Consider the following 270,355-nt stretch of genomic DNA (forward strand, 5'->3'; position numbering starts at 1 on the left):
TTACTAAGCAGGTTCCTGAAGAGGCCAAAGTCTGCTCTCTTGAAGTCCAGGGCAGTGAGCTTGCTGCACGCTCTTCTCACTGTCCTGAAGATCTCAAATTTGAGCATCTCCTGATCACTGCATCCAAGGCTGCCCTGGAGAGTCACATGTTGGTGAGTACGAGGTCAAGCATGGCGCCTCTCCTTGTCGGCTCTTCTATTACTTGCAGAAGGAAGTTGTCTTCCACACAATCGAGGAACCTCATGGATTGCTTGCGCCGGGCCGTACTGTCCTTCCAACAGATGTCAGGGTGGTTGAAGTCACCCATGAGTACAAGGGCCTGTGCGCGTGAGGCTTTTCCTATCTGTCTATGGAGTGCTTCATCCGCAGGTTCTTCTTCATCAGGTGGTCTGTAACAGATCCCCACAGTAATGTCTCCCATGGCTGTTTTCCCTTTAACCTTCACTCACAAACTCTCTGTTAACTGCTCACCTGTCCCCAGACAGAGTTCCATACTCTCCAGCCTATCCCTAACATAAAGGGCAACTCCCCCTCCCCGCCTGCCGGGCCTGTCTTTTCTAAAGAGCCTGTAACCTTCCATTCCAACACTCCAGTCATAGGAGCCATCCCACCATGTTTCTGTGATGCCTATTATATCATACCCCTGTAGACGTGCACACACCTCTAATTCCTCTTGTTTGTTCCCCATGCTACGGGCATTTGCATAGAGGCATCTGAGCCGAGCTCCAACTGAAGCCGGCTCATTGGCTGGAGCGGCTGGGATATCTCTACATTGCTCCAAGCATTTATTATAGGTGCTGGCAACTCACTGGGTGTGTTGGGGTGGAATGATGCCCCCGTCCCCCAGCACATCTAGTTTAAAGCCTCCTCGACCAGCCTGGCAAGCCTCCTACCAAAACTGCTCTTCCCCTTCTTTTAGACCAGCTCCACCAGCCCCCACTAGACCTGGCCTACAAACTTGGGTCCCATGTTCAAGACACCCAAACCCCTGACTATGACACCACCCTTTTAACTATTTATTAACCTGGCCAATCCTCCTAGCTTTTTTTAGGTCCTCCCCTGTATCCTGGAGAATTGAAGAAAAGACAGTCTGAGCTCCAGAGCCCCTAACCACCTCTCCCAGAGCTCTGTAGTCTTTATGTTCCCCAGGCTACTACTATCTATATCCCTAGCACCCACATATATCACTAGAAGCAGGTAATAGTCCGTGGGACTTACTAGAGCAGGCAGCCTCTCTGCAACATCCCTGATCCGTGCCCCTGGTAGGCAACACGCCTCCCTTGAGATCAGGTCAGGCCCACAGACTAGTGCTTCTGTCCCTTTTGAAGTAGAGTCCCCTACTACTATGACCCGCTGCTTTTTCCTGGCAGCACCAGTAGAGATCTTCTTTACCAGGGCATCAGCCAGCTGTTTCTGGCTCGAGTGCGTTTCCTCATTAGCCTCCTGCAGGACAGCAAAGCAGTTCTGCGTGGGGACAACAGATTTAGGAGGAAGCCCCTTGCTTCTAATTGTACTTTTCCTCCTTTTTTTTTGTTGGCTTTTTTTTTTTTTTGGGTCACTATTTCCCAGCTTCCCGGGTCAACGGCCTCCTTCTTTCCTCCATGAGCTAGAGGGGAAGCTCGAGGCCCCTGCACAGTTTGGGCCAGGAGCAAGCAGTGCTGCTTCCTCTCAGCTTCCCTGACATCTCGCAGCCTATTAACAGCATCCCGCAGCTCAACCCCTGCTGCAGGAGGACCTCCACCAGGGCGCACCGAGTGCAGCCCTGCCCATTGTGCCCCCTCCCCTCACCAGACCAGTGCAGGCACTCTCTACACCCCGAGCTCTGCGCTGCAGCCTCCCCTCTCACCGGCTCTGTCTGGGTGCCTACGCTGCCACCGCCGGGGCAGCCAGAGCAGAGCTCCCGCACCGAGCCCTGCTCATACGCCGAGTGCTCACCGTCCCGCCCGCCTGCCCGCGCGAACGGCCCCAACCCGCCCTCTTCGCCCGCTCTGTTCGCCGCGCTCCCTGGGGCAGGTTTTCACCCACTCAGGGCTGGTGCCGCTGCTCCTGGCTCCGCTCCCTGTGAGTCAGCTGCTCGCTCTCGTCAGCTGAGCTGCCGGCTCCTGGGCAGGGCCTGGCGAGGACTTGAGGCTCCCTCGGTGGGAGGCTCTTGTCGCTCTGAGTTGAGGCTCCTGGACGCTGATCTCCCCCCCCCTGCTCCGGTGTTGAAGGCGTCCTCTCTCGGGCTACTCACCTCAGCAACTGACCCTAGTAGTTCTTCGACCTCATCTGTTTTCATTTACATGTTCTGCAGATTTTCATCTCGGCCTGTCAAATTTGCTTGATATATGCCTAACTCTTTTCTCATCCAAGGATTTTATTATTCCTGTTTACTTCATGCACCTACTTGTCAAAACCAGCTTGGTTCTTATGAAGAGAATGCCACTTCTTTCCTTGGTCCTTCTCTTCAGTCCAGCTGTCCTCCATAGAGGTGGGTGCTTCTGATTGCATGGGACTTCTACTTTGACTAGAGGAGGCTCTTTTTACACCAACAAGCACTGCAAAGTGTGAATCAAACCCAGAGGTTGTTTGACTGAGAATTTAGAAAGTTAAACTGCTGAAATAAGTAGTTTGTCATTAAAGTACCGAGAAAACCTGAACAGAAGAATCACTAGAGCAACACTGTAATTATGCTGTCCTTCATATCCTGCCATTAGCATTTCTAGAAGTGACATAATAATAATGTGGCTTTCTTTCTCTTTAGGAACTGTCAGCTCTCTTTACTGAATTCAAGTCAGTTTATAAAGAATATCAAGTTCTTAAACGGAAAATGTAAATGATGACTTTTGTGTAAGAGACATGACAGTCACACTAGTAAGCTCATGAAACTCACAGCTGTATGTGTTTCAAGTCAGTAGAGTGGAACACCATTTTCCTTTTCCTTTTTTTTTTTCCTTTTTTGAACCTGAACATCTGTTCAGGGTTCAAGAAAAAAAAAAAGACCGAACAATCTCTTTTTGCACTCTCCTGTTAAACTGCTCAAATCCAGTATTTTTGTAGGAACACAGACTGTCTGTACTTCCAGAAGCACAGAAAGCCCATCTCAATCAATTAGAAGGAAGGTTCTGATGCCAGACACCAAAAAGACTTTATGCATATATCAACCAAGCTTGTAATAAGCTTCTAATATGAACCACATTTTGGGGGACGTCTCAAGGACACCTTCAGGCTGCTCTTGCCAGCAGAAAATGTTCTTTCTGCCCCATAGCAAGGAAAAAGCTGCAGTACCAGCTGTGGTTGATGAGTTCCTGGGAGCCTATTAGGCATGTATCCTCCAACCACTACATCCTGTCAGGAGGTATAATTTGATTTGTATTCTGACATATCCTAACACATTCTGAAGAGGTAAAAGAAAGCATGTAGCCCTGTGTTACTTTATTGGGGGTGCCAGCGAGACTTACTACCAATTCTGAAGGAGAGCTGATACACTTCCAAAGCACAAACTGCAAAAGTTGTGGCTCACAACAGTATGTGAGGCCCTGACAACCAGTTCTGTTTGGTTGATCTCAGTCAATCATAAGTGTTGGTAAAAGCAAAAAAGTATTTAGGAAAAGTGCATTTTCTGTCAAACAAGCAGCAAAAGTATAATGCAGTTAAAATAATATGCTTCAATGTTTTAATTCTGTCATGGAGTTTGAAAGTGAAGTACTAAATCAAATCTAAATAAGTTATGCAATAGATTTTAATTATTGACTGCCTGAAAATAAATTATTATATTAAAAAATATGTGATATTGATTAAATTGCATGAAATTACACAGGATATTTCAAGATCATAAAATGTTACACTGAGGGCAAATATATCTAGTTATAACAACTTTTGGGGACGACAAGCGTGTCACATCTGACACAGGCAAATAGCATTTACCTGTTTCATATGTACATATAAGATACTGATTTACTAAAGATAGACAGGAATAAGAGTGAGGTCCTGGGAAGATGTGAAGTAGACGTGAGCTAAATCTGCATTCACCAACTTAGTGCAGCACTAAACTCATCTCATAAAATTTATGAAAGCCAGTGTATAATTTGTTTGAGTCTGGTACTACTTAGATGTAGCTATACTTCTTTCATAGATCAGTTCCCTCCAGCTCATAGCAGCAACAGAAGGAGCTCACAGCTGACAAAACATGCCAGGAGAATTGCTGCTGATAAACCCTTGAACTTCTGTTCTTTTTAGAAGCCTGGTTGAGAACCTGTGTAATGCAAGGTGGCATGGGGTCCTCACTTTCTGCCATCAAAAGCATCTTCTTTCGTAACAGGGATCACAGAGGTAAGAAATGGACTTCTGTGTAAGTCTCTTTCAGGCTGCATAGAGTGGGAGAAAAGATTTACCTTGACACCACAATTAAATCAAGCTGTGGCTCCAAAGTCTCTTTTTCCTGCATATAACCCAAACCTTTCTTTTACCATATATATGGCAAAGGCCTCCAACTCAAGGTAGCTGGCTTGTAAGATCACAGAATCATAGACTGATTAGGGTCAGAAGGGACCGTAAAGATCATTTAGATGAGGAAACTAGATCAAATCTGCAGAACTCAGTTGTTCACCCAGTCATTCTGTATATCATATTTTGGTGTGGCTAAGAGCTAGTCTATACAGAATGGGAGGGGAAAAAGTAAATATGTGGAATGTTCTGGTATTTTGTTTTCAGGTTGAAATCTCTGCAGCTGCATGATGGACTTCTCCCTAGCAAACTAGCAAGCTTCTGCCAACTGGGGAAACTCTTCCAAAAGGGCATTACATTCATTTCATGATGAGTTAAACCAGGGGAGGAAAAGTTCGTATGGTTGCAATCTGTATGTCAGATGTCCTTTTTTTAGGCTTTGGAAGTCTTCCCACTGCTGTCTTGCACCATGACCAGACTGTCAGATTACCTATCTGCCCTGTAGTCCACCAGAGTCAAGCTGACCAGCTGCTAATTCACTACTTTCAAAAGTTGGCAAGCAGCTCAGTGTGCTCCACTGATGCTCACACACTATTAAAAGCTGACTACCCTACTCAGCATCACAGCAATCATGCATTGTGTAACTGCCTAACACTAAGCAGAGGTCCCAGGTTTCTCTGACACCTAATAGAAGAAATTATTCTCCTTTAAAAGTTTGCACTGTAGCAGAAAGAGCTATGAACTGCAGCTAAATAAAGGTATGACACAGTATTTGCCTAGGACAAATCTTAGGTAATGTCATAAAGAGGTATAATTTTCTAAACAGCATAGGAGAGAAAGAGGTCTTTTAATAATCATGGAAGTCCTCATCCTTACTCTGGGTTAGGAAAAACACTGAGACACTGAAGATACCAGAAACAGAACTCTCATGAGTTAGAAACGAAAGTCAGAATAATTCTATGAAGGAGCCAAAGAAATAGACACACAGAAACAGAGAGAGAGAGAGAGAGAGCATAAGTCCCAAGCTCAAAAGGGTTATGAAAGAGAGCTGTAAGTACATGCTACATTAAAGTACATGAATGCATGATCTGAACAAAGATCCTCTGTGCCCAACAGAGGCTGCATTTTAGGCAGGTGTTAGTGAAGACCCTTTCTGAACCTGTTTGGCTCTATCCCCATATTTTTGCATGTATGCTGGGAAATTCACGTCAGCAGCAATTATTTTCCTTCTGTTTTCAGATCCCACAGACTTCAGCTGCATTAGCACTTACCCCTCAGCTGTCCCCTTTCACTTGGCCAGCGGTCAGGGCATACTACTTATGCACTCCAAGTGCCTTGTGTAAGGTTTCATATGGCAATGCAACAGAGGGTAAGTTGGAAACCTCAGGATCAGTGATGGGTTAATAAGCCTTCCTCGAACCTTTGTATCTGCTGTTTCAAGTGAAAGGAAAAGTCTTTTGATCTTATTTACATATTTATGTAGAAGCATGTAGACTAAAGGAGCAAATAAAATAAATAAAATCCCTCAGATCCACCAAAATAAGAGACCTAATTGGACAAGATTTTCCTCCTAGAAGGAACATCTAAGAATAAGTATATAGAAGATGTGTAAAATAGATGGCTTAACACACTAATAGAAGGCTTTTGCACCCACAGGGATAAATGCAGTCTAACAGTCTACGGAAAATGGGATTATTCTTAGTAGCACAACCATGAATATTATCTTTTGATAATTATTCTATGGGTATGTACAGCATGTATTTTATATGCATATATACATTTGTTTCCTCCTTTTTACTCATTTAAGGTGTGAATTTTCAAAAGTGCCTAAGTGACTTTCCCACTTTAACTGCTTTACTGAATATGACAGCATGAGGCTAAACACTGCCCTTGAAAGCCCTAACTTCTCTGGGAGCTGTGTGTATTCAGAAGATCACAGGCTTTTGCAGAGGCTGAATCTGCAAACTCTGCATAACTGTAACAGCCTGGTCTGACCTTTTGGAGTTGTCTGTTGCCAAAGCCTTCAACATACACACCATTTGAAAAAACAAAATCCTTAACAGAAATGGTCCATTCTTCTCTGTATATCTGTGCTGGGCTTTTCCAGCACTTTGTTTGGAGTGAGTACCATGAATTATTTTAGGGCAAGTGTTTCATTGCAAACTAGCAGAATTTCTTGATTCCTCTGTCTTTCCTGTGGCATTGCCATTTCCAAATCCCTGCCAGCCACATTGGAGAAACACTGCCATGAGCTGTGATTGTGATTGATAGTTCTAACAAAGATCACTGAACTTTTCCTTCTGCCCAGCCAGCCAGGTGGCTTTAGCAGGCAGCAGCCTGGAAGGTCTTAGTGCAGAAAAAGGCGGATGCCTTGTGAAAGTTCCACCTGGATGGACTTTTCCTGACGTTACTTTTCTGAGGTAGGAAAACAAGGTGGGAAACCATTAGCTTTTATTAAGAAAGGATAGTAGTGTGGCCATGGTAATAAAACCTGACAGAAGGAAGAAACACGTAGATCGTGACTCGTATGTGGAGGGCACCATGTATCTACTTGTTTATGCGCACTCCCTAACCTGATTTAGCCACAATTACCACCTGAACATTAATGTTTTACATTATAAATGTAGATTGATTGGATTCATTTTGATAGAATAAGGTTAGGCATTGCTAGCAGCCCTAAATAAGTGACAGCTTCTCACACCACAAAGCAGGGTGATAAGGCGCTGTGGTATAAGCTACTGGTGGTATCTGCTTTATACTGCGAGCAGAACACAGCATCTCTCTATAGGCTTAAGAGCTAACCTGTTTAAAACTTGAAAACCAGAGGTAATGATTCTTTTTTTTCTTAATGTGAAGTGTCAGAGCACAAAACTTATACCAGTGCTCCTGTGAGCCAGTGAAGTGCTATCCCCCAGGTTATGTTACATTCTTGTATGCCACAAATATGGGGGCAAAGTGATTCCAGCTTTTGAAGTATCTGATAATAGCATTTGTGGAGTCTGAATGGGGAACCAAATCCCAGGCTTCTTTACTCATGTGAATAGTTTTGTGCTGAGATATTCTTAAAATAATCATCAATTCCCTCTCAGTGCTTTCCCCCATAAATTAGTTTCTGTGATGTATAACAGCGACTGAAAGAAGAATTGAACAAGGGAAATTAACTTGCTTTTCAGCAACAGAAATTTATCAAGCCACAGTTTTTACTGGGACAAAAATAATTCATTTAAGCCTTGTCATGATTCCTAATTAAAAATCCTTTATTCGTAATTGCAACTTCCAAATACTGTGCTTAACTTGGAAACTAATAATATTTCCACACATTTCAGCTATATTCTGCTGTATTAGTGTCGAGTCTGGTCTGATAACAAAAGCACTGTATCCAAGCCAGAAGTAAACAACTTCTCTCATTTCTGTGTCAAAATGAAACCTACTTTGTAGAAGGGTGATGGGGAGCTTTGAAGCTGTATTTATTGTCTGAATTTCAGTTCTGTTGTATGAGATACGAAAGACTTGTCTCTTTTAGGCTTAGGCTAATGCATCACATATTGCAGGCCTGAAAAGCTTTGACTTTTTATTGTGAATCAGTCAGTACCCACCGGACTACCTGGCAGGTCTCCATTGGTAAGTGTTTGTGAGCAGCTTAGATCACAGGTCACACTAATGGCAGACCAAGCCTTCAACTGACTAACCCATGAGTGGAGCTCAACATTGCTTTTCATTAGCTATAATTTGGAGGAGGCACCTACCTTCAAAGAATTTGGTAGTGTAAACCATCATCATGTTCAAGGACCAATTTTCTGTTCTAGAATGTGATTGTTCTGTGATGGACAATTACAATTTCATAGGTAATCATTCAAACTTATAGTAATTTGACTGGATTTTTTTAATACAAATATAATATGAACTTGAAAGAAAAACAACTCTCAGTCTTCACCAACATAAAACAGTTCATCTTCTGCTACTTGAGGAGTATTACAATGAAGAACATGTGACAGATCTCCAGTAAGTCAAAAATCAACAGCTCTCTTAAGCATCTCAAAAATGTTTCCCTTTGAAGTAACCCACATTCTGCCTTCATTGTATATCAGTAACACCTTTTCCCTACACAGTCTCATCTTTGCCAGTTATCACCTTGCTTATGATCTGTGAGACAAGGGTGTGCACAAGAATGTTTGCTAATCATACAATGAGGGTCCCAAACATTTATTTTCCTGTGCACTAGCAATGTTATTACCTCAGTAGCCAGTCTATGGCCAAAGTTCTTGGGGATATTGCTTAAAACCAGACAGTTTTAAGGAGAAATCTGAGAGAGAAACAGAAGGCAACTTTTCTGATATTTATAGGAGAGGGTTTTCTAATCATCAGGACCAGCACAGTAGGAAAAGAAAAGCTGTAAGTTAAAAAACCATCAAACTAGATGTAATGGAGGATGTGATCCCTGCTCAACCACGGCCATCATGAAGTTTGACCTAAACTGTATTTTCCAATAAAACATCTGAAAACCAGGCTTGATTTCCTAATGTTTACACACACTTAAAAAAAGAAGAATGAAAAGCCTTTTAAAAGCAAACCAGCCTTTTTGTTCTTAGTTTTATATGAGCTGGATATAAAATATTCAACAGTCAAAACACAACTTAAGAAATATCAGTACAAATATGAAGGGGAGGAAAGCCTTAGTACAATGATTTTTTTTTTTCCTTGTTGTTTGGGGTTTTGATTTATTTTGTTTTTTTTTAAGCTAAATTTACATATTATTACTTGTTCTTGAAATTTCAGAAGAATATTTCGGTAAACCTCCCAGTTTAACCACCTTAGGAATCATTAAGACCCAAAACCAAGTCAAAACTAGATACTAGTGAGGTATCTTTTTCTGTAATCATTGAAGACTGGCATACATACCAATCTATGAACTCAGAGATGCAATGTACAAATCACCTGAGTGGGAACACTCCCTAGCTAATACTATTAAGAATTCATAGTATTAATTTGAGAGTCATTAAGAAACAAGATAAGAAAACTTATCCTCGTGTTGTTAGGACTTGGTCTAAATCCACCAAAGCAAATACAAGTCTTTCCAATGGTTTCAGATAAGGCCATAAGTCTGGAGACGGCACCATCTCTTGAATTTGATGAACTATGATTCCTCAGCACTGGCAGCACACACTGTCACCAGCAAGGTCACATCAACCATGAAACCCAGCCAGTACTAGCAGCCAGCCTGTCTCTGGTGACAAAAGAAAATCCATTGGGCCATTTATTTTTGCAGCTATCGGTTTTCACTTAATGCAAGGGGAAAAAAGAGAAAAGAATGGGTCTCAGTTCTGCCACTCTACCTGATATTCTCTGTTTCTATTCTTATTTCCTTTTCCAATTTAAATAATGTACACCTTATGTGGCAGTTATTTTTACTTACTCAAATTATATGATATTATTTTTATATTCCTGCTCTATAAATGCAAAAGAAGAGATGCCTTGGCCTCTTGAGCAGACATCACTTGAGAAACTAGGCTGATGTGGGAGGCCAAAAAGAAAGTAGAGGTTGAAAAAGGGCAGGAGGCCAAAAAGGGGTGAGAGGGCAACAAGAAACTAGAGGCTGAAAATGGGTGGGAGGCCAAAAAGAAAGTAGTGGCCAAAGAGAAATTAGAGGCCGAAAAGAAAGTGGAGGCTGAAATTGGATGGGAGGCCAAAAAGAGACTGAAAAGACAGCAGAGACAAACAAAAAAGAAGAGGGTGAAAATAGGTATGAGGTCAACAAGAAAGTAGAAGTCAAAAAGGAAATTAGAAGCCGAAAACAAATTAGAAGCCAAAAATAGGTGGAGAGCACACAAGAAAGTAGAGGCCGAAAATGGATGGAAGGCCAAAAAAAAAGTAGAGTCCAAAAAGAAAGTAGAGTTTGAAAATGGGTAGTAAGCTGCAAATAAATTAGAAGCCAACAAGAAAGCAGAGGCTGAAAATGGGTGGGAAACAACAAGGAAGTAGAGGCAAAAATGGGTGGAAGCCCAACAAGAAAGTAAAGGCTGAAAAAAAAGTAGAGGCCAAAAATGAGTGGGAAACCAACAAAGAAGTAGAGGCTAAAAATAGTGGGAGACCATAAGGAAAGTAGAGGCTGAAAAGTAAGTGGAGGCCAAGAAGAAAGTGGAGGCCGGGAAAAAAGTAAAGGCCATAAGGGAAGTGGAGACCCAAAAGAAAGTGGGGGTCAAAGGTGGAGGCTGAAAGTGAAGGCCAGAAAGAAAGCAGAGGCTGAAAAAGTGGAGGCCAAAAGTGGAGGCTGGATGGAAAGCAGAGACCAAAAAGGAAATGGAAGCTGAAAGTGGAGGTCATAAGTGGAGGCTGGGAAGAAACTAGAGGCTGAAACGAAAGTGGAGGCCAAAAGTAGAAGCTGAAATTGAAGGCCAAAAAGAAAGTGGAGAGTGAAAAGTAAGTGGAGGTCAAAACAAAAGTGGAGGCCAAAAGTAGAAGCTGAAATTGAAGGCCAAAAAGAAAGTGGAGAGTGAAAAGTAAGTGGAGGTCAAAAAGAAAGTGGAGTCCAGATGAAAAGTGGAGGTCAAGAAGAAAATGGAGTCCGAAATGAAAGTGGAGGCCAAAAGTAGAAGCTAAAAGTGGAGGCTGAAAAGAAAGTGGAGGTTGAAAGAGAAGGCCAAAAGTAGAGGCTGGAAAGAAAGTGGAGGCCAACAGCAGAATCCAAAACCGGAGGCTGTAAAGAAAGTGGAGGCCAGATAGAAAGTGGAGGCTGAAAAGAAAGTGGAGGCTGAAATGAAAGTGAAGGCCAAAAGTAGAACCTGGAAGTGGAGGCCAAAAGTGGAGTCTGGAAAAAAAGTGGAGGCTGAAAAAAAGTGGAGGCTGAAAGAGAAGGCCAAAAGTAGAGGCTGGAAAGGAAGTGGAGGCCAACAGCAGAATCAGAAACTGGAGGCTTTAAAGAAAGTGCAGGCCGAAAAGAAGGTAAAGGCCAGATAGAAAGTGGAGGCTGAAAAGAAAGTGAAGGCCAAAAGCAGAACCTGGAAGTGGAGGCCAAAAGTGGAGTCTGGAAAAAAAGTGGAGGCTGAAAAGAAAGTGGAGGCTGAAAGTAGAGGCAAAAAGTGGAGGCCAGAAATAAAGTGGAGGCTAAAAAGAAAGTGGAGGCCAAAAGTGGAGGATGGAAAAGAAGTGGTGGCTGGAAAAAATTGGAGATTGAAAAGAAAGTGGAGACTGGAAACAAAGTGGAGGCCTAAAAAAGTAGAGGTGCAAAAGAAAGTGGAGGTCAATGAGCAAGTGGACACCCCTCCCAAAAAAAAAAGGAGGCCAAAAATAAGGTAGACATGCAAAAGAAATTGGAGGCCACCAAAAACATGGAGGCTCAATAGAAAGTGGCAGCCATAAAGAAAGTTGAGGCCAAAAAGAAAGTGGAGGCTGAAAGTGAAGGCCAACAAAAAATGGAGGCCAACAAGAACGTGGAGGCTGAAAAAAAATTGGAGACCAAAAAGTAAGTGGATGCCAAAAACCGGTGGGAGACTTACAAGACTGTGGAAGATGAGAAGAAATTGAAGGCCAAAAAGAAAGTGGAGGCTGAAAGTGGAGACCAAAATTGGAGGCCAGAAAGAAAGTGAAGGCTGTGAAAAATGTGGAGGCCGAAAGTGGAGTCCAGATAGAAAGTACAGTCCAAAAAGAAAGTGGAGGCCAAAAGTGGAGGCTGGGAAAAAAGTGAAGGCCAAAAGTGGAGGCCAGAAAAAATTTGGAGGCTGTAAGTGGAGGCTGAAATTGGATGCCAAAAGGCAACTAGAGGTCGGTTGGGAAGTTGAGGCCAAAAGTGGAGGCCAGAAAAAAAGTAGAGGGCAGAAAGTGGATGCTGAAAGTAGAGGCCAAAAGTGGAGGCCAGAAAGAAAGTGGAGGCTGAAAATGGAGGCTGGAAAGAAAGTGAGAGCTGAAAGCAGAGGCCAAAAGTGGGGGCTGAAAAGAAAGTGGAGGCCGAAACTGGAGGCTGAGAAGACAAAACTGCAGGGAAAGAAAGTGGAGGTCAACAAGAAAGTGGAGGCCAACAAGAAAATGGAGGCCAACAAGAAAACGGAGGCCAAAAAAGAACTGAACACCAAAAAGTAAGTGGATGTCAAAAACTGATGGGAGCCTAAAAAAATTGTAGAAGATGAGAAAGTGGAGGCCAAAAAGAGAGGCTGGAAAGAAAGTGCAGGCAAACAAGAAAGTGGGGGACAAAAAAAAAAGTGGAGGCAGAAGATAAAGTAGAGTCTGAAAATGGTGGAAGTTCCACAAGAAAGTGGAGGCTGAAAACAAAATGGAGGCCAAAATAAAAAAATGGTGACCAAAAACGGGTGGAAGGGCAAGAAGAATGTAGAGGACAACAAGAAAGTGGTACTCAGAAAGTGAAGGCCAAAAATGGGTGGGAGGGCAACAAGAAATTAGAGGTCAAAAATAATGTACAGGCTGAAAAGAAAGTGAAGGATGAAAAGACATGCCAAAAAGAAAGGTCAACAAGAAAGTAGAGGCTGAAAATGAGTGGGAGTTCAACAAGAAAGTAGTGGCCAAAAAGCGAGGCTGAAAAGAAAGTGGAGGCCAACAAGAATGTGGAGGCTGAAAATGGCTGGGAGACTAAAAAGAAATTAGAGGCCGAAAAGAAAGTAGAAGCCAAAAACGAGTGGGAGTATAACAAGAATATAGAGGCCAAGAAGGAATTTGAGGCTAAAAAGAAAGTGGAGGCTAAGAAAGGGTGGTAGTGCAACAAGGATATAGTAACTGAAAATAAAGTGAAGGCCAACAAGAAAGCAGAAGCCATAAAGAACATGGAGGCCAAAATAAAAATGGAGGCCAAAACCAAAGTGGAAATTGAAAATGGGTGGGAGGCAAACAAGATACTGGAGGCTGAAAAGAGAGTGAAGAACAAAAATGAGTGGGTTGGCCAACAGGAAAGTGCAGGCCAAATAGAAAGTGAAGACTGAAAACAAGTGGGAGGCCAACAACAAAGTGGAGGCCGAAAAGAAAGTGGGGGACAACAAAAAGTGGAGGTTGAAATTAAAGTGGAGGACAAAAATGGGTGGCAGGCCAACAACAAAGTGGAGGCTGAAAAGAGAGGCCAAAAAAAAGTAGAGGCTGAAAATGGGTGGAAGGCCAAGAAGAAATTAGAGGCCATAAGGAAAGTAGATGCCAAAAATTGGTGCGGAGGCCAACATGAAAGTATAGGCTGAAAAGAAATTAGAGGCAAAAAAGGGGTGAGAGGCTGAAAAGTGGTGGGAGGCCAACAAGGAAAGTAGAGACTAAAAAGTTCTGGGAGGCCAAAAAGGTACAGGAAGCCAAAAGGAAACTAGAGCCTGAAAAATGGTGGGAGGCACACAAGAAAATAGAGGCTAAAAATGGGTAGGGGTCCAAAAAGAAATTAGAGGCTGAAAAGTGGTGGGAGGCCAAAAAGAAACTAGAGGCTGAAACTGGGTGGGAGTCCTACAAGAAAAGTAAGGCAGAAAATGTTTGGGAGGCTGAAAAAGCAGCAGTCGAAAACTGGTGGGAGGCCAGCAAGAAAGTAGAGTCTGAAAAAGCATGCGGAGGCCAACAAGAAAAGTAGAGACTAAAAAGTGGTGGGAGACTGAAAAGTGAGGATGATCAGAGAGCTGGAACACGTGCCATATGAAGACAGGTTGGGAAAGTTGGGGCTGTTCAGCCTGGCAAAGAGAAACTGTGTGGAGACCTCATAGCAGCCTTTCAGTATCTGAAGGGGGCCTATAAGGATGCTGTGGAGGGACTCTTCATTAGGGACTGTAGTGATAGGACAAGGGTAATGGGTTAAAACTTAAACTGGGGAAGTTCAGGTTAGATATAACAAAGAAGTTCTTTACTGTGAGGGTGGTGAGGCACTGGAATGGGTGCCCAGGGAGCTTGTGAATGCTCCATCCCTGGCAGTGTTCAAGGCCAGGTTGGACAGAGCCTTGGGTGAGATGGTTCAGTGTAAGGTGTTCCTGCCCATGGCAGAGGGGTTGGAACTAGATGACCTTAAGTTCCTTTCCAACCCTAAACATTCTGTGATGCTGGAAGCCCACAGTTTGACCTTGTTGCTATGTAGCTCATAGGGATGCAACTTTTGTTAGATAAAGCACAGTTGTTACGAACAAAAATGAGAGGAACTGACAGAAATAGAAGAACTAACTTATGCAAGAGTATTTACCCAGTGACTCAGTAAAACACTGAAAGCAAAAGCTCACAACAGTCCTCCAGCTAGCAAAGTTTAAACAATCTGAAAGATGCTCTCCACCTCATGAAACTCATTCACCTCAGCCCAAAGACAGGGGGCAGCAGCACACCTGCTTCTGGGGATACCTGACCTAAGAGGATCTCCAGGGATGTCTCGGGCCAAGATAATGCAGTCCAAACCAGCACTAATACCCCACTCTTCTAAACTATTAACAACTGCTGTTCCGGTGAGCAGCTAAAATGGAAGTAAAAATAATCCAATTTCTGTAATTTTGTAGTCTTCTACACATTAATAATCACTCTTTCACAGAGACAATAAATATCTAAACCTCTTCACACAGATCTAATTATCACATAGGGTTTGATATGTGAGTTCAGTCCATCCTGACCTGAACCACAATCATAGGAAATGCACTTTGAAACTCAATATTCTCACTGAATTTGTATTAATTCTGATAAGCACAAAAATAAGCAGGACTACTGACAGGAGGTTCAGAAAGTCTAGAACGGGCTTCATTATCTGTTACAGCTATTGTAAAACATTAAATAAATAAATGCAAACATTCTTCCTAGATAAAAGAGAGCTCCAAAAGTCATCACTTCCTCTTCTAGTACTGTTATGGGGCTGGTGTCACAAATTTGATTTCTCTGGTCATACAGGCTTATCTTCTTGCCAGAGACAAAAGACATATTAATACTGGAACAGCTCTAAAAAAAAAAGCTCTATACACAAACTTGCATTTATGAAAACAGCAAGAATACCTAGTTGCCATAAATTTTGTGAAATAATAATACATTTTCTGCTTTCAGACTTAAACCTGCATCTAACTGCTGCTCACAAGGGCACCTAATGTAAAGAATACATTAGCCTCATTTCTATATGAAGCAGGTGGTTTCTTCCACCTTCCCTCTGAAACATCTGGTGCTGGCTATGTTCAGAGACAAGTCTGTAGTGTAGATTGATATGAAGTCTAATTTGGCATGGCAAATCCTCAAGGCGAAATTCCTCCACAACGTGCAGATGTACCAGGACTCTGAAGTCAACAACACTGCATCATTTACATCATCACTGGTTTGTGCCAGATTTGTTGGGTCTCGGTTTTGTGGTTTTGTTGCTGTCCTTTTTCTCCTTTTAAGTAGAACTTTATTGGATTTTAACAAATAAACATATGCAAAATTCTATCTTCTTTAGCATACTGACTCCTGGATATAATGATGGATTTTCTGGAAGGCTACTAAATTCAAACAGGCTAAAAATCCCTTATTTCATGAGATAGTCACGAGTCATGTCAAGGAGTATGATGTAGCATGATGGGCAGTAATTTTGTATATGCAAGTGCGTATTCTCTAGATGTAACAGCATGGTTGTTGCTTCTTTGTCAAGCGTGCTGCCAGGTCCCACAAAAACTGATAATATTGTCTCCAGCTGTATTACTCAACATAAGGAACACTTCATCAACAGGATTGCTTTTGAGCACCTGTGGCCTGCCCTAACAGTCAGTTTTTTCCGTTCCTTCATAAATGCATACAGTATTTAATTTAAATCAGAAGCAGTGATTTTTACCTGGATATTATTTGAGAGCTCATGACCTGTGCACGTAGGGAACCCACAGATGGTCCAGTAGGTCCTGGGAATAAAGGGAGAAATGCGAGGAATGAATAGGCTTGTCCTCATCCTTCTGTTCTCTGTCTTTTGGGAAGACAACTGTAGACTATTTGATTTCTTTCTCATTGAGAAGTGATTAATTTTTACTTATTTTTTTACCTTTGCTGCTAGAAAAGGTTCAGTTCCTGTTAAAATTAGCAAATACCTTTTACCTCCATGGGCACAACAATACTGCTTCCCACATTGCATTAAATATTCTTTCTTACAGAACTGAACAAAGCACTGTCATAAAGCCATTCCCTCTGTAGAGCTTTGATTATATTTACATCAGGCAATGATAACACTACAAAAAGGCTGTTATACAGTGGTAAACAATGAGTTTGCATAGTCAAGCTGGTGGCAGACCTCTTCTACCTGGTAGCAAGTTTCTATGAATATAACTGCAAGCTGTAGATACAATCAACCTACATTTTACTTTTATTTCAGGACTTAAAATAGATTCCTTCATGCCTCCTGAATACAGCAAACACAAAGTATTCATTACAATCAATAGAGTGTATTATATTGTGACCTCTCAGCTGTAGCAAGATCTTTCACCCAGCAGAAATCATTCTATGTGAAGGGCCCTTGAGCAAAAATTAAATGAAAGTAGACTGCAATCGAAGGAAATTATAGTCATAACTGCCATAGAAATGAAGTCAACTCCTTCTCTCTATGATCACAGCAAACAGTGCAGATGCTCTGTTATCAGCTTTGATGCAGGTGCCAAAACTCCTACCTGCTAAAAGAGTTTTATTAAAATGCCTTTATCCTTAAGGGATGTGTCACAGTATTACACAAAAACAAAGACAGAAACAAGCTTTAAAAAATACAATAGGACCCAAGAACAAATTTGATCTACTATTGCCATTATAACACATAGAATTATAGAATCACAGACTAATTTGGGTTGGAAGGGACCTTCGAAGTTCATCTGGTACAACCCCCCTGCACCAGAGACATCTTCAACCAGATCAGGTTGCCCAGAACAAATCTAGCCTGGCCTTAAATATCTGCAGGGATGGCGCACCCACCACCTCTCTGGGCAGCCTGTTTACCGCCCTCAGTGTAAAGAATTTATTCCTCATATCCAGACTGTATCTCCTCTCTTTTAGTTTAAAACCATTACCCTTCATCCTATCACAATAGGCCCTGCTAAAATGTCTTTCTTATAGGCCCCTTTTAAGTACTGGAATGAAAAATAAAAAATAATAAATATAAAATAAAATAAATACAAATGAGTGTCTAATGACAGACATTGCACTTCAGGTGTGAGTAAGAATCCGTACATTACCTAAGTGATGTGCATGGAGTGCTATAAAACATACTTAAAGGTCTCCTGCCCCAAGAAGTTTGACAGAATCACAGACACACAAAACATACTTATTTAGAAAACTGAATGTTTTCTTTTTCCTTCCAACTGCTTCTTCAGCATAGATTTTACAGTATATAATTTTTTTCTCTATAAAACTTACGAAAGCTAGTGATAGATCCTACAAAGTAGTAAATCACCAGAATCCAAGCTAGCTTGACAATAGGCAAAAAGCTAAGAACAATTAATGGAATCTGCTTGCCAACAGCCACCAATTGAAATACAAAATACTACTACTTATGACCATATTTATCAGAGAACTCACTCACTTGTATAATGTACTACAGTCAATAAAGGATCATAGAAAGGGCAGAGATATTGTTCTTCTGAACAGAGACACCAACCTCAGAGCTATAAGCCTTTGAGCAGAAGACTGGGTTTACTGAAGATTTTGAGCTCTCTACAAGAATAGTAGGCCTTTCATAAAGGTAGAAATATCTAAGTTTCCTAAACAAATGAATGCAAAATGCACAGTTCTCTTTTAGAACTTGAAAACCTTAAACATAGATCACTGACAAAGCAACAGGCCACTTTATTTCAAAGACACCAGGAAATAAGGAAACAAACAAAAAAAAAGAAACTTTAGGAAATTATAATCAAAACCTTTTTACAGATATTTCCTTTGTAAAAATGTGCTTCACAAACATATGAACTAAATGAATCCTTCTTAAAGGCTAACTAACATGCTAAAGATTAATTTACAGTGCTGACTTCTCAAAGAGAAAAATGCAAATAAAACCAAAACATGTTGTCTTAATTGAACTGCTTTCAGGAAACATACCCATTTCCATCAATAACAGACAGTATGCTCTGGGGACCAGGAGAGATGGCTGACAGGCAAATGAAGTCTGAACTGATCATCAGTAACATCACTTTAGGATTCCTTTGTCTTTCCGTTCTGAAACTGGGTGGGGGGGGGGAATATCAAAGGAAATATCTCTTTTCTCCATTAAAAAAAAAACAATATGCACAAGCATACGATCTTTATAGTCGTGGCTGAATCCCTTTCATAGGCCATCATTGGTCTGCTGTAACTGGACCCAACAGTTGCATCCCACACATTTCCAAGCCAGCTGGATTTGGCAAGAGTCCAGATACAGTCTTTACTCTGTCTCTCTCCAGCAAATTCATGTATATAGAATTCCTGTCTGAAGCCCTCTTCAAGGCATCTGTTAGTCCAACTGCTTAGGACCCAGGACCAGTGGTAAAACCCAGCTGAACTCTGCTGTTAGTCACATTCTCCCAAAATTACACCTACCCGTTCTGGCTGTTCTGGCTCATGGTAAAAAAAAAAAAAACAAACAAAACAGACATTCAAAGCAATCTCCTACACACATGGGCTTTCATTTTAGATAGTGTGAGAATATTGCAATGTTTATAAAAAATAAAAGTAAACACAAATACTTGAAAAACATCTCCCTTTTGAGCATTTGGATTTGGTCTGCGTCCTTGAGGAAGGACAACACTCCAATTGCTCCCCAGCTACTTCAGCTGTCTTCTTTTTCCAGAAGTAGGTCGGACATACCTACTTTTCTTTTATAGCTGCGTCTCCTTCACAGTAGCGGAACACTATCCTTTTTCTCTTTCCTCGACTTGAAATTTTCCCATGTCTGCCCCTTGCCTCCCTTTCTTTATCAGCAGCTGAGCAGGGAACATGTGGAAATTGGTGATTCTGCTAGTAGAAACCCTTTTATTCTGCCACAATGGAAACATTTGCTGAGACCTTGAATGGCTTCTTTCTGCTTTGCAGATGCATTCAACATTACCATAAAAAGGATATTTTTCTCTACATTGAAGATTACAATCATAAATGATGCTCATAAAACAAAGAAAAATTCTTGTTCTGACAGGGGCATATTCCCCACACTGTAACACTATTGCTCCTATCTTTATATACCAGAGAATCAATAGACTCTGTTGAAGGAGAGCTACTGTAGCAGAGTATAAACAACCTCCCTCAGCAGAGTCCAGGCCATGTGTCATACTAACATGGCTAGGCTGCCTCAAATCCCCATCTTAGCTACCTGTGGTACACTTGTGTGATGCTACCCTACTGGCTTCTGACCGTCAAACTACTGGTCTTCTTTGCTTTTGCTAATTGGCATTTATGGGAGCAGAATGAGCTTTGGATGCAATTAAAGAAGCATCCGTACCTATGGGCATGCAATTTAAAACAATCATTTTGTGCTAATGTTGTCTTACACAGGGCACTGTCGCATATAATAATTTATCAGTACAAAAATAGAAACATGAAATTAAGGCATAAAGAGCCTCTCTAATGTAATGGCCCATGAAACAGATGACTTCACAAGATATCATTAAGGGTTTTCAGGCTAGAGAACACAGATACTCCTAAAACCAGGAATTCAATTCTTACCCCTAGGCTCTTCAGTTGTCAATTTTCCTTTAGAAATCCCTGTGCAGCTATAACTGTGGTCCAGTCTAATTTTAAACATCATGTAAACTGAACCTTGTCTCAAGTTGAGCTGTCCAAATCAGATAGAGAGGTCAACTCATCGAAAATGCAAGCCCACAGATACACAATCAATCATGAAGTCAGGATTTCAGGGTGTGTCTATTTTAAAGTGTATTTTAAATAAAACAACACTGAAACTCTCTTAGCCACCTGACCTGTTGGTCCTAATAATAAATAGATCTACTTAGCCAAAACTTACTGGCACAAAAAGATGCATTTAAATTAAAATAACTCTTTCTCCTCTTTTCATCAGTTACCACCTAATAGATCAGTTTATAAGACACAAACCAAAGAGCAAATCAGAAACAACTGTGGAAGATTTTGTGCATGCTCAGAGGTGGCCACACTTGAGATCCAAGAATAACATTCTGAAAGACTGATTGTGCCACAACACAGAAAACCTGTAATCTTAACATAATTTCTTTTCCCTCCCTACTAACATATCAGTTTCTTGAAATTAGGAATTATATCTTCCTTTATGAGTTACACAGAAAATTTTTGCTCCCTCCATGTATTATATTCAGACCCATAGCTTGTCATTACCTTCTTTCAGATTGCTCAATATTTGCACTGATTGTCTCCATTCCTTGCCGCTGACTCTCATGACACTTGCCATTAATTTGTTGCCTAAAGAAATAATTCTGGAAACCTTCCAAAATAACTCACTTGCTTGGCGCATAAAATTAGGTACTTCTACAATAAAGGATGCAGCTTCATCAAACAGCCAAATTCTAAACAGAATTACTTGAGTTGTGATTTGATGCCTTTAGGCATTACGCTGTCATGTAAAGGAATCATAAATAAAGCAAGTATAATTTTTATACCCAGAACAATTAATTCTTCAGTTGGGAAAAAAATTGAGCTAAATTCCCAAGAATCCCTGGAAAGAGGGCCAACTAGCAAAATACCCATTTCAGCACAAGACCAAAGAAAGCAAAGTAGAACAGCGTTTTGATGTTATCCTCTAGACAGCTGTTGACCTACAGCAAAGCAAATTATAACCACTTCTAAATATTCAGATTGCTGCCTTTTCAGTCTTACTTTTTCTTTATATATGCAGATATAAGGAGTCCATGGAATACTGTATTCTTTACTATGGTCACCTAATCCCACAAGTTCACAAAGAGCGAGACAGCATTATTTTCATATACAACCAACAAAGCAATATTATCTGGGGATAAACATTCTTCACCTTTGGACAGGAGGAATCTCATGCTACCTTCTCCATACCAGAAGTAGTAAATTATTTCAGCATCTGAGAAGCTCTGCAGCTGACTGCCAAAGTGCAGTTTGCAATTTGCTTAATCAGTTTCCTTTATCTATAAGGTTAACAGGCTACCAAGTCAGTGCACTAATATGTCAAGTACTTGAGTCTGGAATATATGGTATAGGAGGTGTCAGAGAGAGAAATTACATAATTTACGTGTTATTATATTTTCATCTCAAGAAGCTGTTGATAAGATCATGTTAATATGTCAACATTTTGACTTGGAATGAGTCTCTGCCTCATCTCTCTCCTGAAGCACTGGGTTAGTTCTGGGGAATAAGAAGAGCAGACCTATAAAATTCCTTCCAGGCTGAACAGCAAAAACAGTATCCAGAAGAGGTATGAGTAGCTTTTTGGCAAAAAGGCATCCTGTCATGCATCAGACCCACATTCATTAGTATTACTGAGCATTGCTGCCATAAGAATCAACTATTATACACAGGACTCAAGAATAATTTCACCCCAAACAATGAGAAAGCATATGTATTTTAACATTAGAAGCAATGGTGGCATCCACTCAGCTGCACTCTTAATTCCTTTGAACAGAATGAAAAACTAGCCCCATGCAGAATACCCTCCTGTTAGATGAGTTGAAGACTTCCAAAATATTAAATAGAAAATATAAGACAGTCATGAAATAGTACAAAATAAAGAAAAAAATGATGTGTAAAAATAAATAAATAAAAAAAATCAGCATTACTTGGACCTACTTTTGTACAGTACTGAGCGCATTCTGAATATTAACCATTAACAATTATTAAGTGTTAAGAGCTTTCATTACCATTCACATAGCATCTAACAGAATCAGCCCTTTTCCAAGGAGAAAGTGGCTACAGAAAGGGTCATAGAAGCATTTTACATCAGTATGTCTCAAAGCATCATATGAAAGAAGCTGGTCTCATTATGCGCATTTTACAGATAAGGAAATTGAGGCAAAAAGCTGTGAAGTACCTTCATCAAGACTTGACAAGCTACTATTAGAGATAAAAATAGAATCCAGTTCTTTTAAATCCAGCTTCCCAGGGAAGAAATGGAGACAGTTGTTCTTGGACAATGATAAAGACCTGACTTTTCAGAGGTGCAGCCAGCAAGGGAAATAGACACTTGAAGCCTACAGGAAAAAAAGCACGTATTTTTCCCCTTCTTATAGCCAACACAGTCACCAGATCAATAAGCAGCCTGGACTGCTATAACTGTATTTCTTGGCCTGTTTTCAAATGGCCAGAAAGACAAATCCTGCTGCCACCAAAGGGCTGATCTGAACAGAGTGCTATTCCCTTAAAGCAGAAAAGTCGCATGCACAGGACAAGTTATAGGATCAAGATATGATAGCATGCTGCATTATTAATTTTAAAATGTTTAAAATTGCAACATCCCTTTAAGTATAAACTATTTCCTACACAGTCTTGACAGTACTCTCATTAAATGCTAATAGATGATTCTGTAATAAACAGAAGCTTGAAAATGAATCACATTTATATACCTTGGGATGTCATGAGTAACAGTGTTTTGCAACTTAGGAGTGCAGATAATAATTTTTTATGATGCACTGACATCTCCTTCTGGGGTTGAACAACACTTCATAATATCTTACATTATAATTTTACTTTTTTTGTACCAAAATTTGTAGTTGTTCTATAAATTTCAAACTTTAATTGTATAATTGTCCTTTATGAGGATACAAGAAAGTCTCTTCAGATACACCTTTTTTTATACATGCAGAGCAATCGCTCCCTTGCGTGCCATAACAATGACAAACCAGAAGTATTTATTCTTCTGAGCTAAAAGTGATATACCACTCCTCTCATTAGAAATGTAAATATTTGGGCTGAAGAACTGTAACCAAGCAGTGTTTTCAGAAGGTCACTTTTCTCATGACCTACTGTCTAATCCATCTCTAGATGCACACATCATAGACTATTCCATGCAAAGCTGCTGGTAACACTGAGGTAACATTTAATTAAATATGTTGTTCTAAGACACTGTGAAATCCTTCAGGTCAAAGGCACCAAGCAATTTCAAACATTACTACATCCAACAATCACTGTTATTAGCTGTTGTAACAATATAAATTACATTAACACAGGCTTGCAGGCCCATCAATGGAAGCAAACTTAAATTTCAGGAGAGTCCTAAAATAAGATTCTGGTGTTGAGACAAAGGGAGGTGACTCAGCCATTAAAAATGTGGCATTGTCTCAGCTTCTTTTCTTGGAGCCATACTATGGGTACATCTCAATTCTGACACACACACACAAAAAAAAAAAGCAAAGAAGTCAACAACTGTTTATCACTGCTGTTCACATAGTTTCAAGTTCACCGGAGCTACCTGTAAGGGAAACTACATGATGTCCGCATATCTGTGGTATTCAAGCTGGAAATAATAGCAGGGCTAAATAAAAGGTTTTACATTACTTTTATACTTGGAAATGCTAAGGGAAAGAAAACAAGATGAGAATGTAGCTATTTACTTAGGTACAAAGGGATGTCTATAGAGATCCATTTTTAGCAATAAGTTACTAACATTAGTTGTATAAAAAAGCAAGACAAGCTACCATGCAAGCTCTGCAGTTTAGTGGCAATGTTGGTTTTAATCGAACAATATTAATTACCTGATTTAATTATTAGTAGTTGCCTTGAATACAGGGCTACAGCACAAACATGAACCAGGAGAATTAATTTCCACTTCACATCTACAGGCTCTAATTCTGTCTACTGTGGGGTTTTACAGAATGGCGACACAAGCACTATTATTACTAGTCATGACAACACCAGGATCAAATTACTTTATTTATTTGCTCATGTAGATTTTAAAAAATGGCAAAACACAAGTTTAATACTAACTATCAGATTAGTTGCATCGGTACAAACTCCTAGAGGTATGTGCATACACGCGACTTAGTGTGATGTAAAGCAAGGTATAATATACTGATAGATTAAAACATTGTAGCTGAAGTGGATACATGAATTTTGATAGAAGAAAACAGCTTCTGTTTAATTTAGGCTAACATTTTTAAGGGATTTACTCAGATACACAAAATAAGCTGTGTGGAAATGCTCAGAAATTGCCACACAGACAAATTACAAGAATGTAACAGACTACTGCGTATCAGGTGATCCATGGCCACAGTCCATGCCAGTTTTCTTAGCCTGTAACAAACAGTGAGATAACCAGTTACCTTAGTCATCTTCCCAACTAATTCAAATAATTTCTCATCTGTCTCGGACAGATGCACAGTCACCATTGATCAGCTAATATACGGTATCTTGTCCAGGCACTGCATCGGATGAGGAATGCAAGAACAGAGTAAAATAGGTCTGACTTCTGCACCAGAAAAATAACCAAATGACAGAACCAAAGAGGGATAAACTGCATTTTGTTCCATTTGTTGTGTTTTTCAGGGATCTATGTTAGCCTCAACTGGTATTTGTGTCAGTTTTCTTTACCTACATGGAAACCTACAGAGCCATCTATAAAATACAGCACTAGCTAAACTCAGTGGGCATTTAAAATGACTAAATGTAACTCAGTTTAAACCACTAGGTTTATTTTAATTTGCCTTAAAGTGATTACAAATGGTTTTAAATTAAACTAACGCATTCTTAATTCAGAATGCTTGATAAGAATAACACAACTATACAAGACATTTTCACCCATAAAGTTGTTTAAAAATACTCTCTAACCTTCTCAGACAGACAAAAATTAATACTGGTAAAGATAGTAGAAGGTCCAATTAAGAACTCCATTTGTTGCCAGGAAGTTCTCAATTGTGGTAGTCTTTTGTACCTGCAAAGGTGGAAGTAACTGCGCACACAAGGTTATTATAAATATCTGATTACTCGTCTGAAATTTAATCCTACCTGAGGAAATAGTGTCAGGCAACACAGAAAGAGTTAAGCATTATCCTTGGAAGAAATTATATATTTCTACAGCTTTAGCAAACCAAATTAAAAATGTAAAACCTTTTGCTCCTCGGACTCAAGGACTACAGCTAATTAGACTGAATTATAATGCTCCTTTAAAACCAATACATATTAAAAGGAGAGTATTTAAAAGACTAGGAAAAAACAACATAAAGAAAAATGAAATTCATAAATTCTTCATGATTCTGAAAATCAGTATCAAAGGGTTTACTGTCATCCTCTTTTAACATCAAACTGTATAAAAGGTAATTCCTCTATGTTTTGAAGCAGGAACATCTCAAAAGAGATTTACCAGGTATATTGCTTTGGTTGGAAGTGCCAAAATATACAGAAAAAATATTAATGTCCAAGATGTCCAAGCTGATTTCTAAATTAAAGAAGTAATAGCCTGAGTTTCATCCATTACAGGACTCCCTATGGTTTGGGAATCACTTGCACTAATACAACAAAGCAAAACATCTCAGCACACCCAGGAAGAAACAAGGCCTTGATTGTTATTCTATGACAAAAATTGCTCCTTGCTGACACTACTTGAGATCAATTAGACTCAGGATTGCCATGGGACATGGTCTATTCAGAACACTTTGCAAGACTGAGGCCAAAAATCTAAAAAAAACCACAGAAATTCACTGCAACAGAAAGCCCCTTCTGCATTTGTTTTCAGTTTTCCATTTTTGTTGTTCTTTCTATATCTTATTGTAAGATATTATAAATAATACCTTCTAGGAATGAGAATGAGGAACTGCTGGACTTGCTACTCGCAAACCAAGAAAACTTTTGTAGTATCTCTGTTAGCAATAGCCTTAGCTGCACTGACCACAATATTGTGGAGTTTCAGATCCAGCTGAGCACACTGAAGGTTAGTATAAAGACAAAGGTTTTAGAGCAGACACCAGCTCGCTCAGAGCTCAGTTGGGAGGGATTCCATGGGAAGCTTCTATAAAGGATAAAGGAGCTAGCAAATGCTGGGAGATGTTTTCAAGACTGTTCTCCTGGGAGCACAAAACCAGTTCATTCCCTTTAAAGGGAAAGAAAAGCAAAACAAGAAACCTCCTTGGTTTAACTGTGAGCTTCTGAGTCTGCTCAAAACCAAAAGAGAAGTGTACCAGCAATGAAAAAGTGGATGAATACCCGTTGAGAACTACAAGGACATTGCTGGGGTTTGCAGAGACATAGATAGAAAAGCAAAAGCTCAGCTCAAATTGAAATTGACCAGAGACATCAAAAACTACAAGAAGGGGTTCTTCAGGTGCATAAGTAACAAGCAGAAACAGAAGGAAAGTATTGGGCTGCTGCTAAGTAGGAGAGGGGAATTGGTCACCAATAACACTGAAAAGACACCGGTTCTCAACGCTTTCTTCACCTCTGTCTTTACCAGCAGTCGAGCCCTTGGCATTCAGGAACAAAAATCCAGGTTGATGCAAACACAGCCCTATCACCAGCTAAGGAAGAGTTGGTATGCACTGCTAGTTATCCTCTTTATTGATGTGACAACTTGTTCCTCTGTTATGGAGAGTCAGCCTCCTGCAGACCTGCGAAGCAGTTCTGGGTGGGGACATTAGAGAAAACCCCTTGCTTTTATTTTCCCTCTTCCTCTCACTTTTGAAGATTTTTTTCTTGACAAGTTTCCAACCCCTGGATTAATGCCGTCCCTCTTTTCCGTGTGTGTTAGGGGTACGCTTGTGTTTCCTGCACAGTTTGGGCCTGAGGCAAGCAGTCTAGCTCCCTCTTAGCTTCCCAAACATCTTTTAGCTCCCGCAGTGTCCTGCAGCTCAGCCCCTGCTGCAGGAGGACCTCCACCAGGGCGCACCCAGCGCAGCCTTGCCGATTGTGCACCCTCGCCTCAAGAGACCAGTGCAGGCGCTTTCTACACCCCGAGCTCTGCCGGCAGCCTCGGCTCTCATCAGCTCTGCCTGAGCGGCGACACTGACTACTACCACCACGTTAACCAGCTCAGCGCTGCCAGGCTGGGCCACAGCAAACCCCCTACCTCCCTCATCGCCCCGCGGGCGGTGTTCTACCCACTCAGGGCGGTGCCGGCCTTCCTGGCACCGCCCGTTAAGGGCCAGCAGCTTGATCGGCAGAGCTGCAGGCTCCTGGGGCAGGCCTGGCAAGCACCTGGGGCTCCTTTCGCGCAGCACAGGCTGGGGTCCACCCAGCTGGGGAGCAGCTCTGTGGATAAGGGACCTGGGGTCCTGCGGGACAAGCAGCTCAGTATGAGTGAACAGTGCGCAGCTGCTGCAAAGCAAGCCAACAGAATGCCCCCAACAAGGGCATCACCAGCAGAGAGTGATAGGTGGATTGACTCCACAACTCTTTAGAGCTGTAAAGTTATGCTTTATTCAGCGCTGAGGCGCATGGGGGTTGTTCCTCCAAAAGCGTTCACACCCTCCTTTGTCACTCAGTTCGTTTATATTACATATAATGATTACCTAAACATGAGATTGCTTCACGCGTAATACATATGCAAAACCTATTCCCGTCTAGTATTAGTTTTCTGCCATTTGTCCCATTGGTGCCGCTGCGCAGTGCCTCCTGGTGGTGATCGTTGGGGGGTCGTGAGGATGAAGGCCTGTAGTTCCTCTTCATCACTGCGAGTAACCTCTTGCTTTCACACAGACTCAAGAGGGTTTCGGCTCCTGTCCAAACCTCAGGTTCAGTACAAGCTGGTTTTATGTATCTTAAAGCAGAAACTTGTCCAGCTTGCAAATTTTGTTACTCTGGCTATCTGTTGTTCCTTTTCTTTCTAAAGACACTATTTAAACAAGAGTCTTAAATATTAAGCTATGAATCTTATCTACTACCATTCTGCCTAGCAGCTGTAACTCCTACAATTCTGCTGCACCGTTCTAGCAACTTTGACTCCTACGGTTCTGCTTCATCAAGCACAGCAACTGCTTAAGCAAGCAGGCACAATGTTAATCCTTTGTTTCCCGGTATCAAGAGAAACAAGTTGTGATTCCACTCAGCACTTGTCATACCATACCTGGGATCCTGTGTTCAGTTTAGGTCCCTGCTCCACAAAAAAAAAATGTGGGCAGACTAGAGAGGGTCTAGAGAAGGGCACAAAGGTGATCAAAGGACTAGGAAGCCTGCCCTGTGAGGAAAGGCTGAGAGAGCTGGGTTTGTTCAGTCTAGAGTAAATAAGGCTCCAGGAAGACTGTATCACCATGTGCCAGTATTTAAAGGGTGGCTACACTGGATATGGAGATTCCCTTTTTACAAGGGGTCATATGGGAAAGATGAGGAGTACAGGAACAGAGAGATTCCGGTTGAATACAAGAGGAAAATTTTCCACAGTGAGAAGAATTAGCCATTGGAATAGTCTCCCTAGGGAAGTGTGAATTCCACAACATTGGATCCTTTAAAGATTCAACTGGACAGGGTGCTGGGACATCTGTCTGGACTATGCTTTTACCAAGAAAGGTTGGACCAGATGATCCTTGAGGTTTCTTCCAACCTGGTATTCTGTGATTAGAAAGGCCAAGGTTGATTTTATTCTTAACATTTTCATAAGTGAAAAGGGATATTATAATAATAATAAAAAATCCCACATTTTAAATAAATAATTTCACAAGTACTACTTATATTCAGTGATGACTTCATAGGTAGCCAAATCATTTCTAAAGGGCTAAGAAATTTTAGGAGGAAGCACTCCCCAAAAGCCAGCCCACAATTTCCTGTTCTCTCCTAGAGGGAAACTTCCAGATATCTTTTATTTTCATTAAAAATTTTCTCAGCTCACCCCGTGGGTATAGGTGGTGTGAGCCAGTGGTTATGGAGCAAGGTCATTCTGAGCTGTTGTAATTCAAGTGCTGGCACTGACTGGTTTAAAACAAAACAACATTCTCAATGCCATGAAAAAGGCTGATCCTCCAACAGTCATGGTTTAGCTGCTATTGAAACTATTGCTGATGTACAGTGGTATTCTCAGCAATTCATACTAACCTTGGAAAATTTGCAGAGAAAATTGAGAAATGCCACTCTACTTAAAAATGCATGGTGTATATAAAGTTTCAATCATTAGCTTAATAAAACTTAATTTAGTGTTAAACAAAACTGATTCACCATAGAGCTTGTATGCTCTTCCTACTTTCACTGCATTAACTAAAATGCAAAAGGCAACACTTACCCCAGGAGGGAATAGCACAAATATTTCTTGGCTCTGTTTCAAATCAAAGGAGACCATCAGATCATCCCATCGCATCAGGTACTTCATAATCTGTTGAGTTTCATCTAGTCACCACTGCACTGAGCCTCCTGTAAAACTTGTGTTTGCTGAATGCCTGTCAATCAAAGTAGGCACCTGGAGTTTTTGCTTGAGTCATTAATGGTTAAACTGTGGTCTCTGTGGCCCCTGCTGCAGCTGCAAATTAATCATGGGCAAAAAAAACAGCAGAGTTTTGTGTGTCTCTCTGCCAGGGCATTTCACACATACTGCAACTCCTCATGTTTACATGTGAAGACAAAGCTGATGTAAGGATGCTCAGCTCCTTCACAGTTCATGGCACTTGAGGGCTCTGACAGTAGGAGTGGCAGGTATGTCATAGTGTAATGACAGAATCTGGAAACACAGTTATTCTGGTAATGCAGATGACATTATGAGTGAGTGACCATCAGACCCCTTCCTGAAAGACAGCTGTGAGGTGTTCCAGGACTATCCAAAATGGCTGGATAGCGTATGATCAGGCAGGAATAACTGTAAAACAGGGTTTTTTTTACAGAAACCAGAGGGTTCCTTCACTTTGTACCTATGTAGATCTTTGAAACTAGGACACTTGTAAAAACATCTATCTGTAGCATACTATCTGTATAACAGTTCCAGCACAAAGGAGACTAGCAGTTTGCTTCAGGAATACAGGCAATACTTTACTATCTCCTGTTCTCTGTCATTTGACCTGTATCTTTGGTAGTGCTCATCCTTCAGTTTGAACTTTCCTGCATCACTGACACAACTGGAGCCTGAATTAGGGTCTATAATAACATACTTGAAGGCTTTGAAGACAGCTGCTACCTTTTAGAAATCTGTTTAGTGACTGATACAATCACGACCAGCATGACAACCCAGGTAGGCCCATGCAGAGGAGTATGTTCACCAAAAGTAAGTGAAAATGCATCAATATGATCATATGATTCTATGATTCTATGGCTGTCAAAAACAAAGTCATTCAAAGGATTTCTGAAGACTTTAGAAGGAATTTAATGAACGTAGCCACTCCATCTTTATATTCTTGAATGAGAACATGAGGAGGCACAGCAGGGGCATACCTGTCAAGTATGTGAGTTACATCAGAGTGATTCATGTCAGTATCTCAGGGGTCCTAGTGATCATTGCACTTTGTGTGAAGATGGAATCCCTTGTGATCATTGTGCTATGTGCAAAGGGTATAAGTGTCCCTGTCAATACCACAGTGAGGAGAAAGAAGAAACAAGGGAATAATTCTCCTGGGTCAACCGCATTACTGTGCAAAGAAATGTGTTGTTCATTGTTTAAATTGCATGAATGTTCTTAGAAAAGGAGGGGGTAGGTAACTTAGAGATATGTCCTGTTACAGAACGTTGTGAAATCTGTGCGCTGAACAAATAAACACATAAGGAGTGGAATTTATGGGGGCTAAGATGGCAGTCGGACTTGTGATAGCCACAATATTTCTTCACCCAGAGACAAGACCCCAGCAACAGGTGGAGAAGCCCGGGAAAAGAAGACAACAGGATTGGCTGAAGAAGCCTGGGAAAAGAAGACAACAGGACTGGCTGAAGACGCCCGGGAAAAGAAGACAACAGGACTGGCTGAAACCCAAGAAGCCCAGGAAACCAATAAGTATAAGAGACTATCCCCAGAAGTTCCCCATGTGTGTCTCGGGTGGAGCAGAGACTCCTCGGCACACCCAGCACTGCTTGCTTATTGTCTCTCGATATTAATTATAATAAAAATCAATTAAAACAGATTGGCTAGGTTATAAATATATATAAATAACAAGTATGAACTGAATCTCCCATAGAGCCCAAGGGATGGAGAAACCCTGATGCTGAATTAAGAAGAAAGGGAAAAGCACAGATGCCTGGATAAAGAGTCCCACATGATTCCTAAGTAGAGTCAACTTTTGCTTTGCCACAGAGGAAAGGAGAACTGCTGTTAAATCTTTCAATAGTGAGACAGAAAAACCACCTGTTTCCTTACAGTTTTGCTTTGTAGTTCTCATCTTCAACACTGCGACTGCATTGCCTGCAAACACAAGGGAACCTTGCTTGCCTTTTTTTTTTTCCCTGTAGTCAGTCATTTCTGCCTTACCCCAAGGTGCCACTGAATTCTGAAACTCAAGGAAGAATTTAGTCAGTGAGTAGGTAGGTGTGCAAAGGAAAAAAAGGGAGAAGAGAAGGCAAACAAGCGGGTAAATGTCAAAACAAACAAGCAAAAAGAATCTGTAGCACCAATATCAAAGCAGCAAAAGGCGCAATGGCTGAGAACCTGAGGCTGATGTGATTTACTTTCGTACCTTAGGACATTCAGTTCCATATAATCCACTGTCAAAGTCAATTATGAATATTATCTGCCACTGGAACTGATACAATCCATTCAGAAGAAAACATCAAATGCTGCCTGTAAGGTACATGAGCACTTAATGACAAGGATTTATACCAAGATACGATCAAAATGAACAAGCTGTACAAAAGAGCAAACCAAAGCTAGGTTGCTAGTGTCTCTGTTTTTAATATCTGCACTTGATTTCTCAAGGGATTCTTTAAGACTAACTTTCTTCAAACATAACAGCATTAGGAAGCAAGGGACAAAAGATTTTTTTACACTGTCCCATAAAGTTACTTTCCTAAGTCTCTGCTAATACATAGAAATAGACATAATTATTAGATTTTTAAGGCACCCAGAGCCCGGCACCTTCTGCTAAAATCAGTAACACCATGTACCTCTCACTACATGACTTTACCACTACTGGGAGGATGATCCACTCTTGAATGAGACGAAGTAATACTATCTGAAGAAGGAGACTGTTGGTAGGCATAGGGAGGTGCTTTTAAGAGTTTGAAATCAAAGTAGTCTCTTTTTACACAGGCAGAACTGTTTAGAACTGGAACTGCTGCTTGGATCTTACTCCAGTTTTAGCATGGATGGGTGAGATTTTGGCTATTAACTGCTTGGATAAGAAGCACCAGAATATTCTGGCAAAAGAGAACCTTGACCACGTTTATATCCGCCTTTGCCTTTTTTTGATTTGTGTACAATTGCCATGTACTTCAACACAGAGTGTCTAACACTTTGGAAATTCAAGCTGGCACACAGCAGAGCTCAGAAACACATGCTGCTGTGAGCGCATCAAATCTATTCTCCTCACTAAAAAGTGGCTTCTCAACAGGCAACAAATGAAGTCCTAGTTCTAACAGATGGCAGGGTGTCCAGAAGATCAACAAAACCTCCAAAATGAACATCATTATCACCCTAATTCCATGGCCCAAGCCTGCATTATGGTAAAACCATAAACCTCACCACACAAGTACAGAACAGAAGAACAGAAAGAAACCTCTAAAGTGATATTCCAAGTCACTTTGGACATCCTTTATGGAAGAAAATTGTGCTGGTTCTGTTCCTCTTGAAAACAGACACAAGATTTGTTTTCAGACCTGTTCATTCGACTTGTTCTTATATTTCTCACTTTTTTTAAAATAGGAAGAACTCCACTGAAAATTGTGGATAGCACTGGAGACTAGCTTTAGTCCACATTTTTAGCATAGTAAAAATCTTCCTACACTATATAATTTCAGTTGCTACAGTGAATCATAAAGGCAGCTGAAGTGCATATTTTAAGAACCTTCAAGGAGAAAAATACAGAATCATAGAATCATAGAATAGTTAGGGTTGGAAAGGACCTTAAGATCATCTAGTTCCAACCCCCCAGCCGTGGGCAGGGACACCTTACGCTAAATCATATTACCCAAGGCCTTGTCCAACCTAGTCTTGAACACTACCAAGGATGGAGCATTCACAACCTCCTGGGCAACCTATTCCAGTGCCTCACCACCCTCACAGGAAAGAATTTCCTCCTTATATCCAACCTAAACTTCCCCTGTTTAAGTTTTAACCCGTTACCCCTTGTCCTGTCACTACAGTCCCTAATGAAGAGTCCCTCTCCAGCATCCCTATAGGCCCCCTTCAGATACTGGAAGGCTGCTATGAGGTCTCCACGCAGCCTTCTCTTCTCCAGGCTGAACAGTCCCAACTTTCTCAGCCTATCTTCATACGGGAGGTGCTCCAGTCCCCTGATCATCCTCGTGGCCCTTCTCTGGACTTGTTCCAACAGTTCCATGTCCTTTTTATGTTGAGGACACCAGAACTGCACACAATACTCCAGGTGAGGTCTCACGAGAGCAGAGTAGAGGGGCAGGATCACCTCCTTTGACCTGCTGGTCACACTCCTTTTGATGCAGCCCAGGATACGGTTGGCTTTCTGGGCTGCAAGTGCACACTGAAGCCGGCTCATGTTAAGTTTCTCATCAACCAACACCCCCAAGTCCTTCTCTGCAGGGCTGCTCTGAATCTTCTCTGCCCAACCTGTAGCTGTGCCTGGGATTGCTCCGACCCAGGTGTAGGACCTTGCACTTGTTAAACTTCATGAGGCTGCCATCAGCCCACCTCACAAGCTTGTTGAGGTGCCTCTGGATGGCATTCCTTCCCTCCAGGGTATCAACCAAACCACATGGCTTGGTGTCATCGGCAAACTTGCTGAGGGCACGCTCAATCCCACTGTCTATGTCAGCAATGAAGATGTTGAACAAGACTGGTCCCAACGCCGATCCCTGAGGGACACCACTCGTTACTGGTCTCCAGCTGGACATTGAACCATTGACCACAACTCTTTGCGTGCGGCCATCCAGCCAGTTCTTTATCCACTGAGTGGTCCATCCATCAAATTGATGTCTCTCCAATTTAGAGACAAGGATGTCATGTGGGACAGTCTCAAACGCTTTACACAAGTTCAGGCAGATGACATCAACTGCTCTACCCCTGTCCATCAGTTCTGTAGCCCCATCATAGAAGGCCACCAAATTGGTCAGGCAGGATTTCCCCTTAGTGAAGCCATGCTGGCTGTCACCAAGCACCTTGTTGATTTTCTTGCGCCTTAGCATGCCTTCCAGGAGAATCTGCTCCAAGATTTTGCCAGGCACAGAGGTGAGACTGACTGGTCTGTAATTCCCCAGGTCATCCATTTTCCCCTTCTTGAAAATGGGGGTTATATTTCCCTTTTTCCAGTCATCAGGAACTTCACCTGACTGCCACAATTTCTTAAATATAATGGCCAGCAGCTTTGCAACTTCATTCACCTGCTCCTTCAGGACCTGCAGATGGATCTCATCAGACTTGTGCACGTTCAGGTTTTTAAGATGGTCTTGAACCAGATCCTCTCCTGCAGTGGGCCCAAGGTCTTCATTCTCACAGTCCCTGCATCTGCCTTCCAAGACTTGGGTGGTTTGGTCAGAGCCTTTGCCAGTGAAGACTGAGGCAAAGAAGTCATTCAGAACCTCAGCCTTCTCCAAATCCAGGGTAGCCAGTTCTCCTGAGAGCTTCCTGAGGGGGCCTACATTCTCCCTAGTCTGTTTTTTATTTGCTATGTACTTGTAGAATCCCTTCCTGTTATCTTTAATACCTCTAGCTAAGTTTAATTCTAACTGGGCCTTAGCTTTCCTAACCTGGTCCCTAGCTTCCCAGACAACATCCCTGTACTCTTCCCATGCCACCTGTCCTTGCTTCCACTTTATATAAGCCTCTTTTTTCATTTGAATTTTCCTCAGCAGCTCCTTATCCATCCAAGGATGTCTCCTGGCCCTCCTGCTGCACTTCCTTCTGGTTGGGATGCAACACTCCTGAGCTTGTAGCAGGTGATCCATGAATATCAACCAACAGTCTTGGCCCCCTAATTGTACATCAAAGCATACTTTAGGAATAAATTGTGTTATCTGCAATGTTAGAATATTTTTAGTGCTTTAATTTAGTAATAATATAAGTACAGTGCTGCTTGAATTAACCATTGTGCATACCTATGTTCAGATACCAGGGGGTCCAAATGTACTTTTATATGTCCACTCTATTCTTATCATTAGAGATACTCATTTCACATTTCTCACAGAAATATCCAGTTCTTCCTGTAGAAATACTTCCACTGCGGTCCTTTTTAATAACTTCAGTCTTGTCACAGTTCAGCATATTTTATAAAGCTTCTTTTTAGGTTAAAGAGCATGAAGTTCCAATAATGCCAATCATGTATATTGCATTTGTATTTCAGTTTTCAATTATTTTCACATTTCTATTACCACTTTCTCCACAAAAATGTTTATATGGGGACACTCTCATTTTACACTCAAGAATTCATCTAATTCTGACATCCATCTGGTAGGCTATCTGGAAACCTTTTTTTATTATATTTGTCACAGCATATTTAGAGGTAAACTTACTCTGTGACATTTCAAGATATAACAGTATTTTCTCATGCATAATAACAAAAATCCTAAAAATCTCCTAACCTATGTAAAAAAATTGCCCCAGACCATAGACAGGGCAAGGTACTTTGAATCTGCATGTTATTTTACACCTGAAAACACTTAATCAAAGTTCACTGGAGTTGAGGTTGGAAGTGACCCCTGGAAGTCATCTTGTTCAACCCCCAGCACAAGCCAGATCACCTAGAGCCTGTTGCCCAGGACCATGTCCAGATGGCTTTTAAACATCTCCAAGATGGAAGATTCCACGACTCCTTGGGCAGCCTCTGCCAGTGCTCTGTCTGCTCTGTCACCCTCACACTGAAAAAGTGTTTCCTGATGTTCAGATGGAACCTCCTGTGTTTCAGTTGGTGCCCATTGCCTCCGGTCCTGTCACTGGGCACCACTGAAAAGAGCCTGGATCTGTCATCTTTGCACCCTCCCTTTAGGTATTTACATACATTGGTAAGATCCCCCTCAAACCCTTTTTTTCTCCAGGCTAAACAGTCCCAGCTCTCTCACTCTTTCCTCATAGGAGAGGTGCTCCAGTCCCTTAATAGTTTCTCATTGCCCTTCATTGCACTCTCTCCAGTATGTCCACGTCTCTCATGCACTGGGGAGCCCACAGCTGAACACAGTACTCCATCTGTGGCCCCACCAATGCTGAGAAGACAGAAGAAACAACTCCCTTGACCTGCTGGTAGTGCTTTGCGTAATGCAGCACAAGAATACACTAGCCTTTATTTTGCTGCACAGGAACGTTGCTGGCTCATGTTTAATTTGGAGTCCACCAGGACCCCCAGGTCTTTTTCTGCCAAGCTGCTTTCAGGCTGGGCGTTCCCCAGTATTTATTACTGCATGTTGTTCCTCCCTAGGTTCAACGTGAGTCAGCAATGTGTCCTTGCAGCAAAAAAGGCAAATAGCACCTTGGGCTGAATTAGGAAGAGTGTGGCCAGTAGGTCAAGGGAGATTCATAAATATCTGAAGAGAGGGTATTGGATCCAGTATTGGTCCCTGGTGTCCATCACTTGTTATTGGCCTCCAACTAGACTTTATGCCACTGATCACAACAGTCTGGGCTCAGCTGTTCACTCAGTTGTCAGTCCGCCTCACTGCCAGCTCATCTAGCCCATACTTCAGCTTCTCTGTGAACATCTTTTGGGCAGCAGTGGTGAATGACTCACTGAAGTGAAGGTATACAATATCAGCTGCTCTTAAGTTTACCAGAGCCATGATTTCAGGTTCTTTTATTGTTCATATATATATGTCAATATTCCTGATGTGCAACTGTTGACATTTTTAAAAGAGAGTAGGTCAGATATTCAGTATTTACCAAACGATTAATTGTTCCTGAAATCAGTGATACAATACTGCTTCTCCATTAGACCAGGAATCAGCCATTTAATACTGGGAGAAGAGAGCAAGAAAAACAGAGGATCAACCAAGTTCATGTTTTCTTCTTCTTTTTTTAATCATTTTTTCTTTATAAATTCACTTCTTTGGGTCATCCTTGAGGATGTCTGTATGAGATGTCTGAAAGAACAGAGAATGATGGGCTGGTAATTGGGATGGAAGAATGTCCTATACCCATCAGTCCCTAAAAAACTAACAAACAAACAAAAAAAGAAACAGAAAAATGGGACTTGAAGAGCTGGAATCACTGATAGAACAAAAGAAGGAGAGGTGACACAATAAAAGACTGCTCAGAGACAACAGACCCCACTGCTTCTCAGCTTTGAATAAATCGCAGATCAGGCTTATCTTGTGTACTGAATGAACCAAGGGGTCCTTTGGAAAAAAGTGGGAAAGACTTGGTGGCACAGAACTAATTAAAACCAACGGAAAACACACCCAATGAGAAATTATTAAGAACAACTTAAAACTATAGATTCCTTATATATTTTACCCCAGTGCAGTTTCTTTCCAATAAACATCATATGCAAATTTGATGTTTCCAAATTATTCACCTTTTTGCATGCAATCAAAGGTCTTTTAAATAATCTTCCTTAAAAATAAGAGCAAAACCCCTTATTTTTTTTCAAATGTTAACTGTCACAGCAGAGGTGTCATAGGAGACAATTGCAAAATCTCAAAGTAAAATCCATCTTTCAAAGGGTAAAAAGTAGTACAGTTACATAGTTAATAAGGTAGAGTAATATAATAGTAACACCGGCAAATTCTTTCCAAAGGTCTTGGAAAGCTGTGTAAGTATTGATGTAGATGTAAGCATTATAATTCATCTGGAAATTAGGAAATAGGTTTGGTTTCATTTCAGAGATAAACAAAGGCACACAAAGGTTAACTAATTAGCTCAGGGTCACTCATGGAATTAAAAAGGCAGATGCAGAACAGCTGTGCTTGGCCACTGTTTCAAGAATATAACTGAAAGCAACTACAAAGTCACATGCCTTCCTAGATTGCATTCCATTTGGGAGTACTATGTATCCAGAAAAATCGATGACTTTGTGCCTTACACTGGCAAACAAAAGAAGTTACAAATCTGCCAATACAGTACCTCAATAATGAAACACATATCAACAAACAGTATCGAGCAAATGAAAAGCCAAAATTCTGAAGATGTTTTGTCACTTCCTTACATGCTTTTATTGCTGCAGATAAATGAGAGCAGGTTTGTGTGGATAGACTGAATGATTAGAAGAAATGAAAAAGTTAAATTCTAGTATAAAAATGTGACTGATAATGAAGTGGGAGGAAGAAGGTGTGTGCTTATTTTTTGTCAGTGCAGGACAGTGCAGGACTGAATCTATTCTACTGCATTTCCTACCAAGGTGAGAAATAATCACATTCTATCCCACATCTATTTCCTCTAAAAACGTAACATATACACCAGGCAATACTGCAACACAATCAGCAACATCCTGGACTGGCTTCTCTAAAGGGGACACACAGTAAGTGTAATTAAAAGTGAAACTCTTCCTTGATATAGTATTAGTCACTGTCTTTATCTTTAAAATAAGTGATAAGGGATGAGGCATACCTAATGTTGGTTAATATCCTGGTTGTTACCATTATACCAAATTTAGCAGTCTATCTAACAGTCAAAGATTTTTACTCTCATTTGAATGTGACTCATAAACCTAACATGGCACTTGTATGAGTCCAGCCTGTTGCTCAAGAAGCGCTGCTTCTTGAGGTAACATTTGTGTGGAAGTAGCTTTAAGTTTACTATTCTGTTATTTCCAACATATCGTGTACTTCTAACGAACAAGAGTAGCAGCTCCATGTGATTGTACAACTTCCCAATTACAAGACCAAAACACAATGGGAAAGATAAGAGAGGCTCAGAACAACCTGAACGTTGAATATCCCTGGACAATTCAGATCCTTTAATATCAATGTGCTCTTTCTAGCCTTATATATCAAGCATCCTGGTTGCTATTTTATATTGTAATAGGGCTAGAAATCAGATTGATTCAAGGGAATCAGAATCAAGGGAATCAGAATATCAGAATGATTCAAGGGAAAATGTTGGTTTTTTTTTTTAATCACAGAATCACAGAATCCTAAGGGTTGGAAGGGACCTCAAAAGATCATCTAGTCCAACCCTCCTGCAAGAGCAGGGTAACCTAGAGTACATCACACAGGAACTTCTCCAGGCGGGCCTTGAATATCTCCAACGTAGGAGACTCCACAACCCCCCTGGGCAACCTGTTCCAGTGCACTGTCACTCTCACAGTTAAGAAATTTTTCCTGATGTTCACGTGGAACCTCCTATGCTCCAGTTTACACCCATTGCCCCTTGTCCTGTCATTGGACATCACTGAAAAAAACCTAGCTCCGTCATCCTGACATTCACCCTTTCCATATTTGTAAACATTGATGAGGTCACCCCTCAGTCTCCTCCAAGCTGAAGAGTCCCAGCTCCCTCAGCCTCTCCTCGTAAGAGAGATGTTCCATTCCCTTAATCATCTTTGTGGCTCTGCGCTGGACTCTTTCAAGCAATTCCCTGTCCTTCTTGAACTGAGGGGCCCAGAACTGGACACAATATTCCAGATGTGGTCTCACCAAGGCAGAGTAGAGGGGGAGGAGAACCTCTCTTGACCTACTAACCACACACTTTCTAATGCACCCTAGGATGCCATTGGCCTTCTTGGCCACAAGGGCACATTGCCGGCTCATGGTCACCCTCCTACCCACCAGGACCCCCAGGTCCCTTTCCCCTTCACTACTGTCCAGCAGGTCAGCCCCCAACCTGTACTGGTACATGGGGTTGTTCTTCCCCAGATGCAAGACTCTACACTTGCCCTTGTTGAATTTCATCAATTTCCTCTCCACCCAACTCTCAGGCCTGTCCAGGTCTCGCTGAAATATGGCAAAGTAGTTTTGGCAGAACTCATACACCAAAGGTAAAAGGGTTGGTATTTTTAAAACCTGCATCAAATTTTCACTTGCAGTAGTGTCAGTCTGTTAATAAGCAACACATGTAGAAGATTACCACACCCACATACATTCCTTTGCTATCAGTTTAGCCATTCACTTAACCAAAAGACAGATCCTGAAGTGTGCTGTAGCTGGAATTCCATGGATCTTAGCAGATCCAGAAGCACATTTTGATGACCAGGTAATAAGGAATTAGGAAACAGAGCTATAAAGGCTATCTATGTAGAAATTGGCAAATGGGGAGGTTCCTATTTCCTCTTTATTCCCCATTTCTTCTTTATTCCTCAGTGGAACGCTGTCAAGGTCAATCTTATCAAGGGACCTCCACAGAAATACTGACCCGGTATATTCAGAACAGGTTAATAAATTGTATCATTTTATTTATATTGGGCAGTGGTGGCTTTTTCATGTTTTGCACACATAATTGCAATTTATTTTTAAAAATCCAACAGCTTTCTGTCTTGTAGCAGCTAAGTCTCTCATCTTTTGAGTAAAACCTTCAAAGGCTATCTCACTGTGTTCCTTTTTATTAGCGTACAGAATGCTAAAACAAGAATATTCTCATTTCATTAAAAATGAAAAATAATTTGCATAATCTGGGACAAAAAAAACCCACAATCTACTAAAGAAGAGTCATGAGAAAATGCAAAATAGGAAACAACTTGTGATCAGACAAGGAGCTAAAATTGGTGATCTTTAGAAACATGAACAAATCAGGTGTTTTAATTAAGATCTCATGGAATCAAATTTATTTTCTGAGCAAGTTAGAAGATTGTTAATCTACACAATATTCACAAACCAGAATTCTGAAAGAGAAGAACGCAAGAGCAAGCACCTCCCAGTCATGTATTATCCACTGTCTGTAAGACTTGTCTGTAAATGGAGAGTTGGGAGCAGTACTTCATTGGATCATCTGCAGTTCCAAAACAGAGTTCTCAGTTTTCTGAGTAGGCAGCACAGAGAAACAGGTATGGGAGTCCTGGACAGTATACACTGAATCTGTCATCATTTTCTCATTGTTAGAGGTTCACAATATCCCTGCAAATTCTTTCTTTTTGGCACCTAATCAGAATGACTAAGACTGTAACTTTAATAATAGAGTCCAGAGCGTGCTCTTTGGCCCTAAGGCCATGTGGCAAATGCACACCACATAGCGTTTGACCCTGAGTCTCTCTAGACTCCATGAATTGTCCCTCTGACCACAACACATAATTATTTTTACTGTGTTTTATTTTCAGTTCAAACTGCCTGAAATAACATGAGAGCTATTCATACAGCTCCTCCAGTTGTTCTTTGTCTGCAGAATTTTAAATCTGAAAATAGGACTTAAGATATTCCTTCCATAATAATATGCCACACTGAAACAGCAGGCAAAAAAAATTAGTATTTATTACCATATACTACTGCTGCGGCTGGTAGCTGTGCTGTAGTTAAAACTTGTTAACGGTTCTATTCCAAGTGTCTAATTCATAGGTTTTATCATTTAGCCTTAAAAGATAATGGCTTCATTTTACTTCATTTACGTGATTGAGTAATCCTGACTTGGGAAAGGAGTCTTGTTAATGAGTCACATCAATAGATATGCAGAATTGGACCCAAACTGAAAACAACATTTACAGCAAAAGCCACATTTCTTTCTTTCCTCTCCTCTACCTGTAAAAGCAAAAGAACAGCTCCATCTGAACCAAAATGAAAACATGTAGACACTCTCAGCTGACACTGGATTTGTTTTCAGACTAAAAAGGAAATTCATCAAGTAAGCAGTCATTGCAGGGTTATGATTTTTTTTGGAAAGAAAATCATTGAAATGTAGTTCATGTGTTTATCCTTGCTCATGTTCAGTGGGCAGTGCTCTTCTAAAGCAAAATCCAAAAGATCTTACTGCAAAGTTTACATGTGATGCTGAGTTTAAACTCACTTGATACTTCACAACCCCAAACTCACATCAAATCCAGTAGTTACTGGTCAGATCCAACAGAAATGTTTGTTCCTGGATAATGTTACATATCATGATTTTTCATTGGCAAATATGAGGCTCTTCCTATGTTAAGGATGTTCATTTGACCATTTAAGGCCTGGTCTTTTTCACAATTATCAGTCTATCACTGCACAGAACAAATTCAGTAATTTCAGCAGCGATCTTATCTGCATTTTTGTGCAGAGCCTCTACTGTGGGATTTCCCAGAGCCCCAAGGTACCCCCTGCACTTCTCATTCCACGCTCTGTAGCACTGTAACTTTTTTCCGGAATATTGTTATTTTAGACACTACATTAAATGATGTGCCAGTGCATCAACAGAGATCTTGTCTCAGCATACCAATGCACAGAAGTGCTAAATCACAGTGAAGAATACTGTTTATTTGAGGGACATGAATTCCAGGCTACTGAGGCAAATAAAACAATCCAGTGTATTCTGCTACGATGAACAAGGAATGTGAGTGTATATCACAGAAGCTAGGAAGAAGTCTGTGCATCGAAACTGGTGACAGAAGAGTGCAACATTCAGGGCACCAACAGTGCTGGAGAGCTAACGCAAAGAAGGCCAGCCAACCCAGTGATGATTCTGAGGATTTACCTTACTTTGGGCTGCTTATTTTAACGGGGATATTGAATTCATAAAACTAGATCAGGGTTTGTAAAGGAAAAGTTTGACCCTGATGAGTTAAAATCCTGGCAAGATAAGCCAGTCCCCCAGCTCAGTCCTTTAAGCAATACAGTAAGATGCTTTTATCAACATATCAATTGCAGACCACAGAGAACTTTCAAGACAGAAACTAAGCATTAAAAACGCACAACAAACCACAGATAACACCTCAGCATGGAGGAAAGTTTGACTCAGAGCTCAGAGGAAGCAGCCAAGTACAGGATGAGCAAAAGTGCTTAGGTGTGCTAACAGCTAAAAACCTAGCTCAAGACAGCAGCCACTGAAAGAAAAGCTAGGATAGGCATGTCTTTGAAAAGCTTACCTACAATTTAAATTCCAGTGCTAACAAGTGATAAAGAGAACGATCAGGGGGCCTCAGGCTGAAACTTACAGGAATCAAGGATTTCATTTTATTTACTTATGTATAAACATATATCTGCACTGAGCACTTAACAGGCTTTGACAAAAAGCTAAAGCAGTGTTGCTAGAATAATTTGAAATTATTGGAATTATAGAATAATTGGAAATTATTCTTGGGGCAAGGATTTTCTTCCAGGTCTTCAGTTACAAAGGAATTGGCTGAAATGCTCTCAGAGGTGTGAGATTTTGAGAGTATGCACCAGTGGGGTGGACCCTTTGGAAAAATCTCAAAAGTTTCAGCAGTTAGCAGTTCCCCTAATTTGTGTTAAAGTGTGAAAAACAAGATGAATAGGTGAAAAATTAATATTTCATCAAGCTACAGAAAGGGCAATGATTTTGACATGGGGACCAAGAAAAGCTGGACACTGGGAATAAAAGTGTGAGATGGTGCTGACCACAGAGGAGGTAGAAATAAAACTCAGGAGGCTTCATGAACTATAGGGTATCTGACAGTTTCCAAGCTGGTATTCAAACGATTTAGCACATGCATTCACATGAATATACTTTTGATAATGTCTCAAGTTGTCATATGAATAGATAGCAGCAATTATGGAACTTGTGTTTATATGAAGCAGTGGGGGCAGAAAAAATGATTCAGTTACAGCACTATTTGGACCTCAGTGGAACACAGCACTTTCAAACAGATGATGCTGGTAAACAGAAATAAATACAAAATGGATTCAAAGGCAGCTAAGTCCAGACTAAACTTGACAGAGTTCTTTTAAAAAGAAAGCTGGCTTTAAAAGAAAATCTTTAGATGCACTTTGTCCAGACTTCAGTACAATAGCTGACACAGGGCTAGGTGGGAAATTAATAATGATAGAGAAGAAAGAGGTAAAAGAGGAACTCTTAGGTGGGTGTTGCTAAAGGAAAAATGGAAATAGAGGGTTGGATAGTTGACAGTGTTTAAAGAAGCAGTTTGACACTGGAGGGAGCTTAGTGGTAGTTACCTGAGCAGTTCTGGGACCAATTATTTTTAAGTTTCCTTTCATGATCATGGCATAAAAATGAGTAGTATGATGACACAAAGCAAAGAAGCATTGCCAATAGAAAACAAAATCAAGTCACTGCAGAGACAAATTGTAATGATCTAAGACAGGACTAATGGAAAAAAGACTGTGAACTGCAATGCCATTTACTTGATGACCTAATTGCAAATCTTTCTGCAGTAAGTGTAGAAAATCCCTAGTGGTAAATTACTGAAGAAAAGAACCTATCTTGGCTATGAGGCACAGATTTACCAGGAAACTAGAATATGCTACTTCTCTTGCACCAGCATTTATCTGACAGTGGCTATAGCACACATACTCCCACTGCATGTGAAGCAATTTCAGTTTTTCAGCTACCTAGACCCCCAGTCAGATCACAGCTGTAATAAGAATGAAGACAAAACCATGATGTATTATTTTTTGAGGTGTTTTCGGTGGACACAGAGAACCATGTGTGCCATGATAGAAGGCACTGGTAATTCCAATTTCAGCCACCAATTTAAAAACAAGGAAGACACAAACAAGAACAGGTGGGGAAAGGCTATTAGGAAAAGCAAGAGTTATGGCTGATGTAATAGCAGAGCTCTAGAGTTCAAGTTGCAGGAGGTCTTGGCCAATTCTTTTTTCTTTGGTTGAAATTGGCAGTGTTTGTTAGCCTGCCTCTATTGGAAGTGACAGTCCTGAACGAGAAGTAAAAAATTCTGTTGTTGTTTGCTTGTTCTGTTGGTGTTTGCTTTTTGTTTGCTTGCTTGTTTTTTAAATCTCACAACAGCCAGGTATCTTAACAGGATGTTTTAGCAAAGCTTTACATTTACAGCTTAATGCAGATCCAAATTGACAAAGATAGAAGAGATATTAAAAAAATAACAACTTTGTTTGCATGGTTTGTCTTTCATGCCATTGTAGAAGAGTGCATTGTATACTCAACGAAGAGTCAGTAACTCAACCAGAGAGTGATATATTTATTGTGTTCTGCAGGAAGGGCAATTATCATCACCACATCATAATACAGGAAAAAAAATATGCATTTGTGTAACATCTTTTTGTAACCATGATTAGCAAACAGAAGGACCAAACAGTAAAGACTGGGGTTTCATTCATTCCTCCAAATAGCCTCCAAATAGCTTGCTGTTGCATTTTTACTGGTTTAAATCTTACTTATGAATTTTTGCAATTAAAGTAATAGTCTTCTCAATCTGTTACCCTGTCTTACACAGTAGCCACAGCCAGGTAATTTATGCAACAGTTAAAACTTTCTTCCTTGATAAGAAACTGTTTGGTTTCATATTGATTCATAAAATTCCTTCCTCACCTCTGGCAGGCAGCAGCTAGATTACATCCTGAAAAATTATGTCCCGGATGATAGCCTTTCCTTTGAATATTTCTAATACAAATCAGCATTACTGTTGTGTCCCTGCGAAGTGGGAAGGCCGATCTAGAAACACGGGCCATATATAACTTGTCAAAATAATTGATTGAGTCTGGCCGCTCTTTTCTCTTATTGTTCCTTGAGGCACACGTAAGGAGGTAGCTGCCAGTCACCTGAATATTTCTAAGTCCTGTCTTCTTTTCCAGCAGCCCAGTGTGTGGCAGTCACAGAAAAAGAGGAAAATGGCAGTGAAGGGCTCTTGTGAAAGAAAGCAGCAGGGACTGGGACAAATCAATGATTCTGGAGGTGGCAGATAAATATGGACAAACGCTGCATCATGCATCAGCAATATTTCCGTTGCTTCAGGGAAGCATCAGATCTTGCAAGCATACTCAATTTCATTGATTTGGGCATGTTTAGTAAACCCAGTCCCATAAGGATTAATCTCACCTACTGTGCAAGTGCAAATCTTCTGGTCAGTCCATTACATGCTGGCCACCTAACCATGGAAGAACCATGGCACATGACCCAAGTGCTTTTATAAGAAATTGTGTGGCCAGCTGTATCAGAAAGACTATGCATTACCAACATAAATAAATAATGGCAAAAAAGATTGTCCACATATTAAGGTACCAATCTACCATTCAGGTCTATAAAAATTGGTTTTGCTCTGCAAGAGATACTCTCTGTGTTCCAGGGCAAAGTACCTAGTGTTCCCTCAGTGTCAATCCTGTTCACTAGATTATGGGCACTTTCCTGCTTTAGAAGCCTGTTGTGAGCATCAGTACATTAAGGATTCTTAAATATGCAGATCATGTGTTATTGGATGATTACCCAAGACAGCAAGAAATGTCAGACCCTTTTATTAATCCCATGTTGTCCACTACCTCAAAGCTTGAGGCAGTGGGGCCACATTTACATAAAAAGGATTTCCTGCTGTCAGTTTTAAACTGAAAGGCTATGATTTCATTGTGAACCCATTGTTCTTATATTCTGAGACAGTTAAATTGGTGCACCTTCTTGACCTTCTCTAAATCATTAATAATTTATACACCTCTTTCATTTCACCTTTTATTCATCTCTGCTATTACATAAATACCCTAATCTTTTTAATCTCTGCATATATGGAACTCTTTCCATGCCTCTAATCATTCTCATTACCATTCTCTATTTTCTACTTACTTACAGCCTAAGTGAAATTAAGTGACCAAACTGAATGTATGTTCAAAATCAAAGGTTACTGTTTCTTTATGCATGATGTTTATATTATATTTGATTTCCTTCTGAACTTCAGGATCCTCTTTTGTTTTGTTGGGTTTTTTTTCCTTGTGTGTGTAGATGTTTTCAATTAAGAGGTCCACAGTAACACCATAGTCTTTCCTTTGAATACAGCTGCTGTTCATTTAGGACTTCTTACAGTGGGAAAACAGTTCTAGTAATTTTTTTTCAATATCCATTACTGTTTTCTCAATGTATCAGCTGCTGTTGGAGTACAGACTTCCAAGTGGTAGCTCCCTGCATTCTGCATTCTGGTGTTCTCTCTGGTTTGCTCTTAGTTAATTTCTTCTGTCTCTCCTGTGTCAGCACAGCATTGTATACTGTCTTTGAATTCATCACGCAGTTACATGCATAACCTCAGTTAGATGTTTGTCTGCTTTCTTACAGATCGTAGTGATGTCTGTAATTTCAAAACAAGATGTTGTCCATTTCATACCAGCTTCTAAGATTATGACTTAATTCTCTATAAACAAAATGTCTCAACCACACAGCTCATCCATTATCTCATATAAGAGATAGCTTCATGTGGTATTTAGTCCTCACAATCTGGTCAATGCCAGATTGCAAACTTTTTCACTCTCACCGATCGCCACTTCCAGTCCCCTGTTGCACTGAGAGAGCACATATGCATCTCAAGAAAAGAAGCAAATATAATACTGTAGTACATTGCTGGAATCCACCTCACATAGATGCACGCATTGTGTTCAGGAAAGCCAGTTCAGTATCTGCTACTAATAGTGACTTCTGCTTCATGCTGTAGTTCTGGAGTCTTCACAACACTCAGTCATTTGAGTGTACTCAGAATACAGCTTTTTTGTTGAGACTGCTCACAGCACTGATACCTAGACATGAGCTGGTAAAAATACTGGTTTGCAAAAAGCTCAGTTTGTGACTCTTTCTAATAGCCATTTTTTGTGTCTCTTGATGCTTTCTAACAAATTCTGCAAGATGCTGCCTTAGCAGTCACAACATCCTTGGTTTCCAGCAGGACAAATACTTCAGGCAAATACTTCAGCTATAGTATTTGAAGAATATAGCATTCTTCAAATGCCTACTCCTGGGCTCCTGACATGTCTCTTCTTATGCTGCATCACTGTGTTAAAACCTGCTTCAATGGCTATTTGTAAGAGCATGCAGTATCTAGGAAGAGTTACTTGTCCTTATAGACCATTGGTTCCCCTCATATACATCAGTCTTACATATTCTTAATAGCATGTCAAGTCCTGATCCTTATTTCCTAGAAGTCTATACAGTTCAGTTCACCTCTGCTTCTTCTTGCCCATGTTTTCAGTAATGCACTCTTCACAGTACTTGCTTATAAATTGTTGCACCTTTATATTATGGACCCACATTGCTTGAGTCTTGATGCCTCATTTACCTTCAAGAATGCCATCAGTACTGCTCCTAGGACTTTTTCTGGTTGGTGTTTCAGTTAACATTAGAACTCCTTTGAAGATGGACAGATACTTAAAGCTACTCATGGCCAGCAGCGCCAGCCCAATGATACAAGTAAATGTAGTTGTACTGCCTTATTATACCAAAACTTATACTTGACTTCATCTAAAATGGTATTTTTATCCTAAAGCAGATCTTACATCCTCAGTCTCTGGATAAGGCTAATGACTTTTTCCAGTGTGACTTCAGTACATGTTCTGATATTAACTGAAGAGTCATTTCTTGTGGAGCTAGATTACCTCTGTAGTCTGCTGTAAATAATTACTGTACACGGTATGGCAGTTCATCAGTATGTTTGCCAGTTCCTTTTTACAGGGAGCTTAGAAACACTTCACTGTCTCACATAGTAAACATGGGAATATACTTCTAAAATAGCCCAGCGCTGTAGGTGTCCTTTTCCTTGAAATGTATTATCAGTCTCCAATTTGGATGCTGCTAGACAGTTTTCATTTCTCTTTTCCAAGGACTTCATTGCTGTTCAACAGTGGGAGGTACACCGGCATTTGGACTACTGGAAATTCTAACAAATAACATCATTTGGGGAGGAGGAGTTCTTGGGGACAGAATGTACTCCCTCCACTGACTTGAAAAGGTTTTACTGTGCTTCATGACTTGGTAGACACCCTTCTTAGATCTAACCATTTATCAGCTGGTATTTAATTCAGCTGGGATTGAATTGGTTGCCAGTCCAATAAAATAGCTTCAAACATTATTTTACATGAATATACACACACACTTTTTGGGATCACTCACACATAACAAACATCTCTCCTGTAGGCTTCCTTCATTATCCATACTGGTGCTTACTGCTCCTCTGGTAGCTTCAGTTTTGGGATAAGAAGTATCTTTAGTCCTCCTCTCTGCCAACAAACTGGGCTTTTTATTTTTTTCCGCTTTTCATTCTGTTTTCTGATGTCTGCTGTAGATCACACTATCAGCCCCAATTTCTCCTACTTTCTGTTTCTCTTTAATTGGAGCCAGTACATTGGTTTGGGTTTTTTTCCTTGTATCCACTACTGATTTGATAGCTTCCCTGGGCAGTGCAACAGTCTTGGTTATTGGGAGCTATGCTGTTGCACTGGATATATGTCTCTTGACAGTCTACCCTGTGAGAAACTTGTCTGGCACATACAAACCTGTCATTAACAAGGAATTTTTAATATTTCCAGAGTTTCATGAGGATACAAGAGTTCTCAGCTCTTGGTATAATTATTTCCTCTTCTGCTTGTCTTTAAGTAGAAAAAAACAAAAACAGCACAACAGCCTCTTGTCCGAATGGGTTGCCCAAGGAAGTTGTGAATGCTCCATCCCTGGACAGAGCCTTGGATGACATGGTTTAGTGTGAGGTGTCCCTGTCCCATGGCAGGGGGTTGGAACTAGATGATCTTAAAGTCCTTTCTAACCCAAACCGTTCTATGATCATGATTCTATGATCTCCTTCTGTGGGATCACATCACTTATTAAGTACTTTCATCAGTCTTCCCAGTGTTTCAGACACAACCGCATCTTATTTGCTTCTCTACCATCTTTTCCCAAAAAGGACAGTAAAAAAACCCCTCATTTTGTGATCTTTATTCCTTTGTGCATAGACTCACTTTTTTACCACTTCCTTTTTTGTGTAGGTTATTTTGCCTGGAAATACACCAGCACCTTTTTTAAAGCCCCTCCAAGACATCTGTTTACTTTACTCCTAGCTTTATTTTCTAGTTAATCATATTTGAAAGGGAAGGTGTGTCTCTCTGGAATTATTGCTGCTGACACGTTTCTCCATCAGGTACTGGACAATAACACAAGCAGACTCCATGTTTATAACACTAACATGGCATTTTAATAAGCAAACTATTTACACAGATGCTGAGAGTGCTGTTAACACCAAAGCCACATGCATGCAGATTAGCATATGTGTGGTCTTCAGATCTCCCTGCAAACTGCGTTCTTCTCCCTGGTTTCACACAGATTGCTGTACTCAGTTGCCTTTATTTATTTTCCCAGCCTAAGGAATCATATGTGATTTAACAGCAGCTAGAAGTCAGATACTGAGCACTTACCGGTAGTGGTGGCAGCTGTTACCCCAATAAATCTGTCTTTTCCAGCTTGGCTTTATATTTAGGTACTCACTTCAGCAAGACTGAACCTATGTTAAACAGAATTCCACTCAAAAAAAAAGTATTTTATAACTTTTTGTATTTACTAGGAGAGCAAGTTATCAAAACTTTGTGCTCATGTTGCACATACAATACAGGCATATGCAAATAAAATTAACAATTATGAGAACTGATGAGCTTTTCTTAAATCCATCACTGGGCTTGTACACCTTATCTCACTTAGACTGTGTCACTCATATAGGACGTGCAAAAATTCTGTGCCTAATAAAGGAGTGTATCATGATGACAGAAAAACATTTAACATACTCAAATTTACTCTTTGATCATAGACCATGATGGTATTGCCAAGATAAGGATAAAAGGCTCATTTAAAATTACTTTCACTTAAATATTTAAACATTACTATTCCTAAATTCAAATTTGTATAGAGATCTTCTAAAACATACGACCTACTAAAAATAATCACTAAGCTCTTGCTACGGTCTTTGACTCCAGCAGCTAAACATGGTAAAATGTATCACAATATTTTGATAGGACATTAAAACATGACCATTAAAATGTAGTATCTACTGTGGGGGGCTCTTCAGTCAATAATTCCTGTGTTTATCTGGAAACAACTGTAGTAATTCAGGCAAATCTGAGAAAGAAATGTCAGTTCAGACGTTATGCTTAAAGCATTATGCTCTTTAGTGTAAACCAGCAACCGACTACAAAATGAAGAGTGTATTGCCTTTAAGAAAATCTGGTTAATTTCCATTCGTCCAAATTAATACATACTTAGAGGCATATTGTATTTTCCCACTGCAGTAGAAGTGGCCGCATCTGCTCACCTCAGAAAGCAGATGGATGTGCAAACACTGTATCAAAGTTTATATTTCAAGGAGAAAATTTAACTGCCTGGGTGTCACAGTTTAATTCAATATAGCTGAAGCAGGAAGATTAGAATTTTAAAAAATTTCCTGAGTTAATTGATTGATGAATAACAGCTTCCAAGAGGAGACCTTTATTCATCTCATTTCATATACCCCAATCTGAAATTCATGCAGATTACCTCAGGTCATATAAAAATGATAACTAAGGTCACACTGAAGTGTGCACTGCACACTAGCAGTTTCTATTTTCTAGCATTTTTCTGGGGTTTTAATTTACTGGAGATACATGCCCAGAATATCTATTTCTATGAAACTACTGTAGAGCTCAAGTCAAGAAATATTAAGAGCAAATATTTCCCCAAAGTATTTCTGTGAAGAGCAATAATGACCTGGTGCCATTTCTCTCTCTCTCAGGAGAAATTTTTTACAACTTTCCACCCCTAGACAAATGGGAAAGCTTCTCAGCTCCAGTAATAAATATTTTTATAAAGATGGTTATTGATGCAGGTATTTCCATGTTTTCTGCCAGAACAGCTTTCCTGCCCAATAGCTTATACAATTGAAGAGGTGTTTGCTAAAATGATAGCCACATAGATACAAACAACTTAACAATGAAAGAACACCAGCATGAAGTCTGGAATGTGAAATCTATACATAAGTTATTATGGATTTACCTCATTTTATCACTGCTGAGTGGTTTTAAAATGTTGGATTCCTTTGACTTGTGCATCCCCAGCAAGCATATAAATGTCAACTCTTTCAATTATAGATACCTAATAGCAGGCAGCCAAATTGTGTAAATAGTAAAAGGGAAATTTAAGAGATTTAGATTTTGAGATAGCAAGAGCCAGTTAGAAACATAATAAAAGGCATAAAGCTTTGGAATAGAGTTCAAACTGTATCTTCTTAAAGAATGACCTACATCGTATTCAGCAGCTCCATAGCTTGCAGTACACCTTGTCTGAACTGGGTACAGCACTGTACAGAACATACGTGTTTTTCATAGGGACACACATGTTCCACACTGAATAGGCATGTCACACACGCTGACTATTTAGCCCTCCACTGAACAGTGAATAGAAGATAGGGGAAAATACCTCCTTCGTTACTGAGACTGAGTGAATAAACAAACATTCAATCTGTGAATAACTGAAGGAAAAAATAAAATTCGTGGAGAACTTGGAGTTGTTTAGTATAATTCTAAAATGTGTGCTGTTCACACAAATCTATATTAAAAAATTAATACTTGTTCTTCAAAAATAAACAAGTGCTTTGCTACAGAACTCCATCATCTCCGATGCTGATCATAGTGGTTTTCTTTTGTCATGAGAGTGATGGAGTATGACCAGTTTTAAGCAGGCCATATAATGTAATTATTATCAACATCCACATATATTCAGTTGGACAGGTCATTTTTTTTCCTCACTGATATTGGCTTCCATCAGCTCTATGGACAGACATTCTTCTTGTCTTCTGGAATGTTCATAGTACCATTGGGAAATTGATTTCTAAATTATAAATGAAGCATAGTCATTTATAATAAACAGTGGGTTTTAAAAGATCAGGTTTTTGCAAGTCAGTTTCTAACATTAATATGAACTGCCATTGCAAAGGGTTTGTTGAGCACAGCTACAGCAAACAGTATGAGCAAAGTACAGAACAACAGCATCACAGAAGAGGACATTATTGAACATAACAGGGGAAATAGGATGCCAAAAGTATATAGTGTGAGGAAGGTTTAAGAAACTATGAACTTTAAAATTATTGTTTCACTTCTAGCTTGGTGCTGATAATGTCATCAACTAACTGGTATCGTCTAAACAAGTGGCTAGCTAAATTTACTAGCTGTATATAGGCAATTGTGTAGAAATAACCTAAAGCCCAGGCTCAAGCTGAGTTTTTCACTTCCCCACAGTGCTTCCCTGCAAAAACCTATTCAAGGGTCAGCTCTACAGCAACCCAACTAGCACACCTTGTAGAGAAATACCACGTACTTTTGAAAGCACATTAAGTTATGCTTCCTTGCTACATGGATGCACTGCAGGATATTGTGATTGATTTGCCCTTAGGATGGCATCATGTCATGGACCAAAATGAGAAAGCAGGAAGGTTCCACTGAGTCCTACTGCAAAGCCAAATGGTTTGTGAGAGCACAAACTCCAGCTGAAGGAAAACTGCTCATAACAGAAATGTACAATTTCAAGGTTTCAAAGAATTGTGGGGCCACAAAGCTCACATACAACATGTAGTATGGCTAGAGGCTATTAACAGCTGTGATGTCTTTGTATCTGCTTGAGAAACTATATAAATAACTAGTAGGTCGCACGGCCAAACATCATTCTACATGTTCCAATCACTGTTACCCACATATTTGTCCTTCCTTAGATTGTTGGGTTTCTTCATTTAGGCCCCAGTTTTGCAAAGAGTTCCAGGGCTTAATCATAAGGATGCTCAAAACTTTACATTCAAATCTGCTTCGAAAAGAAACTGTCTTGTGATATAGGTCTGTAAAATGCTCACAGTTTCAGGGTATTTGAGTTTGGTGTAATTAAAAAGAAAACAAACAAAACCTTCACACACCCCACACACAACACAAACAAAAGCCCCTCAAACATGTAACAAAGCAACACAACTAGTAGAACTAGTAGAAGGTTCTATTCTCTACAAAAGATTTCTTCCACACCTTAAACTACTGGATTACTTGGAATTGGCTGGTCCGTAGAAAATAATCCTGTGGCCCCACTCTTCTTTTTTCTGTCTTCTTTGGAGTTAGGAATGTACCCAGAAATGGGCTCTTGCCCACTTTAATTACATCTTCACTTCAGAATCAACCAACAAAGTCAGCACTACCAGTAAATAAAAGAATATAACATTTCAGGAGACAATAGTCTTACTTGCAAATTCTCCATCTCATTTTCATTTCTTGTTTGCATTCTGGAAACAATACTTTAATGTTGGCACTCTATCCTTGCAACAATTATAATCTTCAGGTGTCTTTATTTTTGTAAACTAATGGCTTTTTATTCTTAAATAAAAGTGGGATTGAATAAAGAATGCTGGCAAAACTAGCAAAAGTCTTTGAAGCAAAAGCATTCATTATCCTAAGACACCATATGAAAGGCTTTCTCCTATATTCATCTTAACACTATATACAAGAGGTAGAACTGCTTCCAGAGAACAGTGGAATGAAGGTGCCACAATATTAGCAGTATCACAGAGAGTTACAGACTCTGATGTGACAGAATAATAATAGAAAATAGTAATAGAAAATGTACTGATTTGTAGTCAAGTCCACACAGTGGAGACATACTGAAGATGGTAGGATATTAGCTGACTGAGTACCTTTCCTGAGAGAAGCAACCAAGTGCATTACAGAAGAATGACAAGTGCTATTTTTGTGAAAGGGTGGTTAACTATTTCTACTAATGTTGATTTCTACTATTTCTACTAATACTAACTTGGCTTTTCATATAGTTTTCCATCTCACAGCACTTTGTGGAAGTTGTGTTTTCTAGTTCCTTTCAGCCTGGGAATACAAAAGCAAAGCATTGTCAAAGTGGGGAGGCCTTTTAGGATAAAACACCAAAGGAAGGAAAAATAGGGCCAAACCACTTCTGTGGCTGCCAATAACATTCATCACCTGTGCCCACATTCTTGCAAGATCAACCTGGAGGAAGCTTCACAAGAGTTATAGAGCGAAGGTAAAGGTAAGCAAGCTGACTGGAAGGAAGCAGAGAGGGGAAAATAAGGACCAGGAAAATTCTGGAGGAAGTACAGTTGATAAAAAAGAATGTGGAAGGCTTACACAGATGGGAGCTCCAAGACGCAGAGGTAGAGATGGTTCATTAATATTTATACAGACAGTCAACCACCTTGGGAAGTAGACCACAGATATGACAACCCTGCCCTGACTACAAAGTTAGTTCTAGTGGGGAATATGCCATCTGTTGCACAGTGAGTAACATTTCACCACAATCTAACTGAAGCTACTAGGAAATTTAGAAGACAGCAGGTTAATTCTCTACTGTAGAGAGTGGGGTTTGTTTTTCCCACAACTGCTAAATGAGAAGAGGCTCTGCTTAGCTCCCAGCTAGTAGAAGACAACTGAGGTCCACCTGTCTATATTAAGAAGTGTATTTCTTTCCCTTATGTCATTATTCTTCTACGAAGGTCAAGGAACACAAGAAAAACTCTCTGCTGGGCAATTCACTAGTGGAGAATACAGAGTTCCTCTGTCACAATCCTTTAAGCAACACTTTGCTTTGTATCTATTGCTAGTAGAATCTAATTTACCATATGGATCTCACAGTAGACATGGCATTGGCTCCATTCCAGCAATTAGCTGAAAAACACTGCTTCAGCCACTAAATCTACAGTTTTAATCAATTTACAAAACCAAATCGTTCTTAGCAGTAAGCCACTGCACCCCTCACTGTCTAAGCCTCATGGAAACAGTTACTGCATCTGTCACCCCAAATGCAATAACCCCAAAGACCTGCTCTCAGAGAGCTCTTCACCACCCCTAGAGTCAGACTCCACACTTAAAATTAATCCCTCTGAATTTAGGAAAGATTTTAAATATGGAACAGTGCCCCAGTTGTTGCTATTTGGACCATAATTACTATAAAACATAAATTACAGGCTTTGAGACAGAACTGTTAATGAATATTTATCTGTATCATCTGATTCCTAGTTTGACCATAGAATTCCATACTGCTGTTATGATATGTTTTATGGGAGACCTTCCAATATAATTGAATTTCTTGGCTACCATTTCCTTCACACAAAGAGGCAGGGGGAGAAGGAAAAAGCTGAAAAAAAACCCCGGTAGGGACCTCATTAGTGCAATTTCAATATAATCCAGCTGTTTAAAGGAATAATGCCAAAAAAATTATTTCTAGGATATTTAATTCTAACCATTCTTGAGCCTTGCAAAATCAATTGCACAATAGAAAGCAAAATTCAGTAGATCAGTTCATCTTTCCTATAGTAGGTCTCTATTACGTGCAATGCTTTCACCTCTTTAGTAATGTGGGAACGACTGCAATTTTCTCTTATATCAACCCCAAGGAACACAAGTCCCTGCTAAGAGATGCAAGTCTCTGGTAAAAAAAACCTGTAACAAATACGACCTTTAGAGAAAACAGGGTGCAAGAGGCTTGAAGTGTTTAGTTATTATCTAGCTGTGTAGAAATGACATTGAAAACAAACACCTTTTCACCAGACATTAATTCTATCACTTCATATTAATTCCATCATCAGACATTTAACTATCTGGCCTGTGTCTTATCCCAGTGTAGTTACTTACACTTATTCTCATTTGAAATAAAGAGTAGGTAAGGTGGCCATCCAGTACTGCTAGGACATACAACATTCTCTTTTTAATATCACAAACACAATTTTAAAAAATATCTGAATTCTTAAATATTGATATGCTACCACATGGACAAATTGCTTAAAAAGTATAGCCAAAAACCTACTTAGAGACAAATATATTTGTCCTAGCAATCTGTAGATTTAATCTGGAAGAAGTCTAAAGCACATTGCTAAATATAATCTTTCCAGAACAGACTTCAAACATTCAAGTAAATTTCTGTTTATTTTTACTGTTGTTTGATCAGTTTTGTCACAGACCATAAAATCACATTACCTTAAGCTGCTGAAAGATTAATATTTACTATGCAATTGAGTTTACTTGTACATTGTTAAAGGTAATTGTCTTCAGTTAAAAGGCTTCAGGGCAGAAAATTGAATACTTGATGTCATCAAAAGTGAGATAAATGTCTGGTGTCTGCCCATCATACAGTGTAAATCACTGTCGTACTTGAGCAGTTAACAATACCATGAAGCAAACTGCATTTGCCATAGAATTTTGCTTTGTATCCCATATCTTCACTTACTGCCTTGCTTGCACAATTCTGTTGCCTTGTACAAATACACAGTATCTACATCTTCGTTTTTCTAAGGAGAATGCATGTGGGGTTTCTGCCTTCCCATCAAGTCTGAACTGTCTTTAGTTTGTTAAAGATATATGTGGACAAAAAAAAAAAGAAAAGAAAGGCTTCTACATTATACAACAGTGTTTGACACGAATACAGTACTGGGAAAAAAATATATCTTTGACATACCATGTGCTATCACACTGTGACATTATATTACCAGGTGGTGATTTAACATGACACTATGTGAAAGCATGATACACCTTTGTTTATAGAGAATGTTAGCTGCTTGGGAAAAGTATCACTTGCTGTTCTGAGAAAGAAAAATTCTAAGTTATCAGGAAACTTACAGGATGGGTGCATCCAACACTGAAGAAAATTACTTGAAAATAGTTTCAACTTCACTGCCCAGAGCATCCATTAAATGCATTATCTGCATTGAGCTCTGCTTCAGCTCTAAATTCAGTGAAATGTGGTTTTCACTGAGGCTCATGAAACTGGTAATCCCTATGGAGAGTGGAATTTCAGTATTTTCTTTATTCAGTGGCTTCTCATTTTCCAACCAGGGTTTAAAAAAAAAAAGATGATACAGATAAATATTCATTAAAAATTGGTATTGACAGAAATCGTAATGATACTACTGCACTACTATAAATTCTGAACAAGGATATTAGGTACCTAGCCACTGAAATTGCCTTCTTTTGACTGAGATCTAAAATATAATTAGCAGAAATGTGTTAAAAGATCACTATTGGAGTTTGGTGGGTTTTTTGTTGTTGTGGTGGGTTTTTGTTTCGCTGGTTGGGGTTTGTTTGTTCATTTCCCCACAAGTGGAAATTTCTGTACTCCTATTTTAGTGGAAGATGAGGCTGTAGTTCTTTGAACAGCCAGGTCGTGTCACAGTAAACCATTCTTCTGGCTTAAATGTGGGCACACAACCATAGCTCTATTGAATTTGGTAGATGATGCAACTTGGAGCTTATATTGGCTTCATGCTTTTGTGATAACTGTATGTTACTACAGAAACACCTGCTTCACCCTAAAACTGGGCTGGCATAAAGTCAAGAAGAGCACATCTAGGCCACCAAAAATTTTCAGAGAAGCCTAAGCTAGTCATGTGAGTAGGTTTATTTTGTCCTGTTGCTAGGGTGGTTTCTATCCAAGACTAAGAGGTTTAATGCTGGATCATCATGTTATAGCTTTTACACAAATCCAAAGATCAAAAAACAAAATTGATGCTCAGTAAGAAGCTATGAGAATGGGACTTACCTCTAGATTAAGACATCTAAACATAGGGCTCTACATGTGAGCTAGATGTCTACACATCCACTGTAGTTAGTGGATATCTGATCAATATAGTTGATAGAATTAGGAAGCAATTCAGATCAAAAGTCTGCTCTGAATTTGGCAGCTCGTAAGGCCAGCATGGTTAAGAGCACTGTTTCTGTGGCTAATTTTATACAAATGAATGATGCATCTGTCAAGCCATTTCATTACTTTCAGCTCCTGAACCCAAATGACCAAGGATACATGCATAACAGGATCAGCCACGAAGTTTCGTCAAAAGGCTGAAATTCACATCTCTACATAAGGGCCACTCTGCTTCCACAGCACCATCACTATCTTATATTTCATCTCTGTGTCTTTACTACAAAGCTCCGCTTACAAGCAAAGAAAACAGAAGCATAATAGTTAACTTTGGGTTAAGACCACAGTTCAAATGGTATAATTTCCAACCAGTATTAAGTCCTCTTGGAGAAATATATATAATGGCATAATCTACACAAAGCACCTAAAATTATCTAAATGCCTGAGGTACTGAGCTGCCTGCTGAAACATATACTGATCCTATACATCCTCTAGCCAGCCTTTGCTGCCTGACACCTAAGAAAGCCAGCATGGAATTTAAATCTCCCCCTTCAGAGACTTCTCAAGCTCTCTGTCCAATAATTACACCTGTGCCTTACAGAAAGGTTCAAGCATCCTCTCTCACAAGTCATTTAACTGGAAATGGTTCACCCCTCAAGGAAATTTTATATGAAGATGCTAAAGTTATCTCCTGCAGATCAGCTTAAAAGCGTTTCAGCTTTTTAGTTGAGAATCTGACTGTATTAGTATCAGCTAATTTATTTGGGATACAAAACCCTACTGCCTTAAGTTTAGCCTGTTTTACAGTTGCCCTATAGTTTGCTGGTAAAGCTAAACACTCAGACAGCAGGTCTTACCAGATACAGCAGAGACTGGAAATTGGATGTTTTCCAGCACAGTAATTGGTATAGACACTATCTGGATTATGCAGTCCCTTATTTAGAAGTGTCAAGGATTAGCCAGAACTAAAAACACTTGTGGGATTAGGGATTTATTTATATGGGGACAATCAGGAAAGTGAATTAATTTAAAATGTCACTTTAAAGAGAAGCTGTAAAACTGCATTAAACTCTAACGTGGATGTTCTCCTTTAGAACTGCATTTGAATGATCTAACTTCACCACAGAAATAAATTAAATAAGGACCACTTGAATTCTGGATAAGAAGGTCCTTGGGGGTTTTAATGACGTTTAACTGATCTAAGTCACATCTTTAGTTGACTCACATTAATTTTCATGAATTGCTCCATGTAGATAAGTCTCAAGTTCTGAAAAGAGGAAATCCCACAAAAAGAAAAGTGACTGCTATATTAATGGTGACAAAACATTTCTAAAGACAGTTGCAACACAGCTTATTCATCTGCAAAAATGACAGTAAGTAATCACAATGACTGGATCTGTATACGGAAGGACAAGATTTAGTAACAGGCTCTCAAGTTTTCTTGTGACAATGCCCAAGTGATGCTCCTTCTATGCTTCACATATTGAAAACTGCTTGCTCTGTAATTGTTGTTTGGCTAAGTCTTACACCAAGATTTGATGATTTGATATTTTAGGAAACTCTAACCATTTTGGAAGGCACTTAGGCCAAGGTTAAGATTTGTAATTAAATTTCATAATCAAAGAGCTGTAAACTACTGAAACGTCAGGAAAGGTATCTTTCCTTTTTTTTATTCCAAGTTCAACTGCTGGAAGCAAACAAATCTCAAAACTCTATCCGCACCCACCCCCCCGACCCGTTTCTGTAATCTACGTAATCCATGGTTGATAGCTTCCACCTAGTTTATTTCACATATGGTATAAGAAAGCCAGTGGGACAAATGGCATTACTTGACACTTCTGCTTTATGGATGTTCAATATTCTGTTTCCAGACAGGAAGGAGCTACGTGGCTTTATAATATTATCGATATTTGAGTCAAATTATGCACCAGTTAATTTATTGTAAATTCAGCTAATTTAGCATTGTCACTCTTCTCTTGTGCATCCAGAATTCCTTCTGTGCTTTCACTGTCTGTAGAACAAATGCTATTACAGATAGTCACAGTTGGGGTGTTCATAGGACTTCATTCCCTCACACAAGGTTTCCTTTTCCTTCAGAGGTGTAATATAAGAATATGCATTTAAATTTTAATACCAAGCCCATATACAGGTTTTCCTTGCAAACAGATAGTTTCTCAAGTCCCTCTCATGGCATGTGCAGTATCACATGCAGTATCAAGCATATCACATCACTGTAGATGGATTGTAGTTACTGCTGTACAGAGAATATCTCTACTTAGAGATGAAAAAAAAAGGCTGGAACCAGGCTAAAAGATGCTGAACCACTGGTTCAGTTCCTTTTGTCTTCATCACTGTCACTAGCTAAGGACAAAAGCATCCACATTATGCCTCAAAAGAAGCAAACTCAAAGATTTTCCTTGTGCACAGGATAACCTGTGGAGGCCTGACCTCTGTTGCTAACAGTAAACATATCTTTAGATCAAAATGCAGGTCTCAAAAATATCCTACTCTTGAACACATGCACCTACAGGGATGTTATGTCTAATTTATGCCTTTTGGGAGGCTTACTATTTTCATATCACATTTTACTGACATCTTACTACAGCTGCAGAAATAAAGCACTGTATGTTTATTTTATAACAAACATGTTTAAAAAAAATAAATAAATCAAGATTGATATGGTGCTTTCTCCTCACTCAAAAGAATAAAAGAAAAAGGTACTTTGTACTAAAAACCAAAGCCATATCATTATTGTCATTAATTATGGTCTGAAAAAACATTCATGCTAGCAGAGTTGTTAGAGGAACAGAAAAACTAAAAGGTTGTAGTAGCAGAGCTTAGCACCTTTATCTTTTTTTTCCATTATGGAATAAAGACTTCAGCATTTTGATTAATAATTCCTGATGTTTTACCCACAGCATCATCATTTTTAACAGAAATGAAACATAACTTGCATATTTCAGAGCACTGAAAACCAACAAAAATGGGGAGAGCGTTCCATTTATGAACAAGGTAGAGAATGCAAACTGTCTCTGAATTTTCTGGAAAACACAAGGGGCTTAAAACCAGAGAGGTTAAGGGGAGGAAACTCTGCCAGCTTTCAAACTGAGGAGGAAGTCAATTTAACCTTGATTTCCTCATCGTTTGTGAAACCTGATTATCCAAGCAGACCTTTAACTGAAAAAAGCCAACCTTGCCTCTCAATTATTCTGGGGTGACAGGGACCCCAGAACTTCATGGTTCTGCGATTTTGGCATGCTGCTGTCCATCAGAATATCCCAATTTTATTTTCCACTGGAAAACAACAAAATATTTGCTTCCTTTTTTGGGTCCCGAACTAGTAATGGCTTAAGTACATACATAAATCCTTCTGATTTCTAAAATACCATATGTTTTTCAGGACTGTGATTGTCTTATGTGTTCGTACATATTCTTCTATGACAAACATAGCAAAATTGCAAAAGCCAGCCTGGTTCAGCAAAAAAACCCACCCTGCTTTCTGATAACTTAGAGCTGCATCAGCTCATAAGTGGCTGAACAACTAACAGTGCCTGTAAAAAGAGAAGTTGGACATTGGGACCATCGGACAGAAGTAAGGGAGGCCAGAAGTACGCGAGGACAGAACAGAACTCAAAATCCTCCTTTCAGCAATAGCAAACTACTAAATGAGCTCAGACATCTCATCCTTTTTCAGGTCTACAGACCCAAGTATGACATCTGAAAACAGGCAAGCCTTTCTGCCTTTTTTCTCTTCCCTTGCTTCCCAGGGGCACAGTTCTACTAAATGCATAATAAAGGCTGTTAAATCTTACAAACTTTAGCAAAAATCTTTTTTAAAATCTATGTTAAAATATGACTAGTAACTCTGATGCATTGAACACAGTCTTACAGAGAAAATCTTACCCTTTTAACAATAACTCTTATGTTTTCTCATACCAGCTGAGTATTAAGTCTCCAGACAAGATACCTTCATTTGGCTTTTCAAAAAGCAGATCTCTTTGCAAAAATAAAAACAATTTATTTTCAGTTTCCATCCTCTCAAAAAAATACCACACACAGTTAAGCTTGAGTCCTTTTCAAGTACCTTTGTTGACTACACATCATATTCCAAGATTTAAAAAAAGTTTTCCTTTATGAAAGCCAGCAACAAAATCTTCTAACAAACAATATTTTAAAACTTTAACTATAAAACTGCTACTGGAAGACTATATTCTCAAGATGTACTGTAAAATATTTGGGGGGACAGGTACAGAAATTGGTACGGATGTTTGTAAATAATTTTCAACATTCACTGAAAGACTTTGCTGGAATGCACTAAAACACAGTAAAGAAAAAATGTTGCCCTTTTCTATCTATATTTAAATTAGACCTTTGTTCAAAAGCCCATTTCAGATGAGATTTTGGGGGGGGGGGGTTGTGTTGTTTTTTTTCTTAAACCAACATTGGAAGAGATCGGGGGGGAAAAAAATCCCCCCAAATGAAAAAGGATTATCCAATTTTATTTTCTAGCCAGTTTTCATTAAAACTCAGTGATAAAAACCCTCATATGCTATCCTATGTAATGAATGGATATATAAGCAGCATCTGCAGAAATCTTAAAAATACAAACATCTTTCAATGCATGTTAAATATCACACACCAAACTCTTCAGCCTTCCACCATTAAATAATACAAGTACCACAAGGTCCCACATGACAGTCTTTCATGACACCTTCGGCTCTTTTCCTGGAACAGAAACACTCTCATGACAGGTTCTTTTACAAAATTTATTATACATGGATAAATTTGATGGCATTTTCATTTTGAATATTACTTTTACATACCCACAAATAGACCAGTGGTTTTATTTAAGCAGCTAAGTCTTACCATTGATTGTAGAAAGTAAAACATATGCATGTTTGTGGAGGAAGTGTAAATATAGAAGGGAAAGAAAACAAAACCAAATGTGAACTCCTGCATACAAAAAATGGTGGTAGCAAGTGGGGCATGTAACATCCTTTGCTCTGTCAGAATTTGGTCATTTATGCATCTGTTGGGGAGAAAAATCAAGTATTATAACTCTCATGACAGTGATAAAACTCTTGTGTCATAATTTTTTCAGTTTGAAGCCACCACAGACCTCTCAGACATTGCATATCTCTATTGCCTCCACAAATGTCTGGACACACTGACCTTTCTTTAGCAAAGAATATGTTGGTTTGACACTAGAGAGTGGAGCTTAGTTATATGTATCCAAGCTTACTTAACTAACCTGTTTGGTGACTGAGAAAAGTCCATCCCAAAGCAGGATGAAACTCAGTAAGAACTCTTAAAGCCTAATACATCAAGCAGCCTAAATGGAACTCGAGGCCCCTTGTCTGGCTACCATATGCTTGGTACCCAAGCTAATTGTTTTAAAGCTAGCTCAGGTGTATCATGAGGAGCTATAGCTGCACTGCTAGATTGCAGTGTAGATGTAGATGATATTAGAGATGACCATAGATATTCATCAGCTTTAAAAATTAAAAAACACTCATGTTAAGTGTTTTAAGCAAGAAAGAGACAAAGACAAATTTTTAAAGGAAATAAGATTTTACTTTCTGGAAATTGCCAACTGGACATAAAGCCTGATCAATGACAATTTAGTGATGGTTTTAGCACCTAATCACATTTGTTCAGGGTGGTTTTGGCTCCCACCAACGCTGGTTATCCAGTAAATTCCTAACCAGTCAAATACATGATTCCTCAGTCATCTGAAGCTCCAGTGTGAAGATTTCTTGCAGGAAACTGATCCCAGTCCAAGAGGTTCTTCTCAGGAATGTCACACAAATTTTGAAGATTTCTATTCTTCACTTCCTAGGCAACAATCTTGCTTATCCATCTGCTCAGCACTACTTTCTTATGGATTCATTTTACCTACTTCATGTTTTTACTTTCTTGAAGCAAAATATCCCCACAGGCATTCTACAAAAAAAAAAAAACAAACCCTAAAGTCCTTCAAAAAGAATGTAGACAAATGTCCAATCTAACTTATTTTAAAAGTCATTAAGTACTTAAAACATTTTAACATAGGTATAAGTTCCATCAATATTTTGGGGAAGCAAAGAAGGCGAGTCTGTTTCTTAAGGTCTTTATCATTATAGAGGGAAAACATAAGAAACTTCCTATGTGTAATTAAGGGATGAAGGCCATAGGAGTTCCAAATCCCTTTTATGGTCATGAACTGATTTACAGCTATGTAGGCAATCATGCTATTTCATTCATATATAGTTCATTAAAGAACTTAAGCCTACCAAATTGAAACCATGAATGATTATTATTACCACAACTAGAAATATTGGAAGACCTTTATGTATTGGAATTCTAGTTATTCAGAAAATGAACAGCTGTTTTATTTAAAACCTTTAAAGATACATATATATGTATAATTTTTAAATGAGAAAATAGTATTTTTAGTTTTACATGAACTGCTTTATCAAGCTGTATTTTTAGGCTTATTTACTTAAACTGACCCATTTCAGTTCTGTGATTTCTATTAATCATCCTCTCATTGTATACTCTACACAACAAGTCATTGTTATCATGTGAGTTTTCCCAGAGGTGACAAATCATTGTATTTATGGGCAAATAGATATGCTACAGTGATGTTTTAAAGCACCAGAAATTATTTCCATTGCACCTTCTAGCAGGAACACTAACAGTTTCATTAAAGGATGAAACAAAATGAAAATGAGTATTAGCTTTTTGTGCCCCTGTCATGTTCTTATTTATTTGATCTTTAGAGACATTAAAAGACCTGTGCAATTTGTTTCAACACCACCACTGTTAGTTCAGAATGAATACCTATAAAGATCTGCAGTGCCCAGCAGCAAGAATTATTAAGGACAATAGCAAAGACATGTAGTCATGAATTCAAAATAAAGAGATACAACTTAAAAATCTCATTTTCCTCACTCTTTTGTTTACCTTTCTCTACAATTACCAGTATATTAAAAGGCTGTGATAAAAAGTTATAGTAACAGCAGAAGCTTTTTTTTCTATTTGTTAGTCGTGATGTATTTGAAAGGATTTATTATTATATCCTCAGTCATTCTTCAGTAAGGGCTCTTACCACAGTAAAATACAAATGAAAACATAATTGCAAAACCTCATCATTTGCTAACACATTTGGGTATATTTGAGACCAATTGCAAATCCTTGCTCAGAAATATTAGCAGAAAATGCTCTGCATGACCCCAACTCCTATTACAGCAGAGAGCTACAGCTGACCCCATAGTGATATGCAGCCCCAGCTATTGCTTTCTCCTGTCCACAGGGAACAGAAGGATTATATACTGGAACCACAGAGTTTCCTATAGGACAAAAAGAGTAGTAACTGAGCTGTGCACTGGCTACACCTATCAGTTACTCTTTATTACACTTGTGTGAGCCTTGAGTAACTTTGGCTTCTTCGCACGCTCACCCATGCACCTTCCCATCACCAAGAATAAAAATCTGAGATCCGCTTCTGTGGGCTGATTCTTCCAAAAGAAATTACAAATAATTCTTACTGACATCAATGGCTTAGTCATGTTTGCAGATGGAGCACAAAGACTAGTATTATACTGGATCGGAGTAGGTGATGTCTTGCACTTCCTCTGTGCTTATGTAACAATATGCAACAGCACACAAATCCAGCCCTTAGGCTGTGGAAAAGTACCTTATTACTGTCCAGCATTTTATAAATTCTCAATGAAATAGTAACATCAATATACAGCATGATACACTTGCAAATGCAGCTTTGGGGAAGAGCGGAAAGGAGAAAGGGAGGGCGATTGGGAGGGGAAAGATATTTATAGCATGCTTCTTGCATCTGTGCTGCTGAACAGCAGAATTATATTCAAACTGCATTCAAAGGAAACTTGCACTGAGAAGTACATGTAGAAAGCAAAAATATTTCCACCAAACCTGGCAACAATGCTCATATTTAGTTATATTTTTCTTTGCTCACATTAAATTCTCTAGGGACTCAATTCAGCAAACCACTTCAGCATAAGATTAGCTCTATGCACATTAATTGTGCTATTCACGTGCTTATGGAGAAATACCAGCTTAAGCACTCAACTTGAGGCTTACACATTTCAACAATTTTTTAATTACTGTCTTCAAATAAAACATGCCAAAATAGATTGCATAAAAATGGATCTTATAAAAATATTCCCAGCTTGCAAGCAATTTTTCTGTCATCATCTGGAATCTGCAGGAATAGATATCCTCACTTCATTCACTGCTAGAGAGAATCCTCAAATATGTCCCTTTTGTTATATCCATACAGTGATATACCCATATCCAGTGTTACATCCAAAGTGATATAACCAAAATACAAATGTCCAAGGCAACCTGATCTCTAAAGGGAGAACAGCAACTTATTTTTTTAATCACAACTTTTCTAATTCTCCTAAAAAAAAAAAAAAAAGATTTGAAGCAATATACAGAGAAAACTGTCAAGAAAGACGTTTTCCTGATCTAATACCTAAACCAAAGTGTGTCTGCAAGAGGTTATCATTCTGATCCTGATTAACAGTCAGCAGCAGCAGAATCTTCCTGGCTTCTAGGAAGGACATGAGACACAAGTCTAACACATACACATGGGTCAGAGCAATCCCAGGCACAGCTACAGGTTGGGCAGAGATTCAGAGCAGCCCTGTGGAGAAGGACTTGGAGGTGTTGGTCGATGAGAAAATGAACATGAGTCAGCTTCAGCATGCACTCGGAGCCCAGAAAGCCAACCGTATCCTGGGCTGCATCAAAAGGAGCGTGACCAGCAGGTCGAAGGAGGTGATCCTGCCCCTCTACTCTGCTCTTGTGAGACCTCACCTGGAGTATTGTGTGCAGTTCTGGTGTCCTCAACATAAAAATGACATGGAACTGTTGGAACAAGTCCAGAGGAGGCCACGTGGATGATCAGGGGACTGGAGCACCTCCCGGATGAAGACAGGCTGAGAAAGTTGGGGCTGTTCAGCCTGGAGAAGAGAAGGCTGCTTGGAGACCTCATAGCAGCCTTCCAGTATCTGAAGGGGGCCTATAGGGATGCTGGGGAGGGACTCTTCATTAGGAACTGCAGTGACAGGACAAGGAGCAACGGGTTAAAACTTAAACAGGGGAAATATAGATTGGATATAAGGAGGAATTTTTTTACTGTAAGGGTGGTGAGGCACTGGAATGCGTTGCACAAGGAAATTGTGAATGCTCCATCCCTGGCAGTGTTCAAGGCCAGGTTGGACAGAGTCTTGGGTGACATGGTTTAGTGTGAGGTGTCCCTGCCCATGTCAGGGAGGTTGGAACTAGATGATCTTAAGGTCCTTTCCAACCAAAACCATTCCATGATTCTATGACTCTACATACATCACCATAAGTGTGCTCTAGCAGCACTTCTCACCTAGATGGAAACCATCACAAGAAAATCTAGAGATTCTTCTCCTCTCACAGTCCGAGTTCTTCTGTCACAGATTTAGCCCAGTCAAAACCGAAGCAACTCCATCTTTAAAAGAATTTGAAAATTCAGAGCAAAAAATGCTAAACTCTATTACTGTAGGCAAGTTGCTTAGATTAACCAGGTAACTAAGCACCAAGAATGCTCCTGCTGATTAAGGCTTCATATGTGCTCCTTAAGGCACAGGCATTTTAATTTCCTCGCACTCACAGGATAAAAGTTTCAGATTTAGAATACTTTTTACATTTATTTACAACTGAAGTAAAATCTTCTACAACTATCACCCTATTTTTCTTCCTTTCTGCTTCAGGTATCAGTCAGTACCCCTTATAACACATCCAACTGTAGAAAATTTAGGACTATTTAGTGTTAGTGGTTTAAGGATAGTTCATCTCCCATCAAACAAAGTGTACTGGGTTCAGCAGTAGCAGTCATTTTTTCTCCTTCTTGGTAGCTGGTGCAGTGCTGTGTTTTTTACTTTCGGCCTGGGAATGGTGATGATAGCACCGATGTTTTTAGTTACTGCTCAAATATTTGGTCTGACCAAGGACTTTGTGAGCATCATGTTCTGCCAGGGAGGAGGGGAAGCCGGGAGGAAGCAGAGACGGGGCGCCTGACCCAAACTGACCAAAGAGTTATTCCATACCACAGCACGTCATGCCCAGGATGTAACTGAGAGTTACCCGGAAGGGCTGGGGCACTGCGGGGTTGGATGAGGTATTGGTTGGTGCTCAGTCGGGTGGGGTGAGTTATCGGTCGGCTGGTGGTGAGGTGTTGTGTTCTCTTCCCTTGTTATTTCCTTTATCATTGTTATTATTGGTGGTAGCAGCAGTGATTTGTGTTATACCTTAGTTACTGAACTGTTCTTATCTCAACCCAGGGGAGTTGCATTCTTTTGATTCTCCTTCCCATCCCTCCAGGAGCAGGGGGAGGGCAAGAAGGGGGGGAGTGAGTGAACGAGCTGCGTGGCTGGGTTTAAACCACGACACCAAGACATCTGTCAATCTGCAGTACCCTTCTTCAGAGACCTAAGAAACCTAGATTTTAGGGACAGACATTCAAAACTGAGTCTAAAAAGTAAAATACACTATCATATCCTTCCAGTCTTTTTTATACTATGTGTAAACTCCTGTCAGCAGACAGGACTGAGGCAGCTCCTTGCTGTAGGATACCCTGCACTTGACTGAAAGTATAAGCACTGTAACAGAACAGATGTTTTCAGTCTTTTTCAGTTTTTATACCACAAAAAGTTGTCCCATGAAGTTACATGTCTCCATAATCAATTTAACATCGTTAGTATTGGGCTTCCTTTTGCAAACTCCTTATAGGCCACCATGATGTGGATCACTGACCACACCCTGGAATCTGTAAAAAGCACCGTAACCAGAACCGGTCCCTGTTACTCTATTCCTCCAGTGGCAAAAAGCTCTACCACATATAAGTTACACCTAAGAAATTGTGGTTTTCCAAAAATTCAGAGCCGATTAGCTACGTGGCTAAAAACACGTGTTGTTTCTCGCAACATATACACTGATGAGCTTGTTTTGAACACTTTAACATCTCAACTCTCAATTATTACTAACTCCAGACCATTTCTTAAGCCTTGCAGATGCCCCAAAATAAGGACTATATAAGCTGGGAAAGGAGGCAAAGCTGGTAACTGTACTAAGAGGCTCAGAAGAGCCATAATACTATTCTCACCAATTTAAGTACTCATTCATTCCTCATTAACATCAAGCTTCTCTACATTCAATTTCTCAATTAAACAAGAGGTGAAATGGTTTACATAGCAGTGCTTTAGTGAGATGGAACCTAATTACAATTAATCTCCCAATACACAAAAGGGTGGCTTCCCAACAGTTAATAAAAAGAGATGGTTAGGAATTATGAGAGTACTGCTTCCAAAATGAACATAAGATAAAGCACATAAGAATGTCTAGTTACCAGATTAAAAAAAAACTGCATTGAAAGGTATTCATTTCTCAAGCAAGAACGACTGGAACAAGTTAGGATTATATTCATCCCAGCAGAAAATAAAGCTTACCATGTACATTTCTTACAAACCTACCTTGCACTAGTACGTAGGAATCTGAATGCTTCTGCTTCATAATCAAGAAACTAGGTACCACAATGTTGGTTGTGTGAGTAAAAGGATAATACCATACAGAGACAGAGGAGCTGAAAGATTTGTATTTCATTTTTTAGTCCTACTGGGGACCTGTCATTCTTTAGATTGTTCTAATATCTGACACACAAAACTCTTTGCTATAATAAATTAATATGATTCAGGATTGCACACCTAAAAGCACTCAGGGTTTGACCTTGCGTTTCCAAATTTTTAGGAGTCCCTAGTGTACTCCAGAACATAATTGTATTAGGCTGACAGACAGTGCTTATAATACTCTGGAGGATCTGGCTGATCTTAAGAAGCATATCTTTATCTCAACCAGAATGGAGAATAAGTAAAAGATGGTCAGTTTCCATACTTAATATTCACAGCTTTCCCAGTTTCTAGCTGTGAGACCCAGTACTGACTGTATTAATAAAAATCTTCTATCACATTAGAAGAAAACATATAAAATTTTTACTTCAGGTCAGGACAGGGAACACTAAGCTACAGACCACAGCAGGGGAGAGGGACTACTATGAAAAAAATACTGCATATTCACAAAGGCTGACAAAATCAATCTAATGCTGTTGCAAGAGCATTTGAACACTGTCTTCCTGTTGCGTAACACAACGAGTTAATGGAGAAAATCAGAAAATCACAGACTAAAACAAGCCACATTTCTCTCCAAAAGAAGGATAATTGTTGCAGAAATAAGGAAAGATTACCATGCCTAATAATTCAAATGCCACTAATTAACAGCCCAATAAAAATTGCCTAGGATTTCCACACAAATCTTATCATCTGCCTGCAATAAAAACCATAGAGTGTATCTGTGCTTCAAGTGGAAGTCACATGAAAAAGATGCAAGTAGGATGAATTCATCAAATTAAAGAACCTTGCATATCAAGAAAACGGGTATTTTCTCTAGAAAATGCACATTATCTTAAAAAATCCTGAATGTATTATCAATATTAACAAATAACATCCTTTCAAAGGCTGTATGACTCCATAGATATGTAGAGCCTTGTCGTGGTTTAAACCCTAGCCAGACAGCTTGTTCACTCACTCCCAGTGAGTGGTGCTGGGCTGAGAGCAATCAAGGCCCCCCCCCCGCCAGGGCTCTCCCCTTCCCCACTCCCGGAGGAACGGGGAAGAGGATCGAAAGGGTGCAACTCCTACGGGTTGAGACAAGAACAGTCCAGCAACCAATGTACAACACAAATCACCACTGCTACCACCAACGACAACAATGATAAGAGAAAATAACAAGGGAAGAGAATACAATACCACCGGCCAAGAAACGAGTCCCACCCAGAAGCCCGTGTCCTTCCGGGTAACTCCCAGTTACCCCGCACCCCGGGCATGATGTGCTGTGGTATGGAATACCTCTTTGGCTAGCCTGGGTCAGGCGCCCCGTCTCTGCTTCCTCCCGGCTTCCCCTCCTCCCTGGCAGAGCATGAGCCTCACAAAGTCCTTGGTCAGGGTAAACATCACTTAGCAACAACCAAAAACATCGGTATCACCAGCACTGTTCCCAGGCTGGAAGTCAAAACACAGCTACCACAAAGGAGAAACATGACTGCTACTGCTGAACCCAGGGCATTATCCACCCCTTATTCCATACCATTCACGTCATGCTCAGATCCCACATTTTCAATACACCATTACTCTCCCACATATATACATCCATATACCCACAGACCAAGAGAAAGAGATGATTTTCTTAGTGCATGGACCAATCCCTATAACGCTGCCGAGTCCATTCGGTCCATGATGTCAGGTTCCATCTCTTGTAACAATCTTTGAGGGCAGGAAAGGCTGTGTGCAGTACTGGATCGTTGCCTGCTGATGCTGGTCGTTCCTTTACTGTGGAACTCATCCGGTTCATCAAAGTTCATTCTCTGTTGGGATGATGGCTGGAGGGAAGTCAGGGCTAGTCGCTGGTGACCTGGAGACATCTAGTTGATGGGCTATAAAAGTATTACACAGCAGCCAACAGCATACAGTTAAGTTCATTGGCTGTTTTCCCCTAAAATCAAATCCCCTTGAGGTATACATCGGACTTCCCCATCTTCCCGCATTACCCACCAAGTATATCCAGGTCCCTGAGCAAAAGCAATCCCATGAGTGGGTTTGCCTTTACCTGAAGCAGGAATAGCCCAGACTGTCTTCCCCAGCAAATTCTTCATATGCACCACGGGAACTTTGTCCCCCTCTACAATATGTAAAAGTTCTGACTGGGCTGGGCCAGCCCTGTTGGCAGATCCTCTGGTGTTGACCAACCAGGTGGCCTTTGGTAAGTGTGCATCCCAATGCTTGAAAGTTCCCCCACCCATTGCTCTCAGTGTATTTTTTAACAGCCCGTTGTACCGTTCGATTTTCCCAGAGGCTGGTGCGTGGTAGGGGATGTGATATACCCACTCAATGCCATGCTCTTTGGCCCAAATATCTATAAGGTTATTCCATAAATGAGTCCCATTGTCTGACTCAGTTCTCTCTGGGGTGCCGTGTCGCCACAAAATCTGTTTCTCAAGGCCCAGGATAGTGTTCCGGGCAGTAGCATGGGGCACAGCGTATGTTTCCAGCCCCCTGGTGGTTGCTTCCACCATGGTAAGCACATGGCACTTGCCTTGGTGGGTTGTCGGCAGTGTGATATAGTCAGTCTGCCAGGCCTCCCCATATTTATACTTTAACCATCGTTCTCCATACCAAAGAGGCTTTAACCGCTTGGCTTGTTTAATTGCAGCACATGTTTCACACTCATGAATAACCTGGGCAATAGTGTCCATTGTTAAGTCCACCCCTCGATCACGGGCCCATCTGTATGTTGCATCTCTGCCCTGATGGCCTGAAGTGTCATGGGCCCACCGGGCCAAAAATAATTCACCTTTATGTTGCCAATCTAAGTCCATCTGAGCCACTTCAATCTTAGCAGTTTATCCACTTGTTGGTTGTTCTGGTGCTCCTCAGTGGCCCGACTCTTGGGTACATGGGCATCTACATGACGTACCTTCACCCCAGGTTCTGCACCCGGGCAGCAATATCTTTCCACAGTGCAGCAGCCCAGATGGGTTTACCTCTGCATTGCCAGTTGCTCTGCTTCCATTGCTTCAACCACCCCCACAGGGCATTTGCCACCATCCATGAGTCAGTATAGAGATAAAGTACTGGCCACTTTTCTCGTTCAGCAATGTCCAGGGCCAGCTGGATGGCTTTCACCTCGGCAAATTGACTCGATTCACCCTCTCCTTCAGCAGTTTCTGCAACTTGTCGTCCAGGACTCCATACAGCTGCCTTCCATCTCCGATGCTTTCCCACAATACGGCAGGACCCATCAGTAAACAAGGCATACTGCTTTTCACTTTCTGACAGTTTATTATATGGTGGGGCCTCTTCAGCAAGCACCACCTCCTCCTCTGGTGACATTTCGAAATCTTTGCCCTCTGGCCAGTCCATGATGACTTCTGGAATGCCTGGATGACTGAGATTTCCTATTCGAGTTCGTTGTGTAATTAGTGCAGCCCATTTACTCCATGCAGCATCGGTTGCATGATGTGTAGAGGAGACCCTGCCTTTGAACATCCAGCCCAGCACGGGCAACCAGGGTGCCAGGAAGAGCTGTTCTCCAGTGCCAATCACTTCCGAAGCAGCTCGAACCCCTTCAGAGGCTGCCAGTATCTCTTTCTCAGTTGGGGTATAGCTGGCCTCAGATCCTTTGCATCCCTGACTCCAAAAGCCGAGGGGTCGACCTCGAGTCTCCCCTGGAGCTTTCTGCCAGAGGCTCCAGGTAGGAGCGTTCTCCCCAGCTGCAGTGTACAGTACATTTTTTACATCTGGCCCGGTCCGGAAAGGTCCAAGGGCTACTGCATGAACTATCTCGCGTTTAATTTGCTCAAAGGCTTGTTGTTGCTCAGGGCCCCATTTAAAATCATTCTTCTTCTGGGTCACATGATAGAGAGGGCTTACAATCGAACTGTAATTTGGGATGTGCATTCTCCAGAACCCCACAGCACCCAAGAAAACTTGCATTTCTTTCCTATTAGTTGGTGGAGGCATTGCTGTTATCTTGTTGATCACATCTGTGGGGATCTGTCTACGTCCATCTTGCCATTTTATTCCCAAAAATTGAATCTCCTGTGCAGGTCCCTTGACCTTACTCCGTTTTACGGCAAAACCGGCTTTCAGCAGGATTTGGATTATTTTCTTCCCCTTCTCAAAGACTTCTTCCGCTGTATCGCCCCACACAATAATGTCATCAATGTATTGCAGGTGTTCTGGAGCTTGCCCCTGTTCCAGTGCAGTCTGGATTAGTCCATGGCAAATGGTAGGGCTGTGTTTCCACCCCTGGGGCAGTCGGTTCCAAGTGAACTGAACACCCCTCCAAGTAAAAGCAAACTGTGGCCTGCACTCTGCTGCCAAAGGAATTGAGAAAAATGCATTGGCAATATCAATCGTGGCATACCACTTGGCTGCCTTTGACTGTAGTTCATACTGAAGTTCTAGCATGTCCGGTACGGCAGCACTCAATGGTGGTGTGACTTCATTCAGGCCACGATAGTCTACTGTTAGTCTCCATTCTCCATTAGACTTTCGCACTGGCCATATGGGGCTATTAAAGGGCGAGCGGGTCCTGCTGATCACTCCCTGACTCTCCAGCCTACGGATCAGCTGATGGATGGGAATCAGGGAGTCTTGGTTGGTGCAATATTGCCGCCGGTGCACTGTTGTGGTCGCAATTGGCACTTCTTGTTCCTTGATTTTCAGCAACCCCACAACAGAAGGATCCTCTGAGAGACCAGGCAAGGTGGACAGCTGCTCAATTTCCTCAGTCTCCAAAGCAGCAATACCAGAAGCCCATCAGTACCCTTTTGGGTCTTTGAAGTACCCTCTCTTGAGGTAGTCTAGGCCGAGGATGCATGGAGCCTCTGGACCAGTCACAATAGGGTGATTTTGCCATTCCCTCCCAGTCAGGCTGATTTCAGCCTCCAGCACAGTCAACTCTTGGGATCCTCCTGTCACTCCAGAAATATAGATGGGTTCCAGCCCTTGACAGCTTGATGGTATCAGGGTACACTGTGCACCAGTATCTACTAGAGCCTTATACTTCTGTGGGACTGATGTGCCAGGCCATCTGATCCACACAGTCCAGTAAATCCGATTGTCCCCTACCTCCACCTGGCTGGAGGCAGGGCCCCTCTAATGGTCATCACAGCGTTGGACACTTAAGTCATGGTAAAAGGGATTATTCTTCTTTATCACAGGAGCTGGAGTAAAATCAGCTCTTCCACTCCATCTGGGAAACTGCTCACCAGAAACTGAAGCCGTAGCTCTCGTGGGATGATCAGTCTTGGCCCTTGCTCCCCTCTTCAATTCACTCACCCGTTCCTCCAAAGCTGAAGTAGGTTTTCCATCCCACTTTGTCATGTCTTCTCCGTGATCCCACAGGTAAAACCATAGGGTAGCCTGTGGCGTATACCTCCTGTATCTCCTCTCTCAAACAATAGGACGCCTTTTGTTAATAGCCGAGACGTGTTGGTACACGTGAGGAGCTGGATAAATCAGATAGATCATCCCTCAATTGTTTGAGGTCCTGGGACAGTTTTTCCACAGCTGAGATGATGGAAGGGGTGAGATTGTCTTTGAACTCTGGGAGTTTATGAACCATTTCATCCACTGTTAGTGGTACTATGTCATTCCAGGTTACTGTTGCCAATGAATGGGCATATGATGATGGTGCATTCCGTGTAAGTTTTCGCCACATGGGTCGTGTACATTCAACTTCATCTGGATCTATGGGTATATCCCCGTTATTCGGCTTGATGTGATAGATCATCTCTACGCTGGCTGATTCCCTCGGAGACGGGATACCTTTGTCTATAGTAGTCCACTTGGCCGAACAACTCATAACATCGTCCTTGTATGGAAACCTTTCTTTCACAGCTGCCAAGAACCGCCTCCAAAGACTGAGGGACTTTTTCTCTCTTGCAATTGCTTTGTCAATTCCCCCTTCTCTAGCAAGTGATCCCAGCTGCTTGGCTTCTGTAGCTTCTAGTTCGTGACCATCGGCCCCATTGTCCCACCATCGAAGTAACCAGGTGATGATGTGCTCCTCTGGTTGACGGGTAAAATCTTTTCGCATATTCCATAGCTCAGTTGAGGTCTGAGGTCGAGAAGTTACCTCTTCTTCTTCGTCATGTGATGATGACTCCTGATCAGATGCTAGACCAGGTGGTGAATACATTGTTCCTTCATCTTGCTTCACCCTTCTTGCCTCTTTTTTGCTTTTTCTCTTGCGTATAGGGGCAACCGATATTGGTACGAATTTGGTTTGGCTGCAGTGATTATCACTTTGGTTTGAGTAGCGACTGTACTTGTTGCTGGGGGTGGTGCAGCTGCTGTGCTTGGAGCTGGAGTAGCTGCGCTGACTGTTGCTTTGCCCTCAGATCCACCGACATTCTTTTCCTTTTGAAGGTGCTGGATAGTGTTGAACAAGGCCCTGTAAGCATGGGGCAAGCCCCAGCACATTGCCATGATTTGTCCATCTCTATCTATCTGATTTGTATCAGATTTACATGGCTGCTTTCCTTTAGCAATTAGAAATTCTCTTTTAGGAAATTAATTTGAAATACTAACTGGGTTTTTAAGTCTTGGAGCACATATCAGTGACTGGCATTAAGTATCAATAGGGATTTCAGTGTTCTAAGACCTATAATAGTGGAACAAATATTTAAAGGAGTTATGCATAAAAAGAGAGTTTGGCAGTAATGATTAATTATTGTGGGATCAGTTTTCTCAGAATGAGATTTTAACCATTAAGATTCATTGTTCTAGATACATCTGCAATAAGGAAAAAAGAAAATAAAAAACATGCCAAAAATTCAACTTCATAATAATAAATCTGGGATTCAAGTGCTGCAGTCATTTACCAAAAACATTGATTCCTGTTGTAAGAACCGAAGACATATAGATTAGATAGCACAGAACACAGTGTTTCAGTTCACATGTGGACAGAAATTGTTAAAAGCCTTTTAGCAGCTTCTGATACAGTGGTCTTTCTACTTCTGAAGCCTCTAATCATCTGACGCCAATGCAGCAACCAGAAAAATTCAAGGAATATAAAATCACAAAGAGGTCACTGCTGAATTGTCTTCTTGACAATGATGGAGTCCCCACTTCAGATCTGGGTGTGAGGATGGGTTGAAATTACACTATCCCAAAGCATGCATAAGCTCCTGTTTTGTATTCCATCATGCATTTTGGCACAGTTCATTCCACTACTGACATTACTTGAATTCTTTCGCATTTCTGATGCAGTTATTAATGCGGCAGTTGACCAGAAGAATATCTAAAAGTAGTCTAGAGAACAGCAAGGAGACAATTAGTCTGACTTGCTAGCAATATAAAAGCACTATACTTTGTAAACTTCTCTTTCCTCAAGGCTATGCACATTCAGACTACAAACCCAATTATGGAAGAATACTGCACAATGCTTACAGACAAATTTTCAGGCATGGGGAATTATTTGCCGATATTATACTACATGATCTTCAGATTTTTTTTTTCATACTGAACTAGTTAATGCACTGAAGTATCTTTGATACTGTAGAACTTTCCAACTTAACTTGCTCAAATTTATCATCCAAACTAAAAATCAGAAGACTTAAGCTTTGATGAACTATGGTAATAGTTCACATGCAGTGTGTGAACAACACCTTCTTCCCCTTCCCCTACATTCAAGTGCTACCAGGAACTGTGTGGAATGTTCTGGTGAGGGAGGCAATGAAGAAAAATACAACCCAAGGGTGATCAAAATCCAACTGACAAAAAGGTCCCATGGATTTCAAGAGGCTTTAAACAACAACATAAAAATAATTTTCTTTCCTCTCTGTCCCTGATTTTGTTTCCACATGTCTTACTCTGATGGTGTAACACACAGCTGGTGCTACAGCCAACAGCAAAACGCCTCTTTCCCGTGTTCTGACCTCCCCTCAATTTAATCTAGCGACAAAATTCACCTTAGCTGCAACTAAAGGGCCCATACATTTAAAATTGTTCTCTCTCTCTCCTCTCCCCAGAGGTTAGCTAACCCTCCAGCTGGTTCCCTTAGCAGTTTTACTATCCCAACATAACATTTTAATAAGACCCAGTATCTACAGCTTAAGGGAACTCAGCATTTACATGCTCACCATCACTTCTCAGCTATTTGATGGGCCATTTAGCGATGTCTCTGAAGAAAAGGGCCTTTTTCTACCTTTCATTTATTTTTTTTTGCTAATCACCCCTAAGGCAGCATATTCTTTCTTACCAGAAGGAATACAAAGGAAGTTTTGCAAAAATACCTGATTGCAGCATTTGCTCAGAGCAACTAAATTTTGGATAAGGTTCCTGCAAACACTAGAAATGACAAAATGGCACACTTCAAGAAAGGTATTTCAGAGGTCCACAGGTTTTAAATGTTGCACAGCATTTGGGTTACAATATGTAGACATGCATCTACAGTTGCATATGATTTATCTAGTTACTATTTATTCAAAGAAAGACCCAGTGCATGTCTTCCTCAGTTTTTCTAACAAGAGATGGGGACTTTGCAGAGCAGGTGCCCACCCACCAGCTGGAAAAGCCCCATTTCTTCACAAGAAGCTAAGACAAGGCTGATACAAAAGGTGCTGGTGGCAGAAGAATATGCCAGGGTTGGTTAGGGAGAGCAAAAAGCATTTTGATTCCTGGCAGGCCTGTGTGTGCAAACCGGAGTGATTTTTACGACTGTGCAGGTCATGGAAAAGGGAAATGAAGCAGGATAATTAGGAGAAGCAGAAGAGGAATATCAACATGTGCTTAAATTATTGGGAATGAAGGGAAATCACTAGTAGAAAGCTGTCAATAGTAAGTCAAGTTTCTACTGTTACTAAATTAAATGCCAGATGAAGGCCTTGTCTAAACACAACAGTTGCAGCATTTTAATTCAAATCAATTACAACCTCATTATAGTTACACAAGTGCAAAGCTCTTTGAAGACAACCAACCAGATTGGTTCACAACTGGCTTAAATGATTTACACATTCCACAAAGGGCTGCACCTGCTGAATTAAACTGATTTAAAAATGATTTTAAACTCACGTCACTTTCTCTATATGGAGACAATAGATAGTTTTTTTTTTTTTTAATGCAATAAACTTCAGATTCTCAAGGATAATTATTACCTTTTCTCTCATTTAAACACTGTCATGCATTTTTAAACAACAATCATCTGAGCACATAGCTGAAATCAGGCACCTTCCACCACAAGTTATGCTCAACTGTGCTACTTACATTGTAATAGTCTTCAGTTTGGAAAGTATTGTATTGTTAATTTCTAAAGCCACCCTCAAAAAATCTTAAACCAAACTTAACTTGTTCATCTACAGGACCACACAGTTGGAAGGAGTGTTTAAGAGACTTCTTTATTCACCTTAAACCTAAACTGCTCTTCAAATGGCTATCTAAACCGCTAACAAAGACTGCCGAATTGTTGCCAATAAAGCTTGGAGAAAAGTATGAATTGACCCCTCCAACCATGAATGTGTACTTCTGATTAGTAATTTATTACTTGGATATGTCCATGTGCAGTTTTTTTCTGCACAAATTTTGTTTGCATTCTTTCAATAGCAGACTTAACATCAGGGACACATGGTAGCTGTGTTGAGGAATGAGAAGCTGTCATCTGACATTTTCTTGCATGCAGCTCCACAATTTTCAAGATGCTCTTGTTTGTAGAACCATAACATGAATTTTGCACTTGGCAGTACCCCCTGAATAATTCCATTATTAAGGAACCTTGGAAATGAAATAAGATTTTTTTGTTTTCCTCTTAAGGCACCTGGCTATGATTTTACATGCTCGGAACAGGAAACTGATTTTCTATATGCAAAATGGCTCATAATCACTACGCAACTTCTCAGTCACTAATGAGGATATTTTGGTGTTTTTTTTTTTTCTGTTCAAAGAAAACACCACCACAGACAGTGAATGGAACAAATCAAAACAAATTACCTTAAAACAAATGACAGAACACAAGAGGATGGTGGAAGATGGGGAGGAAGGAGGGGGAGGAGAGAAGAGAAATAAAAACCGAGGGGGAGGAGAGAAGAGACATAAAAACCTTCTTTCCCTATCAAGCTATTAATAGGGGTTGGAGTTTTCAGGAGACATGTTTTGCGTTTCCTCTACAGCAATGTGCTTTCCATTGCTGTCATGGCAGTATAGTATCAAAATCGTCGAATCCTTCCATCTTCCATTAACAATAGGAGTCTATAAATTTCCAGTTTTGTGCATTTCAACAATTTTACTGTAAGACCACTAAAACTTATTTCACACAAAATTCAAACAATACATTTACAGAAACATTAATAAAAGCTTTTACTAGACCTGTGCTTTTGCTGCCACTAAATTCCACTGCCCAGGCTCTAAGGTATTCAACAGTACAGACTTTGGAACAGTTTAAAAATGAATAGTCAACAATTTTGTTTGTTACCAACAACAAAGAAACACTTTACCACTAGTCAGCATTCAAATAAATCACACTGTCTGGGCTTGTCTACGCTCAAAAATTTGTCTGATATATCCGTCAGTACAGTCAGAATGGATATTGCCTACCTGTTGTAAAAGTCATAGCACTGAAATGGAAAGTAGACACCATATAACCTTATCCACAATAACAGTGGTAAAATACTGGCACAGGTTGCCCAGCAAGGTGGTGGATGCACCCCCCTGGAGATATTCAAGGCCAGGCTGGATGTGGTTCTGGACAATCTGATCTAGTTGAAGATAACCCTGCTCACTGCAGGAGCATTGGACTAGATGACCTTTGAAGGTCCCTTCCAACCCATACTATTCTGTGATTCTATAATCTGCAATAATTGTTCAGTAAACCAGATTTCCAATCAAGCAAAGTTAACCATACTAACTTTTACATAAAAATAAGTTCTGATAGCTATATTTTTTCCCCAGCTATTACGCATCATCAGTCTTTCCTAGCTCCTTAACAGCTAGAAAAATGGCTGGTGGGAGTGTGAAGGGAGGAGAAAAGACAAAGGTATTCCAAGTACAACACTATCACTTAAAGCAGCTCCTCTACTGCATCATTAAGCTTGAACTGCTGATACCAAAAGACATGATCTCAACAGTGGGAATGGAAGTACTGCATTGTCATTTTGGAAAAGCAGACCAGGACAAAGCCTGTTGTAAAATTAGTCGATTCCTGTTAGAAAATCTTTAATAGTTGCAAATTTCTAGTCACATTTGCTCTTTGCTCATGATCCAATTAGAAAAAAAAAAATCCACCCTTGAAATGCCACTTGCTCAGCTCGTTAAAAAAGCCATGCTGACAACACTCAAAAAGGGGCAAATGTCAGACTTAGGTTATCTTGAACACAGTATTGACCTATTTAAACAAGAATAAGAAAGAACACAGTATTAAAAAAAACAACCAAACAAACAAAAAAAAAAGCCATTTAATAGTCAGATTAAGCAAAACTGAACCTCAAAGTCTTCTGGAAGTTTTCCTAACCCTTAATCTAAAAGGATAAGTAAAATGGAGTCCTTTATGAGCAAAGTTTAGCAAGTGCTCAGCTTAAAACATAACACACACAATGCAATAACCGCTTTCAAGCCGACTGACCAAGTCACAGCTGTTAACTGGTGCAAGGACTGAGGAAAAATAGTCACAAATTGTTAAACTGAGCTTTCCACTAAAAGAATTTTCATAGAAAGGCTTCTACTTTGCTTACAAGGAAACATACTGTTTTCTTTCTCTGGCAACTAAAATAAAACCAGAGACAAAAGCAAGGACTAATTAGAATTATATTAGTCAGCTAAGGCCCAGATTAGTCCCCTTTGGTATTAGTGAAATTGAACTGCAAATCTTCAGGACCTCTGAGAGTCGTGTTTCTACATCACAGGCAATGCCTGGAGCTCAGACAGCAAAACCCAAGCTATTTTATTTAGAAAATACACCCCTACATAAAAGCCACAGAATTAGTTGTTGGTGTAAAACAGTGCAAACAACCATGTATTACTTCATTTTGCCTGCGCTTAGTTTCAGCTTCTAAACGCAGGCAGCCTCCTGCCATCTAAGAAGGATGAAGGTCAGCACAACCAGTGAAAAAGCAGGACTGCAAAACCCAGGTAGCTTTCCATTTTCTTCACATTCTTCTAACTGCAGGTTTCATAAAACACGTGAGGAGGTTACAGGACTCCCAAGCAGCATTTCATTATGAAAACACTTAAGAGGGAAGTCACTGTTTAAAACAAAACCGCGCCAGGTTTCCATTTGCCGGTCCCTGACCCAGACGGCAGAGCTTCCAGCAGAGGCAAGCGGCTGCATTCAGGGTGAGGGCTGCAAGCTCTCCCTGACCTCAAGCCAGGCCTTGCTTCCAGCCGCTCCTCTGAGATGCCCAGGGCCAAGCTCTGGCACAACACTGGAACTACGCGGGTAACCGAAAATCTGAACCAAACCCACGAAAGGTGCGGCAGCCCCGGGAGCCGCATCATGAACAGAGCGACCGCACAGCGCGAACGACAAACAAAAGCAGGCTCCCCATGCCGAGAGACGAGTGAGCACCGCCAGCCTCAGGGGAGCGAGGCGACCCCGCGGGACTTCCCAGGGACGCCACTGCCACACACACCACGAGCGGCGCCCCCGCGAGCGCCGCCCCGAGCCGTTACAACCACCACCGCAGCGCTCGCTCGGCCACGCCCACACCCCGAGCAGACTACGGCTCCCGGCAGACTCCGCTTCTACTGCACGCCGCGTGACCCGGGCGCCCCCGCACAGAGCGCGCCGGGATCGGTGCCGCCCCACAGGCGCTGCGGGGGTGACCGCCGCGCCTGAAGGCACCCACGTGACTAGCGAACCTCACTCCGATTGGAAGAGACAGTCACCAGTCACTCCTGCCCCTCCGCCACCCCAATGCCACGGCAATGAGCGCAACCTCCCCTACGCTGCCACGCCTTCACCTCCACCGCTCCGATTGGCCGGCTGAGCTCGCCCCGCCCCTTTAAAATACCTGTCGCTCTGTGACAGGCAGTGGCGAGCTCCTGCGCGGAGGGATGCCGCGGGGGGTGGCCCCTCCCTCCCTCCCTCCCTCCCTCCCTCCCTCCCTCCCTCCCTCCCTCCCTCCCTCCCTCCCTCCCTCCCTCCCTCCCTCCCTCCCGTAGGGGTGTGCGATTCCCCCCACCCCCGTGCGCGCGCGCGACGCGGCTCCCAGCTTCCCCAGCCGCGCGCCTGCGAGCTTCCCGCGCTCTGGTTGCCAGCTGGCCCCGCCCTCAGCTCTTCTCACCTCCTCCCTCCGTCACGGGCCCCGCCCCGCGCCGCACTGGGATGGTGACGGCGGTGGAAGGCAGAGCTCGGCTGCGCGAGGAGGCGGCGGCGGCGGGGAGCCCGTGAGAAGAGCCGAGGGACCGGGCGGGCTCCGCCCCTGCCCTTCCTCCTGCTCCCTCCCCCCAACCCTCCTCCGCCTCCTTCCTTCCTTCACTCCCTCCCTTCCCCCCCCCTCCCCCCCCCCCCCCCCACGCGCCAGGCGGAGAGGCTGCGAGGGAGCCGCGGGTACAACATGGCGGAGCACTCGGCCCCCGACAACAAGCACAAACCCGCCGCCAACTCCGTGGCGCTGCTCAACAGCCGCGCCGGGGCGGGTGGCGGCGGCTTGGCGGCGGCGAGTGCCGGCGGCCCCCCGGCTGGCGGAGGCGGTCTGTCGGGGGGCCTGTCGCAGCCGGCGGGCTGGCAGTCGCTCCTCTCCTTCACCATCCTCTTCCTGGCCTGGCTGGCCGGCTTCAGCTCCCGGCTTTTTGCCGTCATCCGCTTCGAGAGCATCATCCACGAGTTCGACCCTTGGTGAGTGCCCACCGCTGCCGGACGGGACGGGGCGGGGAGGCGGGAAACCCGACCCCTCACGGAGTGCGCCTCAAGTGGGCGCCGCGCAGTGACCCCCGGCGGTGGGGCGGCGAAGCGGGGTGTTTCCCCCTGCCGATTTCCTCCGCCTCGGCCGCTGGAGGCCACCGCAGCCTGCGCCCCGCGCCGCCACTTCGCTTACTTGCGCCCTGCGTGTTCCCTCGGCTGCCGGGCGGAGGGAGGGAGGGAGGGAAGCGGGAGAAGGGAGGCGGTGCCGAATGGACACTTCGTGGCAGGTCGGAGGGAGCCCAGGGGGTCGCGATGCACGAGGCCAAGGCATGAGGGGCCTGCGGGAGGAAAGAGCGGCTGTGCCGGACACTTACGTGTCTCCTTGGGGACGGGGAGGCGGCTGTACCCCCTGATCCGGAGGGGTGGACGCGGTAGAGTTGTGTCAGGAGCCTCCCCCGCGTGCCGAGGGGCACGGGGAAAGTTACGGAGCTGGCAGGCACGTGGGTGCCGGGCGGGATTCGGGGGCTCCGGTGGCCGCCGTCGTAATGAAGCAGTTGTGCCAAACGTGAGCGACGCGTGTGTCCTTGTGTCGCGGTGTTAAGTCTCCAGATGTGCGGTGTGGCTTCTCGGAGTGGTCTTCCCTAGAGCAGTTGTCGGCCCGGGAGGGCGGAGGGTGAGGAATGCGCTGGAGGAAGTAATCGTCAAAAAAGTGACTTGAGGGATTACAGTGAAATGGGTGACATTGGTTTGCTGCCAGGTGTTTCGAAGCTGCGTTTCTGAGCCCAAGGACTTCTGCTGTTTCCCACGCATCCTCATTTTTCTAAAGATTGCTTTCCCTCCTGTAGAAGCTGTCGGCTCTTTTCCCTGTTGAAGGGTACTGAAACCATTTTATGTGCAAGATCAAGAAATGCTGCACTCGTTCCTTGCAGCAGGGCAAAGTCAAAGACGATGGGACTTCTGGGCCAGGTTTTTTTAATGCGAAAACGTGACAATGAATTTTTATGTTAGCGGCTACTTTATCCTAAGGATTCTGTGGCTTTTTTTAAAGCCTTTAAGCCTTTTCAAGTGGCACATGACTTTAGAATAATGAATTCTCTGTTTTAATTTAAAATTGTATGTCTCGGGTCTCATTTTTAATCCCATGAAGGAAAGAGATGCTTTGTTTTGAAATGCACGGTAGATACTCTCTGTTAATCTAAAATTGTTATTGAAATTGTACTTATCTGCAAAGCATCCACTCTGCTTTGATAGTTTCAAAAGCACAACTTCCTCTTTCCTGGTTGTTTTTCCCCTTTTCTGCCCCCTTTCCCCCTCCACGTAATCCATTCACAAATCATGGTTCAGAAGAGTGGATAGAGAACAAGGAATTGCTTTGTTTTTTAAATGCTATCTGAAGTAATACACACTTTGTGATGTGAAAGCCAAATACCTCAAAATATCTTTAAAACATAAAGCGGTTTCCCATAATTTGTTTTTCTGCAAACACAAATGAATGCAAGGAATGCAGACTTTCAAATAATAAAATTAACAACAGGGGAAGCACTGTTAAGACGCATCTGCAGTGATACAATGAACCTGTGGTTGTATCCTGTGGAGTAGTTCTCAGGCTCTTCTAATCTAAATCTAAGCAAAAAGACTTTCTATCATGGAGGAAACTTGGGGGGTTAAGCATACAACCTACATCTTTGTACAACTTTATCTGGTTTTAATAATCAAGGCTCATCCTTGTTGGATAAATGGAAATTTTACAGTGTAGAGTTGCACAACTTCAGTTGTTAAGTCCTGAAGGACATTTAAAAAGCTGCTGTGGGAGTTAAGTTCGTAGCTGTGATATGGTTGTAAAGATAAACTTCTGTTTTAAGTAATGTGTAAGCTGATGCAAAGTCATCTTATGGAGTACACAGATAAAAGGCATTTCTGCCTACGCTGCTTTGATAATTAGAGAATAGGTGAGGTTGACAAAACTCACTGATTTTAATGCAGATCTGTGAGGAGCAGTACAAGTGTCAAGAATCATGCCAGTGTCCTGTTGCTGCATGCCAGAAATGGTACAGGCAAATGCACTTAAGTTAATTAGTAGGAAAGAGGACCTAAAATGGTAGAAACTGAGGAGAAACAAAGGGTTTGCTCTATTGCAGCAGCAGTGTTGTTGGAAAGGGTAAAAAATGATTTTCCTAAATACTGTTGAATCACTAGGTAGGCATGGTTTTACGTAGTTGTTAAGGGTCTTACAAGTCTGAATCTAATGTGGGAAAAGAGTTTATGAAAGGAGATGAGAAGCAGTGCCCTTTTATTGGCCATTGTCCTGGCAGGGAGGAGGGATCCATAGTCTTTGCTGGTGGAACAGTGCTGTAGTTTTATCCATTCCTTTGGCTTTTTCTGTGGAGCTTGCACAGCTAGGATACCTTGCAATGTGTTGGTAAGTCGCCTCTTCTGTAGTATTTTTGTGATCAGGAAAGAAGCCTAAGGTCTGTTTTATAAACTGAGGAGCATAAGGCAAACCAGTTATTCTTTTGAAGGAAAACATATTGTTAGGAAGTCAGTTTTCTGGTGTGGACATAAGAAACTTAAGAGATCTGGGGTGGGACGAAAGGGAGATTTGCCACTTTTTTTTCCTAGCATCCATTTCAAGCTGCATTTATGACACTAAAGTTAGGTTTTGATTTGGGGAAGGGGAAGTTTGCTTATTTGTAAAACAGGCCTCTGAGACTTACTCCAGTTGGCATTTCTTCCACAAATCACGCAAACGTAATATTGTAGGCCAAAGCAGTAGAGAGAGAACAGCTTTTGATCCCCATTATAATACAATGCCTGTGCGAGGGAAAACAAACTGGTGTTTTGATTTCACCATATAGTTAGTTACAAATTTGTAACCTGTTTGTCATTACTTGGGTTACTGTTGCTTTTTCCACACTTTATACCTCTTCTGTATAGCATTGCCACTTTATTTTGATTTCTCATGTCTTGTTTGCTTTCCGTACTTGAGCTGGTACAGAGACTTTGAAAAATGTGTTTCTTGGCAGCTCCTAGATCAGGTGAGCTTATACATGAAGTCAGTCAGCATTGGCTTTTAACTGTGCTATTGAAAGGCCTCCAACATTTAACCTCTGGATTTCATTATCGGGCCAAGAAGCTGAAACATGGACAGTGATGGTACATTGGGATAGACAGGTTTTGTGGCTGAAATACAGTTTATCTGGTTTGGCAGCTGGATGGACCAGCAGCATAATTTCTGTGCTACATACACAGGAGTGCACAGTGAAAGCTTTTCATGAAAGTACAACAATGTGATTAACTCACTTGTCAAGCAAGGTCATTCCTCCTGTCAGATATTGGCTTAAATGCCAGCATGGTTGCTGAACTAAGGCAACCAAAATTATGGAGTTCTTGGACAGAGACTACTTTCTGTGCACTGATTTGTCTAAAGTACAGCTCCAGAATGCCACTATACTGTTTCATTTGGCTGCTTGTATCATGTATATATACAGATAACAATCTATATGTGTGTGTATAGATATGTATACATACATATAAGGTAGCTATATCTAGCAAGAACATTGCATCCTGATACTGCTGCTAACTGAAATGGTAACAATCATTTGTACATCAGCAGTCTTCAGAGAGTGCTATCAAAATAGTAACATTCATTTTATTTGCACACTTTTTACCATTAAAGTCACACATGTGAGAACTGTATCTGAATCATTAATCATATCCCATGACATTAGATCAAACTTTTATCTTTCCCTGAGAATTTTAACAATTTGTTAAGCATCAGATTAACACCGGTTACCTTAGGAGTGAAAGCTGGCTTAAGCTGATATTCATGTCTGAGCACGAGCCCTTCACCGTACTAGTTGGCACATGTAGGATGGAGCACCAGTGCAATCTTTGTCAATTGTATTTGCCTCGCTACAACTGCCAGGAATGTTGTCTCCTACTGTCCTTACAGTTTGTGGTACTGAACAGCACTATTGCAATCTCATATACGTCTTTGCCTCTTCCAAACTAACATTGTTGTTCACTCAAACCACCAGCTCTTTAACTGTCATCAGGGTGACCATTGCTTACGTTACCTCATTGAGGTAACGTAACTATGCTAGTGAGAACAATGGTTTATAGGTATGATAGCAGTCCACTTTCTCATCACTGATACCATGATCTACCATTAGTGGACTTAAGTAAATGGGGATGAACTTGTGAAAATAAACATACGGTTGGTGTCATTGCTTGCATTTCAAAGGCAGACAGGTTATGGACAGGTAACAAAGGAAGTTAGGCTTTATCTTGGGCGCAGCTGAAAAGGCAGGTTTTGCTATGCTCAAATTACATTTGCTAGATGGATTCTTGAGCTTTTATGAACTTATTAATGAAAATTCAAATTAACACCTATAAATACGATACGAAAGCTTCATTAAAATACAAAGTGTGACTCAAGTGGTGTGTGGAATGGATCAAACACTGGAGGTTGTGTAAATGTATTGATTTTATTTGGAGAGAGTAAGGGCTTGGTTTTGTGTTGTAGTTAGCTGTGATCCAATGGTTGCCTTTTTGGAGTAGTGTTCTGTCACCCGCTGGGCAGTCTTGCTTTTTATTTTGTACTTGCTCTAAAGCAGTCATGGTGAGTTGATTCAATTAGGTGAATTGTAAAAATACCGTAACATTTTAGCTCCCCGAGTCTGCCCACCATCAGTTAGTATACAGCAGTTTGGCTTCTTATTTGTTAGGAAGAGCATGAATGTTGGGAGGGAATGTAAATAGCAGCTGATTTTAGAGGGTAAACTGGGATTGGGTGATAGGATGGAGACATGTATATGTATAAAAACAGAGCCTGTTAAGGCACTGGAGCAAGAGGAGTAACAAAAAAAAGGGTATGTAGCAGTGAATGAGAGTACCTTAATCTGGGAAGGGAAAAAGGATGGGGGGAGAGGGGAATATCATGTAAAGAGGATGATAGTGTTGATAATCTCAGTTAACAGTACTCAGTCTGTAGGCTATGGTAAGATGTCCAGATAATTCATCTGAACATTGCTTACTTGCCAGTGACTCTTGCTGGGCAGACAGGCAGCAGATTGCATAGTAAGTGTGTGTCTCTTGAGGGGTGGCAGCCCTACATAATATTGTTGAAGGTGAGTGTATGAAAGTGGATCTATTTAGGAAACATTTCCAAACTACTTTAGGATTCTTTTCCCAAACACTTCCTTTTGTTTATAATCTTTGAAAACTCCAGACCTTGGGAAACCACTTGATTCCAAACCAGTTTGAATACAGTCACTTTGGATTGAATTTGAGATGTTGCAAATATCATGAGATTCATATTGAAAAACTTACTGTAGTATCTTCATTCAGAAGCTTTTGGATTCAATGAAATGAGAAGTGCTGTATTTCTATTTTATAGAACTGAACCTTAAAAGATTGTGTACTTAGTGAACAGTTGGATTAAGTATTTTGTGACTTTTTCCTGAAGGTAAGACAGATGTATTACACTTAAATGAGTAAAGTTGTTCATACTCTAGTAAAACTAATAATTTTAGTGGAATTTCAGGTAGCTCAAATTCAATTCTGCCATTTTATTGAAGTAGAAAAAATAGTCTAGCATAGTCTTCAAATCCAGTTTAGCGGGGCCTGTGTGTTCATGCAGGGCAAGTTTAGAGATTTTTTTAAAGTTCTTGAAGAATAGTCTGCCAGTTACCTTTCCTTTCCCTGTCTTTGACGAGGAAGATCCAGATAAGGCATCTGTTTTGATCCTTGCTTCTATTGGGAATGGGTTCTATTGGTATTGGTATTTCTTCTATTGGTATGGGTTGAGAAATGCTGTTAGCACAGGTCAGTTTCTGGCTTTTGGGCTTTTCTAGATTGTAAGTCCTGTATGTCCAGGGACTTGAACAGCCTTTTGTTTTTCTGGTACTTGCTGTTCTGTAAAGTGAACTTTTCTAGAAGGTTGATAATGGTGTTAACAGTCAAGTAGATGTGCTGTCACTGTACTGAACTTCGCTACTGCTTAGGAAATAGCAGAAATAGGTAAATATTAGAAATTCAGCAGAAGGATGACAGTTGGACAGAGTTGAAGGCATAGCAGAGACCTGAGTCTCTGCTGTGGGGAAGAGTGGGGAAGACCTGAGGCTAGATTTGATCTGTTAGACTGATGCAGCTGAAAAGCAGTTCACCATGTGGCAGCATAAAATAACATCAGTGTAAGAATCAAACCTGTGCTCCACCTCAGCTGTTGTTTTCTACCATCTGTACTTAGCAGGTAATGTTTCTTTCCTCCCTTGCACAACTTTTAACAGGGATGAAAACCTCATAGGGGTGCAGTAATGGGGTTATGCATTAGGGGGTAGGAGGGACAGTGTTCATAAAATGTGTGTGGAGTATGGCTGAGAACAGAGACCACCCTTACAGTCTTCTTTTGGAAAACATAAGAGATGAGGCAGAATACTTGCAAAGTGTTGACCTTTTTATTGATTTGTTTATAGCAGAATGAAACTTGAAAATATATCAGGATGTTTTATGTAGGCTGGGTCAAACTGAACCAGCAAGTTTAGTTTTTAATGCCATTATTAGAAAAAAAAAACAAAACAGTCTGCAGCAAATACTCACAAACACTTGACTAGCTAGAGCAAATACTATGATGAAAATTGCTGAATGGACTTTTCTTGGCAGGTATCCTATTATTTGAGCAGCTTAATATGTTCTATTTTTTAAACAGAAACTTGATTTGATTACATAGGGTTAGATGCTTTATAAAGGTTACCTTTTGCTTCCTATCGTAATTCTCTCTTAATGGTCTGGTTTTGACAGCCTGTAATACTAATACTCATGTTTTTAAATCTCTTGTGTTGAACTGGTGGAAAAAGGGAAGAAGAAAAATTTTGTGCAGTAAAGCTAGCAGGAAAATTCAAAATCCTATAGGTACTAATAGATTTTAAATGAATTGGAGGCAGTCTGGGTTTAGGGAGGTGTCTTTGCTTTTCCACAACAGTCTCTTCTGTTTCAGTCTATATCCCACTTAATGTCTATCTGTGTATGTGCTGCAGAGTTTCCCCAGTTTTTGTAAAATTCCATTCTTGCAAGCCCTTTGAGGTACATTTGTACTGACATTTAGGGCTAATCCTGAGGGCTTCTTTGTACTTAGCAGAGCCATTAAGGCTGCAGCTTTCGAAGCCTGTGGAGCCTGCACCCTGTAGCAGATCATGTGCAGATGTTTTTACTATTATTAACTCCTTTAGCAAAACTAACCATCAGTCTTAACACGTCCTTGGAGAACAAAGTGAAATTAAAACAAGTATTAGGACAAGTATTGCTATAGTATTTCTGTGTTTCACGTCTTTAGTAAATGTCCGAAGGATGGACTTTATTTCCGGCCCTGTAGCTGAGCAAAGCTTTTGATCTTTACCTGAGCTGTTGCTGGGAGTCAAGCTGAGGTATTTTTAATGTGGGTAGCTGGTGGGTCTGGACTTGAGAGGTACCATGAAATTGACCCTAATGCTGTATCACACCTTACATAAGTTGAGATAGCCTGGGGAATGAATTTAAGAACAGATACAAACAAAATAGATGAGCTGCTCTCTTTCCCAATTTACTGCTTCTTTCCCAAGGTAAAAGCTCCTTTGGCATATGGAGAATTAAATATACTTCAAAAGTTCTTGCTATTAAGTGAGGCAGTATCCCTGTGCTTTAGGAAAGGAAATGGTCTATTTTAAACAAGGAATAACCGAGTGTACATTATTGCTTGGAAGAGCAGGATCAGAATTTGAAATGTTTTTCTGCTGTGGGAGACCCAAGTCCAGTATCATATGTTACCATTACATTAGATGGCTAGAGCCCATCTAATAGAAATGACAGGAGTATGTGGACTGTATTGATCATTACTTCCAGGTGTTAAAATGCTTATATAATTTTCTTTGGCAGTTGTTCTATATGGATTATGTTACTTGATTAGGTAAAGAGCATGTTGGAGTTCTGTTCAGCTGATAATCCATGAAGACAGAATTGCAAAACACTTTTTCAAAACTTTCCTCGCTTAAACAAACAAAAAAATCCTCTTGGGAAATACATTGCAACTGAGGATGCACATTTGGTTTGATTATTGATATTTGGTGGTGTTCTTAATGGGGTTGCTATTATCTTCTAGACTGTTCTACACAGTATCTTTTACATATATTTAAAAAGAGTGGCTTATTGTATGCATGGGCACCATCTATCTTGTTTGTTGAATAGTAAATGGATCTTGCAGAAGGGAAAAGTGTGTAGTTATGTAATTTTAAACTTTTCTAGCACATATGGCTGGGCAGGCTACATTCTGTTGGTTCTTTGATTTATTTTTGTCAGTTTCTGTGTTCATTGTTTGCAATTGATATACTATAAATGGTAGCCAACTTCTTTAAATTCAGAGCGTTTGACTTACTTATTTTTATTTTGCTCTTCCCGGTAGATGGACATTTTAAAGAAATCTAGGTATGGAAAGTACCTGTTCAAGGATGCAGCTGACTGGGGGGAAGACCACAGGTTGAACAGCATATTTGTGTGCTATAGCCAGAAGATGTGAAAATACGGCAATACCTTTTCTTGATGCAGAAGGAAAATATAACAAACAAGCCTACTTGTACTGAATACTTTTGTTTATGTTTATCCACAGGGTTTTTTTGGGGGGAGGAATGTTGCTTTTGGGGCAGGGGTGACGTGTGTTTTTCTGTAGTCCATTGCGTATGTCGAATGTGTTTCTTCCCTATTCTAAACTTATCCCAAACAGCATTTGGAAGTTTCGTTGAATAATTTTGTAAATATTATTAGAAAAGTGTATCTTGAAAAAGATGGTTTCATCTTCATGGTCAGAGTATCTGAAGTTTATCATTTGGATATTAAAGGCCTTTAAAATGACTAAAATTCTTTTCTCTGGCAATGGGTAAAACACCTTAAAGTTGCAATTCTGCTAATTTAGAAAGTCAGCAGGACAGAATCAGAGCTTTGGCATTATTGTATTGATGTTAACAATGGAAGTAAAGGGGCATCTCTTTGGCTCACTTTACTGTAGAAATAGAGTCATGAAAGCCAATGCAGTGTTTGAATTTTCCAAGAAGCTCTGTAATGCTGTGTTTTGACTATTTTATCTTATACATGTGACTAGAATGATTTGTCTGATGTCAGACGTCTGAAATAATATTTGAAAAACTGTTGCATATGTCTCACAGTTCTTCTTACTCTGTAACAGTTCTAATCTTTCATTTGCCAAATGGAAAATGGTTTTTGATGCTGGAGAAACTACCTTAAGCTTTTGCAACAGTACCTTAATTTATGATGTCTTGGGTCAGCTAGTGATGACAGATGTAATTTTTCTCCTCTGGCTAAATATGTTCAGGAGCCAAGGAATTTGAAGTGGTTCAGTTTTCTTATCTACCACTACTTCACCAGTGCTCACTTCACCCTTCCAATTTCGCTTGGGTGAAGACTAGATGATATGTATTATGTCATTGTTTGATCACTGAATTTGATTTTCTAGCTTTTAACAGGTCAACTCCAGGGTCCTTTTTTCCTTAGCTTCCATCATACCCTTGTTTCAACACAACATTCTTACCATACCTCATGCTTTCTGATAGTATGTTCCATACTGTGTGATCTTCAAGAAATAAACCCACAGGACAGCTTTAAATGTTACTCAAATGGTACTTCTACCTGAGAAGTTAAGCAATGTTATCTTATATCTCAGTATCAAATATGCTTTGCTGGAGTACCCAGGGATATCATTTGTGTGTTGGAAAACATGGAAGATGATTCCAAAGGTTCCTTCAAGGACCTCCCAAGAAGTTGCTGTGGATGATAAGATGGCGATTCAGAGTGTATTGAGTAAAGCCTCAGTGTCTATAGTATGACACAGTGCTGCTAAGCTTGTCTTTAGCAATATATATAAATTGGCATTATTTGCATCTAATCAAATGCAGCAGATCTGAATTTCCCGTCACCTGTTGGGCATTTCCTGGGATAGTTTTCTGCTGTGTTAACAAGTTAAGGCAACTGACAGAAATCTTGTAAGCACATGAGTCAGGGTCTGCTGCTGAATACAAGGGAGGAAAACTATTGGCACATCCTGTACCCTGGTCTGATCTCAAGTATCCATGAGTTCTCTGATCAATAGGTCATGGGTTATCAGGAAGTGAACCTATCAATGGTTTATGCTAAAGCTCTTCTACTGTACTGTTAACTGTTTACAAGTTCTGCAGAATTAAGATTGTCATTGCTTAAATGGTTGCATGGGATGTTTGGTATCTAGAGTCAAATCCCTCTTGTAAATCAGGAAGGCTAACTTTAGTTTTGTAATTTAAATGTGTATTTGTGGAAAGGAAGTTGAGAGGGCATATGGTCTGATGGGGATTGAAGTGTGAAAGGTCCTGGAACAGGCCAATTTATTTTGTGTCTGGAGAGTGAGGAGGGAGAAGATTTAGGATTATGTGACCTAAGAACTATCCTTTGAGAACTTCTGCTGGGTCTTTCCCAACAGCTTTCATGTATCCCCTGCAATAAAACTCTTTCAACTCCACCTGAACTGCAGCTGATCCTCTTGCTTTAGTGTCTTCATTTCTGCATTCCTTTTCATGGGCAACAAGGCATTCATCTTACCTTTCCCCATTTCATGTGGCAATGGGGAAGAAGAGGAAAGCATGGTACTTCAGGTTGGTACTTGTTATTTAATAAAATGGCATTAGAAATTAAACTCACCCCATTTACTGTTCATTAATATAAAACAGAAGGGCTGTAGCTACCAAAATGTGTACTAATGTAGCCAGCTGGTCAAGGAGGAGATGTGTTTGGGAAAGGACATAATCCTGGACATATGATAGATGAGGCAATGGTGGGTCTGTCTATGAGCATTTACGTAATAGTGATTGTGGTAGAAAGGCATTGGAGCTTCAAAGCATATGTGTATAATATTAAGCCTAGCTCATCTTAACAGTGTTGCCCTACCTCCACAGTTTTATTTATTTACTCTTTTTTCATTTTAAAGCTCCTCTAAGGTCTAAATTTGAACAGAACAGCAGTTTGGTTTTACTAAAATGACAGAGGAGCACAGTGAAACAGTTTGAGAGCTACAATATAGTAAGACTAAGCAATACTAGAAACTCCATAAATAATGAGAAAACAAACATGTCAATTTCATTACACATGACACATGACAGGAATTTAATATTAATTATAAATACTGTCTTAAATGCTGAGCACTGTGGTCACTGCAGTACACTTAATCTGTGGTGTTTCTGTGAGGATATCTGATAAAAGGTAAATAATGTTTTGTGCTTCCTGTACATACTCTAAAGAAACATTGATAACCATTAAGTACCATTCTTAATAGTTTGAATTAAATGAAAATTTGTATTTATTTATTTTTAAATTTAGACTTATTTTAAGCAGTGTGAAAGATATAAATGTGGTGGATAATAGATTTAAAATTCTGCTTGCTATACTTCAGAATAAATCAGACATTGAAAGTGAATCAAAAATGCAAAACATGGACTTCAGTCTGTGTATTGTAGGGAAGGTAAAGATCATTTTCTGTTATCTACATTCCTGGTCTTTGTTCATTTTATTGGTGACATCCTGTTCCCACAGCTGTTTCCTCCAGTGTGAGAATATGCAGTTGCTTTGCAAACAGCTGGAAGTATTTCTGCCCTCAGATGGAGGTCACCATCCCTTCTGTTGGACTGGTATTAATATGTCATTTGCATATTCCTAATCTGCTTCAGAGAAAAATCAGGTGAAATAGTTCAGATCATCTTTAGAGTTGTTTGCTTTTTAGCTGCGATTCAAGGTAATTTGTCTGATTTGTGTAAGGAGGTGGATTAGGAGTGCTTCTGCAATCTCTTTAACCAGCAAAGGTCAAATGAAGGATAACTTCCACAGTTAAATATGGGCAAGAGTATAATACAGTACAAGACACTCTGTAGTTGTGAATCCTTCCTCCCACCTCTTCTGCCCTTACCTTCTCACAAGTCGGGTCTTTTTCATTTTAGCTTTATTTGATAATTGGATCTGTTTCTAGGTTTCTGCAAAGCCTAGGTGTATTGTTTAGTTTGTTCTGTAGGTAGCTATATATATATATCTATATATGTACATACCTACAGCAGAAAATTGCCTCATCCCTGCTACAAGCATGATAAACGCACTATTTATGTCTATTTATGCCAGCTTAGTGAAGGGTTAAGCAGAATTTGGGTAGGCATATTTAAGTTGGATAAAATTAGGTCTTTAACCCAGCCTCAATCACTGGGAAGAAATTGATCAGTTTAGATAGAGACTCTAGTTCTGCTCTGATGTTTTGTATTATGTGCTATGAAACAAATTTTTATTTTTTCAGCATTCATTGTAGTAAAAGGTCAGTAAGTCAATACTGCAATAGATGGAGCTGAACAGGTACGCTATGAGAGGTCCAACTTCTTGGAGTAAACAACATCTACATACAAAAAGGACAATCAAAAGAAAGCATGGTTGGAGAATTCAGGTAACTGAGAGCTAATGGCCGGAAGAAGAATAGCAGGTGCAGTAAGAGATGTACTAAGGAGCAAGGAAATATTTAAGGACTATTGAATGAAACGCTGCCTTATTTTAACTTGCCAGACTGATTTAGAACTGCTGACATGCAACACCGACACTGTAGATTCTTTTAATTCCTGTGAGCTAACAAAAACCTGACATCTGTACAGTGTTTTAATATCTCATGTCCAATTCTGGCCGGACCTACTCTTTGTTGTGTTACATGGAAGGTCAAGCAACAGGCTGTTGGTTATTAAGGGGTGAACACAAGAGTTTCTGCTAAAGCTCTTCTGTGGTGCTGCAGCCCTTAAAATGTTTTGCCAGAAATAAGATTGTCATTACCTAACTATCATATGCGATGTTGGCGACCTAGAACCTTTCTGAGGTACCTGTTTACTTTTTACCATGTCTTGCATTTTACAGGGTAGAAACATCTGCCAAGCCACCTTGCATCCAGATACCCTAAATTTCACTTAGTGGAAAGTGATTGTGAAATTGATTCAACTGCATTTTGATGTGCTTCCACAGTTGCCACTGCATTGTATCATACGCATGACTTTATGTAATAATTTATGTCATAGTTAATACATAATAAAAAAAAACCACAATAAATAAGAAATATCCTTTATTTTACTCTATATTTCAGACTATTGCAAAAATTAGTATTTCTTTCTCGTTACATGCTAGATCTTACTATAGGATATCAGGCAGTATGTTTGAAATCATTTGAATAACAGTGCTCTTATAGTTGATTAGGTGTTGCAGGTTGCTTCATTCCATAGGAGGACCATGAAAAAAGTGGCTTGGGAGCTAGTTAGTGACAAGCTAGAAGTCACTTCTTGTAAAGCAGTCATGTTCAGCCCACTGATTTCTGGTACCATGTTTTTCACAGAAAACAGTATTTTGCTTCTTAAAGTATATTATTCAACTAATTGCCTTTTGAATTCCTTTCTGCCAACCAGATCCTCATGTACCACCAGCCTTTAACTTTGAAGATCCTGAAGTTAAGCTGCATCCATCATGTTAAAAATAAGTACAGCATGAATCTGTTTCATCTGGAAGAAGCATCCTTCTTGAACGTATTCTTGAATTTAGTACAAAGCCTTCAGAGTTGCAAGATATTATATCTAATTTATAGATATAAATTGCGGCTAATATGCCGCAGAGTAGCCCAGTAGCACTTGGAAGGAAACAGACGCAATACTACAGGGCCTTTTGAGTTTGTGGTAGTTAATATTGTATTGAGCAGAGAAGTGATGCCTCCCAAGATGTTGGTGTTGTCAGAAGATAAGGAACCAATATTGCCAGCAGTATTGATGCCTGTTATAGTGTAGTGCATACTGCAGTGAAGTATGTCCAGTAAAGAAGAAAATGAGCATTCAGATTTTCCCTGTAGGAATTTCAAATGATTCTGTTTCCGTTTTATCATTGACACTCCTTTGCAATTTTGACTGTCTCAAGGAAAAAAAGTCATTATCACTTACTTCTTGAGTCTAAAATGTTGATAAAAGTTATGAGTGGTGGCTTTTACTGGTGAAGTACATCTTTCTATATTAATAAAACTAACACTTTTCTTAATAATTTGCCTTGAGACATGGAATAGTTCAAAAGCAAGACAGAAAAGTGTCATGAAAAAAAACTAATAAGCCTAAAGGCCTAATAGGAATTGCCTGCAACTGTGAGCAGATACATGCCCATTTCAGTGATAATGGGAGGCATATTATGGCTTCATATGATGTTTATTGTGTGAAAAGTACAAGTTGTGGTCATGGAATGCTTTAAAAGTCTTGCAGCTCTTTAGCAAGAGATGCTCTGGGCTCTCTGAGGAAGTTAAGAGTGACTGTATGCTCCCTGTAGAATTTCATATCATTAAGGTACTGGCAGCATGCAGTTCCTGATTTCAGCACTTGCTAAGCGTGACATCTTGTTGCATGCAGTGAAAATGCCATGCTAAGTAGTGGCAGTAGGAATGCTATAATCTTTCTTAAACACACTGGGGACATTCTGATATTCTTAATGGTTGTTCTTAATTGTTATTCTATAACCATTCTGGTATTCTTCAGGATTTCCATTGAGCATGGTTGAATGTTGGACCTGAAAAAACACGTGTCCTTCCAGTTGTGACATCCAGGGGTTTTTTGCCTTTTTTTTTTTTCTCTCTCGTGTCTGGACTTTCTGCTGTTCTTCAACCATCAGGGATTATTCTAATGGTATTGCAAGCAAGTGGAGGTTGGCTGCTCAGCCGGATTCCAGGAACAGAAACTTCTTTCTGTGATTCAGAATTTCCATCTTTTCTGAAGTTAGGTGGCTACATCGCTGCAGAGCTTCCTGCAGTTTTATTATGTCAGCATACTAACTATCTTTCATATAACAGAGGAGTCTTTGCCACATTTTTCTGAGCATGTTTGTTCAGAATTAGGAATCTGAAGTTGAAAGCAAGGTCATGACTAATTTTGAGCCTCAGGAAACTCAGAATTATAGTACTGCTGCCAAGTCTCTTATCAAATGTTAGACTTCTGGTTGACAGTGAACTTTCAGGACGTGTATCTCTTTTCTGATGGCCCTACTTAGAACAGAACCCCTAAAGATCAGTTTGCCCTCTTTAAATATAGGGCACTCTTGGGAGCTTTCAGCAAATACTTGGTATTAGGTAGAGGCATATCTCGAGATACAAAGAGTAACTTACATATCCATGTATTTTGAGATAAAATCACAAAGACTAAACTGTCAAAAATTCCATGTTTAACCCCTAAAACCCATCAGGAGTTTAGGGGAATTAGGAGAATATTAAACTCTACATTGGACAAAGCTTCTATTTTTTTTCTTTCTGGTGGACTTGACTTAATAATCTTTTTTTAAAAATGGAAATACAGTACCCCATCAGTCACATCATTAATTCAGTGCACTAGAATTTAAAAACTATATGCAAAACTCATTGTGGTAATTACTTATTTGTAGATACAAGCTTTAGAATAAGACTTCCAGGATGTTGTGCTGGTAGTAAAATACGTAGGCAAGCAGGTGTTTTAGAATTTAGTATGGAATACTGCATATACGTTTGTTTCAGTGGAAGTTGTTGAACTTTCTCATTAAATTTTCTGTAAAAGTGTTGTGCTGAATAAGTTCTTTCAGATGCAAAGAATATGTTGGATATGGAGTTAATATGCAACTATCTTTTTCAAGAATCTAGACTTGCCATCTCTAATTAGATGCTGTATGGCAGAATTGATTCTGTAATCTACATTTGCATTAAAAACTGACTCCTAGAATTGCTCAGATAGCTTGTAATGTTCACAGTTAGTTTGTATCGTGTAATTTTTCTGAGTTGACGGATGTGAAAATATTCTGCATCTGCAGCTGAAGACTTTTAGAGCAGAGAAGCCCTTATAATTGCAGGCTTTGAAAATTTTCAACCGATGCTGTTAGTAAGGAGATTATATATTCTCAGATGGTTATAAAATGCCAGCTAAAAAGTCTAGATGGTGGAGCAGTAGTAGCATGAAATTTATAGGGTTTTAGACAGTCAATGATCTGACAAGAAGCAACACTGATGTTGCACTTTGCTGTGATGGGAGAGTCAAATGGATTCTATCACTCTGTGTTATTTGCCTTAAATGTTGTTAAGATCTGGATGAAGTAACTGCATTGTTTGTATATGTGCTCTTCCTGTGTGTTCTTACTTTCTAGTAGGCTTAATTTTATTTGAATGTTCATCTTAAGTAGGACTTTTGTCAAGGAAATACTAAACTTAGGAATGTCAAGCCAAAGATGTCTCCTTTATAAATATAGCAGTAATTGTTGCTGTGAAGTGCTGGAGAATTCTATAGCTCCTGGATAGAGAGAGTGATTGCTATGACTAGTGTTACCTTGTGCCATCAAAAAACAGTTCATAGAGTGGAATAAAGATTAAACCCAAGCGTGAACAGATAGTTAAGATTACGTATTAAGAGTACATAACGTATAACTGAAAACTTCACAGGCTTTATTTCTCAAGTTGCTTAGTTAAGCTTTCTGAATTGATGTCGCTACTAAAAAAAAAATTATGGGTCTGCTCAGTTATTATGCTGTTGCTGCTTGTGCTCTATGCTGAAATTGAAATATGCTTTGAAAATGAGAACCATGTCTTTATGAACTCATCTTCAGTTGTCTACTGAACTAGCTATAATATAGGTTATCTTCAGTAGTGCCACAAAATTAATGGTGCCATGCATACAGCACTTTTGTGATCATTCAGGCATCTCCCCAGGGGTTCAAACTACAGTATCAGCCTGATTTGGTGGTTGGGACATTGAACTCTGAAATGTGCAAAGACTTTGGATTATTTGATTCCTTTAAAGCTTAGTTTGGAGGAAACAGTTCAAACTATGGACCTGACAGAAAGAATAGCAGAGCATCACTTTTCCTCCTAGAACATCAGCTAAAATAGGAAAGGTCAGTGCTTACTGGTGTTAGTCAGGTCCTTAAGAGCTCTTCTCTGATAAATTTTATGAAGTCTATCTTTTTCACAACATGGGCTGAGAACTTGAATATTCATCTCAGTGTCTTGAAGCTAAGTTCTTAATTGAGCAAGTGCTTCACACAATCTTTTCTTTATTCTTCTCAGGTTTATCTCAAAATTACCTGCATCCAAGGGGTGAGGGAGGATAAGAGGGAATATTGGGAGATGGGTGAACAGTTCCCATACCTCAGGATAAGATGGATGTGAGAATTGAGGGTGGTAGAAAATCCTTTCCTTCACTCTGGTCCTTTCGCATAGTGCTGCATTCTATTCAGTCACTGTAACCAGTAGCATACCCCAGATCCTGTGTCTGCTAGGCCAGTCAGAAACAGGGTTGGATAAAAAAACTCTGAATACCACCTATGCTTGCTGCCACTAGAGATGGAAGAAGTGGGGGAAGAAGTGGGGAAAGCAGTGACACCCAAACCTGTAAGGCAACCCCTACCCAGCACTTGGTGTTCCTGTCTCCATTCTAATTCTTCCCTCAGTTGCAGCCCCTAAATCCCCAGGTTGTGGGTATTGGCAAAGGTGTCACTTTTTCTAATATTTCCCCGGGCTGTTTTATGCCCCTGTGAAACCTATAGATAGTTGCAGATGCTGTGACAGTACTGCCATAGAAATACCGCTGTGCTGCTCTTCAAACAGTTCAAAAAGTACCAAGATAGAAGGTTTGCGATATTCACTGTTCATTAGTGCTCTCTCCATTCTGGCCTAAAGGGAAACAGTTTTACAAGGCTCAGGCTTGTCCCTAAAGGATTAGAGTGCTATGAAGTGGGCAAGCAGTACCAGAGCATAATACTGGCATCATAGGACAGCTAGACCATACTGCTCTCTCGTGCAATGTAGCTGCCACTTTCCTGGTGCATGAAGCCGGTTTCGATATGCAGCATTGCTCATCAGCTTCTCCTTACATATACATATATTTATATTTACATTTTAACATATTTGTGTTTGTAGGTTACCTGGTGAGGTATGAAGTGAGTTGGTTTTTTTTTTGGGGGGGGGGGGGGTGGTTTGTTGTTTTTTTTTTTTTCTAAAGTCAAAGTGAGGTGCTGTAGCTAAGCTTCTAAATACTTTTTTCTTAGGTTTCCATGGTCAGAAGGTTATATTTATATCTATCTATTATCTATCTCTATTTGTATCTCTATGTATTAGGAGAGATTAAATTCTTACCTATTAAGTGGTAGAAAAAGAATGCTGCATTTCAATTTTGAGTGGGAATTCATTTGTATTAAAGACTTAATGGGGTCCTGCCAAAGCACAAGACAGTTGTTCACATCCTTCTGAAGTCACTTATGAAGCTTTATTAGTTCAAAACACAAAGAGAATGTCAATATGTATTCTTGGATATTTCATTTGTTTAACTTTTAATGCTCTAAAAGTAAGCATTAGTCATACTCTTTCTTGTAGCCTCTGTGAGTTTGAGTCGTGATTTAAAAAGTTGAAAGTAATCCATGTAGGTAAGAATCTTTCTTGTTTCCTTTTTAAAGTTCTAGGATAACAACTTTATTGGGTTTTCAGAGCAGTTTAGGTCTGGTCCATAGCTGGCTGTATTGTACGTGTCCTGTGCAGCATGGAACTCCTGCTTTGTCTCATACCATACTGCAGGCACTTGGCACTAAACAAATTAACACTAGACCTTGCTATATTAAGATAAGAGGCTAATTTTACAGGTACAGCGTTTCATAAATCACATTATAGTTGTCAGTTCAGGACTAGAGAATTAATTAATTTCTAGAAATTTAGTCAAATGGGAATAGCTGCAGGCTTATTGGAAACCAGTGTCACATTGCTGCTTGTTACAAAGATTGCTAGGTCAGAATGACTGCTGTTTGTGTGAATTTTTCACATAAACATGGCTAATTACTTTTGAAAGTCCACAATTTTATCAGTTACTGTATCCTACGTAACTGCTTATTTAACATGTAAGAGAGTGTTTCTGAAAACACTGCACTTTTTAAAATTTACTTATTTTTAATGTCAGCTGACTGATGCTGTGATAGTTAAGTCAGTGGAAGCATACAAGTTTGCTGGCATCTGGACTTGAATTTCAATTCTTTTTGTTCTTTCACTGAGTAGATGAAGAAAACTGCTCATGACCTCTGTGTGGTTGTACTTCAGATATAACACTTGTAATGATTAAACAAGGAACTTGATGTCTCTTAGTCTTGAAATACATTAGCTTTATTCTGTTGAAATAAATTAGTGCAAAGTAAACCTGTGGTATTTTGGGAATCCTGGGTATACAGAAGTAGTTGATGTGCTTTCAAAAGCTGTGCTGGAAGTGATGCATGTTACTGATATAGTTGGATACTTTCATAAAATAGACGAAAAAACACACGATCTTCTCGGGTCTTGAATACTAACTGTATTCAGAAGTCTTTCATGGTGGTTTGTTTGTCTAATCTGTTGGCTGTTACAGTATTCCATTTAGTCATCTTCACTTCTACGTAACTAATGTATATAATCTTTAATACTTCTTTCATGATTTGCACATTCTTACCTAAATTCAAATTAGAATGTCTATTAGGAGGGTTGGGTCTGTGGATCTTGCTTCTTTCAGAAGTGGTATCTAACCAAACTTTTTTAAACTTAAACTTTCTTCACAAAACTTTACAGTATCATACCTGTAGCCTTGTTAGTTTGGCTTTTAAATGACCATGAAAGAGTTGTAGTTTGGCGTAACATACACTGCAGTTCTTGCAGCAGTCTCATACCTAATCTGAAGAATTAATGGACTTTGTAATAGTTAGGTTCTGCTATCTGAAGTTTGAGAAGTTGGAAAAACTTCATGCCATGAAAGTGGAAGATTAATGCCTTGATGGCAATCCATCCATATTTTTTAATGGTATATGGACAATGTGGAAGACTGAACTGAAGTTATGCATGGGAGGGTTTTTTTTCTACAGGGAATTTTCTGCAGCAGAGTATGTACAAACTTTGAAGATGAACACACAGATTTTGCATTGCAAAGAGTATTGTTGATTGAAAGAAGGGAATATGTAATGGCCCCTGGCTGTAGAAATGAAGAAGGTATAGTGGTTAGTGACTGAAAGCTTAGTAATTTACTTTAAAACTCTCTAGAGATGACTTTTGTACTTATATACTAAATGAGATGCTGAAGTTTTATTCTTTTTCTAGGTCTTAGAAAACAGATGATTTAAGTTATGCTTAAAACTTAGGTTCTTGACCTTTATCTCCCCCCACACACACACCCCTTTTCTCATTTCTTTCTAGGTTTAACTATAGATCAACACATCATCTTGCGTCCCATGGGTTTTATGAATTTTTAAATTGGTTTGATGAAAGAGCATGGTATCCATTGGGAAGAATAGTAGGTGGAACTGTAAGTATTGTAATAATAACCATAATAACTTAAAGATGACTTTGCACTTAGTTTTGGGAACTTCCAGTACAAATTTGACATTGATAAAGGGAAAATCTTAATAAAATATGCTTTTAATTTTTAAATTGCTTATTAACACTAATAACACAGCTACCTGTTACTTAAATGTGTGAATGTGCATTAAAACTTGTTATAGTACATACCATTTAAATGCATATAAGAAGTTTTTGTACAATTTACACAATTTTGTACAATTTGTATCTTAGAGATACTTGAGACTCTGTGTAATATATGTTTTTTTCCATACTTGTCTTTTATGAGGTAAAAACCCTTAGGAAATAGAATTGAAATGTTGATTGCATGAATTATTTTGCAAGTCACATGGAGTATTATGTTTTAATAGTTTATGTAGAAAAGCAGCTCTCAAGGATATATGCAGGAGAACATTCTGTCTGTTAATTTGATTTAGTACAACTCCCTTCATAGCTTTTGAAAAAACTGAGGCAGATATATGCAGGGGAACATTCTGTCATCTGTTAATTTAATTCAGTACAACACCCTTCATAGCTTTTGAAAGAAACTAAGGCAGGTGAAGTACATACTAACTTTTCTAGTACACATTGATTTTTCTGATGTTGATAACTGTGGGAGTTATTCTGTTAAGAATATTTTTAAGTTCTCTGGTAGTCTATGATGGGTTCAGTAGATTTAAGTCTACACTACCTTTCTTGGAGAGCATCTTTATTCAGTTTTATAGGACTCTGTTATAATCCTTCATATCCAAAGATGTCTACTAATGTATTGCAAATATGTAATACTCAACTGACTGTCAGTTTTTCAGCTTGTTGATAATAAATCTTGTTGCTGCACATCATCTTTCTCCATTGATAACAAGAGGTGAAAGAGTGGCATGGTATATTTATGAGGAAAACGGATAAGGCTGGGAAATGTTGGGTTTCTTCTTGTTGTCTTAGGGTTTTGGGGGTTGTTTTTTACTTAAAGCCTTTTAGCTGGCTTGAAATTCTCCTGCAGACTTTAGCTTCTTCTTCCACACCTTAATGACAAATTCTTCTCATTATATGATAATATCCTCTCTTGCCTGACATTTATCTGTATGCTGCTTATTCATTTGCAAATTTGATTATGTGTAATTGTTAGCATTTGGATAAAATTTAAAGAACCTCTGGTATTCAGCAGTGTTGTCAAAACATGATTAAAGTACTATTAAAATAATTCCATTAGCTTTACCTGTTCACCGTTTATATCAGCTTAAGAAATGTCTGTTTCATTGCAAATCATGCACAAATAAACCTACCATGATAGTTTTCCGCAATAACCTAGTGGGCTTTGATGTTTTATTTTTGTTTTTTCTCCTCCATTTAGGTATACCCAGGACTGATGGTTACAGCTGGCCTTATACATTGGATTTTAAATATGCTTAATGTGACAGTCCATATAAGAGATGTGTGTGTGTTCTTAGCACCAGTTTTTAGCGGCCTTACAGCTATTTCTACTTTCCTGCTCACCAGAGAACTGTGGAACCAGGGAGCAGGGCTTTTAGCTGCCTGTTTTATTGCCATAGTTCCAGGTTACATATCCCGATCAGTAGCAGGATCATTTGACAATGAAGGCATAGCTATTTTTGCATTGCAGTTCACATACTATTTATGGGTAAGTAATTGCTGACTCTTTTGCTTTGAAAGGTTTTTTGGTTCCTCCTCCAACCAAATGACTGATTTTACTTAGAATCCATTGAATTATTTTCCTCCTTCTCATCCCTCTTCCCCTTAGCTCTTGATCAGGCAAGTACTGAGAAGTCACATGATCTGAACCACTCCATAATCATGCTCTTTCGTTTGCTATGTAAAAGAACGGTTCAACTGAAGTATGTGTGTCCTATAGTAGTAGTAATCATAATAATGATGATAAGTATAAATTTAAAGCAAACAGAATGGTTGCTTCCGTTTTTCAGTTTGGCAGTATTAACATCGCATGAGCATCAAACTTCACCTCCTTATTTAGCTGGTGAAAAGTTGTAGACTCTGAATATGAAGCACTTTGAATTGTCTTCTTCAGAAGCTTTTGACTATATAGAGGGTCTGGGCTTTGATTTAAGCATCCAAGTTAAATATCCCAAGCTGTCCAGAGCAAGATACTAACACTACTTGCATGCTTAAAAAAGAAATAGTTAAAATTGTCTGATGTCTTTTAATTAGCCTGCTTGCTAATGCAACTTGCCAGTCACTCCTTAGTCTGTATGTAGAATTGCATCTGTAATGCAGTTTTGTATGAAGGAGTTCAGGCAAGCTGTAGCTTTTCTGGACTCTTGTATCTGTTTTGGAAATATCACATAATATAACTGTGTTGTTAACTCAACATAGACACTGTATGGTACTTGTTCATTCCTTGAATGCATATACTTTTCTTTGAGTGTCTCCATATATGTGCGTGGTCATTACAGCTTTTCCCATGATTTTCGCAAGAGTTCCACTTTTCATAAGTGGATGCATACTCAGCAGTTTTATTTTAGCTCTAGAATATTCAAACTTGGGATATTGTTGGTAGGAATATAATGGAAGGGAATTCAAGTTTTTAATGATAGGTGTTGTTTAATGCAGGATTTTAAAATCTGGACTTAGAATAAACTGCAGCTGCAAGTTGTACTGTGTTTGATAACAATAATAAAATCAGTCTTTGCTGTTGCTTTATAACAACTGAGACATCGTAGAGGTTACCTGTTCTTAGGAACTCGTTTAACTAAACTGCATAATGCAGTGATGTTTGCATGATCGCTTGTAGTATTATGTGTGAATCAAATATAGATTAATTTTTTACAGTGAGGGTGGTAAAATATTGGAACAGGTTGCCCAGAGAGGTGGTGGATGTGTCATTCCTGGAGACATTCAAGGCCAGGCTGGATGTGGTTCTGGGCAACCTGATCTAGTTGAAGATGTCTGTGCTCATTGCAGGGGGGTAGACTAACTGACCTTTGAAGGTCCCAGACTATTCTGTGATTACTTCCTGGCTTTATTTAATGTTGAGTTTTAATTCCTATTTTCCTACACCACAGTCATCACAATCAGTTTTGGACAAAATCATATCCCTGGGCCAATTCATGGGTACTGCTGAAGCTTTAGTAGTGTCTGAATGCTCTCATTAAACTTGAGTTTTTCAAAATTCCGGAATAGCTCTATCTATAATTACAGAGATGGGTCTGATGCAGTTAAAGTAAGGCATGCATAGTCTACACTGACAAAGTGGTATGATGTTTCAGAGAAAGCACAGAGGCGTTGCAACTACTTTTCTACCTCAGATTATGAAGTAGAGAGTTGTTGCATTACATCCTGTCTCTGCTTTAACTAGAGAGATAGGTATAAGCTGTTCTGGTTGTGAATGAATTGCTCTTGTGGTTTGGTTTTATGGACATCAGTTCAGAAGCATACAAATATGACTTCATATGTGCTAAAGTTCTCTTGACTTTTTTTTTTGAATGAATCTTTTTTTAATATTGTCCACTGTTTGATTATCATTCATAAATACTTGGTTATTTTTAAAGGTGAAGTCTGTGAAAACCGGGTCAGTCTTTTGGACAATCTGCTGCTGTCTATCCTACTTTTACATGGTAAGCCTTTTTTATATATATGTAACAGCTAAACTGTTTGAGTAGGGCTTACATAATCCATCTGTTAATGAAGAACAGGAGAAGATTTTAGTCTTTGTTGGAACCATGACAGAAAGTTGTTGGTTCATATACATAAATATATGAGTAGCCTCAGTGATTTAGATGATAGAACTTTATTGCTTACCTACGTCATTCCTGGTGATAGCTTTCCATATATTGTATTTCCCTTTGGGAAAGAGTTTTGTTAAGATGCCATTCCAGACATTCTGCTTAGGTAAATTTTTAGGACAAAGCATAATTGTGGTTTGTTAGATAGTAGTCACTTGTCTTTTTCTGATGGAATTAGTTATGTTTTCAGTTTAAGTTGAAAATTAATCACAATTTTGAGATAGTAAGAGCCAGTCCTTACATGGGGGGTTTTGGGAACAGCTCCTTGAAAGAGGAATGGATATTGCATGGACTGGCAGAAATTTTTCTTGATAACTAAATCTGCTTAAAATATGTATGTAAGTCATTGTGGTAATTTGACTCACAGCACTGCATTGCATTCCATAAGGAGAAGGCTTTTTTTCCCTTGCATTTTTATTTTTAGCATTTCTTTGACTTCAGCAGCTTCTGCTTCAGATAGCTTTTTATGATGAGGAGGTAAAATAAAACAAAGCTTTACACTGAAGCAATCCTTCCAGCAATAATAGCATGTTTCCACTTTTTTTGCCAATCTATGAAGGTATCTCAGTTTTTTTAAAAAAAGTACCAAAGTATATTTTCAGTTCAGTATAATCTTCAGTGCTTAGATTTGGTTTAGTATTTTGATAATTAGAGGTGTATGTCTCTATAGAGGTCTGTAAGGTCCATAAGAACTGCATGCTGTCTGCTTCATTCAGGCCTTTCTCTAAATAGGACCGTGTCCTCATTGGACTTTTGTTCTTATTCTAGTCTTTCTTACGTGTCTTCATTTAATATTTTCTCCCATAAAATTTGCCTGTGTAAACCATGATACTTCATGCTAGTAACGCAGTATGTCATGATCATCTGAAATGAATTTCTAGAAAACTTAGACAAATTCTATTCTATTTGCTTCACATTGTCTAATTAGGTTACCCCAAATTTTGAAACACTATTATTAGAATTAAAAAAAAAAAAAACAAAAAAAAACAACAAACAGTTGTAATTGGCCTCATCCTTACTTTAGAAACTGTTTTATGGAACATAGTAATTGGATTTCTTTTTGGATTCTGAGGCTTTAAAAATATCTACATGAATCTAAGCCTGGAAGTACAGTTGAAGTGAAAACCACATTAGGTACTGCATTCTAAGAATGAAGACCTATGGTAAGCATGGTGCATACAGGAGAGGTCTATAGACCGTAGTTTGACAAGAGGATGTGTTAAAATAGCCATTGCCTAGTCAACATTAGCCCTTTTAAATACATTAGAAATTTAGATAACACATGGTAATAGTAGCTCATTAAATCTTTATTTAAACCAGCAATCAGTGTTATATTGTTAACATTGTAGTATTTCAGTTCTAAGTACATCATACTAGGGCTTCTTAAGTGCTGCTGTTGCTACAGGTTCACAATATCCATTGTACTGTTGTACCCCATTCCAAGGTACTCAGCGCTGCTTCCTTGTGCATCTACCCTTTCCTTTTCTTTCCTTACACTTCCACATGCATTGACTCCTTTGCTCCAGTAGTTCTGCTCCCGGAGGTGTACCTTGCTCTCTTTCTCCTCTGTGGCTGGAGATACTTTTCCGTATCACCAGCAAAAAGTGCAGGACATGGTGCTAACTTTGTGTGTCAAAGGAAAATCTTGGATCCTCCATGGGAGTCATACCACTGTCTTGTGTTGCAGATTTCACCATGGGGAGAACCCCAAGCATCACATTCTTGTTTGCCAGCATGGCCAGATTAGCTTGGGAGGAGGAGATACAGGAAGGAGATAGCCTTGAAAATCCACCAGCCTATTTCAAAAGTCTTTGCTATATGGGGTGTTTGTTTGTGGATGGAGTCGGGGGGAAGGGTTAGTTGGTTGGTTTGTTTGTTGGGTTTTGGTTGTGGTTTTTTTTTTCTTTCTTAATACATACTAAGAATGATTCCAGAGTTATTACCGGTAGTTCTGACTGGTTGTCTAGATGGAGTTTGTGTTTTCTTGTTAGACCTTTAAGGTGTGTAAATCCAACATTGGCTACCCTAAGAATATGCAGATATTTTCAGATCTAATTTCTCATTCCATTTCTTGTAGGTCTCTGCATGGGGTGGTTATGTTTTCATCATCAACCTTATTCCACTGCATGTATTTGTTCTATTGCTGATGCAGAGATACAGCAGGAGGGTCTACATTGGTAAGTTTTGTTCATTGAACTGTCCTTCTCAAATACTTATGAGATATGAAATTAATTATACTGATGTGTTTTGTGTCAAGCGGGAATTAAGTAATTGCACATCAGGTTGCATTTTGTAATTTGATTACTGGTTATAGTCAGTTACTCTCTACAATATGGAAACAAGGAGTTAAGAAATACACTTCCAAAATTTCGTATATGTAGCTGCTAATTGATTTTTCTGTTTTGTAGTGCTCTGAAAACAAAGTTAATTGGATAGTTTGGTATTTGTAGAATCCCTATAATGTATATCATATTTATTTATGCATGTGTCCATACCGATGTTTCATATTTTTGCCTTTTCCTAGTATGTTAAACAGTCGTTACTTTTAACAAGTTGTGCAGCAGAAATCATGCAAACATATAGTATATTGTGACATATATGAGAAAAGATACAGGGAATTTTAAGCAGCCATGCATGTTTTATGTAACCTACACTAGAAAGTACTGTAAGAGCATCCACTCCATGTGAATCCTCAAGATTTTATTGGGTTAATGGGTCAGCTTAGGGTTTCTTAGGAGACTGACTTTTTAATTGATACACCTAACATTTAAAAGTCTCTGTTTTTACGGAGCCTTTGGCAGTTAAATCAGTTGGGCATAGTGTAGTTGTGTGAATAAAATATTAAGCAATTCATGTGTTCAAAGGTTTATAAGTTAGCTAGAACATTTTTGATTATCTAATGTGAAATCTTTCCAATAGATACTTTGCGAACATAGTATGAATTCAAGTGTAGTATCACAGAGCATTTCATATTTGTAAATGTTTTTATTGCCCATTTTAATGCTGTTTTATCTTTGTATTTTTAATTATGTTAATGCTTTTTTTTAACGCTTGCTAGAGAAATGACTATGTTTACATACATATTGAACCAATATAGTATAATAATTACTCAATTTACTCAACTTTACTTTTGTATTTTTGTTACCCAGACTATAAATATTTGTTTAATGTTTCTTTGTTAAGCTATTTATGTAATTCAGAAATGGAAATTCTTTAAAAAAAAAAATGGGGGGGGGGGGGCGCAAGCTCTAATCCATCTCTGATTTTTTATGTTAGTATTACTTCTTCATTGACCACTTCTTCATAGCTTAAGGTGAAAATGATTTATCTTGCTTTTAAAATCATTAAATATTTTCATTGTCCAGTATCTATGATTTAGGCAAGAGAAAATTAAATCTATTAATTATAAATTCCTGAAGCACGGTGGTAAACAAACAATAAAGAATAAGTACTCTTGCTTTTTCAGCTTTTAATGAACCAGTCTTTGAACTCATCTGGGGAAAATAGTACTGTAGGTTCATAAGAAATAAAGGTTTTGGCAGAGGTTTGTTTTGTAAATAGCTACAGTGTTTTGAGATGTTACTGCCATTCAGCTGTGAGGGAGATGTACTTCAGCAGAGTTGTCAGAATGAAAATGTGGTTGCTGCTCTGATTTTTCATTGCAACTGCTGGCATAACTTAAGCTTTCATGAGAAGCCTTACACAGAGACCTCTGTACATCTCACATTTGTATGTAGTTTCTAGGTTTAACAGGATATTTTTGTAGAACAGGCAAGAATGTTCAATCATTTCTGAGATGAAATTCAAGTATGCTTGACTTCCAAACTGTTCGGAGAGAATAGTTTACAAAAGCTTATAGAAATAGGGAGAATAAAGATATTTTTTGAGTTCCTATGATAATGCAATTTCAAATGTTCCTGCAGCAGTCTCAGAATTCTTAAACTACCAATGTGCAGCTTAATCTTTTGTAAACTACTGTCAGCTGACAGCAGCTAGTAAAATCTGAATCTGTGTTACTATCACCAAGAATTTGGGAGGTTTTAATGTCTGTCAGTGCTCAGTTTTATTTTAAGCTAGCATGAGCCTAGCTTTTGTAACAGATGAATGTTTAATCTAACATAATAACGTAAACGTAGAGAACAATATTTTGCAGCACCAAATTTTTTAAAATAGCTATTTTTCACATGGATGTTTATACACCAAAAGGAAGGTTGATGTGACATGATCTGATATGCCTGGCAGTGTAATTCACAATCGTTTAATGTGTAAAAAAATTCCAAGACTGTAAAGTTTTTCCCAATTTTAAATTATTTTATGACTTGCAGACAGGTTAATATATCAGCCAGGTAGCTTCAGACTCACTTGGCATCAAAGGTGTTCATGCCGCCTACATTTGAAAGCTTAAGCTGTGCTTTTTGTTTGTTTGTCTGTCTTGACAGTGGTCAGTGTCTTTCATTCAGATATTACTAGCGTAATAGTTCAGAACAAGTCCTTGTAATTCCAGTTTATTAGCAGCACTTATATAGGAAAATAACCTCTTTATTCAGATACAGGAACCATCAATACTGTTTTCTATTATTGTATTTAGAGTTTCTCATGCAGTTTATCATATGTTTAAAAAATAAATGGCTTTACGTTTTGAAAGATACCGATACAGATTTCAGTCATGCTTGAACACTTGAGAGATTTGGTAATTTCACTTCAACTTGATTTTTTTTCCTCTACTTTTTTTTTTAAGTTCTGTGTACTTTCTGATCATTTAATAACAAAACACTTAAGGATCTTCCAGAATTAAAAACTTAATTTCTGTAATTCCTAGTTCTGTGTCTTGGATTTAATCATTAAATAATGAGCAGGGATATATCTATATCAGCTACTTCAGTTCTAAAACTTAAGATGGTGAGTGTTTATTTCTGATGATTGCAATTCAGTAGTTAAAAGTATGCAGTAAAGTATTTGATTGTACTCTCTGGAGAAGTTTTTCAGTTGGTTCTTCCTGTGTTCGCACAGTGTACCGCAAATAAAACTGTGAAATGAGTTTATCCACAGAAGGTCAGAATGTTTTTGTTCCTGACTAGTTCAAGTTATATCCATGGGAGCAGCTTGCAGAAATCAAAACTAAGTTCTTGATTTTGCAAAGACTGTACAACCAGTAGAACGTGAAGAAACATGGAAAGTTTATGATGATACCTTGATGTATCAAAGCTCCTAGAAAAAAATTGTTGATGTGTAAATTGCCAATTTTTTCGATACTAGGTAGACAGATGTGATAGCTGTTTGAAGAAAGTGGGAGTAAGGGAAGAGGGGACACAGGGAAAGTAGTCATAGAAAATATAACAGTTGCAGGACCGGGCTTAAAAATGGTGATTTACTAGCAAATGTGAAATGCAGCGATTTATGCCAATCATTGAACTTCCACAAGATGGCAGTGTTGTAACATTTTCATCGTAGAGTAAATGGTTTATGTTGTAATTAGTTCCTCAAAAAATGAGCTTCCTACAATAAAAACATATTTCAGTGACATAAGAGAGCATGTATCAGTCGCTAGGCCAAGTAATGCCATATAGATGCTTGAAAGAATACACCAGAGAAGACAAGAAGTGGTTGGAAGTATCATCACAGTCACTTCTATGGCTTTTGGAAATCATACAGTACCCTGGGAGCATAATCCCCCAGAGACACCACACAGGTGGTATGGAAACAATACCACTGGTAAATGGTGCACTCCCCAAACCTGTTCTCATGGAGGTTAGCAAAGGATTGTATGAGAACAGGAATCTCTTAATAGGATCAAGGCCATAACAAAGACAGTTGTTTACAGTTTGTAGGAGCATTTAAAAATCCGGGAGGTGGATTTTTACCATTTGCCACTGAAAGAACAAAACTTTATTTGGACTTTTAAGGTGGCTGGTTACTTCAAATGTAATCAGACTCATGGCTGTTCAGAACTGGCATTTCTCTCTTCTCTCCTCTTCTTCCTCCTGGAATACTGAGGACCAAAACCCTGTCAAAATAAAGTATATGAATCTTAGTGCATGCGTAATAATAATTCATGATATTAATATTAATAATGTTCTTCTTCTCTACTTTTTGGAGGGTTATGCATCTCCATGGTTGATACAAATCCATTAATAAGTATGCTTAATATTAATTTTTAACTCTACTGCTTTTCAGTTTCTTGGCATGCATTTGCTTTCATATTAAAAAAAGAAGCGTACCTCCTAGCATTTTCTAAATAGGTATAGACTCTGAAGAGGTTTTGCTTCTTTGAGTTCTCCTCATATAAAAGATTTCTTTAGTTATTATCTGAGAGCTCTTTCCCATCCATGATCCTCAAAAACAAGATGGGAAGAGAAAACTACTTCCAAGCTTGAACATCTTAGGTAGATGGTTTGTTTCCCTCAGAGGAGACAAAACAGTGGAATTAGGAGCAATACTTTACTGCTTCCTCTAAAATTGTATGTAGTAGACGGGTTTCTTCTAGTCAAAGGAGAAAAAAAAGAATTAGCATGGCTGACATATTTAGAATTATACCATTCTGTTTCAGCGTCACTGAAGTTGGTAGGAGGATGGACTCTACTATGAAACCAATACATTTTAAAACATGGATTAATTTTCTTCCCACCTTTCTCTTCCTCCCTTCCCCACACTGTTTTTTTTTCCTAGCATATAGCACTTTCTACATTGTGGGGTTAATATTATCGATGCAGATACCTTTTGTGGGATTCCAGCCAATTAGAACAAGTGAACACATGGCAGCTGCAGGTAAGAAAATTCAATGCCTGCTTCCAAACAGCCTGCTTAGCACAAGAAAACCTCAAGCCCATGCGCTTTGTTTCTTTGCATTAGGAAGAACACATATTAGCAAACCAAACTGTTAAAAAGAGGTACAGTTCAGTGTCTGTAAGGAAGTTTTCTTTCTAAGTGTCACATTATCCTTCTTTGTGTGAGTTAATGGAAGTAAAATGTCTCTATAATGCAGGATCAGTTACACATTCTGACAAGCACTTACTTTACACATTGGTAATCTCTGCTGTTTTGCAATATAATGTTGCCTTCAAGCACTGGAAAGCATTCCTCATTGGTAAACACAGCTTTTACTGAGCAATTTGGGTTTAGAGTTGATAGGTTTTGTATTTTTTCAAAGCAGGTTAAATACAAATGACTTCAGTTACTAATCAGGAGACTGATTTTTAAATAACTAATTTCAAACTTGATTTTTTTTTTTTATTTCTTTAAGGTGATTTTTCAATAGTTGTTAACAGACATCCTGATTTCTTGACAGCAGTAATCTCTGCTGAGACTGATAGTTTTATGTTTAACTGCGTACATTGTGTGTTATAGTTGAGGTTGTTAGATTCTTCAGGTTTTTTATGTGTAGTCACCAAAATGTATTTGGGACAGTAATTGGAATATCATTGAAATTTAGCATAAAATATTTGTAAAAATGGAGATTCCCCCCACCCCCAGCAATCTGAATATAGTAGAAAAAGTAAAGCTTATCAAACTATTTTTTGCATCTGAATGATTTTACATTTATTTAGTGAATAGAGTTGGTGTTTTTCTCTGTGTGTTCAGAACTAGTTCAACATTGCATTTGATTGCAAATTTGTTGTTAAATTGAAGAGACACCATACACTTGAGTTCTATTTTCTTTCTTCTGTCACCTACCCCTATTTAATTTGGGAACAAAGAGGTGGTGGGTATTGGAGCTCTTGATATAACAAGTAAAATATGTTTTAGAGAGTATTTTCTCTCATTGCAAGTTTCTGTCATTGCAAGAAAGTTTTTGTGGTTTTTGGTTTTTTTTTTTCAGAAAGTGATTTTATACTAGTTTTTAGATTTGAGGGTGTACCTTAAGTTTTAAACAAAAACTTTCCTCTCTCTTTAGGTGTTTTTGCACTGCTGCAGGCCTACGCATTTTTGCAGTATCTGAGAGACAGATTAACAAAGCAAGAATTTCAGACATTGTTCTTCTTGGGTGTCTCATTAGCTGCTGGTATTGTATTCCTGAGTGTCATCTATTTGACATACACAGGTAAATAAAACAGGTAAAAACCCCACCCAACCAACAACCAACCAACTGAAAAACACTTTGTAACATCATTCCAATATTTTGGGTTTACCAACAATCTACATAATGATGTAAGGAGTAGGGAGGAACTAACTATAGCCAAAGTGTATTATGAAGATGCCTATAGTTAATCTATTCAGAATAGCATTGATGGTCAGAGTCAGTCTGCTTACTGAGTACTTAAGTCTGATACCTGTAGGACTACAATTAATCTGTAAAATCTACTTAATTTCTGTGGTTCAGCCTCTGGTCTTTAAGCCAGTTCTACCCAATCTCACAGAAACAAGCTTGTCTTTGCATGGTTGCCATTCCCAAGTGCCTCACTGCCGTCTTCTGTGATATGTTTCCTTTGTGATCAACACCATACTTCCTTCTCCTGACGGGGAAAAATAAAAAAGCAATCTTATTTTCCTAGCTATGTGTTACCCTTGCTAAAATTGATTTCTCTTTGATTTAAATTGAATTATCTTAATATTATACCCAAATACTGTTCAGCTTTCTGAGTTTTCTTTAGAAAAAAAGATTTCTTGAGGCATACTTGTTTTTATTTTAACTGACTTCTTTCTTGTACTTCTTTTTACCAGTGTTTCTGGTCTAAATTTTTTTGTGTTAGTTGTTTTAATATTTTGGACTGTTAAATAGCAGTTTCATTTTTGTTGGTTGTGATACCATTATTCCGAAAAAGTACTTGGCAGATCCCATTTGTTTGCACGTCTTACAGAGCCTGATGGTTTATGATTTGCTTTTCAGTACATATGAGCAAGTCCTACTATACTTAGTAATAAGTTTTCAGACTGGCATAGCAAAACAAAATTCGGCTTCTAATCTCAGTGTGCAGCAGTGTGTTGCAGTTCTTAGGAAGTGTTGATTTCAACTTCTGAAATTCACTGGTCGGTATCACTGCTTCACCAGATGGAACAAATCTGGTTACCTCAGCTTCTGGTATGTGTGTGATTTGGGATTGTGACCATATCTAATCCCTCTCTATTCTCTTAATAGAGAAGGGTGCCCACATCCGGACCCTGTATCCCAGGTGCAACACCTGGAATAAAGGTTTGAGGTTCTGGATCAAAGTCCTGCCTGCCATGAGGCATGTCAGACATTCTTTTCAATTTAGTATGTTTCACTGTTTGGGATGTTTTTACTTTTTACTAGCCACCAGCTGGACTCTCCTGATCCACTATTACTCTGAGGTTGTCAGGACAGTCAGTATTCAGCCTATCAAATGGTCTGCCTGTCCAGCCCATGCTTCTTCAGCTTATAATTGAGAAATGAGGAAAATGGTTCAAAAAGCATTTAATACTGTATTTCAGGAGGCTGTGCTCCATGATCTTTTCAGGGACTCTGGTTACTGGCCTGCAGTTTCCTCCATATTCCTCCTTGCCTATCCTAGAGGTGTAGCATTTGTCATTTTTTATCACCCTGGTAAAGATGGTTGGTAGCTGTCGTATTGGCAAACTCTTTGAGTACTCTCAGATGAATACTATTTAATCTCATGGTTTGGATACCTCCAGAGAGGAACGTAATTCGTAGTTCCCCATCAGCTGGCAGCTCCTTCTTGTGCATGCTGTGGTCTGGGAGCAAGCTTCACTCCCGGTGGACTGAAGGGAAAAGTAATGTCTTGCTGTGAACATAAACCACAATATTTAAATGTCTAAACTAGATACTAAACTAAAACCTTCAGTCAGATTATGCTAATTTTAAATACCAGATAGGGGGAGGACTTGCTGTGTCATGCACAAAGGCTTACATAATCAATAAAAGGTTTTAACTTTTTTTATTTCCACTTGAGTGTATGTCTTCAGAGGGAGCTGAAACAACTGCAAGGGAAGTGGAAGTAAAATTTAAGATTAATCTTATTAATAACTTTTATAGTAATTTTTATCTTCCTCCTGATAACGATACTGTTTGTTTTCATCTTGCAATACTCAAGTATCTAGAAGCTTTGTTTTTTTAAATAAATATGTAAATCTTACCAGCACGCCTAGTAGCAGTTTTGTATTTCATGTCACACGTATATCCACTAGTAGAAAAACAATAGGAAACCAATGTTTCATAAGAGTATTAGTGTTTTGGCTATACATCGTTCCCAGTTTCCTGCTCAGGCATTTCAGAAAAATTAAATAGTTTCTCACTGATTATGTGTTCCTATACTTCTTTACATAGTATAGGTTGCTATCTGTCATATTTCTTGAAGTATTTTATTTATTATTGTATTGCATTGATTTTTGAGGTGTGCTTGTCTTCATACTCAACATGTAGAATGTAAGAGTATGTTCTTCTAAAACTAGCTTTGCGGTTGGTAGACTTTATAGCCTGCCTAATGCAGTAGGTCTGGTTCACATATATTACATGGTCAATGAAATTTCTTTGGGTTTGTGCTATAATTTGAGGGAGTAGTAAAATTACTGCATTTAAGTACCTAGGCAGCAAGAGGGTTTCTTTCCCTTCTCTTTTTCAGGTTATATTGCTCCCTGGAGTGGCAGATTTTATTCATTGTGGGACACTGGGTAAGTAAGGATAAAGGATATAAGGATTTCGATATCAATAGCATTCTACTGAAAATTAATAATATTTTGCTTTCCTCATCCTCAAATTGATTGAGTCTTTAATCAGTTACTTAAAGGGTATTTGTAGTAACCGTTTCATGATCTTTGCCACCACTTCACTAATTTGTCTGTTAGGGTTTTTGCTTCTTTGGAAGTCTTTGAATATGTACTGTATGTTTTTCTATATAGGATTGTAGTGCTTCTCAGCATAAAATAACCAGAAGCTTTACCAACACTTGAGGACACATTTAAAACCTATTACAGACCTTAAACTGAAACTGTTTTCATTGCACAACGTTGCACAAGATCACAATGTGTGAATTTATGCGTGGTTTCATAGGTAAAAACCCATGTTAGTTTATCTCTTGGTTTACTTAACCTTTAAAACTTCTTTAGCCAGCCAGGCGATAAAACTGAAGATGTTTTTCTCAGATAAATATATTTAAGGTGAAATTCAATGAGTAGACTTGAAAAAAAATAATTCAAAGCAGGGATACAAACTTCTGCAGTTCTGATTTTTTTCAAAGAAAAGTCCAGCTCATGCAGGATTCTGTACCAAGTCTGTAATACATGTAGTGAAATAGATACCAGTAAAGAAGTGTCTATATATATGTATATATAAGCATTAAACTTTTGAGGGCTTGTCTACATTAGAAAACCAGATTGTGTTAAAACTTACAATGCAGTTTTGAATGAGAACTAGATCTCGGTGAAGACAAGGATGTATGTTCGATACCTCACCATTCCATCATGTAGCACCTCAGAATAGGTCTATATATATGTTTGTCTTTAATTATAGAACACAGTTTTGTCCTTGTCTGCACTGAGTGCTTGACATGTTGTTTAGCTGATATGTATTTTGCAAGTATAGACAAGGCCTGATTTTTATTTTTTTTCCAGCATCTGAAAGAATGGGGGGGCTTCACACACTGTAGCTGGTCTGGTATTAAATACTGAACTTTCTGTACTAGTAATATGAAGGTATTCTGTGCAGAGGAGAATTTTTGAAATACAGTATTGAAAATCTGGGATACTTACTGGCATGGATGATTATCTCTTCAAAATGTAATGGTGCGGCCTCCCTACCTACCTGTTATCATTTTGGTGAATTTGGCTTCATATTTAGCTGTAATAAAACATCCATAATTTTCACTGTCTTAAGTAGTATGGAAATAATCCTTTATATTGGTGTTTAAATAACCCTATACACCAAATACTTCCTAAATAGGGTAAGACCTGGGGAAGTTTTATCAGATTTCTGCTGAATAGAGCACTTGCCATTTTAACTTGAAATGCTTCCTTTGCAATGAGTTTCAGAATTCCTAATGTTTACAAGTTTTAATAATTTTATCTTTTCAAAATAATTTGAACTGAATTTTTTTTAAAAAAGGTATGCGAAAATTCACATCCCGATCATTGCCTCTGTGTCTGAGCATCAGCCTACAACATGGGTTTCCTTCTTTTTTGATCTGCATATTCTCGTGTGTACTTTCCCAGCAGGGCTGTGGTTCTGTATCAAAAACATCAATGATGAAAGAGTCTTTGGTAAGAGAAAATGTTTTAAAAATTATTTTGAAAAAATCTTGCCTTCAGCTTGATTCTGTGTTGTATTTGTTTGCGCAAAGCTGGTACATGGCTTGTTCTAAGTGATGTGCTTAAAGATGATGATTGAAAGTTATCTGCACCCAGTAGTATTTAAAACCATTTATAAAAATGCTGAGATGGGTGAAATGGTGATGAAGTGTCATCCCAAGAGTGTGGGATCAAGGTATTTGTTGGTATGGTTCTGTTCTGCAACTGGAGCTGCATGCTCTTCCACATGCTGTTCTTCAAAATGTGCATCTGGCTACAGTGCCACAGCACAGTTCGGCCAGATGAACAGCTCAGTGCAAAGGGAAGGTCCCTATCCTGCACAAGCTGCAAGGCAGCCGACCCTTCCATGGGTGTTTGGCACTCATCCCTGTACAGATGATAATTCCAAATGCCTTTTCTTTCCAGATTTTTTTGCTATCTTAAAGAATGGAATCACTTGCTGTGGAACAAGTGCTAGATAGGGCACAAGCCTAAGCAAGAGGTGTGGGGTCTCCCTGTGTCACTGACAGCAAATTGCTTGTTTCTACAAAGCTGTACTGTGAAAGTAGACTTTTAAGATTATGAATGAGGCTTATAGGGATGTGATTTGGAGTTGTAGCCCATATGGAGGAGTGAAGAACACACGGGCCTTGGGCTTTTACAGGGCCAGGCGGTTCCAGACTAATATAGCTGTCTCTTAAGTTTACCTAGGAGGTATGTAGGCAGTGGGAAAGTTTACAGAGTTAAATCCAGTGACTGGAGTGTTCTGCAGTCTGTGGCTTACAATGTGTCCTTGTCAACAAGACTAGTGCTGGGCAGCTAACTGCCAGCCTCCTACTGCTGCATCATCCATTTAAGTCAGCATAAAGAGATCTATGAATGAGAATGGAGAGCCATACTACTTCACTATAAAGTAAAAAATATTTATGTAATGTAATCTAGTAAAGCAGTGTCCTTCGGTTGCCATGGCAAGTCTTTCACAAAAGTGTATTGTTAAACTGTAGCAGACAAGGAATAACCACTGCTACTTGAATGATAGATGTTCCTGACCAGTGTATACAGGTTTGCTTGTTTGGGCTTTTTTTTCCTTCTAAGAAAAGTGTTCTGAATATTCTCTATTGTTCTGAAAATCTTATTTGGGGGGTGAAGGGGAGCCACAGAGCAGAGATAATATCATTCAGGAAAAGTTCCTTCAGAATAGGGCTCACAATATTGTATTCTTTGTCTGTATGGAATTATAATGTAGACAAGCCCCCAATTTGTCCACCAGTATCTCTAACTTAAATTAGTATTTGATATTTACAAGAAATTCTAACACTTCCTTTTGTTTTTTGAGTTCCAATAACTTGTTTGGTCTAGAGCTGCTTGACTTTTTTAATCAAATGAAGCTACCTGTTATTCCAGTAGTAATTTTGGTGTGTGCTATTAAATTTCACTAATAATGTATCTTCTGACACATTGTTAATGACTATGAAAATGGAGTTGTGTATTGTTAACAGTTCTCAAGATGAACTTCAAGAAGGATTTGAGGTTTAAAAGGGATAAACATTAATTGAACTCTATCTGTAAATTAAAAAAGCCATGAAATGCAAGATGTGTACTCAAGTCTGTACACACAGATGCTCAGCCCGCTCCAGAAGTAGTTTTATGGAGAGCATGTGCGTGTGCATTGGGAGTGTTATTTTCTAAATGTCATCAGTAGATTTGTTTCTTCACAGTTGCTCTGTATGCAATCAGCGCTGTTTACTTTGCTGGTGTGATGGTTCGGCTGATGCTCACTTTGACTCCAGTGGTCTGTATGCTGTCTGCAATTGCTTTCTCCAATGTTTTTGAGCGATATTTGGGTGATGATATGAAGAGGGAAAATCCACCAATAGAGGACAGCAGTGATGAGGATGACAAAAGGAATCCTGGCAACTTGTATGATAAGGTGAGTGGATGGAACAAAAGTTAGAAGTCAGAAAACAGCTTGTTTTTACTACTTCCCCCCCCCCCCCCCCCCCCCCCCCCATCTTTGGTCAGAATATTTTAAATGCTACTAAAGGTTTGAATCACTAGCATTCAAATTCAGAGCAAGTACTGTACAGGGTTGACCCAACTTCCTACAGAAGCAATGACAGTTGCTCACTCTCCTTAACTAGCTATAGCAGTTCTTTCTCACTGAATGTTTCCCTCTTGTATTTCCTCTTAAGACATGGTGAAGTTGAAAAATACTGTATTTTATGAAAAAGTGTTTCTGTTTATAAACTTGCATACTTTCTTCATCATGAAGAAACTGCTGTTAGCTACTGATTATTTTACCTCTTAGGCTTTGTTATACTGACCCTGACCATGCATGAGCTTTGGGTTTCTCCTTTTTCCTCACAGTACATACCTGTGCATTTGTTTTCCACCCTGCCCCATAAAAGGACATCAGCATACAGCCAAACCAAGGAAGTCATTCATTGACCTTCACATAATAGAGCTTTTTTCTTCTGAAAGAGGCTTTCAAGGAATTACCCATTTCTACAAGTTGCTAGCTTTCTAGTATCCTGTAGCATTTATGGGGTGCATGTGGTTGAAGAAAAAGGCATGGGTTCACCTGTCAGGGGTAATACCAGTTACCATAACAGATATATTTGTGTTTGTGTAGGCAGGCAAAGTGAGAAAACATGTATCTGAACAGGAAAAAACAGAAGAAGGACTGGGTCCCAATATCAAAAACATTGTTACTATGCTGATGCTGATGTTGTTGATGATGTTTGCTGTTCACTGTACCTGGGTAACTAGCAATGCATACTCCAGCCCCAGCGTTGTTCTCGCTTCCTATAACCATGATGGGTAAGTAAGGTCTACAGGTCTGCAAATAATTCTCTTTCTTTGTGTTAGCAATTTGCTGTACCTTCTTCCTGTTATATCCTTGCAGAGTTGTCACCTGAATAAAAAATTGTTAATACTCTAATTTTAAAAAAGGTGCATCTTCTGGAATATTTAATGTAAATCAATTGTAGAACAGTTAGGGCTGGAAAGGACCTTTTAATACATAAAAATAATCCTATCAAAAGCCAATAAACATGATGGTTAAAAAAAGCTCGAGTCAACTGCGAAAATATTTTATGGCTGTAAATGCATTTAGTCACATCTTCAAAAGTAGTTTAGCTTCTGGCTGCTCAGCTGTCATTGGGTTCAAGCTTACGACTGCTTGTGACTTAATTGCTCAAAGGGAGCCAAATGCATAAGAAAACCTTATTTGTGAGCCCGTATTTGTCATGGTGCAGTTAGTTTGTTGCTAGTATTTGTACTGATGTGAATAAAATTAACTGTTTTCCAGCACTCGGAATATCCTAGATGACTTCAGAGAAGCATACTACTGGCTGAGACAAAACACAGACGAGCACGCCAGAGTGATGTCATGGTGGGACTATGGCTATCAGATAGCAGGAATGGCGAACCGGACAACCTTGGTTGATAACAACACTTGGAACAACAGCCACATAGCCCTGGTAAGCGTGGCAGTTTTCTATGGAGTGGAAACACCAAAATGTTTAAATTGCAGTCAAGTATGAAATTGTAAATGTTTCTTGATAGATAGATAGTATTACATTAAGGAAAAATTCCATAGAGTGGGAAACACAGAGGTGGAGGGAACTGTATTTTTTTACATTTACTAGAACTAGAGTATAAATTGTTTCAGGGCTGGAAGGGATTGATTTTTGCTTTGGAGTTTCCATTTTGTCTAGTTGTAAAGTTGTCAAAACTTCTACTTTGGTTTCTCTTCTTTCTTTGTGGGAGGATAGACAAAAGCTAATGTAACCATTCCCCTTGTGATTAGTGCTACGACAGCTTATTTGTACCACTACTTTACTGGCACTATTCAAATAGGGATCATTTCAGTTCAATAAGGTCTTTGCTGGCTGCATTTTGGAATAGTATGTGAAAGCTGGCCGCATGAAGTTGCAAATTTTCAGGCATCTTGGAAGTGTTGCAGATTTGATGCTATCCTGTCTTCTCAAATTTGCAGTTAGACCCAACATCTAATTTCTTTCTCTTCTGAACAGTAAGTTTAAGCTTTGTGCATGTGCTTAAAAGCAGGGTATGAGCACTGCCTATGGTAACAGGGGCACCACCTTAGGCAACTTAAACTTTTTTCAGAAACAAAAAAATGCTCTATTATTGTAGTTGGGCTGCAGTCTTTCTAGGTGGTGTGTCACTGTGACATCAGTCATCAGTGGCTGTTTCTTCCAGGTAGATTGATATGCTGCATGGGCAGAATGGTAGAAGGGCTTGAGGAATGTAGTAGGGTGGTTTGTCTTGTGTCAGCAGCTAGTACAACAATTAGACCGACTTGGTCTGCAGACAAGCAGCATTCCAAATCAACAAATTAATCAATCTGTGCTTTGGAGAATACAAAATCCTGGAAAAAATGTGTTGTGGAAGGAGGGATCACGTTTACATGCTTTTGTAAGGGCAGAGAACTCGCATCAGCTGAAAGCAAGCTTGGTAAATTGTACTGTTAGTGCTAATACTGGTCAACAAGCACTTTTTTCTTACTTCGGTTGTTGACCTGACAGCATTAAGTATGTTTCGATGGAGATCCAACTGATAGTTCTATGTGCCTCTCTCTTCTACGCATGGTAGAATTGCACATACTGTATTTAAACGCACAATCTGTGGGTGTCCCTGCAAGACAAGGTGTGTTGTGTGAACAGAGAAACTGTGGGAGTCATCTGTATTGCTTAGGCGCAGTAACCATACACACTGCAGCAATTAGCAGTGATGGGCTTTAATAAAGAATTCTCTCCAGCTGGTGCTGTCAGGTTCCATTTCAGAATGAATGGGTGGGCCCAAGCAACAAATGTGTATTGTGGCAAATACCTGAACTTTTATGCTCTAAATGAGGCGAGCGCCAGAGATGTGTCCAGATGACTTCCTCCTGAACAGAAGTGGAAATCTGCCAAATAACTTCACATTGATTAGGATAATGGCCAACAACCTGAGGTTCTCACTGGTTTTGACAGAGTGCAGCCTAAATTTAGTGTTTCCGAATTATACTCGTAACTGAATGTTACCAGTTTGGATGGAATATTATTGTAGTTACTTCCTTTTACTACAGCAATACATTATAACACCTTAAGTACAAGAGCTTCAGTAGCAAACAGAACTACTGAACTGGAAGCCAGTTACTGATCTAAGTGAACTTTTAAGTGTGGCAAGTGACCAGTGTGGAAGAGATTCTGGATACAGCTTTGGAAAGTGTTTCAAGGCTAAAACTGTATTATGCTTTTAACTTAAGGATGTCTCTATTCTGACATTTTCTCTGTGTAAATTTACCTTGAATTCAGTGCTGCCATGTACCATGCTGCATGGCTGAGTTGTTAGTGAAGGATGAAGCTCAGGAAAAAATAGACAAAACAAGAAGTTACTAACATTTCACATTTGGCTGTGTTTACAGCTTTGAAAGTAATTTTTAATTAGTTATTTTCTGCCACATTTAAGTTTGTGGCGATACAGCCATGGCTTGAAAAACCTTGCCACAAAAGGAAAACCCTTATTGTTACACTTTCTACTCAAAACACTCAACAGGCAGCAGTCCTCTTGCAGAGGAGAAAATATTTTCAGTTCAGGTTGGGCTTTTGAGTTTCTACATATTCACACTGAGTTTTCTTTCTCTAGAATGGAGATGTTGGCAAGTATGTATCCTTGGGCTGTGGTCTCTCAAGTACTGACCTGTGGATCTGTTTGATAGGCAGCTGGTATTTAAGATATTTTTTCTGTGGTACAGGTGGGAAAGGCAATGTCATCAAATGAGTCAGCAGCGTACGAGATCATGAGGAGCCTGGATGTGGATTATGTTTTGATTATTTTTGGTGGTGTCATTGGCTACTCTGGCGATGATATTAATAAGTTCTTGTGGATGGTGAGAATAGCAGAGGGGGAACATCCCAAAGATATTCGGGTAAGTGGAGGGCAATCTCTACTACTTATTTTATTTGAAAAAACGTGTTATGGGTTGTTTCCCTAGAACAGTAGGAGTGCAGAGGCCTGTAGCCCAGTTTCTTTCAATATTTATGCTTTTGAAAGGTCAGTAACTTCAAAAGCTTTTCACTTGGTTTTTTTGCATGTTACTAAGAAGTACAGGGTATCTTGTAATTCTTGTGTGTGTGTGCCTCACTGCACCATCATACCTTAAAAAAGCAGGAGTGTTCAGACTGTTTGCATAGTTGGCATTGCAGATGCCTTCAAACTCTGTAATAGTTGACAAAGTGTTAATACTGACTCACGTAGAGTTTAAGTTATTCAGACATCTAGGAGATTGCAGAAGTCTGTGGTAATATTTTCTTAAGCCTAACAAAAACTTCTAGATATTGAGCACAGGCTTAAGGGAGTAGCCTGTGCGCATAGTTTTATCTTGTACTGAGGATAAAAATGGCAGAATTTTTGTGTTTAAACACAGTGCACATACATTGCAGACCTCCTATATTAACAATACAGTGCTTTTCACCTTTCTGAAGAATAATTGTGATTGATCGGTTTTTCAGTAACTGCTTACTGTATAGTATTATTGTGCTGGTACCCATTTTGTCATGGATTTAGGAAGATTGGTCTGTTGGGGTCTGGGTTTACAAGCACGTAGTTTGTAACTGTTTTACTTTTAATGACCACCATCATTTTCTGTTTTAAGACCTAGCTTAAATCAGCTTTAAAACTGTAAGTCAGTTTAGATTTTTTATAAAGTTTGGTTTTTGGGTTTTTTTTTTTCAGAGAAGAAAATGAAGAATGACTTTAATAGGAGTTCAGTTTATATCGACTCTTTGTATTTTCTTTTCTTTTTAAAGGAAAGCGATTACTTTACCCCTCAGGGAGAATTCCGGGTAGACAAGGCAGGTTCTCCAACCTTGCTGAACTGCCTCATGTATAAAATGTCCTATTACAGATTTGGAGAGATGCAGGTCAGTGCTACAATTTCTGTTGGATCTTAATTGAAATGTGAGAAAAGAAATGTTATTTTGATGTATTTTCAGTCTTCTAGATTGAGTGTTGCTTATAGTAGTAGAATCAGAGGCAAGAGTCAGCTCGTCAAATTAAAACACATCTAGGCATGGTCTACTGTGTATAACGGTAAAGAAAAAAGCCTTTCTGCTCTTAACCTACACATGTACTTGACTTTTTGCTGTCCTTGACACTGCCCCAGATGAGCATCTTAATTCTGCTATGCAGTGTGTTTGCTAAAGCATTAACTAACTGTTACGTTTTAGAGAGCTTTAGATTTGGGGTTTTGTAGTAGTAGCACAGAAGTAGAACTGCTAATTGACTATTTAATACCTGTCAGAAACTACTTGTCAGTAGTTTCTCTACATGTATTTCTATACAAGTCACATCAGTGTATTAAACAACACTACCCTTACTTACTTAAGGGCATAATTCTCAGAGTATTCATTCCCCTTTAGGATCATCAAGCACATGTATGTAGCTAAGTCCACCATGTTTGCTTTTTTCCCAAGTGCCCTGCATTCTGATGAGCACAAGAATCCTTTATTCAGCTAAGACTGAGGCCAGTGGATCTGATTTGTGAGTTGGGGTGTGTGTCAGATCTAACTCATAAATATGAGCTATTTCTACCTTGTATGGAAAACCATTAAAGTACAAATTATTGCACTGTCAGCGAAAAGGAGCAGCTATGCTAAAAAAGGCACTACAGGCTGCTGCATCTCAGACTTCCACCGAGTAGTTCCATGTCTGAAAGCAAACATGATATTTCTGTTGACACATTAAGGACATGTATAGGAGTGAGAAAGAATTTGTCTCTTTCTCAGCTGTGAAAAGGAACTGACAGTTTTTTTTCTGTATAGTAATAATCAGTGCAAGAGAAGGTGTTCTTTGACTAGACCAGCTGAAAGCACTCCCTTGTGGTATGGCATACTATGGTTTGCAGGGATGGGTGGTTTAGGTTTTGTCTCATTTGAACTAATATGCAACTTCCATTTTTATAGCTGGATTTTCGGACACCCCCAGGATTCGATCGTACACGCAATGCCGAGATAGGCAACAAAGACATTAAATTTAAACATCTGGAGGAAGCCTTTACCTCAGAGCACTGGCTTGTTAGAATATACAAGGTGAAACAGCTAGACAACAGAGAGACATTGGATCATAAACCTAGAGTAACCAGCATTGTACCGAAACAGAAGTATTTGTCAAAGAAGGTGGGTTCCTAGTGAAGTAACTGAAAGGGGTCAGGAGGCAGCAGTTTAACAGTGAATCACATAGCTGGTGAATTATGTATTTCCACTAGCCAGAATGTTATGGATACTCTTCATGTTAGTGTCCAATATCAGACCTGCCTGCTGGTAATAATTGTTAATTTACTGTCTGCTTAACTTAAAAGCATGTGAAGACACAAGGCTAGATTTTTTTTTAGGCAGAATGCTAACTGGAAGTAGAGTGTGTCACTGGCTGTTACAACTCTTAAGTCTTCATGTAACTGGAAGTATAATCTCTGAAGTACATCAGTTCATGTTTCAGTAACTATGGCTCACTAAGTAAATAATGTGGAAGTTGCTTTCTGACTTTGTTTGAAAGTAGTGATGCCTAGAAGTTTAAAAACGGCAATTTTGTATGAAATAAATTAAATATGAAAATTTTGTTGATGGAATTTTAGTGTCTGGCTGCTTACTCTTTGAAGTCATCTTCATGGTGTTTTAAAACGGTCCTAGCTGTGGTGTGCTACCTTAGCCTATTAAGAAAGATGTGTTACCCGGGGAGCTGGGGAGACTCCTAGGAGCCCAGCCCTCTCCTCCACAACATCTCTTCTCTATATGCTCAAATACATGGTGCAAAAGGAATTCCAGAATCTTGTCAGAAACAAATGTATAACAAATTAAGTTAGTGCAGGCTGTAAACTTACACTGTCCTGGAAATACAGGTAAAGAATGTTAGAGGGTAAAGGTGTTCGGCTTCGTAATTTAGTGGAAGGTCATACAATAAGGTGTTTGGGAGTTGCCTCTGAAGCTGGGCTTCCCTTAAAAGAGAATTATAAGCTTTGCTGTGCCTGTCATACACTTCCCGTGTAAATTTTGATCTTAAGTGACAAGCAAGGCTATACTTGCTCATGACAGATACATTGACCCCACTTAAGCTATGAATATGTTGGTTCTCTGTCTAAAGCCAGGATAAAAGCTGGTGCAAATTCTGATCTGTCACCAACTCTTGTAATACAAACTGGCTGTACCTCCAAGAAATCTGAGAACCACCAAAAAATGGGGGGTGAATGTCTAAACAGGGACTTACATGCGTTGAGGACTCTCTAGTAGCCACAGGTTTTCAGCAATTGCTTCTTTACTGGAAATTCAGTACCGGGAATCTCCTCTCTTCCATGTTAGGAATAACAGTGTTCAAGCTCAGAGATAACTCTCATGCAGTATCAGACATACTGTATCTGTCTCACTTTATAGTAATAGTGCTGCTGTTGTTATTAAAAGTTTTAATGAATTGACAGAGCCTGCTGGTAAACATAGCCAAGTGCAGCAAGTGTGGGAGCTGCCTACCTGTCTGATTTGCACAAGGCATGTTGAATGTACAATTCCACCTGCCACAAACTAACTCTATTTATAGAACTTGGAAGTGTTACCTAACACTGACATTAATGCTTCCCCCCATTACTGTCTTAAAATACCTAAAATATGCTGATAAAGACACATGAAAGCACTAAGTAGCCTACAGACCAATGGCAGAGGATTAGAGACTAAAATGTGATTATTCAGTTTTCTCTTACTTTCAAAAAATGCTGCTTTGAGTAAATATTTCTGTCTGTCGTCGTGCTAACTTCTGAGAGAATCAAATACTGCAAAAGATGCAAGAAGGTTTTTCCAAACACAACCACCACTCTGCTTTTTGGGTGTATTAGGGCTTTATCATGTTTTCTAATTATTTTCTGCCTCAGCACAAGCTTTGAAAACAGTTCTATAGATCTGGTAGATAGGCTTGCAAAAAGCAAAGGCCGGGCATGAATTAACAATCCCCATTTTAAAAATAACAACTGGATAATATACCTAATTGAGGGCTTACCATCCAAGCTCTTTAAAATCAGTCTAAAGATCAGGCACTGAAATGCACAGCATTAAACCGCGGTCAAGACTAAATCATTAACTAATACATTTTATTCTGTTTTCTTTTTAGACCTCCAAAAGGAAGCGTGGCTACATTAAGAATAAACTAATTTTAAAGAAAGGCAAGAGACCCAACAGGAAGACAGTTTAAATATACTGTTCAGATTGCTAATACGAAGCAGTTGTCCTTGAGATAACCAGTCTTTGCCTTTAGCTTGAGTCATGTTTCACAGCAACATGAGGGTACAGAACCATCATTGGTCCAGATTATTGTACAAAATTTTCAGGCAATGTCTGATTAAAAATATTGGCTTATTGAGAACAGCTGTTTTAGATCTGTAATGTGAAGTAGGACAGAGCTGCTATCCAAGGCTAGCAGCATTTTTTTTTATTGGTACATATTACCCTTCAAATCTATTGAGAATTTGGACTGACTTTACCAAAGATGGTCCTTGGCACATGCATACTTGTCAATCTTTTTTGGAAAACACTGTTCAGCTGAATAGCAGCAGTACATGAACTGGAATGGTGAAATCTAAAAATTTTCAACAATCAAGAGGAAGCAGAGCTCTCTAAAAATCAGACTTTCAAAATGAGTTGCTCCAATGATTACTTTTCACTGGTTTCTTTCAATATCCTTTTACTGTTGCTGCAGGCTGGGTTTGAGCTGGAGCATGAGCATCAAAGCTGCAGTTTTCACCAGAGCTGACAATTGGATGCTAGTTTCAATTGGCCAAGGCTGCTTTTGTTTAACGTGGGATCACAGTATCACTGCCTTACACCATCACGTCTAAGGTAGACAAGGTATCTTGCACACTGTAGCTACAAGGGCTAAATTTGTATCCTCCCAAAAAAATCTGAAACGACAGTAATGAATGCGATAGTGACACGCAGCTCACTGAGCACCACATCATGGCTGGTGCTTCACAACAGAAATTAAACCTGGTCTAGGTAAATGTTTACATTGGTAAAACAAGCATAGTCTGTGTAATGGGGAAGGGAAAAGAAAGGTTGACAGGTATACAACCCCCTTTCTGTGGCTGTCGGAGAGGATCTGCAGACCTCTTCCCCCCTCATTGCCTCAAGTTTTTCCTGGAGATCTATTTGCATTTTTATTTAGAGTGCTTAAATCAATTGAAGAAATTCCTGCTATAGTGCTGTTTGCTTTGTCTGTCTTTTATACTGTATTTTTTTGGTTGGGGTTTTGTTTTTGTTTTTTTTAATTGGTGAAAACTGTCAGATGAAATGCACTAAATATAAATGGAGACTGAATATGTTCACTTTCCAGCTACAGGAAAACTTTATAGAGACTTGAAATTTTTCTTTAATTAAAATGAAAGGGTTTTGCTGTTTGTTTTCCTGCCACAGGATTAACTTTTTATAGAAACAAAACTTATTACATCAGTCACTTGATGTAAAATGCAGAATAGTATGTACCTTTCATGAAGAAAATATAAATTTACAGTGTTCTGTGAGAATGTTACTGCTGACTTCTTTCCTGAGGTGTAGTGGTTTTTTTTTTGATTTATGAACTCATTTTTGACTCCAGTGGTTTATACAGACCAATTATACAGCTGCAACATTTTCACAAAGGTAATTAAATCTGGATTTCTGGCCCCCTGGCGTTTGGAGATTTCATTTTATTTTATTGCTTTAAAGCTCAGTGCAGACCAGTTGTTGACTATAGGGGAAAATAAAGTTAATTCAAGTTTTGTGTTACGGGTGTTGTGTCAGTTTTGTTGATTAACTTGGTAACATGTTGCTTATAGTCCAAGTTATGAATTCAGTTGTGCAAACTCCAGAATGCAAATCTGACCTGATGAAGGTGCCATAATGCAGCCACAGCAGCTACTTAACGTCCTTCCAGCTTAAATCTATTAAGCCACACGCAAGGCCTCTGCTGTACAGTGGCTGTACTCCTGTGAAGAGCAGCAACCATCTCTCCCAAACACACAGTGGTGCAGTGAGTTCTTCCAGCCACCTGGAGCAGCTCAAGCTGTCTCAGTTGCTTACCCACATGGAGAAGGGAGAGGTGATGAGATGGGGTGCGCTATTTGTCATAGCTTGCCTTTTCCACACAGATCTGCATCCTGCCCCCTCACCACTGGTAAAACATAAAGTGATCTAACATTTGGAAGAACAGCTGAAAGGCAAGAGAATAGGTGCTGCTGGTCAGTCTCTGGTTTGGCAGTAACTCGGCCTTGGTTTAAAAAAAGGAAGAATGAGGTTGCCCTCTCTCCACTTACCAAGATGTAAAGGTATCTTTACAGTTGGGTCACATTGGTTTCCATCTTAGCTGACAGTTCTCTTTAATAGAGCAGAACTAAGTGAATCCTGTCAACTTTTATAGTGTTTTTAAAGCTACATGAAAGAAAAATAAGCTTAACTTAAACAAGAGGAATCTGAGCTAGCCTGGGCCTAAAGTTGTCTACCACTTACCTGAGCTTACTGAACTTAAGGTTGACTTCAGGACTTCAGCTGACTTCTACCTCTTCTCTCCAAGAACTGGACCACGCTTTTTTTTCCAGCCAAGAAAGCTAGCATCTTGCATTATTGGCAAACATATGGTCTGTACCAGTTCATTTCTTTAAGTTACAGACATCCTTTCTTTGTTCTGCTAGGTTGAATTCTGAAGATCTTGAGGCATAACTGCCACAAAACAGTAAAATTCAAGGTAAAAACCTTAAAAAAAATGCTTAAGCCAGGCTCTGGTCTCCAGTTGCTAAGGGACTAAAACTGCAAGTGTCCAGAAGCCAGGACTGCATAAGGTCTGTACCACTCAATCATTACTGTTGAAAGCCATGAGGGCAGAAGGCACTATTGATAATCCCAGGAGAAACTGACTTGTGGAAATAATTCCATAATGGAGGGGGAGAAGAGTCATTAAGTATCATGACAGAACGATATACTCTTGGAAAAACAGCTGAATGCTTGACTCAGCCATTCTATACCCATCAATCCTACTGTGAGTAAAAACTGAAAATAAGTCATATTTGGCCATGACTAAAACTTCATTTAACCCAAAACATACAACCTGTTCCAAGATGTGGCCTTGAAGCAAATGCAACAAAAGGCAAGGAACAGGATTGGATCGTGTTTCCTGTCCTATTTTTCAGCCAGTGGTTTGCATTAAAACAAAGTGTCCCGGCACAGTTGTTTCCAACACTGTGGATGAATGTTTAAAATAAACCAGAACTGCGTTAGCTAGCACTTGAAAAATGTTGACCAGGATCCACGAAGCCTCTAAGCACGTTTTTCCTCCCTGTGCAAGTGTACAATGCTGCAATTATTCAGAGTTGCATTTTAAGTAGTATCATCAAGAATCTCTTCAGGACAAAGATTAAATGAAATACAATTTTCAGAAACAAGGGAATACCTTCACTTTTTTATTTGTCGAACAAAGCATATGTTGCCTAGCCTCTCCTAGAGCTATGATGGTGCCCAGCCCTGTTCTCCCTGAGCAGTGCTGTCCAATACAAACAGGAACTTACCTCTGTGGTGTCTGGTAGTATGAGCAGGGCAGAAAACCCCAACAAACCCATATTCAGCTGAAACATCACTTCCATCAGAGCCACATGAACTGCTCCTGAGGCACCTGTACCAGTACACTAAGGCTTCAGTGGAAAGAGAAAGGGCATCCCACTACTAAATAAAACAAATCTTTTATTCATGAGCATTGTCACCTTAAAGTCACAAATTATGAAAGGAAGGCAAATCAGAAGGGACTGCCAGAGCATCTTGGAAATCATAAAGTTAAAAATCTTCTTTCTGAACATTCCTAACTTGAGAAAGAAAAAGGTTGCATAGGCTTTTCACAGTGTGCACACAGAAAACTGAAGTACATGGAGGTTTCATTACAATTTGGCATGTACACTAGCTACTTTGAAAACGTTCACTCGCAAGTCAAGACAGCTATTGGAACAAGCTACAGAGTAAGGCTTATGAATATTTAATTTTCAGTCTCATAAAATACACTGAACACAGAACTACCATAAAAATGACACTTGTGAACCTTGTTCTGGAATCTCTCACTGATGGGATCTTTTCAGAAAGGGCTATTTTCGTCTCTGCCTCCCCCAAGTTACTTTGGAAAAGAAACAGCAGAAACCCCAGTGGGTTCTTCAGCGCATCAGAACCAAACAAAACATTTATCAGAATGTAAGTGGAATGTTCTGGGCATGCAGAAACAGCCAACCATGCAGACAGAAAAACTCTTCAATAGATTACAAGCATAAAATGACTCCAATTTCTCCTTAAAAGAATGGCTACAGTACCCTTGTAGCCTCGACAAGCCTACCACCAGAGCTGAAAGAGGTTTACGCTTTGAGGAGTGCAGGCCTGCACACCTGATGAAGAGGTATTCCGTGGCTCTTTATAGTGAGTCTGTGGCTTGTTCTTTGGTGTGTGAAAGCCAAAAGTTCTGGGAGGATGTTCCACATGTTCAATACTGCATTTTCGATTGTTCTTTGTGGTAATATTACAAACCATATGAATACTTCCAGTTACTTATCAGACTGACCTCTAGAGCAGGAGAGGATCCATTAGAAAGCTAATTCTCGCAGGGGATGAAGTACACATTTTTCTGACAATACTTGATTCAGTGATTACTATGACAGCATCATTTTGGCTTTGTTACAAAAAAAAACAACTATTCCTAAAAATAAGATATTTTTTTTTTTCCCCCTTACAAATGTTGGTTACAAAATGAAGCTCATACTGTTCACATTTCTTTTAAAAATAGGATTTACATCATTCATAACATGGATCTTTTTAATGTGCAAAAATAAGGACATACAACAGACAAAATAGCATTTAGGAGGAAAAAGCAGACACAGCTGCATTAAAAGGGGATCTGAAGTTTGAACATAAAGATCTATTAACAACTGTTACATCCAAATGAACAACTACTGGTGTGTTTCCTTGTGTACACACATCTGAGCAGCCTCTTGAGTTGCTGAAGGGATTGTCACGTCTACCAGACAGATAATGAGGAAATGCAGGACGCACAAGAACAGATCTAAGCAGCGCTTTGACTTAAAAGATATTTGTGTCACACATATAAAGCATAAGTTACTGTGTTAAGACAAAAGGCACAAAATTAATCAGTACTACGGAAAGGCCCACACTACTGTGCATTAGAAAACAGTGGTTTCTTGACAGGACACAGCAGAAGTCAGCACATTTACATTTGCCTTTTGTTGCTGCTCCTCTCAAAAACATCTTCACTCTCAACAAACACCAATTAAAAAACAACGAAGCCTTAACACACTTTTAGAATCCACTTCCTCAGTGTCACAGTGGTCACCTTACAAAACCAGATCAAGCTACAGGCCTGTTTCCTTTTTTACTTTACAAAATTAACTATATCCCATTTTGTTTGCTTCATTAATAAAGTTTTTGTTACTGTAACAATTAACTAACCTGTTACTTTTGCATCAGAAAATCATTCATCTAAGAAGGCTAATTCTACCATTCACCCAAGTATGTCATTCAGAATCAACCAGGTCAAAAGCAGAAGCAATCAGCACACATGGTCTGCCTGGAGCCTTCGCATGAAATGAGGGGCTCTGAGACCACCAGCTCTGGTCTGACTGCCCTGAGCAATGCACTGTTCAGCTGGTGGGGAAGGCCCTCACTGATCCCAGCAGCACAGCAGGACAGGATTCCAGCCCAGCATCACCCACCTCAGCGCACAGCCACTCCTTTGAGCAGTGGTTTAACTTCAAAGGCAAGGCAGGGAATGCTCAGGTGCAGCACCTCTTACATGGGGGTAGAAAGCTGCAGTAAGGCTGAGCTGGACACCACAGCCACAGCTGCCAGAAGGGATTCAGTGGAACATGTAACCCAAAGCATTGGCCCAACAGTACCCAGAACATTGCACAAGATGAGAATCACCCAAGCAGCTGGCTCACTGGTGACCAGATCTGTTCAACAGCTGGAAGTATGAACAAAGGAAAAAGAGGGGACTCAGTGGGTTAGTGTGAACAATGCTCTTGAGAAGGTATTGCTACTTCTTATACAATGGCTGAAAATTTACACTCCTAAGTGACCAGAAACATGCTCTTCAATTGGCATCCCAAAGAGGAAGGATGCCATCAGTGTATCATTCTTAATGTCAAAGTGAGTTACTCAATGCTTGTTCAGACAGAATGACGGCCATTAAGTGACATACCACATTTTAAGTGCAAAACATTTTTGGCGTAAGTGAAAAATAGAAAAACCTTAACTAATAAAAAAGTATTTTCCTATATGCTAGCATAGGCCTGATCCTGCAAGCACAGAACTCAGGGAGCCCCAGCTGGGTCCAGCTGGAGGCTTGTGCCCTAACACTTAGAGGAAAAGGTCTTCAATTCACTGTCAGTGTTTAAACTTGTTTACATGTAGTGTAAATAATACACACACAAGCATATACACACTGTGTGTATGTGTACATATGGAAGTGTGTGCGCGTGTGTGTTCGTGTACCCATACACATAACATGGCTCCTGAATAAATTGCGAATGTCATTATTTTGAGATGCACCATTCACAATACAAAGCTTCTCGTTGCTATCTTCCAATAACAGGACCTACTCAATGACATCTTCAGGTTATACACTGTATCATTTTAATGCCTTAAAGGTAAAGTTATGAGGCAACTGCTCTATCGCATCACTGGGTCTTCCAGAGAGGATTCAAGTATAGCCAACCATCGCCCTGCAAGAAAATTAGGGAGAGTCTGCTAACAAGATTTATACATACAGGATCGGTACAAGTTCACATAAAGCTAAAATAATTCTCATCAACACAATACTCATCAACACAAGAAACCATCCCCTGTCATCTGAAAATTCTGTGGTTAATCAATTTACAGATAATTTGGGCAGGAGGGAAAAAATTACAAGGGGGAAGAGAAGCAATGAGAAGATGCAACAGATGAACTGCTGGTTTAAACTGCTGGTCATAGTGGCTAATGTGACAACACAGTCACATAGTAATTCTCTCAGTCTTAGTTCCCTTCCCCTTTCCTCTAGGAAAGGGCAAAGACAAACTTTAAAATCTGTTTCATTCCAAGCAGATGAAACCCAAGACTTTGAGATGTCCATGCTTAATTACACTGGACAAATATCCCTAGACTATATTCATTTTACTATGCTGAGATCACGATTAGCAGGGACTATGAGTACACAGCACTTTCAAATTAGGATGTGGATTTTAAGGTAAAAACCAGCCTTAAGTGCCTAACATTAGGTACCAAAAACTCAGGTTCAAATCTAACTGAAGGAAAGTAAACTAGTTTACAATATGGACATGGAAAAACACATTGCTCTTCTTTAAGGGCCAGACTCTGGTGAAAACAGAATTTACAACTGTCAGTGGTAAAAACCACAGGCAAACTGATCTGTCCCTAACATCCACCTGTACACAGAAACATGCTACAGGGTCTTTGAAATAAGGCAATAGAAATACCTCTTTGGCAAAGTATTTTGGTTTCCACTGTGCTGCAAGAGCCACACGTTGCCTCTCCTCTGCTCGCTGTCTATCTTCAAGGTGGTGCTTGTGCTCTGTGGCTGCATCAATATTGCCTTCTTTCAGAGAGTTGGTGACGTGCTGCCAGAGGTGCCTGTGTGGTGGAGAAAGAGCAAGTGACAGTGTGAGAGCACTTCTCAGTGGCCACAGTATGGTGAGAATTGGCCAGACACCATGTTCTCCATGCTGCTTCTGCAATCATATAGCTCGTGAACCATCACTCTCCTGGGATGGTCGCTGCATTTATGGACCAGATTTTCCAATCTCAACTCCCAGTGTTTTGCAAGTTAATCTTCCAATCACTTTTGCTCATGTTCCTGACTCTTCACTAACTAAGCTTTTTTCTCACAGCAGAGGGATTTATGTTTACCATCTCCTTACTGACGATCCACCCCCAAATGACATGTGTTTATTCTGCCTTTATTTGCAGTGGTATCTGTGACTTGTAAGAGAATGTCAGCCAAAAGCCAAGAGTACATTAAAATGGGACACTGACTGCTCCCACCACTAACAGAGGAGTTGGTGCACTGATTCTAGGGAGCCTTCCAGGTCTGTGCTCTCAAATCCCAGTTAATAATAATTCCCAGTATACAACCAAACTTGTTCTTCACACAACTGACAGCATTCAGGTTCGAAGCCTTCTCACACTACATCAGCCCAGAAAAATACTGAGAAGAAACCAACTGCAGCTTTCACATACTTCCAGGGATGTTTAAATAAATGAGTTTCTACTTACAATCTTATAAACTGTATATCTTGCAGAAACACCAGATAAGTTGTAATTTGCTTCCTAGTATCCAAAAAAAACCCAATAAATACACTGAAGAGCTACTGGCTTCCTTATTTACTCCAACCTTTCTGTTCCAAAGCTACAGGGGAAAGATGACTTTGTGATAAGGAAGCATGTCTAGAAAGTAGCAAAATTTTATTTGACCCTGCACACTGACTCAAGACACACCTTTGTACAATAAAGAGAACATATCTACAGGTAACAAAATGAAGCTTAACTCATGTTTTTAAATTCTCAAAAAAATATTCTGAAATGCAATAAAAATACTGATTTTTCTAAAGATAAGCATCAACAGTTATTGACAGTGAGAGTAACAGTGCAAGTTTTGTTCTAATGTACCTAATCAGTTAGGCACATGATGTGGGTGCTGAGAGCCTTAATACACATGTGTGTGTATCTCACACCACATCACACTTTATATATATATATGTATAAAAATATGCAATCTAAAATATATAAACCATGTATTTCCAGTGTAAATTATAAATTATAAGATGTAACATTACTTGCATCAGACTTGGCTACCGTGTTACTATCACTCAAAGCAGCACCTGAAAACACTGCATTACCATTTTCCAAGTGCTCATTAAAACACATACAAGCATTTTCCCCCTCCACAGAACTGATGTACCTGTCACTATAATGTAACTTATGTTCCACAGAACCAATACACAGCTTCAGCTGTCTCCACCTAGACTAACGTGCTGCAGCAAGTGAGGCATTTTTGAACCACACCATTTACAACTGCACTTTGCCTCCCTGTTCGGCTCCCATTGAAGGTCTGGAAGCAGAACACTAACACCTCTGGCCTTACCTGGATTCCAGTGGGCCTTGCTTTGCTATCGGTCTAATCTTTTTCCTGATAATGGGCAGTTTGTTGGTGTCGATCACTTTGTTTTCTCCGTTGCTGTAAGTAAATTCCAGCATCCCATTCCATTCTCCCTGTGCCTTGCATACAATGGTGTTAGTGGGACTGTGTTTCACTTCAGCTGTAACCCTAATTCAAGAGGGAAGAAGAAAAAAAGACCACAGAAATAACTGGTACCATTTATTATTAGCATACGAAAGCACTACCACAGCTAAGGCTACCAGCAGCTTTCTACATCTACACAGCAAATTTTCAAGCATAGTCACACTGTCTCCAAAAGGAAAGACTCAACCCAAGGAAGCTTTGCTAACACAGCACTAGACAACATTCTCCCAAAGCACAACCATAATGCAGCTTCAAACTCTGACACAGCTCTAACCCAGACATTCACCTCATCAGCCTGAAAAACAACTGACATTCATGTGATGTTTCCAGTCCACATGTCGTTTTAGCACCCAAGTGCAATGATGTCAGATACCAATGTCAAAGACTTCAGGTACCTCTATTTTCTTTTTTACTGTGCAAATTTACTTTTCAGCTGCTGAGAGGCAATGATTAAAGCCACCTTGGTGGTTCAAGAACTGGTCTGAGAATGAGCAAAGTAGATAGGCAGGACTGGAAACTCAAAATACAAGGAGAAGCTTCGTGTGAGTGAGTGTGTGTGTGTGTGTGTGTGTGTGTGTGTGTGTGTGTATCTTATGAACATGCATATATGCTTCAGCAAGCCATGTCAAATAATCTGTAAACTCAGTTAAGTTGTTAAATTATCACAGTAATACAGCACAACCTTCCCCAATTTTCCCTCAGCCTGATAGCACCAATTATTCATCCACAACTTCCAGAAAAGCCCCTGTCAAAACAGCCCATGGTGGTACTTGCCTGAGCACAGTATTGAAATTAATATATATACATATGGAGGAATAATTAGATCAACTGAAGAAAAGCAGAGGTACCCATGCAGAAGTGCAGCTTCTCATGGGTACTGCTACAGCCCACAACACAACAAGGTCCTTTAATGACTGTACCATCAAGTTGAGCATGGAATTAAGACAGGAACTGTCTTGCACAGTGCCTCTCTGCACCCTTAATAAAGGGGAACCAAAGACACATAAATAATATTTTCATCATCTGGAGTTTTGGTGCAGGAGTAGGAGTCCCCAGCAGGGAGCTACCGCTAGGGGCAGCGCCACTTCCGCTTCTCTCCTCCTTAGAGGAGCTCCCTTCACCTGGAACACTGGTTCATCTGCAAGAACCACACAGAAGCAGCAGCTGGTGCAGCAGAAACACTGCCTGTTCTGGTCCTGCACTCAGCGCGATTTTTACAAGCAACGAAGTCTGGAAGAATACATTCATTTTAGTTTAATGAGAGAAATACAGTGAAACGATGTAAAACATAACTACAATAAACTGTGCTCCAAAGCTGTAAGTCATCCCAGACACTAATATGAAAAGAAATTCAGATATCTGTCTATAAAATACCCCACGAGAACCGAACAGATGCCCAACCCTCTTGGCATTAAAATCCAGTAGCAGGTAAACATGAATAACACAGTAATTCCAGTACCTGTGGACCTTCCCTCCATAGAACGGCTTGGTGTGGAATGTGACCGTAGCAGAATAGCCTGTTCTGGCACAGGTGATGTTGACTTTCCCTCCAAGCTCCACCCAGGGGATCGTAAGTATTGAGCGAGCATAGGCACTAGGCAGGGTGAAAACATACTCTTCTTCATGTTCCATTAAGTGAAGAACACCTATTTAGGAAGGAGGTTGAAACTGAAATTATGAAAGTTCACTGGTAAGACCTGATAGTCACTGACCAAACAATGCCATCAAAATGTACTTCCATAAAGTGCACAAGATGCAACTCCCCTTGAAGAAGGGCACTGTCTGCTGAGGAAAAGTCTGTCCTCTGGAACAAACTTCTTCAAACAAACATTTTCAGCAGCACACAGTCTGAATGTGAACCCCGACAACTTTCGTGGTACCATAGGGCTTAGCAGAAAATCTGTGTTAGTTCTTTTGCATTACTGACAACCATTAAAGCTGGGAAAAAGTAACGCTTACAAACCACCACACTGAATACTCAGATGCTCACTCAGCATCATCTCATAATCTCTCTCCAGAAAAAATGTGAGCATGGCCGAAAGACTCTTCAGTTCTCCATTCAATCAGACATGACCAGGTTCACTTCTTACTGGTGGGGTGTAAGAGGCTCTCCCAAGGTCTAGCCCACATAAAACTAGGAAACAAGCTTCAGGAAGCCACCTAGAAATTGCCTCTTAAGTTTGCTCCTTCATTCCCAAATGCCTGGTTTCCCACACAGCCTTTGCAAAAGTAAGGGCCACCAGGGCCACTGCTCTGTTACCACCACCACCAGTGTCTCTTCCAGGCAGAGAAAATGACCGGTAATTCCATTTCATTCTGTAAAGGTTCCTCCACCCTCAACATTATGGGGTTGTAGCTAAGAACAACAAGATGCAGCAGCAATAGCAATTTGTCAGGGTTGCACATCTGATCAGCTCTTAGTGTCTCCTGGGGTTAAGGATTCGGCTCCATCCCCACCACAGCTGTAGTCTGGGCTTCAGGATGACAAAGAGCAGGACATAATACCATGTAAAAAGCACCTTAAACCTTACACATAGAATTAAATAATGCCAAGTATTTATAGTATATTTTTGATTAGAGATTTACACTCTTTTGTGCCCCATTTAATAACTGCCTAAAGGCAAAAATTACAGCTTTGAATTTTTCATAACAGGGATTAAAAATAACCCATCACAGGAAGCACTCAGAACACAGAACTATTTGGAAAACACCCGGATCTTGGCAAGTAATAGTATCTGTTTAGAAACAAGATGAGCTTGAGCCAATTTGCCTTCACCCTGGGGCAGGCAGGGGAAGAACACGTTAGTAGCAGTATTGACTAGTTTGTCTATGTGTTTAAGGGAATCACAACACTACGTTTGCAAAGTGATCTAGCATGCAATGATGAAGAAGCACTAAATAGGAACAAGGCACTGCTACTGCCAACATGAAAATATGCCCTTAATGCTGTATGAAAACACAAACCTAGAAAACAGGCAAAATTTTAGAGCACAGAGTTCTGAGCAGAATCATCATCTCAAATATCGGCTCCAATTAACAGCACTCAGCACAGGCACAGGAAGCTCTGCAACTCATGATTTCTGCCACCTGAAACTGCGGCACAGGAAAACATCTTTTGCAAACCAGAACAGTTCTATGCAGTTATTCTCAGGACTCCTGCAACCTCAGCCTGCCAGCAACAACACAGCCAGTAAATCTACTGCAGCAAGTTTGGCACAATCAAGCCAGAGGCTGCAAAAGCACAGACACAGAAGAGCAGTGTCTTAAAAGGACCTGCAAACATTTTGCCTCAGCAAGTTGCTTGTGTCACTTGTGCTGACCCCTCAGGAGCAGGAACATCCAGGACACAGCTGGAATACACACATTTTGCCTCCAGGTTCCTTGGCTCCATACTTGCAGGTAAAACCAAGCTGAACACACTGCAGGGAGGCTGCAGTACCCAGCTCACCCAGGATATGCAGCCAGGAAGAACTTTTACTTGGAAAGACAACTCTGCTTAGCAAACTCATTAAATGGATGGTGCAATAACAGTAACTTAATAACCAACAATCAAGAAGCCTTTTAACCTGGTGATGATATTCAAAAAGGATCAAAGAAAGCTCATGGGTACTGATCAAGTGCAGAAAGGAAGCCCAGCAATCTGCAGGTAGGCGTTTCCTACACAGAATCATAGAATCACCTAGGTTGGAAAAGACCTTTAAGCTTATCAAGTCCAACCATTACCCCAGGACTGCCAAGACCACCACTAAACCATATAACTGCAGGCCTCATCTACACAGTTTCTGGACACTTCCAGGGACAGTGATTCCACCGCTGCCCTGGGCAGCCTGTTCCAATGCCTGAGCACTCTCTCTGTGAAGAAATTTTTAGACTCAATCCTGTCAGTTTCCCTTTCTCCTCCTCTTCCCATTTATTCTCCACCTTCTTCATGCCTGTCATGATCAACAGACATGCAGTACCAACAAGCTGGGGGAAATAGCCTGTGGAGGTACCCACGAGGTCACGTTTCCCCAGTCATAATGGTCTAAGCACAGACACTATCCTCACACAGTCATAAAGCATCAGCTTCCAACATGGCAGTTTTTGGAGGCTTTCATAACTGGTGATAGGTTTTTCTGTTAGACAAAAGGTCTAACCCTTGCCTGGTGGGCAGGGGTGGTGCTCACTACTGGGGGGAGAACCTCACTGTATTTATGATCCACACCTTCACATGAGCTTCTCCAGAGCCTCCAACTTCCCCAGGTCCAGCCATCTGACCATCACTGTGTGTCAACGCGTTAAGAGGAAACTGCCACAGTAAACATAATTCCCTCTGTGTTAGTGTAGCTTTGCTTTCATCTCTCTGATGGGATGGTCTCTGATGGGATCAATAGCTTTTTTCCCCTCATGCTCAAGTGGGAGGGACGCCGAGCTCAAATGAACACTGCTAAGCACATGGAAAAGTGAGCAGCAAACAACAGCAGTGACCTTCAATGTAAATATTTAACTACCACAGCAGGTTAGATATTAAACACTGAACCCAGCTCTTGGCAGTATTTTTAGCACCTGGGAGCATACTTTTTGAATTCTTTAAATACCTGAATAAATACATTTTTAATGAAGTGCTATTTCACTTGAAACATGATTCCAGCTCAATAATTGCAACCTGAACAAGAACAAAGGGAGTATTTGAAATATCCACAGTTGATGCTATGTTTAGTATTAACCAAACTGTTAGCTTTGCATTCCATCATTTGCACTGTCCACATGCAAAACCTTATTTAACCAAAGCACCATGAAGACTGCTGCTGCAGCACCATGACTGTAACTGAGACCCGTGCTCTCTTAGGGAAGAGGAAGCCAGAATGACACTGAGCATTTGTAACTGCTACCCCAATTTGATTTCAAGCCCTACCCTGCAGAGGAGAGAAATTAAAGGCAGAAAAAGTAAAATCTAACAGTTATTTTTAACATTTTAAGATCTGCTTTTACATATCATCACATTGGGACTGATCTTTAAAAATACACCATCTATTTTTTCTTCTCTTGCTTCCCCATTGGATTTTTACCTTAAAAATGGCTGTACGTAAATATACATGAAAAGAAGACTCTCCCATTTTCAGTCACATTTCCCCCTCTCACATCAAAGAAATATTTTGGAAACTGCAAATTCCCTTAAAGAAAAAAAAATCTGAAGTATTTATAGGCAGTTGTTATGCATGGAAGAATGCACCAGATTAAGTACCCAGGGAGGAACAGTGGATTTTGCAATCTAGTTTATGAAACAAAAATCACACATTGAAGAGAGAATATTTTATAAACGTGTAGAATTTTGAAAGTCCCCCTTGAAACGTCCTCCACACCATTTGCTCCTGCTTTTAACTGAGGCAACATATTCACAGTCATGCTCCTTCCAATGGCTCCTCAGCCTGCCTTAAAAGAAGTGATGCTTGTGACATATGTTTTCCCCTATTTGATTTTTACATGTCCCTCACTAATGTTGCAGCTTTGTGCATTTATTTTCCAGTAATGCACCCTGACAAAATACCCAGAGGAGGCTCTGGATCAATGAGCTGCAGAAGAGGCATGTGAAATTTAATGCTTCCCACTGACTGTATGGAGATCGATCTGAACAACAAATGGCACACAGGACACAAACAGCCTTGGGCAGTTTCCTAATTTGACAGGCTCTCCACTCCCTCTGCACTGTTCTTAACAGGGCACAAACAGGAGTAAGTTACGTGGGGCATGAACCCCACACAGGTGTAGAGCATCAGGTTCCAATGGGAAAACATGAGATGCCAGAACCAGGCTCTTACCGTCTCATAGACATTCCAGTGAGCTGCGCTGCACTGCTCATTTTCCAAAGACTGGAGCCTGCCAAATTAAGTAATGAGTGTCACGCCATATGGAAACTGTTCTGAAACCAATGGGCTAAAAAATATCGGTACAAAAATCAGTGCTGGGGAAATATTTAGGTAGCTCTAGTGGCACAGAGAAGTAAATCTTTGGGACTGGTAAACTGAAAAGTCACTAATGCCTCAGGAACACAAATTACAGCCCTGTACATCTGTAAACACATTCAGATACTTGAACAGAAAAACCCAAATAAAAGAACATTATTGCTCTCATTTAGATTTACCCTGGGAAGAACATCCTAACAAATCTTTTCAAGGTTGATTTCAATTTAAAAGGCCATTTCTGGATGTCTACACCTCACTAGTTTTTAAAACACTTAAGATAGCAGGAGTGAAAACACAAAACATAACCAGCCACCTGATAATACAGAGTAATACACCAAAACCTACTCGATGTTCTCTGCAAAATTAACCCATGAGTCAAAGGTGACATTTCTGCTGGATTTTGTAGCTTTGGAACAAAATCCAAGAGCAGAAAAGGAACAAGCACCACCCACAATGAGGTGTGCTCACCACAGCCTTTTCCACTTACCCACTTTCCATCCTTATCCTACAATCAGGGTCTGTTTTATTCTACAACCAGTATCTAAAGATTCTTTGGACCATGTAAAAAAAACATCAAATATTTACACTGACTCTCTCATCCCTGACTATTTTAAATCTTAATGAGATCCTATTCACTACATAGTCTTCTCCCTCACTCTCTCATTAGTACATAATTAACCAGAATTAGGGACTGCACATGCAACATGAATTCTTTTATGCAAAATACCCTCTCTTCTATTCAGGGTAGCTTTCTCATGAGGAAACTCAGTGCTGACTACTCTGAAGAATGGGAAGTTGATATATAGTGAAGAAAAGAATGAGACATTTCATTAGCAAGTCAGATTTAGACCCCTCATAACCACAGATGGAGGGCTAGCATATCAAACAGCATCTCACATGGATTTCCAGTCATGCTTTCCTACTTGTTCTGCATCTCTGCAACTGATACTTACTTTGAATCAACAAACATCAAAGATAAAGAAAAAAAATCTTAGTCACTGAGGTGCAACACACACTGAAAATTGTACAATTGAGATACTGAGCTGTACTCTGTATGACAGGACCACACTGTCCTCATATCTCCATATGCTTTCAATTCTTGTAGAAGCCTTTCTACTTCTACAACATCCTACTTCAGTATAACCACTGCTGCTTCAACCAACAGTGCTATTCTAACAACATTTTTATGCTATTCTGACAACACAGCACAAAAAGCAACATGCTCTACACATCTAAGGACACTGTGACCAGTTAAAAAAAATACCTTTCAAAAACCACCACAGAGACATGACCAGCATGTTCCTCACACAATACAGGTTCCAAAATTCAGTACGACTACTTTCTTGTAAAAGCCAACTGTGGTAGAAAAAGCTTCACTGAATTCCTTGAAGGGCACACACAAAGCTATTCCATAGAGAGCAAAGTTTCAAAACACATCCCAGTTGTTTGTATTCGACACTAAGGCCACAACAAAATTACAGGTCAAACAAAAGTGTTCTGATAAATACCTGAATTAGTACAAGGTGGTCACTTCCTCCCACTGAGTTATCCAAAGCAGTAACTGCAGCTCCCTAATGCTTTGTTTTTTTTCACTCCATACATCAGATAGTACTATGAATGCACAGTATAATGAAACTACTCTACCAACACCAGAATGATTTAAACAAAGTCTCAGAATGGACACAGATATTTTAAAGATATCAAGGAAACTGCCTTTCAATTCACGCAGAATCTAAAATCCTTCTTGTTCTAACAGAAAGCCAAAGGCAGAGTAGCATTGCATGACCAAACAATCAACCCCCAGGTTTTTCTATGATTCACAAACTGTCACTTTGTCTCTTACAAAAGCAGGATCAGTCATTCCTGAGAAACTTGTTTAATCCAGTTTTTAGTTTAAAATAAGATTCTACAACCTCAGCAGGCAACCTTGTTGTCAGAAAGCTTCTCCTAGTAGGTAACTTTGTTTTCTGCCTATCTTAACTACTTTCATGTACCTTCTGACTAACAGCATAGCTTGTCTTTCCGCCATCTGCGCTTTGCTAGACTAACTCACCCCATCTGAAATTCTGCATTGCATAAAATGTCCCTAAAGAAAATTCTTCAAATTATATTTCACATTAAAAAAATATTAGGCCTGCATTATTGGATGTGTAAATACAGACACAGGTTTTGCACACTGTAAGCCCAGTGGCTTTGGTTCAGCAACCTGCTCCCCAGTGCTCACGCTGACTTCAGCCTACTACAGAATTTATACTTATGCAGCACATGAGAAAGAAATGTCTGCAGTAGATTCTGATTTCTGGACAGCTTCACAAAGCTTCACCAGCTTAATTCTGAACACTTCCCTAGGACTTTATGTTTTCAAAACTGAAGAAAGCATCATTTTGAGTGAAGAAACCACATTGCAAAGCAAGCATTTTAAAACTGAGGCTGCTCGTTTCAGGCTGCCTGTTTCCAGATGATAGAAAAGCTTCAGCAGTACAATTTTTCTTCCTGCCCATTGCCAGTCCTCAACATGCAAGAGAAATGCATGGGCTGCAGTGGGGTTTCTCCGTCACTTCCCAGAAATGCTGTCATCATAGAATCAGCTGGGTTGGAAAAGACCTTTAAGATCATCAAGTCCAGCCACTACCCCAGCACTGCCAAGGCCACCACTAAACCATGTCATGAGGGCCTCATCTACATGGGTTTTGAACACTTCCAGGGACGATTCCACCACTGCCATGGGCAACCATGAGGCTGCATGTCCAGCACCACTTACACGAACAAAAAAGGACAAATTATAATTTGGTAAACCCAAACTTCCTCCCAAAATTCCCATCATAAAGACTGCAGTAAAGCCCACAGCAGAAGAGTTGACCATTGCAGATGTTCCCCAAAGCCTGCCTCTACTCCTGGGATATCTCCAGGATCATGAAAAAAAAAAGTGGTCAGGGAAGAACTTAGTCTCAGAAACACACATTAAACTATCCTTGGGGTAGGGAAGTGCTTCATGTCTAGACTCTTTGTCTCTCAAAACTGGGACACATCAGGACTTTGAAGTCTTAAGTAATCCTCCCAGCAGACACCCTCAATCCCAGGGAACTGTGCGCTAGCAACAAGGTAAATAAATTTCCCTACTCCTACATAAGTGACTTTGTGTTTAATTTTATTCCCATTAAATAGCTCCCTTTGCTGAGAACAACAGCAGTAGAAATTTATATATACCTGAAAAATGCAGCAAGTTAAACAGTGAGTCAGGCTGGCAGCAGTACAGTCAGAAGACAGAAAGACCAACTTCCCTTCTGACACTCCTTTCCCAACTTCCCTAGCTCCATATTAAAATCAAAATACCTAAGTCATAGGAAGAAGGAAACAGCCGTGCTGTTATAGACTTTAGCTATCACAATACTATCAAATGCAGTAGTTGAGGAAGTTACAGGGCTCTTCTGTAAAAAAGGGAATATACTGCCATCAGAAAAGAAGCTCCTGTAGCCTTTTCTACTGTTTGAATTTGTTATTTAGCTCTAGCTAGTAGAAACAGCAGAACATATCTATGTTTTTACCATAATCGTTTTGTTGTTATTAATGAGCAAAACCTAATTGCTCATTTCCCACTCTACTTCTTTAGTACCTTTAATATCATAGTGTTTAACATAATGATGACAAAAAGAAGCATTTACTGTAAGTTGTCCTGGTCCTTCTGAGACTACAGTCTAAAAACTAGTTAAGACGAAACACCAAAAGACACACACAGGGAATTACCCTCAAATGGCAAAAGGGACTAAATTGCTTAGAAACATAAAGTCAATACATTAGCAGTCAGTAATGACACTGGTACAGGTGTGTTTGTCAGCTCACATCACTCATGAAGAATTTGTTACAATTCCCTGTATTTCTGAATTCATGTTGAGCAATGACTTACCATAAAGCAGTCTATGAATGTATGATATAGCAAATCATGACTTATACCTTGACTGCATGACTTTCTATAAAGCATGAGATAAAACACTAACTTTGTGAACACCACAGAAACCATGATTCTTTGCAGAAACTACGAAAAAAAAGAACATTCGGCTTAAGTAAAAATGTGGTGTTTTCCTATTGCTTTGTTCCACTTACGCAACTATCGCATACCAAACTGCAGATCATTTTAAAAGCCAGCAAGACAAATAAAACTCTTCTTACAGAATATGCTGTTAGCAGCCATTTGCTACTGCAACTTAATTCTGTCTGCAGTACAGCCACATGTTAACAGAACCACAAAAATATAAGTACACATACATACCGTACACGTTCTGTCTGGACAGAAAAGAAGTCGTATGAACCCTGCAATTTTACTTCCACACTTCACAAAACAAATAGCCACAAGGGTGAAAGGAAGGGTGAGAGGGAGAGCAAGCAGGAAAGTATCTGGATTTCTGTTGTGTTGACACCCATGACATTAGCTCAGAAAAACAAAGTAAAAGCACATTTCTTACCTTCACCTACCATAGAAACACCTATTGACATGCCCATAAACTTGCTTTTGGTCCATGCATGAGCGTTCACACACATTTTCTTCTCTTTGCACTCACAGTAAAAGCAAGATACTGGTGGATGGTGGGACACTTGTTCAGCTACAAACCTCAGCTTGTAGCACGTGGACTGGTCCTGGCCAAACTCCTTGGTTGGTTCCTTAGAAACCGTGGAGGCACCGTTAGTTCTTAATGCTTTCACTTTATCTTTAGGCACATCCCAGGAGCAATGAAACGTTTCACCAATTATAGGGTTATAGGGCTTCTTGGCAACAGCTCCCTTTCGGCCTTCATGAAAAGCTGTTAGATAATACTCCACAAAGCTGATAATTCTTTCCTCAGGAGTGGCTCCAGCTGCAATTGACAAAAACAGGTCTGGATGGGCCATGAAATTTGCATACATCTCCAGCAGGGATCTTTTCTCCAAAATAAATGTTGGAAGCACTACCTGTATGCAAAGCAGACAAAGGCAGATATGATTTCCCCATGATCATACTACCACAGGGGAAGAGTGGGGGGAGAACAGTTAAGACAGCTGCAATTGTGGCCCTGTCAAGTTTTGGGAGAGTGTATTTTTCCTCCCCTGTACCAGCAATTTCATTTTCTTTGCAGTGTAAATAAAGAATGAAGAAAAAACAAGCCTTGAGAGCCATGCAGGCTGCTTTTTATTTCATTAGGATTCTCAACAGCAGCTCACACAACAGGGATGGGCTGTTCTGCTCACATGGAAATCTGCCTCTTCCTCTCCTTTCAGTTAACAAACCAACCATTGTTCTCCCTGTTTATAGGACATAAAAATCATACTCGATGTAAATCCATTTACAGCAAACATCAACAAACCCAACCTATCATAATCCTCCAAAAAGGGAGGGCACACCCTCTGAAACCACTGGGCAACAAGTGTTTTATATAAACATACATATCACCAACCTGTAAGCGGTGGAGCGTACATCTGTGCCCTTTCTGTCAAACATCTAGGCTCTCAGTTTCACTCTCAGGCCTTTGACCACCCACTGCATACGTATTAGGTCCTTTCCAGCTTCTAACAAACCAAGCCAACTAGATCCAACCAAAACCAAGTCTCAGGTGTGTTTCCAAGCATAATACAATGCCAAGGACCCTTCCCAAGAGGCTAGAGGCAAGCAAACTCTCCCCGTTTGACTCCCTCCACTGTACATTGTCACTGTATGTGTGATGCCCTCTCCCACTTCTCTGGTTAAATCCCTTGCCACCCAGTCACCCCAGGCACATGGCACATCCCCTCAGTTATACTATACCATACTAGTGTGATGGGTCCCAGCATGCCTTCACCTTATTTCAGACAAGCTGAGACAAACAAGAACTGCAGAAGCCATTACATTAACGTCCTGGGACTGGAGAGGCTCGAGGGGGAGGAGGGGACAGAAAAAATCTGTGACTGAGCACTAGGCAGTCTCCAGTGATTTGGATGCAGCCTCAAGTAGCTCACCTGGCAACGCAAATGCTGCCAAAGTCATCCACTCAGGAGTAACAGAGTTTTCAGTAAGACATCCTGGAGCGCACGGCAAGGCAGACAAGGGCCAGGGGACCGAAAATAGTTTCTTTCCTTCTCCCCCATCCTCCACACCTTGTGCAGGACTGTCCCTGGGGAGCTCAGGGGTTGCTTCTGCATGACCAACAAGGACCTTGTGGCACAAACCTATCTGTCGAGAATCAAAGTGGCTCAACACTGCCAGATGCAGACCAACAGCTGTCCTCTATTAAAGCAATTCTGCTTTCCTCTTTAATTCTTCATTGCACTTATTTTCTCCCCTCAAAGATCAGGTTATCAAAAGGGCAACAGAGAGCCAAACAGAAAAGACCTCCATCACTTCTGTCTAGAAATACTGCTAGTGACTATCATGAGCTCACTGCAGAGACATGAAAGGACAGAAAAATTAATTTGAATAAACAGCACTCCACATCTTGTCATGTCCAAGTGACTCTCTCTAAAAAGTGACCCAATTACACAAATGGAGGAGAAAATTACAGACCATAGCTATGATGGTGTTAACGTTATGCTTCAACATTAAGCCTGCTGTGGTTTCATCCTGTTGACTTCATCATATAGTCTGCATTGCTACTCGCTCAAGTACCAGCTGTGTGCTTTGCTGCCTACATACTTAACACAGCCAACACCAACACAGCCACAAAATGAGATGTTACGAATCACTGGACTCTTAACATTCAGTTTCAAGAATCAATTTAAAATCCAAATAAAGCTTGAACTCCAGCTCTAATGATCTTGCTTTAAAAGCCCTACTAAAATGGAAACTACACCCTTAATTGCAGCAGGAAAGGAAGGATCCACTGCAAAGGGCAGAATAATTGAGTTGTTTCCACAAAAGAAGGCAGAACTGTACGTGAAAAAGAATTGAGTTGTAAAGTTTGCACAACTCCAGTATTATAAAATGTTTCTTGAAAATGTTGCCCTTTACTAAATAATCTCATACCCTCAAAGTCTCAAAATGCAATACCAGCATGCACTAACATTAAAACCCCCACACCAGTTAGGGTGGGTTTTTTATTGGCCCTATCTTGATTTCTGCAGAAACAAGCAAAACAGAAATAAACAAATTTGGAAGCGTAACCACATTCTTCTTGCCAGCACTGGACTGTCATGCACTTGTGCTGGTACTCAGCTCCCAAGGGAATGAGTTTTTCAGCTCTTCTGCATCCTAACAGAATGCACTGTTCAGAAAAATACACTTTGAGCCTATGTTCTTTATATTGGTTTTGGTCTGGATTACTAGTAGGATTTTATTTTTTTATTGCATAAGAAGTCAAAACTGCTTAATTTTTTCCCGAGAAAAAGCCACCATGACAACCAAGTGGACAAAAGAGTCCCTCCAGAATAAATATCAAGTTACTGAAGTCTGAAGCAAAAAAATATCCTGACTGCATTCTAAAATGTTAGAATAATCTGTTCTCTCTCAGGCTTCAGGTGAAAAGGAAGCAGTTTAACAGTTTCCATTTTCACTGAGGTTGAAAAAAGAATACTGGTTCAAAGCTTGATCATAATCTCCTACATTTTAATTCACCTGTACTTAATTAAATCTGAATGCAACTGAGAAAAGTAAGAGCTGTTCTTAAGAACAGAGATATTCACCCCTGCTACTATTTACTGTGAGGCAAAACATGAGTGTCAACAGCATTATCTGACCAAGGTACCCCATGTGAGATGTCATTCTTTTAGAGGTACAAAAGCTTTTCTACTGTCATCTGAGTCACTGTAGAAATAAATTTCATGCCACTTATATTTTAAAATTACAATGCAAAAGTATATTGAGAGACAAATTACAAACAACATCACCAACATCATACTACAATGTTAATTTACAACAGGTTGGTATTCTGCAATATTACTGGCAGTCCTTTTACACAGAATGGCAGCCCTTTATTTTTAACACACATCAACTGCGTAGGGAAAATGAGGGAATGCAGGGGAGTGATCACCCATCTGTAAAACTGTTAGAATTAATTGCAATCCGTTAGATGCCATTGCCAACAAATTCATGGCTCTGTCAGTAGGTTTTGGCACTATTTTTCATTTTTCAAAAGTCCAAAGAAAAAACAATTTAGAAACTTATTTTTTCCCCAGCAATTCCGATTTTAAATGCGGTTTAAAGTCCTAGCCCAGTCTGACATACCGTTTTTGTATTATGTCCTGCTGCTGTGAACTGTTCCCCCACCCAACTCTCTTCAGCTACTGAAGTCTATTTGGCCACCACAAAGTTCAGCCTGTTCTAGCAAATCCCCATGCAGATTTAATACTTCATTGCAAGTGTTTTCCTTCACAGTAGATTTTTACCATTTAACTCCTCATTAAAAGTCACAGCAGCATGACACGTCTCAGAAATGAAGCACCTCTGCAACATTAATGTGACTATCATCACTGTGGGAAATTGATGTCAGCAGGCAAGGCCAAAACTAGCATATGCAATCACTCTGCAGGAAAAGGAAAGAATGCTGCTTCATCTGATATGGTATATGAAAGTAATGATCATGCATCCAGAACTCAAAGCCACCAAGGGCTCAGAAAAGCTGTTTGTTCATGCACGTGTCACGTTACAATCCATAGCTCACAAAATGAACCAAAGAAACAACCTTAGGAAGGCAGCACAGGAAAATGGAAACATGTAAAACATCCTCTGATATTAGCAACTTCTTCTGCGCCACGGCCACTTCCAGTAGAGGATGACCAGCATCAAGGCTATCTGAAATCTGACTTGCAGAGGAATCATGAATGATGAGAAGAGAGACAGCCAACAAACCAAACTGTAGTGTCACACGTCTGTAGCCCCAAGGGCTTCATGTCAGTAAGAAAAAAAGTGAATGAAAAAAAGCAGCCAGCTGTCTTATAATTCATGTTTTGTTTAATCCTCAAAATGGTCAGAAAAGTGATGTGCACATGTGGCATGTCTAATTAATACTCATCATATGTGTATTTGTGCATCACACAGAGTAGGGATGGATCTGACTCTGCCATATGCCTGTTCCTCTTTTCAGACTGTGGGTACTACATACACACATTCATGCATGCCAGTATTCTGCCGTACTACAGATCTGATAATATTCATCACTATCCTGAAAAACTGTGCTCTTAGAACACTATGTAAGAAAGAGGTAATCATACATATTGACATTCCTATTTTTCTTGTGTCTACACTTATTTACAGGAATTTCTCTTATTTACATTAACTGTGTGTCATTGGGATATTGCCTCCTCTGCCATGACAAAAAGATGACACAAGGAAGAAAAATCTTGTTCATTACCAAAGACAAAATGCTTTGAAGACAAAAGAACAACAGGTAACGAATCTTGATCTAGTTTAAACATTATGGACTCCTGCAACCTTAGTAAACCAACACAGAAAAGAGGAAGCGCTATGAAAAATGAGGAATATAAGAAAAACAAAACCAAAAATTAACTGTACATAACCCCACACATACTAAGGAGTGAGAGGTATAAACTATTCACAATGATGAAACTTCTGTTCTATTTAGAACAAAATATTAATTTCTGTGCAGCTATTCAATAGCTATACATAGCAACAGATCACGGGATTGCTCAGTCTTAAAAATGTATTTAAATACCGTCAATTGTTCCAGAGGAAGGAGAAAAGACTATACTGAGAAAGCCTTATTTAGTAAGAAAGTGATGGTAAAAATAGATTCTGATTAATATGTAAGATCAAAAGGAAAGCAGATGAACTCCTCAGAAAAGCAAAATGCCCATGAGAAGAATCTCCTGCAAAGCTACCACATGCACAAGGGAAATTCCCTGGAGATTCCAGATTTTTTTTATTTGTGGAAGGTGCATCAGAAGGAGCTCCTCTTATCTGTGGGAAAAGGATTACAGGGGGCTTATTGGGGAGGGGTGGGAGGGGAAGGGAAGGGGGTTATGTAGAAAACTTGTGTGGAAGGAAAGGGAATTCTGTATCTCCACAAAACTCCATTTGATTACTTATTAAGCCCCATGGGAAGGTATCACTGGAATATAGGACTATTCAGAAAGAGGAATTCCTGCTTCCAGAACCTCTACCTCATTTCCAAAACTCTAAGGACTTATGGGCAATTTCTCAGACACCATAATTTCTTTGATCACATCAGTATAGAGAAGTTCTTAACAATGCTGGTTCCAGGATCAGATGGATGCACAGAAGGTTAAACTGGTGAGTGGTTTAACACAGACAAAAACAGTGATACATTGAAGACTATGATTTCTTCACCATCATGTGGGTTTTTAAGCTGCCAAATAATTAAATAGAATCCTGTCCACAAAACAGTAACTTGAGCAGGCACCTCCATCTATACCATTGCATTATTGTCCCTCAAACACTCAATGCACCTGGACTTATTATACATGTGAGATACTTACAAGACATACAGTTGCTATGAAAGACTTACAATAAAATTAAGGAAGAGGTTCAGGGTTTTTTCATTCTTTTTTTTCTTTCTCTTCCCCCAGCCCTATAAAATCTGATGTAGTCACTTCCTGTGAAACCCTGCAGGAGACAGCCCTCTATACCTGCTTGGAACCAAACCTTTATAAAGAGCCAGACTTCCTTGTCCACAGGGGCAAAACATGGTCGCAGGAATCACGCAAGTGCACGCATACACAAAAACAGAAGGATGAGAGGAAGAAGAAATAATGAACAACTGTAAGAGAGAAGTGGTGTCCATACCCTGGTAAGGTCCATGCCAAGTTTGAGTTGGGAGATGAGATGAAGAATCACACTACGTTGATCATCCATGACTCCTAAATCCTCCTCTTCATTATCTTCAGTATCTGTCATTTCATCTTCAACTACGATCAACTCAGAAGCTGAATGCTGAAATTAAGAGGAACATCACCATCTGGACAGAAAGATACAGTATGGTTTTCTTCCTATTATATATGTTTAAAAACAGAGCTGTCTCAAAGGAACCAAAGACAGCTTCTGTTAAACCAAGAAAAGGTGTAAATTCAAAAATAAAAAAATTCCAGTGATGGATTCATAGAGCTTTTTGATCCCATCCGCAAAATGTGAGTGGTTAGGTATCAGATGCTAATTTACATATTATCTTCTCATACTATATTGCAGTGATGCCAAACAAAAATCATAGCATTTTAAAGTAACAGGTCTTCTATTTATTAAACAGAAATACAGAGCTGTAAATGAGTCTTCAAGACATTGTTTCACAAACCTCTCTAGCCATTATTCATACCTAGTTGTTGCATGACCTGATATCACACTATTTTTTCCCACCTTTCTTCTACTCAACATCCAAGTTAGGTATCTAAGAAAGCTAAGACTATTCTTGAAGGAGATAAGAAGAATACTATAATTGGGGAAAAAAAAAACAACAAAACCAGAGATATTAGATTTTGGGGGTTAAAGCAATACTGTGAGTCTTTATGACATTTGTCATTTTTAACACTAGGCTGCTTCATTTGCACGATAACGCCAGTAACAACCCAGTTTTCAGACACAAGCTGCAGATCAGGACATCCTCCTTTACAAGGAACTTTACAGCAGAAAGCAATAACAATTTGTGATGTTTTATTTCATTTCTCCTCAGGGTTTACAATATATTATTAACAATAATCCAACAGGTGGCAGTTATTTTGCTCAATCCATTGAAACCACTCTGCAAGCCTTCCAGATATGTATTCAGGCAATCTGTTTGTACTATAAAAAAGTTGGGTTATATAACTGAAAAATTTACAGCCCAGCATTTTGTTACTGCCCCAGGATTCCATGCTGTAAACGAGACACCGCTACCTGCAGAAGTCAGCATTCCTTCATGTTAAACAGCACTTCTGCAGAACCAGCTATTTCATTACATGAAATGAGAAATTTTTCATCTCACTGCGAAAGTCTTTGCAACTGAAAAGTTTCACTCAAACCAGCTTATACTCAGAATTGGGTTTCAAAGAAATATTTCTGAATGATCACACCAGAGATCCCTCAGGTGAACAGCAGCTTGTGTAAGGAGAGTGTCTCTGAAATTTAGTGACTACAGATGACTCCAAGATTTCAATGAAGTGTCTCCTCTCTCTCTATTTTTTGTAATTAAATAAATGTTTAGGTAGCTATTCTTTTGAGAATAGCTATTTGGTAGAAGCAAAGAACATTTGAAAGACATATTACTTTATTTAGAAAGGAGAATATGTAGATTACATAAAACAAAATCTCATGAGTTGCTGTCACCTCAACAGTTTGGAGCTCTTCAAAAGGACAAAAACCACACTTTCTTCCTCCCATCCCTCAGAAAATAACAGGATAGAACAATAAGCCTTTTCCTCCCAAAATGCACAGTATTATTATCCAACAGGCACCTTACTGACCAATTCAATTAACATGAAACTTGACAACCTCATACAAAATTATCAGCCAGGGAAACATAAAGCACCGAAGCCTGGCTCAACTGTACAGCCTACGATTCATTTGGGGGGAGTGTGGAAAAAGCAGTAGCAGAACTTACAGTAGATGCTTCCACAGGAGGCTTCCCTTTGATCCAGCTTGACCTCATTGAGAGCACTGAGCTGGTGGATAAGCACTGCTGCTTCTGTTACTGCCATGAACCGAGCTCGATGCAAACAGGCTCCGGCAGGAATTAACAGTGCTAGGAAAAAAGCCAGGGAACCTCCCCTCCTCATTCCCACCTCCTTTTTTTTTTTGGCTATCGAGTTGGAGAGTGTGCACCAGATGTCAATCTGCTCCTTGCTTTTCCAGTTGCATGGCACTGAGATCAGTGAGCTTCACTGCACACAGCTCCAACTGGGAAATGATGCTGCTGTTTCTCAAAGGTTACCCTGGTGGATCCAGGAGGGGAGCAGGAGGGAGGGGGCACATGAGTGAGAGAGAGGTAGGATGCTTTCAGGTGAACATGTAATAGCTGCTAACCTCAGTTGTTCACAGCATCAGTTTGCAGCCTAAATCATACATTAAGAATTTTCTTTCTCTCCCCATGACAACACATTCAATCAGGGACAGAAATCCTTCTTTCTTTCCTGCTGTATAAGCTTTTCTCATGCCTTTCAAGAGTTACTAACAAAACAGCAACTCTCATCGCTGCTCTACAAAACATGCAGCAGGGACAAGCAACCCTATAAACCATTTATGTGCTCAGGAAAGTAAAGTTTGCATTTTTTTCAATGGAAGTGATATGGTTTAGTGATGGCCCTGGCAGTCCTGGGGTAACAGTTGGACCTGATGACATTAAAGGTCTTTTCCAACCTGGTTCATTCGATGATTCTATGAAAGACTTTCTGCTCATCAGGGAGGATGAGTACAATAACATTAGGAGAGTGTTTAATGACCATCTGCAATAAGGACCATAATTTTAATTAACTATAACCTATTTTAAGAACATGTGCAAGGGCACCAAAATTCCACAATTTTACTACTAGAGCCAGCGACATACAAGTGACCTTCAGTGCATGTAGAATGATATCAACTATCTGCATCTTTTCACATTTGCAGAAACTAAGAACTTCAGTAGAGGTTTACAATTTATGTCACAGGAACTGAACAGCAGCCATCTTCAGTAAACCATATCCTTTCTGTACTTCCCTCTCTCATTGGCTGTTCTAAGGAATTACTGAACTGCTTTTTAAAGCAGAGAAAATAGACATTTTCAACTAACAGACACTTCCTTTAAAAAAACCCAACCAGGTAAAGTACAACAACAGGAGTGTGGACAAACAGCCCTAAAAGACAAAGCTGCTGTATTAAAAAAAAAAAATCATAAAGGCCCAATCAGGTTTTTAATTCTTTTTTCCTTTTTTCCTCCACAGAAATAGCATGCAGTTTAATAGTTACCAGTGCGTAAGCATTCAGTAGAATGCAAAAGATTATGTGGAATGATTATCCTTTAATGGCAGCTTTTCTGAATCATCAGACACAGGCGTACTCTCCACCTCCCCCCAGCATAATTGCAAAGCTGAACTAGGAAAGCAGTGATTTGCTCCATTCCTGTGTGGTCAGAGCATAATGGAGCTAAAGCTATTGAGCTGTGTGCAGCTCAGCTTTGGAATGAACAGCACAGCTAGGCTGGGGTGCTAACCCTGAGAATCAAATACTGAACCAAGTACAATTAAGCACCAAAAAGAGGCTTATACTTAAAATAATTTTAATCAAAATGAGTTTCCAACACTGGGCTGAAGCACCAGCATTTTTCATAAAAATCTGACTGGAAAACCACATGAAGGGATTCACTTCAAAGTTTAAAACACTGAAGAGATGAAAACACATACTAGCAGAGATCTATTTTAAACAGGTCACTTCATTAGAACTGGGACTGATAAATTTAGAGAGGTCATCTGCTGGGATATGAAACAGATGTTCTAGTCAGCAGCCTTCATCAGAAAACATGCTGATTCTGTTTTAACAGATGAAACCTGTAAGGGAAAGAAAACAGTTTCTGAATGGAATAGTCTGCATTTAAAAGAACTGTCTTCAGGAAAAGATGCTTTGACAAGCCTGGGACAGAACCAAGAGTTAGAAGCTATGTTCCTGTAAAAGGATAGCTTTCTATGATGGCATGGAGTACGGATCGATAAGGGGAGAGCAGTGGATGGTATTTGCCTTGACTTCAGCAAGGCTTCATCCACCTTCCAAGGGACTGAGGTGAGGCTGATCAAACTACAGTTCCCCAAATGCTCCTTGCCCTTCTTGAGCATAGGAGAGACATCTGCCTTCTTCTAGCCTTTGTGAACCTCTCCCAAACATTATGACTCAAGACAATATCAAGACAATAGATGGTGGCCCTGCAATAACACTGGCCTCTTAGGTGCATCCCATCAGGCCCCATGGAGTTACATATGGGCAGCTTTAGCGCTGCCTAACCTGTTTCTCCTCCACCAAAGCCTTCCTCCAGACTTCCCTTCTAATCTCAAAAGCCTGGGATTCCTGAAGGAGGCAAGAGAAACACCAGAGCAAAGAAGGCACTTTCTCCACTACAATAATAAGCAGAAACCATATTTATATTGACAGGGGCACACTGAGAACTTGAATAGGCCTCACAAAGCAATTCTTCATATAATTACACCAAAAATATTCTAAGAATTTTCATTAAGGCATTACAAAGGTTTTATGCAGTATGAAAAGAACTGTAGCCAGGAGCAAGAGGATGAATCTTAGGAACTTAAAAAAATCCAGATAAAAAGACATCATTTAATAATATTCCAAGAGAAGTAGTCCACAAGTGTTTCTAGATTAAAATAAAAAAAAAACAAAACAAAACAAAACCTGAGATACTAAAAAAGTAACACTGTATGAAGCATTTCTGCATTGAGAGAAAGATAAAATAAATTACTTGCAGAGCTTGTTCAGAAGCAACGTTAAACAGAATTAGCATTTTAAGACTAGGCAAGGATTGCCATACTTTCTATAGTCATGTAATTACAATTAGTTCTACCAGTGCACATAAAAGTCAAAGGCCTCATTTTGATTTTCAGATTCCCTTCATTAATGATATAGATTTGCAAGCATCATTTACAGTTGCACTTGTGTTATTTGAGAGCTTGCAAACAGGTTTCCTGTGGGTGTAAGATCAAATGTAATTCTGTAAGGTCAGACAGCTTTAGCACATTTACACAATTGTGACAAATTGGCTCCAGAAACTTTTCGCCAGCCTCAGCACCAAAGTTAAGAGTTCTCTTTGTAAAGTAGACACAGTAAGAATACCCCAAAAGTAGTAATATATAATGAGCTGTCAGCTTCTTATACAACTTGTCACTCTATCAGAATCAACAAAACTGCAGGAACTTGTGTCACTTGCCTTCTCCCTGGCAGCAATGTCATGCATGACAGAAAAACACGCAAGCCTTCAGCACCCATCCCTCATCAGCAGTGATGTAACTCTCAAATGTAGCTTGTCCATTAAGTTGTACTTATTAAATTATTTTATATACAGACTAGCATATTAGCATGCTATTGTGGTTGCTTGTCCCTGGCTGGATGCCAGTTGTCCACCAAAGGCAATCCCCTGCTCAGCTGGACAGGAGAGAGAAAATATAATGGAAGGCTGGTGGGCTGAGCTAAGGACAAGGAGATCACTTGCCCAGTACTCTCATGGGCAAAACAGACTCAACCTGGGGAAATTTAATTTATTACCAATCGACTCAGGGTAGGATACTCAGAAATGAAATCAACTTTTAAAAACACCTTCCCCCCATCCCTCCCTTCTTGGGCTTAATATCACTCATGATTTCTCTACCTTTCCCCCCCCCAGCAGCACAGGGGGATGAGGAATCAGGGTTGTGGTCAGTTCATCACATCGTCCCTGCTCCTTCCTCCTGTCTTCCCCTTGTCCAGGTGTCAGGTCCCTCCCACATGTAACAGCCCACAAAGCTCTCCAGCTTGGGTCCCTTCCATGGGATGCAGTCCTCCAGGAACAGACTGCTCCAGTGTGGGTCCCCCGTGTGGTTACAAGTCCTGCAGCAAACCTGCTCCAGTGTAGGCTCCTCTCTCCATGGGGCCATGGGTCCTGCCAGGAGCCTGCTCCAGCACAGGCTTCTCATGGGATCACAGCCTCCTTCAGGCAACCCCCTGGTCCGGTGTGGGGTAGTCCATGGGCTGAAGATGGAGATCTGCTCCACTGTAGACCTCCATGAGCTGCAGGGGAACAGTCTGCCTCACCATGGGCTGCACCACGGGCTGCAGCAGCATCTCTGCTCCAGTGCCTGGAGCATCTCCTCCCCTCCTTCTGCACTGACACTGGTGTCTGCAGGGCTGTTTCTCTCACATATCCTCAACTCTTCTCCTCCAGCTGCTATTGTGCAGCATTGTCTCCCCCCTTCTTAAATAAATTAAGAGGTACTACCACCATCACTGACAGGCTCAGACTTGGCCAGCAGCTGATCCATCTTGGAGCTGGCTGCCATCTGGGCTTGGAGTGTGAGAGAGAGGGCCAAAGTCTTTATGTAATCCTGGATACATCATTCATCACAGATAGGTCAAACTATAGAAGCCATTGGTAGAAAATGAAAAATTGTCTACAAAGTGTCCAGAAATTAATTTCTTACTAATTAGTTGTGTTTGGTAATTCAGGTCTCCAGAGAAAATAAAATTCTTCAAACTAGGATTATCAACGATTCAAATAACTCTTTTTGTGTGTGCGTGGATAATTTTATATATATATATAGTGGTTTGTTGTTTTGTTTGAGGTTTGGTTTTTTTTTTCATTGAATATGCTAAGCACACCACTGGATGTTCAGAAAATGTCTCTAGCTAGGGACAACAGCAAGGATCAAAGTGTGGCAATGTGAGCAGTCTGTCTATCACACATGATTAACTGGATGCACGTAACAGCAGCTACCTACTGAATCAAGCAATATCTAGCTCTCTTTAGGCAACCCTTCCTTCACTGTGAAGCAAGCAAAGTAAAAATGTATCTTGATACCAATACTTCATAAATATAGACAAGCTGACATACAGATGATGCAAGCAAAGACAATAATTACAAAACTTCTATCATAGGTGACAAATAGTTCTACGATCTTTTTCTTTCCCAAAAAAAAACAATCTGACAAGCATCTGGAGGCCAGCACATTATCCAGATATTCACCATTCTGAGAGCTTTACTAATGCTTTTTTGTTAATGTTCTGCAGAAGTATCTCTGGGAACAGAAGTCTTTTCACCCTTGAAGATAAAGGTCAAAAAGGTTCCTTTTCCTGCACTGCAGCTGTGTTTCACTCTGACCTGTGACCATACTTAGGGGTGAACATAATATAGTAGTGATGAGAATCAGGTAACATAAGAGATTTAAGAAGAAATAGGGTTGATTTCTTATCTTAAATGAGGAGGAAAAACATGTAACATGAAACAAAGGGCATCTACGTTTATGTTGCAGTACAGCCTGCATAAGCCTTCCGAAAAAATATTAGAAACTAACCATGAAAATGATTATGTTAAGTATAAAGAATCAATCAGTGACTTAACATCCTTTTAGAGGTCCTCATTTGGGTTACCCACAGCACTGTAATCCTGTAATGCACCAAATACTGTTTGTTGGACAACTTTCCCCCTACATGTTCATAACTTCTTCCTAAGACAATTCCTCTTGCAAATTTTGATTTTCATAAACCTAATGCAGTCAGTCCTGAAAAGCAGCTGAAATGCAGCTAATTCCCAAACACAGACTCAACAGGAAGAGACTAAGTACCAGCACCAGTCCAGACATCTTGCGAGTGTCTTTTATGAAATGAGAGCTACTGAAGCACAGCACTGTTTAACCTGAATCCTGAAACACAAGAAGACTTTGCAATATTGCATAAATACAAACAGAACTGGGAATAAGTATTTTTCATGACTGGTATCATCAGAAAGAAAGAGCAACATGATACTACAAGAAATGCTCATAGAAAAACCCTATGGACTTGTCGTAAATTGAAGCAAAAAACCTTGAAGGCTAGCATAAATCACAACAGTAAATGTTATGCTAACCTAAACCCACAAGAAATACAGTATCACATCATAAACAATTTTAACAAAACCTAATGCAATAAAGATACTAGTGAAGAATAATTTCCTGAAAGATACTCACAGTTTTGTTACATGCTTATTTATAACTTTTGGAGAGCTGAAGACAAAAGACTGCACTGAGCTGCAGGCTGGTAAGGAAGACTAACATGGAGGAAAGTACAGCATAAGGCTGTATTAAAAGGGATCATCTCTAGAATAAGATCCTTGCAGAGAAACCTGAAGAACTAGAAACAACTTGCCCCATGCTCCTGAAAAGAAGGGAAAGTCAAACACCTTTTGGTAAGGGACCCAGCAGGCAATTTTAGTTACCCATGTGATAGTACAGCACATTGATAAGGTAAGGAATCATACTCAAACAAACCTTTGCTCCCACAGAGAAACTGCAACAGTTTGTGCAGAAAGGCTGTCAGACCTCCACTGTTGGAGGTGTTCAAGACTTGACTGGACATGATCCTCAGCATGCTGACCTGAGCAGCTCTGCTTTGAGCAGAGTGTTGAGTTGTAGGACCTTCAAAGGTCCCTTCCAATTGGCATGGAGTACTCTGTGATTCCATAATGATTCTGCTTGCAAAGCCCCATAACTGAAAGGTTAGGAAGTCACAGAACTGGAATCATTCAGCCAGCTGTAATTCTCTTCTCTTTTATGTCACTTAGTATGCTACCTAAGCAAATTCATGGTAGAAACATGCTATGATGTTAGTCAATAACATACCATTCACATACACAAACAGGGCACAAAATGATGGACAACTACAAACTCAACCTTTACAATCATCTGGTCTTGCAATACTAACCTATATGTAAATCGAGTTCTTGCAGTGCTATTTCTTGCATGCAGCATCACATGCCAGCATATTTGTAAGAGGAAAGAAATGGTAAAGACAAGTAATTAAACACAAGTAATATTAACAATCTTTCCCCTTGTTATACCCCAATGCTTATTGAACCATTCTGACTCTTCCTGCCATTTCTTGACCCATCCACTATACACACTGTTACTGCTGCCACAAACACACACACATTCAATGTATATATGAAACTAGAAGACTGTTACCTTTTATATTGGTAAATTCTTGAGGCCAGTGGAATTTTCTGCTTGAAAAGCTTGTAAGATTTGTTTTGAGCCTGATGATTCACTTGGTGCATCTCAGACTGTGAAGACAACTGCCCTGCCTCGCTACACTACAACATAGAAAAGTCCTGCCCCTCTCTTTCCAACTCCACCTCTGAGACAAAGTTTTATAATGAAACACTTTCATCCCAGCTGTTTCCATATCCAGGGTTTTTCAAAAAAAGAATTACTGGAATTCATCACCACAAGCAGAAAACCCCATCTTTTTATAGCAAGAGCAGATGGAAGAGCCGAAGCCAGGTTGGGTACTGCCTTGCTAAGATAGATAAAGCAATTCCAACCTGAGACAAACACTCATTTTAGAAGAGTTCAGCCCAACTTACTAAAATCTAGCTAAGATATTGACAGTGACAGTCTTAATGAGATGGGTAAGTTTACTAATGGGCCGTATTGCCAAACCCATACATAAACATACTAAGAAATAAAACTTACAGCACAAAGCAAATCAATTGGCATACAACCAATCAAATAGTGCAGAATCCTGAAATAAAATTAACATTGGCTTGAGAGCTCACTTTCCAGAGGGCACAGGTTTTATAATGAACAGAGTAAGAAACTGATCCATTTTAACTCAATTTTTAAGCCTTACTGCACAGGAACCTGAGTTCTTTATATCTCAATGATTTGTTTTCACCAATTTTCACTAGTAATTATGGAATACCACATGAACCAGAGCCACATGTTTATTGAAATTGGATGTAAATTTTGTATCAAAGCTTCATATTTTTATATTAAGAGAAATATTACTGTATTATATAGACAGCAGCTGGAACACACGCATTTTGGAGATGGGAGTAAATCAGCAAAATGCAATGGCTTTGGCTGGAGCTAAATGATTATTAATTATTTGCATAAACAGTTTCACTGGAGATCATTTGCTGACACAGTAAAGGGTCCAGAATGCTAGCAAAATCAAACTCAGCTAGATTATCTTAGTCATCGTCAGTGCTGCTGCAGCAGGCTTAGGCTCATTTCATTTTACTTTTAGTGTAATTGTGCATTTAATCCTTAAATATACCTTTACTTGGTTACCCTTAAATATACTTTCAATTGATTATCACAGATTTCATTTCTTAGATGGCCTGCTAGTGAATGGATTAACTGGTACCACCTTTGCCTAGAGATTAATTTATCTATCCAAGTCATTACAGACCATTTATTGTGCTCTTTGGCCCAAAAAGTACTTAATCATGCAGAAGGCAAAAAGCAGAGCACATTCAGAGATCCTGGAATGTCTATGCTAAACAGTGAAAAAGGACTCTGTAACACAGCAAATGTTCACTTTCCCACCCTGATCTGTTCTCTTTCCATTACTGCACCTGCGGCTAGCACTGTATATTTATGGCTAAACTGATCTTCCAACATCAATTACAGAGATTTACGGCAAGTACAAAAAAGAACTAGGAAACACTAGGAACAATTTACATTACGAAACAACCCACAGTCCTGGGCAAGTCTGCTGAGACACAGATAAATAAAGAAAAGGTAATACTGTATCTAATTTTAGTTTCTAAAATTGCAGGAGCACATTTAAAATTATTTCTTAGCATCACTAACACATTCTGTGACAGCTCTAAAGGCTATTACATCTTCTGCAAAGGATGAAGTATCATCATATTAGGATGTATACAACTTCAGCTTGAAGGCAACTAGCACCTGAAGAGACTGGACAAAAACAAATAATCTTTTAAAAATCAAGAACTAAACAATTCAGTACTTCCTGCAAATAGTGCAATTCCTTCTTACAGTTGAAAACATCAAGGTTTCAGATCATCTTTGATCAGATCACCTAGGAGACTGAAATACCTTCAATAACCTGGACTCAACTGCCCTTGCAATCACCATCACAATTAAAAACTGGTTTAGCAGTTAGATAATCAGAGCTAAAGCCTCAATCCTAGAGCTAAAACTTCAATCCTATTAAAAAGACACTTCAATATGGAGCATGTGTACAGGGAAAGTTAGAGACAAGAAAGCAGAAAGACTGCATAGATACCAGATCCACAGGATGGAAAGAATCAGCTGTCATTGCATTTTAAGGAATAAAAATTACATGAAAAGAGCTAAATCACAGATGTACCTCCAGCATAATTTTTGTAATAAATCTTAACTAGATTGTTAGATCAGAAGAAAAATGATCCCTTCATTCTCAGGTCCCACATAAGAACAGCCTGTTACCCACCTACATTTAGCTGCCAGGGGAAACATTTGGCCTGCAGTTACATTTTGTCAGCCCAGAAGGGGAATTCTGATACCCAGAAAGACCATCAGTTGAACTAGAACAGTAACTCACACATGGAAATGATATATACCTTTATTCTACTTTGGTGCCAAGTTTATTATACCTGAACTCACAATGAGACTCAGTATCTTAAAACTAACCAATTCCAGCATTTTCTGAAGAGAATTTCCTTAAATGATGGAAGCAGGGTCCTGTTTACTGCAGACTGAGCAAGTTCATGTCACAGCTCTGAAGAGGGTACTCTGGCAAATTCAACACCAGGTTTGTCATGTTCTGCTTAAAGGCAAAAGCACTAAGAAGTACCTTAAAATTTTAGCTTAGCTTATGCCAAAGAGTCCAAAGTATTTCACCAGGGGATGCACAAAAAATAGTATTTTACAGCAACTCACACCAGGTAGAGAATAGCTCTTTTTAACTCAGCCCTTATCCCTGCTTCCACTTTATGTTTCCAGTGTACAGATCAAAAAAATCCAAAAATGGAAACTAAAACTTGGAAAGTATGAAAAATAAAAGTGCTTGATCCACCCTTTCATTGTCAGGGGTTACTTCTTTCAGTGATGGTAACAGGGCTCTTTAACTTCATACTGTCCTGCGTCACAACCCTAAAACCGAAACTCAGCTGGGAAGATAAACAGCAATATCAAAAAAGGACAATCTAAAATAGGTAAAGAACACACAAGAAAATAATCTCTGCCACAAAATCTTGTACTAACTGGACAATTTTAAGCAATACCCAAAAAAAAAATATCCCTGTATACAGAAGCAAGAAACACCCTAACTAACAAAAGCAAGTAAGCACCAACACATTATCCAAAGAGAAGGATCTTTAGCTGCTGTATTATTTCACCGGGGAGAATCTTTGCATCCCTGAAACCCTGACTGCAACAGACCAAAAAGAAAAGTTTTACTTCAGTTATCTACAGCAAAGCTCAACTTCTAACTCATTATATCCCTCAAGAATGCTTAAGTTTTCAAAGAAAATCGTATCAGATGAACCTTGTTATTCCAGAGGAGAATTATAAAGATCCATGCCTCTTCATAAAAGTATAAAAGACCCCATGCCAGAGATAAAGTCCCTGTTTTGTTAATTATGTTCCTTAATGCACTGCAGCAAAGTGTCTGCATGGTGTGCCAAGAATTAACACAGCTGTCATGAAAGACATTCAGCCACTTGGTCGCGTTGCCAGGAAACCGCTGCCTGCCAGCCTGCTATATAGGAAAGAATCCTCAGCACTCATCTTTCCCCCTCACCGAAAATCTCCACTTTCTTTTTAAAATCACTGCTGACCTGTGTACATAAAATTACCTTTCCCTTATAAGCAAATTCTATAATATAAGCAGCTGAGTTACTTGTTCCTCAAGAGTAGTAATTTAACAGCTTTTTCTATTTCAGATTAGAGGTCAATTCACAGTTTGGTCAGTACATTTACTGTATTATGCCAAGAATTAGACAAAAAGCTCTCTCCTATTTCTTTGGGGTATAGCTTCTGTCCAAGAGATAAGAGATTATATCATTAAAAAGTACAGATTTTAAGAATAAAAATCTAGGCCAAGTCAAAGAATAAGCTGGAATTGACAGCACAAAAAGAGGAAACAGCACCCTCTTCTCATAATGTCTGTAAAAAGCAAGATTCACTTCTTTTGGCAGGAATATTTTGAAAGATGAGCCCCATTAATATACTATCAACTTCTTCAAATGCCTAGTTTGGGGTTTATAAGAAGAAAATCATTACAAGAAATAAGCTTCAGTTGAATGATATTTGTGGATTCCACTTTTCTACATTTAAAAGGAGCTGCCAGATAAATAAAAAAATCAGGGCCTTCAATGTCAAAAAAAAATGTCAAACAATGACATCTAGATGTGTTTTCTCATTCTCTGCTGTTGCCATCACAGTTATTATCAACAATGTATCTGGACCACAAAACAAGTGGTATGAAATGATTTGCGGTTGCTTTTATATATAATGACACATATTGAGTGATTAGCACAGTCAGTGCTAATTGAAAATGAACTTGGACATACAACAGGCCAGAATACATTTAATAATATGCTTAAAAACTGCATACAGAATTGTTAAAAGTGTGAAAGTGTGTGAAGTCGAACACCTTTGATAACTTTGGAGGGTGTCCAACATCATCTCCTGGGTAGCTACCTGGCTCATCCTTAGCAGCATAACAGTTCTGTTGCTTAGAAGATTGTTCTCTTATTCAAAGCCTGCTCTCTCACCTTCCTTTCTCTAGAAACAACAAGCAGCTCCAGCTTCCTGTTCAACACTTTGCTCAGCTTTGGAGAGATGGGCAGGACCTGCAGCACACAAGAGAAACTTCAACTTCTCTCCCAGAAAAGGATCTGATCTGAGAGGTGCAGCCTCTGTAACAGGGCATGACAACTTGTTTGATATGAAGATGAGTATCCAACAAAAGCATCAACATATGTAGATGCAACTGTTCACCTCTTACATAATTCAGATTTTGTACTTGAGCCTTCCAGTGGGGCACTGGCATGTTGATTTAAAATGATCAAAACTGAAAAATACATCAGTTACATTGAAAAGAACACTTCAAATTGCGAGCCAACAGTATCAATCTCAGACACCAATAAGCACACAGGGACTCAGCAGAAATGAAGACACAGGTTTGGAAGTAGCTTGAGGGAATGAATCCTGATTCAGGCCATTTTCCTGGGACAAAATTGAATTTCTGCATAATAAACTGTACTATCATAACAAATATTACACACATGAATCCAGCTGCTTCTTGTTGCTCAGCAATCCACAAACTTCCATTTACTGCTTCTGTCAAAATCACCATCTTCAGCTCATCTTTTCATAACTTAATCTTATTTATTCTTTCCCAACCACACACACACATACACACACACCCCCGTTTTAGGATTAATGGATTAATGCCTCAGGGCCTCCAAATACAGGGTGATGATTTCAGGAAGACTGCCCACAAAGCACTGAGGATTCTGTACTACAAACAGTAATATGCTCCCTTGATTAGATCCTTCTCTTCAAGAGTACTCCTTTCTCAATAAATCATGAATTCCACAAGCAAAGCAGTGCCTCAAGCTGTAACAGCAACTCAGTATCTCTCATCAGCAAGCAATGGGAAGAGACTGGACCTTAGAAAAAAAATTGTCATTTAAAACAAGATGTAAATAGCTCCACTCAACTGCAAAATGATACCCTGAGATGAGTTAAATCAGTGGCTTCATGTTCTTGCTGCAACAACCATTTGACTTTACCAGGTGGTCAAGAATACAAACATCTAAAAAAACCAATGAAACAAACTGCAGTGTATCACTGAGTAAGGTGGTAACTCCCCAGACAATATTCTTGAATACCTATTTGTCTTAAAAAAGCACTATCGGAACTGCAGCTGGCTTATGTGAAAAACAAGTTACACAACTTCCTAATAAAAAGCAATTACAGATAATTTAAATCCTGTGATTAATGTACACTAGGAATTTGAAATTATTAAGGACAGATCTGGAAGAGGACCAAAGTAACACACAACTAAAAAAAGGTCAATCTGGTTTATCCTTGGATTTTTTGAACTATATTCAATTCAAGATACTACAAACAAATTGGAAAAACAAACAGCTTTATTGATGTCCCCAGCCATTACACGTTTTGTTAAAGGCAATATAATTTAATTTAAGCCATTCCAACTGCCAAAGAGCATTCACTAGTAGTAGAAAATTATTTCTTCAGCTCTCTCAAAAACTTCTTCCCAGTTCTCCAGGTCTCACATGCTTCAGGTGCCCTACAATCTGTGGGGTCTCAGAGTGAAGTGTTTTCCTGATGGACAGCACTGGTAACCGAAGCAGACAGTAGAAGCTGGAGAAGTTTGTCATGGTGAGAGACTTTCAGTGCATGAGATGCCTGATACGCAGCTGTGAGCTTCCTCAGAGAGTCGATGCTTCAGAACTGCCCTTTACCAAGTAAATGCCACAAAAGCACAAATCAACAGGCTGGTGCAAGATGATGTGGACAAGTTCTGCCCACAATCACTTAACAGGAAAAGGGGTCAGAAAACAATATGGTTTTACAATTCAAAGTATAGTCAACGATGCTCAAGAGACAACCAAGAGCAAACAGGAACATGGAAGAACAAGTAGCAAGCGGATGTTGTGGTCCTAATTTCTCCTCTCTTTCTCAAACCAGTATAAAAAGCAAACAGCTTTTTCAATCACCAGGAGATAGAAATGTGTACTGACAGTCTGTTAACTGCTTTTATGACTAGAGACTGCATGCTTGCCACAGTCCGCTGTCCAAAGTACCTCAGAGAAGCAAAGGCACACCGCTGTATCATCAATGTATGTTTCTAGTTTTTAAACTGCACTTTTGCATGAAACTTGGCATTTTCACAACTAATTTCTAACAAAGAGGACACTATAAAGAAAAAAAAGTATGACAAGTAATTACTAAAAGCACCTACAATTGTACATAGAATCACAGAATCAGCTAGGTTGGAAAAGACCTTTAAGATCATCAAATCCAACATTTACCCCAGGACTGCCACGTCCACCACTAAACCATGATGCATCTAACCAAAGTCAAGTCTCAGATACAGCAGGAATAGCCTAGAGCCCTAGTGTGCTTACCTCTGTATTTGGCTGTAGTGCCGGTCCATCCTGGGCTGCAGATGGAACTATTGCCCATGTAATGTTGGCACTAGCAGTTGATAAGGAGCTGAGAGCACCATTTTTCAGTTGCTCCGTGGAGTGTGACTTGGGCCCAGACCATCCCAGGATACCTTCTGAAGCAGAAAATAATCCATATCAGTTTACAACAGACAGATTACAGATTTCTTCCATTCATCTGATCATTTTACTAACATAAATCAATTGCCATCTCTTCTCCGCTTCCACACACAGTTTTACTTTGGTAACAAAAATACACCAGCATCTTCTATGCCAATTTATCTGTGATAAATATTTTTAAAAGTCAATGAAAGAAGATTTTTAAGTGTTACTCCTACCAGCAGATTGTATAATATTTATGTGTAATCCTATCTGACAAACCGCGGTAAGTAAAGCATGTATTCTCTATCACTATTTTAATAGTTACGAAGTTATCCAAGTAAACCCTACATTTCTTCTGCCTGAAATAGAGCTTTAAGTTTAGTAGCTGTATTTTATTTCTCTCTGTACTATTAAAAGCTCTTTCTAGACTAAGCATTAAAATGCTCTCTACTGGTCCCAAGACCACAGTTTAGAAGAGATCTCATTACAAAGACACACATTAAGTATGAATCAAACAAAATTAGGCATCAGAACAATCCTTATTCCTGGGGACACCCAATTTCCAGGATGCCAAGACAGAAAGAATGATCAGCTAACGCACAGATGTTCCTCTCTTACTGCTCTAAAACATACTATCAACATTCAAATCAGTAGCCCTGGGCATGGGGCTTAAATTTCAGTTATTAATTACAGGCTGCAATAAAATGCAGAGATATGGAAAAGAAAATCACAGCTCTTTAGCCATTACCATAATTTGTATGCAAAAATACAACTGGTGCCAGAGGGAGGATTTCCTTCTCTTATCACTGACAACTTTTTAAGATAGTGCAAATCAACACAAAGTACATTAAAGAACATGCAGCTTCTCCTCTCCGTATCACCAGGGTTGTCTGAGGTTGCCTCCTAATTAAAATGGTTTGATCTGCTGAGGTATATTAACATCTACATTATTAAAAAATGGGCCAAAAATCGTATAGCTGACCTCTTACCAAATTCTGAAGATAATTACAGAAAACTCCTCTCATCTAAAATGGCACTAAGTTATGAAGACATGACAAAACTTCAGGTCTACTTAGTGTGATTTTGTGGCACCACCCTTTGCTGAAGAAAGCATCAGCAAACAGCTAAGTATAAAATGAAAGATTTGAGTAATCAACAGGGAAAAAAAATCCAGCTTTTTTTTTTTAATTTGTATGTGTGTTTCACACAATAACCCAAATTTACCTTTGCCAAACGCAGAACACATCTCTGTTTCACTTTTAACCAGCCACAGAGAGTTTTATGGAGCACACTTATGCTCCTCACCCCTTGTGACCCTGCAGTAGCAAATCTCAATCTGTTTTTCTGTTTCTTCCTGTCAAACAGCAGAATATTGTGTTACTACTGCTATTTTCCTATTACAGAGAGACTGGAAAAAAATACTCAACTGACTTATCGTTATGCCAATCTTTGAAAACAAGTAATCCAATCTTTTCCTTGGGCTATCCATTTTCTCTCTGCACACACAGCCTATTTGGCCTTCACTGTAAGCAACATTTTGCTTAATCTAACTTCTGTAAATAAGCACAAGAAAAAGCTCCCACTTAAATAAATACCTTCCTCCAGGGGAAATTCTGAAGTGGGAACATTTACTTCACTATCACTTACATATTTTAAAACCACTATACTAGTTTTCCTCTTCAGTACAAACACACTGTAAAAAAACTATTTATTCCATCTTTCTCCACACATTTTAGAGACTGTTATAGAAACAGAAACTGTTAGAACAAGCATGTGTTTCCACCTGTCCCAAGGGCAATGGCACCCTCACAAACCAACAGATCTTGTCAGCTTGATCAATTTTTAAACAGATCTTAACAACATATTATGACTTAGCCCACACCAACAGGATGCTCAGAGTTCAGATCCAAAGGATAAAGCACATCTGTTTCCTCAACACCTCTGCATATGAGAAAAACTGTTTTGTTAAAGTCTGTCTGGAACTTGGACAGTTTGCAGAAGAGACACATACAGTAAAAGGTATTAGTCATATACCACAGAAGCCTAAACAAGTAAAAAGTCAGTTGAAAAAAAATGCCTAGTTTCAAAGTGTCACCAGAGAACCTTTGATGATCTTTAATCTATGAATCTGACATGTCAGCATTCTCGAACCACCCCAGTATAGCACTCCATCCCAATATAGCAGCCTACTTTTCAGGTAAAAGCGGAGTATGAAGACAGAACTCAACAGAAATAACCTTAAAATCAACTAAGATCAGAAGACAATCTCTATATAAAAAGTGAAAGGACACAACAACGTGGCTCCTTCTTTACTCGCATTATCAATTGTGCATCCAAATATTCTCATCTGCACTAGCAGAAATTACTCTTGCCACAAAATAGTGCAGGTAGTTGTTCTCTGTCCCATATTAAATCAAATTATTTTATTGGAGTTTACTCTCCACACACTAAGCGCCATCTATAATCAACCTGATCCACACTAACGGAGTTGCCATATTTGCCACATTATGGCACTCAGAATTTTCTATCACTAGATCAATTCCTGTTTTTTTAAAGACTTCAAGAAGAGAAAGAAAAAAACAACTGAAAACATAAAACCTAAACATGTATCTTCAGAGTTGGATAAGAACAGGAAGAAACTGCTGTCACTATTCTGTTTTTAAATTATTTTTTGCTCTGTTCTCAGTCATAGCCAAAGACAGCTGACAAAGGTAAATTCAATTCTTATTTTGATACATTTCACAGTTCTAAAGAAATGCTCCAGAAAGGCAGTCACAAATGACAAAAACATTCATAGTTACACAGCTACTTTACTGTTTGCTTTGATTCGGAGAAAACTCCAGGAACAAAGTTGCCAACAAAGTTTTCAAGCTGACAATCAGGTATTCTTTATTGCGGCACCAGGAGACACGGGGGATAGCTCCTCCTAACGTGTGTTTCCCCATTGCCACACAAGCCATCCTTTTATAGCCACTGGGCATACATACGTATTCATGAGGCTATGTATGGATTACATCATTTTCCAGAAGGTTCCCCGCATGTGTACAGAATTGTGGTGGTGGTCTCTGAGGGTCATTTACTTCTTCCAACAATCTTCATCACTTCTGGCAGCCTTTGAAGCACGCGCAGTAGATGCTCATACCAGTTTAACTGGTTCGTTAGCACCAGAGACATAATAATCCTCCTATCCTCCTACTTATCAGTTAGTTTAATTGTAGCCCATCCTGGACACCTGCCATTCCCAGATACTCCTCATCCCCGTGTCCTGTTCTTCTAGGCTGTTTTACTTAAAACTATGTCAACTACAATGATTTATCTTGTGAGAATTCTCAGTATGTCCTCTAGCTGTACTCTAATTTTTTTTCTCCATGTATCATGCACCTCAGTAATTTTCCATTGCTACTGTTACAAAGCCATCAAACTTAACATTACTTAAATCTAATTCTAAAGGTTTCTATATTCCATTTCGTGATTTTGTGCCCCCTTGTCTCAGCTTTAAGTACAAAGCACTATAGAAAATATCCAAAATAAAGCCTCTTTCCTGTTTCCTCTCAACATTTATTTCCACAGTGATGAACACACAGCAAACAAATCCACCAAGGCACAGCAGAATGCTTCTACGTAAGAAAAGTACAGCATCCAGACACAACCTACACTCCTTTCCCTATAGCAACGCTTTAGTTCATAAAATCCCATCTATTTCAGATGGCACAACAGACTGTTCTCCACACAAATGCTCTCAGAAGAAACGTGTTTTCCTTTCACAGGTGAATGCAGCAGAAGGGAAATTCTCCTCAAAGAGAGGGTTTACAAAGTATTTTTCAGTTAAGCAGTGTTGATAATTTTCTTTTGTTGGTTCTCATTTTCTAGGTACCTGATGTACCTTCAAACTGCATTTTTGTAGGACCACTGATGCACAAAATATGCTTAACATCTATCTCAATTCTGTACAAAAGCCTTTCTATTTTTAAGTCCTCTGGTCTTGGTTTATAGACTAAAAAATAAACCTTATGTTTTTTCCTGGCACAGTTGTAAGCTAACATCTATTGATAAAACTCTTGCAATATACTCTATATGCTAACCAATATCCCACTAACAATGCAACAGCTGGCCTCAAGGAGACACCAAGATTAGATCTAGATTCCTTCTGCTGCCGGGGACAAATGAAACAGTTTTGTTTCTCTGCTGAATCCTAAAGCAGGCTGAATCAGCAACAGCAAGCGGCAGCTGCACATCTGCTTTTTGGATTAGAAAGACAAGACAATGATTTATCTGCTAATGCTATATGGGGACTAGAAAATAGTATTTATCTTTAAAAGCAAAAAGAATATATAAGGAATAATGTATTAGCATTTAGATAGAACAGCAAATATTTTTGGTTATTCTTGACAGTTTCAAGTCCAGTGATGATCCATTTAAGGGAGACCTGACTCACCACACCAAATTTAGCAAATTACATCAGTAACAAAGAATATGTTGTCCTCTGTCTTCTTTCCTCACACTTCCCTGCCCAGAAGCATTAGGGGTGGAAAGGGAAAAGCATTTTTCTCTCTTCCTGCCATCTCAGCTGCAGGAGAATCCCTAGTTGTCATCTGTCACCAAACTGAAAGCATCTAGATTTTGTCTTTCCTGTCCATTTATTTTCTCTAAAAAGGAGGCAACAGAGGATCTGCTAAAATAAAGTTCAAGTATATCCCCCCCAACTCCAAAATCATCCTCAATCCATTTGCTGCCATGGCAGCCAAAACAAGCAGCACTTGCACATTCAAATAAACTTCAGAATATCCATAGTAAGAATGGGTTTGGGTTTTGTTTTTAAAAAAAATCTTCAGAAAAAAAAAAAAAACCTGACATTTTATTTTACAGTTTGGAAAAGTAAGCAAGTGAGAAACAGAAAAGTATAGGAGGGAATTTCTATCAGGGAGATGCTTTGTTCAGTAAATGAATGGCTAATGTTGAAACACAGACTCAAAGAACAGATTTATGTGTGCAGGCTGCTGCTACAAGACAGGATTCTTTCTGCCAAAATACTAGAAAAAAAAAAAAAGAACACAAAAAAAACAACCCACCCCATACTTAAAACACAACATAAGCTGCTAAAGCTACTTTAAAACACTGATGCTTGCTTTGCTCACAGTTTGGGAGAGAAAGATATTAGCCATAGCAGTCAACAGCCTCTCTCTCATACTCTTCTGCCAAAGGCCATAGAGGCAGAAAAAATAATCTTAAAAGTTTTAAAGTTTTAAGTGAAGACAAAAGCTTCTTCTCCACATTTTCATTTTAAAAGGCACTCTTTTCATGTCTGCATGCTAAAAGAACTCAAGCTTCTCACAAGGAAGTTAATGCTGATTAGCAAGTGCTTTACATGCATCTAAATGGTGATATTCTTGGGCAGTAAGAAAATCTTTGACATTTTTCTCCCTTCTACAAAAAGAGCAAAATTCCTAAACTGTAAGAAGCTTGTATAGATGCAATTCCTTATCCTCAACTCAAACTACACTTAAACACTTTCAGCTAGCAATATCCTTCTCTGGCATATTTTTCAATGAAAGAAAAAAAGCCTACAAATAATTTTGCCAGTGATCAATGCACATACCTTTAGCAACAACAGCTAGAAATGAATTTGTTATTTTTACTCAATAGTAGAAACACATGCAGCACTAGGATGGAAACATTTAGAAAGAAATAAATTGTACAGGGCCACTGCATCTCATGGGAAATGCATTTAAGACTTCCTATCAGAGGAACATACAGCTTTTAAACTAGTAAGAGTCATTTTCACTTTACAGTATTGACAGGCAACAGTAAAGGTCATCTTTTGGTTGCGCCTTCTGAGTATGAAATTAAAAAAAAAAAATCACCTGGAGGACACAGAATCCAAATTAAATAGTCTCAAAATGGGAGTCTGCTAGAGGATTACTTAAACTCATTAGTCTGAGTAGGTATAAGTTTATGCAGCTTTGATGACTGACACTCTACCAACTCAGCAGAAATGTTAAGCCTATCAAAGTACGCCTAGATAAGATTAAGTGTATAGGAAAATAAATAACCAAGACCTGTAGGCCAGGTTCTGTCAGGCAAATGTGTTGCATAATAAAGCCTGGGGAAAAGTAAAGGAAACAAAAAATATAATTTTCCTACAGTCAGGGAGAAGAGCTGAAGTATTTCAGCAGCTTTTAGTTCCTTTTGTTATTCTTTTTTTCTTTTTTTCTTTTTTAATTATATACCAAAGAATAGGCACACACACACACTGAAGAGATAACTGTGTGCATTCGGGTTCTCACAGTCACACCAAAGATGTGCATGTGAACCAGGACTACAGAATTTTGATTCTTAAAAGGACTGCTGTACAAGTTGTCCTCCTAGGGGGAACAAAAACACTGACTAAATTTTATTTATAGCCGTGGCTTTCCACTTTTTTTTTCTCCCCAAAAATATGGAATTCCCTTTCAGCAATTACTAATGCTATGCTTGCTTTTCTCTGTTTTTGTGCACAAATCCTTAAAAATCACTTTGAAATCAAGACACTGATCTAACAGAAAATTATTTTGACACTGATCCAAAGACATGTACAACTCAAGTGATTTCTCTCTGACAGTTCACTTAGATCATATGGATGCAAAAAACAAATTTCAAGGACTTTGAGACTAAGACAGTTTTCATCTTTGTTCCAAACCATTCTCTTCTGAAATGAAATTATATGAAAAAATTCAATTAAATGCACTTTATCATTACTATTTAGGAAAGCACAGGGGCTTTTTTGCATTTTCTATAAGACAGAATGTAGAAAATAAAATTTATTGAAATTTTTTTATATAATCCTGTATGAAATGTATCAGAATCTGGAAGTGGGAAAGCCACAAAATACTCCAAGTTTTTACACTTTTTTCCCCAAGAACACTTGTTACATTATTTGCCTACTCCTCAGCTGACCCTCTCACATTTCTATTCTCCCCACAACAGGAATTCTTCAGAGGGCTTCCTACCTAGCTGCCTCAGCAGTCCTGAGGGCATATCCTACCAGTAGTAAACCTACTGCAAGAGGGATGTTGTTGAAGCACATGAAGAAAACATAAAAAGCCACCCCATATCCAGAGTTCTGCTGCTGCTCCTCTTACATTAAGTCCTGCTCCTGCTCTTAGACAAGGTAGTGCAGTTTGCATATGGAAACAAATTGATCCCCCTTTTAGACATTATGGACAGAGATATAACGCTGGGTGAACCGAAAAAATTGAGCTACATGAGGACTGTGAGGTTCATGCTTGCAGAGCTCAATGCAGAATCACACTGATATTTTAGGCTCATAAAAGTTTGCCATAGATTTTTTTTAATTTTATTTTTAATAGCAGCATGGAGAACTCTTTCCAGTTTTAAAGAAAACGGCCGATTGGAATAGATCTGCCTCAGCAGCACCCTTCCATGTGGAAAACTAGAAATATGATTTTCACTTTTGCTGCATAGTATTACATATCATCAAGCAAATCTGTATTGTGATTTCAATCTAAAAAGAAAAAAAAAAGATAATAAGGTGGCAAAACAAACTAACCCAGAAGGTTCTGCACTGTCATAAAAATACAGTGCTTATCTACCTGTTCTCCATGTCTCTCTTCCTCCTTCCTTATCCCCTTTTTTTTGTCTTGCTGTTTTCAGAACCTGATTTCCCTGAGAAGACTTAGGATAACCTCTCTTCCTCCCCTCTTCTGATTTCAATAAATCTTGCATCTTCTTCTATGCAAAGAAAAAGATTTGTGATACTTGAGGCTGTAGAAACTTATAAGCTGCTCACCCCAACCTGCCCCTCTGAGGAATGTGTAATTTTGCCTGCTTCAGTATCATAATAAAAAAACCCAAGGCACATAAATAATACCCAAGAGAGCTTGTGCTTACCTGATGACAGTGGCCTGTTATGATTCTGGCCCACTTGATGCATGCTTTGCTGTAATAGAGCCAGGCATTCTCCAAGGCAGCTCAGGGTGGCAGCAGAGGTAGCTTTTAAAAGCAGCAAGTCCTGATCCAAGGCAGAAAGGGGCCCAGAACTTGGCAGAGCTTCAATGGCTTGTACAAGATTCTTCTGTCGTCCTTCAACTTGGCTCATGATCTGTAAAGGTTCAAAAACATCTGGTTTCATAGGTAATATCACTATTGTAGCTATTAAATTCTTATGGGTTGATGTAGTGACTAAATGTGAAGAACTACCACAAATGGATGTTAATGTTCTGATCCAAACATACCATATACTTACCTACAAAAACGAAGGGCTTGAGACTACCAAAGGTCTGTAAAAATGTCAAGACTATGTTAGACAAAAATCATCTCTTAAAATAGGAGGTTCATTGTAGGTTTAATAGCGTGACTGATACTTTCTGAAAGTCTTTGTAAGGAAAAAGTACAAAAATTCTTTCTCCATTATTAATTTAGGCTTAGATTTTTCTCAACAGATGTTACCTGAGGCACCCAAAGATGTTACACTGTCCCTCCTTCCCCCTTCTTACATAAATTATCTAATCACAGTTTAAGAACAGTTTTCATTTCTCAAGCATCAGTAAGGAATTGTTTTTACAAAACAAGGTAACTTGTATGTTTACAGACATTAGCATAGGATGCTACTTAGAGTACTTATTTACTATCAGATATGAATACCAACTGCCAGGGAAAATGTTAATTCTAGATTTGGACCATCCAGATGACAATGAAATGTGTGTGCTTGCATCGCAGATAAAAACATTGTTTGAGCAGGCTGTTCTTGAAAAAAAAATGGCAAGCTTCCAAAATCCCTCCTAAAGCTGAAAGAAAAAGATGTTTTAAAACTTCTCACTTCATTTATACATCCTGTAGGAAATAATACATACATATGACAAGCCTCTGTTCCTACACATTGTTGTGGTTTAACCTCAGCCGGCAACTAAGTACCACACAGCTGCTTACTCACCCCCTCCAGTGGGATGGGGAGAAGAGGAAAAAAGGTAAGAACCCATGGGTCACGATAAGAACAGTTTAATGACTGATATAAAGTAAAAGACAATTATAATAATCATAACAACAATAACAACAGGAAATAAAGACAGAAAAAGGAATAAACCCCAATAAATACAAGTAATGCACAATGCAATTGCTCAACACCTGCTGACCAATACCCAGGCCTGAACCGAACAGCAGTCGGTCCCTTCCAGGTGCCCCCTCCCAGTTTATATACTGGGCATGACATGCTGTGGTACGGAATACCTCTTTGGCTACTTAAGGTCAGGTGCCCTGGCTGTGCTCCCCCCTGGCTTCTTGTGCCTCTCCTCACTGGCAGAGCATGAGACTGGAAAGTCCTTGACCAGGGTAAGTGCTACTAACAACTAAAATATCCATGCGTTATCAGCTGTTGTTCCCAGACTAAAGTCGAAAACACAGTACTGCACCAGCTATGAGGAAGAAAATTAACTATCCCAGACAGGACCAGGACACACTCACCTTGCCAAAAACTTACTGCAAAAAAATAGAGGTTTATACTTAAAGTACCCAAAGCTCTCAGAAAAAATATCTGAAGACTTTACAAGAAACAAAGATTCAAGCTCCATTTGTCCAAATTACTATGCCAACAAAAAAAAAGTATTAACTTAATGACTTTTTTATTATTATTAATACATTTTCAACGTATGGTGTGCTTCCTAAAGGAACAGTTGGAAGAAAAGATTATCATTGCCCTGGAAGAATGCACAATATAATCGTATGGAAAACTGCTTTCCTTCTTTTCCCATCCTGAATAAGAGTGTTAAGTTGAAAACCTGATATTCTCATGCTTCATAGCCACAAACATGGTCTTATTTTCATTTCTGAGTGACTAGTTTTCCCACCTACCTTCCTTTTTCTCTTTTTTTTTTTTTTTTGTGAGAAAGAGATTACATTTCCAAAGATTTACTTCCACAGGAAATAAAATCCAAACTAACACTCTGAAAACGTCAAACATTTCCAATTTTCGCTCCCCCCTTAATAAAGGACAACTATATTCTTCTGCAGCTAAGAGAGGAACATAAGATGAATTGACATGGGAGCTTATGAAGCATTTGGAAAATTAACTGAGTGTTTGCAGTTATCATCTAGCTCAAAGTTTACAGGCTTTCATCAAATATACTATCCTTAGGTTAGGAGAAATTTAAATAAAATTAATGACAAAAATTATTCTCATTTTATCCAAAACAAGGTATTGCTCCAAAGTCCTACTATTCTCTAGCTGACATAAATAGTTTTAAAGAAGCCTTTTTGAGGCATCCTTTCTATGCTACTCAGCTTCACATTACAATTGTGATACCAGCAACTGTTCTACACACGACACAGCAGAAGACAAGAAGAACAGCAACTTCTGCATAGGATTCAAAGTATTAGCACTTGCTGAACAGTTACTGTTTGAGCACTGATCAAAAATACTCCGTTTAAGGTGCTGAATAAACAGATCAAAAAGGAAGAGCATCCTCTATGCCAGAGAGTCAGAGAACAACTCTGGCAAAAAAGACAGAAAATAACATATACTATTGAAATAACTTTGTTTACACGCTTGCCATTTGGTGGGGATTTCTTTTACAATCTTCTGTCAGTGACTTAAAAGAGCTGAAGTGTGGTTGTTCTGAAAAGAGTGTATCAAAGAGGGGCTAATACTAATAAACCAAACCATGCTAGATGAAATTCATTAAACACATTAACCTTTAACAGAACAGACATTAGGCCATGCAGCTATATCATTACCCTCTGTTTTATGTATGGGTCTGCTTTTTGCTATCTCACAGGGAGAAGAAGCAGGACTTATCAGCACCCTAAGATGGTTTTAAAACTGGCACAAAAAGCTTTCATTTTCAGAAAGTTAAAGTGTAACTTTAGTTTCACAAAGTGAAATACCTTGCTTAACTTAAAATTATTTGCTCTTAATATTAACAGGGTTATTTTAGTTCCTTACAGCTCTCCATCCTCCCTATACAGACAGCCCGAAGTAGCTCAGTAGGACATCCAAATCAGCCAATTCACAGCTTCTGCTGCTGCATGCTTCCTCTTGTCCTGGTCTGATCTTAAAAGCCTGTGTGATTGCTTTTTCCTACTTACCCTCACCACAGCAACTGCTAACCACTCCTTCACACCTGGAATTGCACATCCTGGATCTTCTGATTGTGACACACTGCCAGTCATGATGTATAGGACCAAACAGTTACATTACAAGATCCCAAACAAATAGGGTAAGTAGAAATTACTCTATTCTCAGTGTCACCCCCACAGTATATATGAAAAAAAGGCACAAAAAGCTATGAAATACCCTAGGATTACAAAGAAATATATTTCAGGCATACTAAGAAAGAACATTCTTTCATACAGTAAATAAGCTAAAATTAGATGTTAAAAATTAATTTATGAAATAACAATGAAAAATTAAGGTGCTATTTTCTGTGCTAAAAGTCATAGTAATTCAATATTTTGTTGAAATACTAGATGGTATAATTAATCTTTCCTATACAGAGAAATCATCTTATGAAGCCTGAATGTCATTTTCTTCTTTAAGGCTTCAATTTGTTTCTGAAACTACAAAATTCCAATTATTAAGTAAAAAAAATGATCTCCCTGTTGAAAGATTTTTCCTCCTATCCTAAAACAAAGATACATAGAAATTCACAGGAATAAAACTGAATAGCCATACCTGAATGGAAGAGCATATGACTGCTTTCAAAATTATTTTATTTACAGTGGAAATGCTCTTACTGTTCAGACTTCAGGACTGCCCAGCCCAGATGGGCATTATGATAATCAGAACATCTTTCTTTCTAGAATTACTTACTGACTTTGGTGTTTCTCTCACATATTCTCACTCTTCCAGCTGCTGTTGCGCAGCAGCTTTCTCCCCTTCAGAAGAAAGGGGAAATCTACTTACTTTCTAGAAATCCTACAGGATTTCACTCAACACAGAGCCTCACATCAACCTAAAGCAAGCATCAGATTTAAGCAATCTACAAAACTACCCAATCCACAGCTGTCTCTGGGGCACCTCCCAAGACACCCTGATTTCAAGCTCCCTGCAGCAAAGGAAGAATGTATTACCTCAAAGAGCAAAGAAACACTCTCCTTCTGTCATTCAGGCCATGCGGTGTTGGCCAAGAAAATTAGTAGCATCACTGATCCTGTCTTCCTAATATAATGATTTAAATACCTCAGATCATCCCACTATTCTTTTGGAAAATGAAACTCGATGAAGTTTCTTCAGACCTCCCCAGCCACAATGTGATACACACATAACAACTTAAATAGCATTTTCCTTTTTTGGTATTTATGTTCACACATACTGAACCTTTTTATAGTAGGTATTAACATACAGGTACCCATGTGTATGAAAGAAATCATACAAATCATTGGTTGGTTGGTTGGTCTCTGTTTGGTTTTTTTAGTTAAATGTTATATGAAAACACCCTATCTCTCTCTCTGTGTATCACACGCACATACACACTTTCTGGAAATACTAGTTTCTTGCTTTTAGACAAGAGGACCAAAAGAAGAACGTTTCAGACACTTGGGGAAAGGACACAAGGAGAAACCAGATTTTCAAACCACTCTAAAATAAGTCGTGATACAAGTCAGGACCTTGGTTCTCTTTGTTAAACAAGCTTATACAACAGGGGTTTGGAGGTTTTTTGTTTATTTTCTTTAATATAAAGCACTGCTTTTTTTAAATCAAAAGCAGATGAGTGACAATAGAGAAGAAAGTCCACACACAAAAAAGCAAAAGCTTCTAAGCCATTGTAAACCAAATGCATTGGGTTGCTAGGTAAACCTAATACAGTCATCATTTCTGACCTTGAACAAGGACCCCTCTTGCAATCTTGACCTGTATTTCATGAATACCACAAACTGTCATACTGTAAAAATTAAAAGTGAAAACAGACTTCCAATATATGTAAAATACACACACATGTACCAAGCATATACAAAAATCTAAGATACAGATACCTGGAACTCCAATGTCACTAACAGAATCATACCAGTCATTAATCTGACACTTCAGTTACCAATTCAGCCAAGTTAGCAGTTTCCACTTAGTATTTCCATGAAACTTCCCCACTTTCAACTATTTATTTATTCTGAAAAAGGAAAGAGCATAAGCACAGATGCAATAAGACTATTGTAAATACGCTTAATCACCAACCTAAAACGTATACCTCTCTAATTGCACAGTCTGAAAATGTCACGAGGAGATGTTTGATTTTTGCAGTACTAACCTGAGGTAAAATAAATAGATGTCTATAGATGTAACATCACCTACAAGTCAAATGGCCTTCAAAAAAAAACTGCCAGAGAAGATACCAAAAAATTTAATCTGTTCAATATGCTCTCAAGTCACTTTTTGTCATTGCTGAGCAGCCAGAAGAACATTTCTGCCTTCTTACACTGGTATCTTCATACTGTACAGGGAACACACGTTACTAGAATTGGTGGCAATACAATTCAGAAGAAAGTGCAATGATAACACCTGCAGCTGCCCCTTTTAGCCCTTGTTAGATTTGAAGCTGGTTTATATTGTTAAGGGTCTAATGCCCCTAAACAAATTATAATGTTAAAACACAGCTGGGAGCAACCCTCAGTATCAGCCAGCTCAGCTGCAACTAATAAATGCACCCATAACATTAAATTGTATTACAATACTTCTTAATTCAAAAAGTGCTTCTAAGCACAGTTAAATAGTAGTAGCTGTAGCTTAACTTACACTAGCATCTTCTATGCCAAATAAATACCAACAGCTGAATTAAGACTTATGGCTGCATTCACTTTCTATCAACTTCAGTAGACACAGAACTGACCCAAAGGTTTTCTGCTGTCTTTTCTTCACTACCACTACCACTAGCCAAGAAGAAATCGTTGCTTACTGAGAAATAACTATGGTTTTGGTCGGGGGTTTTTGCAAGCACTTTTTTATTATCTCTTCCAGAGTGGAGACATTTGTCCCTGTTTTCCACACCCCGCTAATTAAAATGAAAAATTTGTGACAATGAGTTTGCAGACAAATGAAAGTGTAATACATACAATACATAAAAAAGCACAGATATAGTGGTATTAAGATGTAACCCACTGTCATGGTTTAAACTCAGTCAGCCACACAGTCTCTCTCTCACTCCCTCCCTTCCCCACCCCACCCCCCCAACCCCCCCACCCCCACCCCCCCCAAGAGGGATGGGGAGGAGAATAGAAAGAATGTAACTCCCACAGGTTGAGATAAGAACAGTCCAGTAACTAAGGTATAACACAAACCACTACTGCTACCACCAATAATGATAAAGGAAATAACAAGGGAAGAGAATACAACCACTCACCACCCACTGACCGATACCCAGCCCGACTCGAGCAGTGATCTAGCCCTTCCGGGTAACTGCCCCCAGTTTATATACTGGGCATGACATGCTGTGGTATGGAATACCTCTCTGGTCAGTTTGGGTCAGGTGTCTTGTCTCTGCTTCCTCCTGGCTTTCCCTCCTCCCTGGCAAGGCATGAGACTCATGAAGTCCTTGGTCAGACTAAACATTACTGAGCAACAACTAAAAACACTGGTGTTACCAGCGCTGTTCCCAGGCTGAAAGTCAAAACCACAGCACTGCACCAGTTATTAAGAAGGAGAAAAATGACTGCTACTGCTGAACCCAGGATACCAATTAAGTAACATATCCCATTTTCCAACCAGTATCCACCTATGGTTATAGACTACCTGCTTTGTATATGACTGCTTGAAGATAATACTGATTAATCAAAAGGATGACCCTTTATTATGCACAGTGGAGGGTGGAAGATATTTTAAATACAAGCCCAGTTAAAAGTGGAGATCTTAAACTAACAGAAGTCCCTCCTCTGTATTCTTTCCAAAATTGCCATTCACAGTAACACCATATTGTTTCTCCAAATTAACAGAAAACAGGATACTTTGATTTGAAAAGTTAAGCACTAGAAACACTTTCTGCAGTATCTATACTTCACACTGTTTATGCACAATGTCCTGTACAAGAATCCAAACCAATTTTTTACACACGCCCTTATCACACAACTTCATGTAACCTCAATGCTATGCCGAACATCAAGAGCTACAGCATTCTTTTTGCTAAAATTGGCATTCAATTGGTCTTATCCATTGATTATGTACTTCCAGAGAAACAAAAGGAGGATAAAAAAATAAATAAAAAGCAAAACTTCACTTTTTCGAAGTTGAAAAGTACAATCTGGCATGGAACAAAAATTATCAGGTTTTCCCCTACTACCAGCTTAAACATTGATTACAAAGTTTCACCATAACCATACTCACAGCTTAGTCTGCCTTTGTGCTTTCACATACGTGAAAGTCCTGCAAGTCTGAATGCTTCCCAGAGTGAATTACGTACTGCATCTGCTTTTTTTACCTACAATACTGCTTGTGCAGTGCTATAATTCTGCAACAGGACAAGCAGTTCTTCGTGGACTACAGCATTCTTTTTCACTAACAGTCACAGTTCCTGATTTTGCTATCCCAATATTACAGTGACCTAAAGACATTCACTTCTTGTTTGAAATCCCCGAAGTGTTTTAGAATCATCTCTTTCTCTTAGTTGACCAACAAAATTGCAGGTAAACCTAACTCCATGAAGACCTAGGTCCAAGTCTTATGTTTTCCTATATTGCAAGGGAGGAAGCAAAGAACTGTCATCTAGTTTCATAATTTCTGCAGGAATGAAACAATAGTCATGTTCAGATACAGCAAAGGATATGAAAGAAGCAGTAGGACTGTCATCTTACCAAAAGCAGTCCTTTCCAAATTCTAGAACTACCCACTGGCACATAGAATAGATGTCTCACACTGGTGGAGGCCCCATGGTATCTGGATACCACTGTACCAGATGTTCAGAAATACATGCTCATGACTACCCCACTGCAGAGTATCCAAAGTTGTAACAAAAACCGCATTTCAAAGGGATCAGGAATTTCTCTATCAACTTCTAAAATTGTGGAAAAAAAAATTCTCTAGACTTTCTTTGGTTAATAACATTTCATTTCTCTAAACTTTGGTAAATAATTAATATAAGTTACTAAAAAAATGATCATATACTGCAATTCTTGGTTCTTTAACAACAATGGTAACTCTGGCAGAGGTTGTACAATGGTCAGATGTTCTCAGCCAAAATAAACATGATTCCAAGATGAAGTGTGCTACTATTATTTAGTTCAATGACAGCTAAAATTTATACGAAGTGTGATGGGGTCACTTGGCTTTATGTTCCAGTTAAATTTAACTCCTTGCATTAAAGAATTCTTCAAGCATAACTCTTATCAGAAATTGCTAAGAGGGCAATAATATGCAGAGTTTAAAAAACAGAATTCCATTTTAACACCACACACACTTAGGTTACCATAAAATTACTTGAAAAATCAGTTGAAAGCACCCTTTTAATGATAAGTTATGGCCCAAATAAAGAGGTAGTATCTCAAATAATTCCACATAAAATGCAATACATAGTAAATCAGCTCTCCCAAATTGATGTATAGGGAGTTTTAATTTTGTTATAACATTCCTATTAACATCAAGTTAATATCAGCAAAAAAATTATTTAAGACAACAATATTATTTTAAACAAAAAATTAATTACGATGAGAAGTAATGCTCCTGAGCTCCTTTTCAATTTAATGCTATACAAAAGTAGCTTGAGTATTAAAAGTAAAGTTTTATAGCAGTCAAAAGCTCAATGTTCATGCTCAATTTTAGCTTACCAAAATTCTGAAGAAAGGGAAAGTTGTTTCACAACACTTAAGAAACACTTACTACAGGTATCATTTTGGAAACTTACACAATTGCTTTTACTACCTTTATAGAATTTTGCATGGCAGTTTGGTGCTAAATAGGCCTCTGCTATAATCTGTGTAAAATAAATAAATAACCCAATCAGCCAGAACAAACACTGCAAGGAGCAATGTGTTGTTTATTCTTACTACAAAAGGAAAAAACGGGAAAAAGTACAACTCAGTATCACTAAATATCACTTCAGTATGTTAAATATTGGAATATATTTTGTCCTGTTTGCAACACGGAGATACACTTCACAGTTTCCAAATAACATGGCCAAATCAAGAAAAACTGGTATAGAATTGAGCAGCTATTTCAAATTCAGCACTTCCCAGAGGCATTGTCCAAGCTAGTGAAGACCCTGTGTCCCAAGTGATGCCCCTTTTTAGCATTGCTGTTTTTCACAGAACTCATATATAATATTGTAGTATTACCATGACGTTTTAAAAATTAAAAAAAAAAAAACACAGGCTTCTTTTCACTTTCCAAAGGTGTATCAACTCTTTCCATTGATTCAACTGCTGTATTTTACAAGATGTAAAATTAATGGAGACCTACCTGTAGTACAATTAAAAAAAGCTTATTTGCACATCAAAGCTTCAGTGACTTCATTCTATAAGGGGAACGCTAACACAGATCTATAATCCTTTTGCCATCTTTCCCCTTCATCCAAATCATATCAAACAACTTCCAAATAAAAGGCAAAGATTTGGGTGTTTGGATTAACTCTCTTTTATTGTACTTTTAGTACTTCAGATTAAAAAAAAAGGACAGAAAAAAAAGGATTATAACAGATTTAAGTGCACTTTTGGGAAGAACTCTGGACCCATCTCTTTATTCTAAATTTACATGTGAAACTAGATGTAACAGTCACCACTGACTTGGGGAACAATAAAATCTCCTGAAAAAAAAAGGGCAGCATATAGCCAGGTCTATTGCATTCACTCTTGAAAAGAGGGGAGAAAGAAATGCATAGAGCATGCCATTGAAATGAAATCTGTCTGCTTCCTTAATCTGGAAAATCAGACTTATCTTCTCACAAGATGAGAACAAGATCAGTGAAGCAGGCTCCTTTTATGTGAGGCTGGGAAAGAGGGAGGAGGACTGATTTTTCCACTGATAAGTTCTTATTTAAGCAGCAGCATGCCAAAAAAAAGGAAAAAAAGAAAAAAAAGCACTACCAGAAAGGTAACATTCACATGCCCCCATATAAAACTTTCCTATGCATTGTTTATCTTAGTACCATTTTCCCTCCCTGAAAAACACTCATTTCTTTTAACCTTCTATTATTACCATATGTTCAGTGTCTAAGGTTTTTTTTACTGCAGCCCTCTAAGTTGCTCCCACAGGATTTGGTGCTGCAGCTGAGGTAATACTCTTCACATCAAGCACAGCAAAATTATCTTCCATGATTACAGATTAAAGTCTTGTAATATTTACCTTTTGGAATCACATACATCGCAATACACTGTAAACAAATGAGTCTCCACCACTCAGGCATTTCTGCAGAGATGATAGGTAGCCACTTGTTCTGTTTTACTACAGGCTATTATTTCCTCCTTCCCAAGTGTAGTTCTTTGCATCTGCTGACTTTTTCCCTTTCCTGCTTATTATGATCAGCACATATACCAATTCTCTCTTTTAAATTCCTTTCAGCCCTACCAATCTTAATTTGACAAAGTTGCAACAGCTCCCACTGTTTACCATTACTTTCAAGGTGCACTCTGAATTCAACCTACAAGAGCAAACACATTTAATAAAGTAGAAACAGCCTGGGGGAGATGATTGGTAGGCAAAGACAAGTTACTCTAATGAAAAACAAACAGATGTGTGTTTTCCATAATCTAAAGAAAACATGGGTGACATTCAGACAGCATGCTCTTCAGAGCAAGGACTGACTATAGTTAATACAATAGAGGATATGAAGGAAGTTTTCACTTTTAATGTTACTAGAATAAAAACAAGCATTCATCATCAGGATGTGTAATTGGAGTATCCATTGTGAGCACACAATAAGAATTTATTAAAATTCTTAATATGAAAGGTTTCCATTTACAAAGCATTTAGGGACAGTAAACTTAAAAGCAGACTGTTGAGATTGTAACTTGAGGGACTGGGGTAGATATTTTAAACCTATGTCATAAAAGAATGCTTTTTTAAAGCAGCTAGGCTGCCAACAGTTTCTTTGGTAGAATGGTGGGAGAGATACCTACAAAGTCGCTATTAAAGAATAGCAAGAAATTCAGACGAAGCTAAAATATGAAAGAAAAAGGATGAAAAAAAGACGAAGCAAGTTCTATGCAAGTCTGCCGTACTATTTAATATTAAAACTCTGTACTCTTTTTGCTGTCTGGAAGGCAGATTTATATTGCTACACGAGTTATGCTTCTTAAATCCTGGCAAATTTGCTTGGAAAGAAACATGTTTTCTCATTTGCTTTTTATGTGTTTAATATGGACAAAGTATTCTTCCATCACAAGGCAAACAGGAGAAACTTGACAACAAAGTTAAAACTACTGCCATACAGAAACAAACTGCTAAGTGTGGGGAGCTGTGCCTTCTTTCACATGAATTTGTCAGACTTAATCAAAGGGGTGAGGGGTTTAGCTATATGCCAGAAAGCTAAATGCTTCAGGGCCTGCTTTCCAATCTGAAAGGTTTTGCTGCATGCAGCTTAAGAGATGTTCCGCCCGCATTGCAGCATCACTGCAAAGTCTGGGAGCTGTGGCCAATCTATTTCCTCTTTAAAGCATGTGCACACACTAATTTTATCATTGGCATAAAAAAACCTGTACAGGCCAGACTTCTAAGCTTTACCAGAATTCAAGACTGCCTTTTGCTCTGTGAAGAGATCAATACAAAGCAGTCAAACAAAGTAGAAAACAAAAAGAACTGTTTAACTTATCAGACTTGACTGCTTATCCGAAAGCAAAATAAGCTGTTCAATGTTATAGCAAACCAGCACATTTTTATCTCTTACCTCTCTGACTTCATGGAGTTGACCAGAACGTTGGCTCTTTGCTCTTCGAGCAGCTGCAGGTGATTTGTGATGTGTGATGGTTACAACAGTTGGCCCACTTTGATTCATATGTCGCTGGCCACTAGGAGATGCAGCATTAACTATCCCAGATGGCAGCAGAGATGAGCTTCTACTTCGTGAGGATGAAATGTTCTAGAACAAGCAATGGGATGCTGATATTAGCAACCTTCACACAAGTAAATAATTTACAATTCAGCCTACAGATTGTGCTGTTCTACTTCACTCAAAAACCTAAATCTGGAGGTGTAACTCACAGCTGATTTATTCCTTCTGATACATCTGCATTGCTCAGCAGGGATCTTCTTAGAACCATTGTTGCTGTCACCTTTGTTTCTTGGATTGTCTGAAATTGACCTTCACAAAAATCTTCACAAACTCTTACATATTAACATGCTGCTAAATTCTTGCAACCATACTTTTTAGGAAAGGTTAGGAAGGGTTTTGCAGATAGAGTAATAACAATACCAATACAAATACCTTTTATGAAGACACTGATCTATAATTCACCAAAATGCTGCGAACAGCAAGAAAATGATTCTTAATGGTTTCACCTGATGAACTTCTGAAACTGTGCAGTTCTGTTTTCAGCACAACAGAAGCTGTAATTTTGGCAAGGCAAATCCACACATCACTTAACCATTAACATTTAAAATTAAATATGGCTTAAAGAATCACAATATTTTGCAGTAAGCTTGGGATAAACCCCAGACACAAAAAAAGGCCAGAAATAAATCTCCAACAGTATCCACAGCATAAATACTCTTAACAGACAACCTATAAAATCAGACTGAATATTCAAGAACTTTCTCTGTTCCAACTGTGTCAGTGTTGCCATCTTGGTTTGTTTGCTGCAGCCCTCAAACACAACTTTTTTAGGACAACAATTCTCATTCAAGCTCAGATGTGCACTAGAGCACCGCAGGATATCATATATAGAAGTGCAATATAAAAGAGCTTTTCCCTTCTATTTAAACTATTGACTGCACCTGCAAGGTTAAAACTAAAACAGAAAAACCGTTGCTTCATGAAATACAAACCATTTCAGAGAGTGAAGTGCTATAATTAGTAGCCTATGGGTGAAATAGCAGTTCACCTCTGCTACAAGCCCTGCACAAGTAATACTGGCAGTCTTCAGCATTGCTAAAACAGTTACCATAGAAATGGGATACTACTCTCGACTCTGCTAGTACATGCAACAAAAATATTACTTGGGCACAATCTCTCCCTTTATTTCTCACAGGTCAAACTTTGCAATTCTGTGGTTATTTCACATAAAAGACTTCCCATGCAAGGTGGACAGGTTCCAGCTAGCACGGCAGTAAGTCAGGCATCCTGCTACCACTACACTGCCTGTAAAAGGCAGATTATCTGGCACTGCCAAGAAGGAGGAGTGAAGTTAAATGATCCCTCTGTCATCCCCACACAAAACTAGACTTCAGACTTCCTGAGGCATTTGGAGTTTTAAAAAATAGGTATCATATTCCCAGTGTGCAAAGAGCTGCAGCACACACAGAAAGAAGCATTACTCCATTGGTCTGAACTACATTTACAAACACTTCCAAAAATGATGGTCTGACTCTGGTATTGCAACCAATATATTCTTCACTACTATGACTAAGAAGATTATAATAATAAACATCTGTGGATTCAGACATTCAAAAATTAACCATCTTGGCTGATCATTCACAATTGCATTCAAACTCGATTTGACTCTAAGGCAAAAATAAAGGGGTGGAATTTGTCAGAATGGCACAGAAGGCTGCCAGGTTTTTAATTCATCTTCCATGTGAAAGACCATTGCTTAGACATAACTGCAATTAAAATAAAGGTATTCAGGAGAAAAGAGGGGATGACAGAGACTGAGTGTGACTGAATATCCTTTTTTAAATAGAAGTTTCACAGAAAAAAAGCTATGCATAGTATATAATAGCAGAATATATTAACTTATGTTTGGTTTTTAAACTGATTATAGCATTACAATACTTCTAAACTAAATTTAGGCTGCAGAGAAAGAACAGGATCATTTCCCTTTTTTCAGCATAAGATCAACTTATCTTTCAGTTTAATAAAAATTATTTTGGTTTTAGAATGAAATCCGAGTATCGCTGACATTCTAGTATCATGTGACCACAATATTAAAAATACACAACTGCTACCTTTATATAGCTAAACTGATCCTAAAACTCAGATAAACAGCAGCCAGGTAAAATAGTGAGGTTTTTTTAAAGGAAAAAAAAGCAATATTTTGTGAAAAGTGCAGTTATGTTTTGATTTTCTTGGGGAGGGAGAGTGTGGAGTTACAGATCTGCAAACAACAAAAGTAACATAAAATATGAATAAATTTGAAATATGAAAAAAATCCATGTACTCTTTCTGTTTAAATACAGAACCAGAAGGAATGTCAAAAGTAAGTTAGTTTTCAGAAAGAACAGCTGCCAAAATAATCTCATTTAACCTGCACATGTCAAGTAGTATGTTCACAAATTGGAATGCAAATATATTCTAAGTTAACATCGATACAATTCTTCTTATTTGGCAATTTGATGCTATTTTTCCCTAAGACAGTGTCAAAAAACTGCAGTAACCTATCTGCAGCTGACCTGCAGATTACATCAGACACGTTGACTGCAGCTCACACCTCATTCACAATGTGCCTTTCACCAAATCCCATTTACATTTGGGAGTCATAAATTTGATAGTGAACTACTAGTACAAAAGCTGCTACCTAGCTGCAATTTTTAAACTGGCTTTGTATCACAAGTCAGTCATGAACACATTTCCAAGAAACTGATTATGTCCATTATTTTAGGAGTCATCTTCATCCAAATCAGATTTTTTTCCTGCAAAATTTGCTCTAGTTCACATCATATCACAACTCCCTGGGCTACATCAACTGTATTCCTAAACTGTGACTTAAGGCAAAATAAACAGTCTACAGGTCCATAGCGCATTAAGACAGCTTTTCATTAAACTTTGCAAAAGCACGTGGCAGCTTACAGCAACTGTTGGCGAACAGCCATTTTTAGGGCAGTTTTTAGGGCATTTTCACATAGTTTTTAGGGCATTTTAGAGAGTTTGTGAATCAGTGGGTGTCGTGGTTTAAACCCAGTCAGGTAACTCGTTCGCTCACTTCCAGTGAGTGGTGCCGAGCTGACAACAATTGAAGTCCGTGTCCGTCTCCCCCCCCCCGCACCGGGGCTCTCCCCTTCCCCGCTCCCGGAGGAACGGGGAGGAGGATCGAGAGAGTGCAACTCCTACGGGTTGAGACAAGAACAGTCCAGCAACAAATCACCACCGCTACTATCAGCTGAAACAATGATAAGGGAAAATAACAAGGGAAGAGAATACGATACCACCGGCCAAGAAAGCGAGTTCCACCCAGAAGCCCCTGTCCTTCCGGGTAACTCAAAGTTACCCCCCACCCCGGGCATGACGTGCTGTGGTATGGAATACCTCCCTGGCTAGCCCGGGTCAGGCGCCCCGTCTCTGCTTCCTCACAGCTTCCCCTCCTCCCTGGCAGAGCATGAGCCTCACAGAGTCCTTGGTCAGGGTAAACATCACTTAGCAACAACCGAAAACATCGGCTTCACCAACACTGTTCTCAAACTAGAAGTCAAAACACAGCACTGCACCAGTTAACACAAAGGAAAAAACATGACTGCTACTGCTGAACCCAGGACATTATCCACCCCTTATTCCATACCATTCACGTCGTGCTCAGATCCCACATTTTCAATACACCATTACTCTCCCACATATATACATCCATATACATACAGACCAAGACGAAAAAATCATTTTTTAGTGCATGGACCAATCCCTATAATGCTGCCGAGTCCATTCAGTCCATGATGTTCCAAGTTCATTCTCTGTTGGGATGATGGCTGGAGGGAAGTCAGGGCTAGTCGCTGGTGACCTGGAGACATCTAGTTGATGGGCTATAAAAGCATTACACAGCAGGCAACGGCATACAATTGAGTTCACTGGCTGTTTTCCCCTAAAATCAAATCCCCTTGAGGTATACATCGGACTTCCCCATCTTCCCGCATTACCCACCAAGTATATCCAGGTCCCTGAGCAAAAGCAATCCCACGAGTGGGTTTGCCTTTACCTGAAGCAGGAATAACCCAGACTGTCTTCCCCAGCAAATTCTTCATATGCACCACGGGAACTTTGTCCCCCTCTACAATATGTAAAAGTTCTGACTGGGCTGGGCCAGCCCTGTTGGCAGATCCTCTGGTGTTGACCAACCAGGTGGCCTTTGGTAAATGTGTATCCCAATGCTTGAAAGTTCCCCCACCCATCGCTCTCAGTGTAGTTTTTAACAGCCCATTGTACCGTTCGATTTTCCCAGAGGCTGGTGCGTGGTAGGGGATGTGATATACCCACTCAATGCCATGCTCTTTGGCCCAAATATCTATAAGGTTATTCCATAAATGAGTCCCATTGTCTGACTCAATTCTCTCTGGGGTGCCGTGTCGCCACAAAATCTGTTTCTCAAGGCCCAGGATGGTGTTCCGGGCAGTGGCATGGGGCACAGCGTATGTTTCCAGCCACCCGGTGGTTGCTTCCACCATGGTAAGCACATGGCGCTTGCCTTGGCGGGTTGGTGGCAGTGTGATATAGTCAATCTGCCAGGCCTCCCCATATTTATACTTCAACCATCGTCCTCCATACCAAAGAGGCTTTAACCGCTTGGCTTGTTTAATTGCAGCACATGTTTCACACTCATGAATAACCTGGGCAATAGTGTCCATTGTTAAGTCCACCCCTCGATCACTGTATGTTGCATCTCTGCCCTGATGGCCTGAAGTGTCATGGGCCCACCGGGCCAAAAATAATTCACCTTTATGTTGCCAATCTAAGTCCATCTGAGCCACTTCAATCTTAGCCGCTTTATCCACTTGTTGGTTGTTCTGGTGTTCCTCAGTGGCCCGACTCTTGGGTACATGGGCATCTACATGACGTACCTTCACCACCAGGTTCTGCACCCGGGCAGCAATATCTTTCCACAGTGCAGCAGCCCAGATGGGTTTACCTCTGCGTTGCCAGTTGCTCTGCTTCCATTGCTTCAACCACCCCCACAGGGCATTTGCCACCATCCATGAGTCAGTATAGAGATAAAGTACTGGCCACTTTTCTCGTTCAGCAATGTCCAGGGCCAGCTGGATGGCTTTCACCTCGGCAAATTGACTCGATTCACCCTCTCCTTCAGCAGTTTCTGCAACTTGTCGTCCAGGACTCCATACAGCTGCCTTCCATCTCCGATGCTTTCCCACAATACGGCAAGACCCATCAGTAAACAAGGCATACTGCTTTTCACTTTCTGACAGTTTATTATATGGTGGGGCCTCTTCAGCACGCACCACCTCCTCCTCTGGTGACATTCCGAAATCTTTGCCCTCTGGCCAGTCCATGATGACTTCTAGAATGCCTGGACGACTGGGATTTCCTATTCGAGTTCGTTGTGTAATTAGTGCAGCCCATTTACTCCATGTAGCATCAGTTGCATGATGTGTAGAGGAGACCCTGCCTTTGAACATCCAGCCCAGCATGGGCAGCCGGGGTGCCAGGAGGAGCTGTGCTTCAGTGCCAATCACTTCCGAAGCATCTCGAACCCCTTCAGAGGCTGCCAGTATCTCTTTCTCAGTTGGGGTATAGCTGGCCTCAGATCCTTTGTATCCCCGACTCCAAAAGCCGAGGGGTCGACCTCGAGTCTCCCCTGGAGCTTTCTGCCAGAGGCTCCAGGTAGGACCATTCTCCCCAGCTGCAGTGTACAGTACATTTTTTACATCTGGCCCGGTCCGGACTGGTCCAAGGGCTACTGCATGAACTATCTCGCGTTTAATTTGCTCAAAGGCTTGTTGCTGCTCAGGGCCCCATTTAAAAGCATTCTTCTTCCGGGTCACATGATAGAGAAGGCTTACAATCGAACTGTAATTTGGGATGTGCATTCTCCAGAACCCCACAGCACCCAAGAAAGCTTGCGTTTCTTTCTTATTAGTTGGTGGAGACATTGCTGTTATCTTGTTGATCACATCTGTGGGGATCTGTCTACGTCCATCTTGCCATTTTATTCCCAAAAATTGAATCTCCTGTGCAGGTCCCTTGACCTTACTCCGTTTTATGGCAAAACCGGCTTTCAGCAGGATTTGGATTATTTTCCTCCCTTTCTCAAAGACTTCTTCCGCTGTATCGCCCCACACAATAATGTCATCAATGTATTGCAGGTGTTCTGGAGCTTGCCCCTGTTCCAGTGCAGTCTGGGTCAGTCCATGGCAAATGGTAGGGCTGTGTTTCCACCCCTGGGGCAGTAGGTTCCAAGTGAACTGGACACCCCTCCAAGTAAAAGCAAACTGTGGCCTGCACTCTGCTGCCAAAGGAATGGAGAAAAATGCATTGGCAATATCAATCGTGGCATACCACTTGGCTGCCTTTGACTCTAGTTCATACTGAAGTTCTAGCATGTCCGGTACGGCAGCACTCAATGGTGGTGTGACTTCATTCAGGCCACGATAGTCTACTGTTAGTCTCCATTCTCCATTAGACTTTCGCACTGGCCATATGGGGCTATTGAAGGGTGAGCGGGTCCTGCTGATCACCCCCTGACTCTCCAGTCTACGGATCAGCTGATGGATGGGAATCAGGGAGTCTCGGTTGGTGCAATATTGCCGCCGGTGCACTGTTGTGGTCGCAATTGGCACTTCTTGTTCCTTGATTTTCAGCAACCCCACAGCAGAGGGATCTTCTGAGAGACCAGGCAAGGTGGACAGCTGCTCAATTTCCTCAGTCTCCAAAGCAGCAATACCAAAAGCCCACCAGTACCCTTTTGGGTCTTTGAAGTACCCTCTCTTGAGGTAGTCTATGCCAAGGATGCATGGAGCCTCTGGACCAGTCACAATAGGGTGATTTTGCCACTCCCTCCCAGTCAGGCTGATTTCAGCCTCCAGCACAGTCAACTCTTGGGATCCTCCTGTTACTCCAGAAATATAGATGGGTTCCACCCCTTGACAGCTTGATGGCATCAGGGTACACTGTGCACCGGTATCTACTAGAGCCTTATACTTCTGTGGGACTGATGTGCCAGGCCATCTGATCCACACAGTCCAGTAAATCCGATTGTCCCCTACCTCCACCTGGCTGGAGGCAGGGCCCCTCTAATGGTCGTCACAGCATTGGACACTTAAGTCGTGGTGAAAGGGATTATTCTTCATTATCACAGGAGCTGGAGTAAAATCAGCTCTTCCACTCCATCTGGGAAACTGCTCACCAGAGACTGAAGCCGTAGCTCTCATGGGACGATCAGTCTTGGCCCTTGCTCCCCTCTTCAGTTCACTCACCCGTTCCTCCAAAGCTGAAGTAGGTTTTCCATCCCACTTTGTCATGTCTTCTCCGTGATCCAGCAGGTAAAACCATAGGGTACCCCGTGGCGTATACCTTCTGTATCTCCTCTCTCGAACAATAGGACGTCTTTTGTTAATAGCTGAGACGTGTGTTGGTACACGTGAGGAGCTGGATAAATCAGATACATCGTCCCTCAATTTGTCGAGGTCCTGGGACAGTTTTTTCACAGCTGAGATGATGGAAGGAGTGAGATTGTCTTTGAACTCTGGGAGTTTATGAACCATTTCATCCACTGTTAGTGGTACTATGTCATTCCAGGTCACTGTTGCCAATGAATGGGCATATGATGACGGTGCATTCCGTGTGAGTTTTCGCCACATGGGTCGTGTACATTCAACTTCATCTGGATCTATAGGTGTATCCCCGTTATTCGGCTTGATGTGATAGATCATCTCTACGATGGCCGATTCCCTCAGAGACTGGATGCCTTTGTCTATAGTAGTCCACTTGGCCGAACGACTCGTAACATCGTCCTTGTACGGAAACCTTTCTTTCACAGCTGCCAAGAGCCTCCTCCAAAGGCTGAGGGACTTTTTCTCTCTTGCAATTGCTTTGTCAATTCCCCCTTCTCTAGCAAGTGATCCCAGCTGCTTGGCTTCTGTACCTTCTAGTTCGTGACCATCGGCCCCATTACTCCGAGCATCGGAGTAACCAGGTGATGATGTGCTCCTCTGGTTGACGGGTAAAATCTTTTCACATATTCCGCAGCTCGGTTGAGGTCCGAGGTCAAGAAGTTACCTCTTCTTCTTCTTCTTCGTCATGTGATGATGACTCCTGATCAGATTCTGGACCGGGTGGTGAATTCATTGGTTCTTCATCTCGCTTCACCCTTTTTGCCTCCTTTTTGCTTGTTCTCTTGCGTACAGGGGCAACCGATATTGGTACGAATTGGTCCTCTGGTTTGGCTGCAGTGATTATCACTGTGGTTTGAGTAGTGACTGTACTTGTTGCTGGGGGTGGTGTAGCTACCGTGCTTGGAGCTGGGGTAACCGCGCTGTCTGTTGCAGTTGAAGTTTGAGCAGCTGCTGTACTTGCCACTGGGGTAGCTGCGCAGTTCATTGCAGCTAAAGTTTGAGTAGCGACTGTCACTTTGCCCTCAAATCCGCCAACATTCTTTTCCTTTTGAAGGTGCTGGATAGTGTTGAACAAGGCCCTGTAAGCATAGGCCAAGCCCCAGCACGTTGCCGTGATTTGTCCATCTCTGGTATGGCCAGAATGACCACACACCTCATTTAAGTGTTTTACTAATTCTTCTGGATTTTGCAGTTGTTCGGTAGTGAAATTCCAAAATACTGGAGGGGCCCACTGACCTAGATACTTGCCCATACTATCCCACACACCCTGCCACTCATGGCTGTCCAGCCTCTGGGAAAATCTCTCGGTCCTCCTACATCGTCGTTTGACCCCAGACAAGACCCAAACCTGAATCTGCTTAACTCTTGAAATCAGTAGTGGGCAAAACACACTCTGTATGCGTGTTAGCATGGTGATTCCCATCACCATCAGCAAACAAGTCTCAACAGCATAAAAAGGCCATTCAAAAAATTCAAAACTCTCAAATGTAAATGGTCTGGGGGGACGACTAGGAGGGTAAAAGGATGTCTCCTTCACAGGTTGAGCACCTGAGAAGGAGAAAAAAGATGTGTAATTGCTAAGCACCTCCACAATATACCTCCCAAAGTATAAAGGTGGTGACCACACTGGGAACATAAGCCAGATCAGTTTCATGATCAATGATTCTATTGTATTACAAGTCATTACCATAAAGTACAATGGGATAAAAACCTTAGCCCAAGCCCCACACTTAATAAACACTAATACAGCGAATACCGGCTCTACGTAAGATATGATATACTGAAACTGTGAGATCAAGAGGAAAAACCTTGAGAGCCAATAAATCAGCATTGTGACGAGTGACTATCAATCCAGTCAGATCTGTTCTTATCTCAACCCCTCGTGCCCCACGTTGGGCGCCAAAAGTAACTGTCGTGGTTTAAACCCAGTCAGGTAACTCGTTCGCTCACTTCCAGTGAGTGGTGCCGAGCTGACAACAATCGAAGTCCGTGTCCGTCTCCCCCCCCCCCCCCCCGCACCGGGGCTCTCCCCTTCCCCGCTCCCGGAGGAACGGGGAGGAGGATCGAGAGAGTGCAACTCCTACAGGTTGAGACAAGAACAGTCCAGCAACAAATCACCACCGCTACTATCAGCTAAAACAATGATAAGGGAAAATAACAAGGGAAGAGAATACGATACCACCGGCCAAGAAAGCGAGTTCCACCTGGAAGCCCCTGTCCTTCCGGGTAACTCCCAGTTACCCCCCACCCCGGGCATGATGTGCTGTGGTATGGAATACCTCCCCGGCTAGCCCGGGTCAGGCGCCCCGTCTCTGCTTCCTCACAGCTTCCCCTCCTCCCTGGCAGAGCATGAGCCTCACAGAGTCCTTGGTCAGGGTAAACATCACTTAGCAACAACCGAAAACATCGGCTTCACCAACACTGTTCTCAAACTAGAAGTCAAAACACAGCACTGCACCAGTTAACACAAAGGAAAAAACATGACTGCTACTGCTGAACCCAGGACAGTGGGGGAGGAGGGAAAAATCAGGAATAACTATCTATACTTTCAGTAGCAGGTAGGGCTCAAGACAGCTGTCCTGCTACGAGGACACTAGGTAAGCTGAAATTCGTTATGTACACAAGGACATAGCCCAGTGTGCCTGACATTCAGCGGCATGCCTTGCCCAACAATAGTGCTATGAGATCTCCAGGGAGAGACCATCTCCGCAAGTGAGGCCCTCTCCTAGAATCCTCTCCTTCCCCTCTCAGAACAAGATAGTTACGAATACTATGCAGCAGGAAGATTAGCAATCTTGAAGTAGCACATAACAGCCACAGTCTATGCCAGATATCAGAGCCAAATACATTGGTCTGAACATCTTTTGTAAGTCCATAAGCAAGTTTTTCTTACCTCTGTGTTTTCTGTCCCTTTACACCCTTCAACCATCTCGTGCCCCAACACTTCCCACTAATGTGCCAGAAAACTCCACTAGCTCACGACACAAATCCATGGCAGGGTGGTTGGAACTAGATGATCTTAAGGTCCTTTCCAACCCTAACTGTTCTACGATTCTAGCATCTAGCTTGGAATCACTTTTTAGAGTATGTCTGTAACACACAAACCCTAAATGAGCTCAGCACCAGGCCCTCTGGCTACCCATGAAGCTATCACTAGGCAAGGCCCTATAAATATAAAAGATTACAACTTAAACTTGCAAAAGCAGTCACACACAAAGCTTGGGTGAATGTGTGCAGGAAGCAGCTTATACTGTCACTGAAAACCTTTTGAAGTGGGGCTCCACACCTCAATGCCATAAAGAACAGCAGCAGCGCACTGTGCCTACTCTGCCCAAGGAGTCAGGGCAGCAGCCAATTCCTTCTGACAGCTTCTTCCTGCCACTGCCAGGAGAGGCCTCTCCAGGAACCACATGCTCAGCCCCTTCAGCACTTTCGAATTTCACAACACATTGTCAACACCTACATCCCAGCCAAATACTTGACTCTTCTTTTGCAGAACTTCTTCAGACTAAACACAGGGAATGACAAGCACATCTTTCACACTGGCACACAGCTGTGCAAAAACTAGTTTTCTATTTTTGTTAAAATGTTAAAGCCTATGTAATGTTTTCCACAGCCAGAAACATTCTAATCACACATCACACCATAAAAAAAAACATTAAAGACACTCTCATAGGAAATCAAAGCAACTACAGTTATCACTGGATCTTTATTCCTAATCCCTGCTCTTCACCCTAGCACTGCTGGTATGACTGCCCCTCTAACTATTAGCCTATCTTGTTTTCTTTGGTCCTACTGCTCTCTGGTTTGCAAATAAATAAATAAAAAGATACTGAAAAGTCTGATGAGAGGAAGCTATTAGCTCTCCAACAATTAGTAATGCATGGTGCAAATGAGTCAAGAAATACACAGGCTGAAGCACTCCGAAAGGATTATGAATATTCTTTCCTGAGGCTATACTTTACCACTGCTCCAACTGTTTGCCAACTAATAAAAGAATAATACAGAAGCTAATAAAAGGTTAATTTGTTACTTGCCTTCATCTTAGGTTTATGACCTAAAACTAGCCAAAATACACTTAGCTAACATAGATTATAGTTAAAATTTTTTTTTAGTAGACCGTCCACCTCCAAGATAAAAAAAGCAGTTTATTGAATGCTTCCATTTGTATATCAAAGATCCTAACAACTAAAATAATGTAATTGCAAAACAGTAAGTTCCACCTCTATTAATGTTTTCACGAGTTATTCTCCCTTCCTGCTCACAAAGAAGCTGAAACGTTTTTCACCATTTACCAGAAGCAAACAGATTCGCTTATCTTGGAAAGTAAATGCAATGCTGTAGAGATCAATAAAACTCATTTCTGAAGCGAACTGCCATATCTGTTTATGGCTGATAATCACCATTTTCACAGGCATTGTGCCACAGATGTTTTCTACAGAATAATACATACTGAAATGATATTCCATTACTGTGCACATATATAGCACAGAACCAATGCCAGCACGCAGCTTTAGAGCTATGAGAAGTCATACGCTTTCAGAAAGTAATTACAATTTTGAGACATCCCTATTAAGTATTTAAATTCCCATCTACTTCTTTTCCAATGCATCTTAAGTAAACAAACACTAATAAAAGAAAAATATGGACAGAGATCTGTTTAATTTACATTATAATCATTTGCAAATATTAAAATGCAAATGACTGAATCTACATAACATCCAAACTTCGGCACTGAAAATGGATCGACTGGCTTATGATATACTTTGCACATTTGTGTAAAGCACCATCTATGATACTAACTTTTCTGACAGGATATTATAGCGCTTCATCATTCTCAATAAGGCAATACATATGTATGCTTTTAAGCAAGAGACTATGATAATCATTCCATCATAAAATCTTTTCTTCATCAAGAATCATTTGAGCAAGCTCATGTTTAGTCCTAAATCATTTTTTTTCCGTTTCTATAGAAGGATTTTGAAACAGAGAACTCTTATCTTCATGCAGCTTCCAAAGGGAGGAAAAAGGTGTCAAATGTTCACATATCTACAGCCAAGCACGGTTTCCTTCTCAGTCTCACAACTGCAAGAATTTCCAAAGCATGCTTTAATTAGAAGTACTAGTCTTTAGTTAACTTTATAGGCCAGGGTTGAGAGGAAGAAGCAAACAAGCATACCAGAGGAGGGACGAGTGAACTTGCTCAAAAGGAAGAAAGTTTTCATGTGACTAAAAGAATCACAAGAACATTCACAAAGACTTGAAACTTTCACTAAGTGAATCTGGCTTTATGGAAACAATTATCATGCAGATGTTAAAAATGCCAGTGAATAATCCATTTAAAAATGTACAATAATATTCACTTAGAATTGTCAAAAAAAACACTGCAATCCTACCCAGACACAATTTCTTCCAATACAGTGCACACTGGCACTTGTGGAGGTTCAGCAATTTGTAATTAAGCAAAATGAAACTTGCATGGGAATACCAAGAACATTACGACTATCTTACAGCATGGGAATTATTTGCTAGAGAACATTATCCTTTACTGTTGTTTTATCATTAAGATGTAAAACTAAATTAAAACAACATCACAGGCTTAGCTTATGTTACATCCACTTGTTAGCTATATAGCTCACCTCCCTACCATTCATTAGGATGCAACTAAATTTAAATCACTGCTCTGCTTAATTTACGCCACTAATTCAATCCCAGCTGAAGCTTTAAAGACAGCAAGGACAGCAAGTCACACAGCAGCATTCTGAAGCAGTCAGTAACTGAAAAAGGAAGGAAATCAGTGCTGATCTGGATCCAGAGTAGGAAGGAGGAACGTTCTCCTACTAGTGTTTCACAGGAATAGTGACACAGATTCAGCTTTGAAAATATTCTCCAAATCTTCATGTTTTCTCTTGAATCTCCTGCCAATAATATCTATTCAAGGTTTCAAAACCATGTTATTTCTCCAATATGAAAGACCAGTAGCTAAGAGGTGCTCACTGTTATTCTTGGGAACGTTACCATTGCTTGCCTTGTCATCCCATTATTTTTCCCCTGTTAATCTATATCCCACTTGCATAAGATAAATCATACCCCTCATTGCGTATTTTACACTTCCCATCCCACCTCATTCTCAAATGTATGACTCCTAAAAAAACAGCTACAAATTTCTGCCTCTCATTCTTTCTGTGAAAAAGGTGTAGCGTGTAAGAGAAGGCAGGAGCAAGCACTCAGCCTCCAACTTTCCAGATGCCTGTTCTCAGAGCTTGGATGCTGTCCAAACTCTAGAAGCTCAAAACACATGAGTACCCATCTGCCTGTTTGTGACAGCAACTATGAGAGACAGACAAGATGCGATTACCAGTTACTACACCCATCAAAGAATGGGAAAGGAGGAAAAAAAGAGTAATCCCATCCTGTTGCCAGTAAAATAAGAAATCACATCATGACAGTCCTATCACTGGTAGGGCTATTTTAACAAAATCCAGACATACATATTTTTGTCAAGTCCTCAACCATTCAAAAGGAAGCCAAACATGTACCTCTCTCCATGTTATTACAAACCTTCCTATCTAACTCCAGTCCCTAACCCCAACACGAAAGAAACAGTAAGGCAGATAAAATAGCAGCATGCTATTTTATGTAAATTTAAAATACTTTTAACAGCCTGTTTCCATTTCCATGCTAATAATAATTATATTAATGTACCTTCTTCATCTACAAGAGAAAGGAAAAAACAAACACAAAGAAATGCAGCATTTTTTGCTTCCCTTACCTCCTACCAGGCAGTGGTTTTGAAGTAAGAAACTGAGGAAAACAAAGATGTTCTACAAATGCATTTTTTCCCTAGCTTCTGGAATCTCTGAAGCATCATTCCCTTGTAACCAGTATCTGATACCCAAAGAGAAGCTTTAAAACTCACTTGTAGATGAATCTAAGTTAGCCCTATATACAATGCTAAAGTCACAGAAAATCTGCCTCTTAGATAATACTCTTTAAGACTGAGATGACAGGAGGGGAAAAGGGAAAAAGATACTGAAATACCGGAGACCAATCTGGTCAAAAGAAAGGTTCCCAGGAACAGGTAAGCATGACATTGTTTCAAGTACAGTACACTTCTGGTACAAGAAGCAGAGTCAAAACACAGAAGATGTAAATTCTCTATTTGCTTTGTGGCTTACAAAGCTGGAGAAGTAAGAGTGCTTCAGCAACAAACATATGAAGTGAAAAGTGGCCTACTCTACTCTATATAGATATATACTTGTAACACAGAACAAAAAAAAAAAACCTTTTTCCTTCAGCATTTCTATTTTCTAATAAATGGATCCAAGCTAATTGAAATGTGTGACTGGCTGTACCAATCAAAATGCATCTATACTCCAGAATCCTATGCAAAGTTTCTGTAATTCATCAGTCTAAGAAAAATGCAAGAACCCTCCTCCTGCTGTCTGAAATAACCTTGCATTTGGTTCCTCAGTTATATATGCCCACCACCCCCTCAGTCAAGGAAATCTTTTTGTTTTCTTGCACAATGAGTCTATGAAGTAGAAAAAAGCCACAGCAGTAGCAGGTCACTATGCACGACTACAAGAAAAAGCCTAGAGAGATGCCCCCCATTCTAAGCCCTTCCTGTTTCCAAAAGTTGTGTGTTCAATCTTCTATGACAGATACTGTCTTTGTATTTAATAGCTTCCTACTCACTTAGTCAAGATTTTCTAATAACATTATTCCTTTCAAGTATTCTTCAAATCTATGCACGCTTTCAGTATCCAGAGCATCCCATAATAATCTCCAGTTTTCAATAATCTGTTTATTTTTCAGTTCCTCTTATCTGAGGATCCCCCATACTGCTATTACTATTAACAGCTAGCAACTAATTTCTATTCAGCCACTCCAGAGCACTTTTTAACACTATACTTCCCTCATTTGTACTTTCCCCTCACATCACCAATAAAAAAAAGTATAGTCAATTCTACAGAATTAGTTACCAGTAGCAGGCAAAAGGAGAAAAACAAATCCAGTATTAAGAAATATAAGCAAATGAATAGAGAGTGTAAGAATAATTATGCCATCGGACCAATCACTGATACCACCTATACTGAACAACAGTACTACTGACTGATCACAGTACACTGTAGATGCTAAACATTTACATGGGTTCAAGAAGTGATCAGAAAATCTATTGAGGAATAAGTCATTGATGGCAGCTGAGCATAGAAAGATACTACCTCTAGCACAGAAAGTCCCCGAGTTGCCAATCAACAGCAACTGTAAGAGAATTCTGATCAAGCAGATTTGCACCTTTCCGAATGGTACTGGGCCACAGCTATATAGAAGCCATATTTAATTGCCACACATAAGAATTGAAGAAGTACCAAAATACTGAAGTTACATATTCTCCTTCAAAAAGTGTTTTAATTATACCGTAATTCCTTCCCGACATGTCCACATCACTTAAAAAGAGCAACAAAAACTGGGTTTTATTTTACATGATGCACTTCAATGAATGCCAGTCCCTCAAAACACCATCCATCTTTTCTAAGCCCAACTCCCAAAGATACTCAGGATGAACTACTTTGACTGCAGTTAACAAAAGACTGATATTCTCAGCATCCTGGGGCAGGGAGGAACCCTTTCTCCTTGCAGTTACATCCATTTTATTTTTTTTTAGTATAGCAAACCATTACTCATGAGGAAAGCAACCTTTGCTTAAAGAATTGAAAATAAGAGCAGGACTTTTTTTTACTGACTCAATATTAACACCAAAACCATACATAAAAAAATACAATAATAATTTATTTCTAATGGGGCTTTTTGTTTGTTTTTAATAAATCCCACTTTCAAGGTGTGTTCTAATTTAAACAGATTGATACAATTTCTGCTTGGAGACAGGAGACATCCTAAACCCATCCTTCTGCTGTTTTTTAAGTGCAAACATTTTTTTTTTTTTTAACCAGTCCAAAATTTTTATTTCTTTGAGGACAAAAATTCAGACATCACTTCCAAAGAAAAATAAATAATATAAACCTTCATATGATGACCTCCTCCAGACTTGCAAAGAAGATGAAGGCTCCTGCTAACATCTACCTAAAACTTCTATAGTAAGAGCCATTAAATTAAATTAAATGAAAATGAAATTATTTCTCATAAATAGAACAATGTTTATTAAGATTCCAATTGAATTAAACCTGCTCCAGTTAGGGAGGAATGACAACTTGCTGCTTTTATTCATAAACCTCTAAACAGCAATCCACTAACTACAACAGCCAGCCTATCATGCAGATCATGCTGTTCTTCACCTAGCCACTTAAAACAAAATAGTTACTTCTCCCTTTAAATTATTTACCTTAGAATTACCTTCCTTGTGATGTTTGGCACAGGAACGAAGCTGAGTTATCCAGTATTGTTTCTCCTTTGCATCAGCAGCTAGAACAGAAACAAAAAAATGCAGGGAATCTCACTTAAATTGATACTGAAGAGAAGATGATAGGGCGGGGGGGGGGGAATCATTTACTGTTTAGGATGCACTATAAATTCTAATTTACACTATTCTATGTGTAAGTTTTTAGACACAACACATCTAAACCTCGACTTAATATGATGTGGCCAGTTGGAAGAGATAAGCTTATGAGTCTTTTTCATAGTTATCTCCTCCAAGTATTATTAAAAGCAGAATTGCCTCAAGATGACCTTTTTTTATTAAGCAAACAAATAAAAACCAAAGAAAACCCACAACACTTTTGTTTTACCTGTGTCCCTCTGTGAAGTGCCACATCACAGCATTTAAATCAGTAAAAGCTCTACACTAAGGTTGTCATTCAGCTATCAGGCAAGCTACTAAATACTTAAGTACTTCTGTTTTCTTCTGTTTTAATGTAGTTCAACTAAATCTCTCTTTAAATCTGTGCTATTCGCATGCAATTTAAAGACACAATAATGAAAACCAGAATTTCCCCCCATCTTTAAAAACAGCTTGAAAAAATATTAGAAAGATTGTCTGCAGCCTGTATCAGATGGCTCCTGTGTAATATTACTAAATCTACTTGGGAGAGAGGTTTTGTTTTAAACAACCACAATTAGTAATCCTAATTAAGAACACCAATACAGAGTGGATAATTTTAGTAAATGTTTTCTCTTACATCCTTTGGTATTAAGTATCTCAATGGTTATTGACTCAGCATAAAAAAAATATTTACTGACTTGAATTAAACTTATAGATTTCACTAAATTAAAAGCAGCATATTTAAAGTCATTTATAATCTCAAGTGCTTGGAAAAGCATCATAATGAAATCACAAGTGTTTATGATTTCTAGTTGTGCAAACGCCAAAAAACTTTAACAAAAACTCTCCCCGGTTGTTCTTGTATTTCAGTTCTAGGTATAAAACAGCAACACACTGTACCGCAGAGGAGGCTTGCATATTCTGTCCTGATAGCTGATAAACTGTAGTCAGAATAAAACTCACAATTTTAAACTTTTGCTATACTACATCTTTTATATATACATATATATAAATAAATATATACATACATACATATATATATATATCTGTTGGGGTTCTTTTTGTAAAGGAGCTCAATACGAAAGTGTCCTGATCAATCAATCAGACTGAAAATACCTTAAAATAAAGTTATTTCCTTAATTAAAAAAAAAAAAGAAAAACACAAAAAAACAAACATTCCAAAGTAACTCTTACATACCCTGTATTGTCTTTCTTACATTTGGGAGCGAGGGAAGGCAAAATTTTATGTTAATGCTGCATTCAATTATTCCAAGACTCACAAGAACACAGGATCTTAAAAGGCTTCCACTTGCCATTTTTCCCTTGTCTGACCCATCAGCAAGTTCATTCCTGCACATTATCTGCAGCATGGTGGCAGGGGAGATGAACAACAGAAACTAAATGCTATGCAGTGAACAGCAATGAAAGCAGCTTTTCCTCCCTTCAGAATGCCACAATAATAGCTCGAGGTATCTTCCAGCCCTGAAAGTTTATATATTGTAAATTCATACGTATTCAACTCCAGACTAGTGTTCCACTGTGTTTTATAATATACTGTGTAACACCATAGCTGTATAACCACTACTTTCTGAAAGTACAGGGAAGAAAAATGAGACATGAATGAAGAGATGCAGAAGCGGGAATAGGAGAGAAGAATGACTCTGAATCATGAAGAATGAAGCTCGCATTCAAGCAGCACTGTACCTCTCAACTTATACATCTCTCCATTAGCAGAGTAGACCACCAACATGTGTGGCACTTCATCACCATGCAGTATTATAGCTCCGGCTAAAGACAAGGTTCCTCGTGGCTTCTGGTTTTTGCTTTGTTCATTCACAAAATACTGCAGAATTCCCGTCTCAAAGTCCAGCACAAAGTACCTGTTCAGAGAAATTGCAAAGGTATTTCTATTAAAGAGTCTTTTACGTATTCACTCAGGGAAGAACACAGACTGATCTTGATTTAAATCAAGATCATAAACAAACAAATGAGGTCAAAGTAACTTTTGTAATTACTCAATTTTATAAGATACTGTTCTTTTGATCATTAGGTTTGTTTTTTCAAGGGCATGTGTAAGCTACTCCTTTACTCATGTTTCTTTCAGATTAATGGGATGTTCACATACAAGACATGAAAGTAAGGAAGGGAGCTTTTAGTTCGAAAGCTTCCACTGAAGAAGCACAAGACCGCCTCCTTTGGGGTGGATTTGGCCCCTCCCCTTTTATTTCCATTTATAACCTTGAAAGACATGCTAATTCCTCACTACTAGTCTTTTGAAAAGCGACACTGTTTTTACAGAGGGATGAACACAATTAAAGACACCATGGTATTTTAATTTGTGATCATATTTCACATACATTTGAAAGCTGGCCAAGGGAATTGAACATTCAGTTCCCAGTAAGTACTAGGTAGGAAGTATGGACACCCACATATAAGAAAACAAGTAAGAGGAGAGAGAAGTAAAGTCTAAATTCCATTTGGTCATTCTGCTAACAAATTCTAGCACTGCCCAGGTCAGTAAGTGTTAGAATCAAGAAACAGTCAGTGAAAATCCAGTAACCACAAAGATTTAATAAGCAGTTTTAACAAACACAAGCCATTCCACAATATGCCAACTGCTAGGATATGAAGTTCACACAGACAAAAATAAACTAACTGCATTATCCAAGTGCATTAAATGAAAGTGAAGATGTTTCAAATTCAATGTCTCAGTCTCAAGAGTCAGAAACTTCCCCCCCCCCCCCCCCCCCCCCAACCCTAACTTTCACCACAGCACAGATCTAAATTTATATTTCCATGTGGAAATCATCTATGCTGTTACACAGAACAATGCTTTGCCAAGAAGGAACGGACAGCAACCTGCCGGCTCACATAAAGGCCAGAATAACAATGCCTGTCCCAAATAATGTTAAGCTAATGATTTGCTATACCCCTCCACTTCTGCCCTGACTCCATCTCCCACATAACCCACAAATGAAAAATGGCAAGCTGAATGCCAACTACCATAATATTTCAATAGTAGTGTTAAAAATAAGGAGGCCCTAAAAGGAAAGTGCCAAAATTTCAGACTGCCTTACTGACTTGTATTACACCAGTCCATAACCTTCCTGTTTGACTTTTAAATGGTTTTACAATACTGCTCTCCCACTTACTAAGCATTTTTTCTCTTCAGGGAAAGATGATGCAATTAACTGCAGGTGAAAACAGCAGAACTGAATGCCCACAAAAAAGAAGTCAGACTTGCACATTTCATAGTAAATTGTAATTTCAGTTTTCTTTCTCCATTTTAGCAACCTCTCTCACATATTTAGGAGGAAAAAATTATATAGCAGCTTGACCCTGGAGTTAGTGCTGCTCTCCATCTGACAAGTTTTCAGCAATCTCTTTAGGTTTAGCAAACAAGGCTAGGTTTTATACGCTGTGATGTCCATTCTGAGCCCTTACCATACTCACTGTAATTTCACTGTCCTTGAAATCGCTGAAATGATTGTTCAGGTACAAATCATTTCAGCCTTTGTTATCAGGCCATGTTTTATCGATTGCTACCTCGTAAGTCATCACTGTGGTTAGCGCAGAACTGTTCTACAACTAACATGAGAAACAGTTAAAAACAGAAGGGGAGGAGGGGGACAAGAAAATCATCCTTCCTTCTCCTATCCAGACCAAAGGATCTGGGGGGAAAAAGTTCCTCTGAGTCTATGAGAACAGAATCTATTAAGTTATATAAACACTATGAACACTTCAACTCAGAAACCTCTGCATGCTAGACCAGCAAAGCACTCCCAGAACGACTGTAAGCTCCACAGAGACAAGCTTTGCATTGCCATAAAGCTACCCATGGAAGCATACCAGCCATTAGAGTACAGAATACACCTTTACCAGCACAATGGCATCCAAGAGCAGTGACTTCTGCAAATCCACATATGCAGAAACAGCATCCTTCCACATCCTTGTAATTGCAGCTACAGTAGTGTTAACTTGACCTCCTGGCCAACCATAACTATTCTACATACAGTCTTAGAAAAACAGAACATTAGCATTCACCTTGTACCTTCAGAGTTTTCAGTACTTGCGATGATGGCTCAGTTGCCTGCATGCAACTTTATGGAGATTGGAACTAGATGATACTTTAGGGTCCTTTCTAACCCAAACCATTCTATGTTTCCAGCACAACTCAAGCAATAAACTTGAAAAAGAAAAATATAACCTGTTCTCATACACCTCCATGGCCCTCTTCAAGCATCCTGCCTTCTTTCTTGTCCCCAATGAACCAGTTTCTATGTCTGCCAACTTTTAAAGTCATAAAAGAGAATTACCTACAGAAACATAAGTACCAACTACCCAACAAAAACTTGTCAATAAAATAGGTTTTTGTTAACTCTGGAGATCTCATTAACTTTCAACAGGGATCTTGACCATGACACTGGACACTGTTCATATCACATGGACTCAAGTATTTGGTTTTCAAGAGTTATAGTGCAACTCCCCTCTTTGCCTTTCACACAGTGGTATCACAGAAAAAGATAGATAGGAGTAAGCTGCACAAGCAACTACATCCTCACAGAGCAGCAGGGAAATAACGCACTTTGAAACTGCTAAAGTAGTAAGAAAAGCCAGGAGAAGAAATAAGGAATTTCATGTCAAACTAAGAAATCAAGCAGCACAAGACTTCATACAAAAGGAGGCAAGGGGAAGAACAGAAAGAAACAGAAGCAGCTTTCAAAAACATTTTCTTGTATCACAGACCAAGTAACGACCTAATTCAGACCATCACAAAAATGCAGAAAAAATGAAGACCAGATTCTTTCACTAACTGGGGATGGAAAAGCATTACATATATAAAGCAGAACAGAAGAGAATGATACATGTTTGTCCCATTTTAGAAGGCCCATGTAGCTCTATCGGAAGGGCAGGGATATCTTTTAACTTGAATTCCAAAAGCCATTTGTCCTGCACACCAGGGAAATAACAGCGCTAACCTCTAGAACTGATTAATCTTGCCATCTTATCCTGTATTTCTCTACTGGTCTTGCTCACAGAGCATACATTTGGATTTCTGTAATTAATTTAGAGATTAACGATGAAACCTAACATTCAGGTAGGAGGTAGCAGAATCAAGCCATGTCATACTAGACATACAAATAATTAGTGCTATACAGAAATGATGAAATGTTACTGACACACTTCTAAAGACAGCTAAATTTTCTTGCTATTCCAAAATTGGAAAAAATAATCAGTTTGTGTTTTGGTTTGTTTGGTTGGTTTTTTTAATTAAAAGAATCCATCTAATGGTAAGCTAGAAAATCACTGCTTTAACACATTTCAAGCAGTTTTAACTGCTTAAGCAATGTTCAAAGTAGACACATAACATTACAGGCAAGAAAAAGTAGGCCATTGCACGAAAGAAAAGCCTTTGCCAACAGACAAACGCAAATCTGTTCAGAGACTACAGGCTTCCTGCTCCTCTGGCCCAGGCGCCCTCAAATTCCTGAAATTAACTGGGATACTTCCTTCTGCCATTCCAACCAAATGCATTACTGACTGATAGATATTACAAGATAAAACATTCAGCTACACTCAGTAAACTAGAATTTTACTGCTGTTCTATCAAATTAAAAAGTCTGACATTACCAGAATTTCTTTATGCTACTGATGCATTTGTCAACATGGGTATGACATATTAGGAAGCATAAGTATGTTGCCTTCTGAATTCTTGGAGGGGAAGAGAGAGACTGAAATACTATACCAATAAACCACTTGAACTGCGTTTTGCTTTCACTGTTATGATAATTTATTATAGTAATAATTATACTAATATCATAATTCCATAGTATTATAATAATTATTAGGTCCCCAAAAATAATTTAAGAAAAAGCAATGGCTATGGTTTAAAAGTGATAAATGCTGGTAGTATAGTAGGAGATGAAAATGGCCTGCCATCAGACCCTGTCAAAGAGAACAGCAGATACACAGCTTCCAGTTTGCATTCATTATGCGATTGACCTTTTTTAAATAAAGACTTCTGCATCTGGGCAATTGCAACCCTCGTCAAATCTTCAATCACGGACTCAATCTGCTATAAAACTCACCTCTTTTGGAAAGTAGTTAATAAAATATTATGGTATTAATTACTTAATTGTATTAATTACTTCCTTGGGTTCATAAACTGCATTGGAATATATGCTTCATACTTGGACTCTGTATAATCCCAGAACTCATCTGTTTGAAACTGGCATGGATGACTAAATGCTGCACAGTAGCATTAGACAAATCTTTTGACTAAAGACAAAATCTTCCATAATCTACAAACAATAAAACAGTTTTCATAAGATGATGACCAGCAGCTACTGGATGAAGAGGCATGCTGGGTTTCTACAGCAGGCTAGCCCTGGTTTCAGCTTTTTAGAGATCTTTTCCCCAGTTACTTTCTCACTGCTGGACAGAGGAACTTTTCTCTCTAAATACTTTTAGACCTTCTGCAGACACCTTTCTCCTAAACAGTCTCACAATACGTACTTCATGATCTACTTTTTATTTTGCTTTAACCATAAAAATACAAATTGTTCAGATAAAATACACCGATTTGAAACACCACAAAGTCTTCACCCCGATTTAAAACCTTGACAGACATCACCCTCCCTATCAGAAAAGTAACAATTCATGTATTTTCCCTTCTCAGACTGCTGAATTTATTATTCCAGACAATGTGTCAAAAACTCCAGCATCATATTAGCTCAAGAACAGCAGCAGCTCACCAACTTTTTCCTTATATCACTTTGTTCTCAACATTTTTGAGTTTCTAAACATGTTTTCCTTTTTTTCCATTCCAGTTCTCCTCCAGTGACTACTAGTTCTTCAGTGATTCCATAATCCTCAAAAAGAGGACACTTTGAGAATAAGGAACCAAACTATTTTACAATTCTTTTTTAAAAAATTTATTAGAAAAAAAAAACAAAGCTAGAGACGAATTATAGGATAGAAAGTAAATGACTGTCAAAGAAAAGCAAAGTTTATGGTTCCAGTAACTGAATGAGATGTCACATACAAATATTTCATTTTTTACAAAACTGTATCTTACTAGATTGTCTTGGAGATTACATTTACGCAACTGCCCTTTTTTTTTCCTTTTACCTTGAGCCATAAGATTAATGGAATTATTCATGCCAGTAAAGATAAAGCATGGCACACACATTTGACAGCCAAGGATTTATTATTAAAAATCATCTCTGAAGTTGTCATTAAAAGACAGTGGTTGAGAGAATATGCTTACACTACAGTAACTGTTTAACATCCTGTATGCGTTGAGGTTCCTCAATTTATCATTTTCTAATATCAGAAAATGGAAGAACCACAGTATTCATTAAAAGCTTTACTGACTTTGAGCATCTCTGAATGAAAACTTGATTTATTAAACAATAACTTCTCTGCGTTAATTGCATATCAGTCAAGCTGAACTATAACTTGCTGGATGCTTTTAGAAGTGTTCCACATCTAAAATGGAGGTAAGAAATAAAGTCCTATCCAAAGCTACTAGATGGACTGCCTGTTTCTGATCTTATGCAGTTTGTGATTTTAACATCCACAAACCTCTCACATAAATAAAACGTTAAGAGAAATCTCCTTTCCTGTTTTGTCAAGTCCCGGTCAGTCTCCAAGTTTACAAGCAAGCCTTTCTTATAAACCAAAACATCACTTCTTTCCCAGCATCAGCAGAAGCTACAATTGCTGTTGACCAGCTCATGAGTTCATTGACTTCCGTTGCTACATCAATTACTTTCAATGGTCCGAAATTCTATACAGTCAGCAACAGACATGCCGCTGAAAATTTAAGTACAAAAAGACTATGTTAAGGAAAATATTAACATTAGTTTCCTGATTTCAAATAGTGTTGTTTAGGGATTGCTTTTTAGGATTGAGGATGGAAAAACAGGCCTTGAAATAATGCAACCATTTTTACACATCATGCTTTAAAGTCATACAGAAAAGTACATTTATCATAATATCTATGCTTTAGCACAACATGGCCACATTGAGGGGCAACAACTGCAATTTAGGGCAAGCACATAAACAAAAGGTACACAGTTGAGGTGCGTACCATAAACAGCACTTACTACTCACAACCCACTGAGCGGGCTGGCTGCCTAATGCTACTTTGTGTCATTTAGTGGTCCTTGCCACCTTCTTTTTCACTTGCTCTAAATTCACTACTACCTAATAATTAAGCAGACTCAAATTTTCATACTGCAGATCAGAGGGAAGAGGCTAGCAGTGACATAACTGGGGGAATAAATGTGCTGGTGCAACCCTAATTCTGGCAAAGTCATTATGCAGCTCAACTCAGGTGACAGATTAAAAACAGAGCTTCCCGAGAGGAAAGTACATTTTCCTTCGTGAGAAAACCAAGATCTAAACCAAAACAGAGTGATTCCATAGCATGTCTAATGAACAGCATGTAATGAAAGGAGGACATTAAACTTTAGAAGAAACACTTCTGTGTGATTCTAAAAGAAGATACAGGAAACAACTAGTTAACACGCAGTAACTCCATTCCCCATTTGATGCAAAGACAGTGCTCTGTATGACACAAGACTGCTGCTAAATTGGCTCTCGCTGAAGCCAGGCCACAGTATAGTCATTTGGGCACCAAAATGAAGAAAGCTACCTGATTTATCTGCTCTCAATCCCACCTTTCCACCTTACAGAGGAGCAAGACTTTGCTCCTTTGAGAAAGTAAGATTACAGAAACCTACTTTGGAGCCTGTATGGACAACTGCTTCTCTGCAGTCTTTAAACACTTATTGGTCTGTCCCAGCCAGAAAATACAAAAATAAAACCACCAATAATCAAGGCAGCTATCAAAAAAAAAAAAAAAAAATCAAGCTCTCAATTTCCTTCTGTTTTCCCAAAATCTAGCTAAAATGGGTTTACATTCAGATGTTTAGATTTCACGTGGCATCCCAAGAGAATGCAAAGGAGTAGAACGAATGTGCTTTGTTTAGCCAAGGAATATTCTAGTTGGGAAGTAGTTTAGGCCTATCTAAAGAAACGACTGTTAGGATGACCTATGAGAAAAACTGACTCACTTGCTTTTCACAACAAACCACCTACAAAAGAGAACTAAACATGGGTGGGGGAATAACTAAACATTGGAAAACACCTGAGTTTCTTCCCCCTAATAAAGTGTATATATACATACATATACAGACATATAAATGAGGCATTCAATTACATCTAGCTTGTGAAAACAGTTTTTCCATATTAATATTTGAAATTCTCTCTGCTCACATTAGCAGTTGTCGAAACTGCTGCTGAGTAAACAGCTCCACCACCACAAAGTTTTAAACATCTCCCAAAACTAAGCCAGCCATGCCAGGAATCTTATTGCCTATTATTTTCTGTAACAAAAAATACACACCAAAATTCTAAGTGATACAGCAATATCCAACCCTCTGTAAAAATATGTCACTTTTCTGCTTGATGCTTTCTACAACAAGTTCTGTAAGATCTGAGAGGTTTAGCAAGCGCACTTCACATCAGAAATTGCCTACTGCCTGGCATCAAGTCATCTTCCACAAAGTACTTACAAAATATAGCATGAAATAAATAGTTTAGAAGGTGGCCTAACATACCAAAAATACACCTCTCCAACAAACTGAATAACAAATTCAGGAGGCCTAAAATGCTGAACCAACAGCTGTATGTCCGTTAAACACACTAAGAAAATTGAAGCATCCCACAGACCTATCTGAAGGAAAGTAATAAAGAAGGCAGTAGCACTGAAGGCAGCCACTGTGAACACAGCTGCTCAGAGTGCTAAGGAGTCAACAGTGACTAACACTATTATATACTATTCTTTCAACAGTCTACGCTTTAATAAGGAAGGTGTTACTGCCCACAGCAGGAGAGTTGGAACTTGATGATCTTTAAGGTCCCTTTCAACCCAAGCCATTCTATGATTTTCAGGAAGGTCATATATGAAGACAGATCAATAATGAAGTGAGATTTGACCAAGGGCAGTATTTTGCACAGATTTCTGTCTGCTAGTTGCCACATTCTGCAGGAAACATCACAGATTGAAAAGATATGACCTTATCTTGGTCCTTCTGGTACTTGCTATTACAACATCCATAAATGAATCAAATACATCCATTTGACAGCCTGGTTCTCATACAACATAATGAGTACCAGCAAATTCAGCCACCTAACCTAATGTAACACACTCATAGGGAGGCTGGAATTGTTGGGTTTTTATCAGCACTAACATGCAACAGAGTTTAAAGAAAACCATATCCTACTCAATTTGTGAGAGTCAGGTCTAAATCACAATTTTATTTCAAAATACTATCATCCATAATCCAAATTCTCTACAATTTGGTTCCTATATTTTGTCAATCCCAAACATACACACCTCTGAAAGAGGCTGCTGAACAAAACCATTTGAAATATCCCCAGACCTCTCTCTACCTTCAGCAATTAGAGACTTCCCTCTGAACTACATTAATAGAGATGGATACTACTACTCGAAGGACAGAACATGTAGGAAGGAAACGGTAAACCTCCACATACAATGTCTACTACACAGTATCTTCCACTGGCCCCATCCTAAACTTGTATTTCTCACTGGTAAAAATTAACCCTAACTCAACCCAGCACTACTGTTCTTACATATTATGTCCTGTCTAGGAGAGAGACCTTCATACATCAAACAGCTGCAGATTTTTAAAGCTCTCTTGCTGCCAAGAATTACAGACTGTATATAGAAAAGCACTCAGCTGTGAAACAACAGGTATGACCCTCAGTTTTTATGACAGACGTGATATTAGTTAGGATTTCACCTTAAGATCAATATTTCAGTCCCTGAAAGTATTTTATGAAACAAATAACAAAGGCATAGAGTGACCCTGGGCTGATGCTGAGAAGAGACAACTGCTGGATGACAAACCAAGGGATGGCCCAAACACCTCCAGATGGGAATATCAGGAAAACAATTCAGGTAATCCGACTACAAAACAGACTGCAAATAGTAGTTCAAATTACAAGACTACTGTAGCTTCAATTAGAGTAGCTGTAGAGTAGTTCAGACACTAAATGCTGCTTTTTGCTCATTAACAATGAGAGAATGGAAATTATGAACATCATTCAAGTCATACCTTGAGCCAATTACAGAGACAAAAGGAGTCTGTTAGCCTGAAGTATTTGAGCTGTGTGTCTCCAAGTTAAAAGTCAGGGAAATTATCCATGTAGGTGAACCCTAATAAGTCTGTTCCTCACAAGTGAACACATTCCCATGCACAACAGCAACAGCCTGTAGTTGTAAATCAGGGAACTTCAGGGAGTTGACCTCCATATAAATAAAAAGGAGTCAGTGTCAATGCAAGAACACTGGAGTTCTTTCCAATTCACTTTTACTACTACTAGAAACCAAGACTGCTTTAAGAAAGACTGTAAAAACCCCAACGTCAAAGGAAAGGTATTTTAAGTCATGCAATCTAACTGTAAATTCTATGCTATAAAATCTGCACTATTTGGTATATAGTAATAATTGAACAAAATAGCTAAATCACTGAACTGTCTTCTTTCAGTAACACTGTTACTTTGCTCTTCCCTCATTTTTAATTGTAAAACATGAAATATAAAAGGTTAGACAGGATTCATAAAATCTCCTAATAAAAAATGTCACCAACCTAAAAGCTTTCAATAGAAAGATGTTGCTGAAAATTAACTGGAAGTCAAATGTCATGTTTTATGGAGACAGTACCTCCATTTTATTATGACCACCCTGCTGCCAACAGGCAAGGGACAAATTACAGTGGAAATGAAATGAAGGGATGAAGGAGTAGACGAGAAGAACAGTTTGGCAACAGCAGATGCCAAAAAGTTTTCAGTAAAGGTTTTCTGAGGAAGCAGAAATCTGAAGAATCATTTGACGTTACAGTCCAAAATAAAGCACTCTACTAACCAGACTTCCAACCACCATCCAGAGCAAAACACTCTGCTGCACTGGGCTATAGATACCATAGGTTAATTATTAGGCTAGTGAATATTGGTTTTTTTCTTACTTCGCACCATAACTAGCTCATCAACATCTTGAACATATCTTTAAAAAAGAAAATTAGTTGGGTACTTCTTTCAAGGCTTATTAAACCATATCTTATTCCAAACCTCATTACACAATACCCTCTGAGTGCTATTTTAATGACATAGCACTACACTGTATTTATTTATCAGTAGGGATTAAACTGTAGAGAATAATTCTGATGCTTCTGTTACTCTCATTATGGTCTGAGATTTGGGGGGTAATTTTTCAATTACAGAGGAATAACCATAGCACAGTTTTTTCTCATTCCTCTCATATGTATTCTTGACTTCGGTCATACCACCTGCTAATATGAAAAGCTATGTATATGGAAAAAGTGAACCTACGAATGAAAACACAGATCTACTATATTCTGTATGTTCAACACTCTTGGGTATGCTGTATAGAGACGTAGTTATGCCACTCCTGCTATGCTTAAATGTGACCAGCATTCAGAAAAAGCACCCTTTTTGTTCCTTTGTGATGTATCAGACACATATGGGACACCTCCTAGAAGAGGAAGGCACCAGAAGTGTTATCACAGGATTAAAAAAAAAATAAAGAAAGAAAAACATTCACCCATGCAGATCAAGCAGTGAAATATTCAATAGGAATCTAAAGGAGTCTGTCAAGGCATTCCACCTTCTGTGCATGCTCTCTCAGAATACATTTTTGCATTCATACCCTGAAAAACTTCCAACAGGTACCACTTAAAAATATTAACTCTTATTACTGGATTTATTACTGGATAAATCCAGTAATACTGGATAAATCCAGTAATAAATTTATTATATATGGATTTATAACTAGATACTTGCAGACTCTAAATCACATGTACCGCTAACGCATGTGGCAGGAGAACCTGTTATGTCTTCCCGTTGTCTGGTCCCCACCACTTCATTGGCAGAGGTCATCTCCCCTGCAGAGCAACAACTAACCAACCCTACCTAAGTCCTGTGCTCAGTGAAACAAACTGTTGGACAGATAGCAGATGAGAGTGTATCACTCCTGCCACATTAGGAACAGTAGCTGATGCACTGACTCACAACCTCTACTACAAAGGTTAAATGAGTGAGGAAGAAGCATAAGTTGTAAACGCATGATCAGAAACAGGCATCAGTTGAGTATTAACTGGCAGAAATTATCTCTTCCAGAAGAGAAACTGTGCTAGGCTTAGTGCCAAGGGTGGGTTACATTTACGTATCTCAGATTTTCTTCACAGGACACAGCACAGTTAAGATTGCTTCATCTTTAGAGCTCAGCTGGTTGTAAAACCTCACCCAGACTTAAGGCTAACCACTGCTCCTCTTTCCTCCTTCCTACCCTGCTGCATGGTCACAACCCACCCCTTCTCTCTCTCTAGTGTTTATTAAACTCAGTGGGAACTAATTCAATTTTCAAAACCACAGAAGGAACAGACAGTTGGGAGAGGGTCTCTCCCCTTCAGGAATAAGAAGGTGAAAAAGCAGCTCATCTTCTGGTCTTATGAAAGCAGTTGATAGATACAAGGTAATACAAAAGCAAAGCAGGTTGTTTCAGACACCATCTACCAGCTTGACTCAAACTGCAAAATGCGTTCACATTAATTCTATCAGCAGACAACAACTGGAATATGCAAAATAATTTTTATCTACTAAATCATTATAAAAGCCTACAAAGAGACATAAGTCATGTTCTTTTTTCCTCTTAACTGTGCAGTAAAGCTTTTGCATTTTCTTCTCCTAATCTGCTTTTCCAACATTGTTATTTGGAAGAAAGTCAGAGATACATATTTCTGTGCAAGCTACTGATATGAGACTTTAAGAAAGTCTGAAACCTAAAACCCTTCCAAAAATTATACTTAACCTGATTTACATTTGATGCATTTCCAGGGGAGAAGACTTAGATAACCAGCATAGACATTCCCTTATAATTGTTTGCATTCTATGTGAATAATTCCATTCAGAACTACTTATCGAAGAAAATGAATAAAGTAGCTCTGTTATGTTTCAATACATACAATTTCTTTATGATCAATAAATTAAAAAGAAAATTAAAAAAGAGGTTCAACATCAGGTATAAGTCTTTTAATCTCTAAGTCACTTTTAGATAGAAATACAATGTCTCGCACATTTACACCACAGTCTATAGCAGTGGTGGGAAACAAAACCAAACAGCTATTGTTCCCCAGAAATCTCAGTAACTTGTAATATCAACGCAATTTGCCTAAGTGAAAAAAAGCTGCCCTTAGAAAGCACAAGTGAAAACCAGTTGTCATTTTTCACTCTTCCTCCTCAAGAAAGAACTGGTATTTTCACTTTAAAACCTACTTCAGCTGAACTAGCTGTCACCTATTTGGTGTCACATTAGAACTACTGCTCTGTCACCTTCATTTCTTTGTTCCCATCACTGGCCAGTAGCAGTACTCAGGACCACATCCCAGAATAGCCTATGGGATAACAAGTGCTGTAGTTGGGTAAAGAACAATGCAGCCGGGGCAGTCTTGGGTAGAAGAGGAACTTTCCAGAATCATCCATTCAGCAGGAAAGATGCTAACTCAATTTTCCTCTGTAATTTGTTCCATGCAGTAACTAATAAGGTGCACCTTACCATTAAACATAGAATCTTGTTAAACCACCGTTAAACTCTGTTAAATTCCATCAAATTTATTGAACTCTATCAAATCCTTATTTTACCTCAGTAAAACATATTTCACCTTGTTCAAGAGAGAGAAGCAGCACTCCACTCATCCGCGATAAGGTCATACACGTTAAGTCATCACACATAGCAGTCCTGACTTGGCAGCTTGTCCAGCACACAGAAGCTCATTTGCTGCCCCATCATCAACTTTCAACTACTCCAAAGTCCTGGAACATAAGCTTTTATGCAGTTGCATGCAACAATCTTTTCCCGGGCTGAAAACACAGCCCCTCCCACACTAGCAACTACTTTAATAATACAGATCTTGGACAGACAAAGAAAACAGGTAGTAAGAACAATGTGCACCACCCAGCAGGAGCAGTTCTGCCAAATTAGTTCCCACTGTACTCAGTATTTTCAGCATCTTCCATTTTAACATATAAAAAACAGTATTTTTCAGGAGCCTCCTACATTACATATGTTTCTGTCAAATCCCTTGTTATATTTTGGTGAATTACTGAGAAGAGTCATACTGGCTGATCAGCTGGCAAGTAGGTACTTGTAAATAAAATCTGGCATCATGCTTAATACAAAAGCAATCTGTCTGCTTTACAAAAAGGCACCTAGTAGACTGATAACTTCTTAAAAGCTGCATTTCTATTGCCATTCCTTTTGTTACAATCATGCTAGTTGTAAAAGGAATTCAGAAATTGCTGATGTAATCCACTCTCCCACACAATTAAAAAGAGCTCCTTTGCTGTAACTAACATTATGAACTTCTGAGTTTTGAAAAACTAAGAACCAACAGCTTTGAAAGAGAAGTTTAAAATCTTTGTTTTTGCAATAAACTAGGGCACAGGCATTAAAGAAAAAATGCCAATAATGAAAATATAAGAACAAATTTATTTTAAACATGCTGACATCTCATTATCAACTGCATAAAAATCCAGCACCTGTCTGCGGATGATCAAACCATGAATTAATTTATTCAGATATAAAACATCTTAGAGTCTGCTTCCAGTTCAACTCCAGATTTTACATATTCTCTCAGGTTAGGTTTGTGCTCTCCTCTTTTTGGTAAAACCAGCATTAAACATATTACAGCAAAACAGGAGGTTTATTTCCATCTGATGGGAACCAACATGAAGTTGTGAAATTTCTATTAAACTTCAAGTTTAATGGTTCTAGCACTATCTAGAACCCCAAATATTATTTTTAGTGCCTGAACACTTAGGCTACATTACAAACATCCTCATGAACCTCCATAATCATAATAATGAAATGCTAGAGGAAGATTTGGAAGAAGAAAAGATCAAGTTATTATAGCTTCACCACTTGCTCAACTAGCAGTTATAAGCAACATGTTTTCCTTCAGTTACCAGAAGTCTTCACTTTAAAAATCAGAAGAAAGCAAAACTACTCTACTTCACTAGGTTCTCTTCAGTAGTGACTTAGAATCTAACATCTTTCCTTCAAGTGCAGTTCAAAAAGCTCTTCCTTCTAGCTTTTTTGCCTTGTCCCTAATTATGATGAAAATCAGTGCTGCGTTAAGCACTTTTCTATTTAACCACTTGTTTGTAGTTTTCTTTTAGTTTATTACCAAATATTATCAACTGTTTGCAGAGTCCAAATAAATGCTGCTCTTTAGCTGTTAGTTTCTCTTATCTGGCACCTCAGACAACATACAATTTGACAGTTTCAGAATATGTAGCATTACTTCCCCCTTCCCCAACAAAATAACTCTTCTTATTCATTGTGTTCATGACACACAAATTACAATCAGAAACACACTAGCAAAACAAGGGGGAGTACAAAGAGGGGGAGGAATCCCAAAAGTTGGTCCCAACTGAAAACTGGAACTACAGAGAGCCACACTTTTTTTAACAGCCATTTCTAAAAACCTACTATTTCTCAGAGGGAAATATTGCAAAGACATGTTACTTCTTCACTTTAGGGAGCACAAACTGTAAGGCCTGTTTTCTAACAGAGATGTGACATTTGAAGGTCACTCCCGTTCTTTGGTACCCTGCTATCTACCTTCACTCTTCAGTGCTCACACCGGTCCCGCACTGCAGCATTTGACAAAGCACCCTATCTACTTTTTATTTCATTCTAAGCAGCAACAAGCAGACAGTAGAATAAAATTGGAAAAAAAAAAGCAACAAAAAAAAAACCAAAACCAAACAAAAAAAAACACACTTGGAGGAAAAAGTCTTTACTTGACAGAGTAACACCAGCAATAATAACTCCACGCTTGCTGTAAGAACTGCAATAGCCAGCTTGCCTACTCTGCAGTCCCTGAAACAAGGACAGAGAAGGAAACAATGCAGAAAAGGAATTTTAGGAAGAAATTCAGTAGCAGGGATCTCAAGAAACAGAACTTGTTACCCCTGAAGGGAAAGACACAAGGTGGTCTTTTTTTCCATTCAGCAGTATAAACATGCCACAACTTAACTGAACTACTGGACCCAGGGTTGGCAAACACATACAGGAAGGGATCAGAATAAACCAACTCATAAGCAAAATGCTCCTATTTAAAACAGAAGAGACCCATCCAATTAGTCCAAGCACCTAATTGATGACAATGCTATTAGGAAAAAAGAAAAAGAAAATAAAAATAAAAAAAAAATCAAACAGTACACAGAACAAGTGCATAAATAAACTGCCAGGAGAGATCAGTAGTTTTCACATTTCCAGAGCTAAGTTTCACATTTCAGAACTAAGTTTCCACATTTCCAGTTTTGTAATTCTGTTCTTTTAAGAAATCATGCAATTCAGCATTCTAATAATTAAATCTGGTTGATGGAATTATTTCATGAAAGTTAAAACTCAGTATGAGTGGAGTAGGTATTTTCAGTCCCTCAGGCATCTGTTCCTGATGTCCTGACACCATCCCAAATAGGCAATCTGTGAGAAACTGCACTGCATTTTTTCCTATACTAGCTGCTTTCTCTATACTGACAGTTCCATTAAGCTTTCCAGCTCCCTCAGTTGAAATACCTATTCCACACCTCTTCTGTTCAATCTGTTCAAATGTCATTTCTGAAAAATCTATTTTTAAGCTCAAGGGGAGCTCAAGGGGAGCAAAAGGCTTCATGTCATCAGCCTCCTCTCTGGAACCTGGGGTCACAGCTCATCCATCTGATTTTTAGTAAATGTAACATTTTCATACCCAATCTCCTTACTTTCAAATGTTTTCTTCTCTTCTTCCTTTCACTGCCCTACACTTGCTGTCACAGTATCAAAAGCAAGAGCAAACAAATGGGAAAAGAGAAAGATCCTTAGAACATGGAAACGAGGACAGGTGGTTTCGTAGCATTTATCTGATACTACAGAAAAGCTTCATATTCAACTGCCAACCTGTTTGTTCAGCACATGGAAGAGGAAGACTACTCCATCTGGCATCTGTTCAGCCCTTTTCCTCAAGGTTTTAACTCTTCCATTTTAAAAACCAGCATAGAGAAGACGTAAGAACTTAAGTTATGAAGCTAACAGTTGTATGCTCCTATAACCTGCTTAGAAGGTCCAGCTACTTCCCACAACTCGTGGGACTCCTATCAGAACCTCTGTGCCTAAAGAGCACCCACGTAAGCCTCCTACCAACTTTCAGAGTCATCTGATGCTTCTTCAAAGGCCAATCACAAGGAAACTCTTCCAGTATTTTTCCCACACTGAAAGGAACACAGGGTGCTACAGGAAGCCCTGAGCTCTGCCTAGGTTTGAATGACCTGCCAGCCTTCAGTCCACAGTACAGCAAAAATGCAGTATATATTAAAGGATTTATTTTGGCCAACATTTAAACCACCACACTGAAGGAAGTAAGGTATGCCATACGTGCAACCTATCTTCCGGCGATGGGCCCAGGGCCTGAGATCAGTTCAGTATAGCTCCACAACTAACACCCATATGACTGGTTTACAGTCACAGTCGCTCCAGGCATCAGAAACCACAACAAAAGACTCTGGAGTGTCCCAACATGCAGGTTATCACCCACCTGTGCCCTGTGAGCAGCATGAAGCATGGAAGGCTGGAAAAGCAACAGAATATTGGAAAGCAGCAGAATGAAACTTGCTATTTGAAGCTCTGACCACCTGGGAAAGACAGAACAGCTGAACAAGGCTGTCATAACAGACAGGTTATCAACTGCTTATTGTCCACAACCAATTCTCACCTTTATACTCACATCTGAGAGCTTTGCTTGAAGGCACTGGCTGTTCTCATTGCTCCTTTTAACATTTAAATTAGTATATTAATTAAAAAAGAAGGATAAGACTATGAGTGAAGTAATTATTTTCCCAGCATAATTACATTTTCACTAAGGTTTTTATTATCAAAATGTAACAACCAGGGGGAAAATGAGCAGTCCTGTTAGCAACTTATTTAATGACAGAAGAAAACCAAGAAATTAAAAGTTCCTGGTATTCCAGTCTCTGGCTGTGTTTTTCTCATCCAGGAGCAAAGAGATACAGCTAGACAGACCCACCCCAAGATCAAAAGGGGAAAACTACCAACCCTCCCCACACCAGTGCAATCTGGGACTTCAGAGGAGAAGAGCATATTCTGCAATAAACCTCAAAAGCATATTCAGATCAAAAAGCCCTCCCAGAAACAAAGAGAAAAGACAAAAAACATGGGCCACACATTTTAGCAGCAACCTCCAGATCCCTTGCACTCACTGTATCTCCAATGATGAATTTACTTTGCACACTAAACACATTTACAGGGTGTGGAACAATTGCAGACATACTGTATGAAGACTTGTAAATAAAATGTATACACAGACTGAACTGGGCAGGACTTGCCTCAATTATAGCTGAAGTTTACAAACAGAATACTGAATGACAAAAATGCCTTAGGATGACAAAAAATCTTGAACCAAACAGAATAAAGGCACTGGCAACAGAAGGGTGGACATGGAAGGGAAGTATAGCATGACTGCATAGTCAATTTAAAATAAATCCATGGAATTCTTACAGAGATCTTCTACAACAGGAAGTAACTAGTAAATATTACTGTACTACGTAATTTATTTATTTTCTCAGTAAGCATTATGTTAAGGACTGGCAAGTATTACGTAGTTCATACTGTACCTTAAAAAAATGGCAGAAAACGTTTCAAGTATATCCAAAAACCTAGATTTCAAGTTGACATCTTTTCAATATTCAGAAGCTATTTTGATTAAGCCAACCTTTACAGACAAGAACGTACCAAGAGATATTGACTGTACTGAATTACAATAATGCAATCCAGTGAGGTTCAAAGCACAACCACATTCCATCAATGGATATTACAGCATAAATTTTCAATTAGCTGCCTTTAGTCAGCAATGTTTTATAGAGCTTGCATCACAGTTCACTGACCTTTTTGCCAGACCTTCATAGCTCATCCTTGTTTTGCAAGGTCTTGTCCTCAGCAAGAATCATTGCTAGGAGCCAGCAACTCTTCAGTGGTATTTTCTAGTCCACAGCTAAAAACATCAAGGAGTAAGAGACCTCAAGATACAATAACCTCCCTGTAAACTGAAAGACTGATGTTTAGATTTGAAAACTACCTTGTAATCAATGAAAGTCACTTGTGGATCTCAGTTTTATACCAAGAAAAGGAAAGCAAAGGCCAATTACACCTGGCAGTGATTTAATGAAGCACCTCTTTCTCTAACTTCAGTGGTGTAAGCATCACAGCTGAGGCTTTTTCAAATTTTGTGAAGCACCTATGGTATTCTCAGACAAAAAATAAAACTTGGAGCTTTTTTAAACATGATAAAAGTCTTAAAAAAAAAAAAAAATGAGAGAGAACAGTGGTGCTACAACTCAGTTTTAGAAAGTATAGTACTTCTTGCTGAGTAACGTATTGTGATACTGATAAGGAGAAGGATATTCTTAAATATACTATAGTGTATTCAAAGTATTATTAATATTTCTAACAAAATAGACCAGTAAAAGTCTGAAGCACCCTATCATTTGAAGTGTGCTTGTCTTCATCAGTCTAGGTCATCAGTTATGCCAATACAGAGCTTCTGGACTCAAGAATCTGGCTTCTCAATGTTTTCCCATATCTACCTCACCTACATCTATTTTTGGCTTGTGGATCTATGTACATTATTCATACAACTTATGTGGAAGAAGCACGTAATAACAGAACTGATCACTGCCTGTGAAAGCAGCACAAAAATTTTAAAGGTAATTTGAAGGTAGAAAAAGACATAGAAGGCAGCAGTCCTCAAACCAGCTCTTCATCCCCCCTTCACTCCAGTCTAGTTCTTACATATTTCACTGAAGGGATGTTCCCTATAGCTGTTTCAGACACAAATTATGGTGATATGTTCTAAATGAATATATGAACTACCTGATACTTTCTAGGACACAAATGCTTTCTGAACACATCTGTTTGGATGGTAATTCTTGTGCAAGTTGATGGAATAAAACATCTGGTTTAAAATTTGTTCTGTGTTTTACTGTTTACAGCAGCTGTTATTTTCACTTTCAAAATGCAGATAATTCATCATCTAGGTTCTCAAAACTGAACCACATGAATGATGGCATTTCTTCCAGCTGCAAGTTTCATTTAAAATATTATTTCACTGACAGAACCTTTTCAACAAGTAATATTCATTCCACTCTCACATACCAGGGGCTGAGAACCATGTTACACTAATGACATGTTTTGTGGGCAGCATAATTTTTAATATATATTCACACAGAATAAAAACAAATGCAAGAGGCAAGTTAAGGTCTTGCTTTGGGAAGTTTTGAAGTTCTCAATTTTATGTCTTCCTTTATGCTTGCTCTTCCTAACTTGTGAATTTGTAAATTTTGGTTTTTTAGTCCATATTCTAAAAGTTCCTGCTTGGAAAGAATGAACATATCCAAGACAGTGAAGGATTTTCTTTATGCATCATAGGCAAAACCAAATACGATACACAAAGTATGGATCAATAGATCAGAATGTTGCCTCATTTCCATCTCTTCTCCACCTCAGATAGTTCACACAATGCTTTGCAGAAACCAGACTTCTCTTACATGCTGCATCATCTTAGGATAGTTGAAACTTTTCAGCTCTCTGTGCCAATACTTTGAAGTCCAATAGGGTCTGACCTGCCTTTACTCCTCAGACTATCAAGTCATTGACTGAAACAATAAGTTTAAGTTTCTATGTTTGGTCTTTACCCTGACAGTTGATATGCAGCCACCTTCACAACAAAGCTTCTTGTCAACACTGTTTCTTAGAAACATACATTGAGACTCCACAGAATCTATGAGGGTGGTTTCACCAGTATGTTGTGAGATATGCAATATATTAGCAATGATCCTTCTGAAGAAAGTGTATTTACATTTGCAAGCAACTTCCAAAGACCTTTATACATTAGGCTGCTGCTTTGTAAGTACACATATTTCTAAAAACATTGTTCTACAAAAATCCGGATCCTCATTGTTTTGATCAAAAGTAAAACCTTTAACAAGAAAACAGTTTCATCATCACATATGCTTGAATATGCTTGAATTCCCACATAAAGGTAAGCCTAGCATATAGCATATATAGTATATATCCAGGCAGACACTGCCAGTAGCTTGCTCAGGCTGCTATTCACATCAGTCATTCACAGTCTGAAATGAGCTCTGCTACAGAACGCAGATCAGGGAAGAAAGCAAAACCAGAAAAATCCTCACTGCACTATGCATTCTGCAATTTAGGAAGTACTCATTTCCTCTCTACTTCTCATGTGCCATTCTTAATGGCAATATTAAAAATAATAACAGCAAGATTATCTCACTTGGGTTTCTAAGACTTCATTCTGAATTCATGTTATATGACTTCCTGTTTTATTTTTCTAAAAAGTAACAAAGGTCTACCCTGTCTTCGGTATCATTCTTCCTTCTCTCCTGTTTCTTGCCTTTCCATCCACCATTCCTGCAGAGCATTTAACTCCTTTTCTAAACCTCTCCCACAATTCTACATCTCTTCTTTGTTCTTCTCCTTTTTTCTATTGCAAAATTATCCTTTCCTTACACTTGCATAATAAAAATAAGATAAAATTTGGCACGTGAGCCCAGCAGTCACAAAATCAAAGCCTAATAACCAGGTAAGATAAAACACAGGCAACAAGAAAAAAGGACAAAACCTATGCTACACCTTATGGTGTGGAAGGCAAACCTTCCAGGTGAGAGAGAAAAAGAGAGGGAGCTTTAGTCTGCTTTCAAGAGCAGCAGCTGAAGCATGGAATCAGACTACAACTCAGAGAGAGTTATAAAGCATGTATGTTTATTAGGGTGCCGGGTGGAAGGGGGATTGCTCCTCCTAACTTGCACACTGAGGAGTTCAGCAAGCAGATATTTATTACACAAAAACATACATATTCATTAGGTTCCCAGGAGAGTGGGCAGGGATATTACAATTAGTTTAGGTACTCATTATCATAAGTCTCCTCTCTTTCGGCACTTGCGCACTGCCCTCTTGATGGTCGTGGGCTGGAGTCTTCAAGATGAAGTAAGTAGTCTTCCTCATGTGGGCAGGGGTCTTCAAGATGAAGTAAGCAGTCTTCCTCATGGTGCACTTTTCACCTTCGGCACAGCTGGATGCCCCAGTAATCACAAAGCTAGCTAAAAACAGCCATATCTGCAAGTTTCTGATAGCTGGCAAAGATTTAGAACAGTGTGACCTTCGTACAAAATTTATTGCAAGCAGAACAGGATGGGCAGACAAGGAGTATCACAAGCTAGCAGATGTTCGGAAGTCACTGTCTCCAAACTAATTGATAATTAGAAGGATGGTAAGAAATAATTCACTCTTGTTAGTAAGACTATTAAATTCTGTTATCACACCACAGACTTAAAACACAAACATTGTTCTCTATCTTAGACTTAAGTTAAAAGTATTTTAACCCTATGTTTTCCAGGCATTTGCTTTCCTTGTATCAGAGCTTCTATAAAAACCCTACTGCGATAAGGCACAAAAAAAACATTCAAGAGAGGTTTCTGTGCCGGTGCAAAACTCCCAAACGCTTGCAGCAACAAATAACACATTTTGCTGCTCCATCTTGCCTACACATCAGTACCTTTTTCATGATCAATGTCATTATCTTCCTCCTATCAACATGACAAAAGCAGCACAGAGAAACCTCACACAAGTCTTCTTCAATTCCCTGCCACCTCAGGAAAAAGGGAAGAAACTGGCTGTTTTCACTCTTCCCCCCACTTTATTTTATAAATTTAAGGGGCATAATAGCAGAATGCCTCCTCTTGCCTGCAGTAACTTAAACTGTTCTCCTTTTACTAGGAAGGGTTTCTCCATATTCCAGACCTAGAAAAACAAACATACCCCTCTCCTGGTGAGGGTTAAGCATACTAGTCTGACTCCAGTGTGCAGATTTTCCCACAGTGTGCATGTGTCCCTTACATAAAAGCCTGACCCTATCTCAGTGAAAGATGTAGCCACCAATATAGCTTTAAGTGGCAGCGTGGTTCACAATCCTGTATATAAGGTAAACTCAGAAGCTTTATCAATACAGAGCCCCTTATATTTATGCACTCCTTCTAACTTTTAAATATCCTGTTGAATGACCTAGACAGGTTGCACCATCACAATTCTTAACTGTGCTCCAAGTCCATTCTCAAGCAAATCAAATAATCATCACTTTTATCTTACAAAAAAATCTTGGGAACCTGACAATGCTCAACTCTTGATACTGCAACAGGTAAAAGCTGGATAACTGAAGAAAAGCCCTTTCCTAGGTCACCAAGAAATATGTACTTAATCTATGAACTTGTAGTAGTAACTTGTCCAAAATTACAAAAACTCTTAATTTAGGGATTTCAACTTACAACCATCTAACTAATAGCCTAAGGCCTTTCCAGTCAAATACCTTAAGGCACCTCTACAGGTACACCTACAGTGCTCTTGAGTGGACTAAGAGATACACAATAGCAACTGCATTTAGCCTGTAGAAGGCTCCTGAAACAAGTACCAAGCAATTAATACTACATATCAACATAAACCTTCCTTTTACTTTGCAGACTAGCACTCCAAATTTTAAACTGTAATTTTATCAGAAAACTACTATCAGCAAAACTGTTAGGTTTCACCAAACACATAGTGAGTGATTCAAAATGCTATAGTTCATCAATACTTGGTGCATCCAGCTCCTTGCCACCAAAAACAATGGGGAAGTTCCCAAACTGAAGGAAACTACACTGTGCAAGCAATTAAGTATAAATTCAAGAGTCTAGTTAATTACATAGGCATCTCAGCCTATCCAATGCTCAACAAAATAACAGGATGGCTGATACAGTACCTTTTTTAAACAGAAGATATTTGAAGCAAGATAATTTACTAAAACCAAACTTCCTCCAGAAAAGCTGCTGGGCTTCTGATACCAGAAATTTGCTTCAGAATATTAACAGCACTGAAGCAATGTCTAATGCAGGCAGCACCGAGTTTTAGGTATAATTAAAAAAATGAACAAGACAGATTAACTGCATTGAAAAACAGAAGATGGAGCCAGCCTAAAAGGAGGATCTTTGAGTGAATGTATTTCTAATAGGGCTCTTTGGCAACCACTTCTTGGCTTTGGAATGCTCAGCAATGACCTAGATAGGGAAAAAATTCCACAAATATTGCTGATGACATGAAAATCAGCTATCATCAGCAAACAACATGCATTCCAATACCATCAAAATAAAATCATGCATCTAGTGACAAAAACCTCGTAATTGCAAGGTAGAGGATTCACCTGGAAAAAGACTGACTCACAAAAATTTAGGATAAGGAAAATCTACTGACTGTTTTGTCCAAGCAATGCTTCCACCTAATAATCAGTTTCCACAACTACATTTTAAAAATGTCTTCTGCAAACAAATAATTAACTACTATTTCTACCCTCTCAAGAAAGGGGCATGCACATACCACAACAAAGCCCAAGAAGTATCACTGGGGATACGCAAGAACATGCTGTCTGTGGAGAGAGCGTACTGCAGGGTGACAGCTCCCACAGCACTCCTTTTTATCACCTTCCCATCCAAAAAAAAGGATAGTGAAGTGCTACTCTTCATTTTGACCTTCTGGCACTCATTTTGGTAGTACTATGTCATATGTTACTGGATATCGTAAGAAAACATCATAACAAGCACCAGGGCGTTGCACCACTGATGGCTTAAGCAAAGCAAGTAAGAAATAACAAGAGTGCAGCTACAAAGATCCTATCTGGAGAACCCAAGAGGCACAGGGAACCTGAAGTCCCAGTGTTGTGTGTTATCAGACTAACAGATAAACTTATGAGGCAAAATTAGCAACCTAGTTTCCAAAAAAAAAATAATGATGGAGGCCTAACAAACTAGTACGCTTTGAACTTTCTAAGTAGGGGATACTGTGTGGGAGGAAATGGGATGTTAACACTGGGTATTTGATAGCCCGTGCAAGCACAACTGAAAGCACAAACAGTTCTGGTGTCCACATGTGAAGAAAAAAAAATGAAATACCAAAAAATAATAATCAGAACTATGAGAAAATTTGAAACTACTGGCAGATCTGACTTGCAACAAGAATCCTGCATGGGTCTAAATACTCCAAATACATACAAACTTTAACTAGCCAGCCCAAAAAGACCACACACAGAGAGAGGTTATCTTCAGACTCATACACAACCAGCATAATGAGATTCAATGAAAAGTCAAAGTCTGACATGTGTCAGAACAACAGGCTATTTTTTTAAATAGTGATTAAAGCTGGACAAATTATTCCCACATTTATAGAGCAGAAACCTCTGTCACTATAAGAAAAAATCTCAGATATGCAATGAGAAAGACAAGTCTAGGTGGAACAGAAACTGTGACAAATTCTATGGCATGTGCAAACTTTGCCTCCCTGGATTAGGTTCCAAGAAGTAACCAACCATCTCAGTAAGATATCAACAAGACTACAAGATCTAAAGCTCAATGCCAAGATAACTGAAAACAAAATTGCAGAAGTGTATTAGGACCAAAGAAACTCAAGCATTTTTAGTCAAACCAAATTCAATATTTTTTGTTTCATCATTCATAATACATATTTAACGAACATAATTTTACATTAAAAATGAATAGTTACAGCATTTTTAGCATCCTTTTCACTCAGAAGGTCAGCCTTTTAGGTAAGTCATAAAAAGCAAAGTAAGAATATTAGGAAAAGCTAAAGCCCAAATACATTCTTAGAATCATAGAATAGTTAGGGTTGGAAAGGACCTTAAGATCATCTAGTTCCAACCCCCCTGCCATGGGCAGGGACACCTCACACTAAATTATATCACCTAAGGTCTCGTCAACCTTGTCTTGAACACTGCCAGGGATGGAGCATTCATAACCTCCCTGGGCAGCCCATTCCAGTGCCTCACCACCCTCACAGGAAAGAACTTCCTCCTTATATCCAATCTAAACTTCCCCTGTTTAAGTTTTAACCCATTACCCCTTGTCCTATCACTACAGTCCCTAATGAAGAGTCCCTCCCCAGCCTCCCTATAGGCCCCCTTCAGATACTGGAAGGCTGCTATGAGGTCTCCATGCAGCCTTCTCTTCTCCAGGCTGAATAGCCCCAACTTTCTCAGCCTATTATTCTTATTACACAGTTGTTTTTTAATATAAAAATGACTCTGAAATCTTCTGAATACTTTTCTTACATACTCATTAAAAGACTCCAGGCACATTACTTAGTTTAACAATTTACTGTCACTTCTCCTACTTGAACAAAATCCATATTCATAAACTGGTGGGGGTTTTTAAATGAGCCAGAAGTGCACATGCACTCCCTCTAACCACATTTATCACCGCGTTGCTAAGCACAGAAATCACCATTCAAAAAGCTAGCAGCAAAAATAAGCTAGTAATAACAAAACCTAGATAAGAGTAAGTGCCTCCGTGTTAGTGCCAACTGCCACTTCTTTTCACTGCCTGAAAGCTAAGTGTGACATCTAGGTGAAAGAAGACCACACTATTTTGTCTGTCACTTCATTCCCTCTGGTACAAGACTCTCTCTGAGCTCTGAAGTGCACCTGCAAATTCCAAATATACTCCCTGAGTGAAAATGTCCAAGTGTCATTTGTTTTACACAGATTTTTCCTAATTATCATAAAGAATCTTATGCATTAGATTATTAGATTATCCTCTGTATAGGTATAAGCAGCCCTGACATCATGTGACACAAGCAGCTGAGTAACAAAGAACTTTGATTACCTGCCTGGGGACAAGAGAAATGTCCATGGCAGTTCCCCAACCAGAATCCACATCTCCAGAGTGCAAACCAGTTCCTTAAGCCTTTTCAATTTCAGCCTGAGATTCAAAGTTGCCTTCTTCCAAATATTTCTTGAAAGCACCACTGAAGGGCAAGGAATGATGGATTTCTCAGCCTCTGTCATCACCTTGTTACAATTCCTTCTTTGACTTCCCTGTTTGAACAGCCTTCTCCATTCTCCCAACAGGTTTAGAGGCAACAGCAAGTGCTGTTCAAACTAAATCAACCAGTCTGTGATTAAACCAGTAAGGTTTAATCAACCACTAACTAAACAAAGGCAAAGTGCATCTTAACTGAAAGTTCTAATTTTCCTGCAAAGAAAGCAGTGATATTCACTTAAAGAGATTTCTTTTTAATTTGTTCTCTTTTTGTAAGTGATCATTAATGGCACTTACAGAGAGAAAGTTTCAACAGCAAAATGTAAAGGAAATCCTGAAAGGTATCAAAACACTACACAAAGCGCTGTGTAGATGTGCCAGAAACACACCAAGACAAAAAGATGATGTGGAGGGGTTGGTGTTAATCTGATTCTAGTAAGAACAAAAAAATTCCCATTTCAGCAAACTTCACAAATATTGAATAAGCATCTGCTGCCTACTGTTATCATCCTGACAGTATGATTTATTATATATTAAGAAAACAGTTTATTTCTCTCGGACAGACTTCTCCCCAGCATTTATATATATATAAATATATATAAATTCCTATACAGCTACAGTCCAAAAGGAGCCTGGTGGTGGCCAACCATCGGGCACAACTCATGCAGACTGGTAACACAATACATGTCTCACCTGAAAGAGGAATATGCCAAAGTAATGCTTTAGAAAACACCTGGGCTACAAAACAACTTAGAGCAGCTCAACTGAGAAAAGAAACGGCACTACCATCAGCTGTTACAAATCCAAATTTAAGCCCCAGCCCAAAGCAGATGATTCAGGGCTCATACACACTTGCAGGACAAAACTCTGGAAGTGCTAAAAACATTTTCAAGGAAAAGGGGAGGCAGACCACAGGTGAATTTCACATTACTTTGGTCAAATGGAATTTTAAGACTTTACAGCACTTTATGGATCTATTAAAAAACACAGTAATAATGACATAGGCAGTAAGTTTTTCATTAATATCAAATTAATTCAGGCAAAATAGGTTTTGCATGAGATTATTCTACAGACATATCTGTCCATCCAACAACTCCCACTTATAATACAAGCTATTACCCTCACACACACACAGAACAAGTAAATCCCAACAGAAATGCTTCCTTGTAGTACTTCAATTCTGAGAACATAATTACTTGTAATTTTGTATGTGAAGTCAGATGTCCCAGCGTCTGCGACCAGACACAAGTATTCTTACGTCAAAAGATCTGTGCTTTAGATTAAGTTCCATTCTCTGCACTCATACCTATGTAAATCCACAGAAAGTTACACACTTTAGTGGGAAATCATCTAGATGCCCAGGCCCCTCAACTCCCTTTATCAACCAACAAACTGCCCCAAAACAACCAAACAAAAACCCAGCATTTCCTTCTGCTAGTTATAATGATGAAGAACCACCTCACTCATTTCCCGATCAGGTTGTTCCTGACCTGCTAGAGCAGAGCAAATAGATTTCTTTAGTAATCAACAAGAAACCCTCAGAAATTCTGAAAATAGGAAGCAATAGAGCTCTCCAGACTGACTGAATTTGAGGCCTTCCAATTACTTCAGTTAATGGTTTTAAATGCAGTATTATGCTTCAGTATTCACACTCAATTGCCTCATCTAAACTATCTTTCATACACCTGTTACAGGACAACTGATAAAAAAGTGAAATTATTATAATTCAAATAACAGTAATTTCTTTAGACTTGTAGAGCCTACTCTGCACAGTAAGTCCTGGGTAACCTAGGAAAGCCGTTCGACTTCAGTACCACATAGCATAAACTAACATTAAATACATTTAAATTGCATAAGCTAATGGATAAGGAACTTTAAAGAAGCACATTCCAAATCCATGATCGCTGAACTCTTGTCAGTTTTTGCTTTATTCTTTCATTTTATCTATATTCACACCATCTGGAGGTATTGATCATGTGGTTAAACAATCTTCTGTTTGTTCAGATTAAGTAAACTCAGAACCAATTTGTATGATCATTCAGTAACACATACATTCTGGGTTGATTTGCAGGTGCCAGCTATGAAGTTACTCAGCAACTCTTACAGGCTGACCTCCAAATCACAGAAAACACACTCCATAACAGATACTCAGATGGTCAAGCAGACAACTACACTCAACCTAGGAGATCACTACTCATTTATTGGATCTTACATAGTAAAACCAACTTCTGTAAACATTGTTTCAGCTGTTCTGTTTAGAACTTGTATCAGATTCCCTATCCCAAACAACAGATACCTACATCAACAGAGCGGAGTAAATAAATAAAGAAGTTATTTAGCCTAAAAGCTCTGTGTCATCATAAACCACTTGCTCAAACAGCCAGAGTAACAGAAAGTAAAACTGGCAACTGACAAAGCACAATAAAGCAGCATTAGAAAAAGACTGCTAAAAATAAACAAGACATTAATTTCCAAGTACTGTGGTACAATTAAGTGACTTTTACCTGAAAACATAATGGAAAACCACTAAGTTTCTTGGACATACAGATTATACATGTTATATGTCAGCCTTATTAAATATTTAACCTGCTCCCAAATACAACAAACAGGTAGTTCTAGATCCAAAGATTCACAAGCAATGACTTCTTTGTAATTTCATCAGATTACATGAAAGAGATCCTTAAAATCACTCAGAGTAAAGAGTCACCATTTCTACAAAAAGAGGTCTCGGGCTTTTTTAATTTTTAGTCATGCATTTTAGTCCTACATTTTAGGTGTCAAGATGTGTTTATTTGGTTTTTAAAGAAAACTACAGGAAGACCACATAAATCAACAGACACAGGTGTAACGTGAATCTAGCACAGAACTACAGTAACTGAATGTCAGTAAAGGGCCTTCTCTGTGTCTACATTGAAGCAGTCTACTTCTGTGGAGCTAAGCACGTGTCCAAACCATACCAAACATATTCATTATCACTCACAACTGGCACACCTCCAGCGTATGGAGTTAGACCAGCTCCTTAAATTTTCCAGGAAGTGCTGCTATACTCTTACCACGACTCCTACCACTGATTTAGCCCCACACGAGTGAGCATCATAGCATCACTGGCATTTGTGCAATTTAACTCTGTCACTTACAAATGCTTTAAAACTAATGTCAGGACACCAAGGTCCCAGCCAGGCCCATGTTCTTACTGCTTGGGATCGCTTAATATAAACAACAGGAGGTTTTGGTAGGCTTGTGCGTGTGTGTTTGTTTTTTAAAGGTTTGTGCAGGGGGTGTAACTAGTCCTGTAAATGTTCTCTGTAGCACTTGCTTCTCTCTCAATTTCAACAGATCCCAATACAGCATTTTTAACTGCACAGTCTGGGCTTCACCTCTGTAAACAATTTTACACCGAGATGCTAAGATTCAAAACCAGGGACTTCCACAGATGCACATCAGCATATCCACACCCAACAAATTGCAGAACCAGGGCCTATCACCATTCTCAACATAAATTAAGACTTGTCAAACAGGTATGATATAGCAACACAAGAGATCTTAACACACAGGTAACTGTAATAATAATTACAACCGTATCACTTTTTCACCATTTATTTTGGGAAACTCTCACCCAGTTTTTCATTCTTTAGTTATCCAAGATAACTTCACATAAGAAGTCTAAGGAGATAGAAAAGGAGCTTAAAAACGGGGCGCAGCCGGGAGAGCAGCATATACGTCGTTAACTCCCCTCTGCCCCGGCCAGCACCGGGCTGCCCCCGCCCCGTCCTTACGCTCCTTCGTCTGGGAAGACAAGTAACACAGAAGGAAGGGAAGCGGAACGGAAAGGCGCCTGGCCTCGGGCAGAGATGGCGGCAAAGCCCGGCCTACCTGACCGCGGCGGCTGGTGAAGGGGCGGCGGCTGCCCGGACACCATCTTGTGGCGGGGGGCGACTGGGGGTGAGGACCCTGGGCCCAGCGGTTTACCTGCTCTGCCAGCCCTGCAGGAGGTTGGTGTATTTGCTGAGCGTCCCTTCCAGCACCGGCTCCCGCCGCCTGCCGCCACCGGGCGCCTGCGTGCACCCCGGGCTGGCCGCCGCCGAGCCGGGGCTGCTGCTGCTGCCGCCGCCGCCGCCGCTGCCGCCACCATCCAGCCTCGCCGCCGGACGCCCCGGCAGCCCGCGGCTGGCAGAGGAGGACGAGGGGGACGAGCCCGCCGATGTGGGGCGGCTGCTGCTGCGGCTGCTGCTGTTGCTGCCGCCCTCGCTCACCGCAGCCGCCTTCTCCATGGAGCCTCTCAGCTCACGTTGCAAGCCTGTGCCCGGCAAAGCCTTGATTCACAGGCGGCGCGGGGAGGGGCGGTGCCCGAGGGAGAAGGGGCCGGGCCGCGGCGGGCCGGGGAAGCACTGCGTCCTCCCGAGCTGCTGAGGGGGAGTGGGACGGCGGGTGGAGTCCAACGGCTCGCAGTGCTCCCGCCAGCCCAAACAGGGCCAGGCCGCTGCCTCAGCGGCGGGAGCCGGGCGGCACGCAGCGAAGGGGTCTGCCCAGTGTGTGTAGCCGAAGGGCCAGCGGACACGGAAGCTGTGCCCGCCAGAGCGGGGAGCGTGGCACCGGAACAGGCTGGGGTGCATCGCTGCCCTGGCCTTACCTCGGAGCGTGACACCAAGGCCTGGATTGCCCACGCAGCAGTGCACTGGCACTGGGCAGTGTCCGCACACGGGGACAAACCGAGAGGCCGGTGGTGTGCCCAGCAGTCAAGAGCATAGCAGTTGTGCCCAATGTACAGCATATGCTGCTACACATAATGTATATTGACGTACCGTACCATAGAATCATGGAATGGTTAAGAGTTGGAAAGGCCTTTTAAGACCAGATAGTTCCAACCTCCCGCCGTGGGCAAGGAAACCTTCCACTGATGCGCGGATTGACTCCACAACTCATTAAAGTTGTAAAGTAGGTATGCTTTTTATTCAGCGCTGAGACACACGGGGATAATTCCTCAAAGTCATGCGTACCTCAGTGTTGTTTCCCTCTACATTTATTCTCTAAAGTTATATATATTCATAAGGTTGCCCAACACGCCTATACATATTCATGTCCTATCCCCGCTTCGTATTATAATGAGCCAGAAGGTCCTCTGCACCTGCGCAGTGCCCCCTCTGGTCATGGGCAGGGGTCTCAAGATGAAGTAAATGAGTCTTACTCCTATGGTTAGGGGTCTTCAAGATGAAGTAAATGAGTCTTCCTCTTCTTGCATTTTTCACCTTTCAGTCTTCACATATGGCCTTAGGGTTTGGTCGGTATCCCAGCCATAAACCATCTGCTTCTCCCCCTTATCAGTAGATTCAGGTGTCTGCTTTTCCTTATCAATAGCTGCTTATCAATAGGACCAAGTGTCTGCTTTTCCTTATCAATAGCTGCTGATCAATAGGACCAAGTGTCTGCTTTTCCTTATCAATAGGACCAGGTGCCTTTGTTCTGCTTAGCAGGCATTTACAACAGACAATACTTTTGTTTAAGCAAGCAAATTCCTCTAACCCCCTTGTACAACCCCCCTGTACACTGGTCAACTCTCTGCATCACCACTACAGCAGTTTACTCTTAAGTCCTGTCCAATCTGGCCTTGAACCCTGCCAGGGATAGGGCAGCCACAGATTCTCTGGGCAACCTGTCTCAGTCTCTGAACACTCTCACAGTAAAGAATTTCTATCTATCTTGCATCTAACCTAAATCTTCCCTGTTCCAAGTTTGAACTCATTACCCTTTGTCCTGTCATTACAGTCTCTGATAAAATTGTCCCTCTCCACCATCCTTGTAGTCCCCTTCAGATAATGGAAGCTACTCTGAGGTCTCTGCAGCTCCAGGCTGAAAAGCCCAAATTTTCTCAGCCTGTCTTCATCCGGGAGGTGCTGCAGTCCCCTGATCAACCTCATGGCCTCCTCTGAACTTGCTCCAACAGCTCCATGTCCTTTTTATGTTGAGGACACCAGAACTGTACACAGTACAAGTGAGGTCTCATGAGAGCAGAGTAGAGCAGAGTAGAGGGGCAGGATCACCTCCTTCGACCTGCTGCTCACGCTCCTTTTGATGCAGCCCAGGATATGGTTGGCTTTCTGGGCTGCGAGTGCACACTGCTGGCTCATGTTAATTTCTCACTGACCAACACTCCCTATCATCAGTCCTGTCATTTACCAAGACTTTGGAAAGAACACCATTGTGGGTTAAGTCACATCTGAGAACAAAAGATGCAACTTCCACATTGCTGTAAAAAGCTAAGCAGGTCGTTGTAGTCAGCTCTTTACAAAGCTGTGTGCTTCAATATCCAAAAATCACTTCTGTGATGATCCTTGCTTTGTTAGCCAAGTGCCTCAGTTCTGTTACAATATGCTGCTTCACAGCATGCTAGAGATGTGGTTATTCTTCTTGTCATTTAATAATTGGAGACCTGAAATACAGAGGAGCTCAGAAAGTCTATGGCAAAATATCAGCTGCTATAAAGAAAAAGAAAAGAGACAACCAGTGTACAAAACAGTGTTTCTCATGAAACAAGAACCATGGGGCAGCTGGCTTAGAACAATCACAAGGAAGTATCTATCATGCTTTAAACCCACTGAAACTGGAAAGTTTTACAGTCTGTGTACAGCTTGTATATTGTGCTCCGTGTTCCACACTCAGAAGATACTCAAACCATCGTAATCCACATATAGCTAGAGGTCTATATTCCCCATATAAATCAATATAGAGAGGAGGGCTCCTAACTTCACTTCTTCCAGTTTTCTCTCTGGAAAATCATACCATATGTGTTGTGGTTGGGTAGCTGAAATGTTGGGCAACCTGATCCTGGATTTTGGATGGTTAAACTTCTCACATTTTAGCTAAATACTGAGGCACTGCAGTCTGGAAACTTGAATTTTAATGTATTTCATTGGTGGAATATTTAATGCACGTCTCTTGCAGTACAGGCAAAGATTATTACCTCAGTTATTTTTTAGAACAAAATAACTTAGAGTAACTACTTTTCTAAGTCAGAGCTGTTACTTAAGATAGTCAATGGAACAGTGTTCCATTGTTCACTGTGGGAAGAAACTCCATGACCATGATCTGAAAATCTTCATACTCAGGTTCAACTACAGCACTTCTCATTACCACAGTTTTCAGAAGACATTGGGACAAACAAAACATAATCCTTCAGAAAGCTCAGACCCTGCTCACTAGAAATAAGGATGAGATCACTTCTCTTCATAATCAGTTACAATGATAGCCCAGAACAGTGGGACAAAATGATTTAATGGAGTAACAGTGTCATCACATTAGCCACTGCAACACATTACCTATATACTTTCTACATTATAGGTAATGAATGTAATTTTTTTCTGCCTTCCACAGAATTTACTGGGAGAGGATTATGTCAGGAAAAGAAACCATCTTACACAGGTGTAGAGATGCCTTTCTGCATCTTTGTATACAATAAAACTCAAGTGACAGTGAGTTGCTTTTCATATACTAAGGATTCTTTCCCCTTGGTTAACCAGAGGTCCTTTAGAGCTAGATACTGGCACTCTATGCAGTTTTTACATTGTATTTAAGCAAAAGAATATGTAATTCTTCTCATCCCTTTTCCCTTCCCATTATGTACATACTGTTGCAATCTGACAGAGATGGGCAACCTTTCGTAGCAATCTTGCTATCAGTGAGCCCCTACTCTCATTTATTTTTAATACTTTTTTTTTCTTTTTTTTACTATTTATTTTTAATACAAGACCTGTAATTTTTTTAGACTACCTAATGGTCTGTCCCAGTAGACCTAGACTTCAGGGTAATACACACTGAATTAATACTGCATGATTTGTGCTTTGTTACAAGTATCCTCAATTAGATATTTATTAACAGCACCCTGCCTAATGAAGATTCTCACTGTTTCCAGGGTAACACAGCTGCTCCATTACAGTGATCCTTTAAAATGTTACTTTCACTCTCTGACCAAACCAGAGTTTTGCCTCTTTCATTAAGTACTCCAAAGACTCAAAATAACTCATTATTTATCTCACCTTTTAGAAAGCAAAACATCTGCTAAGATAACAAATTCAATACCGTTTGCCCGTATCGGGAAACAGAGATGGTTCTCCATCCTTTGCTAAGCTACACAGTTTTAGCTTCTAGAACAAGGTCTGCTCATAATCATAATGCATTTGCTAATTTCTGTTTCCTGGTCACCTTGCTTTGGGTTTCTATACCTTTTTAATGTTCCCCTAACAGTTTTCTCAAACTACTTTCCAATCTCTTGTTTGCACCTCCTTCCACCACCAGATTTCCACATAACTTCTTAACATCATAATCATATGGAGGAATTTAATTATATGGTCTACACAAACTTCTTCTGCCCAGTCTACATTCAAAAATTGAACATATTCCATGGAAATGCCCCAAGGCTTACTCAGTTTTACCGTCTCCTTCTTCTTGCTCTACAGAGTCATTCTGAGACACTGTTTATAATTTCACATGAGCTTTGGAGGCTAAAGCATTTGTCACTAAACTTCAAGCAATACTCAGGGTAAAAACATACCACTGTGCACCTCTATCACAATGATCTATAGATGTCAGCACTGGAATGACTCAGACATGATCCCTAAAGTTCAGTTCATGCCACAGTCTCACCTGCTGTCACTAATGCTTCCCCAGTTCTAGACAATTGGGGAATGAATGCAGCATGTGGAACAGTGCACAGGAGCAATATGTCCTCCAATCCTTCCTCAGATCCAGTTCTGCACATTCCTGGACTTGAAGGTCAGAAAGAAGCAGTGACATCTCTAATCTGGCCATTTCATAGCACAGTACCAGAATTCTAACACTGTGTTCTCTCTTATATAATGGTTTCATTTAGATTTAACCAGCATGTCATCCATATGTAAAACACTTCTGACCTAAGGATTTCAAGAACATAGAGAGGCTGCCATTTAACTTTGCAGTCTGCCTTAGCTTTGCTGAATCACTGTGCATCTTACTCTCTCTCCCTGGTGCCTGTAAGCCCACAACTTATGCTAAATACGCTTCTTTGCCACAGTTCATCCTGTTGTCAGCAGCTTCTCATCCAGGTTTCTCATCCACCAGCATAACCTAAACCTCACTTAACTTAAAGCTGGTGACAGGGAAACAGTCAAAAGAGAGACAGCATATGACAAAAGTATCAAACTACCTCTGCTTCCAGAAGTAGTCAAGGCCAGGAAATAGAGGCTTGCAGGATAGTTTACTCTACCATGAGGCATTGCAAGTTCATTTGGACTGAGGTTTGTGCTGCCACAGCTTGACTCTCATAGCATTTCTAGTCAGCTACAGTGCACTGCTCTGTAATTTGCAGGTTAGACCAGCTGAAAAAAAATTGGCAAAAATGTCTGACCCTCTGGAATACAAACTTTGGAATGGTTAGCTGAAGAGAATACTAGTTTATAGAATGCATATGATGTATATTTGCATTGGATGTCATTAAGTGTGCATGAGGGAGTGATGTACAACAACCATGACAAAAGGTATTTTCTGCATAGTTAGAATAAACCCTTTAAACTACAACTGGAAACAAACAGGAAGCTAGTACAAAGAAACGAAGTGAGCATGAGTGAGTATAAGAAACTAAGTGAGCATAAATATCACTAACACTATATCTTGTATATTTTAGCCAGTGGGAACAGCCTTACTCTGTGCCAGGTAATATTTGAACAGTTGTTATAGGCAGTCACAAATACAGTTCTTTACAACAGATTCATTTATACACTGGGCTCAGAAGAAAACACCGAGATTATCTAGTATTACCTGCTGGATACAGAAACCCTTTTTGGTTTGATGTGGAATTACAGGTAAATGTCGAGATACTAAATCCTAACAGAGTGCAGGCCTTTTACCCACTGTTTTACTAGCTCTATAGTTAAATATTCAGAGATTTGAAAAGTACACTAGCCCACTAAGTGTCAAATTCATATTCAAGATCAGACTGAGTTTACTCAGTCAGTCGTTTATCTTACCTCAAAACAGTGCCCAAGCTGTCATTTATACCCCCTTTTTTGAGAGCTCAGTGTTTCCAGTAGAATCTGTCACATACAACATTTATTATTCATAAGGTGTGAGGCTGTGTATCACTGTAAAAACAGCCACCTTAGTGTCCTTAGTTGTAAATGAAATGTCTATGCACCTGTAATCTTATGCTGAATTTGCAAGACCATTTTCACATCCTAAAAATATTGCTACAGAGCACTTATAGTGCAGAGTGTACATTTATTGACAATATAATGCTAGCTTATGTCATTTGGACTCTGATCTCATACTCCACCAACAGCAATTTGTATAGTCATTTGATAATAGCATTCAGTATTCTACAGCTTAAGAACCAGTCTCATTCAAATTTGACCAGTCTCTAATCCCTTTATTCACCCACAGCAGAGCTGTATTTTAGTCATGTCATCTTTAAAAATGCTACTTACGTAGTGTTAGAATCCACCACACAATGGGATGACAGTTTAAAAAAGGAAAGAACTATGCGCTGGAAATTTAAAACAAAGCACAAACATTTAAGATCATTTGTCACTGAGAAAGGGAGAAAAAAAAACAGTTAATAAAAGTTTCTAACAACTACTTATGCAGAAAGTACTTTAAATGACTGATTTCAGCTCCATTCTGTGAGCACTTTCATCCACAGAACCTGAAATGCATAAAAGTTTCTAATGCAACAGGACTGATTTCTTTGTTTTACCTAAAAATCTGAATTAAAAAATGCTGGTAGGTATTTCAATATATGTGGCTGAAATACATAGCCATGACAAAAGACAGAGCGTGTTTGAAACACTTTCAGAAACTCTGGAACCTTGCATTAAAACAACCACAATGTTCACTCCTTTTTTCATTACAATGTTTTAGAAGCTTGGCAGATAACAGACATTTCCTAATTTCAGAGAGTGATGTTAACACAAAAAGCAAGAACCTTAGAGAAAATATTGATACCTATATTTTAACTGCTTTTTACTATCTAAAGAAATCTCTTGTCAATTCAATAGACTACTGAACTATGTTTTGCCATTCAGTTCTAAATTTTAGCTCTCACCAATAAAAGCAATCAATAAGCACATAAAAGACAGTAAAAGACAGTAAAACTTTGTGGCTTTTTTACAGTTTGGGGATTTACAGTTTTAGGGCTTATACTTTGATTAACTCTAGAATGTGCAATGTGTACAATTAGCCCAAGGGATGACATTTTGTTTGTCAGGGTTCACCACTGAGTGATTTTAATTTGGCTGATAACAGATAAATTACAATAGCTTATGAAAAACACATGAACCAAACATTTCTTACGTATCACAATAAATAAGATTAGTTTAAAAAATGAAAGGAGCATGCTGCAGATTACCTAATTCATGCAAATGCTGGGCTAATTCTTTTGTGGTCTGCAGGTTTCATGCTGATGTAACCGACAGGCAATGTTAAGTTCAGCAGGACCTCACAGCCCAGAATTTACCATTATCTTTGCTGATTCTGAAGAACAGTAGAAGCTGAGGTTTATAAAGGCCTGACAAGGTCATTTATCTAATTCCCTTATGGTTGCTGAACAGAAAAAGACAGCCATATTTTTTTCTCCCTTTTCTTCAGTGAATTTGCTTGTAATGCTTGCTGTCTCGTATCACACTTAGCCTTGACAGGAGTATCCAGTGGAGATAACCTCAAATATGCAAAGAGCTGAATTATGATTCTGTCCCTATGGTTTCTAAATCTGAGCTGTCAGCTTTGACTTTTGAGAGCCTACTCTGCAAAACTGAATGTGCATTCATATATGGCTTGACATGAGTGTATTTGCTGTGATTTCAAAGGCAAAACCAAATGTTAATTTTCTAGAATAATCAAACTACAAGCTCAGGAAGCTGCCATTTTTTCAGTGTAACTTTTCCTGACCTTGGTCTTTTCCATAGAGGATGCCTGGAACAGGCACTCCTTAACTGCAGTTTCACAAATCCAGACATTCTAAACTCTGAGCTCTGCCAGCTTCAGTCAACCTTAAACTTCCCCTTACTATGGTGATACTGTGTTACAGCCTAAAAATGGGGCTATGCTTACAGACAATGAGATAGCATTAAAGTTATGAAAGTTGATAAAAGAGCTTCCAGACACTAACAATCTGAAATGACAATAAGAGGAAGAATTCGGGAGTTTGCACATAATGATTATTTTCTTCCTTCTTTATAAGATAGACAGGAGATTGGAGAAATCTGTATTATTTTTTTCTGGCATCCTGCTTGTGTGAAATGAAGAAGAAATGTCTAATCTTACTATCCTATTGGGAAAAAATAGGGACCAATTCTGGAGGACCTTGAAATTCTGATCAGGAGAAGCCAACTCCTACCTCACAAGACAGGCACTGGATCTCTAAAACCCCAAATTTTCTCATAAATGTTTGAAAATGTCAGCAGAAATAACACTTTAAACAAACATAACAAAGCCTTGAAGGGTCTCAGCAAGGACTTTCCCCATCCAAATTTGGCTTCACTTAATCTGATGTCAAATTTAAAGATTTTGTACATTCTGCACATAATTTACAAAACACTTCATGGAAAACAAATAGAAAGGATCGGAGGTTTTAGCATAAATATCAAATGAAATAGCAAAGGATTCCAAAAGGTCATGCACCTCCTTGTTTTAGAAGACTGCTTGAACAAAATAATTATCTTAAAAGCTACAAATAAACTCACACACAGCATGTGCTTCATAAACTGGAATAGGGTCTTATTATGGGAAAAAAACAGCCCATACACTAATTTAATCTGATCCCAGATTCCCTCATGTCAGAAATCAAATTCATATTGTTTTTAGTAGAGAAGGGCATACAATTCTGTTGCTGACAGGGGAAAATGGGGGTTATAGGCAGAAACCAAGACAAGCATCAGTCAGTTTGAAAGAGTTTTAGGGTTTTTTTTCTTCACCACCAACAATGAGGACTGTCACACTACATTTGGAGAACCAGCAAGGTTTTTGGCAGTTGCTATCCTCTTATTTTGCCAGTGAGATCTGTTCTAACCAAGTATAGACAACACTTTTATAGCAACACAAATGGCTGGTCTACTTTAGAATTCCCAGTGGAGGTGGAGCTGCTCCAATGTCAGCCTGGCAGTGTAATGGGGAGTTTGCCAAAAAAGGCTAGGTTAAGATGCAGTCTTTGGAGTCTGCACATAAATCACATGTGTCAAAATCCTGGCAGTTAGCTGCCAGAAAGTTTATAACCCAGGAGGAAATAGAAGACAAGTCTCCTGATGTAACCACAAGATTTTCTCTCATAGAGCTTCAGAAGGAAAACTGATGTTTTATTATGCAGTGCACCAGAAATAAGTCAGAGGTCGTCAGCCACAGACAGAGATAACCATGTGTTTCAGGGCAATTTGAATCTTAGGCAAAAGGCTGTAAGCAAGCCAACCCAAGCCATTGCACATGAGAAGAGTTTAAGGGAACAAAAGCTTTCACTGTATGAAAGTCAACTGATACCCTGATGCCATGTTTTTAAGATTATTTTTCTCTAGATCAGTGGTTTTGAGGTAAAATACCGCTTCTATCTATACAACTTGTATGCATAACATTTCTGACACATCCCTTGCACTCAAGTAATTTTCTTCACAGAGGATAGGAGCTGTGTTTACATATTCAGAGGTACTAATGGCCTTATTAATTAGGGGAAGAAATATATGAAGCAATTTCTTTCCACTTTGTTTTTTCCTAATACCTCCCTAGTGTAAAATTAGCACAGTTCTCAAACGTGGAAATTCTATGAAGTTGTTTAAATGCAGTACAGGTCCTCAGGCTTAACTCTTACTAAAAGAATCAAATTGAGGGAAAGGTAGAAAAATATTCTTGCATCAGCCTCTTTCTCAGGAAATTTCTCCACTTCAGTTCAAGTCAAAAGAGAGCAATGTTTACCAACTTCTTTTTCTTTGGCCAAGAGCAGTTCACTTCAACCTGGACTGGGAAGGTAGAAATAAATGGCAAGCAATATATAGTCTCAGTTTACAAAAGAAGGGATGAATATCTATTTCTAACAGAAAACCAAGGCAGTACATTTTTCATTTAGGATATGTAGCACAATGCAATTGATGTTTCTTTCTTGGAGAATAAAGTTATTTTCTTCTTACTAAGGCTGCTTTTAACTACCCAGGAATACCCAGGCATATACACATGGAAGGACTGAGCAGGAAGCATGTACCTCTCTCTGGCTACTGAAATTCTCTGACATTCTCTGTAGTGTTAGTGGCACCCTTTGTGAACAGCTGAGCCTCTGATAAATGTGTGCCATAGAGAAGATAAGAGAGAAGATCAAGAAATTCAAGCCCAACTTCAATCACAGCACCTAATGTAGTTGGTCTCTGCTGTGCTTCCTGTGTCCCAGAATCTACCAAATTAAAATACATATCCTAAAGGCTCAGTCACAGCACTAACTCTCTAGAAATACAGCAGCCAATGGAAGGAAGTTCAAACACTGTTATACTGCGTATACAAAAGAAATAGGTATCAGTAAAAAAAAAAAAAGACATTGAGAAGGTCACCTTTTTATGGTGGTTGGTGCTGAAATGCACATCTCCTGTTAGTGTAGGTTAAGGGAGGCAGTGAAATTGCAGCATAGAAATGTAAGAGCTACAATAGCTGTGCCATAAAATGAAACACAAAAATGTGGTTTTATCTAGGGTACAAGATTACATCTGTGGTGAATGAAAACTGAAGAACCAAATTTGTTTTCTCATGAAGGAAAAGAACACTGAAAACTAAGACATGATTACAAAGCTTCAGAAAACATTTAGAAGACTGGCAGATTTAGAATTAAATCTGGGCACATTGTTTACAGTTAGCTTGAGATCTACTCAGTCCAGAACAAGGCTTCAAGCAGATGGATAGCAGTCTAATTCAGCAAACATGACTGAAAATTCAAAATGCCAGTAAAAAAGACGACTTGGGTATGAAACCCACATCCGCAGAGTAATAAGGAGTATGCATACAGAGCTGTCTGTATACAGAGCAAAATAACACAAGAAGCCTTACATTCTGTGACAGACAGCACAATCCAGGAAAACATGTAAGAAAACATAAGTGGAGAGAGAAGCAAAAAACTTAATAAATCATGTCACTTTGCAAGGGTGCCCCAGCAGAGTGCAACACCATCAAGGAGATGGTGAGGGACTCGTTAAGTATGATTAATTCTTCACAGGAGTTGTACCAGGAGATAAATGGACTGTCTGCTAGAAAGCAAATGGGAAATGTATTGTGTTGTGCTCCAGAGTCCAGCTTAAAACTAATGTACTGCCAAAACTGCAGAGTTTATGATAAAATGCCACTAATAATAGAAGATAAGCAATAGGACCTAGATCTCATAGTGGTTAGCTTTTCACACAGACATAATATATTAATTAGGCTATATTTCTATAAATTATAAAAGTGTCAAAGGAAAAAAGATCCAGCTACTGGATTTAAAGTAACTAATGTCCTTGGTCTCACTAAGGAGGCCACACTCAGAGGCAAAGGGAAAGCAAAGTTATTCAGCTTATTATGAAGACATCTTCCTAGAGAAAATAGAAGCCCTTGCAGAGTATAGAGAAGAACTGGAGAAGTTCAAGCACTTACATTTCATGCCTTCAAGAAAGTTCCCCCTGGCCTAACACAGCATAAGAAAACCTGAATGCATTATTTTGGGAATCACAGAGCAAACAGAGGAACCAAAAGAGCAAATACATTTAAACATCTGTCGTGGTTTAAGCCCATAAATCAGCCACGCAGCCCTCTCACTCACTTTCTCCAGCCCCGCCCCACCCCCCACCCCACCCCCCCCCCCAGCTTCCAAAGGGATGGGGAGGAAAATCAAAAGAATGTAACTCCCACAGGTTGAGATAAGAACAGTTTAGTAACTAAGGTATAACACAAATCACTGCTGCTACCACCAATAACAATAATGATAAGGGAAATAACAAGGGAAGAGAATACAATACCACCCGTTGATACCCAACCCGACCGAGCAGTGAACCAGCCCTTCCGGGTAACTCTCAGTTACATCCTGGGCATGACATGCTGTGGTATGGAATACCTCTTTGGTCAGTTTGGGTCAGGTGTCCTGTCTCTGCTTCCTCCCAGCTTCCCCCCCCTCCCCAGCAGAGCATGAGGCTCACAAAGTCCTTGGTCAGACTAAACTTTTGAGCAGTAACCAAAAATATCGGTGTTATCATTGCTGTTCCCAGGCTGAAAGTCAAAAACACTGCACTGCACCAGCTACTAAGAAGGAGAAAAAATGACTGCTACTGCTGAACCCAGGACAACATCATGTAAAAAATATTCCACTTAGGCATGGATTCCAAAGAATTCTGCAAATATTTAAAAAGGGAAAGTGTTCCATTTCCTTAAAGGCAAGGAACACCCTGGGACCACAGCTGATGCTGATTTTTCTTCACTGAATGCATCCTCAGAATCCTTCAGGTGCCTCTTCAATGGCCTGTCCTGAAAAGTTCATTGATTTCACTTTTTCCTCTAAGACTAATTCACATTTCTGTTTAATCCAATATTCTAACAAAAGCTCCATGGTTTGAAGGTGCAAGAAAGTGCCCAGTTAATGTGCTCATTAATGACTGCAAAGTCATTTTTCCATCTTACTATAATTTGGACAGCTCATACTTCAGAAGGCTTCTAACTGAAATACTGATGATGAACTTTGAATGGTCAAAGCCTGCGTGTGTTATGCACATTCTAGTGCCTTCAAGGCCAACACACTAAACAATTAAAAACTCTCAAACAAAATCTCTTGCAAATTTGAAAGCTAAGGCATAAACTACATTACCAAGTTCACTGTTATTACAGTAGATTAATTAGTCATATAGTAGAGCTTATAGGTGCACAAAGAAAAACAGTGCATCATCCCTACTAGCAGCAAATAAGATCTGAATCTCTGAGAGAATTGATAATATTTCTTCTAAAAGATGCAGCAAGTGTTTTGGCACTTGAGAAAATAAATACAAATGAGAAGAGGCTATGTTAACTGATTCTTTAATCCAAATGGTTTTTACACCATACTAGTATCCATTCTTACATGTTAGGTATAAACTAGAATATCAGCACAGAGGAGACATGTTTGGAGAGATGAAGATAACTACAGGGAGGACAGGCTTTTTGTGCTAAAAATTGTAAAGAATTTTCCTCTTTAACCAAAGTAATACAAATTAGAACAGTGCTAGAGCCTCTCCTCTATATAAAAGACAGCTTTTGGGGTTTTTTTTTTTTAGACAATAGTTTGTGGCATGCTCTTTGCTCACTTTCAAAGTGGATTTATATTAATAAAAGTGGATTCATCCCTTGTGCATATTCAAAACTCTTCTACTGAGAGATATCAGCTGATATTTACTGATATCTGGTGATATCTACTGATATTTACTGGGTTCAACTCCTATCAGTAGTGACCAAAACTCAATGCCTCTTCGCCCTGTTTCTTAATCAACATGATTGCATCTTATGCTCCCATCATTTATGCCTGCACAACCCTATCCATGGCAACCAAGTTGGATGAGCTTCAGGCTCTACAACATTATTTTAGGTCTGAATGCCACATTAATACACATAAGCATTGCAAACAAGATTTTATACACAGAATTAGAGAAAATCAAAACTGGTAATGAAATTATTAACATCACCATTTTTCTGAGCACTTGCAGGGAGTTTTTCCTGTTGCTTCCCCACACCCAAACAACCAACTGAGGCATCACTCAGGAATTCAGAACTCAGAGGTCTCTTGGAAATGCCTCTGCTGAGCAGGGCCCTAAGCTAGCTGCTAAAACTAGTGAAGCTATCCATAAACTACAGATTTTTTAGCTTTGCTGTGAAGAACATCACAGGCTTTCTTAAACATAAAGGGTGGAGATTCAAATTAAGTCCAAAATGGGAGATTAATTAAAATAATTTACTAATTTTAAGAATTGTAATTAAAATTTACATGTTAAGTGGCTGTAAACTTTGTTTTGTGCACATCTTGTTCAGAAGTGTTTCATCAAATGCCTCCTTTGTCTCCATCTTGATCTTCTGCTCAGCCAGTTTGCATACAAACTCTGTAAACCAATGAAGTCCCCATATGTTTGAACTTCAGCTGCATGAGACAGGATTTATTGTTGGGAAACAGCAACTCCCCCTAGTGCCAAAGGAGCTTCCTCCTCCACAGCACACTAAATTAATCTCCAGTTAAAGTCATTCTTTGCTGATTAAGTGTGTTCTTGTTATGAATTTACATTCATATGCCTTTTCTTCTCTTACTGGTCTTTGTTGTGTCTGCTAACAAGTGTTAACAGGTACTAAAACTTAACAGAGAAAAAAACCTTTCTGTGCTTGCAAATCAGGACACTGCTGGCATTGATTTTTTCTTTGAAGCAAATTATGTTGAGCACACTGAAAAGCTTGGTTTACATATTCAGACCCTCTCAGACTGGCACTAAAACTGCCTAGCTATTTTACATCTTTGAAAGCTGTTTCAGAACCTCATGGTCTTTAAGTTTATGGCAAGTATATCATTTGCAACTAAACAAAAACATTGGAATCAGTCACAGTTATTCTGGATGCAAAACTTGTCCTAGGTCAATACTTGGGAGTTTAATATGTATAGATGCTACCAAGGAATAACAAAACAGAAAGTTGAAGCACCCTCGTGGGAGTTTTTGTCCTCTGCAGATAAGAAAAATGAAGCCCTATGCCCTTGAGTTACAAATTAGCTGCAGCAGATCAGGTCCACGGAGGGCATTCCATGCCCGCTTGGTAGCTGATAACAGGGTTTGGATGCTGCTGGTACTTACCAGACTGCACATATTGTACACAAAGGTTACTGAGATTGTCAAACTCGACGCAGAGAGGCTTTGCACGTATTAGGATTGCACAGCTTGCATTGTTTCCTGATGCACAGCAATGGAACAGAATAAATGTAAGTGGTAAAGACAAAAATCAGCCCACTGGTGGTGAGACATGAGATTGCATCTCATTAAAGGCGACCAGAGGTAGCTGGGAGGCTGTCCCATCAAAGTGGACTAGCCTGCAAGGCTAGACCTACCCTCCATTCTGAAGGTACACTAAGTACTATGGGTGGAAAAGAATAGGAAATTGGGTTTACAGAAAAGATCTCCCTAGAAACTCCTGTTACAGTGCTCTAAAATTTAGATAATGATCTGATGTCAAAAAAATATGAGGTTTTAAAGCTCTATAGGCTGACTCATTTTGACATGCTATCTAGAAAAAGGATGAATTCAGGAAACAACAAGCTGCTTTGCTGTCTTAAGATCAGAAGCTGAGGCACAAACTGCCCCTCCTGTAGTGTATGCAGTGGCCACTTAAAAAGCAGACAAGCACATGGCAATACACATGCCAAGTGCAGATTCACAGGAGCAAAGTACGGATCTCTGTATGATGCAACACGGCAGAGTTCTTTATAGTGCACAAGCTAAAACAGCACAAAGTCAGCATATACAGAGAATTAGGGTGTCAACACTGCAGATAGAAGGGATGGCTGACATCTCTATCCCAGCACAACTACCAAGTACAATCTGGCTTTTTGACTCCTTTAGTCTATACTTTTTTTTTCCCCTACTCTATGCAGATAATATGGGTTTACACAAATGACACCCCACAACCTGGTCTTCATCAACAACCAGCCTGGCTGGGCACCCAGCTCAAAGTCACACAAACTTCCTTCCTATTATAAAGAACAACTCATTATGAGAATGTCACCTGTGATTTAAAAAGTAACCAGCCTGACTGCCCAGGTGGAGCCACCAGGTAAAGTGATTCTCTTAAGTCACCCGAGAACCTCTTAAGGCAGTATTTCTGTCTATTATGTATTTTGTGGCTAATGAAACATTGGCTGCCATAGTTGCTGGAGTTATTATATTTTGCATTAGAAGTCAGTAAACTGCTTTTACTAAATACCATATTATATTCTCGCAGCCCAGAAAGCCAACCATATCCTGAGCTGTATCAAAAGGAGTGTGACCAGCAGGTCGAAGGAGGTGATCCTGCCCCTCTACTTTGCTGTCATGAGACCTCACTTGGAGTATTGTGTGCAGTTCTGGTGTCCTCAACGTAAAAAGGACATGGAACTGTTGGAACAAATCCAGAGGAGGGCCACGAGGATAATCAAGGGGCTGGAGCATCTCCTGTATGAAGACAGGCTGAGAAAGTTGGGGCTGTTCAGCCTGGAGAAGAGAAGGCTGCGTGGAGACCTCATAGCAGCCTTCCGGTATCTGAAGGGGGCCTATAAGGATGCTGGGGAGGGACTCTTCATTAGGGACTGCAGTGATAGGACAAGGGGTAATGGGTTAAAAATTAAACAGGGGAAGTTTAGATTGGATATAAGGAGGAAGTTCTTTACTGTAAGGGTGGTGAGGCACTGGAATGGGTTGCCCAAGGAAGTTGTGAATGCTCCATCCCTGGCAGTGTTCAAGGCCAGGTTGGACAGAGCCTTGGGTGACATGGTTTAGTGTGAGGTGTCCCTATCCATGGCAGAGGGGTTGGAACTAGATGATCTTGAGGTCCTTTCCAACCCTAACTATTGTATCATATTAGTTTTGCTTGGCATGTAGAGTGTATTTTTATGATACATGTTAGAGATACAGATTTTGTTTACCCTACCTGATTTATTTTTAATATGATCTCACATAATAGAGTGATTTGCTCCAATTCTACCACAAAGGAGTAAGGTGGTTTAACTGCCAATCTTAAATAGTTTTGTAATCTGGAATTATTTGACCTTTGTATATACCTTGCTTGTATGAGTGAGTCATGTATTAATTGCTACTTCTCTGGTCTTAGTCCCTAATCCTACATAATTGTACTCGAATATCAACTGGCTCTGCAGCTCAAATAAGTGAACTCAGATAGGCACACTGCTGGTTTTGGCTGAGATAGAGTTAACATTCTTCCTAATAGCTGGGATGGGTATGATGGCATGATGTTTTGGATCTGTGCTGCAAACAATGTTGATAGCACAGGGATTCTTTCATTGCTGCTGAGCAGTGCTCACACAGAGTCAAGGCCTTTTCAGTTTAGCACCTCACCCCATCAGTGAGTAGGTTGGGGGTGCACAAGCAGTTGGGAGAGGACACAGCTGGGACAGCTGCTCCCAACTGACCAAAGGGATGTTCCATATCATATGGTGTCATGCTCAGCAACGTAATCTGGGGGAAGAAGAAGGTAGGGGATATTTTGGGAGGCCGATTTGACTGACTTGCTCAGGGAATTTTTTACTCCTAGGTGGAGCTTGAGTGACTCTGGGCATACATTCTTTTCTTATTAATTGGTGTAAAATCCTCTCACTTCTCATTTAAAGATATAGCAAACAAAAAAGTATAAAGAACATGCTTGGTGAGGGATGGTCGTGCCTTGGAGGCAGGAATTTTGGGATGGAAGTGTGCATTAGTATTATAATGAGATTATAATAAGCAAGGTTCACCTAAGGAAAGTTTTTGCCACAGTTGTTGGCTCAACAATGGATATCTCTTACATTTTCCATTTGACACTGCTATGTGGCTTTCAGCTGTATGGTACCAGCAAGTTCCCCATCCTATAGGGTGTACAGCAGACCATGGCTGAGGTGTCTCCACTCCACGCTCCATCGCTCCTCTGGGATAGCAGGTTGTGTTGCCTAGGGAACCACAGTGGAGTGGATTCCTTGCATACCAACTATCCGGAAAGTGGCAACTGCATTTTACTCTAAAAGGGTTTCTATAATACTACAGCTTTTGTTAAACCCCAGTTTTCTCTAATTTGCCCCCAGCAGTGATTTTCTCATACTAGGCAAGACACAAGGCCAGGCAACATTTATATGCAACATAGTTCAGACAGGAACCTGCAGCAAGGCCTAAGCTGAAATGCATCTCCCAGGCCAATAGGTGCAGCGTACGTGGATAGAAATGTGCATCCTGTCCCATCTGAGACTCCTCACAGCTCTCTTTCATTAACAGAGAGGTCTGATCAGTGTTACACAGTTGCACCGCACCTTAATTGCCTGTGAACAGAGGAAGCCAAAGCCTGAGAGACAGGGAAGGGTTTCCAGAGAAGGCGTACAGAAAAAGGTGGCTACAGGTCAGTCAAGGCAACTAGAGCTCACTGAGGGATGTCACAGCAGCTTAGTTAATATGTTTTGCAAAAACTTTTTATTTTCATTTTCCTTCTTCTATTTTTTACTCTTCTTGCTACATCAAATGTTCATGAGCCATACACCCCAAGGCTCTCATCTTGCTTAAGATGAACCAAGAGTTACTTTCTGATTTTAGTAATTTACACTGACTGTTTCACAGTGAATTTATATTGTTTCACAATGTTTACATGGTGAAAAACTTGTTCCATGGTTCTCAGTTAAGTTTCTCTTGATAGGCAAAACAAGTCACTAATTTGTTCAAAAAAACCAGCAATGACATATAATCAAATTTAAATGCAACAAACAATTATGGAACTGCACACAGTTTCACATAGTCTGTGTCAATAAAAGCTATTAAAAGGTAACAAACTGATTTTCAGACAAAACTACTGAGAGCACCAACTAAGCATATCAATCATTGATCTAGCAGGAATTGCTGGCACAATGATTGTAAAAATATCAGTCAATACATCTTTCTGCAATAACTTTATCTGAATGTTTTCTTCATACTGTGTAAGACAGTATCTGAGATACAGAGAGAAATGAACACATACAAGTCTAGGTCAACATTCACTGTGTTAATGGAACTGCCTTCACTGTCTCAACTCTTACTTTGGAAATCCCAAACTTCACGTCTTGTTGATTCAGAGAAATCTCCAGGAACTCGCCAACAAAGTTTTAAGTTGACAAGCAGGTAATCTTTATTGTGGCGCCAGGAGACATGGTGGCTTGCTCCTCCAAGCGTGTCTCCCGGCGCTGCAATAAAGAATACCTGCTTGTCTACTTAAAACTCCATTGGTGAGTTCCTGGAGATTTCTCTGAATCAGTTTGGCACCCTAGATGGGACACTCTCTACTCGGCTGCAGGACCTGCTGAGGACAGGGCTCCCTAGCTGCCCCCGGGACAAATTTCCCTGGAGGGACCCCTCGACTCACTTGGATCACTGCGGGAGCAGACAAACACCAGCACCATCAGTGTATTCTTTTGATTATTTTATTTTATGGCGTTCCGTAAGGCATAGGAGACGTTCTATGCAGGAATGCCGATTAACACTCCATAAGGTGTAGGAGACATCCAAAACAGGAATGTGGTTAATATTCTGTAAGGTGTACACGGAATAAGAAAGCCTTCTGTAAATCAGGATAGGAAAATCTCATAGGTAAAGGCATATACCCAGCTGCTAGCATCCATTTGGTATACAGGTATACATTCTGAATTGTTCCGTAAGGCATAGGAGACGTCATATGTGGGAATGCAGTTGTACTTTTCTGGTGTCTGACCCAATTTCTGAAAACCGGTATTTGATACTGTGCTTGAGTAACTAATAAATGGCAAACCTTTTTTATTTTTGCCATCCTGTTAATTAGTATTTGTGTACTTGTGTATGGTTTTGTCTTTGTTTTCAAAACTGTGAGCAAGTGACTGGAATTTTTGGGATCCCGTGTGAATGTGTGTGTGTGTATAGCATGTATAAGGAAATAACAGAAAAGAGCCCTTTGGGATGTATTCTAGCTCATTGGAAAGGATTAGGAGGATTGCCCAGGGGTCTGGTAAATAAAAAAACCTTAATGAAATATTGTAACCAATGGTGGCCATTATATACCTTGAAGGATCAGGAAAAATTGCCCAAAAATGGGACTTTGAATTCTAATATGTTGTTTCAATTAATGTTATTTTTAAGACAACAAGGAAAATGGGATAAAGTGAAGTATGCAGATATGCTTTTCACTTTAAGAAACCACCGGGAGTGGCAGAAAGAATGTGAAATTAATATAGCTCTGCCAGATCCCTAATTTTGGCTTTGGAAAAGGACAGGAAAAAACAGAAAGCTAAGCTGGAGAGATGTTGTTCAGCCTTTGATATTGGGGGAATGAAGTTTAAAGTAAAAAAAAAAAAAAAAGGAGTAATTAGAAAGATATGTTGGGGAATTACGTATCACAGGTACCTCCGAGAGGAGCACTCTCGGCATCTGCCCCATCTGTTACTGATATGGAGGAAGAGGTTGCTGTCACTGGCAACAGAGCAGAAGGACTTGAGAATGTTAAAGAAGTGTGGAGAGCGTATAGGAATCAGGAACAGGTAGAGAAGAAAAAGCTGAGTTGTGCTATAGGCACGGCTACAGTGGCTGCTTTGGGACAAGTAGAAACTGGTGGAGGGACTAATGTGAGAGGATGAGGCAGAGGTAGAGGAGGAATGTCAGGCAGAGGTGAGAGACTGAATTCTCCTGTGGGACAGAATCAGTGTGCATACTGTAAGGAGTTTGGACGTTGGAAATGAGACTGCCCTGGGAGGAGTGCCATGGGGTGGCTTCGGTGACTGAATTGTAACTAGACTGACAGGGGACCTGGGGGATCTACCCTAGCAGATCCACTGATTAAATTAAAACTAGGGACTAGAGGAAATAAAGCAGAATTTTTAAGTGGATACAGGAGCAACTTATTCAGCATTAAATGGGAGGGAAAAGAATTTGTTACAGATGTGGGAGCTACTGGCCACCAAGAAAAGAAAAAAAAAAAACAAACAAAACATTCTTTCTGAAACTTTTAGAGTATAAATTTGGAAAACAAATAGGAATGCATAAATTTTTATACACGCCAAATTCTCCAAAATCTTTATTATGGTGAGAAGCAACATTTAAAGAAGGCAAAATGGAATTAAGAGTCAAAAATGATCAATTAATTGAAGTTTTGAGTTTATCTTTAATTCAACAGAAAAGCAAACAGAAAGACCTTCCTGAAATAGAAGAAAGCCTTAATCAGGTATATCTGGGAGTATGGGCATCTGAAGTTCCAGGTAACGCAAAAAAATGCTTTGCCTGTTAAAGTAGAAATAAAAGGGGGGCCTGCCCAATTAGAATAAAACAATATCCCTTAAAACTGGAGGACTGAAAGAGAATTAAAGAAATAATTTTTTAAAATATGGATTATTAATTGAATGTGAATCAGAATATAATACTCCTATCTTGCCATTAAAGAAATCCGATGGGAAAAGTTACAGATTAGTTCAAGATCTCAGAGCAATCGACAAAATTGTGGAGGATATTCATCCAGTAGTAGCTAATCTGTATACCTTATTAACTAAATTGAATACTAATCAGAAGTGGTTTATTGTTCTGGACTTAAAGGACGCATTTTTCTGTCTCCCCTGGCCAAAGAAAGTCAAAATTTATTTGCTTTTGAATGGGAAAACTCTGAAACAGGAAGAAGGACACAGCTCACTTGGACAGCGTTACCTCAGGGATTTAAAAACAGTGACTATTTTCAGAAATCAATTGGCACAAGAATTAGAATCCTGGGAAGCACCCACCCAGACAGGAACTTTACTACAGTATGCTGACGACTTGTTAATTGCTACCAAAAACTGAGAAATGGACAGTCAATGAACTGGAGAATCGTTAAACTTGCGGGGGATAAATGGATACTGGGTATCTAAATTGAAGGCTCAACAGATTCGAACTCAAGTATCTTATTTAGGATGCAAAATAACAGGAGGACAACCAGAACCTGGAGCAGCTCGAAGGAAGCAATCTGTCAAACACACCATGACCATCCACATTAAAGATTCCTGGATGTTTCTGGGAATGACAGAATGGTGTTGACTCTGGATCCATGATTATGGTGTTCTGGTAAGACCCTTATATGAGCTGCTAAAAGAAAATCCAACCTTTCTAAAATGGATGGATCAAGCTGAAGAAGCGTTTAGAAGTATAAAGACAGAACTCATGAGAGCTCCAGCTCTGGGACTCCTGGACATAACTAAACACTTTTGGCTATATTCCTACGAGAAACAGGGAATAGCCTTGGGGGTTTTGGCTCAAAGATTGGGACCTTATAAAAGAGCAGTGGCCTATTTTTCAAAACAACTGGATGAACCAAGTAAAGGCTGGCCTGGATGCTTGAGAGCAATGGCAGCAGTTATCTTAAACATCCAAGAGGCCCAAAAATTTACACTGGGACAAACGATCACCGTATTAGTGCCACACAATGTCAACTATGTCTGAAAAATAACCCTAAGACTGAAAACAGGAATCACGTAGGGACAACTGGAAAAGGGAATTATCCAGGACAACAGTGGCAAATAGATTTTTCTGAATTACCTAGAAAAGGAGGTCACTGATATTTGTTGGTATTGACAGGTACTTTTTCAGGGTGGTCAGAAGCATTCCCTTGCAGGGCAAATAATGCAAAACAAGTGATTAAGTGCTATTAAATGAAATAATACCTCATTTTGGGGTACCAGCAACTATCTCCTCTGACTGATACACATTTCAGTGCAAAATTATTACAAGAAATCAGCAAGAAATTGGAAATAGATTGGCAATTACATATTCCATATAGGCCTCAGGCCAGTGGGCAAGTGGAAAAAATGAATCACTTAATTAAACAACAGCTTGGGAAGATTTGTCAAGAGACTAAGTTATATTCATATCAAGCATTGCCATTGGCCTTATTGAGAATCAGAACAAAACCTTGGTCAAAAGAAGGAATCAGCCCATTTGAGATTCTATATGGAAGGCCATATCAATCTCAGTTTAAAGGAAAGAGCTTATAAGAATTAGGAGAAGGATACCTTCAACAATTCTTGGTAAACTTTGGAAAACAGAAGAAATAAATGGCAGAGTGTTAGGGACCAGGGCCAGAGATTTAGATTATCCTATTCATCCTTTTAAGCCAGAAGATTCATTTTTTATTAAGAATTTTGCAGGTGATCCCCTAGAAGAGAAGTGGAGCAGACCATACCAGGTATTACTGAGTACCTTTACAGCAGTGAAGATAAAGGAACAGCCTGCTTGAATACATTACTCAAGAATCAAGAAGGCGCCAGAACCAGAAAAAAAAGCCAGAACTGAGAAAAAGTATGGCGCGTCGAGTCTTCAGGACCCACACATATGAGAGACTACATCGATCATAATTTGGACTTGTATAATAATAGGTGTAGAAGCCTGGAATCAAAATCTATATCTGAGATTGATATAAAATGTTACTAGTGTCTTAAACAAGAGTGATTGTTGGTTCTGTACTCAGCTACCTAAATCAGGAGAGTGGGTATTCCTTTAATTGGCCTCCCTATCCCATTTAAGACAAATTGGAACAGATTAGATGTGGAAACAAGTTAAAATATTTCATGAGGTGGCACAGGACAACACCTCATGGGGATCTGAGGAAATGTGGGAAAAATTAACATCAGGGGTACCCAATCCCTCTTGGTTGAGACAGTTGTTTTTTACTGTAGAAGTAATAATAGGAATGGTTTTGATTACATGTATAACAGTCCAATGCTCCTTTTGGTGTTGCAAACAATCCATGATGAACTATGATTAATGGAAGAGAAACAAAATTAAGCATCAAGTAGAAACAGGGAAATACTTGAGGAAACTTTAAATAAGAATGAAATAACTCAGTTGCAAAAGAATTTGCAATAGAACAACAAAAGGGAGGATTGAAGAATGGGGTTGATTGAAGAATAGGGTTGTAAATAAGTAACCTCAAAGATGTTAGGCTTTGTTAGCAACTATAGAGAAAAGGAAATTACTAAAATAAGGTTTGGCAGAACCGCTTGGTGGTTACTGGTATGACTGATACCACAACGATCCTAAAACAAAGCGATGAAGAAATAACCACCAGAGGTCCGAAAGCCCACTAGCACATTTTTGTGTGCATACAAGAGGCATTCTCTAAAAGTATGATGTAATGTATGTAATGTAATGAATATGTATATTTAAGGACAATATAATCACAGCCTGGTTGATGCTTAGGAGAAACATGCTTGGAGGAGCAATCCCCTGTGTCTCCAAGTGCCACAATAAAGAATACCTGCTTGTCATCTTAAAACCTTGTTGGTGAGTTCCTGGAGATTTTTCTGAATCATTGTGTTACTAAAATCTCACAGTGAGAGCGCTGGGACTTTCCAGAAACTTTCAGTCTGGAAGTGTAGCTGTGTGCCAGTTAAAATTTGCTGTAGGTGTAGTAAAAGTCACCACAGTACAGCAGAGAGAGACTACAAGTGATCTATCCTGATTCCTTGAGCAGCGCCTCAGATTCCATTATGGATGAGGAACTGTCGTGGCGTATGTTGCATCTCTGCCCTGGTGGCCTGAAGTGCCATGGGCCCACCAGGCTCAAAATAATTCACCCTCCCCTACAGCAGTTTCTGCAACTTGCCGCTGGGGACTCCATACAGCTGCTTTCCATCCCCGATGCTTCCAAAGCACTGGAGGCGCCCAGTGGACTAGATACTTGCCCATACTGTCCCACATACCCTGCCACTCATGACTGTCCAGTCCAGCCTTGGGGAAAATCTCCTGGTCCTCCTATATCGTCGTCTAACCCCAAACAAGTCCCAAACCTGACTCTGCCTAACTTTTGAGATCAGACAAAATGGTTGTGGGTAGCACACAGTCTGTATGTGTGCCAACATGCTGATCCCCATCACAATCAGCAGGCAGGTCCCAAGGATACCCAAAGGCCATTCAAAACCTTCAGAACTCTCTGAGGATGCTGCTGTACTTGTCACTGGGGCTGGTGTAGCTGCTGTGCTTGCCGGCTCTCCCACCACCAGCTTCTCTTTTCCTGAGTTCAGATCTCCCTCCTCTGCCTTGGTGGGAAATGCTGCGTGGTCTCCTGCATCCTCCTGGGGCTCGGCGGGCGGCTTCCGTGGGATGCTCTCGGCTGTCGTGGGGCTGGGCTCCTCCGCGGGGCTCGGCTCCTCCGCCGGGCTCGGCTCCTCCGCGGGGCTCGGCTCCGCCGCCACCTCCTCCCGCTGCTCGGCAGCCGCTTCCTTCCGCTCCTCGACCGCCCCGACCTCCTCCACCGGCCGCTCCCTGCCGGCCTTCGGACCCGCTCCCGCCGCCGCTTGGTCCCCGGGGCCGCTCTCCCGGGCCGCTTCGGCCGCTGCCGGCTCCCGGGGCCGCTCCCTCTCGGCTCCCCGCGGCCTCACGAAGACGGAGGCGAGGACAAGGCCCAGGACGGTGAAGAGCAGCCGGACGGGCAGGTACAAGTCCACGGCCACGTCCGTCCCGCCCTGCTGCTGGAGCCCACCCGTATTACAAGTCATGGCCATAAAGCACAGTGAGACAAGAACCTTAGCCCAAACCCCACACTTGATAAACACTAACACAGCAAATACCGGCTCTAAGTAATGTACTGCATTCTGAAACTGTGAGATCAAAAGGAACAAATCTGAGAGCCAGTAAATCAGCATTGTGACGAGTGACTATTAATCCGGTCAGATCTGTTGTTATCTCAACCCCTCGTGCCCCATGCTGGGAGGCAAAAAAGAACTGTCATGGTTTAAAACCAGTCAGTCAGCTCGTTCACTCACTCCCCTCCTTCTTTCTCTCCCCCTACTCCCAGAGGGAGAGAGGAGAATCAAAAGAATGCAACTCCCACGGGTTGAGATAAGAACAGTTTAGTAACTAAGGTATAACACAAATCACTACTGCTACCACCAATAATAATAATGATAAGGGAAATAACATGGGAAGAGAATACAACACCTCACCACCAGCCAACCAATAACTCGCCCCCCCCCCGACCAACCAAGCACTGACCCATACCTCCTCCAACCCTGCAGTCCACCAGTCCTTCCAGGTAACTCTCAGTTACCTCCTGGGCATGACGTGCTGTGGTATGGAATACCTCTTTGGTCAGTTTGGGTCAGGTGTCCTGTCTCTGCTTCTTCCCGGCTTCCCCTCCTCCCTGGCAGAGCGTGAGGCTCACAAAGTCCTTGGCCAAACCAAAACATCATTGTTATCAGCTCTGTTCCCAGGCTGAAAGTCAAAACACAGCATTGCACCAGCTACCAAGAAGGAGAAAAATGACTGCTACTGCTGAACCCAGGACAGAGACCTGTGTGGTCACTTAGCTGTACTTCCCATCATGTGCATGTCAGTTACACCCCTGAACTTCTGATTCCAAAATTCAACTGACCAGACAGTCATTTTACCTCTTAACCAGCTAGTAATAGTTTTTATTTCTAAATGAAAATACTCCTTTACTAACAGATCCTTCACGGCAACCATGTATTGGTGCCAAGTTCCCCTGAAGAGTAGCCCAGTCTCAGCATGGTGTAGGCACAGAACACTGTACTTAGCAATCAAAGAAACCAGTAGTAGTAAACAGCAATGCTAAGAAAATCCTAACTACTGCTTGTTAAGAGCTTCCAAGCCCACTCAGAACTCTCTTCTGTTAAAATGTGGAGGCAGTGATGACAACTAATGTGCAGCAGATCTGCAGTCGTCTGTGGCATCACAGGTATAAACAGAGGCACAAACCATTCCACTCTAGTTAAAACAGAGTTTTCCTAATTGCAGAATTCCATGAGGTAATGGTATATGCCGAGGGAGACCTGGTATTTTTGTTCCTAGCTGAGAATGGTTATGTCACATGGACAATAGTCAGTGCAGTTTATCTAAAGATCCAGATTTATTGGGCAGGGTGCGTGTGCACCCCCCACCCCCCCAATAATCCCCTTGCAGGAAGAAGTTGACACATGATCCAAACGTTTGTTGACTGACAACCTGACCAAAATTCTAAGTAGAATTCCACTGAAATAAACAGCAAATAATTTTAATATACTCCTCCTAAACATCAATTATACTCTACGTTCTTGATAATACCCCTGTGTAGCTATAGGAACATAGTTCCATAGATTAGGGCCACACAGTAATAGGAGTGTCATTTTAGAGTTCCTTAAGAGATTCTATCACTACACTTTCTGGAAGGCAGAGCAACAACATGAGCAAGAGTTATCCACAAAGCAGAACTCAGTGATGAGAAGGATGTAGATGCAATAAGCAGCAGAGTGGAGGCACTACTTAGTCTCTAGCAGCTGCAAGGGCCACATCAGAGATGTTGATCTATGCTTAGCAAATTGAAGCTTTCTCAAAGCTGACTATTTAACAGCAGGGAACTAGGCCTACACTATCACCATTCCCAGAGCTTCCAAAGACAAAGGTCTTTGTTATTCTTTGCTTTGCAGAGCACAGGTTAGAAAGAAAGCATTAGAATGGTTCAGTGACCAAGGTGAGATGAAGACTAGCTCAATTTCAAGAGGGAAAGAATGGAAGATAGAAAATTAATTATTTGAGGCCATCTGCGCTTCAAGAAAAAAGGGAAAAAAAGGAAAAAAAAATCACAGATACAGATCAAAGCTTGCCTTTATTTTTCTTTGGAAAGAATATCTTTTAATGCTGTTTATATATAGGACAGAGCAATGACAAGCAAATGTTCTAAAAATAGTTCTTCACTGACTAAAGATTGTAAGCAAGAAACACCTGACAGACACCTGTATTTCCCAAAATCAGTTTTGTGTATTGCCCTCAGTCCACATAATGCTGGGGGTTTTTATATTTAGATTCTCTATTCCAGAATACAAATCTAATAGCAGTAAATTGCTGAGTCAGACTGACTCAGCAGAGTCTGGCTGAAACTGTTATTCAACAAACACTTTGAGCTAGAAAAAGCAGATAAACACAGCTAATTCTCCTATTTGATTCACTGCATGGACTGCACAAACAACTTGTGTGTCAATACAAGGTGGGGGAAAAAAGTGCAGAAAGGGGAGTGAGCAACTGGGGAAGGATGATGTTTTTACTTACCCTAAAGTTTTATTATGCTATGACCTTAAGTAATAATGATGTAACACAAAAGCTTAATGGAATAATGATGTAACAAAGTACCATCAATACCGAAAGAAGATCACCATCTTGGGGAGGCAAAGAAAAAAACAGTACCAGAAGGATCTGTAAGATACAGAGAGAAAGTCTTCATGAAGCTAAAATGAGACATTTATTTTTGAGATTTCTCTTTATCTATTAAGCTTTACAATTTGTGCTTGACCTAGTTTCCCAGCTACATTAAAATTGCATTTATCTCGTAAGGTCTACCAAAATGCAATACAACCTCCAAGCAAAGCTGCAAACATTCTTTCTTCTTTGAGAACAGAGAGGTGATATATTTGGAAGACTGACTTATTTTTGAAGGTGCCTGTCAACTCGCATGAGGCAGGCAGTTCTCTAAAAATAGAGTACATTTGCCTCAACGTAAGAAAAAGTAAAATGGCTTTTAACCCTCAAAATACCTTCTTTTCCTTATTAACTTTTTATCCTCAAAAATGCAGAATAGTCAGCCAAAGTAGGGCGGGACTGGGAAGTCTGAGGTGAGAACCAGCATAAATGAGAAACATTTGAATAAAAGTATGGAGACACGACAAAATAAGCACAGGTAAGAGGTGGAAAAACAGGTTATGTGAAGAAAGGATGAGGAGGAATAGGAACCGGAGTTGAAGGGGAATGTGGAGACAGTGTTCTCACCGGATAATGAATAATTGGTACATAAACTCTGAATAATCCCCAAAGATACAGCAAGGCCATGAGAGGCCCGAGGAAGCTTAAGCAAGCAAGATAAGAAGAAGCTGGAATTCACTGAGTTATGAGAACTGTGGACTGTTGGCAAGCTTTCGAGGTCAAGTTCTCACACCTTGCTTAACCAAGTATATGTTAGTCACTAAGGGTCTTCAAGACATGTATCCAATCATAATAAGCCAAATCACTGTAAGTGCATGTAAGCAATAGTATATAAGGAGTTAAGGCTTTGCAATAAATGGCTTTGGTCTGATCATACTGATCTCTGACTGAGTCCATATTTTTTCTGCGGCAGGGGAAGAAATCTGAGTGGGAGGGAAGTTAAAATGTTTGCCTCTTAACATTTCCTGGTCTTCATGTGCATTCCTGTTTTGGGGACTTTAAAGCTACCCAGCAGGCACTGGGAATAAAATAAAACAAACCAAACAAAACAGCACACAGAAAACCCCCTAAAATCCACACCTAGCTTCTTCCCATTCTGTACATCTTCAAAAAAGTCAAAGACTGTGGGACATGAAGAGCTCTTTTTACTGTACTGTTCAGTTACATCTGTACTTAATTTGGGCAAGACCTCATTCTCATATCTGTATTTAAGATGCTTTAGAAACTCAGGCATCTTATGAAAGTATTAATTGTTGTATCTTCTTCCCTTTGAGGTCATCTACTCAGAAGGGCTGAGATG

At 39.7% G+C, this 270,355-nt stretch overlaps 2 protein-coding genes across 3 annotated transcripts; one reads left to right on the forward strand and one right to left on the reverse strand.

Annotated features, from left to right (window-relative positions):
* Positions 1–83,521: 83,521 nt before the first annotated feature.
* Positions 83,522–132,189, forward strand: STT3B (STT3 oligosaccharyltransferase complex catalytic subunit B). Of its 2 annotated transcripts, XM_061465015.1 has the most exons (16): positions 83,522–84,028; positions 104,292–104,400; positions 105,784–106,071; positions 107,957–108,022; positions 110,268–110,367; positions 114,857–114,955; positions 116,082–116,228; positions 118,726–118,774; positions 120,204–120,358; positions 122,104–122,315; positions 123,018–123,205; positions 123,696–123,867; positions 126,147–126,320; positions 127,201–127,314; positions 128,356–128,568; positions 130,541–132,189. In XM_061465015.1, exons 1-16 carry the CDS (start codon positions 83,748–83,750, stop codon positions 130,619–130,621), a joined length of 2,448 nt encoding a protein of 815 aa, XP_061320999.1. In that variant the 5' UTR covers positions 83,522–83,747; the 3' UTR covers positions 130,622–132,189. The 2 variants fall into 2 exon arrangements, with proteins under 2 accessions (XP_061320999.1, XP_061321000.1); XM_061465016.1 differs by lacking the exon at positions 126,147–126,320.
* Positions 132,190–137,053: 4,864 nt separating this feature from the next.
* Positions 137,054–241,464, reverse strand: OSBPL10 (oxysterol binding protein like 10). The gene is made up of 12 exons (XM_061465025.1): positions 241,142–241,464; positions 210,830–211,005; positions 208,970–209,049; positions 192,089–192,280; positions 180,189–180,399; positions 172,161–172,315; positions 156,386–156,532; positions 150,144–150,627; positions 141,201–141,387; positions 139,583–139,765; positions 137,919–138,072; positions 137,054–137,165 (listed from the first exon to the last, which is right to left on the reverse strand). Exons 1-12 carry the CDS (start codon positions 241,441–241,443, stop codon positions 137,121–137,123), a joined length of 2,316 nt encoding a protein of 771 aa, XP_061321009.1. The 5' UTR covers positions 241,444–241,464; the 3' UTR covers positions 137,054–137,120.
* Positions 241,465–270,355: the final 28,891 nt, after the last annotated feature.

Source organism: Pezoporus flaviventris, unplaced genomic scaffold (assembly GCF_033815535.1).
Source record: "Pezoporus flaviventris isolate CSIRO_AGI_PZ_B2104156 unplaced genomic scaffold, CSIRO_AGI_Pfla_v1 ptg000037l, whole genome shotgun sequence".
NCBI lineage: Eukaryota > Metazoa > Chordata > Aves > Psittaciformes > Psittacidae > Pezoporus > Pezoporus flaviventris.

What these genes read in the sequence shown, in the direction of transcription:
- STT3B (XM_061465015.1), top strand. Translation starts at nt 83,748, where the DNA reads ATGGCGGAGCACTCGGCCCCCGACAACAAGCACAAACCCGCCGCCAAC. An exon ending in CTGGCAACTTGTATGATAAG is followed by an intron (nt 122,316 to 123,017) that starts GTGAGTGGATGG and finishes GTGTTTGTGTAG; the next exon opens with GCAGGCAAAGTGAGAAAACA. An exon ending in ACAGATTTGGAGAGATGCAG is followed by an intron (nt 127,315 to 128,355) that starts GTCAGTGCTACA and finishes CCATTTTTATAG; the next exon opens with CTGGATTTTCGGACACCCCC.
- OSBPL10 (XM_061465025.1), bottom strand. Translation starts at nt 241,443, where the DNA reads ATGGAGAAGGCGGCTGCGGTGAGCGAGGGCGGCAGCAACAGCAGCAGC. An exon ending in AGAGATGTATAAGTTGAGAG is followed by an intron (nt 209,050 to 210,829) that starts GTACAGTGCTGC and finishes TTTCTGTTCTAG; the next exon opens with CTGCTGATGCAAAGGAGAAA. An exon ending in TAACAGGCCACTGTCATCAG is followed by an intron (nt 172,316 to 180,188) that starts GTAAGCACAAGC and finishes TTTCTGCTTCAG; the next exon opens with AAGGTATCCTGGGATGGTCT.